Source organism: Tauraco erythrolophus, chromosome 4 (assembly GCF_009769465.1).
Source record: "Tauraco erythrolophus isolate bTauEry1 chromosome 4, bTauEry1.pri, whole genome shotgun sequence".
In the NCBI taxonomy this organism is placed as follows: Eukaryota; Metazoa; Chordata; class Aves; order Musophagiformes; family Musophagidae; genus Tauraco; species Tauraco erythrolophus.
Window position 1 is genome coordinate 42,113,916 of NC_141468.1, and position 288,358 is coordinate 42,402,273.

The following is a 288,358-nucleotide window of genomic DNA, read 5'->3' on the forward strand; positions in this document are numbered from 1 at the left end:
ATAATATTTCTGGTAATTTTAGGCACGTATATAAGCTGTATAAATAACTATAGCAGCAGAGAAAAATGTATAAAGTTGCACTTTTATGACATCTTCACAGTATGCCTATTTCTCTCACCCACTTTTCTGTTCCATTAGTAACAAAAAATATCATTTATCAACTCCAGCTATGCAAAATCTTTTTTTTTTTCTTTTTTTTTTTTCTAAAATTGGTAGTGGATCTTGTAATCGTATTGCACAGATTATAAAAAATCATTTATTACAATTTTTTCATTATTAAATAACTTTCAATACAAAACTTTGAATTAACCTAAAAGCCCAACCCTGCAAGTGCTTCAGAAGCGCAATGGTAATCTTCAGGCAAGCATTCCAGTTGACTTTCACGAAAGTACTCAGGTAGCTTTGTGGACAATGCAGAGATTCACAGGACTGGGCTCCAAGTGTGCAAATCTTAGCTTATGGATCAGTGACAACACTAGCCTTGCTTTATAACATTATTATCGGGAAACATCAAGAAGGGAATTCTGAACATCATTCCTGGACATTCAAAAGAGAAACATCCTCTCCAGTGAAGGATGTCTTTTTCCTTAAGAGCTCCCTTTGTTCAGTACTCAGGCTCCTTCAAGTCCATTCTCATTACAATAACAATTTCCCATCGGTCCTGTTATTCAGCTTATAGGCACAGTAAATACAATTAATTATACTGATAAGTAGGTGTCTTATGTTAACAAAATGCTACATAGATACTTTTTACTTATTCTCAGTGGATTTACACTGGTTTCATATGACCAGAATCAGCTAGAAAGCACAACCAGAGCAATAATGCATGTGTACAGTCTCACGCATGACCTCGCTAGGCAGAGACGTAAAGCTGCTCAAGAGCATTGTGCCAGAGTGTTTAAGGTCATCTGTCATGTTATTAAGTGATGAGGAGGAAGAGGCTTATGAACTGTGTCCATTATTAGCTGAGAGAAAAGATGAAAATAGCTGTCTGCTACGACATCATCCTCCTTTTGGGTGCACATTTGTGAACTCCACAGGTGCAGAGGAGGGAGCTGAGAAACAATGTTAAAATAAAGAGCAGAATGACGTGTGTCTTTCTGAAAATGATGAACAAGTTGCATACATAGTATACAATCAGAGTTTTGCCCTCAGATCACACATTATTCGGTGAGTTCCATTTCCCTCTGCATAAAAAAATGGACACAGTGATAAATAGCATGAGATAATTTATAGGGTACATATGGTACACCTTCACAGTGTAATTGTACTGCTGGTAACTAACATGGTGATCGTCATTCCTCGGCTACTGCTGCAAAAAAGAAAGGACTAAATGCAGTGCACGTAGCAGTGGCAATTTTCATGATGCCCTACGTTCAGCTGTTATTAGCAGGGTCAATGATCGATCTAAAGCTGCCATGCTTGTTTGTCCTTGCTTGCTAACCTAGAGTCTATCTAGCAAATGAAACAGAGAAAAAAAAGGGCCTGCAAAAAATGTGCATGTTTCTTCATGGTTTTGTTTAGATTTCCCTCTGTGAAAATGGCTTCCACTATAACGCTAGTTCCCTTCTTCTTCGGATCCCACTAAGGATGGTGAGTCTTGAGTTTGTGCGGGGATGTACAAGAGGAATGAGCAGTATTTTCACACAGAGGCATCTAAAAGATTAACCAAGCTTACATGTCCTGAGCATTTGTGAAAGTTGATGTGAAGGGTGGTGAGGATGTTTGGTTAAGAAAGGATGAGACTCCAGATGGAGTTAGAAGGAAGCGAGTCTATCAGGCTGTCTCCTTTTCTCTAGGAAAACCAGTGTGACATGAATGTGCATAGTCCTGCTGGTTCTGCTTTGGAATGATTTAAGAAAACTGTGTCAGAGCTGCCTTGCAGGTTTCTTCAGCCACCGTCAGGCAGGTGTTCTACTGCAAGGAGAGTGCGGCTCCAGTAAGGCATGGTGAAATCACAGTAGTGTTGGCCCAGGGCCACAGCAGTTTCTCAGTTAGGCACTAAGGTATATTGGCTGGTTCTCTGGAGGACTTCAGAAATATTTATTTCTCTCCAAAATAAAAGTGGAATTTAGGCACTTGTCTTCAGCAGCAGGCTGTTCTCTCTAAGTAAAGTATGGGTAGATACATAAAAGGAGAACTATCAAGCCCTTCCTTCTTTTTGTGATGGAGAAGAACTGTGTACTGCCTCTTCTCTATAAAACGCTCTTCAAACAAATAGAGACAAAGAATATGTGAACAGAGTGTTCAAATCAGTCTCTTGAATGAGAAGGCTCTTTGCAGAGGAAAGAGGATGTGCTTAATTCGCTTGGCTGGGCAGGATACCTGGTGAGTGCTCCTTGATCGTACTTCTTGCTAATCGCTAAATGCTTTGAGTCATCCGATGATTAGCACAGCCCTGCCAGCCTACATCCCCTGGTTTACTGATGAGCCTTTTTCTGTTCCAGCTGCCCTTGTGGTGGTGACACCGGCAATATCTAAGCGGAGGAGTCTTTCTATGTGAACACGCTGGGGCCATGCTTTTCCTTTGCAAAAGTAAGCGGCATTTAAAGGAGACCAACGCTTAGGCCAAGGCAGCTGTGCTGCTAGCAGCTTAAGGCTGAAGCCAGCTGTGTAAACTTTTATATGTCTTTATTTCAATATGTTTGTAATATTCCTATTTTTTTTAGCTGTCATGGTACAGCATCATTTTTAATGAGCTATGGAAGTTGCCAGACTTCACATCCTGACAGGTCTGTTAACATGATTGTCTGAGGCGTTTCCTTGAACATTCTTCTCATTGTAACTGTACGCAAGTGAAAGTGCACAGACACAGGCTGTGGTCTGATTCTGCTCTCTTAAACCAGTATAAAGAAATCAGAACGTGACCTGTCTCCCCTCGAAGAATGTAGAGGGGGGAAAGATTTGCTAGACTTCACTGCAGCATGTGTTGTTTGATATTTTTTTACTACGTCACAGTAGACGGAAAAAGTTGCTTCTAGTGAGGTGGATCCTGTTTTGCTTGGCTGTTAATGAGTTCTGTAAAAGGAATGTCATTGTGTTATGGGTTATACCCATTTTTGTCAGATCACAAGCAGTAAGTTTAAAGTGTAGAGTAGCATTGTAATTCCTATACAGGACTACTGCTCCCTTGCTTAATAGTAGCTTATTTCATCTCACAAACACTGAACTAGTTAAAAAAAAAAAAATAGGTTCTCCTTATAGGATTTTTCCTGTGTGTTACATGCCAATACATAACCTGCCTCAAATGCAGCAGTCCTGTTAGCCATACAATTTAAAATAGTTTATGTAGAACAGTTCACAAAAACTGTGGTAAGAAAAAAATAGTATTATCTGAAGCTTAATATTAATATAAACAATATAGAAAAAATACATATTTACATAATGCCAAAATACAATTATATACATTAGTATCTATTACACTTAAATTATATATCTTCAAAAAAATTCACCAGAGCAATAAATTATACAGTCTCAATAGAAAGGTCTGGCACCTTTCTAGTGCATGAAATACATACATAAAAAAACCCGAACAAAACTCCTAGTTAACAAATGTGGTCACAAAAGCAGTTGTCTGCAACATTCTCAGTGCCTTGAATAAACAGCATCTGAAAGCAAGGAAAACTGAGATTAGAAAAAACAAACCAACCCCGGTGGCTTCACGTTCAGCTCTGCCACCTGACTACAGTGCTCTGAAAGGTGGTTGTGCGGCAGCCGTGGTGGCTGGTGCCTGCTGTGACCGCTAAAGCGCAGATCCCACCTCTGCTTCTGCCAGCACTCCCAACTTCTGGAATCCTGCTTATTTCAGCCCTTGGCTTCTTCCAAGCCTGCTCTACCTGTTGATGACAACTGATTTCTATGGGCTATATCAAGAAAATTATTTTGATCTCTCATCACAGAATCTCAATTCCTAATGCCCAAATTTGAGGAGATACCAAGATCCTGTTGTCTCACTCTGAAAACTTCTACAGCCCTTAGGAGCCAGCTCTACCAAGACACAGAGGCCCCCTCTGCTTACAGCTTCTCCAGACTGGTCCTCTAACTATGAGAACAGGAAGTGAAGGGCAGTGCTAGTTCCAGGTTTGCTACTCCTGCAATTCTTATCGTCAAGGGACTGGACACAGGCTAGGGAAAAGAGCCTACGAGGATGGAGAGTTGGGGGAGAAAGAGCACAGCCTTGGACACCTACATCATCCAGTCAAGGCAGGTGGGAAGTCTCCTAAGGCTGCCTATATGGTCAACAGCAAATGAGGGTGATTCAGGTCAGAAAGCGAACTCCATGAATGGCCGAAGAGCCCAGTGAGCCCAGCCAGCGGCCTCAGCCTGCTTAAAAGTGGATGGTGTAAACACTGTCGAGGAAAAGGAGGAACCCAATATCATGATAGGGAAGGAGTTCAGTTCCCCCAACAACATAGGAATCATGAAGCATGAGACAGGGAGATTATGAAGGTAAGGTAGGAGCAGGAAGAGATGTTATAATGACCACCAATGGAGGAAATAAAGATGCAATTGTAAGAGTGACGAGAGCATGGGAGTGAAGAAATGAAGATCTAGGAAGAGAACAAATATTGATGGCAAGGGACAGCACAATTTCCCCCCCTCAATTACATTGTCAATGAGCTATTACATTTGAAATATTTTACAACTTGATAAACTTGCACTTACCTCTGTGATATTCTGGATTCACATTTTCATATATTGGAAACAAGGGATTTTCCTGTTCACTGCGAAGTTTTCTTGCTCTTAACACATCTCTCACGCATTGATGTAGATACACATATTGACACTGCAAATTAATTTTTTCAAATCACTCTGGGAAATTTTGTAATTTAATTTTCTGCATTGTGAAAAATCATTACAGGCTAATTCCCTCATACAAAATCAAGGGTGGTGTTAAAAATGAAAATATACTTCTAGAATTAAGCTCCTTTTCACACTAGTCATATAGTAAACTTTTGTGATCACATAAACGAACACAATATGTTTTGACAGACCATGCAATGAGTGAAAGCTCTATCAGCTGTAAGGCATAATTTGACAAGATGCTGTGTTGGATAGCTACTACTTCTGAATGCCTTGGTATAAATCTGTGTAACAGAATTAATACGTACAGGGAAGCACACAGAAGAGACAAATAATTTCCTGATTTTTTTTTGTTCTGAAAAGAAGTATTTTCCACATAATTTTATCACAATATATAAATATTTCGTAGCACTGCGATGAACTCCAATTTTCTGGCAAAAGCAGTATTTTTTTGGTCCAATATATAAGATTGCTTCTGACTATGCAGGAAATGACAGACTCTTTTTCTGAAGAGTGCCTCTCATAGAAGGGAGCTAAGATGACATTCACAACCGAAGTAGGGAGGGTCAGCATGTTATAGACTATTAAACTACCTTGACAGAACAGATTGTGATCACATAAATAGAAAGATCACATTGACAGGAAGATAGGGATTTAACAATCCCCATGCTTTGCTACTCTTTGTAGTTTATGAAATTTGTCACTATCTTTTTTTGATTAGTGCAGCATGGTACCTCAAAATTAGTCTGAGCATCTCTTTATATTAAGGTGTACCTTTTTAATATTACCTTATCTCAAAGACATAATTTCTCTAATAAGCATATGCATTTTCTCCCCCCAACATCTTCTTTACTTATTTTTCACAAGAAATCCAGCTATTGCTCTGTGAATTTTTCTCTGTGCTCTGGCTCTGGTAAAGTGAAGATGCTTGCTCTCATGCACATACAACTGCTGTCTCTGAGAAGCAGAATCCTGCACCTCACCCATCAGTTTGGTGGGAAGTTGGCCAGGGCACGGAGACTTCCTTTGGCAGAGACCATTTGGGACTGAGACAGTGGATAGCTTCTCTGCCCTTTGTTACGGCTGCTGTGCTGGGCCCGCAGCCTTCTGAACTGATGGACAGAGTATTCTGTTATTCCCCTGCATGTCTCCAGCTGCAGCCTCTTGTCTTAAACAGCTTTCAGCCAAGTCTGAAGCAGGGGCAGTGTTTTGTTGCTGCTGCATTACTGTGACTGCATAATGTCAAACAGGATGGTGCTGTGACCTTTGGCTGGAGCATCTCATTGCAAACAGTCCTGTCTGCTGGCCTGTGCTCCCCAGTGGGATCTGGCTTCCACCGCATCAACAGATGGGGTCCTAGCTTCTATCTCAACCCCAAATAGAATTCGGAAGCCAAGATGTGAATGATAACACCAGGAACTAGGGTCTTCACACACAACAAATGGAGTTTGTGGAGCGGATCTTTTCTTCCCCCTCTCCCCATCTCCCTTCCTTTTTCTTAAAAGATGTGTAAGAATTACTTCGTAATTTGCTGCTCGTTGCAAACTTTGAATCACCATAAAGTCCCAGGATAAATTTACTTCATTTTCTTGCAGGAGGATGAGAGATTGTATTGCTTGTGCTCCAAGCTACCTTGATGAAAGGCAGTGCCAAATCAGAAACCATATACAGATGCATCTGACAGTTCAGATTAATAAGACTTGGGTCTGGCTGCCTTTTGACTTAGATGTCATGTCAAGCTCATGCCAAAGGCGGGCTTCGTATCACACAATTTTAGTTTTCTATAAGCCTTGTGTCAAATTTAGGCTCTTGAGGTAGTTGTCTCTTTTTTCCAGCTCAGAACACCCTCCTGAGATGCCTGTCTGCCTTTGTTGACTATGTCTGATGCGAATGGAAAAGGCAAAATGGATCTGTCTCTGAGGATGCTGAGACCAGGCTGTCTGTCTCCCCTCCAACAGGAGGTCTTCTGTGATTAAGATAGTTCCAGGAAATCTCTCTTTTGCATTCCCAGTTGTGCCTCTCTTTATACCCATGTGTAACTTTTTCATCTATCAGGAAACACTGTCACTGATATTTTCATTTCCAAATTGCAACAAAGAGCTCCATTAGTATCAAAGTACAGGCAGACCCACCGAACTTGTTCTGATTTCTCTATTAACAGTTCACAAGGAAAACATAAAGACTGCCTCCACAACTCGCCTTTATAAAATCAGCTCCTAAGTGTCTAGCTGCTATTAGTGTAAAGTGATTTTCTTGCAGTTTGAAAAGCACACAAAGAGATCCCAAACATGTACTTTTTCTGCACTTTGAGAATAAATGTACTTGCTTTTGCATCGTATGTTAGGAGAATGCTTATCAACTTTCCAATACCATTAATGAAAATGGACAGAGCAGCTCAATAAAAAATGAACTGCAAAGCCACAAGGCCACAGTGCTTAGAGTTTTAAGATTATGTACAATTTTCTCTGCCCTCCATTTCTTTTCCCTATTATGTCGCCCTATCTGCCTGGTTTAGGCTTGTCTTCCAAACCCATTCCTGAAGGACCTATCTCTGCTCAAAGCTCATTTACTGGACACTGCACAAACACAACAATTGCTGTTAAGTGTCTGCTGTGTAACACTGCTGGGGTGATTGTGAGCCAGTGCCAACAGAAGAAATCTATAGGAAGCATAGCTGCTGCTTGTTATGGCTAGGACCCACTGTATGAAAGCCAATGGAAACAATCCTGAACTAGAAATTCTCACAGAGCTAAAATATATCTAACTAGTATTTCACAGTGGAGTAACTGTGAAGTGCTTTGGGAGCCTTTAAGATGAAAGACTGATTATTATATACTGCAGCTGGTGTTGCTGTATTGTAGGCTGTCCAAAGTTACCTCTGTCTGAACCATGTGAACCCGGTGAAGCCTTAGATCGTGTACTGCTGCATAAATGTCAACAGTGTCCTTTGAATCCAGCTGCTGCAGAATTCGGTCCAGTGCAATGAATGTGCCAGTCCTGCCAACACCAGCACTGGAAAAGCAAACAAACCAAAAGATTTAAAAGGAGATGGATCAAAGCATTCACTGTCTTCATGTGATACTTTTGTAAAGTTCAGATCTCCAAGGTGAGAAATTCATGGTTCAAACGGCATCTCTGCGACTCCAAACACTTTATAGTGAATTTGTTTAGGAAGGAGGAGATAGCAATGGTAGAGGTATCTCTGCTACTGCCCAAACTGCTTTCTGCTTTGGATTAATTCAGTCATCGAGATACACTGAGAGACTGCACCTGACTGTAAATTTTAAACCTCTTCTCTCCAGGAATGAACCAGTAGGCTTGACTCTAAAAGGTAAGTTGGCTTGTGCCTTGTGGAAGGGCAGAGTAAGGCAAAGTATCCCAGAGTTCTCGGTAGCTGAAATGCTGGAGGTGGGGTTTGGAGACAAGAGGCAGGGAAGAGGAAATTTGACCTGATGGTGATACAGCAGACATCTGACATGTTGCAGCACATCATGTACAGGCAGACACAGATGCGCTCATGTAAGATACATGCCTTGGCCCATATAATGTGTGGAGGGGTCAGATACTACATTCAGGTAGTACCAGTGAGCATATGGCTTTATCAGAAGATACACACAGCACCACACTGCACACTCTCTCTCATTCTGTAACCTTACATACTGGTGCAGCTGGCCAGTGGATCATGGACCAGGCAGTCCAGTTTTGCCTTTTTTGTATACATGTGTAGGGGTGGATCACAGAGCAGAGGAAAAACTGCAGCCCTATGGCTTCCAGAGCCAGCCCAACAGCAGAAGAGCATGGGAAGGCAGTAAGGAGAGGGAATTTCAGTCAAAGTGCGGGAAAGGATGGATCTGCCAGCTAGTCTCAACTTCCATATGTAGCCAGATTCACCCCTGGGTATACCTTTCCTTTTCAGAACACCCCTTTGTGATTGGGATTTTGGATTGCTACAACAGTACATGGGCAATTTAAGAATGTAAAAGCTTATGAGCAGTGGCAGCTGCTGACACCTTCAGTGCTCTCCAGTGGTCCCACAGAGACACAGTGGTTCCCTGAGAATTATTTTCGGAGCATCTCCAGGGTGAGGTTGTGAGCGAGTGCAAGTGCCTTGGGAATGCTGCTCTGATGTATTTGGGGACTTAAGCCCATCAACAGTCTCTCAGGTTCTGTGGCTGCCAGTGGCCTGACAGGGATGAATATTTGGGATCTTTCCAAGGGTACAGACAAAGGCTATGTGCTGCTGACCTTTTGCTGCTGCACATACCTGCAGTGCACGATAGTTGGTCCTGTGTCTGGGGTCCTGTTGATATAATCCCTTACAGTTCTGACAAACTGGATCAGGGACTGGGTGGTCTCCGGCACACCATGATCTGGCCAGACAGTGTAGTGGAAGTGACGAATGAGCCTCGTTGAGTCAAGCTGCTCTTCCTGTTGGGATACAAAAGTGTGGGTCATCAGAACAGATGAGAGAGGAAGAGACACACACAACATGCACCTTCAGAGCAAATATCACAGCTGCCACCAAAGATCAGCTGGGCATGATGCAACTGTGCTACAGCAGAAGAAACCTTCCTAATTTAGTCTCGCAGGTGTTTTTAAGCCAATTAATTTAAAAATAATAATAAAAAAAGATGAAAACAAACATACACTGCAGATTTTAAACTCTCGTATTGTCCATTCTGGTAGCACCGACTCAGACAGCATCTCGACGATCAGGTCTCCATAGTACAAGGAATCCTGGTCAAGGGGCCAGTAGTGATCACACTTCACCTGCAGGGACACAGAAAATCAGATTTATTTAGTGTTAGTAACAGCTGTAAACAATGCCTCCATCCCGCACTGGCAGAAGCAGACTTCAGACCTCCCGTGCCTGAAGATGAAGGAAGAAAGGCAGCCACTGAATTCAGAGAGAAATGCCACCCCCTGCCATGTCGGCTCAACAAACAGGGCCTGGGATGGGAATGGGCTAGGATGGGGCTGGGAAGTGGAAGTTCTTATCACAGATGCTTGTGATGGAGAGAAAGGGAAGCACTTCCCTGATGCCCTCTTCTGGATGCCACAAGATTTTCTGTGCCAACTCTTCTCAGAGCTCTGCCTGGATGAGAGCTAGGCCCCCAGTGCCTGCTTCCCTACCTCTTGCTGAGACATGACAGTGGAGTCCCACTGAGAACCATCGAGGTGCAGAAAGAGACAGGTGGCTGCCTGTCCTACATCTGCTTTTGCCATCTCCTCAAGAAAAAATGATAAACTGAAAGGAAATATTCCCATATGTGCCACTAGATGATCACTACTTCAAGTTAGTTTAATCTTTTTACAGATCTAGTCCCTGTCTTACAAAGGGTGCAGGATGTGGTCATACTTGGGGAGGTGGATTGCTGAGACAGCTGAATAACCTACCTACACTTGCACTCTATAAGACTGTTAAGTGTGTGAGTGGTCTTTTGGCTTACTACATCAGGACTTACACATCAGCGAGAATTCCATGTATTTAATGATCAACATTTGCTCTCTGGAGCTTATATTTAAACTAGTAGTTGATCGGAGTTGATGTGATAAAGAGGCAATTTTTTGCTGGTGGTTGTACTTCTGCACTCTTAAGGGGATTATATTAGTGCTAGTGAGCAAAATGCTGGATTAGAGGCCATAAGCACTGAGCTCTGTTCCTAACTCTAGCCTCGACATGCTGCATGATCTTGGGATGGTCACTGAATCCTCACTTCACAGCCTTAATCTGTCTCCAGTCTATAGATTATATCTCTTATCTCTTACTGTATATCTGCTTGAGGGGCCTTTGGCATTAGTGTGATGCAAATTACAAGCATAAGCTTTTAATAGATGTTAAAACAGTCATTAATAATAAAGAAGAGTCACTGCTCACCCGGCCCTTCTCCACACACTGGGTTACCATGACGATATTGTGAACATTTTGTTCCCATGCCATCTTCCAGAACTCATCTTTGGTGCCAGGCAAAGGGCCCTGAGTCGCTATGTATTCCCTGCGGAAATTATTGCCCTGCAAGTAAAGAGAACTCCATTAGTTTCCATAAAGGCAGAGAAAAAGATCTTCTAGCAACTGAACAAGCTGTGGGGTTATAGCCAGGGCTCTGCAGCAACAATGCCCTTCCTGGGACAATAGTTTTGTGAGCTAAATTGTTGCCTTGGACCTGGAAGCAGAAGGCTGGTTGGAGCAGGGAGAAGCAAGAGACTGCGGCAGTGTATCTAAATACTGTTCCTATTGTGGCAGTCAAGGCTTTTCATTGTTCTATTGTGTTCATCACAGTCTCAAGCAATTCTGGAACTACTAGGAGTTTTTGGTTTATTTACTGTTTTTAATAAATTATCTGAGTTCTGGCTTGAAATCTAGATTGCTAAAACTACTGCTATTATCAATCACAACTATTTGGCTAAGGGCATTATTTTAATCTCAGCCAGTTTCATCACCTACAAAGTGCCAACACTGTCAGCATGAGCTATATCTCCACGATGAGGATGCCACCTGCAGTGATAGCTACAGTTGTTGTGGACACTGTATAAAATCAGTGACCTTTAAAATGTGTCCTTGGCCAATTAGACATGCTATCTGAGGTACTATAGCAATCCAAGAAAGTGTCCTTAAGTGCTGGGTAAATCACTCACAGTTAACTTAATGGCAGCCAGGCACAGCCTTTCAGCACACCTACAAAATGAGCTCTCAGCCTTTTAGCTTGAGTGAATAAATGAAGGGGGAAGGGAGCCTTAAGCATCCAGCTTTATATTCAGTTTCAGATGAAGGACAAATTACCACTGGAGGGAGGACTGTAAAATACCATCCCTGAGTCACTTACTGGTATGTAGCTTGCATTAATGTAGTCTGAGCAAGGGTCATCATCCACATTGGAAAGCTTCACTCTTGATGTATCATCTAGGAAGAAATTGATTACAAGAGGCTTATGGCCAGGTCTTGATTTTCAGTCCCTCTCCCATTTACAGAAATGCACTTGTGAAAGGTCTGGCAGCATTATTACAAAGATTTTATATGGAGGGCTAATTTAGAGGGATAACTGTTTATATTTGTCCTGCTTCTTTCATCCATGAGTGCTGTGGAATGTTCCAAAGACTAGGAGAGATGGATGGGTGAGAAGGAAGCAGGGAATATCCAAAATTTCCTCTGCTGAGTTGCGTAGGATTTGTTATGGCAACAGAAGAGCCCCAAGAGCATCCTCCTTTGTTCCAGACAGCAATGTGCTGTACTGGAAAGCAGTGCCCAGCGCTGCCCTTGAAAGAGCAGTAGTGCTTCGGTGGTCTGCACAGCTCCTGAGCTAACATGTGTGAGCAGCCCAAACATCTTCCCTGCGAGCAGCGGCATCTCCAGTACTACAAAGAGGTACCGAGTGCCTAAGCCACCAGCCTACTGATTTGTGAGATAATGCCAAGCTGGATCTCAGTCAGGTGCTGTTTCTTGTACATAGTGGGCATGTTCCCCAGCCTGGCATGGGAGGCAGAACACAGGAGATGCTGTGAGGCCGTGCTCCAAGCCCATACCACACCCAGCAGCAAGCCAGCATGTGGAGCAGCGAGTCATGTGGTGTTCTTCTCGATGCACAGCACGTGTTACCTCCAAAACTGCCAGATAGGAGATTAAAGGCGGAAATTCTCTCAATGACAGGTCACGCCTCAGGAGAACAAGGCTAACCTCACATGTGTGTCTTACCATGCAGAACCACACTAGCTCTACATTGTATAGTAGGTTTGCTGTCAAACCAGAAGAAGAAAGATTTAGCAAGGCTGTCAAAAAGCACTGAATGGATGATACCCCACATGTAAACAACCCTACTGTTATTTCTACTATCCTTGTTATCATCAGTGACTGAACGCCCGTAACAGCTGGAGCCTTTTCTCTTCAGACTGAATGCTAGTCATTACACCTCTAGTGCAAAATGAAATTACTGGTCTGTGTGAAGCCATTCAGGGCCATACATCATCTGCCTCCAAGCACTAGAACCTGAGATGGCAGAGATATTTCATCTCTGACAGGAAGGGGGGAAGGGATTGGCTGGGCTGCACTCTCTTTTCCACTAGGCTTGCTGAAAAAAGTGAAAAATAGCTGGTGTGATGTAATATTACACAACCAAACCTAAAACTCACAGGGCAATATGTTATTGTATCGATTTTTCCCTCTGTTCTCTGGCAGAAGTGCTATGTCACATGTCTGGTTTCGACCCACGTCTTTCAAGTCCTGCAAAAAAATGTAGGAATAAAATGTGAGGTGAAAATAATTAAAGGATGTGACAACACAGGGGGACATAGTGCTTATCAGCTCTCAAAGACTATGGACAGAAAATGTTTTTTTTTTTAAAAAAAAACCCCTGACATTAAATAGCTAATCATACTGGTTTAAAGCAAGCACATGGCTGGCAGGTGCTTTCCATGCTTTATCACACAGATGTGCCACACAAATGAATTCTCCTGACTTCAGCCAGAGAGGTATCAGGCAGAGGCTGCCAACCAGAAGATGCTATGCCAAACAAAGAGCTGGTTTCTGCACTAGGACAAGTGGAGTTCAGGTGAGACTCTCAAACTTATCTGGATTTGTGTGAATAAGGCAAACAAACGCAGCCCTTTCTAATGCATTCAGACAGCCCGCCCCTTCATAAAGCAAGTCCTTTGCCTAGGTTATGATCCCACCTCATATTCCTTGGAGAGGAGGTAGTTGGAGTCTGCTTGAAGTTTGGTGAAGTGTGCTTCAAAATGACTGACTTTGATTGGACTAAAATATTCAACAGGAGGAAGAAAATCACAAGATGAATCACAGTCATAATTTATCCAGTTGGTTATCAAGAAGCTTTTTTAGGTATTAATTTTTTCTTTTTACCTGGAAGTTTTCCGGTTCCTAGAAATGATTTCAAAAGCAAAAGAAACACTTGATCAGTGAGTGACCGGATGGGACTGGTCATCCATGATGCCATGTTAAAATAGTGCTCTTAGAAATAAAACTTTTGATGTTACCCTTTTTGCCCCAAGTTCAGATGGACTGACAGTGGCCTGTCCCTGCGAATGCTCAGCCTTGCTGTAGGTCTCTCGTGGCCGTTGCTGGAATAAAAAGGAAGGTATTCTGTTTTACCATTATGTTCTGATACCAGTAAGAGCTGCCAATAACATGACTGACATTGGAAAAATTTGGTAAGTTGGAAAAAAGGAATTTAAGAAAGTCTGTTTTGATTTGTAGCTCTGATCATTGCTCTTAGCTGCGGCACAGAGTTTTCTTGTATTTTAGTTTGGTAATAGTGATGTGGAATGTATGCATGAGCACAGGCAGTAGGACGTTTTTCTTGTTCTGAAACACTCACAGCCCAGCCTACCACTGAGGAGGGTGTCTATGCTAACACAGGCCCTAAATCAGCTGATTCTCTACATGCAGAGAGGAACGTGTAGGTAGATTTTCAGAGCTGTAAAACGTCGACAGCTTCCAGCATATCCACTCTGCAGACCAGGCCTCTAGGAAACGCCCAGTTTCATAGCAGGGGCAGCACCACAGTAGGCTTTGGGAAAGCCGCCGAAGTGGTATATAGTTACATATAGTTAGTGCTGCCTTTCATCCTTTCACTGCCATCTCCTCCTTCAACACGCCTCCCATAGAGAACGCTTTCTCTTTACGTACAATGAGGGAAAACCATATTGGTATACTTGCAGTCCTGCTGGCTATACAACTCACAACAAGAAACCACACTCTATCTGAAGTTTATCTACACTAAAAAAACACAATGAGATGTGCAAGGTGGAAAACACATCACTCTGTGTGCTTTCTTCATGCTCTATATGTCACTATGCACTGAGATGGTTAGGAGTGCACAAGCCTATACATGCAAAAGCAGACTTTATTTACTATTGCTAATGATGTATGCCTCTATTTTTTGGATGGCATACAGAGGAATGAAATGCATTTGTTCATAGAGCCTAAGAATAGCACTGCTAAAGGGTAAATCCATTCCAGCCAAAAGCTATGACTAGTCAGAAGAGGTTTTTTTCAATGTGAAATTCTGTCATCTGAAAGGCAATTTCAAAACAAAATAGACCTATGCTTGTATCAGTAAAAGAAATGAATTTCAGATTTTCAGATTTTTTTAGTGAAAACTAAAAGTTACAAGGATTCTCTATGAGATAATTGCGACTAACATCAGTAGGTATTTGAATCAAGAATATATAGATCTCTTAATATGTAAGTCATTATGTGCACAGATGTTGGGGGACATAGATTTTATCTGTTGAATAGTTCAGTGCATTCCTGCAATTTTATAGTTACGCATTAAATACTGTATTGCCTAAATGAATATAATTTGACCTTATTTCAATAACAGAGACTGATAAAGGGACTCAACTTACCTAACTTTTTGTCTGCAGACAAATAAAGCAGTAACAGCCACTAACATCACAATCAGAAACAAGCCAGCACTCACACCTTCAATAACTCCAAACAGAGGCTCTAGAAACAAAACAGTGTATTTATATATCTTGAGGAAAAAATATGAAGAATCAAAGAATCGATAACTTTCAGGGGATATGTTTTTATCAGCTAAAGAACATGGTTAAATACAAGGAAATGTAAGGCATTTAAACACTTAGCTAAAACCTGGCCTTGATTTTCTGTCCTTATTTTTTCCAAACTTTAAATAAAATCTTTCATTCTCAACCACAGTTTTACTGAAACTTTTACCACTGAAAGCACAGTGCCATTAAATGGAAGTTTGGTTCTCTTGCACTTTGAAGCCCTCTTAGCTTCACTGAGCGTTCACCCTTTCCTCTACTGTCAGCAGCTCCATCAAGCAGTCCTCTGATTTTTCAAACTAATGCTGGATAAGCCATGGCCTCAGCCTCTTTTCAGAGCAGCCTTCAGGACATGCACAACAATCTGGTTTTGTTTCGCTCCGTGCAAATAGTTCTAGATACCAGTATTCTGAGGCACAACATAAAATCCCCTGCTACAGTCATTGAAAAACAAGCCTGAAACTAACCTGCCTCTGTAGTGATCGGTAAAGAGAAGAAGGTGTCTGCAAAGAGTGGTTTAGGGAGTTCCTTTGGGTCTTCACTGAAGAGCTGGGTAAAAGCCCGTATGCTGATCCTAAAAAAACCAGTACTGTTACAGTTACAGATCATCAGATGTTCAGAAACAAGAGCAGAAAAGTAAGAACTCATTTGCCCCTTAGAGATAACTAAAACTTTTCCAATGACCACAGACAGTTCTTAATGCAGGTACCTGAGTTAAATACTACAGCTGGGAGAGCCCACCTAGTACAGACGGAGGGCTCTGAGGTACCCTGGCAGAGGTAACAGATGGGGCTCTGGCTACTGGCACACACAACCTGACGGTGCCTTAAGGCAGGGCTAGGAGAAGCTGCAGTAGGGAGGACTCAAAACTGCTTCTCAGTGGGGAGACGTTTCCCCTCATGGATAAATGTTACAGTCCTCTTGGTTCTCCTGCTAATGTGGGTATTTGCCAGACTGAATTTTTGGGAACTGTGCACCAATGAGAGTAGACTGTGGTAGGGCAGCACTATCTGGATGATGATGAAGAAGCTTAGAGGCATGATTTGCACTGCCTGGCACATGCCTTCTGTCCATGTAGGTGTCCAGTGAACAGCTTGCAGACCTCTTGGGAAAGTGTTTGCCTGCCGGAGGGGTGTGACTGAGCTGCACTGGAGCTCACGTTTGATGTCACAGCCTGTGTAACTGCTGAGCCTGGTCTTGGCAGTCACCCTCTTCCACACCCTATGGTTAAGCCAGGCCTAGCTGTGAAGCCTGGGGATGGTACCACGGGTTAGAATAACCTCCAGGTTTTTCTAGATTTTTCCAAAGGATTGGTGTGGGGTAGCAGTGCCAAACAGTCTGAGTGAAGCATCCCTGCCTTCTCCTGTTAAATACTCTTCTGACTTAGCTGATGGTCCTAAGTCTTGCCAAAGAAAGATTTAGCAGCTATAGGAGAGCTCCCCATCAAGTTCAGGGAAATAAATAGACTTATTAACTGGACAGAGTTTTGTTCATAATTAATTGTATAGTTTCCATGCTAGTGAAGGACTGGTTCATACCTATGGAACAGGGGCATGGATAAAGCTTTTATAAATTCACAGTGAAACACAAAGAACATTGTACAGCCCAGTTATTAATCTACAGAAGCTCAAGTGTATCAGGCATCGAGACAGCACCATGTCTAATAATGTGACAGAGCACAACTAGCAACATAAATCTAACCTATAAGCAGTCCGAGGCTTTAGAGGTCCATCGCAGAAATTTTGCTGATCTGGCTCACACCTTCCTCCCAGATTTTCCATTTCTCCTCCAAGCTTAATCTCAAAGCTTTTATAGTCACTGTCAGGGTTTTCAGCACATCTACTGGCAAAATAATTTGTCTGGTAGATGCGTATAGAGTCGTTGTGTTTGTACTCCAAGTAGGAAGGTAATGGGTGCTGCTCATCAGGCTTTGGTCCTTCACTACCTACATCATGTGCAGAGAAAGATAGAAGGTTTACATACCACAGCCATTAACGTGATGCAGTTTACAGGTTCAAGCTATTGACAGACATATTCTTTCCCAACTTTCTCACATTCCTTGGAGACTGCACAGGCTACCTTGTAAATACAAAGCTACAGTGGTTAGGGTACCTTGTTTCTAGTACCAATCTTGCTAACATTTTTTGGGAACTTCAGACAGATTTCCTCACAAGACCTCAGCGTAACTTTTCCAGGTCGAATTCAATGCTGCAACATTTTTTCCTGTGCTGTTGGTGGAAATTTCTTTGATCCAGAATCCTGGATCCTACCACCAGCTCTTGCAAAAAGCAAGTAAAAAAAAATCCACACGCTGAGAAGTCTACTGTATAGAGAGAAAAGCTGCAATAGGAAATGACAGGAGTCCCCTGAATGGAAACTCACAAGAATGTGTAAAAGACTCAGGTAGGTAAAGCCATGGCAAATGAGTAGCCCCTTTCTCAAAGAGCTTTATAGTCTGCACAAACATGACAGAGTAGAGAGCGGAAATAATATCTCTGGTTTTTTTTTTCATAAGGGCTGATGGACAGAGAGATTAAGAAACTTTCTCACGGGTCACAAAATATGTCCTGGCATGCCAGTAAATGAAGCCACTTCTAAAAACAAGGTATTAATTGTTGAGGCATTCATCTGTTTTGTCACACATAGGTCAACTGCAGAAAGGGAGGTTTACATGCATGCTACAAGGGTAATTTCTGTTCGGTTTTACAGTGCTGCACAAGTAATTTTCTTCAGTAAGCAAACACCATCTGGGAGATGCTGCCTTTGCCTTCTCAGCATGGCTTACTGAGGTTCTCCTTAGTGTTCCCACAGAACATTTAAACTACCTTTTGAGATTCGTGCACAGCAAGGCAATTTCTTCTGCTTTCACTGCCAATGGGCATCCAACATAAATCTCCTGCTGTGGAAATTTCCTGAACATACATGAGGGCATAACGTACAGTACAGAAGTTCACTACTGCTTCTGGCTGAGCTTTGCAGTTGCTAATGACCTTCTGAGGAAAAGGCTGAGTTTCTAAGGTCCCAGGCTAGCGAGCAGGTAAAGATCCAAAACCTCTATGAAACTCAGCCCCAAGATGAGAAGATCCTTTGCTGTGTAGTGAGGGGGGTGTACCTCCACCTGTAACTCCTATAAGCTATAGAGAGAATGTTATTAAATCATGACAACTTACCATCAGCCTCTCTCACAACCACAGTAAAGTACTTCACAGCTCCATTAGTATCACTAAACCAGCTGCAGTTAAAAGTAAAGTTGATGGAGGATTTGGTAATCAGCACCTCTTTTTTGTTCACTCGTATGTCTGGAGGTGGCTGAGGGGGACCTGGGTAATTAAAAAAGAGTAAGGAAAAAAGAGAGAAAGCATTACCTACGTATTTGCTGCGAGCCAGACCTAGTAAGGCAAATGCAATTCGTAATAAAGCTCAGCTGACTGGACCCAAGTGTATGATTCTATCCTCTTTGCAATCAAGAAAGTGTCTTTACCTCCCATGGGGAAACTGCCAAAGGATGAAACAAGCCAGGAGTTAACTATAATAACAGTGGCAGCTCCTCAGTAGGAGTTCCTGCAGAAGCCTACATGGAAATGCATTAAAGTCTTGCTAAATCTATGAAATCAGAAATTGTAGCTGCTAAAAACAACACACGTTTAAGCCAGGTATTTGGAGGCCACTTAACTCACTCACTACAGGAAGTTACCTATTTTAAGCATCTAAATTTCTGCTTCCTTTTCCAGAGGAACAGCTCTGAGTCAGCCAGACACAGTATTCAACTACAGAGTACCATTTTCCAGGCTGACTGCAGAATTTCCACAGGAAACGTTCTGCATATGATAGAAAGCTATACCTTGAACAGTGACCTAGCAGAAGTAAACTGCAAAGTGAAGTATGCAGGGAAAAAGAGAGAGGTTGCCCAGAGAGGTGGTGGATGCTCCATCCCTGGAGACATTCAAGGCCAGGTTGGACGAGGCCCTGAGCAACCTGATCTAGTTGGAGATATCCCTGTTCCTTGCAGGGGGGTTGGACTGAATGACCTTTGAAGGTCTCTTCCAGTCCTAACCATTCTATGATTCTACGAAAAATCTTCAGAGAACCAGTGCAGCAAAAGTGGAGATTTTAAGGATCTACACTGATACATCTTTTACAAGTCTGTATTACTGAAACTATATTGCATGTGTGGGAAACGTATCAAATACGTAAGCAGGTGGCTAAACTTCAAAAGGTTTTAGATTGCAAAAAGAATCAATAATTCACACATTTATATGTTGTTTAGCTAAACCTCTTAGATCTACAAAGCCTAGCTGCTATTTTTTGTGTTCCCTTGAGGTGAGGTCTCCAGTGTTAACCAGTCTGGGAGAGCAGCAGTATTCAAAACAAATAAGAACAAACGTGAAACTGCTAACCTTCAAACAGGACTCAGTCCCACTTCTTGTGACATGAGTAGCTAGTTCTTACTACATCTGAATTCGCAGCATCCTTTGTGGTAGAGGAAGGAGATGACATGGTTGCAATTGAAAGGCAATTGATGGGGGAAGGGAGAAGGCAGGTCAGTGACTGAACTCTGTAGCTTAGCGTACTAGCTCCCAAACCAAACATAATTTTTATTATCTAGCATTTCTCACAAATGCAGCTTTTAATAAGCAGCTATAGAGGCATCCCTGAATATAGGCCTCCTGGCCATCCTGTCATTTTTGACAAGTTTAGCCCTGGAGTGGTTCAGGCCTCTGCATTGTGCTGTGCCGCTGAATCCAGAGGTACTGGAAAAAACGGAGCAGCTTTAGGGCCAGTAGCAGCAGGCTGCTGACCACGGTGATGCCTAGCAGTGCAGAGGCACTAGCAGATGCTACCACTACCCTCCACTCAGCAGCCTAAGGATGGAGAAATTGAAGAAGCTGTTTCAAAGCACATGCTATGGAAATCTATGATCTTCCCTCAGGTATAAGTCCTACAGGTGATTTGGTCAGGTAGCACCTCAGAAGAGTGTACAGAGAGCCCAAAGAGGACCTAGTGCCACAATCTAATGTCCTTACTGATGGATATTTGTGCTGAGGATATCTGTGTTGAGAATGGCTACCATCTGTGAGGGGAAACAGGCAGGCATAGGAAGCCGAGTAGCAACCATGAAGACAATTAAAGGTGTGTGATGATGAGGACATCTTTGGTGTCGAACATCAGAGTGACAGGACAATTTTTCATGTTTCTCAGGCTGTATTTCGTGAATGAGCCAAATAAGCAGGTCTGGCAATGTAATGAGAGTCAATACAGTTAAAATCCTGCATTGTCTGTCACAACAGGGACCAAAGGACAGGTTCACTCTATTTTGGCCACCAGATTACGAATGCCACACATGGGCAATTGTGGAGTTCAGAACTCCTTCTGCTGTATAATCAACACAAGCAATTGCTTATTGCTGCTCACTGCTTCCCTTCACGGCAACTTTGAATTCCACTTACGGTCAATCATTGTGATGGTGCTGTCTTCAACTACTTCACTCGTCATGTCTGCAGAATGCACCTTGATGGACACCAGGTATCGCTTGTGGGGAACGAGGGTCATGATATTAAGCAGAGATTTGTCTTTTTCTATCCTTTTAGAAAACTCCACTTCGTGAGTGTCCAGTTTTTTGCATTCGACGCTATACCCATCAAAGTCAGAATCGGGAGGAGTCCAGGAACACGCAATGGCAGTAGAGGTCTGGGGCCGACAATGAAGACTTTGTATCTTGTCTGGTTCTAGAGGAATGTTGAGAAGTTGAAGCTCAGTGGGAAAAGAGACAGGCATCATACACTTTCTGCTCACCCTACAGCCTCTAGATTCTGCATCAACCATGTGATTAGAGCAGGAGTCTGGGTGCCAGAATTCCCACCTCTCCTGCAAATGTGGACTGCCTGTTTATTAGGCAAGGCTGTCTAACTCACTTTAGCCATCTGAAATTGGATCTAGTGACATCAGCCTCATCAGGTTTGTGAAGCTTCAGTAATTAATTGTGAAAACAGGCAAACAAAGCTACTTGCTGAAGTCTTAACAAGAACAGCAACACTGGAAAGCAAAGGATTTCTACAACGCTGTTACAACTTATTTGGAGGTTACACGGGGTCAACAGTATCAGTCAATACTGATACTGTCATCTTATGGCTGACCTGGTTTCCTGGGTAGCATGTGGTGTGTTCATATTACTAAAACATACCACGGAAGTATTCTTTATCCATGTAGTACTGGAGCACCATTTATAAAATGCAACATGTAATAAGGATAGGATTTCACTTTCAGATGGCAGACATGTACGTTTAAGTGATTAAATACAGGTGAAAGAGGTAGCTATGCTCTCATTTTAATTAATATGCTGAATGAAGTCTAAAGAGCTATTCCACTTACTAAACATAGATGTCAACTTGGAGCTGAATCCCCCACAAGTGACAAGAAAGTTTGCCAAGGCTCATTTATTTTTACAATTCCAGGTCACTTTTTCAAATCAGCCTGCTACTGAGGATGCTAGAGACAGCTAGAGATGATGTGGATCCACAGTCATGGACAGAAATGCAGAGCAGTGAAACACTCATGTCCTTTTCAGATCTGGTACAGCAGGGTTTCATTCATCCTTCCTGTCTGATTGTTCAGAAACATTTTGATTTTTTCAATATACTACTGTCAGAGAAGTTTGGATACTCAGCCTTATTTTACCCCTGGAACTGATTCATTCAGGCTGTACAACAAAACAGACCCACTCTGGATGTGAAGATTGTAAATGTATGTCCATTTTCAATCTTTAAGCAGTTGACCTTGCACACAGCAAGGGCTTAGAATCTAGCTGAATCCATCGCTGTCATTCATGAATTTATTAATGGAAATTACTGACTGCAAAAGGAATTGGTAAGATTTAACAGTTTTGCATCTTCTCCAGCTGAGTGTTATGGTGCAATGCAAATTGTCACTTACTCGTTCTCACACTTGCAGACTGTGACTGACTGTATGTCTTCCAGCTGTTGCCACTGACAGTTCTGACACTGAAGTCATAGAGTCTTCCTGGTCGTAGGCCATACATGATGCGTACTTTAGATTTGCTGCTGCTGTAGGGATTGAATACTGTGAGGGGATCTTTTGGAAGCCACTGCAACTCAAAATCGTCATAGTCTGTCCAGTCTGGAGGACCCAGCCAAGTGATTGATAAAGAAGTGTTTGCAACATCAGTAAACGATACAGTGTTAGGAGGGCTGGGTGCTACACAGGAAAAGGGGAGAAAAGTGAAAAAAAAAAAAAGATATTCTTAACAAATTTTTACAAAGATAAATAAGATGAAACACACGTTATTGTCTTCATGAATCACAAAGTGGTTTATATTATCCCCTGTACACAGCTAGTTACTGCACCTGTGCTAATGGTGGTGACTTTCACAGACATTACGTATTTCTGAGCCTTTGAAAGGAAAACAGTGCTGAACAAAATCACACTCCATTGCTTTAATACCCTTAAGGATATCCTTTATCTTTACACCTTCAGTGACTCTTAAAATAAATCCTCCCTCAGAATAAGTTTGTTGCATAGTTGTGAAATAATACGAACTCTGACAGATGGGACTAAACAAAAATCTCAAAGCTCTTTTGTCTTTTACCTGTTCTTCCTTCAGCGTTTGCTGTATTGATCAGATCACCACTGTGAGTCACCACAACCAGAGTGTACTTTCTGCCAGGAACAAGCCCCTGGAAATGCCACTCTTTCAGGTCTTTCCTGTGCCACGTTTCTTTCTGTGTCCCATTTGGGTTGTAAAGATTCAGCTCATAGAAGTCAACATCTCCTGCTGCTGGGCTCCAGGTGAACCACAGACTATCTGTCATGTTTCGGTTGGATGCCTTGAGACCAACAACTGGGGCTGGTACTGAAAAAAAGAGGATGAATATTACTTTATGTAGAACGTCCTTAGGGTGAGAGAAGCAACAAGGTGAAGCAGACCTTACACTTCTCCTGTAATGACAACCATGTAATAAACTAGACATCCACCACAGCTGGCCAAAAAGCCAGGAAGCATCAGGAAGTATATCTCAATAGTTTCCTTTCTTATTTTGAACAGCCACTGTCCTCAAAAGAGGCTAAAATGTTTATAATAGATAGTTTTGCAAATGTTAAGCAGCTTTTTCCCAGTCAGTGTTTGGAAACACCAAATTCTGAGGTTGCTGAAGAAAGCACAAAGGCCAAGATACACAGCGGTTACTGTATGGTGCCTCGGAAAATAAAGAAAGGTTTCACAGAGCGTCAGGGCTGCTAGAGCTGCCTAGGAAACTCAGCTTCTCGTGTGTGGCTAAACAAACATGGAGCTGCAGCCAGAGCTCCCTATGGGAAACAAGTTTTACTTCACAGGTAGACTGTCTATCCCATTAATCCTACTTGCTTTGCCTCATAGATCACTATTGCTCTTAAGATGGGAGACAGCTGTCTTCCTTTAAGTCTTATGCAGCATACATTGGGATGTCCTTCTCTAGACCTGAGTACCTGGGAACTATTGCTTCATTTTTTCCTCTTGTAATCACATCATTCAGAATTCACCTTCTTTATCTAATGCTTTTCATGTATAAGAGGCAATTTTGCTATTGCTAATAGATGCTCTAATCTAGCATGAACATCAGAGTCAGAACAGCTCACTAGTGTCCCTCATTAGCACCCCAGTGGAGACGGATGATTTTCTTAGATGTCCTTGCCTGTTCTTCCAAAGACAGACGACTCATTAGTGAGGTCTCCACTGTGGGTAACAATCACCATTCGATACATCCTGCCTTGCCGCAGGTTCTGGAATGAACATTGCTGGAGGTGCTGCTCTCCTGAAATCCTGTCATGAAGGGACTTGTCTGGGTTGTATAGGAAGATGTCATACGAATCAAGCTCCCCTTGTGAGGTGGTCCAGCTGAAGGACAGTCGGTCAGTGGTATTCTCTGTGACCTTCAGATTTGTGACTGCTGCTGGAACTGAAAAGAAGGATAAATGCAAGAGTAAATATCAAAGTGTCTAGCCACTAAGCTGAACCTTTAATAAAGTAACAACTCATGGCTAGAATACATTTCAATTAAGCCACAAGTAGCTAAGTAATGTCAGCATCAACTTTCAGAAGCAAGGGGAGGGCATTTATGAGGTGCTGCTGAGTCTCTCCAATACAATGTTTGTATTTCCCAGCAGGCCTGGTTCTCCTGCCTATGCTCACAGAGAACTGTCCATTAGTTTCTACAAGAAGCTTTAATTGAGTAAAGACTGCAAGACTTGGTTCTAGGTTTAGAGGTGTGCGTTAATGTCAAATCCTGTGCTAAGAGCCTTGAGATTGTGAATTCAAAACTTGATTACAATAAAGCATGCAGGAGGCTCCATAACAGATAGACTGAGGGAAGCATTCAGCACTTTGGTTCAATACCCTTATTATGAACTACGGCCACATTATTATGCTAACAAATTTCAGATTCATATACCAAGCACATATCAGGAAAAACAATGCATAAATATCTAGAGTCTGTTCCTACTGGAATCTTTCCATAATCAGGATATACAGATGATTCATGTATTTAACGATATCTGACTAAGGGAGCTATAAATAAACCAAGATGTTCTAATTACCTGTTCGACCAACAGTTTCTGCTCGTTTACTGAAGAGCCCGCCACTGACTGTCAAAACTTGTATTTTATACTTCTTGCCGGCTAATAAATCTTCAAATTTGTGCTGTTTGGCAGTAGCTGGCTCTGATTTGTTGCTCAGGAGGATTCCTTGCTCATTCAAGAGCAGAATGTCATATCTTTCAGCTACACCAGGAGCTTTCTGCCAGGTCACTAACAAGGAATGACTGCTGTAAGCATGATGGGCTAATAATTCCTGGACAGAGGCTGGAACTGGAAGCAACAATAACAGGCAGCATATTACCAGGTGAAATACAGACCATTCAATACACAACTATGAATAGAGCAATTAATAAAGAATATCTTTATACATTTTCATGTTCATTTGTGGGAAAAGGGATATCTGTGCATGCGTTTGCACAAGCAAATAATTCCTAGACATAAGTACAGTCAGATGAAGTTACAGAGCATCATGGACATCTGAACTGGGCATGGAGAAGCAAGAGATATACATAAATTATCATGAAAAGAGGGAGAAGGAGAGTGAGATGAACTGACTGAAACAGTTAAAAAAGGCATGTGAAGAATAACTGAAAAACAAAGAAGTGTTAAATTGGTGTGCAAAATAGTGGCACAGAATAGAAAACATTAGCCAGCAGCTGTTGCACAAAAGTCAAGGCCACAGCAAACACATGCAGGTGCTAAAGAGAGAAGATGGATTAAAACCAAGGTGTTCCACTGTTTCAGTGTCCTGACAGGCAGTATACTGGGGCAACACACTGCCTAACAAGCCTTGACCACGCAATGGGCTCTGCCAAAACACAGTATTTGACTACATGGAGCCCTGCGGATGCATGTGTTGGATGGGTACAGTTACAGGACTGGGGACGGATGGAACTGCATTCACCCTACAAAGGCACATTTTGGGCTGGGGACCTGAATTCCACACGCGTTTATACAGGTAAAACTATTCATGTGACAGATCTCCCTGGTGTTAACAGAGCCATGCTTAAGCTTTTGCAAGAGTGACGATTCATGCTCTTTGAGATAAAAACTTCTCCTGCGTCTGGGTCTCCCCACGCCCAACAGTACATTCATAAACATTATTAAATAAGGGCCAGCTTCTTGCAAGATACAATGCAACTTGCTCCTTGTCTCAAAAAATACATACGTACTTGTTCTCCCAAAAGCTGCTAAACTGTTGTGCAAGGTGCCACTGTTAGATTGCACCACCACTTGGTACTGCTCCCCAGCTTCCAACTTGTGAAATACGTGCTCAGAGATGTGTTTGGAGACACTCTGGGAATCAAGCTGATGGTTTTGCTGAAATATAGTCACTGTGTAGGAATCAACATCTCCACCTCCAGGAGCCCAGCTCACTTTCAGACTGTTTGTCATGCCATTGGGTGACACATGAATGTTTCTGACCGCACTTGGAACTGGAAAAAAAGGAACACAAAGGCACCTGCTCACAAATTGCCTGTTTGATTCAGATTTTTTTAATTCCTTCTTTTTTATGACCACAGTAAATGATTCACAGGACAAAGAGCATTTATATGCACAAGTAATTTCACTCATGGGTAAACACAAGTAAAACTGAAGACACTTGTGTGGTATTGTGCCATTTTAGAAAAGCAATTCTATGTGTTTACAGGAAGAAAATTAAAGAAAATGTAAGTTAAACAGAAAAAAGTTTGCATGTTCTTTTATCTGGATAACCTCCCTCTTCTCCAAATGATGCTTTAGAAACAAGTCAGAGATCAAAGCTCTTTATGTACACTTACTTAGTAGGCATTTTGCAATTATAATATCACCCATTCATTTCAGGTAGGTAAACAGAGGCATAAAAGAGCTTAAGTGATTTAGCTAGAGATACTAAGCAAACAACTGGCATCCACAGGAATAACAGAAACCCAAACACTGACATCTCAATACCATTTCTATGCAACAAATCGAATTATCTGTAAATAATCAAATATTGGTGCCTGTGATGTTTGTTTATTAAGCACAGATCAAGTTGGCTGAAGTACTACTGTGATTTTCAATGAGATGCTCTTGTGCCAGTTTTACGGGAGCTCAAATAAGATCGTGGATCTCCCTTGATTTTCTGTGCCTCATTCTTTCTTCTAGAGAAGCCTCAACACATTTTAAATACCACATTATTTCTTACTTGTCAGGCCTTCTATGAAAGTAGCACGTTGTGCATCTCCACTGATTGTCAAGACAAGAATTTTGTACAGACGTCCTGGAGTCAGAGATCTGAACCAATACTCCTCAATGGTGTTCCCAAGGAAAATGGGTGGGAAGATCTTCATATCATTGAAGAGGAGCTGAATCTCGTATTTATCAACATCGCCCTCAGCCTTTGACCAAGTTACCTGCAAATCTTCTGTGCTTCTGTTACTAAGAGTCAGTTCCTTCACTGACTCTGGCACTGAAGAGGTGAGAAGAAAGATAGGAAATTTCTCAGTACTTATTAGCAGATCACAGCAAAAAGATAACAGGTCTGAAGTCATGCTCCTGAGCTAAAAATTTTCATTCGGTTCCCTTGGAAATGCAGTAGATTGTACTTATTTGCAAGGGTTGCTATTTGTGGTTTGCACCATATCTAACACTGGAAGGTTCCATTTCAGAATTGGGAGTCCACAATCTATCAGTATAAAAATAATAAACGAATAGTAACAGAGCCTGCAAGGATTTGCAAAGCCAAGAAAAATTTACTAGGATCTACAAGTACAACAAACGTGCAAAGACGCCTGAGGAAGTGGAGACCTAAGGCAAGCTGTCTATGCGATGCAGCACCACAGTGCGCCGTTCTCAACTCCTGCCAGATGCAGGTCGGTTACTTTTGCCCAGTGCTACATCTGTGTTAATAAACTTGGTTTCTTAGCATGGCTCATTAGCTTACATGTAGTGGTAGGTGAAGACAGGCAGATTGCATCCAGACCCCTGCTGGCTCACAACTAGCCACCTCACCACTCTTGCCTCATGCTCTCCCACTTCAGTTTTTGGGGTAATTTGAGTGGAGTGAGGTCTAGCCTATCTTCTTCCTCACACATTTCCATTACTAGAAAAAAATGTCTTGTACATTCTGCCCTAGCTTAAGCATAAATACTAAGCCGATTTGGAAATTTGTATAAGTCTGTTTTACAGTTTTCCATATTTCAAGATTTAGGTTTCCATGTTCACAGCACAGGGCTCTTTTACTTTCTGTATGTCTGTAAGTTAAACATTTGTCATAAACTAAACGCTGCTTTCCATATTTGGAATGATACACATTTGAAGAGTCACACTCAAAGTTCTATGTTAAAATCATACGAGATTTTTGAGCCCAGGCAAATAGAAAAAAATCCTGGAGTGTCTCAGAATGTTTCCAGAGTGTTTACTTACTTGTTCTGCCATAGACCCTTTCACTAGTTTCGTATTTCCCACTCCTTGTGCTGACCGTGACACTGTACTGCCTCCCTGGGACCAGATTAGTGAACACACATTCATTTTCATCCTTTGGGACACTTTTTGTTTGGATGAAATCATTGTTGTTCTTGATGATCACTTCATAATTATCAAAATATCCAGAGGCATGTAACCAGGACACCTTCAAGTAGTCACTTCTGGCTGAATTGCTGACAGTAAGTCCCTGAACACTTGAAGGGACTGAAAGAAAAAACACAATTAAAGATTTAGAAAGCAATAACTTCCTGAAACAACAGGAGTTGCTGTAGTGGATTATATTTGTGGTAATTACCAGACTTTTCTAAGGAAGTTGCAAAAAGACCACAACATGGATTTAAGCAATGCCCTGCCCTCTAAAGAAGTAACTCTGCGGTTTCCAGGCTGCTTTATGTCATATGACAACGGTTTGCCTTTCCAATTTTTGGCCTTTTGGAACTTGATCAGTTTTGCTTATAGCAGTGAGTTTCACAGGTTCACACTAATCCTGAATTTGTTTCTCCTCATTTAAATATCTGTCCCCTGCATTTTCAGTTAAGTCAAGAAGACTAGAATTGCAATAACTTGATATTTTTTCTTGTTTTAATGCCTCTTACCATGTTCTTTTATTCCACTAGTTTACCAAGTGCAAAGTCCTAGTCTTTTCAGTCTTTGAGGATGTTTTAAAAAGTTTTCCATCGTTATTGCCACCCTTCTCTGAAATTTCTCTATTCCTGTTATAATCTCCTTGAACCATAGACATGGGTGTTACATGAACAAAAAACAACAGACATGGGTGTTACTCATTTATGTGACACCTTACTAACATTTTAGTAGTTAGCTCCTATCCTGTCAGCGCACAAGTAACTTTATGGGGAGATGCTTTGCAGGATATATTTGAAGAGCCAAGCAGAGGCGTTAAGGGCAGGAAGATGCATTTGAGCCAAAACTGATACATGATTTCTGCTCAAAAGTGCTGACACATGACTTTTATTCACGCTAAAGTAGTTTTGTATGACATAAAGCAACAGTAAGGGCATAAGAATAAAACTAAGTCTGTAAAGCTGTAATTTTATGGTTTGACCCTCCAATCCTTACTCACTCATCTCAGTTTGGTCAGATCTTGACAGAGCATTGATGATGGCTATACAAAGTGGTTATGGTGACTGGATTAGCTCAGAAGCTCTCTTTACCTGTTCGTTCCTGGCTGAAGGAATAATTTTCATACTTCCCACTCTTCGTGGTTATCGTCACATTGTAAAGCGTCCCAGGAGTAAGGCTGCTGAAGGAGCATTCACTGAAGGATTTGGAAATGGTGAAAGTCTGAACGATCTGGTCATCATGAGAGAGTGTTACCAAATAACTGTCTACGTCTCCGGAAGCTGGCAGCCAAGAAACACTGAGGTAGTCACTGCGACCTGAGTTATTTACTGTTACTCCAGTTACGCTGGAAGGAACTGTACAACAAAGAGGAAAAACCAGAAGAGCTTTAACTAGCCAGATCCTGTTGTTGTGAGAATGTCTGGAATGTCAGCATGCAAAATAAACAGTCTGGGACTCCTGAGAAGCTCTGCACTGACTCCCACTCAGCAGCACTTGGCTGCTTCTTTTAGTACAGTCAGGGAAATGGTCTTTGGTGGCATGATCCCAGCAGTCCTGAAATCCCAGAAGATGAGATATCCTCTCAAATTGCCATTCATCAGTAACAGCAGTAAGTAATGAGTCTTGGAAGAAGTTGGGGCCCGTAACAGAATGTGTTTCATTTACAATGAGTTCTCTGACGCCTAGTGGCCAAAACTTGAATGCCATTTGTTTTTGAAGCCACCAAAGTGAGCTCAAAGGCTCCACATTGCTAGAACTATCATCACTCAGACATAAAATTATCAATTATTACAGGGGCAGACCTTAATCTTAATGAACTGCCACATTTTCACTTGACTTTGATGCACTGAACTGACTAACCTCAGTAGAGAGGCTGGCCATCAGCTGTCAGAGTCAAAAATATTAAAAGATTTTACAAAATATGTCTATGTAATTTAAGCCTTTTAATTTTATTCTTCTCTGTTTTTTTTTTTCCTAACCTGAAAAGAGTTGTTTTCAAGGAGAACATTGGAGAAAACTGCAGAACTCCTGGCCTTTGCCAAATTCACACAAAGGGTGAAATTGCACTGTGTTGTCAACTTTTCTCTCTATCTAAATATCCAAAGGACTGGTATTGCATTTCATGAGTCATTAAACTTACAGAATTTGATGCAATAGTAAATCCTGTCCTATGCAGTATAGGAGGGCTTCATAAAGAGTTATTACCCCTGGTGGACATTATTACCTTAATGCTGGACTGGACAAAAAAAATGGGTCGTGAAAGACTGAAACAAAAATTCATCCCACCACCTTCAGGCAGAATTCGCACACCTAAGTAAGGAGCAAACAAACACCCTATGCTGCCACCTAGTCAATGAAGCAAGAAAGTCCCTTCAAAGGAGTGATTAACCCACCACTCCTGTACATCACTCTCCAGACATATTTTTGTCTTGGCTACAGAGTGATCCTGCTGTACAGAGTTTCAGTTATAGGCAGAGCAGTCAGCTCCCCAAAGCTACGTTAACATGAATATGGACAGGACAGTGTGCCTGAGGTCACACACAGGAAATTATATGGCTGAAACCCTGGTATTTCTGAATTCTCAGTCCAGTGGCTTAATCACAAGACCATTCTCTTTAATAAATTCGGCTTTTAGGGACTGACAAAAGACATGCTGGAGTATTTCCTTTTACCTGTCCTCCCCTCTGCGATCGTTTGCCTTGAAGATATTCCCCCGCTGACAGTGGTGACAACAACCGAATAGAGCCCTCCAGGTTTCAGGGGATAGAAGTGGTATCTGTTGGTTTCACTGGGAACAGTCTCATTTTTAATGACAACATTCTCATGAATCAGTAGCACTTGGTATGAGTCTACATCTCCCAGGGCTCTTGTCCAGTTGGTGAACAAGCTGTTGGTTGATCCCTGACTTGCCACGGTCAGACCAGTCACTTGGGCTGGCACTGCAAAGAAAATTGTCATAATGTTACTGAGGGGAAACAAAATAAAACAAAGCAAAATCCCTCAAATAACCCAAGTTTAGTCACACTGAGGAAGTGCATCAAAAGAACATTCCAATTTGCAGCCAGACTCAACAGGACTAAAAATAATCTAAAACTGTGGACTGCTTCCTGTCTGATGGGATGTGGTCTATGGGAAACTATCTAAGGCACAGAAAGGTCTTGTAGGCTTTAGCACAGCTTTTCTCAGTCGGATCAAAATGATTCAAGATCAGCGAACAGAGAGAGATGGCATTTTCTAAAAACCATTAAACAAAAGCCATCAATTTAGGAAATCACTTGGTTTTGTGATAACTATTTCGAATACAGTCTGTGTCTTTCATTCTCCCTTTCCTCTCCTTTTCTCCATCTCTCATGCCTATTAAATGGCAAATTAGTTTGATGAATACCTCAGGCACAGTCATCTATACCTCAGAAGCATCAGACTCTTTATTTTCGGGGGTAAGTGAGATGGATGGTTTTGGTTTTATTTTTCATGTCAGAAGATTTGCTGAGTATTAACTTTTCTAGCATCAAAAGATGAACTAATTGTTAAACTAACATGACATTTATCTAAGTATAAACTGGCGAACTTATCTAGACCAAAAAGAAAACAGAAAGAACTGAAAGGAATGGAATATCTAGCACAAATTTTACCCAAAATATTTATATTTTTCTTTTACTGTCAAAGCAAGGAAATACGGTTACTTCTTTCTAAGTATTTCTGCTTACGTGACTGAGCACAACTGAAATAAAGAACACTCTAACTTTACAAAATGTGACTGCAAGCTTGCTCTCTTGTTTTGTATCAGACTTTTTGCACACATAGTACTGGATTAGCAATCATTAACAAAAGCTAGAATATTAGGCACATAGCACATAGAAAAAATGTAATGCTGATAAAAAAATGAATCCAAAATCCCACCTGTTTTATAATGCTGTCACAACACAGTAAGCCCCAACAAGACACTGAAGTGCCACGTTTCTGTGCTAAAGGCGCTTTTAGCGATACCTCAGGCTTCACTAGAAGCTGACCAATCTGGAATGCATGTAAGACCTATTCCTATCATATTTACAGCAATATTTTGCAAGCCTAGTAAGCTGTCCTACTGAAAAGAAGACTCAGAGGTTTGGAATGCTTATTAAGATCTAGGATTAAATTCATTGATGTTCGTTCTTTATCACTTTGAACGTAATGCTGACACACTATCCCTGCCTGATGTGTTTTCAAGCATTAATTCACACTACTGAAGTGGGACACAGTAACCTTTATGCCTGAACAGGCCTCCTAAAGGGGCAGAAGGCAGAAGGAAGTGAAATCCCAGCTATCTAATCACATAGCAGAGAAACGGAAGAGTAAGTCAAACCTTTCAGGCCTTGGAAGGAGTTACGACACGTTAGCAAGGATCACTATCAAGCCATAGGCATGATTAGATTCATACACTAGCAGCTTGTTTTTCCCTGTGCTGTGCCACACCAGAGTTACATTTTAAGACTTCGCTTTCACTGGAGAATGCGTAAGTCGAGCAGAGTAAAGCAACACGTATGGTTTAGAACTGGCACACGTGTACAAAATTAGCACTCTGCAGGGGGTGGGAACAGGACCTTCCTGGTGTCACAGTCATCATCCTAAGTATCAGATACAGATTTTGGAATCATAAGAGCAGAGAGATTCAATATACATTTTCAAGGTTACATATGTTTTGTGTCTGTCAACCTTGGAATGTTCCCCTAAAGCAATATTTTCCTGTGTGGTGGTTTTGTGTTTGTTTTTTTTTTTTTTTTCCATATGACGAATGCTTTGAATCAAGGAAGGGACCTTCCTGAAGATACACAGTGAAAATTTTTCTTCTTATATAGAATCTTGTGCTAATGTGGATTGATCAGACACATAATATTTCAGAAAACAGCTTTGCCATGAATTACATATCCATTTCCCCACAATCTTAAATAATTACTGCAAGATAACTGACAGACAGAAATGAGTCTCAGAAACATAATTTTTCTATTGAGGAAACAAACATAAATTCAAGACTTCTGTTATTTAGATACTGAATTCATTCAGTTCACTACAAAGCAAACAAAGCTGTTGATGGTTAAAAGAAGTAAAGATTACAATAGTTTGACAGGATGATACCTGTTCTTCCCTCCACTGAAGTCCAGTTGCTTAAAATCCCACTAATGGTAGTGATGGTAGCTGTATATTTTCTTCCAGGTACCAGGTCAGTGAAAGTGAATTCCTTAGCTTCTTTCGCAAGCCCTGTTTTTATGACAGTAAGATCCCTGTCTCCCAGTGAAACCACATAGCTGTCCCATTCTGCAACAGGGGTCATCCACATGACACTAAGTGAAGATTCATTAGCGTGCTTCACACGGAGCTGAAGAACAGGCTCTGGAGCTGTAAAAGTACACCAATATCACAACAAGAACATGACTTTGTAGTGAACACACATGCTACATCTCAAGCTTCTGTAAGGAATCAAGACAGAAATGTGACAGCAACAGAATCCTTGAGTAATCAAGAGGAGATTCTTTACCTTTCTCTAGGAAGACAATCTTACGAATCTATTATTTGTGCTGCTCTTCCAGTAAAGGGCTGTGGCAGCAGACTGGCAATGCACTATGGCTGTAATGCTTAGGATTAAACTTATGCCATATTTTAGCATGAATGGAAATTCAGTGAAGTCAGTGAGCCTCCTCTTGAACTCTGGGTGCTAGACAGGGATATAAAACATTCGTACCATAAAATATATCTAGGCAAATTTAGCTGTGACAAACAAGGATGTAAATAATGGGGTCACAGTGACATTGATTTTGCAGTGGTTCGTATCTCAGTGAAGTTGGGAGAGACTCCAACTTTCTATTGGTATAAAAGAAAGAATTTGATCTTGTATCAGTGAATTTGTGTTTGTGTGGGGTGTGTATGAATGCAGAGGGCATCTGACACCTAACGTAGTCCCCTGATCCAATTTTGTCCCTGTTACACTGAAATCCAACCCGCTTTCCAAGACTGTGGCTTTACGTATGAGAAAATTAAGTCACCTATGCTTCATAACACATACACTGTGTACCTGACTGTGGGGTCAAATACAGTTGTGACACACCCACTGCTGGATATTATTTATTGGATCATGTTCTAACTGCTTAGCTGTGTCAATTAAAAGTAACATCATAAACTTAAGTTATTTGCAATGTATATCAATGGAAGCAAGATGAGAATCTGCCTTGCTTTGATCGAGTTGGCTAGAAGTTAGAGAAAGCTTCAGTTCTGTAGTGTCGACTGGTCTTGCCATCGTGCAAAATCAACAAAATGAAGCCCTTGGGGAATGACAGGTAAGGGAATAGCAGGAAAGGTGGGCACCAGGAAGAGTGAGATAAAGTAGGGTGGCCCTATCTTATCTCACATTCTCCTGTGAGATAAGGCTCAGGCTTGAGCTTTGCCTGATACTCCTCCTCCAAATTTTCTTGTCCTCTGAATTGCCCTTACTTTGCACTCACAGAGCAGAATCATTAACAATTACATTGCAATTCTTTTTCAAGTTTGAAGCAATCAGATATGGCTTTGACTAGCATGCTCCAAAAGAATTCCAGTAATGTCACTGCAGTGTATATGGATTTCCTTTGAAAAGATTGACTTGAACTGGCTAATCCCATTTTATTTCTGCAGCACAGGAACAAGAATTGGGACATTATGGAACAGCCACACTAACATATACCTCAGCAAGCTTTGGTTAGCACTACTGATACTCATAAGTTATACAGGCTGGCAAGGAAACCAGTTTGCCACGGAACACACTAATGAACAATACAGGAAAATCTGTATTACTCTCTTTGAAGTACTATACAGGGTACCTGCAATCAGCCACAAAATGTGACAGTGAAATGTTATATGTGTAGTGTTATGCCTCAGTCATGACCAAATGGTGAAATAATTCCCAAAACTTTCACTAACAATACATTTACCATGAAAATAACCCTGACAATTTTCATAGAACTGCTAAAAATAATTATTTCTGTTCTTTACAAGGGAGCTCCTTTTTAGTGTATTAATAGTGAAATTCACCTGTGGATTCCCAAGTACTACTTCTTTCTAATTGTCCGCAGAGCCCGGTCGAACACGTTGCACTTTCACACTTCCTGCACGAGCGCACTGACCTGTCCTCCCTGTGCAGCTAGTCGTGCTCTGCAAATCGCCACTCTCCACAATGACATCCACGTCGTACTGCCTCCCCGGGATGAGGCCCACGTCGTGGATGAAGTACTCTGTGGCGTCCTTCTCGAGGGTGGTGTTGAGCACCAGGGCCGAGCGGTTCCACAGGAGCAGGCGGTACCTCTCCCAGTCTCCCGCAGGGGGCAGCCAGGTCACTCGCAGGGACCTCAGCCAGCCACCACCACCCGCTGTCAGCTCGGAAACCTTCTGGGGAACTGAAACACAGAGATGGAGAGAGTAATTCTGAAGTGGGGTGTTCCTACCCCACGTAGGCGCAGCTGCAGACTGGCAAAACGTGTCTCGCAGCACAGCTATTGTACAAGTACCTGGATCCGTTAGAGCAATGTGAGGCATCTTGTTGAAAAGGTTGGCATTTGTTTTAAAGAGAAGTTTTTACCCCACACAAATCACTCACTGTTTCACTGTTGGTTTCTGACATCAGAAATGAGAAACCCGTCTTAGGGCAGGGATTCCCTGTGCACTTCTTGGATGCATCTTGCAGTTTTCAGTTAGCTTCCCAGCTGTTTCCTGGACTTAAGTTCACTTAGAAACTGTCAACCAATTTTATAAAGCTGTGGCCAAAACTTGAATTGCTATGGGCTAAATTCCGGTCTCAGTAGCAGAAATGCAAAGTCTGATGGCTTCTTCCACAAAGGCCTTGTATGTCCTAATCCCTCTCAGCTGTAAGGTAACGAGGTTCAAACTGAGGTTCATTAAAGCATCCACTCTGTCCTGTCCTCCGCTCCAAGGGTCCTGAATTTACATGCTCAACCTTTTTGTCCTACTGCTGCAAGTCACACTGGACAACTGAAGCTTTTCTGATTTTCATAGAACAATTAAATACTAACCACACCAAGGAGAGATTGGAAGACAGATGCAGACCCTTAGGTTAGGACACCTATAGCTCTGCGTTAAGATATTCATAGATCAGCACTGGAGACCTGAGACCATCAGCAAGTATTAACTGTAAACTACAAGGCTAGAATCATGCTCTCGTGTGTTCTCCGGCTTAGTTAATACTTAATTGCTCACTACCTAGCAAAGGATTGAGAGATTTCTACCAGCACCACAAAACACTTAGCAGTTTCACTTCCCACAGCCAAAGCTGGGTATCAATCCTATATCATCCACATGCCAGTGAATATGGGAGATGTGTTTCAATTGCTGAGTGAGCGAGTGAGAGCACACAGTGTTTTGTTAGGAAGCACATAAGCACTTGTATTGTAACAGATAAAGTTCAGCCTTCTTAGACTGGCTGGACATCATTACATCCTTATGGTACCAAGCTTCAGTCCCTGAGATGCCCGTATTCCTTGCCGCAACACTCCTCAGCAGGTTCTGCTGCCATAGGCACCCTCTCAGTACACAGAGATGTGGATTATGTTCTTGGGCACCTGCTCTCTCTGTGAGTTACAGAGAGATCCTAAGAGTCTAACCCCTTCAGTATCTGTAGACCTGACAGCCTGGATTTACAAATTTATCTTTAGGTCACAAAGCTTCTGCTGAAGTGACTCTGTTTTCAAAGCTCTTGGTATCTATGGAAAAGTCAAGGGAAGGAATTGCACATGATCAGCATCCTTGGAAATGGGACTTCTAAATCCCCAACTTTGAAAGTACTGGGGATTTGGGGGAACACTGGTTTGAGTGAGGGCCTGAAGCTCTCCCTTCAGATGGAAATGGTAATCTTCAAGGTATTTAATGGTAGGCTAGATAAACAAAAAAGACACGCATATAGCCAGTCCAGCTTTGTACTTGCTGGACATGAAAGGCTTTTCAAGTTTCTTCCAGTCTGCACTGAGAATGGGTAGCAGCTAGATGACAAGGATGTGCCTTTCATGTGAGATGTTTAGTTGTAGATGATAAATATTCTCTAAAATAAATACTCTGCTCTCTTTCCTTCTCTATCTCACACATTTTATATTTTTTGGTTCTGAGTCTACCAACAATTTATGTATGTATTCTCCACCCACTTATATATGTTTTCCCATCTAAATTCTTCCTGGGCTAGGCTGGTGTGGAGAAGATGACACGTCTTTGTGGCCAGGAATGTTGTGGGAGAATTATGCTAGGATTTTTCAGGTTCAGAACTCATACAAGAGATACCTGAAAGAAAATTATACTTCTGAAAGAAGATAAACAAAACATAAACCAGCTCCACTCAGGCTGCCACATGCCTTCCTCAATCCATGCTGTTGGTAGTAACGAAAGTCAAGACCTAATTTTTTGTATTTGTAGATTTGTGTCTGAAGCAAGGGATAATATTAGACCTTGCAAAATTACTTAAAAATCCGTTAACAATTTGACTACATGCAGGCTTCTCCATAGTGTAACTCATTTTATATACCATGCTGAGCTGAATTCAAGATAACAAAGTTGGCCAGAAGTGGAGTAGCATGGAACAGTTTTGTAACAGATTCACCGTACTATAAGGTCCAAAATGCATTATTGTTTCCTGCTACCAAGCTATGCTGTAGCTGCTTTTGGCTGCCAGACTAGCTGCTGCCAGAGAGTCAGGAAGGGGTACTCCTGGAACAATATTGTGCTCTTTATCTTGTTTTGCCTGGAATCCAAATAATTTTGTCTCCTACAATGATTTTCTACAAGGTCAGCGTAGGCAAAAATAGCATTGGGTTACAATATTCTTACTGAAGCAGAAGACTTACATGTCCTGCCAGTTGCCATCCGATCAGTAAACAGTTCACCACTGATTGTGCGGGCAGTAACTTCATAAAGACGTCCTGGAGTCAGCTTGTCAAAGTGAGTCTCTGTGACTGGTGGCTGTAGAGTTTTGACTTCTTTAACTGATCCAAGATGAGACAGAGTGATATTATAGAAATTGAGGTTTCCTGAAGGTCTTCTCCACTTGACTTTTAAAGCATCTAAGCTGTCATCGTTAGTCACTGTCAAATCTAAAACTTCAGCTGGGGCTGAAAAAAGAAAATAAGAAAGAATAAAATACTTTCACCACAGAAGATGTAAGACCTGCTGCCTCCAAACTATGAGATAGTTAAGTTTTGCTTTTAAATAGTTATATGAGATGGAGTATGAATGATTGTGCCCAAACAGTGAAAGGGCAAAGCCTGATCACAGTGAAACTGAACCAAGCCCTGTTTAACATATTCTACTGCTGAGAGCGATACCTCTTATGGTGCCCACTTGCATTTCATGGAATAGAAAATCTGTTAGCCATGTCTGCACTCACACTAGTCATTTTGACTACAAAACAGACCAGAAACATGCTCCTAAGAATCGGGATGCCTGTGTACATTTTGGTAGAGTAAACACTACAGTGTCGTTGGAGCTATGCCTGATTTACACCAGTGTAGAAGGGACTGGAATCAAACTCCTTTATTCAAATGCTCCACCAGAAAAAAGCATAGCTACCTCCAACATCTCAATTTCTCAGGCTTGGGGCACACTAGGTACTGAAATGGAGGACCATGCTGCAAGATAGATGGAGTGCTTTTATATTCTGAGAAAACCTGTGAGATTTAAAATTTTGGTAGCCCACAACACAAAGAAACCAAAAATTCTGAAGAAATAAAATGAAACAAGAGTATAATCCCCAGAATGGGCAGTGCTAGGTGACAACAGCACTCATCTGTGTGCCCCAGACATCACAATATTGTTCACTTAATATTAAATTACATTTACATAGTGAGATTTCTATAGGAGAAACTGCACCTTATGTTTCCCAGAAATTAAGGAAAGCAAAGGCATGACCCTGGTTTTGCTTACATGAGCGTTTTAACCATTGGACTCTAGTATGATGTCATCTTGTCTTTCTCTCCATGATCACAGAACTGTATCCTGAAAAACCTTCCCGAAACAAAAGCTTTATTTCTAAAACTCTGGTTCTGTGAATCAATACCTCTCTGTGAAAAAAAAACCAACATCGAATTTTAAAGTTCTTAGCTTGCTCTTTTTTTTTTCACTTCTTTTTCAGAAGTGCAGCTATTTTGCCCTCCAGAGAAAGTCAAAGAAAACTTTTTTTTTTCAAAACTCACAAGCTCTACACCTCTCATTCAGCTAAGTAAGAGTCATGGAGTTAAATGATCTTCAGTGAAATAACCAGTGAAATCAGTGAAATGATCAGTGAAATAACCAGACTACACACTGCCACAATTCACTGAGGAAGTTCCTACGAGAGTCAGATGAACCTCTTTGACAGATATCAGGTGACACTAGGGCACTTCAGCTCAGATTGTTAACACTTAACTTTACGTGTTTAATGGAGCTGCTTACATCAAGCAGTGCAGCTAAGTTAGCTGCAGACACCCTACAAGCTAATTTAGCCGCTAACTTTGCAGCAGTGCTAACTTAGGGAGCTAAATAAGCTTACAGTGTCTCTAACTCCCTCTATGGCCTTTAGAGAGAAACATCTGCCAAGGTTAATTCAGACACTGAAGCCTGGGAATATACACTCGGAACATGAATCATTTATTACTCTGAAATACGTCCTGTAGTATTATTAGACTATGGCCTTAGCTTCTTGCTCTGTTGTGATGAATTCTGAAATCATACCTGTCCTGACTGTTTGAAAACTGCTGCTCTCCAATTCTGCAGCCTGAGTTATGATAGAGAGGTTATACAGGTGGCCTGCTCTAAGTCCTGAAAAAGTGTAGGAGGTCAGAGGGTCTTCCTGGTGGATTTCATGAACTGGGACATGATTATCCAGTAACACCAGCTTGTAACGATCCACGTGCCCAGAGCCAGGAGACCATGAAGCATGGATAGTGTCTGTCTTGACACTGACCTGAATATTTTTCACAGGGGATGGCACTGTTGGAATAAAAAACACACGCATACACATGTTGGAATAAAAAACAAATTGTAACTTCACAATTTCAGCAATTTTGTACAGATTTACTTTTGAAATACACTGAGTTTCTTTAGAGTTAGTGAAAACCCAACCCCAAATTTGCATCCAAATACACTGTAACCACGTGTCTCCATTCTTAGTAAACAACTCTTTATATAGTCAGAGATTCATGCTTTGTTTATTTCTACTTATAATCAATAGATACTTACATACATATATCTTGTCAGGTAGGATAATTATATTTAGGTTTTAATTTCGAAATGTAGAACTGCAAAATACCATAAGTGGTTTTATTTAGATGAACTAAAATAAAAGAAGTCCTACCAGTAGATCCACTTATGTGAAGTTCCGAAGTACTCTTATTTCCAGCAACTGCACGGAGGACAATGTTATATTTATTCCCAGGGATGAGACTAGAAAAAGTATTTTCTGTTTTTGAAATTCTTCCTTGTATGGAGATTTCTTGTATCTTTTTATTATCATGATCAAATAATACCAGGTTATACAAGTCCACCTTTCCTGAGGAAGGATCCCACTGAACCTGCAAGCTTGTGAGTGTAGTTTTTTCCTTATTAATTTCAAAACGAGCTGGTGGTAAGGGATCTGTAGTTAAAAACAAACAAACAAACAAACAGAAAACATGAACTAGTATTTCTTGCATTGGAATTGTCTGAAGTTTTACACAGCAGCACAAAAAATCTTCCAAAACTCTCCCTTTATCATCATCATGCTGCCAATGCTTTTCAAAAAGTCTTTTTTCTTTCCAGTTACAAACATTGTGTCACTGAAACATGTCTACGAGAGAGTCTTGCAGAATTCAGAAATGTTACTTGTCTATATGTGTACACACTCATTCACACACACACACATGCACACACATGTAGAAGGACATTTCCAGCTGTGGATGTGTGTAACAAATCTGCTGATAGTGAAAATGTAACAACTTTACTAAGAAACAGCAAACATAAAACCCCAGCAAATTACACTCAATGCCTCAGTGTAATGTATTTTTATAGATATCACGGCATCAGTGGCTTTCATTTCCTAGCACTCAAGCTAAACACTTTATCACTAATGGGCATGAGCATTTATACAATTTTGAAGGCAATAATCTTTTGGTTTTAGTATTAACTTCAACCACTTCAAAGAGATTCTGACAGAATATGCTTCTGCTCTGCTGTAGCATTGTTCATATAAATTTAAAAAAACAAAACAGTACATCGGATAAACTTTTAGGAACTATACTTAATTGGGACTATTTCTCTGAGAAACTCGCAGCATTCATTATGCTGTTTATTAAGGAACTCTCAAATAAAATCACCTGTAAAATATGATACAATCTAAAGCATGGCAAATATCAAACAAAACAAAAGACTCTGGTTGTTTGTCTTCTCTGGGTGTATTTCATCACCCACAGGACTTCAGGCAAATCAAAAGACACGTATTACAGGTTTATGTACTAAGGTATTGACATTTATCTCTCCTAATGCAATGCATATTAAAAAGATATCATAAAACAACCCAAAGCAACGAAGTCAGGCATTCACAAGTTGGAGAGTTAAAAACCAAAGGTTTCCCAACAGTTTAACAACTAAATTTGGCTTCCACATGAGTACACTGTGCCACTCTTGCCCAGCATCAGACAGGGAATGTATGGTGCATCCAGGCTGAGAACTGAGGTCTCCACATGAACAATGCCTTAAACACAGAAGAACAAGATCACTTTTCCAATGCAATCATTGCTGCCTGGTTTCCCAAAGAAGGCAGACGAAAAAGTGTGAGATCACATAATCAAAAACTGCACTGCAAAGGCTGAAAGGAGAAAGTCAAATCTACCCCACCCTACAAACACAGCGCTAGGAGTATCACGGGCTTGGCAGCCTTTAACCTGTCTTTTCTTCAAAGCCTGGATGGTGCAGAGGGTTTAATCGCTTCTTACAAAGCTCTGCTGAGAACATACTGGTGCCAGGTTTTGGTAGTACGCTCTGTTAATCAAGTATATTAGGAATTTCAAGGGAATATCTCCCTCCTTGGAGACATTCAAAAGCTGTCTGGACAAGGTCCTGGGCAACCGGCTCTAGGTGGGCCTGCTTGAGCTGGGGGCTTGGACCAGATGATCTCCACAGGTCCCTTCCAACCTCAACCATATTGTGATCCTGTGAAAAATACTGCGCCCCTTTGAACCCAGGTCTCTGCTTAAATTCAGATTCTTGCTTTGGACCACAGAGACACTAGTGCTCTTCAAACAAAGAGATGAAAATTAAATTAACAAAATCAATAAATAAAAACAACTATCTTCTTTTCTTGATCTCTTTCTTAAAGGTCAAACTAACTCTGCTTAAATCTGAAAAAAAAAATATTAAAAATTAAAACTCAAGCCAAAGACCAAGCACATCAAACTTCAGGTGAAATAGTTAAAACTTCACCCAGTTACACCAATTGAAACAGGAGGTTTTAATGAAAAGTGTCAGGAAATCTTAACAATAGGCTTGACTATCAGCTCCACCTATAATATATACTAAGCCACTAAAGACTATTATGTTGGCAAAAGTGAATAGTGGGGGTATAATCTTGTTCCTTGAAGGCAATTGTTCTAATCAGAAAGGTCAAACTTTGGGAGTCAGAAATAAATTCCAGGACTATATATGGTCAGATGCACGGCCAGCTGAAAAAGTATTAATTTGACTGATATCAAGAGAACAGCCCTGATAACAGTCAAGTTTAACTCTCTCTCTGACAAAGTTAGGATAAGGTTGACTGCTCGTTAGTCCTGCAAAAGTAATCAACATTGTAATCTGCGTTATTTGCCAAATCCTACAAAAGATGACATCTCCTACGCTTTTAGAAGCGCTTATACTGTCCTGGATAATCTGTCTTCTAAGGTGCATTAGCAAAGAAGAGAGTTGCGTGCCTAGAAGGTGAAGTTCAGAAATTCAGACTTTATCTAATCTATCTGGTCCAGAAAACAAAACACTCAGTGCTTTGTACATCCGCTAGAACAAAGGAACAATGAGATTGGGAAGTGCCTGGGCTGAAGGAGCCCTCGATGGAAACAAACACTTAAAAAGCCATTTACATTGTTATACAAGTCTCTGTTGGCAACGATACAACACTGATATATCACAGAAATAAAATATTTTCACAAAGATATTTTTATACCATTCGATACTATATGAATTAATATCTGGAGTCTACAAAGGAGTCCTCCAGAAGACTTAATGTTGTTTGAATTATATTGCACCTCCATTTTCACTTTTGTGTGCACAGCTGCTATAGATACATTTCACAGAAATGATAGATACAGTTATGTCCAATCCCAATGACACGACTCCTGAATACAGCCTGTAAGCACAGAAATATCCCTGCCTTATACAGGAGAAAAAAAATGTGAGGTAGGAGCGCAGGACTGAATAACAGGGAATTCCTGACTTCCAGTCCCAGTCATCTTCCTACCAAATCATCCATTTTTTTCCTAGTTTTCCCTTTTCATAAAACAGTAACCTACTTCACAAGGACTTTTCTGAAGATTAAGTAAAGAGAGTTGATTTCATTGTTCTTATTAAGTACAAATATTCATTTCTTTGGGATTATATGTAACCTTTAAAATAGGCTACATGATTATTTATATTCTTCTTGTACTCTGCCTTTTGAGAAAATGATCATAACCATTATGTGATTATGGATGACAGGATTATACAGCCTATAGTAACAGCCATGCCACAGTAGCTGTTCCTACAGATGGCTAATAAATCAGATTTGTCCCAAATAATTTGAAATTTACAGGAGTGAACACATGGCCATGCCACGCTTCTGGCATTTACAGAGTTACATATTACAATGGAAAAATACTCTACCACGCCGTGTCTTAGAAGGTAGAATTTTTAACCTCTTTTCATTCAAATATTTAGCAATTTTTCTGATAAAAATGTATTTACCTCTCAGTTCTCTCAGTACAGGTGGCTTCGATTAGGCAGTAGCAAAATACATCACTGCAATAGTTTTGTTGAAAACAACGTTGAAAATGGCATTTATAAGCCTATTTTAGAAGACACATTTTAAAATAGGGGAATTGCCAAGTTGTTTTGGCAATACTCAAAACCAGTATTTCACATCTGAATTTCAATTCAGAATTGAAATTCATATATTTAACTGTAATTGAAGATTTGTTCATATACTATTTTTTAAACTAGAATTTTAATTAAAGACCTAGTCATTCACTGAAAACACACTACTGAAATACACAGTTATACTGATGCACAGACATTTGGAGAACTGAGAACTTAAAAAATATTTTATCTGAAATCAAGAAAGACACAACCCTACCATCTTTTGTCGTAGAGTAGCTCTCAGTTACAGAAATAGTTTTACTGAGAACAATAAAGAAGACAACATGAAAGGACTGACAGGTGCCTATGTTGTCCCAACTTTACAATGACAAGCATGCTGACTAGTTGTATGGTTTTATGTGCTGTTTTACGTATACGTATTCAGAAACCATAACAAATGCAAAATATGAATGTGAAATAAATATACAGACTTGTGCCTACTAACATCTGTAATCTCAGGCTTGCAGTGGAAAATTCATCTGTAGCTCAGAGCTGATAAATGGTGTTATCAGCTTTTTCTTTATTTCCTATTCTACCAAAATAGCACAACTGCCAACACTGTATGTGTGTTTGCATGCCTGTGTATACCTGGTTTATATAGTGCATATGTGATTGTATTTTCCATCGGTTTGGAGGACCTATTCTAGTTCTGTTCTAGAGGATTAAATATTTGCCAGTTTAAACTGATAACTCATAGATCAAAATTTCTTGAGTAAACTAGTCCACCTTAGTAGACTAGTGTGGATTATTGTACCAGTATTCCATACACTATTAGACTCCAGATCTATGCATCCAGAAGCGAAACAGAAACTGCTTCTCTACCCAAAGATTCACGAAGGGTCTGGTGTTTCTTGAGAGTTTATGCAGTTTTGGTGAGCTGCGTACTTACTCTATTGGAATAACAAACTTGCAAACAACATAGCCTTAACTCATTGTCATAACTATGATTTTAATGTGAAATTAAATACTCAAAGGGACAAATTAAGTTAGGGATTTGGTCCTCTCCAAGCCTTCACATTACAACTGAAACTATGGTATGCATTATTCATCACTTCCATCTTCAGTCCGTCATTAGAACAGATCACACTGAAAATCTAACAAAATATTTTGGATTTTACGGACTTAGCTACTCCAGCATTTTGTATAAGAAACATGACGAAAAGTGAACTCATAACAGGAAGGATTACATGAAAATTCTAATAGGATTGAATATGAGCAAAAAGTTAAAGTTTCTGAACTAGGTATATAAACGAATCTGTGACTTTCTCCGTGTACATTTATTGTACCAAGATGATATAGATGTTCAAAATCTCATTCTGTGAAAGTAAACACATGAGATGGGATTCCTCTCACTTAACTTCAACCATATAAACTCCAGGTATATGGTTTAATGTCGGTTCCTCTTACAGTCAGCGGAGAAAGCTGGGTACCTCCAAAGAAAGGACAGCTTAGCCCATCTTTCTTAAACAAAGTGCTCAGGAAGGGAACCTCACTTAGTACCAAGGTCAGACATCATATTTTTAGGCGGCTCATGATAGCTCAGTTCCGCTACCATTCAAATCAGTAGGAATTTTGTTTACAATATGGCTGAAAGTATTGCTCATGCTTCCATATTACCGGATAGTTTCCAGGAACATATGTCTATGGACATTCAGGCTCAGTAGATCATAAAACGAAACTACTGACATTAAGTTACAAAGGAACAGGTGAAAAAGAGCTTCCAGAAAACTGGTTTAAAATGCTGCCCCTAATGGAAACATACAGAGGAATAATCTTCCCTCATTTTGCATTGAAATGTGCAGCACTCACAGTACAAAGTTGGCTGTCGACAGGCATAACTATGTACCCTATATATTCTTTAGAAATAAAAAATGACAAATTTTGGAGCTAATTACTTGATCAAGCAACGCAAGGGACGTAATTGAATCAAGAAAAGTGAGAAGCCACAGAGCGATCTGAGTAGCTGTTTTTGCAGGAAATCTCCATGACTCCTCTATTCTTCTTTCATGCTTTTGACCAATCTCTGCTGTCCAAAACCCAAACATAAACCCCACTTCAACTATGGTGCACTAACTTTCAGTATTTCAAGTATTTCAACAATTTCAATTAGTTTTTTCATTCTGACATCAGCTACATAATATGACTATACTCAGCAGTTGCTTCCAATCACTGTTATCATCTTACAGTCTTCCAAAATCTATTTACTGATAAAAAAGTAATAAATGACACATACAAGTTATTGTCTAAATGATTATGCATTAAACAAAATGTGGTCTAAAGTGGTATCTTTTTCTCTACTTCTAAACAAGTGTTCATTAATAGATCTCCACTATTCAGCAATGATGGTGATTTATACCTGTCGTTCTGATAAAAGTTGATTTATTCTTTCGATTTTCAAATTACAAGTTATCAATATTAAAAACAGTTGGCATGATGCATGACATGGAGTTAAATCACCATCTGCATATAAACCATTACTCATTTTTACCAAGTGACATGACTTGTGCTTAACGTGTAGCTATCACACCAGCAGATTTGTCAGTAGACTTTATTAAACTTGAGCTACCGAAGCAAATTAGTAGAGGGAATTTAGTGCATTGGTACAGTTAATGCAGGGAAAAGGGTCTGACAGTAAACGACATCTCTGAACTAGTAATTGTTAAGTATTTGACTGCTTTAATCTTCAATACTAATAATACTGCAAAGTACCTCTCTGAGACTAACACTTTGGGAGCAAATCAGGGAGGTATTTAATGATGGAACTCATTTATAAGACATCTCTGTTTCAAGTGTTGTGTTACCATCTTTAAGAGGCTGGACAATACTGGATTTCATCATCTTTAAAAAACCACTAATACAGGTAGAAAGAGTTCAATTCTGCCACTGCAGCTGGTGGCTCTGTGTTGTTCATTGCTTCACAGCCGAGTTGTTCACATGCCCACACAAACACGCATGCAGAAACCGTGTTTTCCTTGGCAGCACTCTGGCAGGCTGCTGGAACAATTTTACAGCCAATCATGGATGTGACACTGTAAGTGCTCTGCACACAACTGTACATCATAACACCTCACTGGTTGTATTCAAGGAAAACATACAAGCAAGAAGTTTCAGCCCTACTTTCTGACTTTCGGACTCTAGTTAGACAGAAGTATAGAAATGGGCTGAAACAGTAAGTTATCCTTCAACGGGATCTACCTGCCATGAAATAGATTATATTTTAAACACAGTAAATAAGCTTTCACCTGAGGCACTACGAAGCCAATAGGTTTGCAGGAGCACAAAGGATGTTATGGGCTACTACTTCTCAAAGCATTCTGCTGGATGGCAGCTTAAGAGAGCGACAGAAACGTACCCCCGGCACTGACCTAGTCTCCTCACGGCTCCTTCTCCTCTCAAGCCTGCCGGGTTATCTTTAGGCAGCGGTTACGCCTGGCAGTGAGGTAAAAAGACCTCAAGAGCAGGATAGCTACGTTCAACAAACACCGTAGGCTTACAGCAGCTGCGGATGCATCACCTGCCTCCTCTTACAGCCGGCTGAACCAAGGGGACAGGAAGGAAAAGCCTGGCATCCCTCCCGGCCCCCGAACACCTGCCGTGCCGCGCTCCGCCCGTACCTGTCTGCACGGAGATGTTGACAGCCTCCCCGCCGGCGAGCGGCTCGATGCGAAGGTGGTACCAGGTCCCGGCCTCCAGGCCCCGCAGGGTGCAGCCGTAGGAGCTGTTGCCCGCGGGGGCGGGCTGGCAGCCGGCCGCCTCCCCGTCCTCGGAGCGCCCGCTCAGGCTGAAGTTGCAGGCGCGGCCGGCGGCGCCCCACCGCAGCCGGACGCTCTGCCCGACGACGCGCCGCTCCGTCAGGTTGGCACTGCATCCCGCCGCCTCCCCCGGCGCGGCCTGCGGAGAGCGGGAAAAGCGCTGAGAGAGCCGCCGGGCTCCGCCAGCCGCCGGTGCCCCCCCGGACTCGCCGCCCCCAGCCCCGTCCCCGCTGCGGAGCAAACTCGCCTGTTCCCCGCGGGCTCGGCTGGGACCTGCGACGGGCGACCCCCGCCCCGCCACCGCTCACCTTGGTCAGGGCCAACGCCGTCCACAGGGCGAATCCCGCTCCATAGCTCAGCATCGCCGATAGTCTTTAACCCCGAAAACCCTCGCGGGGAGGGCAAGAGGGGAAGGGAGGCGGCGGGGTGGGTGCGGGGTGTGGTGGGGGGCGGTATGCAGAAGCGAAGTGGCCGCGGCGGGCCCCGGGGGCCCCCCGCTCCCCGCCGGGCTCCGCGCGGCGGCCGCCGAGCCCTCTGCCGGGCCGGCCGCTTGCTGCATACGCTCGGGGCTGCCCCGGCCGCCTCGCCGCCTCCCTGCCACCGGGGTGGGGTGGGGTGGGGTGGGGGTGGGGGGGCTGCCCGCCGCCCGCCCGCTCGCCCGCCCGCCCGCGGCCGAGGAGGAGCGGAGGAGGCGGGGGAGGCGGCCGCCGCTTCCCACGCTGCCATTCTGACCCGGGCTGACTCTGCCAGAGCCCTTCCCGCCGACTTCCGCAATCAAGAGGCGATTTCCTCGCGTCTCGCTGCGGGGGGCGAAGCGCGGCGACCCGCGACCCGTCCTCCGCCGCCGCCCCCGCGCCCCCCGACCCGCGGGTCCCGGGGTGCTGCCCCTCGCTCCTCGTGGGTCCCACCTTCCTCCCGGCTCCTCTCCCACCCCACCTCCCTTCCTTCCTCGCCACTTCCTCCCTGTGTCGGGGTCTCCCCTGGGGCTTCTCTCCTCGCGCTCCTCCTGGCTCCTGGGGGCCCCTCGGCCCCTCGGGCGGTGCCAATGTTGGAGTGGCGGCAGCACTCCCGACTCACCCGGGCTGCACCCCACTTGATGCCACCTTGCCTTGCCTTGTGGACGCCTCACCTCGCGTGCCTCCTTCTCCTCATGCCTGCCACCCCTCACACCCACCCCATCTCCTGGCACACCCTCCTCTTGGCCTCAGCCATCCCTAAACCACCATTCCACCTCCCTTGTCCCAAACACTGGTGTTTTTAGGGGTTAGCCGCAGACCGCCAAGGCCTCCATCCTCTCTCCGGTATTGTGGCACCGCAACCAGAGGCACTGTGGCAGAAGCCTCCCCCCGGCAGAGCCCGACGCCGAGCTGCTGCCCGCAGCCCCCCGCACCGGCGGAGCAGCAGCCCGTCTGTCAGCGGCCAAGTTACGGCAGTTTTTTGCTTTGTTCTGCATCAACTTGTGTCCTTGAAACAATTCTTTCCCACGTCCCCCGAATAACTCCCAAGCTAAAATTACACACACCACGGAAAGCAAGGAAGTCTCCCTGTTTTCAGACTGTACCAAACGAGCTGTGCGCGACTCTGGATCGGCTGCTGCCGTGGCACAGCTCTCTGTTTCTGTCATGTGTGCCCATTTCCTCCTCGTTTAGATTTCAGTCTCTTAAAACTCACGTATATGGGTATGTGGGGTGGGGTGATGGAGAAGAAACGTGGCCAGAACTGGTTTGGACCTTCAAATGCTCAGATAGACAATAATCTAGCAGCCATAGGGTAAATTTGAGATTGCAGAAAGGGGGAGGAATTCAACATTTCTTCAACGGGAATGGAACTTTTCTGCATCTTTCCGTACTGTATGATGAATGTGGGATTTTAATTTTCAAAAGCAGCACCTCAAGCAAATTCACTATCTCCATTTCACTTTTGCCCCATTTTAGGGAGAAAAAGGTGATAGTGTTTACAAATGTCAGTCTGCCTTTTAGGAGAGTTGCTGCTGTAAGATTTTTCTGGGCATCAGCCTGTCAAACAAGATGCAAATGTCTGAAAAACCTTAGTTCTCATTCTTTTGTTTGGAAACCAAAGATCTGAGCACTCCTGGGTGGTACTTGCACCTGTGGAAAGCTTCATCTGTCCCAGTGGGGCTCCACGCTCAGTCCTAGGGACATGGCACTGAAAGTGTTGGGCTTTATTCTGCAAAGTTCGGGGTGCTTAATAACTTTATGAACATCGCCTTAAGTGATGATGTAAATGTGTCGGTTGTTATGCAGTTCTCAAGCCCATTGCAGAACAAGGTCTCCCTTGGAAGAGGTATTTTAAGCACTTCAGACAGGAGGAGGGACTGTGCCCCAAAGAGCCAGTACGGCCATCAACAAACCACTGATGGAAAACACGAGGTGTGTATATTAGACCTAAACTGGGACTAAAATGGCATAGGTGTCTTGTCATCAGTTCATGGTGAGACGTTTCTCACAGCGTAAATTCATCTTGGGACCTAGTGGCATAAACCACATCAATATTTTTCCAGCACTGGAGAAGAGCAAATCTGAAGGCTCATTGGGATCTTTGGGTTACTTCAAACCCCTCTCTGAAAATAAGAATCTTTGGAGTAACCCACCTTTTCTTGGAAAGTGGAGCTCACATTGCAGGGATTTTTGAAAACATGCACAATCTGAATTTGCAGGGAAGATATAATTAAGATATGTAGGTGTAAATTAGTTAAATAGATGTAATATATGAAAGCAAAAAAAAATCAGTGCAAACTTATAAATGTCGTTAAAGAAATCGAAACTATCACAAGTGAAATTTAAAGACCTTGGAAATGTCTGTCTGTCTTTCCAAGCTAGTGTGAGATAACATGTGGAGAAAAGGGATGTTGCGGCTTCTGAGCATTGCCTATAATTTAGAAGTTCCTACTTCATTACTCTTGTTCTTGCTATTGTAAAATCTTTAAAACTCCTCTGCTATATTAGCAGGAAAGTACTGGTTTATTAAGGGTTTTGAGACTTCCTTCTGTATGTTATCCAGCATAAAACTGCTGTAAGGGTAAGGTCTACCACAGATGTCTATGCCAGCACTGGAACAGGAGGGGTCCGCAATTCACTGGTTCACTGATGGCAATATTATTTATACAGAATAGCCAAGATAATAAGTAATCATTTCCAGACTGAATAAATTGAATAAATGAGCTTTTAGCAAATCAGCAGTCACACAGCCTTTAACGCTTACTGATCTGTGTGGAAAGCCGAGAAACTAATTAAAAAAAGAAAAAAGAAAAAAAAAAAGGACTGGAAGTGAGTTTTGGGAGTGGCCGGACGTGTCTCTAATAGCAGGCTCCAAAGTCCCTTTCAGACACTTTCCCAAGGCTTCCTGACTTTTTTTTTTAACACCAACCTCTCTCTCTGTCTCTCTAATCAAGAGGAAATGGGCTTTGCACAGCTTTTGTCATGGTTTGAAAGTGCAAGCTGCAGTTTTACTTGAAATCCAAGGCTGCTCTAAACCAAACATTCTGTTCGATTGAAGTGTCACCATTGTCCCTCCCCAAAATGCTCACAGCTAAATAACATCAAGGCTTTACTTCTACAAACAAGAGGACCTAGTCTGGGCAAATGCAGTTCATAGAAGGTATTGTCTTCCGAAAAACAATACTCAGCGCTTACTTAGTCTGCGTGTTTTCAAAGTGTCATGTTAAATCCAGTTAATCCTTTAAATGTCCCTGCTAATTTGACAAAAATGTTTTTAACTCCACTCTAAAGACAGGGAAACAGAGATGGAGGTCAAAGATTTTAAGTTTGTCTAAATTCAAATGTCCAGATCCGGCTGGGAGCTCTAAGGGACAGATATTCATGATTTTTTTTTTTTTTTCATGGATATGCTTAGAGCATTTATCATCAGGATTCTGGTTTGAAAGCTTTGACCTAAGCAACTTGTTCAGTGCAAAACATGTGAATCAGGAGGTGAACTAGGGTAGGAACACGAAAGGCAATAGTTTCAGTTCAAATGGTAGCATTTCTCTAGCACAAGTGAGATTATTTAGTCGGAGTGCTGGAGGCAGTTTGGGTAAAACCAGATTATATAGCACATTTCCATTTGGAGGAGACCAGTATTCTGTGCAGGAGGTATGTATGTGGACAGAGGGCAGGGGAAATAAGCTCAGCCTGCCTGCGCCAAGCCAGAATAGTCATATTTTAAAAGAATCATCTCCATCAGCTGTGGAATGGGCTGCAGTGCATCCATCATCAGCTCAGTGCCATCCTATTTGTAAATAGAACAGTAGTGTCAGGGTCCATAAACCTTCAAGCTGGTTATTTGGGTCAACATAGTCCCGGGTGATATTACTTCTCCTTTCTCCCTGTCTCTAGTGATGTTGTTCGTACCAGATTGTACAGATTGCTCTGTCCACAGCCTTCCCAGATACAAAACACATTTCTTAGTCTTATCCACAGTAACACTGACACCCAAAGTAGTAACTGAAACAACATGTTTGCCTGCCCCGATACACTGAGTGCAGCATGGAGTCCTGGAGAAGAAGCAACAGGGAATTCCGGGATTTTCAGTTCTAAACCACTGTGTCGATAGCAATACAGTGACCAACAATGTCCCGCGTGCTTTAGCTCTAACTGCCCATGCATGTTTTGCCAATAATGATTCCAGATTTGCTCTCAGATTACTTAACTGTGCCTTGCAGACAAGGAAGACTGGGAACTGATGTGGAGGTACTGAGTGCTCACTGATAGCTCCTTCTGTGGGTGGGGCTGGCACCCCCGTTCCCCTCTGCCAGGGCTGCTTGTGGTTGGACAGAGCAGAGATCACGAAGCGGCTGTGTCTCCACTCTGCCTATCGGTCAGTAGATAAGCTGACCAAGGTCAAGGCCAGGGCTCCTTGTAAGGCAAGTTAAAGCATTCAGATTTCACTTGCTTCGATCTGTAAATTGTGTATGTAATTTTAGGACTCAATTATCCTAAATAAGATCATAAATCATAGTGCGATTCTTAGAGCGTAGTTAGAGCCAGACTCTTATGTCATGCAACAAACCAATGGCAGAGCCTAAGTCACTGAGAGCAGATATCCAGGCTCTTGTGACTCCTACCATGTCCGTGAGCTTTCCATTGCTCCTCATGTATCCTGAGCATTTCCCTGGAGCTTAGGGATTTTCCCAATGCATTGTGCACACCGGGATTGTGCTGTACAGAAGGGGCAGAATTTTTCTGCAGAGGTGCTTCTAGCAAAGGGCACTAACAGCATGAACAAAGCAACCCATCAAAATAAAAAACAAAGCTTAGTCCTGTAGCTGGTTTTTTTTTAGTCTGTGAAATATCCACCTGTAATAGCTATCAGGCTCCACAGAGTGGAGCAGGCTTAATAAAAATCAATCAATAATTTTTCTGCCTTACCTCTTCTGTAGTGCTAGAGTATTGGAGAGTAGTTACTGCAATCCAGGCTTTCTCTGTTACTGCAGATTTCAAGTCAAAGTAGAGGTTTTCAATGAGATTTTTACCAAAGTGTTCAGTCACATTTCTGATGAGCATCTCTGTGCTACTTTTCAGCACATTTTCAGGCCTGGAGGTAACAGCGTTTAAAGGGGAGGATGAAATTGTATTACTCTGTACAGAAGTGTCTGCATCTTGGAGATCTAAGGCAAATAAAGAAAAGTAATTAAAATCAGCTCTACACCTTTATAAACTATTATTTGGATGCCAATAAATGTGGCTGATAAGACTTCTAAGTAGTTTAAGTGCACCTGTCAGCTCTATAGTTGTTTTCAGTGCAAATATGTATTTTGCATTAATATTCAAGTCTGTGCAAAATAAACGCAGAAAAAACATCAATTTCCCTGAACATTCATACCATCAGTTGTAAACACAGTCCATCAGTGATTCTGAAGTGAAGAGAAAGGTTATACTTTGTCATTAACAGCACAATGTTTTCACGTGTAGCTTTTTCCCTTGCATTAATCTATGAAACAACACACAGTTTCAGCTTTACATGGCTCTTTGTAAGTACCTGGGCCAGACTCTCATCTGCCTCTTGTTGGTGTAAGTTTGTTCTTATTTGACTTTGTTCAAGATAACTTTTCAAGATAATTGTTTTGTTCAAGATACTTGTTCAAGACAAGCTCCTTGTGCCCACGTGGGACATTCCTCTTGCATTTTTAACTCAGTCCCATGCAGAGACCATGCTAACCCCTGACTGCTCTCTTCCCAAGGTTCACATAACAACTGTATCAGTTAACTAAGTGTCTGCAAATATAATGGTGGGTTTGCTTTTTTAGTCACGTATCCTTCAGAGAACGCCAAAGTTGCAATTAGAGCGCAGGAAAGATTTTACTACACATTTTTCCTCCACATTTTCATGGCTCTTCCTCCCCATTGGTATGTATTTAATATCCTTTCTTTGTGGCTGTGAGGGCAGGGTTCAAGCTGTGGTGGCCTCTACATCTGCTAGCATCACATTTCAGCTAAGCGATTGGAATTACTCACTGGCCCCTTCTCCTCACAAAAAGCTGCCCTGCCATTGCTGGAGCACAGCTAGTGTGCATTGGCTCAATGCCCAAGACACTTTGTCTGTCCTTGAACTGGGGTCTCCAGCATGACAGAACCTTGTTTTGCTGCTGAGCCACTGGGCTGGTTGCCATTTATAACAATTTTAGCTCACAAACCCTCTAAAAAAAAAAAGTAATGACTGGGTTAAATTGCAGCAGAAGCTTCCAAATGTAATTACTTGGTGTGCAATTATGATGTCTTAGCAGGCCAACGTGTGATTACCTCTTACCCAAAGGATCTGTGAGTGAACTTCCATGAAGTCAACATGATGGGGTTTTTTTTGTATATGTGTAAATATATATGTTAACATGTTTATATAGAGAAACTTGCAGTACTCTTATTTGCATCCAGAAATAAAAGTGAGATTGTAAACCCTTGTAAGAGACACTCATGCAAGTGTTTCCTGTGCTTGACAGCACAGTGCATTCACCTGGTACGTGTTTTTGAATCCTCTTGAAAAGGATTGATTTTCTGGAACAGGTTGATACCCAGATTAAACATTTTCACTCCTTTTATCCAACTGTGCTTCTCTGAGAATAAAAATCTCCAAGTCTCTGTTTATTTACAAAAAATATCAATCAAATATTTTTCTGAATCAAGGCACTGAGAACAGTAGTACAGATCTGATTCTGCTCTCTCTTATCTTTCATCAAACCCTCAAGTCTGGTCCAACACTGCATGATCATCCTTATGCTGATGTGCTTGCAGAATCAGCTGCAGAATGCCTATGGTGCAGAATCTGCCGCGGTCCTACGTCACATATCTTCCTGGCCCCCACCAAAAGGACCAGGAAGAGTCTGGCAGGGGCAGCCTGTGCTCAAGCTGTCGTTAGCTGCTGAAACAAACTGTTAGCTGATGCAAGTCCAGACTTAGTCTAAATTCTGTGTCAGTCATTGTTCCTGAGGATCTCCTATTAGTCAGGGGTCTCTGAAAGTCTGCAGTAGGCAGCTAGAAACACTAGCCCCAAGGACTTGAAAAGAATTAGGCCTGCTGGCTCTGTGCCTCTCAGATATCTCCTAGTTCGGCAGGGAATAGAACTTGTTGATAGAAAGACGGCTAAAAAAAAGTACATCTGAGTGGTCAGCAGCTGCTTAGAAATAAAGGCCACTCAATTGAGTTGCTAAATATAGATCTACACACCCAACTAAAAAACACATAAAAAAAAAAATCCTGGCTTTATTTACAGACAAATAGCAGTGATTTCAACAGGAAGACGTTTACATTCCAGTGCAATTGTGCTTTAGGAAAGCTGCTGCTCCATAAAAGGGAAGCTGGTGCTGCCAGCGACGTTTACGACATTTACGGGACTGAGCAGCCAGGGGATAACTGGCATTCCTGGTGCAGGAGCTGAGGGGAGAGCTCAACCCTCCTGGAAGCGAAATGCTTGGTCCTCAGAAATGTTCCACCAGCCTGAGGAGGTACCATAAACAAGCACTTGGTCACTGAACAACCCGACTTCTCTTGTTAAGCTCAGGGCTACCCTGGGTTTCCAGCTAAAGGATGTTTTCTGGCAAAGATGGACAACAGTCTCTCACCTGTAATCTGTGGATGAAAATGGCTTGCGCACAGCACTATGCCATACCGGAACTTCAGATATACGTACCAGCGCTTTCCATGTACGCTACGTTGGACTGACTAAGAGGGTTCATATCTGCCCTCACTTCAAGAAAATCAGGATCCAGGTTTATATTCTCTTTCTAAGGAAATCCACTACAGTCCTAACATAAGGACCCTCATAGCCCTTCTTCAACAGCAGTCACTTACAAAAGTGCATATTATAAGACTCATGCAAACAGATTTATACATAACTTGAGTTCCAAATCTTTAAACCGGAAAGCTCACCTCCCGTCTGGACATGTGGAAAGTACACGGAAATCTCAACAGTGGGGTTTTTCAGAAGTGCTTAGCATTGTTCTAGCAGTCTCTTTGGAAATCAGTCATTAAACTGTTCATGGGAACAGAACTGCAGCACTGACACTGACATTGATCACTAGTGGCTGAATGATACACAGCGTGTGAACATACCATTGTAATCATCAGTAGCACACCCGGGAGAAATTATGGCATTCTGACTAAGCGCATATTTCATCCATGGCATGTACTGCAGACTGCACCCATCTGCACAGCAGCAGGCTGCTTACAAGAAAAGGAAATCCATACATTTTCAACGTATGATGAGTAAGAGTGCTGGTTAGTTGTCAAGCACTGAGAACTCCACAGTGGTGTCTTCAGACTCAGATAAGCTGCCATGGTGCAGCTTTCTGAGATAGCTTGCATCGTACCAATCTGCCTGCCCTATTAAAGCACAGTTTCAGAAAACTAAGGCTGAACTGCTAGTGAAACATAAATGAATCAGGCATCCATTGTATAAGAAAGAATACTCTAAGACTGCATCTAACTTGCTGACAGCAAGACTTGAAACTAGAAGGGGTTGTTTTAAGATCTTTGTATGTGCAGGACAAAATGAATTATCTTTTTAGCTGTCTAACTACTTGTAAATAGACTGCAAAAATAAAGACTATTTAAAAAATATACTTCAGGTCTCTGTTGTATGTAGGAGTGTGACAAAAGAACAAAATCCACTAAATGCCCTTTCTTTCCCATTCAACGTAGACCTTTTAAAAACTGCAAAATCAATGCTACTTGAAAAATTTTTACCTTCTTTATCTGAAATATTGTAGAAGTTAGCAATGTTTATACCTCATGTCAGAGAGGTCAAATGTCTCCAAACTCCAGCCTAATACCGAGCTGCTCCTTTACTTGCTTGTTTTTGAAATGCTGAAGTAGCTGCTTAAAGGCTCTTTCAGTACCAGCGGTAGCAGAACATCTCACATAACTGTGGTGATAGTACCATCGCTCTGCCAGCCCTATTTCTGAGCCCCAGCTCACCCTGAAGGGGATTTTTGGCCATTGAAAGGTGTCTAGACTCCGTTAACTCCATGAATCACATCGCTACCTCAGAAAGGTAGCTACTATGTAGACCTCTAGGACTGGGTTCAGTTGCCTAAAGATAGTTGCCTAGTGAAATCTGAACTGCCCTAAGGCACCTGAGACATCTTTTGGAGCTCTCATAGAACCTATGGGAGACTTAGGTCTTTCTGGGTAGGCAGTCAGAAGTCAGGTGGGATATCCTGGATCACCTCAAATGGCAAAAAGCACCTATGTTGAGACAACTGAAATAAGCCCTTCCTTCAGACACCTACATTTAAACACTTAGAAGCTGAAACCTACTCCAGCTTCTACAGAGAGATCCATACAAAATAAAGAGAGAGAATGTAATCATGAAAATTACCAGTACAGTTGTATGCAATAGCAATCTTTGTTAGCACTCACAGCAGAAGATGAAATTGTAAAGCAGGGCTTGACATCCTCCCATTGCTCTGGGAAGCTGTTCGTATTGTTCCATATTTTCCTTATGAAAGTCGCTGAGCTGATTTTGTTCTATACCCTCTGTGCTGTGGCTTATGGAGACTTTGAAAATTTATGAAAACCAAAGGCCTGGGCTAAGCTGCAGATTTTTCCATTTCTTTTGACAAAATGTAAAAACACATTTATCTTTGAGCTTCTGTCAGTATGTTATTGGATTGCGTACAAGGACTTGTAATTATGTCCAAGGCTCTGACATTGATGTATTTCTTTTTCCAGGTGGAGCTGAGCAAAAGTGGTCAGCCATGTATTGCTTTGACCAAAGAAAGAAGACTCAATTCATTTTTGGTATTTCATGGGTTCTCATAGACGTTGCAAACTCCTTTACTCACAAAATCTTATAAAATCATAGTTCAGGGAGATAAAAACAAGTTTCAGTGAATGTTTTTTTTAGGAAAAAAGTTTTGGGTCAGCTCAGAGGTGGAATGAAAATATTGATTCGCACTGTTCTAATTTATCCTGGAGAAGTTTTTAAGGTCACATACAAAAAAATCTAACCTGTTTTGAACCTATGGATGGATTGTTGCAGTCATTACAAGCACTGAAGGTGTGCAAAAATTAAGGCCCAGAAATATTAACATGATTGCAAAAATAGGTAAGAGTTGCTGTCTTTTCTATGCTTCTGCTACCTTTCTTTGATCCTCTTCCCCTTTCCCAAGATTACCAGGAAGGTGCATTTGTCTTAGAATCATAGAATCATTTAGGTTGGAAAAGACCCTTAAGATAATTGAGTCCAACCATTAACCTAACACTGCCAAGTCCACCACTAAACCATGTCCCTAAGAACCACATCTACATGTCTTTTAAATACCTCCAGGGATGGTGACTCAACCACTTCCCTGGGCAGCCTGTTCCAATGCTTGACAACCCTTTTGGTGAAAAAACTTTTCCTATTCTCCCCTGGTGCAACTTGAGGCCATTTCCTCTTGTCTTATCACTTGTTACCTGGGAGAAGAGACCGACACCCACCTTGCTACAACCTCCTTTCAGGTAGTTGTAGAGTCCAATTTTCTCCAGGCTAAACCCCAGTTCCCTCAGCCACTCCTGATAAGACTTGTTCTCTAGACCCTTCACCAGCTTTGTAGCCCTTCTCTGGACACACTCCAGCACCTCAATGTCTTTCTTGTAGTGAGGGGCCCAAAACTGAACACAGTATCTGAGGTGTGTCCTTACCAGGGCCAAGTACAGGGGAACAATCACTTCCCTAGTCTTGCTGGCCACACTATTGCTGATACAAGCCAGAATGCTGTTGGCCACCTTGGCCACTTGACCACACTGCTGGCTCATGTTCAGCTGGCTGTCCACTTGACACTCCCAGGTCCTTTTCCACCAGACAGCTTTCCAGCCACTCTTCCCTAAGCCAGTAGCATTGCACGGAGTTGTTGTGGCCCAAGTGCAGCACCTTCACTCAGCCTTGTTGAACCTCATAAGATTGGCCTTGGCCCATCAATCCAGACTGTCCAAATCTCCCTGTAGAGCTTTCCTACTCTCAAGGAGATCAACACTCCCACACAACCTGGTGTCATCTGCAAACTTACTGAGGGTGCACTCGATCTCCTCCTCCAGATTATTGATAAAGATATTAAACAGAACTGGTCCCAGTACTGAGCTCTGGGGAACGCCACTTGTGACTGGCCACCAACTGGATTTAACCACAACTTTTTGGGACTGGCTGTCCAGCCAGTTTTTTACCCAGTGAAGAGTCTTCCCTTATGATATGGCAGAAGAGAAATGCAACGCAGAGTATCATATCACAAAACAGTTCATGTCCCCTTCTGCATCCAGACTGCTCTACAGGCTGTGGGACTGTCTCTAGATCTCAGGGAGTAATTAATTGCAACCTACAGCTTGGACTTGAGTCTCCCTGTTACTACTACTACTACTGCAGTAGTTTTGAGGTTTAGTGGTAATATTTGAGGTGCCACAAAACATTGCCTCTGTTCTCTAATTAAATGTTTTATTGAAATTAACCTACTTAGAACGAAAGAGACTTGTAAGAGTGGCTTACACAACTCAGAAGTGACATCAGCATTAGTGTGTCAGCATTAGCGGTGCTCTGGGTACTTTCCAGACACACAAGAGGAGACGGGGTTTCTTCCTCAGTTGTTATTTGCATGCAACAATTTTTGCTGTTTTCAGTCATCTGCCTTTTACCCCTTCAGCTCCCTCATGTTTTCCTCCTCCCTGTTTCCATTCCTCTTCCTTCTCCTGGATCCTGGTCTTAGAGAAGCTCTGACCCCAACAGTCAGCTAGTGAAAAGAAGGCCTTAGCACTACAGAGACTATTATTCTCTCTGCCCAGAATCTCCTTGTGAATTTGATGAGAACTGAAGTCTCACCATAGCAAGGGAGATCGATACTGTGTGGCTCTTCTTCATGTCAGCTGTTTCAGCCAGAGGCCAGATTCAACCATGGCTTCGAGTGAGAAGGACTGTCTGCTGTTCGATTTAAAGTGATCTCTGACTGAACAGAGGTGGGATACATAGTTAAACTGATCCTGATTTTCACAAAGAGTCATTTAGGAGTGTAGCAAAAATTGTATATCCAAAGACATTTCAGATGGCTTATTTGAAATTCGAATCCAAGTGTGACTTTTCCCAGGCTCAGAAAAATCATGCTTGGCGTTTGAGTTAGGTCCAGAATAAAAGGTAGCTTCAATTGTTGGGTTTGGAGGTTGTACTGTATCTGGGCTGATAAGATGTTTGAGGTACAATTCAGCCCTTTTCTCCTTTGCCAGAATATCACTATTTTTATGAGCACTATGAAAACAAAGGGTAAATTATATCAAAATATGGTTTTAGTCAGGAGCAGAAAAACTTACAGTCATTTCAACTCCAAAGATTTGCTCAGTTTTCACTCTCTTAGCTAAATATAGCCTCAATATGTTATTTTAGGCTGATCCACTGTTGCTTTCACTGAAAGCAGATCGATGTTCTTGGAAGACTGATTTTAAGCATTCGACATCGGAAATTTTGACATGCATATGGATGTCAAGACCAGCACTGTGGGCATAAGATTTTGTTCTTGTAGTACTTATTATTCTTTGAAAAATTAATCTTTTTGCACTACTTCAACTATTTATGAGTTTCTTATATACCTTCAATTCTTAGTTAGGTATTGACGATCATAACGTACTGTTGAGTTCTCAGCACAGCTTCCTAGAGCCATCAAAAAAGAGAGAACTGACACAGTGAGACTCTTAAAATGGATTGACAGGCCTGTCTACAGAGAGAATTTAAAGAAAGTTAGGGTAAATTCATTAAAGAACTGAGCACAGTAAATAGTTGAGAAAGTGCTTTAGTACCCCATGACAATTGTCTTACTTAGTACTCATTGGCCTTAAATTGCTCCTCCTCTGAGGATGATTAAGAAAAGGATGTAAGGTTATTTTAATTCTGTTAGGTCACACTTCATCCAGTTATCTAAAGAAAATATCAATGCCTACATACCTAATCTTAACTTTTCATGGTGTCTTTGAATAAGCAAGTCAACTCACTCTATACACAGGACTTAGGTGATTTTACCTTTTTAATTCCTAAAATATATGGGGGGGGGGGGGGGGGGTGTGTTTGAACAGCATCTTGGCCAGTCTCCCATTTCTTGATTCTGAAAGCTGTCATTTCAGACCATCACTCAGGTGAGTAATCCTGCTGCTGTGAGTAGAGTTCTGCAAGCACAAATTTGCTGAAAAAAATGATACCCTGGCTTACAATGAATGGGAGGTTAGAAAGAATAAGGATTTGTTCTAAACATTCTGAAAATTTGGCCATATGCAAAAGTATTGGGTCATAAAGCATTTTTTTTTAATCCTGTAAAGACAGGAATAAATTGTGTGTTCCCCAATAAAAAGCTTAACTGTGCAGGTTGTTCTTACTTACCATGAAGAACTGCTTAATAGAGTGCAAGAAGAACGTCAGCAGGATTGCCAGGGAGGATTGACAACAGAACATCAAGAAAAGTGTTATTAAGCAGTATTAAAATTGTTCCACCTTCCCTTTTGTTACAGATATGGAAACATATAACCACAGAGGTACATCAACACATCTGTAAGTACGTGCACAGACCCACGCATCTCAAAGTGCTATTGCAAGAATTTCTGAGATTTTTGATTCAGTCCATTATTTTCAGGATTTTGAGTGTTCTCATATATATTGCATCTGAGGGCAAAGTAACACTGTGTAAACATGTGAATGTGTAAGCCATATGGCTCTTCTAATCAGGCATTTGGGTTAATCAGAGAAATAATTGTGCATGCATTTGTTTCTCAGATGTCTTATTGCTCTTGACGGATTAAATCTGGATTTGTATGATAAAACGAATGAGGAGAAGGACTTGCATACATCTGTACTAGGAATTAGCTCCCTCAATTCTGTTTTAAAGTGAAAAAGGAACTGACACGAGAATAGTGAGCTGAGCTTACATATAAGTACTTTGATCCAAAGACTGGGAGTAGAGAAAAGGAGAGACTTCCTGAAAATATAAAATTGCTTAAAATTAACTCCACCCATTGTGGTAAAGCTCATCTCAGCTGTTCCTTTTATGGTTCTCTAAACTCTTTTCAACTATGGAAAACGTTTTTCTGTAAGAATAAAATATCATCATTTTTAAAATTTGAGTTAGCATAAAAGAGACATTTTGGTTACCCAAACTTTCAGGATACTTCCTTGAAGAAGTAGCTCACCTTGCTTTGAGCACAGATTTACATAAACAGGTTTTCCTGTCTCGCTGGCTTCTAGCTGCATCCATGTATGAAGGTATTTCTTACTCTGCTTGGCCATTACCTTCTGACCTTGCTTTGTGAGAAAGAGCGAGCTGTTGGCCACCCTCAGGAGCCCATCTTCCTCGTGGCAAGTCCATCTGACTGCCTGGGGACAATCAACGATGATGCTGCGAGATGACAGGGCAGAGCGTGTAAAGATGCTCAGGCACTGGGCAGATTCCACATGGAGGAGCTTGTCATCTGCCGTCCACTGCCACTGCTGGTTGAGGTTGGTCATATTGCACTTTTCCATAATGACTCCTCTCTTTTGTGAAAGACATTGCTGTTTCTGGACATGGATAATCAGAAACCCTTCTGGAAGAGGAAAATTCCAGAAAAATACAAAAGATTACATATGTTGTTTAACAAAAAGCAAATTCTTGATGATTTAAAATACATCAGCAAATAAATCTCTCTTCCCACTTTTTGTAAGTTGAACTTCTAATGAACTTTCCATGTGATGAACCTATTTAAAAAAACCCACAACAAACGTACAACCCACATAATGCAAATGCTGCTAATGAAAAGAGTGAGAATGCAAAAAGCAAACTATTATGGCAAAGGTCACCTTGACCTTCATTATATATAAAAATGAAGAAAAAATTAAACTGGATATGAAAGAAATCCAAGAATTATTAACTTTAAATACCAATTCTAAATACCCCACTTCCGCTGCTTGAGAGCATACAGACATCTACACAAGCTCTCAGTCTTTTTTCTGTTTTATGACACAGTCTTTTTACAATATAATTTACTGCCTGGAAATTGTTTTAATACAACTCATAGTGTTTCTGAAGAAAACATATAAGAGGACATTCCCAAATCTGTGTACTTCTCAGTGCCTGTGGCATTACAGGAATGGTGGCTCTTTACTGATAGGAAGTACATCTATTTTACTGGATTTACTCCAACCTCTCTAGCTGTTAGTTTTGTGACCATCATAATTCACGTTAGATTAGCTCTTTGTGCCACCACACCTAAAGATCAACACCAAGCACTCAAACAAAGAGAACTACAATGCATTCATCAAAAAACCCCAGTTACTAACGCAAAATCTGTACTTGTTACAGACCACGGAGCTGGGTATTTCAAATACAGCCGCCCTGCCACATCTTGTTTACGTTTTTCTCTTTTTATAATCTCAGTTACTCAAACATTTCCAGCCTCATTAGTTACAAAGTGCCAAACCCAGCCTGTATATTTATTTCCCTTAGTTGAGGTTTGTCATTCCACTGTTTTTACAGACCTGGGTAATTTCTAACTAAACATCACAGAAAGCTCCTGGCTCTGGAAGTTTCATGAAGTAGGACTAAAAAATAGGAGTCTCCCCTTCGAAGAGCTTGTCCAAAAGCTCAGCTCCTGGATTGTCTAATAGGAGATCTTCTTAAAAAAAAGAAGAGGTATCTCCAGCACAGAAGAAGACAGTTTATTTTCCTTTGGAAAGAAATCTAAACAGAACGGGCTACGTTGGCCCTGCCCCCATTCCTCTAGTATGAACCCAAGCGAAGAAGCGAGTCGGGTTTTGTGAGTCGCCAGCTGCCCCAGAGGGCTCTGCTCGGCAGCAGAAAGAGTCATACAGCAGAGGGGAAGTGGGGAGAGACACTTACCTGAGAATGTCAAGGCAAGACAGGTAGAAACCAGGACGTGAAATAAAGAATCCATTTTCCCTCTAGCAACTCCCCATGCTTCTCTTAAAAAAACCCACCTCAGATAAGTGAAGCGAAGGCTAGGAAGGAAATGTGCCTTCACAGGGGGAAAAAAGTCAGTGACGAGCACTTCCTTCTATTCAATTGTTTTGGGGAGTTTTACACCACTTTGTCCTTTCATATGATTCTTCAGAGTTTACTAGTTGCTTTATTTTGGAAAAATACAAGCAAAAGAAAGAGAGGTTTTCAAACACCTGGGAAACCAGAAGAGATTATTTTGAATCTCTTTAGACTAAAAGAAGAGATTGTACTTTAGTGTAATCCATTGCCTGTGAAATACTACAAGTCTTGCAGGTGATCTGGATAAATAAGTACATAATGTGTTATCCAGGGAACAAATGCACATTTTTGTAATGATATGTAATCAAGCAAAATCTCAATGTTGATACTTTTAACTCCAAAAGTTTCAAAAGCTAAGTGGAGAGGGGGAGGAGAAGGGAAAGAGGAGGAGGCAAAGCTCTGAGGTCTGCACTGGGTCTGCTACAAACTCCCCCCAGAGGGATCAAGTGATGCTGGTTTTGCCTTCCCATCAGGTGATCCACCTTGCTCCATGTCGCTGGGAGATTGCCTGTGTCCTCTGAATTGGTCCTCCAGTGGTGTGAAGCCATGGTGGAGGCTCACCAGATGCTACAGGGCTGGCCGTGTTTATGGAGGTACAAGAGTGTGCGGTGCATTGACTACTCTAGGCAAGAATAGAGACTTCAGTTGAGATTTTTTATCAAGTGTAATTTATTATCAGTATGAAGCAAAGTCAACATCACTGCATTAAAAACTCATTATACCCTGTAAACAGATCTCCCAGTGCTGTAAGTCATAATGCCAACTTTGCATTTCTCTTAAAAACAAACTCTTACTGAACAATGTAGGAAACAGTCATAGCAGCATATTCTTTCTTGTATAACCTGTCATGGAACAGTCCATATCACTAAAGGCATCTATCTCTTACTGAAAGAGACAGAGCAGATAAACAACATAAGCAAAAAATCCCGTATTAATAAAAGACAGACAAATATTTAAAATCCTTACCATTTAATATATTTTACAAAGTTTCTTTTAAAAGTAAAATGACTTACACAATTTACAAACACACTGGATTCGGGTCTGTAGCAGAAGCATGTTCTAAGACAATCAACAGTACAGGGTAAATACATACACACTGAATAACAGACATTGTGCTCTGCAACTGCTCTGTAAGACCTACAGTAAGTACACATTTAATAGTTAATAGTATGAAGAACATATATTTCCATATAAAATATTAACTGCTTTTGAATATTTTCAAAAACAACAAGACTTTATATTTTTTTATTATCTCATCTTTTTTTTAATCCATAATTGAACACTTGCAATTTTAGCAGCAAGAATATTATGTGGCCAAGAAACAAGCTCACCACATAATCAGTAATAGCACTTTACAGTACAGTTGACAGTCCATTCACAAGACAGTTTGCAAACGTTAAAGCATTTATACACTTGATAAACATTTCTTCTGTGGAAGTTCCAATGTCCATCTGACTGCAGCAATAGCACACACACACATTCCATATGGCAGATATCAGTATTACAGAATTAAACCCACCTTTAGTTATATACGTGAAATCCAGGTGTAGTTTCAGTACAGTACCTTCTTTATGAATCATTTTTGGGAAGCTCACAATACATTCATATACAGTAAGGGTCCAGCAATCTCCATACTTTTGCCAAACCGTCCACAATCCTTTCAGAAGTTGGCCTCAAAGCCGCTCTTCCCACTGCAGTAAACTCCTTGAAGAAGCTGCTGGTAGGTAATGAAACAAATTACCTCAGGAGACTGACATTCGGTTTTACCCTCCTTGGCTTCACTGGACAGCTTCTGCAGAAAGTCTGCTTTCATACAGACTCAGTGCATGGTGCACAAATTCATATTGTTCACTGGTCTGAACCATTCCACCCCTGAAAATGAAACGCATCGGAATGAAATATTATTTCTTAAGAATGCAACAACCTCTAGCCCCTGCCAACCCCATGACCACCAGATAATACAAGCCCTTTTCTCAACATTTGACTTAGAGTTTGCTTGAGTAAGTGGGAGATTTGCCTGAGCAGAAGTACTTTCTTCATAACTTACACCATCCGGCACATGCCCAGCATGAGCAAGCATACCCAATTCTGTCAGGGTAAGAACTGGAGAGGAAAACATCTGGCATCTACTTTGGTAAAATCTACATTTCAAATTCAACACATTCATCGAGAATTTTGCTCAGTCACTTGGGCAAGGAAGGCCAGATACATGGAGGCAGCATTACTATTGATGGAGCAAGGGAGTATTCAGAATCTGGCCGTTCATTTTTGTCCTTTACTAAAAATGTAACCTTTGGTGACCTCAGATTGCCTGTGCAGAGAACAGCTCTTCCTGTCCTCTTTCTAACGCCTACAATGCATCCTGTCTGAACAGCAGCCACCAAAGAAATTTTACAGCAGTGACTCATTTCAGCACCAGCAATACAAAAGAGCTTAACTTGACCATAAAAAGGACTAGTTACAGCCAGCTTGGATTAGATGCCTACATTTAATACATTCACTTGATAACAATCCCTTTTTCAGGTCTAAGTACGAGGATGAAGTCCCACATCTCTAGTGCCCATTGCAGCGTGGTAGGAAGAGGATGATGTCCTACAGGAGGTAGGTATGGTATTTAGTAAAAGTGGTACCATTCAGCTCTAAAATTAAACCGAACCTGATAGTACTAAGGTCTTCCAGGTCTCACTTTTCACAGAGTGAAGCCTCAAGTTTACTTAATTCCACTTTTATTACCTCATCTGCCAGGGTATTCAAAGCTACCTACTTTGCTTCTAGAACCAAGCCCCTAGTTGATCCTCAGTGTACTCTGGAGCAGATAGCTACGTTTGCGAGGATGAAAGAGTAAATGGCCGTAGTGGGAAGGAAGACATTAAGATGTGTATTGTGTTTGGCTTCAGCTAATCTTCACTGAAAAAATCAAATTCATGAACGATTTGGATACAGAGCAATGTTGAAGCCAGGCATCTTACAGGAGAAGGTCTGACAAACCCCCATGATCCCTTCAGACATCGCAGCAACAAAAGGGTCTACTAATATACAAAGCTATAAGAAAAATGGTAAAACTGCCTCAACAAGTATTGTCCTTTAGTATTAGAGAATGTTATCTACAACGATAAGGTCCTTTTATTTTCCTCAGTGCTATTGTATGGTTAAATGGCTATGGCAGGAAAAACATAATTAAAATAATACCTACTTCTTTAAGCAAACAACCAGCGGTTTCTGCTCCTCCAGTGAGCTCAGGTAACTGTAAAACACCTTTTAGCGAGCTGCATGTCTATTTTGCTATGTTATTCCTAGGAGTTAAACCACAGGCCCTTAAATGGTCCCATCTGGTGCAAAATGCAGCAGCCTCTTAGCTTTGCCAACAAAGACATCCACAAATTCATAACTCTTGGCTGCCTGCTGCCTTCAGCTGCTCTCCTCTGTGCCTGTCCCCTTGCCTGGAGATCCAGAGAGAGTCTAAAGGTGACAGGAGGGCTTTGCTCTGGTCCTCTGTGCTGCTTAGCCTCCTTCCTTCCTCCTCACTGCTGCGTCCTGCCCTGCCCACACAACCCCTTCCCAGTCAGCTTCCCTCCCTGTCTCCCCCACCAATGTTCCCCCAAGATGTGCTCTAAGGGAGTGCGTTTCCCAGGTTAGATCTGCTGTGTGGAAGGGGTGGAGGAAGCGAACGTATCCAGGAAGAAGGACTTGGCAAGAAGGGCAAGTTAAAACAAGTTTGGCTGCACTAGGGTGTTTGCGAGGGTGATCTTTGCTCCTTCCTCTTCAGCGCTGAAGTAACATACTAAATCTCCGAGAAGGCATGCATTAGCCTGGCTGGGGCTGAGCTCAGCATTTGCCCTGTGCTACCAAGCATAACTGAGACGTTGTGGTACTTCTGAACCCGGTATAGACAAACAAGTGCACATCCCTGTCAACTTAGGGGCACCTGAGTGTTATACAGAGGTTCAGACAACTTGGCCTTGTCAGTGCTATTATACAAGGTATCCATAGAACCATAGCATCACAGAATCGTTTGGGTTGGAAAGGACCTTCAAGATCATCTAGTTCCAACTCCCCTGCCATGGGCAGGGACACCTTCCACTAGATCAAGTTGCCCAAAGCCTCATTCAACCAGACCTTGAACATTTCCAGGGATGGAGCATCCACAGCTCCTCTGGGCAACCTGTTCCAATGCCTCACCACCCTCATAGCAAAGAATTTATTCCTTATATCTAATCTAAATTTACCTTCTTTTAGTTTCAAACCATTACCACTTGTCCTATCACTAAAGACTCTGGTAAAAAGGCTTTCTCCATCTTTCTTATAAGCCCTCTTTATATATTGAAAGGCTGCAAAAAAGTGTCCCTGGAGCCTTCTCCTCTCCAGCCTGAACAACCCCAATTCTCTCAGTCTTTCTACATAGAAGAGGTGCTCCAGTCCTCTGGCCATTTTCGTAGCTCTCCTCTGGACCCACTCCATCAGCTCCATGTCCTTCTTATGTTTGAGGCCCCAAAGCTGAACGCAGTGGGGTCTCATGAGAGCAGAGTAGAACGAGAAAATCTCCTCCCTCAACCTGCTGGGCACACTTCTTTTGATGAAGCTCAGGATATGGTGGGCTTTCTGGGCTGCAAGCACATATTGCTGGGTCATGTCCAATTTCTCATCTACCTGAAATCCCCAGGTCCTTCTCCTCTTTGTTCTTGTGCAAGGCTCACGTTTAATAGCAAGAAATTATCTGTGGCCTTAAGACATCAATTTGTGCAAAGGGCTGCATGGAAGAGCATTTCAGGAGGAAATCTGCTCAAGGAGGGAGGTTTCCTGTCCCGCATCCCTACTGCCCAGCCTTCTGGGCTGTACATACCACAGAATGTACCCACAACTAGGGCACCTCTGGGTGTGCAGCCGTCATCCTGTGCCAGCCCACACTGCCAGCTCCTCTGTGAGCTGCTGGGCTCTCTGCTTCTTTGGGACTCTTTGGGGTGGTGCTTGGAAGAAACAGTCCCTGGTATCCTGAGGGCTTGGGGAGTATCCTGAGGGCTTGGGGACTGTGACCAGTTCTGCCTGAGCAGCCATGGTGGACAGAAGGGTCCTTTACCCTGCGCTCTGGCTTGCTGCTACTGCAGTCTGCTCCAGAATGAATGTGATGCAAGGTTTGGGATTTTTTATTTTTTTTTAAACCTGAAGCAATTAGTCAAAACACTTAAACAATGAATTGACGCACACTGGAAACTCTTTTCATCCTGTCTGAGGAGCCAAGAGCAAAGTTATCGGATATCATTCCAAGAATGTGCCTTTAAGGTTAAGAATGTGCAAGTTTCTCAATATCACAGTAAGTCTTGAAGATGCCTCACATCAAACATTTCCTGTTTCTGTTGCAAAACTTAAAAAATGAACTGGGAAAAAAAGTAAGCTGAGCAGACCTGTGGGTCTGTCTTTCTATGAATCCACACTGAGCATGGCTGTATCTCCATCCGGGGTCAAGATTTTGAGTGCACGGTCCATTTCCTCATGTTAGCTCAGCACAGATGATTACAGCCAGATCCGTTCACTGAACGGCTAAGAAGAAAGTGGCATCTGGATATACCTTACTTGGGAATAGCTCTCTCCTGTCTCATTCCCTGTTGGAGCTCCATTTTGAACTCTGTTTCCAGAGGGGCTGCATAGGCAGTTAATTAAACTATTTTTCATCATAACTTTTTGCCACCATCTACGGTTTGTCTGGATGCTTGGTTGGTTCTCACTGAGTGTGCTGGGCAATGGGAACGTTTTGGTAAAGCACTACAGCATCATTGTGAGTCCCACAAGCACAGTTCTTTTCTTTTCTCCTATTGCTCAGTTCACTTTGGTAGAAACGTGGCCATGGACCCGTGTGACAAGTTCACACACAAGTGGATACCATCAGCTGGTAACTGGAGTGCAACACAGCTATGGCTAGAGCCAGCTCTTGCAGCCATATCTAGTGGGACATTAAGTCATTTCACCAGTTTCATGCCATATGTAATGACCCTATCTCACATGTCACCTGCCAATAACCACCACATCAGGACTGGGTCATCAGGGGAAGCTGGTCTCATGGAGCTTTGCCCATGTAACATTGACACATGTCCACTTTATGAACCCGCGATCTGGTTGGGCTGGCAGTGGCTACTGTAGTCTTAGAGGCTGCTAAGCTCTGCCTTAGCAATCCTTGCTATAAACTGACTGCCAGTCGAGTGAGATCCATTCTGCAATATAGCCAATTGGAAAAAGGAAAGAAAAAGAGTTTTTGGTTACTGAGTTTTGCCCAGAAAAATTTGTCTTCAAAAATTAAAACACAGATATACGTTTTGTCTCAGGGAATCCCTGAAAATATGAAGAGCTGAGGTGCCTTAAGCAAGATCTCTGGAGTCTATAATTCTGCATTCTATAAGTCTATTTCTATAATCTGAAACTCCAAAAAATACAGAAATGTGCAAATCACAAGACTTAATTTCTATAACAAGCTCTGTGTCACTGAGATTGCTGTTATGAATGTTTGTATTTGGGTCAGATTTTCATTCTCTTTCCAAATTTAGTTAGGATACTAATACATATGAGAAACATGATGAAATTGTGTTGTCAGTTATAACGTTGAAAATTTCGATTATTTTTTCTATGGCTGAAAAAATGACATAAGAAATGATGTAGCTGAGACCAGAGTTTGCTTTCACTTCTCCACAGTGGAGTTTAAAAGCAATAAGAAAAAGATTATCTTATAATAGAAATACTGAAATGGAGGAGAGCACTACAAACCTTTTTCAATAAGATGAACGGATAATCAGAACAGAGTGGTGGAAATTTGGAGTTGATAATTTAAAACAGAGTAAGCATTTTCCCCTCAGCTCTTCCATCTTTTTAGTTGCTGAGATTTTTAGGTCAGGAAATTCCCTTGGAGAATTTGACACTCCAAGTGGCTCATGTTGCCGTGTAGGGATCATGTTACAATCTCTAGTGTGATGAAGGCACATGGGAGGGGAAGGCAGAGGAGGTGATCCATAAACATTGTCAACTATATAGATTCTGGTCCTTCTGCAATTCGTGATTCCAGTACCTTTCAGAGCTCTTCAGAACACAAAAATCCTGTATTGTCTCTTTGATCTGAGCTCTTTTTCAGCATTTGCAGCCTTATGGGTTGTTTCCATTTCAAGAAGAAATGTGTATCAGAAGCAGTTAATATACTTGCAAGGAGATTTTATGATCTAGTACCTGCAGCAGGAGAGGAACGAGATCTCTCTATTCTCAGTACAACCCTGTTTATTTACTTTACACAAAATCCTGTTTCCTGAAGCAGAATAAGAAAGAAAAGTACAACCAAACCAGCAGCTTCCATTGTGCACGATACCCACATCCTCCTTTCCAACACAAATCTCTCTTCAGCCATGGTTTCACAAAACAAAGCACTCTGCAACAATGCTGGCTTACAGTGTTCCTGCTCCCAAGCTGTGAATTCAATCAGGGGATTGATCTGACTTAAAAAAATTCTGCAACAAATGGCTTGCTATTTTCTTAAGCTGGGTAAGTTTGCAAATCCAACTCAAAAGGACCCCCAGCACAGCTGAGGGAATAGCAACAGCATCAGATTTGTCTCTCTCTTTGTGTAAAGAAACTCCATACTGAGCAAGCTTGGATGCCCCTGTCAATCCAGGCTCAAAGACAATCCCTTGCCTCCAGATTGCCCTGCGTCTCTTGTGTCCTTGTGGGATGCCGCAGACAGCAGAAAACTCCAGGAGGGAAAAAGAGGAGTGTCAAGTGCCCAGCAACCGCAGGGTTGCCATCTCAGGAGAATTTCATTCAGTGGAGTCCCACCCAGTTTCACTCAAAAAACAATATGTTCCTTATTCAGGATCTAAAAACAAACGTGACTTTGAATATTCAGCTAACGCTGTCATAAGAGTCAGCAAAAGCGATGGCAGTCACTTCATGTAAAGCAACATTCCACTGTGAAAAGGTTTTCAGAATCATTACTGATCATTACTGAATCATTTCAGTAATGACTTCAGAATTGTTGACTGATTTTCAGAATCATTGACTGATTTATGGTTCTTCAGGAACTCACCGATCCACTCGTAGCTGGCAGACAATGCTCAATGCATCTACAACTCCCTCTTCCTTCAACTGCTGACAACCAATGGCCGTGGCAATAAAACATCCAGTTCTTCCTATACCAGCACTGAAGAGAAGGAAATATTTAATAGAGGAATGGAGTTCACAGATCAAAGGAGTTAAGCAGAAAACACTGAATAGATACGAAAACACTGAAGATACGAAACATGGAACTGCTTGAACCCACAGTTCCTGGTGCATGACTAGCAAGGGTGACTTCTCAACTCAGTCTCTTAGAGAGAAATCAAAGGGCGCACTGTTCCAGCAGTCCCGTTGTGGGCAATTTGCAAGGCTTACACGTTTCCAGTTTGCACACAAGTGTGTGGTGTGAAAAACAACCTCTGTTAGCACCACAAAATCCAAATATTCTCTGGCACAGTTGAAAAAAATGATGGAGATATGCACTGAGCTGGGGAAAAGCCCACCTAAAGGCAAAAGTCAGTTGGGCTTTACGTTTGAAGCTCTCAAAGTATACAGGGGTTCTGCTAACCATACCTCTCACCATGAAGGTAAAAACGACCTACAACCCTGCTGATGAAGTTAACCCCCTCTCCCGTGCTTCTGCAGGATGGAGAAGGATTTGGTGCTGTAACTCTCCAAGCGTTCTTGATGCCTGCTTGGAAACAGCCATTTTGGCATTATTGTTACCTTCTGGGCCTCCAATACTTTTTAGAATCTCTGCCCCACTCTGTTTTTTGCTTAAGTAATGTGGAGTTCAGTGCAGTTCATCCCTGTCATGCTGCATGGCAGGAAAAGGTGAGGAAAACTGTTAAAACAGGGAGTCTGGGATCCAGATCTCCGTTCCTGGCTTTACAGTAAATACTTAACCATTTGGTGCCTTGCTTTCTTCATCTCTGCAATGGATATGAATGCTATCCGCCTCATAAGAGCACTGCAAAAGTTATTTAAATTAATGCCAGGATGAATACGTTGAGTGTCTCAGATGGAAGTTTGATATATCTGAGTGCCAAGTGTTACCAGGAGTATGTTCATTTGCTACAGCTGAAACAAATCGCAATCTACTCACCACAGAATGAAAGATAGGAGTGCTTTAGGGACTCAAGAGCTCTCCCATCTGGAAGTGAAAATTTCCAAGAGGACTCAGTGATATTAAATACATAAGGATGTCTAAGCCAACCGTGAGAGGATAATGAGATCTAAAACTGGCAGCGTAAGAAAGGATCGAGTGAGATGAAGATCCTGAGCTGACAGCCTGTCAATATCTATGGGATAAATGTATCCAAAAGGAGAAGGACATAGTTTATAAAGAGGGATTTGGAGAAAGCAGTCTAATGCATACTCCCATTCTCTTCCTCAAATATTTTGAAACCCTTGAAAGCGGGGCGAACAAGTTTAAACAATTCAGATGTAAGTGAAGTTGGCTATAATGAAGGGTTCTTTTTCCTCCTTTTTTGGGAGTGGATTAAGTGTTCTTGGACAAGTTCTTAATATGTATTAAACAAAGACTAGGGTTTTCTAATGTATTTTCTTCCTCAGCTCACGCATGCAGGTCCTATCTTATTACATAGCTTTGTTTCAGACACTGCAAGATAAAAATGATGTTGTTCTTCACTTGCCTGACATTTCTTTCCTGATATATCAAGAAAATATGGAGAGCTACTTACTTCAAAGTATTTTCAAGCACCCAAACATGGTGTGTATATATATATTTCTATTATATATATTCTTACTTTTTCTTTTTTTTTTTTTTTTGTAGGAGTTTAAGGTGTAGTAGCTCATTCGTAATGACTGTGGTCAGTTAATTTGGAGTGGAATATTGGACTGTTACGATTTCAGGATTAAGCAATGTGGGTAGTATGCTTTTTGTAGAACATGTCCATGCACTAGCTGATGAGAAAAGCAAAGCAAAGCAAAATCTTCCAGCAATAACTGTAACAGCATCAAGTTTCTGAGCATGAAAATTTTATCTTATTCTCATTTAAGAAACTCTTGCAAGTCCTCCAATATGCCAAATTGCTGGTTCTTCTGGGAAGCAGAAAATGGCATTGCAGTCCAGATTCCTGGTCAACTTGGTTTCATTGACTAAATGGGTCTAAATTAGTTTTACATTTGCAGAATATAATTCTGCATTCTAATTCTTCCTTATTGATTCAATTTAAATTAAAAAAAAATTTCCCTCTATATTTGAAATCTCTCCATTAAAACTTGCATTTGATCCCAAACCACCCAGTTGCCCTTAAATCCAAATTTATTTTGATGTACTAACTGCACATCCAAAGGACAGATTAAGGAGATATTTCCTCTATTTTTCACATGCTTTTGATGAGTGACATGAGAGAGGAAACATATACCTTTCAAGCAAATGTCACTATAAAGATTGGTAGGATCTTAAAACTTTCTTCCTTTGGAAATCTGTGTCCTTGGTGTGTGTATAATCAGAGCTGCTGATTTTATGCTGATGTATATAAGGCAGCACCCTATGCTGATAGGCTACAAGAAGTTATACACAAAAAACTGAATTACTTTTTTTTTCACTTGTGTCATATTAATAAATTATTAAAGCATTTCTACTTCAGATTAAGGATCATTGTTTTGAGTGTGCACTGTAGTGCTCCTCTGGAAACAATGGAGAACTGTGTAGTTGTATCTGAGGTCCAAATTTAAAAATGTGCACAGGCTCTGTAAGACCTGGATGACCTCAACTGCAAATCAGATTAAAAGACAAGAAACTATGTGACTAGAAAATGGTGTGTGAGTGAGTCTACCCATTTTGTAGACCATAGTGTAGTGAGAATATAGATAGCTAAGTTGAAACTGAAGAACTATTAATTTTAATCAAAACTGAGACGATACCTGGATCTTTACTCATGGATAAATTCCTGCTCATGATTACAGATCTTGCTGTCATATCACTGACCTCAGAAAAGTTCTTCTGAAGACCTTCATTACTGAAGATCCTTACTGGAAAAATGGGACTCTCAATAACTGTTCACAGATTTGTGGATTGTTTAGGGGAAACTACAATTCCTGATAAAAACAGCTGCATAAAATTTGGAAAAGTTCCTTATTCATCACATTCTCGTTTTGAAAAATGATGAGTGGTTCAAATCTGGCTTCCATTTCTCTAAATCTCCTAAATACGGAGTTGAAAAGAAGTGGTTCAAGATGAAAAGTTCTGGGTTTGATGTACTTCTAGGAAAAAAAAAAGTACTATTCCAACTGTAAGAGATGTATCATCACAGTTATGAGACAAAGCAAGTTAAGGAAACACTGATTCTATTTTTTTCTTCTGTTTTGCTTCACCTACTTCTTTCCACCAACATAAATCGAGTACTAGTTCCTACTACTGCAACATGGGGCAATGAATCAATATAAAGCAATAAAATGGAATTTAACTAGAATTATTGGAAGGACATTCTCTGGTTCATTACAATTTGTGTGAATAACACTCTGCTCTTGAGTACTGAGTAACAATTTGCTCTTGAGTATTAAACCAAATGCCTTTGTGAAAACATTCACAAATTTTAGTACTGATGTTTTGGTCTCCAAATTTGTACCTGATGCCTGCTGTTCAAAATTGACTTGCTTTACAACATTTTAGCTAACCAATCACAGGGCATTGCATCTGACTCAGGTATGTAATTATGCAACAAGACTGAAAACAAAGCAAACCATGAATAAGAAACAGAAGCAAAATAATTCTTCCAGCTGGCCTTTCAAAAAGAGAGTTCATTAGTAGAAATGAAGAATGGTTCAGAAATGATTTGCTAGCAACAAGGGAATTCTCTCCAAAACTCAAATCCTCAAATATGAACAGAAAAAGTCAATTAGCATGAAGAGGACCTGGGGAATTTTACTTTTCCCCAAATATGTTGGTTTTTTAGGAAGAGATCTGTTTGATGTAATTTGCTGTGGCCTTGCTTTGGGCAGTCATTTCAGAGAAGGATTGCAAATTACCTGCAGTGCACAATGACAGGCCCTCTGCCAGGTGATTCCACCCTGTCCTCTTCTACATCCAGCATGAGCTGCAGCAGAGGCTGAGCACTGTCAGGGGTTTTGTGGTCCGGCCAGGACGTGTACCAGTAGTGTTTCACACTCCGGGACTGACTCCCTTGCTGAAAATAACATGAAGATTTTATGTGCACACTTGTGCTGAACAATTCTTTTTATTTCTCTCAATGTTATGGTAAAAAGACAGTAAAAATGTTCAGAGAGATTTAACAAGTTTTAATTTTATTATACTCTGAGGAGGCAATTGCAGGCAACAGGCGTGCTTCCAGGGACACAGTTGTAAGAAGGGTTTGTGCACCTGAAAGCTTAGCTGGTTTTTTAGCTATGGAAGTTCTGCTCTGACTTGCTGACTGAGTTGTCAATTGGGAATTGTCAGAGGTCTGTGCTAGACCAGCAATAAGATCTAGAGAGATTAGCTTGGTCTGGGCTTCTGAATCTCTAAATTATTATGTATTTCTGATGCCTTTTAAGGACATTATCATAAGGGTTTGATACGAAAATTACAAGAGTATTTAAGTTAAAGGTGCAGAAGAACTGCCCTTCTAGATCAATCAAACATCCCAGTTTGTCCAGTTCTCTCCGACAGAATCTGCTACCACTTACTTCAACAAGCAAAGGGGCTAAGTATGGGCTAGAGTAATTTATGTTGGATGATATGACTTTTTTGCACTGCTCACTGCTTGGGCTGAAACACCAAACAAATTTTCCCAATTCATTATTTATTGTAATGCTCTGTCAGGAGCAGCAGATGATGCAATCCGATAGCACATAACTGTAATATGGGGAGTAGCTTAGGAGAGGAGCATCTGCCTTATTTTGCACAGTTAATGTTTATTCAGAATCATGAAAGCATGAAGCTTTTCTTATATACTCATATTTTTAGCTTCTCAAAAGGGCTATAGGTGCATTCAGCACTCAACATGAGCAGCATATCTTTTTCAGAATGATGCTATGCTAGTTCTTTCATTAACTAAAATCCCTTTACATCACCTTGGCAATGCTAAGAAGGCCTCAAAGCAAATGTAATTCAAGATAGTGAAACTTGCACTCTTTTTGAAGCCTTTTTTTATTGCCAGAGTGATACAAAGCAGCAATACGACAAGCATTCCAGTGATTCCAGTGCTTTGGTCTCAATCATGCCTTGCAGTTGTGAGCTTCATAGCTCAGTTACTCCTCCTGTAAAAATGTATGCCCTTTAAAAAAAACACTTTAACTTCATTTAACATTAAAAAAATAAAGCATTAGAAACAATGCTTCCCAGGTGCAGATTGTTACCTTTATTGTAAGCTGACGGACAGTATAGTTCTCACATTCTTGCACACTGTTAACAAGGACTTCAACCTTCCCATAGATTCCTCTTTTTTCTGGCCAATAGAGGACACATTTCTGGAAAGTAAGCATGAGTGTTGTCAACAAACTGATCCTGGAGCCATATTCATGTCTAATTTCTACACAGAATGTATTTGTCTGGAAAGTTCAGATGAATTGAACCGAGGTGTTATTCATGTCAGAAGCATTCCTGAATAAGATATTGCAGGGTTCTTAATGAATGACTTAGACCTGATTTTCAGGATCTGAGTTTTTCAAATATGGCTATTTATCACTGAACACTTTGCACAGCTATTTTTGTTCTTAAAAGCTCAATGAAGTTCAGTTAAAGGAATTATTTTCCACATTCAAAATTAAGATTTTTTTTCTAGAACATTCTTTAATTTATATAATTTAATTAACCAAGTTTACTCTGTCCAAATGGGATTTCTTTCTGAGCAAGAGATTCAGAACTTGTCCTCTCCTCACAAGACCTTTTTATCCTCTTTATTTTCCTGAGTCCTAATACAACAAAACATATAAATGTGCCCTTAGATCTTACTGAATTCAGTGGGACTTCATGTGCAAGTTAAAGTATTTTGCAGAATCTGAGTTGTCTATGATATAACTTAGTGGAAATTAATGCTAAGAAAAATTCCATCAGTCTTGCTAGAGCTACACAAAACTATATACAGAATTCTTAATGAATCAGTAGTGTTATACTATTTCAGCAATGTATCTGATAAGCATCTACTAAAAAGGAGATGAAGAAATAGTATTTATGATATGAACTATTTTTTTCCCCATGCAATAGTTTGCTTATCTTCAAGTCAAATGCAATTTCATATTCATTTCCACTAAAGTATCACTATAGTCTACCTGAAAGGAAACATCCCTGTTGTATAAATACTTCTCTAAAAATAAATGCCTATTACCTTAAGAGTGTAAGGTGTTTGAAAGCCACATTTTCTGAAATCAAGCTGGGCAATCTGACTTGTTCATTAAAAAAAACAAATCCAACAATTAAAGAAAGCCTTCTTTTTAATAACCAATGCACAGATAAAAAAAAAAAAAACCGAGAGAACAGACAGTTCTACAATAGGAGTCCCAGAAAGAACTTCTTTATATTTCCTCACAAACTCTTGGTGAAGAAACTGATATCTATTTAGACAGTAGCCTACATCATGCAGCAAAATGAAACAATCACTTTAATATGATTAATTGCCATAAAGCATAACTCCCAGCAAATCCTGCTAAAAATGAACCAGAAAAAAATATCAGTGAAATGCAAGGCTTTACCACCAGGTGTGATCTTTAAGCTGCTACTCTGCTTGATAACCCAACAGCTGACTGAAGCGAATCATCTCAGTTGTATAAATACTTTTCTAAAAATAGATGCTCATTACCTTAATAGTGTAAGGTGTGTGAAAGCCACATTTTCTGAAATAATGCTGGCCAATCTGACTGGTTTCATTCAAATCCTGTCATTTGCAGAATTACTCGAACATCCTAAATTTGCTGTCTCCTCGAAGACATCAAGAATGGCAATAAAACACTCGGAAATTTGTATGAAAAAAGTGTTTGCAAGTCCCCCCCATGTGACACATATAGCTACTATCATCTGCCAGATCTGCAATTCATGCCCCTCCCTGGGAGTGTAGTTTTCAGTGCTAATATGGGAAAAAGAAAAGTCTAAAGATATAATTGTACCCTGACAATCAACAATTGTTGAGTCAACCCCTGAGACTTCTTGATAAATGTGAGCATGCGACACTCACTACAAAGCCCTCAGGCACTCCAGAAGAGTGTTTTTCTTGACTCTTTCCCAGAACTGGAATTGGCAACTTATGCTGGGCAGACAATGAAATGGGGCTGTTCATTAAAATAACTTTCTTTTAACAGTCTGTCTACATTTACTGAGATACAATGGATTATTTTTAACACAGTCTCCATGCATCTCTTTAAAATACCGTTTGTTACTGCTTTAAAAAATAGCCTTGAAAATAGAGCTGGGATCAGCCGGTTCAGGCACTTTTTAGAGGACAGGTATTTGGGGCAATTAGCATGTTTTTGAAAGTTAATTGTAATAACGGGATAAAGATGAAGACGGGAGGGATAAACATATCAGACATACATAAAAAACAATACAGAAAATCCCAGGAGCATTGCTGAAAAAGAGTAAATTGCCTCAAGCTCTTGCTGGAACCTTAGAGAAAATTCTACTGGTCTCAGGTAGGTGTATTTTAAACCTATTCAAAAGCCAAATACAACGGTTAAGAAGGGTGATCTCTAGCCTCGTGTCTATAATCAATAAAAGCTTATTGCCTACAATATATAACAGAAAAAAGGAAGAATTCTCTTGTTCTTATCATCACATAGTCATCATAGAACCATAGAATGGTTTGGATTGGAAGGGATCTTAAAGATCATTCAGTTCCAAGCCTCCTGCCACGGGAGGGACACTGTCTCCTCTCTTTGTGCTTGTCCTGGTTCTGTTCTTTGCTGGTTTTCCAGGCCGCATAGTTTCCCTTTCAGCATATTCATCTATCATAGCACTTTCTAAATAGGTCACATATTTTGTGAGCTTGGGATTGAACATACAATCCTCTATGTAGTCAGCAAACTTATAACAGTTATGAGCAGGATTTTTTAAAAGATGCTTAAGCTCAAAAAAAAAAAAAGAAAGAAATCCTAACCAACTTGCATGGTGGCCAAAAGCCTGGGAATCTTCTTACTTTCACGTGGAAAATCTCATCTTCCTGTCACCTTTCAAATTCCCCCCTCAGATTAATTTCCACTGGTTAGCTTTTTGCTAATAAATGATTATTTATTTCTGATCTGGTGCCTGACCTTTTTTTTTTTTAAAAAAAAAAAATACCACCAACAACATTCCCTGACCCGAACAGGAAGTTTATACAAGAAACAGCATCTCACATGACTTTTAATTGATTTCAGTCTTTGTCCCTTCCCCTGTGACAGGGCTGCAGTCTTAGGCTTCCTCCAGCCTCTGTTGTGTCTCCTTGCATGCCCCATCCCAGGTGCCAGTCTTCATCGGTCCGCTCCTGAGGTGCATCTCCATAACTGAGTAGGGTCTGGCCCTGCCTCGGGCTGGGGATGGCATCTGCTAGTCAGTCTGTGCTCAGGAGCACAGGCTTTTTTAACTTGGCAGAAGTGCTCCTATTGTAGGCTGGTCCTCCAATTCTGCTGTATGGAGGAAGGCAATCTCAGCTGTTGTGTTATTCACCTGCTTTGCTTTCCCTGAATTTGGACTTTGAACAAAATTAGTGCAACGATTCTCAAATATTTTTGAAGTTGCTTTACTTCAGCTCCACATCTTGTTTATTTTTCCATATAGCTGCTCCAACAAATTTACACATTAAACGTCCCAATAACCAGGCCAACACACAATAGTAATGAATAATTACAGCAAAGTTTCAATTCCAGAATTCCTTTTCACTCCTGCCCTCTATTTACTGTCACTACGAATTCAAGCATAAGAGGATATCTTTTAAGAGGGCTTGCAGGATTTGCTTTAATATACTAAAATCCTCAAAGTTAGGACCAAATCTTCTTAAGTTTTTCCAAAACCTAAGACATATCTATGGTGCCAATATTCAACTTAGCTAATAAGTAATCTTCAAAGAGGCTTATGTGAATTCTGTAAAAGGCAGGACTTCCGAATTCCAAAATCTACTTTGCTATGCATCGACAAGTGTGCCTTGGAAAAAACTGAGGAAAAAAACGTTACAAGGAAAATAATATGAGCTTTAAACAGTATGTTAACAAGATTGTCCTAGATAATTACTGACAAAAAGATTTACGTTATCTGAGTTGAATAAACACACATTGTTTAATGCATCTGTCAGTACTAGTCCTTTCTTCTTGCGGAATGCTGCACAGTATTCTTTATTTATGGTTCTTGAAATATATTTCCTGGTTAATATTGGTAATAAGTTTTGAAGGCAAACTAAACGCATATTATCTATGGAGTACATAGCGTAACTACAAAACCAGCTGATACAACAGAAGTCTATAAACTTCTCTATAAAATTATATAGAAGTCTATAAATTTCTCACACTACACATATTTGTCTAATTTCCATTGCTTAGTTGCCTTGACTAAACTCAGTAATATAGAAGTTTATATGTGCCTCGTGGATAAAGCTTTGTAAGATCATGTCCTAAAATATTACTACAGAATTAGAGATGGTCACCTTCAGCGGGTGATTTATCTCATTCTCTTAGAGTGGGACGAATCACCCTCTGCAGGTGACTACTGTTGTTCACTGGCCCGGGAAGGGTACCTAGATCACTGGATGAGATGTGTTTTTCCTCACATTAACACTAAAATTACACCCTAGAATTCCAAGTTTCTCTTTATTTATTCAGGCAGAAGGTCCTTTGCTGTGGACTGTCCTTGCACAGGTAGATTTCCAATCTGTTCAGACACAGTGTAGTTTTGAGGACAGGTTTTACAGATTCTGCTTAAAATACTCACAACACTCATGGTTCCTTCAGCATTATTCTTGCTTACAAACCAATTTCCCTTTTTTAATCAGACTTCAAAATGAAAAAGAAAGAAAATCCAACAAAATTTTTTCCAAGTTTTTTCCTTACAGCTGAAATAAGTATTTTGCTCAGCACTCTACTTTCATATTATATCTTCATCTTACAAAACTATTACCACAGTGAGTCTTAATCATTTTTCATCTCATGGAAGGAAGTAACTCTATAGAAACCTTCATTTATCATCATTTCCCATTGTTATTGCAGATTCATCACATCAGTATGTTGAACTAGGACACTAATATCCCAAATAATTTTACTTATGCTAAATAAATGAAGTTATTGTTGAGATTAAGGTTTTTCTTGTGTCTCTCATTTGAGAGCTCCCGCATTACACATTACTTTATACATTATAGTACATTATAGCTCAAACAGAGCCTGACTGATGTTATAGCAACTGAAGAGTGGGGCCTATACCTGAGAGTCTGGTATGAGGGTTTGTTTGTGCAGAGGTGGATGTGGGTGAACGGATTAGTACACTTTCAAATATGAAGACGCTTGTGTGTGTATACTGCAGATGTACCTCCCTGAAAATGCTGGAAATAAAGCAGACCACAGAGAAGAGAAAATATCAAGTGCTATTTTGCTAAATAACATCTGCTTTTGCTTCCTCTGTAGAGAGCAAATACTTTAGGAGCGAAGTTAATATGCTGAGCACAGCCACTAGCTAAGCTATTTTCTTTTCAATAGCAAGCAAGGTTTCAGGAGGAACCCACTAACGGTGGGAGAGTTCCTAAGGTTTCTAGACAGGGCAGGACAGCTTGTGCAAACACAGTCTATCTATATAGCCTGGGAACGATTTGAGATTCCCCACCCTTTCTATTAGGAGGAAATTACCACTGCCAGGCCACAACAATGCGGATAAACACCAGCGCCTAGAGCCTGTGTAACTCAGGTAAACACAGAGCTTCCTGACATGATGGAAACCACTGCGACACTTCTTTCAAGTCATTCTTCTTGCACAGTGTCAGATGTGAGTGTTTAAACAGTCAGCATTTCCTCAGTGAAATACTCTTTTGGCCAATTAGACTGGAGTAAGTTTTCTACATTTTCAGGAGTAATCTTTTTAATGTAGGCTTCTGGACACTTGTTTGAAGAGTCTAGTGCAAAATGACACCTGGCTTAGAAATATGTCTTGGGATATTTGACAGGACAAACCTACTTTTTACATACAGCTTTCTTAAAATCCACTGGATTTTAACTTCATTTTAAAAGCCCAAACTCATGGTGACAAAGAACCAAGCAGCGGCCAAGGGCAGAAGAAAGAACAGTATGTCTACTGAGTCCACATTTAAATGGAGCAGTGAGTTTGAGCCCTGGGAATGCACTCAGGCTCTTGGTCTCTTGATCACTTAGACTGGGAACTTTGCCTGAATAATACTCTGTTTCTCTATTATCACATGCATCTGAGTTTGAAGAGCAGGGGTAGTGAGTGGAGCAAGGGCAATATGGCCCTGGTGCTGACCTGGCAAGGTGCTGAGACTTGGTTGTGGCACATACCTGGAGTTGGGAATTGCAACCAAGTCTAGCAGCATAGGTTCAAGAAAAAGTCATTTTTTTTAATGGCTGTCTCTCTCTCTTGTCCACAAGCCCTGTAAGCCACTTCTTCAACATTCAGTCTTCCAGAACAAAGCTTTGCGTTGGCCCTCTGCATTGAAGAGTGATTTTTGTTCCTAAGGTCTAGCAGTCACAAATATGGACTCTGGCACTATCAAGGAAAGCCTGGCAACAATTTACATGAATACTAAATAAAGCTATTAAAGATGTTGTTGGGAATCGATCCAAAAGTCACAGAATGCATAACAGGCAGTTAGATGGCCTTTAGCAATTAAAATGCGAATATCTTCTCTACTTGGTACTAAGGTAAAGAGCCATGTATTTCCATTCTGGCTAAGTGCCTCCATGGTATTGGCATTTGGGAGCCCAAACTGTATTTCTGTAATATCTGGAATGGATTCAAAACCTGCCTTGATAGCGAAGTGCGAACTTCAACCATATCAGGAAACCTCTAATCATAATACTATCTATCTATTCTTTATAGTCCAGGAAGTAACGGGAAGTACAGAGGTGACCAACAGAGAAATGATCATAATTTCTCAAGAAATTGTGAACCCAACAGCACAGATCTAGAAAATGGAGTTCCTTTTTGTCTTTTTTAAATACATCTCTTATGATTGCTATGCGTTGCAGTTGATGTACTTGGCTATCTCAGCATTACTTTTCACATTGCCCATTACCAGAGTATTTAAGAGCCGGTTATCTGCTAGCTTCCTTCCATACCTGCTAAGGTTCTTTGTACAGTACGCAGCCATAGGAATAATTTCTCAGTTTGACTAGTTGTCATACCTCATTTTTTTCTTTCAGCTTTGTGATCATAACAATGACAGGGCTGTCTTCTTGCCAAACCATCTGCCAGAAATCATTCACGGTGTTAATCATGGGTCCCTGAGTTGCAATGAAAGCCTTCTCTTTACCTCCATATCCCTGGTTTGGAAACAGACACAAAAGCATTTACTTTAAATTCATGCGGTTGACCAAAGTTGCAGGTGAATGTTCTAAAAGAAGAGAAAAATGATTCTGGAATTAAAAAAAAAAAGTTATTTGAACTGAAAACAGTTATGACTGAGAGTAGAGCAGATCAGAAATTTTTCAGTAGAACAGTTTTTCCTCTGGAAACTACTGATTTGATAGACTGAAATGGTCCTGAGAATACCTCAATCCCTCTCAAATTTCCCTGCTTATTTGCCTTCTTCTAGCTTATTCTGTTCTCCGAGTTGTTGAGGCCTTTCATCATCCAGTGGTCCTTTAATCCATGATTTATATTGCTGCAGTGTTTACAAGACAGTTTACAGTCAACAAGACACAGGAAAAAAATGAGAACTATAAAACTGGTTTCTATGAGGATTCATGACAGGAAAAAAGATTTCAAATACATGTAGAGTCAAAGACTGCTATGCATTTTTGCTAAGGGAGAAGCACCTTTATGAGACCTTGTAGGAGGGACAGCATATCAGTATAAGGAGTCCCGAGACACACAAGTGTATAGGAGGTCAAAGAAAGGCTAGGGAAACAGTGGAGAAGCAGAGGAAGGGGAAAAGCAAGAAGAAATGGGAAAAACAAGAGATTGCCTTCTTATTTTTCAGGTAAGAAGGAGAATTTGTGAGTTTGTGCAGTGACAGGGCGCCCAACAGTAATGCAGATCCAGAGAGCCTGGCAATGTCTGAAGGGGATGAGTGAATGGAGAATGGCTGGAGCTGGTGCGGGAGCCTCTAGCCATGGGTCTTCCTTTTGGGTGCCTTTCTCCCTGACAGCTGTTACTCATTGCATGAACTGATGGGATAGATCCTCAGCTGGTATAAACAGTCCTTTTACTCATCAATCTGCCTGAACACCTTTTGTCCCAGACAGGTCTGTCAGGATCCCAGCAAGCACAATAATAATGATGTTGCATACATGGATGTGAAATTTCATTTCATTACTAGATTTTATTTTTTCTGCAGTTGCTGACAGTTCAATCAGTGTTAGCAGCAGAAGAAATCACAATATGTTGGCCTGAAGGGTGGTAGCATGGGGACAGGAAGATCTCAGAGGACTCAAAACATGGCCTCACTGATGGAAGAGCTGCTCTCTAAAGAGAATCTCTCTGCTTAGTTACATGATGATGTTTTTCATACAAAACACTGAAAGTACAGGATGTAAAGTGAGGCGGGGTAAGGGACACAGGAGATGTGTACGTATATGCTCATGTACGTTTTTTTAAACAAGCAATGTAATTGTAGAGCTCTGGGGCCAAATTTCAGTTGCACTATTACATTTATTCCAGCTGAGGATCTGGTACATAACACTAATCAAAACATTTAATTTTGCAGGTAGAGGACTACACTCCTAAAACATGACTGAAGTAGTTTCTTAGTAGTCTATTCAGAATATACTGTGCCATGAGTTCAAGAAGACTCTGAGTGTGTGTCATCGAGGATTATAACATAGTTGACACTTAGAAATAATGCTTTCCAACAAGGTTCATGCTGGTAAAGTCTTTGTGTCATGCAACCATTTCATATAGGGAGTAAAATGTGAATGAGTGCGTGTGCGTGTACTGATGCACATGTATGTATTTAACGCATCTGTTTATGCTCCTTTTCACAAACTTGTTACAGTATTTATTTAATTACTTAAGTGATGATTTCAGAACTATCAATTGATATAATTATGCATGAAAAAAATAACATCACCACTGAACTTGCTTGTGAATAACCTGACTGCAATGAGCAACCATATAGCTTGTACTGTTGTTGACTCTGATCTTCTCTTTACCAAAATACTGGTATCTCTGTCACTGTTAAAAGATAACCCTCTTTTCCTTACTATAAGGCAGTAGGACAATACTACATGGTAAATACTGAAGTAGACAAATAGTAATGCATGTGTTTCTTCATGTTTTTCATAAACTGATAAATTGTTTTCTTACTGCAATGATTTTAGCACATTCATGGCTATGCGGTCTTTGTTGCAAACGGCTCATGAAACTATTTCTATCACACCAGCGTAGACAAAAAGATTAGGAATTACCAATGAAGATGGATAGAAGTAAAATGAGTGGCACCTTGGCAAAATCAGCTATTCACGTGGAACATCAAATACTGTCTCAAAAGCACATGAAGAGTGTACATTTACTTACCCTAATGTAGTTAGCATTTATGTAGGTACTCAAGGAGTCAGATGGATTTTTTGGTTTCAAATACACTCTGCTTAGAGGATCTAAGAGCACAAGGAAGATGGAAATTGAAAAGAAAACCCATAATTAGAAGATTTCTATAGAGAATCAAAGACTTGTTGAAGAAAATAATATACTGTTATTTGGGGTTGTCAAGCACTAAAAGCATTATGCATCAAATTCTTCCCTCTGCAAAGTTACACTTCCACGTGTAACTCAGGTACACCTATACTGCACAACGTTGGGCTGTGTAGAAGCATCTCAGCAAGCTGTGGGCATTGAAGCAACGCTACCCGGCCCAGGCAATGTTCAGCAAGGTCTAGTTTGCTTGTGTTGAGTATCAAGCTGTCTTGCCTAGACTGTCTCTGAAACCTGTGTCATATCATTGCACAGTGCTAGATAATTACACCGAATCCTTTGGATTCAACTTTGATATTTTTGTGTGAAGCTGTACTGTTCCAATGACCACAGCTGGATTTAAATTAAGAAAAGGTCCCTCTGCCTGGGATGAAATCAGCTATGTTTTCATACCAATTTAAGTTCACTGTAAGGGGCTGGACTAGGTAATCCATATCCTTCCCTTCTGTCCTGTGTTCTTATCTGACACAATTTGTGACCATTCATGTATACTAGACTGGAGACACAATGCCAAAATGCAGGAACATTTTCCTTCACACTCTTCTTTCCTTTCATCTCTTGGATGATCCAGAATGGAGTGAGGGCCAGTTCTGTTGATTATAGAGCTGGGAGTTACTAAATCCCTCCTGAAAAGGAAGCTTTTGTTTGTTTGTGATGATGTGATCCCCATGTATTACCCTTTTGGAATAAAAGCCAGTAAATTCTCAATTTCACAGCATAACAAAAAGGGCTAAGGAGAATGGACGTGAGGTGCCTATGTCGTGGCTGTTCAAGGGCATGCTTTGACTTTCTTCACAACTCTTTTAAAAAAATGTTCTATTGTTAACAAAGTGATATAGAAATATTTTTGTACCCAAAAAAAGAATATTTTCGTCCGGCAATTCACTTAATTAATTAGAATCAGCAGCTTTTTGACAGTATACAGACACCTATTGGTTTGGAAATAGCCTCTGGATAGCTACTTTGCAGAATGCAATCTAGGCAATGCATTCAAAGATATGTAGGTGGATGCTGAACTGGAGAGTGATAAGAAAACACTGTTTATTATGTGGCCCTGCTGTTTACACAAGAAATATATAATTGATCTACATATGCTGTAGCAAAACCTGATATTTTCAGAGTTGGTTTTGGATTTCTTTTGTGACTTTTTGTCCTGTTCCTAAGAACAAGATAAAACCTTTGCAAATCAAAGGAAGAGGAGGGATGATCCCAAACACATTTTATGTCCTTTTCCCACTGGAGGTCACAGGAGTGTCTTGGACAGGAGTGGAGCCTTTGCAGGACCCAGGCTGGCGTTTTGAAAGTATGTCTCTTGAAATGTGCAAATGAATGCATGACTTCTAGTTCAAAGTCTGTGCATGGAAGTCTTGTGCTCTGCATTACAAGCACGATATGAACCCTAGTTAGCTTGTGTTAAAATCTCTTTGTACTAGCTTTCCAAACTTTTTCACTTACAGCTTTTTTTCCCCCTTCACAATATGAGGACAGGAAACCTCTCATTCCTTTTCAGCACAGAGTGATTATTAGCCATTTCCACAAACGCCTCAGGCTACGTGGCCTTGAAAAAACACTTGCTTCCTCTAGCTCACACAATGCCTCTGATTCTGATGTGGCTTGACCCCTACCTTAAAAAACCTCTTCCAAGCAGACTCAACATCCAGTTTAATTACCAAGTCTTGAGTGAAATCCCTCTGTTACTAAGGAGCAGCTAAATCAGTTTCACAATTTCTAAGACCTCCTTCCAACTCCAATCAACGAAACAAGCGCTGCTTCTGAATGAGAATCTTTTCTAAATTAACAGTCCTGATCAGTTATGAAATAGGCAAGTGCTGTAAACTCAGCTCTGAACGGAGGAAAACCTGAGTGCTGCTAAAGCCACTAAGCAATCATCAGACACAAATGGAAGTAATTAGCTTCCTCCTGAATGACAAATACCTTGGAGGTAATAATCTTTTCCTCAAAGATGGCAAAGTCTGAAGAGTCTGAAGCTACAGCAGAAAGACACAGATGGTGGCGGCAAGGCTGAATTCATCAATGTTTGTAAAGCATCTTGAAACGCAGCAGAGCTGTTAAGCACTTATAATTCTAATAAAAAATGTCTCCTACAATTCTGACTGAGGCAAAATTACTGCTGTTTTCTTCCATGTATCTGGGAAGTCTGGAATAGGTCTCCCGTCAGAGCAGTAGAAGCTTCCTCCAACTCCGTCTTTAACAAATTATTATTGGCCTGAATTTACTAGGCTGGAGGAATAGGTGGATGTTAAAGCTTGCCCCCATGAGACTGCCCAGTGCAGGGAACAAGCTGTGATATGTGGTGGCACTGTTGGAGAGCCCCTCCCACTGCCATTGATACTGGAGGTTCATCCACTCTGTGAACAGCACTTTGTCATGAAGACCCAGGGCTTTGTCCTATTGCAAAAGCTATATGTGTCATATGGTGGGTATGATGTGTTTTGATTGTTTTTAATCCTTCCATTTCAACTGCTTCTATGTGCTGAACTCTTTAGGGCATGGGTACGTAGCATTTCCAAGAGAAATCATTTGTTACTCCTAGTCCAGTCCTAGCTGCCTTACCAACAGTAGGAATGAAATATTGTGAGAAGGGCTGTCCTAAAGGTATTTCTTGTTTATGACCAGGAAAGGAAGACAAAAATTTTGTGAGGCAGACAGCTCTCACACTTGCACCCCAAAAGATCATAGATCTTTCAGATACTGAAACATTTTGAAATTCATCCACCTCTTTTTTGCCTCTTTTTTCTTGCAGTCTATAAACCAATTACGGATACGGGCATTATTTGGTAAATATTTAACACAGAACGTGGAAGAATCATACCAGGCTGCATTCCCAATCTCTGCCAGGTGGGGAATTGACTACTAGACTTGCAAATAATACAACTGCCTCAAAACTCATGTATAAAACACCTGTAAACTATGCATCATTTTTTAATCTCATCTGAATCACTTCCTGGTACTTCCAATATAATCCAAGATTTCTCAATGGAAAACTTAAAAGATTTATCATGGTGAGTGCTTCTGCATTTTAAAACACGCTTCAGCATTATAAAATAAAGTTTCATTCATGCAAAGGGAATCTTTCTTATCTACTAAAAATAAAGTCTGCCTAATACCCATTTACATGTTTAACTATGAGGTCTAACATAGAACAATTATTGTAATATTGGCTATTTACAAATATTATAGATGTTATGATACGAGTGACCACAACTAGGACACATTTTGTCGACTCACATGGATATACAAAAATGCTTTTATGAACCCATGTTGAATTCCGCTAAGATTAAGCAGTTTTTCTCCTTCTGCTTTGTAAATATGACTTTTTTTCCTTAGGCTGGAAAGCCTGCTGGTGATCCTATCGCCTTCATTAGGGAGCATGACTGGAGCAAACATGACCGTTTGTAGTCAGGACTATAGTGCAAGGGAGCTTGAAAATTCTCAACATCAAGAGAATAATTTTCCAGCATCTGTCTCTAAGCTTGCATAACTAAGTGCTTTGTTCATATGATTTAGATTTAACTTTCCCCTTGTCTTTAGCTGGGGTGCCAGAGCTGGTTTTAGCACAAGCACTTCAAGCAACAGCTTGTGGATTTGTGGGTCCGACCTGCCAAGCACTTTCTACCTTTGTGTTACTGTGAATCTGCTGTTCTGCCTCGAGTGTTTTCATGTAGGCTTTTGCCCTGAGAGTGCTCTTTGGAAAGGGGTAAGGAATGACATCCACGTACCTTGGATGTGTTGCACACACAAAGATACCTACAGAATAGTGTTAAGCCACTTGCTCCTTTGTAAGAAGAGCCTACCCATGCTCAGAAGCACCATGGGAATTCTGCTTCTGGTTTGAGGTGGAAAAATGCGATAGGAAGGGGAAAAGACACAGGGCTTTGAAGCTCAGGTCCTGCTGCAGGGACATGTAGCATGGGCTGCGGGAGACAGCATGCAAAGGTGAAGATGCCGAGTAAGAGGATGAGGAGGGAGCAGCGGGGCTGGTGCTCTGCCACAAGAACGTGACCGTGGTGAGAGACTGGGAAATCTGTGTGCAGGACTGGGAACCTGCTCAGAGGCAGTGAGAGATGCTGTAGGTGGATGGCAGAGGGAATGTGGCTGAAGATACGGAGCGGCATTTGACAGGACCAGTGTGTGGGGTTGCAGTCAGGAGGAAGGATGGAGAAACAGTGATTTTAAGGAACAGTTTAGCCACTTGCCTCTGATCCCCCACTGTCCCCTTGGTAGTTGTATTAGCTTATTATTATAAAGCAAATAATGCTTAGAAAACTTAAAGAGGCATCCTAGTGTTTGCGTAAGAGCATTGGCTATGTTACACTGCAACTGAAACATCTTGCATAGAAATGCAAAATTTCCTGCACTGTATAGTTTTCCATATAGAGTAATTTCATTAGGCATCCATTTTATTTCACATGAGTGTGTCTGGCTGATAGTATCCATTAACACAAACCTGCCCTCATGCACCCTGTCACAGAATTATCTCTTAGAAAACGAGAATATCCTCCACAGCACAGAGGGTGGAGCTGGCAGGACTGGGTATTTTTAGGAGATAATCCATCAGCCCAAACGTCACTTGTCACCACAGGTGCCCTGATCCAGGAGACGCACACAGCCCTGGGAATGGAAAAGCTGACCCGGGCGTATGAAGCAGCGGGTTGATATCATCTGAGCAGGAAACCAGGAAAGCTGTTCTATTTAATCACTCAAATCATTTCCAAGTGCTCTCGGACTGGGTGTGGGGTGTGCGAGTATTTATTATGAGCATGTGCCTCAATCCTCAAAAGATCTTCTTTGAAACAGCCTGGTGCTAACACACAACAGATCTTTTGATTTCTGGTGAAGACGGTTACAAAGTGCCTGTCAGGGAGTAGCTGTGGTGTGCACCAGCAGCGCGCTTGGACCCAAAACATGCCTCGGAGTTGGCGGCGTGTCCCGGCTAACTGGAGGTGAAAACAAAAAGGCATGCTGGTTCTCAAAGCTCATCAGCATCAGCCACAGCCCAGCTGTCGTGTCTCGATTCAAAACACATGCTGCGGTGAAACAGGACTCATTGCATTTGCAAGGCAATGCTGAAGGTGAACCTGACGGTGGCTGGGGCAGCTTGGACGCGAGATGCTACAGGAAGGGAGAACTTCAAAAAATCCGCCTGTCAGACGGAGGGAGGCTTGGCAATATCCTGGCTCTGCTGCAGCTGATGGCAAAAGTCCTGCTGTCGTCAAAGGGGTCAGGATTTTACCCTCTGTGTACATCCTGTTGACACTGGGCCAGACTCTAAGGGACACTGAATTTTCTGATTACTTGGTATTTAACTTGCATTTATTCGCTTAATTTCTTTCACTCCCTTCAACATTCCTCCACTGCACTCAGCTGCACACAGCTATTGGTTGCAATAGACGAACTAACCTTGAAGTCAATAGGAATTTTACCGGGGGCTGAAGGGAAGTGAGGACTCCAAACAACGAATTTCTTTCCCAGCTACGTATCACATTTCTGAGACTAATCTAGTGGCTGAAGGCCATCAGCTCTCATTAATTTGACTGCAAGACCTTTGTATGATGTGAACAAATTACAATACATTCGGGCTTGCCGAGAGAAACCATGTCATTTAAAGTGTGTGAATTTGCATGACTAATGCATAATATAGGTCTACAAGGACATTATGGAGATGGTTAGAAAACAAATTTCTAGTTGATAGGATATGTAGTCATTTTAAAAGTACTCTTCATTCCAGAGCTAAGCAAAGGGATATGTTTACATTTTTCTATGGGAGTGTCCCCTAACATTATGTATCACTGCACTTTTTCACTTTGCTGATATCAAAATATTAGAAAAACACAGATATCCATGTCTATATTTAGTGCAATGTTAAAATTTCTGCAACCTATTTTGAAACCGAACATAAAAGAAAATGATTAATAAAAGAAAAACGGAAAATCTCATTATCCCCCAACAAATGTTATGAAAATAGCTGCATTTCAGAGAAATGTGTATTTCGAAGGAAAACTATTCCACTGAAAAGTTTTCAATCACCTCTAATTATAACAAAGCAATTGTTACTTTGTCAGAAATAAATAATTTGGGCCAATGAAAATACAGAAGCAGTATAGCAAAGCAGTAACAAGTTTACAGCAACGATGAGGAACAGTGTGTGACAGTGGTTTTCTTACTAATATAAATAGATCTCCACAAAGCGATGTGGTGCACGGAGAAGAGAAACAACACCAGAGGACTTATAAAGATGGAAGTCCCCTACAAGAAAGGACAGGATGCACTTGCTTTTTTCAGTCTGGGCCACTTAACGTTGGACAGGATCCCAAGTAGCTTGACCCAGCCAGAGGGAATTCAGTCACTGCAAGACAATGTGGGCTGTGATGGAGGCAACAGTCTTGGTCCTCTCATCCTCCAGAGCAGGGGAGCTACTGCGAGGCATGGCAGACCTCTCTCTACCCATGTGCCTGAGCTGTCTGCCAGAGAAAACCAGCATGCACACAAGCTGCATTTCAGTACGTGGCTGGGATGCTGACAAAGTGTGTACCGACTAAGGCATCCAGTGAGAGTTCTGCATTTGCCAGTCCTACAGCACTGGGTTTTTGTTCTCTTTCTACATAGAATATAAATAAGTTTATGAATAGGTACCCAACGATCAAAGATAAAGACCACTAGATTTTCACAGCAATACATTCTCAAAGCAGGACTAAATGTCATAGCAGGAAACCACGGGCTAACTCACTTACTTGGCAAAATTGTTTTATAGCGATTTTTAGTTCCATGACTCGGGATGTCAATTTCTTTGGGATCCACAAAATTCATTGGTATTTCCTATAAAAAATAAATTCAATCAGATTGGTGTTTCCAAAGGAGCCACGCAGGAAATTATCACCAGAAGGCCATCTGCTGTTGCACAACTGTCTTTTGACATCAAAGTTATTAAGAAAAAAAGTGGTTCCCACCTCAAGCCTGTCAACACCCTTCCTTTAATAAACACAGGGAGTTGCATATCGAAGGGGTGACTTCCAAGGAACACTTCTGATGAATTATTAAATGCAAAGTTTTTACAGGATTAGGAGAGAGGTTAGAACACACAATAGTTCTAGAAAAGTGGAGTTGAAAAGTGCAGTACTGTAACGGAAAAGCACAACATTTTACATAACTGGGGGAGGAACTTTCAAAATAATTAAATATTAATATATGGTAAACATATTTTTTCTAAATTTTGTGCAAAGCCCTTAACAACGTCAAAGATCTTACTTGCTTTTTATAGAAAATACTAGAATGAATTGGTTTAGTCTTTTACATTCAGTGACTCAAAAGCGTAATAAAAATCTGAAGCTCTTGACTCTCATTCTGATCTTTTAGTGACTGACCACGTTGCCTTCTTTAAATAGGCAGATGTGCAAGAAATTAATGTGACAGTTTGCTTGAAATTCCAAAAATATACAAACGATAAACTCCTCATCAACTTAAAATCACTGCTTTTCCAATTGTTTGTCAGCATGAAAAGTAAAAATCCTCCAATTTTTCATTGACCAAAATGTTTCACTTGGTCTAAGGGGGAGAAGAATGATTTTGATTTTTGAGGTTATGAAATGTTGTTAATGTTCTTATAGTTGAATAAAACCAACTCTTTGAAAATGGCAAGATGAAACACGTAAGGGTTTTTTTTCTTGATCGTGGAGGACATTTTACCAACCAAAACAATCTGGCAAAATCACATTTGAAAATGCTTCAGTTGACTCAGATCTTCATTTTTCACTGAGCTTTTTTGGCTGGCACTATTTAAATTATCCTATGGTAAGTCGGAATTTGATCTTCAGTAAATTAATACTTCTACTTAAAAGCACAGTTATTACTAGAGACTTGAAAATTTCCTTGCTGGCCTGGGACATTTATCCAAAGAGACAGCAGAATATTAAATAATTACCTCTTACAGACATATAGGAATATGAGGAGGCACAAAATGTATGTTCCTACCCTATTTCATGCAAATCTCCTTTGACTTGCACCACTGGCAAATTTACTTAAGGATTTTCTTCCAAAACCAGCCAGTTTCTAACTCCACAGGCACAGGCCTGTCCAGGACTTTGGCACAGATGAGATGCATGGCCACTGTCCTTCAGACCCAAGCTCTGGTCCTGCCCAGCATGACTGGCTGCTGCTGGTCTATTTTAGAGGAACAGGGACAAGGCTCCTAACAGCTTGCCAAGAATGCATCCAACAGCAGATCTTTACATGGGTTCACCAAGCAGGGAAAGCTACCCTCTTACTTTTCCAGTTGAAGAGAAGGCAAAGTTACGTAACATTTAGATGGGTTTTGATATGAAGCTTTGATTCCTTTCTGCTTCCCAACTTGGCTTCTGAACATCGTACTACTCAAAGCTGCAACTTCTGTGTTGGTTTTTATTTTTCTACCTTCTCTGCCTTATTGCCCATGTGTTTAGTGGACCGTCTTTCTTCTTCCTATCTCCCTCACTCAGTTTCTTTCTCAATCTCTTCCTTGCTCTTCAACCAACTCCTCAAAAGAATGACTCACTACCTCTCATTTCAGGCCAGCCAAAGTGCTGCTGCTGAGATTGTAGAATTGTGGAATCATGGAATGGTTTGGCTTGGAAGGGACCTTCAAGATCATCTAGTTCCAACCCTCCTGGCATGGGCAGGGACACCTTCCACTCGATCAGGTTGCTCAAAGCCTCATCCAACCTGGCCTTGAACACTTCCAGAGATAGGGTATCCACAGCTTCTCTGGGCAACCTGTTCCAATGTGGGCCACCTGTTCCAGTGCAATATACACCTTCCTTGCAGGTACTTCACTCAATCCATTTTCAGCTCCCTGTACTGCCATCCACATTACGTCTGTGCTAAGCACAGGGTCTTCTCACTTGTAAGACTCAATTCCTGCATAAACCTCATCCCCATTCCTTCAGATCAAACCATGTCACCTCTGTCCTGCTTCTGATGCCCCTTCCACCTCCTTGGAATTACAAAATGAGCTCCCACACCCCTCTCATATCCACCTCTTACATTCACCCCATCCTGGTGGTGTCCTCTGTGATACTCTTCCCCTCGACTCTTGGTCTCCAAACTGTCCTAACTGGCTCTGGTATGGGCTGTAAGCACCTTACACTGGGCTAGTGGCTGACCTAGAGGTTCCCTGGTTCAGTTCTGTCTTAGTATAAACACCACTGGTGCATGGCTTCTGAAATGTTTCCCCTCTTCAACTATATACTGACTGAGAGAGAGCAAGACATTAAGCCTTTGTCTGAAAGGCATCTGTCAACTACTGAGACTGGAAAAAGATGTGTGAGGAAGAGTTCTCTGCCTGCACAACAACAGACGGTGGTCAGTGGGGCTCTTCCAGCCTCCTGGCTGCCTCCCTCTCGATGCCTGCTGAAATTTGAAAATAGTTAATGAGTTGGTGAGTTACTGACAGATGGCGAAATGCCACTGAATTGAAAACAGAAATGCATTTCTCTGGGCCAACAAGGTCAATTAATAATATTTATCGCTTACATCCTGTAAACACTTTCTAGTCAGTGGGCTCCTCCCAGTAGTAAGTACTTGTGGGGCCAAGGGCATACACGGAAATCTGACAATACATCGTGGATCACAGCCACAGACAAGTCACTTACACTGAAGCTGGCTGTGAAATGTAAGAGGTGATTCCAGAAAAAAATTCAGGATGTCAGGGGATAACGTTCCTGCTAATGTGGGGGAAAATAAGCCCAGCAGATTGCAAATGTCATGAATATGTACAAATGAGCATAGAAAGTCTGTAGCTATATAGAGAATACATATTTGTTTTATTTAATATATATACACATTGTATATAAATAATTACAAACAACTTCTAAGTTGCACATATTCATGTGCTCAGATGCATGCATGCATATACGTGCATATACGTGCATACATGCATATACGCTTTGTTCATTGGCTAATTCACCTCACTGGGTGACACCCTTCTAATAACAGCTATCCTGGCTCACCTTAGCCTTTAAATGCTGGAACTGTTCATACACTTGAAAAGATATGATTTGGGTCTCTGAGAGCAGTCAAGAAAACGTGGCAAAATTTACAAAAATTCAGGTAAATGTTCATTGTATCCATCCCTCAATTTTTATAAGAACAAAATTTTATAGATTTAACAATCTGGCACTTTCCCATGAAGGACTGTATTTTCTGACGTTCCAGTATTTTGGGAATAATGAGTTTTTCTGTTCTGTTCTGTCACCAACTTCAGATATTGTGGCTTTTGAATAGTAGCAGCTCAGGCTACTAAAGAAGTATATGCTGGGCAATTTATATTTCTTCCTCCTTGCAAATCAGGTATATTCTGTCAAGTAAAAGTAGCCAAACTTTTTGTGAGCGTTAAAAGAAAAAAAAAAGACGGAAAATAGCTTTTATTTCTTAATAAGTATTATGGAAAAATATTTTTATAGCAACTTATCAGTTTTTACAATTAAAAAATAAAGTCAATGTCCCCAAGATGGTTAATTAAAAATTTAAATGTTAATTAAAGAACTAAAAATAACCTGAAACTGCTCATGTTTCAATTTTCCACTGAATTATGAACATTTCTCCACTTTTTGCACACTTGGAAGATTTTCATAGGAACTAATAATTTGAGTTTCAAGAAGACTGTCTTACTGTATTTCTTTAGTGAGTTAAAACAAGCTGAGTGAGCAGAATGAGTGAGGGTTATATATTGCGTTCTTTGCATGCCTCAAGTTCCTACTAAAGCTATTGTCTATAGCAAGGAAGATATTAAACAGATACTGTTAAACAACTTCATCTTAAAACACATTTTTAAAAACGCTTTAAAAATGGAATAGACTAGTCACGATCTTTTCAATAAAATTCTATGGAAACACTGAACAGCCAAAGTCATGTTGTGTCCCCCTGAGGGACAAAGAAAACATGAGTCTCTATTGCCTCAAAACCATGCACGGATGCTGTGTGAGAGGTTTCGAGTAAATGGGATTTGATGGAGGTGCCAAGCTGTCTGTACAAACTGTCTCTTAACATGGGGTTTAAACATGATGAAGTTATTTCTTCTAGCTTTCCTGCCTAAGTAGCGGAATGACCGAGAACCAATGGCATAACTGGTGACAAAAGTATGTTGGATGCTGATAATTTCTTCCATGTAGACCATCTGACCAATTTTTGGTAAAACAACTGAGGAATTTATTTTTCTTAAGCAAATGACTTTTACTAGAAACCCTGGCTTTTTTCAGAGTGAATAAAAGGACTGCTTTGCAGGATGCAATTATTCATTATGAAAAACTATTTTTAGAGTAAGATGGAACTCATCATCTAGTCTATTGACTTACATTCACAAACTGAAAACAAAATGGAACCCGAGAGATCAGGTGCTCTGGCACGTTTAAAAAGAACTGAATTGTTTGTATGTCATTGTTAGACCTGTAGTATGCTCAAGGGGTTGTATAGGTCTTCCTGCTCTTACATGCCTTGTTAGGATACACATTTCTGTGTGGCTCTGTTTATTAAATTAGAGCTATTAAACCAGTCTTAAAAAGCTTTGCTTGTTTGATTTAGTTTGCTAATACATTGTAAAAGCTAAAAGTGTTAGGCTAAGGGTCGGGTAGTTATGTCAGGTTCCTTTGCTGTGGTACTCTCTGATAGCAGTTGGTAGCAAGTCATCTCAGGGAACTGTAAGAACGGGATAAGCTTTTCCTTGTATTGCTTTGATCACTTCATACTGTTCTTTTAGCATGAAAAAACATGAATAATCACTCCATATTCACCTTCTCCTTACTATCATGATTTTATAGGCTTCTGTTAGAGCTTCTCACAGTCTTTTCTAGGCAGAAGAGCCCTTGTCTATTTAGTATCTCCTGATGCAGAAGTTGCTCTAGCCTGTGATTACGTTTGGTGTACCTCTATACGTGCTTCGAGATGGAGAGAATAGCATGCAGTTGTGAATGCAATATAGATTTTTCAAATGTAATAAAGGTGTTTTCTATACTATTCTCCAGTTCTCTTCCCAAGATCCCTAGTTTTGTATTTCAGAACCCATCAAGTATACAAAACTACTTTCCCCAAATGAATAACATTTTATTTTTCAACCCTGAATTTCCTCTGCCTCATCACTACCATAAAATCCTTCCGTAACTTCTCTGAAGTCCATTTTTAATTTTACTACCCTCAGTAATTCAGTATCATCATCAAACTTTGCTACCTTACTATTTATTCCCGTTTCCAGATGACTTATGAGCATCTTGGTCAGGACCTGCTCCAGAATAGATGAATCTGGAACTCCACTGGAGACCTCCTTTCACTCTGAGAAGCAACCACATAGCCTACAAATCGTTCCAACGCTACACTGTGTTGACTCTCCCCGACTGCATTGCGTTGGTTCATATACCTATTGGCTTTTTTTCTTTATTATAATTCCTTCCAGTTTCTTTGATTAAGACGTGAGATTTCTAGGCCTGCAGCTCTCTGGATCTCTTCTGGAGCCCTTCTGAAAAACTCCTGTTACCTCTAGCCCTCTGATTCCTCAGCTACTGGGGCCCAAGTGCTAGGTTACACTGCCCAAGTAATACATCAGTAAATTCATATATGAACACCTTTAGGATTCGTGGGTGAATACCAGCTTATTCCAGTGAGTACTTTTTATTCTTTTTATTAATTGGTCCTAGAATCTCTTCCATTAATGCTTCGATATCAGATAGATCCTTCACTGACTTGCTTGAATTTGCTCCTGCCACAGAGGTAGGATATTCCCTAAGTTTTTCTGTGGTCAACTTCAGATCATGCAGTCACTTCCCTCTTTTTGCTTCATCATCTACAAATCCCTTTTCTAACCTTTTGATCTTCTATTGATCCTTGTACTCTTTGGTAAGCTTCATGCTTTTGAACTATTTAAAAATGAAGTTACGGGTTTTTTTTTTTAAAGTCAAACCCTTTTTCGGCCTGCCTGATTCAGCTTTTACATTCAGCTGGCTTCAGTTTATGCTGTGTCCTATTTAATTTGTGAAGAGTGCCTCCTTTTTTCTGGTAGCCTCTTTCATCTGGCTGTTTTGCAATACCAGTATTTTTCAGGTCTTCTTAAAGTAATATTTAATAATGTGTTTTCCCTGGCTGAGCTTTTCTGCTATGATCCGTTTCTACCTGACCACTGTCTTCATTTTTAATATTAAATACACTTGTAGGAGACTTCAGTCTTTGGTCTTGAGTATATTCGGCTTGCTGAATGGAACGCTTGCTAAAGACATGTTGGACTGCCTCAAGAGTTGCTTCTTTTTTTGTGGTGTCCTTGTCTGCTCCTAAAAGTCATTTATAGTGAATAAAAATTTAGTTTTGAAATTATAGACATATGTGATGTTTACATAGGAATAAACAAAATCTCCAATTATGACTATATTTTCTGTCATCACAGCCTTTATAATCTCTCTGAAACTGTCACAGTGTTACAGTTCTGGCTGTTTGTACTGTAGCTCTAATACAACATTTATCCCATCTATGAATGGGACTTCAAACTGAGAGGAATCTGTACTATCCACACAGATAACTGACTGACTTGTCTGTCTTTAGTTAATAAACATAAAACACCACCTTAGAACAATCTAATCTGCCCTTTGGAAATTATTTGTACCTTGACACTAAAGTGTTGTCCAATTATTTTTTCCCACAGTTTCTGTTGTGCCAATTATGTCAAAAATCCTCATTTAAAGCTCGTTAAACTCACCATGAATTCTGTTTGAAGTAAATGAGAACATGCAACTGCGTCTCGAAGCTGCTGCCGTGTTAGGACGCGGCCGGCTGACTGGAGGTATTCCATCGCTACTTTTTCTCGTGGGGTTGGCACAGTGATGAAAGGTTCAACACTTCCCAAACTGCTCATATCCAAAGTCAGTGAGACATTGGAGCCTCGCCTGTGTTAGAAAAACAGTTATATCAGATCTGTGTTACTGTAAATCTCATGCTCACGCAGTTGATCCTGAGTTATTTATGCACTGTGTAGTCACTGGGAGACTCAGGTGTGGAAGGACTGCAAGACTGGTTTCACTGGAAGCACTGGGTGGCCAGAAAACCAAGATTTTACATATCATCCTACCTCTTGATTCTAACAACTGACTGTAAGAACAGTGTGCTAGGGAGCAACTATTTGGATTATTCTTAGAAGTAGAAATTGCTCCCTATATGCTACTTAATCTTTATGGATGTCCGATGTGAAAGTGACATCTTAATAAGGAAGAAATGTTTCATAGAAAGAAAATGGGGATATATTTCTAACCGATGCATCTAACCACCTCGAAGTAAATTCACAGTGATGTCAGCTATATGTTTAAGAATCTATTCAAATTAAATATACAGAATGAAGGGGGAAAAAATCAGCAGAAATAAGTGGAAAGGCAGTGCAAACATCATGACTATCAAGACAGTGAACAATGTCTCATGTTAGGTCAAGAGAGAAGGGAGAGACAATAAACCACAACAAATGAGCTGCATCTCAGGACGAGGAATTATCACAGACTTAGACGGGTTATTCGGAAATGCCAAACATCTCTTGCAGGACAATCGAATTCATCGACATTTCACATTTCTACAGAAAAATAAAGTCAGATTCAACACCACCTTTGAGCCATGAAAATACAAATAAAGCACACTTCTGTGTGCTTGGTAGGAGTGGTGCTCTTTCTGTCGCTTTCTCCAAACAACGCTTAAGAAAAGTGTCTTTTTTTGTAGTTTCAACCCATCGATCAAACGTTATTTACTCAATCCTTAATGTTAGCCATATTGATTGCAATAAATCCATGCTCTGTGAATTGCGATGACTAAACCACTTTCGTAGGCTTTAATCAAACTTTTTGTGTTTACTAATCAGAAATCAGTACTATAAGACCATACGATTCAGCTGCCTCTGAATCGGGCTACAGACACCGAGCTCAGTGTAAACGTCTCTAACATTTGCCAAGCAGCTATGCACATATAGAGATATGACAATGCAAGTTTCACTCCTACCTCTGCACATCATCACCTCTCCTTTAATGTATGCTTACAGGGGAGTTCTTTAAGCTCTTAGGTTGCTCTATGGTGTTTGGATATATACAACCACAATGTAACACCTCTGTCTCAACCCTCTCCTAATAGTCATCTGGCCAGATCAGAATACAACTTTACACCTTGCCCATTCTTTAAATCTTACATGTCACTAATTGACCATTTACTAGTTAATCCATATTCCGGTGACTCCAGTTTTCCTGCTATAGCTCTGCGTGGTTGAGTGCATTTCTTATCGGCAGGAGAACTCCCTCTGGGTGAGTGTGACCACACACTGCTCTGGATACTGGGATGTCTTTAAGGTACAACTGTCCCTTTTGCAGTAATACCACATATTGTTATAAATATCACACAGACATCATCAGATCGTACCTGTGAGGCAGCTGCTATAAATACTGGGGAAACGCTTTCCTCCAGTCTGCAGAAAAAGTTGCTTGTGCTATTGCTTACTCTTTACTGCCCTCCCAATATCCATGGGTTGCCCATAGGTATTTGTATGCACACATATTCGAGCAAATTATTTGTCTTTTCAGACATTGTGACTCTTACTTAGTGCTAGTGTTGCTGTTCTATTTTCTGATCTTCTTCTGCCACCAGAATAAGTACTCTTAGGGTTTATTGCTTTCTTCTTTGTAAACATATTAACATAACACATTTTTTTTGTTGTTCTGACACAACTTTCATGCACTTCCTCTTACACACATCAGCAGATCCTTCAGTAATGTTCTTTTAAATAAAACCATTTGTATCATGTCAGTCTGCATGAATCGAAACGACTTCAGTCACCGACCTCTCACTTAGCAAAACACAAAGCAACAATGACCAAGAGACATGACCACCTGGTGGAACTGGCGGATCTCAGATTGTGCCATACTGTCCATAAGCATATTTCGGCTTAGGTGACGGGTAGGTGATAGCAAGAGCTTTGCTGCCCAGCCCCACAGATGGTAACAGTGAGTCAGAGACAGATGCAGAGGTGGGAGAGGTAAGATGGAGGCGAGCTGGCTGCAGGCAGCTGGCAGGGCTATACGGGGACAATTTCTGTTGGCAGAGGGAAGGAGGTGGGGTATGATTCTTCTAATTTTGCTAAGAGGTAGGCAGAAGTGAAGTAGCATCCCGAGCAGAAATGACTCGTAACTGATATATGTACAAGCTGCCAGGGATGCTCTGTGGCTCACTACATACTCTGCATCATAGCAAAGCCCCAATCAGCGGTACCAGTGCTCATACCCAAATCCAGGGCCGTGACAGCCTGGGAGGTGGGCATGTCGCAAGCCGGCCTTGGTTGTCACTCTCTGCTAGACCCTGCAGGACGGTCCTGGCTCATATACCTTACCCAGCTGCGTGGGGACTGCCCCTGCCTGGAGGGGAAGCCAGATCCCCACCTCTACACTGCTCCTCAAGGAAAACATCCTGTCAGACTGCTTTCTCACAAAATTCCTCCTGTGAAAGCACCTCTTGTGACCACGACTAGCAATTTATTCCATGGAAAAAGGTAGTCCCTCTAACAGGTGGCTCTGAGGACGTATATCGCAAATCCAATCTTTTGAAAATGATCCAGAAATCCACAGAAGAGGTGCACAATGAATCTCATCAAGACTGTTTAGGCTACCTTTGGTTGAGAAATGGATAGTGATTTAGACTCAGACATACTTTTGGAAGAGCCTACTGAGATTTCCTAATATAGAGGAAAAGTATTTGCATTGTTCAGTAACAAAGTACAGTGAAAATATTAATATTTTCTTTGGCTTTTACATTGTTATAACTGACAGTCTTGGCAAAAAAGCTATTTCCTTTTTAACAACAACAAAAAATATACCTGATCTAATTATAACTTTCAGTTTACAGCTTTTACCATTTATGGGGATTATTGACGAATACTGGTGTTGAGAATCAAATAACACACTCTGGAAAGAAGAAATAGTTTTTAGCTGCATATTTAACACTTTAAAAGCTACATATTGGATAAAAACTGAATATAGGGCAGAAAATAATTACCTAAAGGATAGTGGCCTTTTTAGAAAGTCCATAACAGGATATCCAATAGATAATAGCTCTAAAGGTAAATCTTCCATAAAAAACAGGCATCTCAAAGAACGCTTTTGAAGAAATATACTTCAGTTAATGGAAAGATTTTAATAATGTTTACATTAGCAATAATAACTATTGGCAGTATTAACATTAATCACGCAGACTTCTTTACTGAATTCAAGACTGTGCCAGGGAATAGGGCTGAAAACAGGACATTTTGCCTTGTCTTGAAAGATGAGGGAAGGCCTGAACCGATCATGCTCTTATATGTCCTAATAGAAGATGCTTACAGTCTCAGGTCCTGCTCTGGACTCCTTGGATTTGCTATGTTCCTGCAACAGTTAAATTGTTCACTTTGTACAGAAAAGAGTAGAAAGCAAGAATTTTCTTTTCTCTTACTGCCTGAGTGAAAAGAGGTTAGGTAGTGAGCCCACCTTTTCCTACCTTATTGGAGGAACTGCACAAAGCTGGCAACAGAGCAACAAGGAGGTACCACCTAAAACAAAGCCCATTTTTGGTAACTACCCCTTGTCTCCAGTAGGTTTTGAATAAAGAAATTACAATCAATCAATCAGACCCGTGACACTTCAAGTCAGAAAACTCATTTTTCTTGGAGAGATATACATATATGTCCTGACTACATACAGATATCTTTCCATTTCAAATTACAGTGAAGGAGCCACACACATGGGTTTTCCCTTGTTTCTGAATATCTGCAACCCTTTTTTACCTTCTAAATAACTTTATATTCTATGTGTTCCCCATGTTAATAGCCTGAGCCAAATTAGAGAAGATTTTAATATGAGGTTGTGTCTTGATGAGGAAGAGCATCATGTGAGGAATCTAAGGAATTGTAAACATTCGTGACAACATGACATTAAAATCAGCACGAGACTAACTCTTCCGAAGTTTCACCAGCTGGGACAGCCACCTCATCACTGAGTACGTGAATAAGTGCAATCAGGAAACCACTTGTGTCTGTGTATTGTCTAGTATCCCAGAGGGGACCTTACTACATACTCACAGCCCGCTTTGCAATTGGGTAATAGGAACAAGTTCACTGATGAGAACTCACTGCAGTATTAATAATTAATAATACATTTATCAAAGCAGATTTTGTTACAGACCATGATAAAAAAAAAAAAAAAAGATTAATGCAATGTTTGTTCGAAAACTCTCAAAAGGAAGCTCCACCTGTCCACCTCGGAGGGCCGCCAGGTTACTGAAGCCTATTAATCATTAGCAAGGTCATTTCCAGGTCTTCCCTGACCCTAAAATTAAGCCGTAGCTGGTGATTATGAAAATCCAATTACTCGACACGTTTTCCCAGTTGTTTATTTAAGCTGGGTAATTTCTTTAAATACACATTCCCATGTTTATTCAGCACTCCTGAAAAATGCAACGCCCAGATTCCCGGTCTTCGGCTTTTCATTCTCTCTAGCGGTTTTGGAAGCGGCGGTGATGGCAGCTGCCCTCCAAGAGCCATTGCCCTCCGACCCCGGCATTGCAGACGCGGGAGGCGCTTCCTTCTGCGCTCTCCATCCTCCGTCCCTCTGCCGAGCTCCCGCGTGGCCGAGGTGGGAGCTGTGTCAGCCGTGCAGGTGGAAGGAAACCATTAATTAGCGCCAAGAGTGGCGCTGGCTGCGGCTGCTGGGGAGGGAGTTTGCTTTGGGTCCTCAGATCCTGCTTGTAGCAGGGGACACTCCGCAGGGCTGCTCTCCCTGGGTTTTACTGCAGGGATGATGGGAAAACACCACGATTCCCCTGTGCATTTTATTTCTCTAGCGCTCACAGACTAGGTCTAAACATGGGTCCTGGTTCTCTTCCCTTGCTGGTCCATCTCATCAGCAAATGCACTGAATTCGGGTGGGTTTTACACTGCTGCAATTGCACTGGGAGACCACAACTAGGCACACAGTTTCTGCCACTTACTACCTTACTGGTGCCAGGCTTCTCCTGCTTATCTAGTTTCATATTTCAGTAGAGCAATTCAAGGAAAAAAAAAAAAGTAAATTTGTAAAAAAGGACAATGGAAAAAATATAGGTCTCATCTTTCCTGCTGCTTTTAAAAATAGCTAAGAGAAAACATGGTCATATAGATGAACAACTGTGATATGTAAAGCTGCAGAGGGGTGTGAAAAGCACAGTAAATCAGAAAAGGACATAATGTTGTTATTAACCTGTATTTTGATGTAAAATAAATAAAAATAAGATACCACATAACTCCCATTGACTTCATCAAGAAAAATCAGTGTTAAAAAACTTAGAAAAGCAGAAATACAGAGGAGTTAAAAACATCTTTGCAAAGGACCGAACATATTGACATTTTCTTTCAGCCTTGAGCAAACCGTAATACAGATCTTCTAATGTATGACTGAGACATTTCTTCACAAATCCGGATTTATAATAGTCATTACAGTCAGTCCTCAGAAGGTTAAGAGATGACTTTCATTTGAAGTGAAATATAATTTGATAAATTTTAATGTAACATTCACAGTATTGTTAAATAGTTGCTTCTAATAAGCATAAGAACCGTTTATGTATTTTTCACAAATGCTTATATATGATTCTTGCTCTGTACACACTGGACTGAAATATATATCATCACCTTGTACTGCTTATATTACTGGATGTCTTGGGAAAGTAGGGCTGAATGAGAGTACGGTTACATTAATGGGTGTGGTAATCTCTCGGGGTTTTTTCTATCAGCATACCATCTCAAACACATCTTCTAAGCATGTAGTAAAACTCCATTATTGACCACCCAAACTTGAAAAAAGAAGAGTGATTTTTTCCTAGGTCTACATTATTTTCTTGGAAATTTAGAGCTCATGAGTTTCAGTTTTCTGTTGTGCTGCAGCACATATTAGAGAATATTCTGATAGAAAACCCAAGTTCTGATAATATACAACAACCATTAATGTAATTATCCTCTTATTTACTCCTACTTTCAACAAAGGTCAATCAATATCATCAGTACTAGTTTGAGAAAATACTGAATAAAAAATTCATTATGTAACTACGTGAATGTCATCCTAACGAATAAATATTTGCACACAGTACTTGTTGCATATAACGTATAATTTTTACACTTCTAGGTGGCCTATGAAGCATTGTTATACAGATGCTATGCTTGGCAGATCTGTGACAATAACTCAGTTTCCCAAATAACCTCTGCTTTGCCTGCTGACAATTCTGGGTTCCTGTTGGTTTTCACCAGAACAAGGGCTGCAGCTTTTAGGAATCCACTCAGACCTGGGGTTAACGACACTTTTCAACAAACCAAACCTACATCACGCCCAAACTGAAGTACTCAAAAATCAGAAGCTGAGATCAGCCAACTAACTAGGCCAAAGAAGAATTAGTGTTAGAATCAGGACTAAAACCCAAGGTTCCCTAAACCTGTGAAATTTCTCAAGTTACATTAAGTCATTTTGCAATCAATTTTCATATGTACTCTTCTCTAAAGGAAATGACTCTTCAACTGATTTCAAGATTCAGTATTATTTATGTCAATCATTTACTTAAAAAACAACAGCAGAGGAATACAAATTGATTTTGACAGAAAATCTGTAACTATGAATATAAAATGACTGACTGACTGATTTACTTTGCGTTATGGCCATCTAAATTAATACAGCCCAACACCTTGAAGGACCTATACCAGTTAGCTCATGTTTGGTCATTTTGCAGCAACTTTGCTATGCATGAAAATAAGAAATGCAGGACCAGAGTTCCACCTTCAGCACTTCGGTGTGCAGATGGTCAAAACTTATCTTCCATGCTCTCCCTGACATACCAGTGCTACTTAAAACATCAGAAGTTACCTACTGACCTCCTATCACGCCTAGGAGCTGTGGACCTTTATTATTCTATACGCTTCTGGCCTCATTTCCAAAGCCTTATTCCTCTCAGAGATTAATTTTCCTCTGACCCTGATTTTTCCTCTCCAGAGAGGAGATCCTGGATGGATAGGCGGATAGTAGCCCAATGTTTCCACACGCATGCTAAGCAATTCAACCGTTAATATTACTGATGTTTCTACCCTGCCTCACAGTCATCTGCACCCAAGATGAACCCTGTAGCTATTTGTGTGGGCAGCCCGATCTCACCAACCAGAGGACCTCATTCACAGTGCAGTGGCAGTAATCTGGATATGACACTGAAGCTAATGCCTATTACCAGAAAGCCATAGATGGAAGTATACTTAAGCTCAGAACTGTAAGGGAGGCAATAGACAATAGGATGAAGTATGCTGATCCTATGCATCTTCTTGGAAAGAACATGTGCCATTTCTGCTCACGTTGGCTCTATCATCACATGGCTTTCTTTATAGTATTCCAGTGTTGCATTATTACTTTTTTCCTACTTATTTGTCACTTGAAAAACTGATGCTTCCTGCCTCTCATTCTCAGGAGGAGGTCTGGAAGCGACAAGAGAAGGCTGTGTGCCTCCTGAAAGAAGAGGGATATATGGCTGCTGTGAGGCAAGACTTCCAATCCTCTGCAGCGTCCCAGCTACCAGAAACCTCCTGGCAGCATCTGGCAGCATCCTCCAGCCTTCTCTGAGTCCATAGAAACTGATCAGGAGCCTCTGCTATAAAGTTTAAATAGCTTTTCTGGAAAGCGGAGGCAGTTCACGTTCTCGCCAGAGGGTCTGATCCTGTTCCCGCAGCCACGAGCGAGAGCACGCCAATACCTCTAGTACTAAATTGCAAACAATTCTCAGGATCTACTCACAGCTCAGCGTGTCAAAATGAACAGAGGAAACGAGTTTGACAAGTACTTCTGGACTAAGTTTTAAGCAATCAGTATCTGGTTAGGACAGGAATGGCTCAATATCCTGTAGAGGAAAACAGCTGACATGAGAGTAGTTTCAACTTTCCCTCTTTTAATCATACTTTCTAATGTACTGCCAATTCACTCAGGTTCTGCCCTCGATAAGGCTACGCTGCTCGGCTACGGGAACTGACTGTTCAAAAATGCAAAGCTTATACAACCTCCCATCTTTTCCTGTAGATTATTTCTACAATCAAATGGCATTTTGTCACGCAAACTTCTCTCCCAATAAAATTTGAATGGTAACATAAAGCTCTACTTCTGCTTCATATTCACATATACATGTTTTCAGCATGAGTGAAAACTGAGTTAAATGTTCAGAAGTAAAAATAAGTGAAGATGCTAATTTGTTGTGCTTATTTGAGCTGTTTTTTCAAGGAGCTGAATAAATGTTTACTAATTTATGGTTAATTTGCTTTAGATGGTAGAGCTTTAATTGAATGCAGTCTTGTTTATTGCTGTTATTATCTGCTTTCACTGCAGCATTGCTTTATTTCGTACTGGAGGCCTCATTGCACAAACATACTGGATGACCTGTTCTCTCTCCGATTAATGCACACGCTAATTTAAACCAAGCTACAATGAATATAAACAAAAGGGATTAAAAGAATAGGGAAAAGGAAAAGAGAATGGAGAGGAATAACAATTAGCTGCTAGGGCTGCACAGATTAGACAAATGCACAACTTAATGAGCTCAGATAATGCCAACAAGAATTGCTAAAAACCCCCATGTATTCTGTCTGCTCTATCTTTTGCTTGAAAAATAGAAAAAAAAATCAATTTCCAAAATATTTTTTGTCATGCTTGCATGAGTTGCCCATCTATGATTTCAGTTCATAAGTACGTCCATGATGCTTTAGAGGAGCTATAGCCAGGCACCATCATTTTCCATTTAGATCTCTTGTCCAGGTGCAAAGCCTGATTTCTTTTCCCTGCACACGCAAGGCTCACTCCTTTGCTGAGCACTACAGCATGACCAGAGGGTGCTTGCCTGCAGTATTCAGAGAACTGTAGCTTATCTAAGGGTACTCACCTAACAAATGGAGCAGAGAGGTGCAACACTACAGCAATAGCTTCTAGGAAGTGTTTTTTCAGGACTGCTTAACTGAGATTTTTTGCTATGGAGTTGGTCAGCCCTATGGTAAACAAATAATGGATTGATCTTAGATTTTTGAGGTTTTCGATGAAAATAAGTTTGTGGTTTGTTTGGGTTTTTTTTTTGTGTTTTTTTTTTTTTTTAATAACAGGAGCCTTATCAGTAAGTCCATTTAGCTTCATGTGTTCCATACTAATTAATCTCTTAAGCGCAAACTATACCATCATCCTGCACCTGTTGCTCATTTAAGGAATATAATCTACAACCCTTATATCCAAACAAGCAAATATATCATCTATTCACACATTAATGTCCTTCAATACTCTTTTGAGGCTCTAATCAAAACTAGCTGACCTGGAAAAAGACACGGGAAGGAGTATTCTTAACGTAAATGGGCAATATCTTCAGACAGTATCAGTAAGAGAAAATTATTTTTTATTGTGACTTGAAGACTAATCAGTACAACGAGTTCTTTCCTGGTGAGTTTGCCATTTGGGAAAGACAGGAAGGAACATCTGGAAAAAGAGGCGTTTACTACACCCTGTCAACCTTAAGATAATAAAAAATCACATTCCTTGTTTATTTGACTTGGTCTTCATTATCTTTAAACTACCGCAAGTGTCACACAGAAGATTTCTAAGGAGACAAATGAATTGTTAGTGGACTTTGAAGAAATTACTGAACAGCAGCAGTTCCTGAAGAACATAAAACCTCCAGACCCGCACCATGGCTCAACAGAGCTGCGCCATCTATAGACATTCCTAAAGGGAACCGGAGAAACTGCTCCATGCAGTCACACAGTGGACAAAGCATCCAAGGCTGCCTGTACAGACCAGAAATCCTTTTAGCTCATGCACTTTGGAAGGCACAGTCCCATTTCCAGAGTGACTTATATGCTTCAGTTATACTGTGAGTTGATGGGATTTAGGCTCGTAGAGACAGGAACCAGAGATGTGTCCTTAGGTCTGCGATTTAGCCACTTCGGAAGTTTCCAGAGCTGACACTGACATCTAAGCTAGGTATAGAAACCTTTCTCTCTCCCAGCTTTTTCTTCTTGATTCACTTTACTAGTCTGGCTTTCGAGACTTGCTTTCTATGGGAAGTCTTGCTCAAACAAGTATATTAATGTGCAAAGTGCCTGGATTCCCTTTGAAAATAAAGTTCAAGAAATCTCCTTAGGCTTGCAATTTGAAATGGAGCAATGCTTGAATGCTTTTAAAAGACAGCTATAAATGTCTGCATACCAAGGTGTACTTTATCTTGCACTTCAGAGATGAGTTAGACCTTTAAAAGAGGTATTGCCAAGCTGTACAGTCCCATTTAGGGCTGAACTGTTGATGAAGTACAGACAGGTAAGTGACCCGGAGCTCCCTTCTACAGAGCCCAGCAGATCCCTTGAAGGCCACGGCCCTGGCCACTGCCTGCCTTCATCAGAGACATTCCTACATGGGAGTGCATAGGCTGGGCTCTAGAGAAGGAAAATGCGTCTGTACCTGTGCCCAGAGATGAAGGCATGGGCCAGAGAGAAGGCTTTATGGATCTACTCTTCCTCATACACACCATCAATGAGCCAGCACAGATTGGAAATTTCAGAGTGAAATAATTATTGCTTCGGATTCATAGCTCTCTATTAGCAAAGGATTCATGGCATTAAGGAAATGAAATCACTTGATTTAAATTCACTTCTATGATTTGAATAGAGGACGGAAATGTGAGGACTCTGATAAAAGCAGTGTTCCTCTAAATGCACATTGCATTATGAAATAAAGAGAAAGGAGAAGAAGTCATATCTGAAAGATAAATCAAACTCTCTCCCAACCTAACCTCCGCCCCGTCTATCTCAGCACAAGTGCTGTCAACACACAGGGCTCCATACGGCTAATGATGTAACACGAGTTAAATTAACATACATTGAAGGGAGTGATGTAGAAACAGGAACGTAAATTTGGTATACTATGTAAGACCAAAGGTTGAGCAGTATCCTGTTTTCAACAATGGCCAGCAAGAGGAGGTGTAGGGAAAGACTGTAAGAACAAAGCAGGCAGGAATTACTGATTACTTAATTAACACTGTTACTTATTTTTAGTATGCCCTCCAGCTTCTGCCAATCTGTAGTTTAGGAACATCCTGAATCAAAGGTTGCTTCCACATCTTTGTGTTTAGTGTCATCTCTTCCGTGATTTTTCCTTCAGCACAGCTTTCTTAGTCCATCTTAAGACTTTTGCACTGTCCCAGGACAATGAGCTCCGTAGCTGGGAGTCAGACAATAGTGAACACTAGACATGGGGACTAGAGGGGTATTTAGGACATCTACATTTGGGAAAATTCTTATGATGAAGCAGAAAACATTTATTTTATTCTAATCTTATCAGTAAATTGCAAATGCATTCTCTGTAGCCAGAAGGTTACCTTTGGGATTAATTACAATAGCTTTCTGCTTTTCGCAGTGCCGCCCTCTTTCGCAAACCTATTCAGTATTGTGCTCTGTGGGCCAAATTCTCTTCCCAGACACCTCTATAAACCCACTGAGGCAAAACAAGCTAAACAGAGTCTAAAGTGAAACGAGACCATGCAAGTATTTATTAGCTGTTGTGTACTTTCCTGCCGTTCTGATTGTTTTCCTTCATTTGTTGTATGGCTACGCTGTTACATTCACTATCAAATCCAGGGAAAGGAACTGACAGCCTCCGGACTATGCAGCAGTCCTCCGGTGGAATTTGCTACAACTCAGGAAGGATTTGAGACATCTCAAAGACAGAAGATGCGGCTGCCAGGGGGACAGTGGGAAGGGGAAGCCGCAGCCCTGGCAGAGGGGCAGGCTCAGCTGCCTCCTGCCCAGCACCGGCCGTCTCTCGCTGGCAGCACGGCTTTCCAGAGAGCTGCTATTGGTCATCCCAAAGCATCAGGACCGGGTTCCCTAGAGAAACATTGTACGTAACGACATTTTTCTGTGTGGGAATTATATACAGTGCTTCCCCTTCTGATGCCTATCGCATATTTGAGCAGCTGTTTGTAGTCGCTGTGTTCTGTTTTGCTCCTGTTATCAAATCACAGTATTAACGTAACAGGGATAATTATAGCTACCATAAATTAATAACAATACATACTGTTTGTTAAGCCTCAAAAGTATATTCTTTGATAAGGAACATAAGGGAAGTCCCTGTCCCAGAAAGAAATATCACTGTCGTAGCTTCTTACAGACTGCACCGGTTAGAGAATTGAATGAGTTCAACAGTCCAAGTATTTTATGAAGATAGGGCACTGATTTGCAATATCATTTTGGATCGGTCACTTAACTAATTAATGTCTCACTTGCCTTATTATGAAAATAATAAAAAGAGCTCCTGAAACATGTTGGTCACACTCAGCAAAAGTTCAAAGTCAAACCCAACTGACACATCAGCTTGGATGTGATGGTATCAGAGCACACAAACAACTCTAGCAAGAACCTGGCTGAAATGTCAATGTCATATGAAATCAGCTGCTGCCTCTGGGCAGTATTTCTTGGGCTGAGCCATTCTCATAGCATACTCCGGGCATCCTCATCTCTGCCATGATGCTATTGCTCCTCCATTTCCTGAGGCTTGTCTGATTGTCTGCACACATCTACTACCTTGTCTGATGTTTAGATTGCAAGTTTTTTGGATAGAGGATCATTTCATTTTTATGTGTATCTGGAGCCTTGTACAGAGGGATCCTGACCTGTGACCGAGGCTCTCAGGTGCTACGTTAATAAAAATGCTAAAGAGAATTCCCCACATCAGCTGAGAAATAGTCTGGCCCACAGATTTACATGCAGTATTCTTTGAGGAAAAGTGTAAAGGGACATTTCAGCTAGCTAGCCATGTTAATCTTTCTGTACATACTAGCACTGACTGCATAAGAGATCTCCGCTGAATTTCTGTAATTTTTTTTTTCTGAAAAGAAGCAGTATAATTAGTTAACTGTTATAATTTGTAAGCATTCTCCTGACAATGCACAGAAATAAAATGAATTACGATTGCATTCAAAGAATAGATTCATGGCCTGAAATATTATCTGATGGCTACAACATAAGCTGGATGCTTAATAAGTACTGTCTAGTACATGGCTTCCTGCAATTCAAAGATGTACGTAGATATTTTGTATTGCAGTTTTAGAGCTGCTTTGATGTTTTTATTTTCTTTCTTTAACTGTGCTCTGTGTCTGTTCCTAACATTTTAAATTAAGGGCAATTGAGCTAAATTCAGCTTTAGGCCGCCCTGTGGAACAGTTGGCCAGAAGAAATGGCATGATTAGTGAGAAATACATTCCAAAACAAGAGGAAAGGTGAATATTTCTGTTTTAATTAGAGGCATTGGCCTTTTTCAGACATTAATAGGATCATTTAAGGAGACTTCTATAAAGCCCCCAAATCTGAAAAATCAGCCTTTCTTGTAAATTTAAAAACCCTGTATATCTGATAGGGATGCTTACTTCTACATCAGTAGCTTATTTAGCTGAAATCAGTACCTGTGGGTTCTAGTCAAAGCCTCATGAGACTCAACGTACCTCATCCTGCTTATAACCCCATCTCATAATGAATCTGGGGCCCTTCTCCCTCTCTTTGTCCCTTAGCACAGCATTTCCAACCTGTTGATGTGAAAAGGTGACATATTTGGTTGCAAATGTCACAGATGATGGACACATTCTGCTAGCAGCTGAGCAGAGAGGAGCTGAGGAAATTGTTCACTGGAAAGCTGCACCAGAGTTTAACCTTCTGACCAAACGGTGCTTAAAAATCCAAACCCACTGCTCGACAAGGCCAGGGGATTACTCGCACAACTTCAATGACTCGTGTGCCCAGGCCAACGATGGCCCATCTGATTCTAGGCCTCAAGAAGCACTTACATATTAACATGGATATTTCCTCTCCGTTTCTTGTGCTGTGCGTTACTTTTCAAAAGATCAGCTGGACGAATCACTGCAAAACCACCAAAACTGTCTACCAGATGGCGGTCACTGATTAATTTGTCTTAACTTCAGCCAAAAAGGAAGAAAATGCGATGGGTGGAGCAGTAAAGACAAGCACAATCAACATCCGACCAAAGAGAGTTTCCTGTCACCTTGGGAACGACACTGATTGGCACTGCGGTTTCCTGTGTACAAGCTAAAACCAGTAGCAACTGGAGTAACAAGAATAAACGTCAGATAAGAGACCTGGGAATACAAAAAAATTATTATAAAATTCCTGACTAAACCTCACAAGACGGTAAAGGCACAATCAAGGGTGGGCATGAGCTGCGTGCTAAACTGAGCACCCCCTGGCATCGGAGGGGACTATGAAGCTGCACCAGAAGAATTTCTTCGAACAAGGGTGGGCTAATTTGCCTGAATTCTCCACTCCCAGAAATGAATGTCACATGCTTTAAAGAGCTTTTAGCTCTTTGCAAGAGGAAAAAAAAAGGGATGTGGGATAATTTAAAGCAGAGATGGAGCTAGGAGTGGAAACGTACTGTCTACCCACTCTAATCTGAAGTAATTTACAGGAGGTGCCGGAGATACAGGGAAATGGACTGTGGGTGTTAAGTTTGGGCGATGGCACATAGCTATTTGCATCTGTTTATTTACATTGTAGCTCCCACAGAGTATTGCTTCAAAGCCCTCTAACCACAACCAAAACACCTTCTAAAGCAGCCAGGAATAAAACAGTTAAAATACGGTTTTTAAAGGGTCTTTGTTAGGTTGGAGCCTGAGTTCACTTCCCCTCCAGAGAAAGGGGACAATTCACATTCCTGCCCTCTTCCTATGCTGCAGATAAGCAAAGACGTCTGTAAGGGCTTGGACAGAACAGACGTTTGTGCAACTCAGAGGTCCGGCACTTGCAAAAAGTTTTCGGAGGGACCGTGCGCTAAAAGAAATGTTGCACAAAGCCAAGTCAGAGGTAAAGCATTATTCTCCCTCTAGTCATGAATCCACGTGCTAAAACGGACCTCTTGGGCGCTGAGCAGGAGATCCTCGTGGCTGGATCCCATTTCACGTTCCCTGTTACTCAGCCCAGTCTCCTGCCATGGTAGCCTGGGTTTTCAGCCCCTGCGCTCCCCCTCGCCCAGAGCGCAGGGTGCCAGCAGTCACAGCAGCCTTTGGGCCAGTTGAGATGGCCTGAGGAGGAGGGAAGCCACAATGCCGGGCTGCGGGGAGACCATGTGCTGGAAGGAGCGTTACTAGAAGGCACAGCCCCTCAGCAGCTGCCCACCATCACGACCGCTACCTTTATGTGAGCTGCGACGCCAGCTGTGCGCTTCTTCATGTGCAAGCTACATCTAGAAGAAGAAATTCAACAGAGCCAGGAAACAATCCCAGGCACTGAAACTCGGTGATTGGTATCGCTGTGTTTCGAGCCTTGCAGCCCCGGCTTGATTTTAGCCTTTGCCAACAAGGGCCCTCCAAAGCAATTCACTGACACAGCTTGGGAACCAGCTCACACACAAACCATTCCCCGTAGGCAGTCGGCATCCCGCCCCTGCTCTCTTGGAGGTAAAGAGAGCTTGGCAGTATGGACACAAACCAATCTCTGCTAGCTAAGTGTTTCTGGATGTACTGAATTCATTAGTGCATCTTACAGACCAGGACAGAACATAGCTGAGAGGTGGTCTGCCAAACAGGAGAAATGCATTTTTAGGTCCTTCAGAAAGTGTTTTGTTTGTGGGTGGTTTTTTTTTTTATTGTATCCTCTCACTCTTCTTAAATGATGTGCAACAAACAGTAGCATGTAGGACTTTTACTGTACTTCAGGTTAAGGTTCTCATCTTTGCTACATCTCTTCAGATGGACGCACCAGCCAGCCAGTCTCTATCCAGTGTTTAGAAGTGTGGCTGGAGGAGGTTTATATGGCATGTCCAAAGTGCTCTAGTGAGTCAGTGGCAGAGACGGACCGGAGCACAAAAATTCCTGCCTCCCACCTCAAACTCAGTTTACTGGTCTCTGGTGTTTTGCAAATTCCTTCTGATAGGATATCACTGTAAAATTGTTCCCCAGCTAGTACTTTCATCTTGGCACATAGCTGTGCTTTGAACAATTACACTGACATTTTCCTGAAAACAATCCCTAGGATTTAAATTAAGAATGCAGAAAGCATATTCAGCTCCACACAATAGGGTAAATATATCCTCCAAATCTATGCAAAGCTAGTATATTTTCGCCAGGAAATTCAAGGCCCCTTCCTGTAAATATATTAAGTTCCCATGCTTGTGTCATAAACTACAAAACCTGGCATGTTTACAGTAGTCCAACTGCAAGGTGCTACCCTCTGAACATTACTTGAAATGATTACTCACAATGGATGGTTTTTGTATAAAGATAACAGATCAGCAACACCGTGATTATATTTGCAGCAACGGTGCTCTGTGATCTAAAATTCAGAACAGAACAGAGAGAATTGTTGGAAATTTTTCTCATCCATTAGAGCAGAGATTTGGTTGAACTGTGATATCCTGAGATGCAGTTGGCATTATATTAATCAAGCAAAGTGCACATCAGGTTTTTTACCCTAGTTCCAACATTTCTTACAAGGTTTATTTGGTATATGGTATTGTTAGGATAATGATTCATTTTAACGGATACTGCTTTTCTAACACCAGGAAAATAGGTATTACCGTCAGTGTTTGTCATCCACAGCATTTGTCATCCAGATGGCAACTGACAGAGTACAGAAATTGTATAGGTGGCTGGAACAATAGCTTAATTTCTGTGTCTATGCAGAATAACTAATAAAAGAGAATAGTTATCAATATTAACATGGGAATTTTCTTCCACCTCCAAACTTGAAGCCCAAACAGTCCATGATTTTCCCTGTAAAGGCATCAAATACAAGACATTTCTGAGGAGGGATGCCAAAGGCAGACAGAGAACAATAATTGCTCTCATTATTTATGTGACTATATGTGTGAGTACCTCTTGCTAATACATTCCTGATTCAAACTTTCTCTTTTGGCAGCGAGTTCCACAGACTAGTAGTACGGGTTGTCTGAATAAATTTTTTAAAAGTTATTTTAAAATCTACCATCTTTCTTTTCCATCAGAGTGTCTCTTTTTCTCATCTTGTGAGGAAGTGAACAGAGGAAGCGAGTATTTAGTAGCTTTATAATGCACATTATTTTAACTTTTATTTCATTACGCTTACAGTGAGCTACACTCATTGTATGTCCACTGAACACTTCTAAGAACTGGAGAAAAGAATTCTGCTGTCAACTACAGGCATCTTCAGAATGGTAAGAGAAATCTCACTAGTTATAGTCCATTAACTGTGGCATAGGGTTTTTATAGTATTGCTCTGCTTTGTGGGTAAAAGTAACATCACACACAGTTCTCACAATCAGAGTTGAAGCCAAGATTCAGTCCTATCTGTTATGTTTGTAGGGAGTTACAGTTGACATTGATTTAGGTGATTTTGCCCCTACTATTCTCTATTCTGATGCCTACTGATTCTCTCCAGAGGCTGTAGACTTCGTTGCACAGTGTGTATTGCATGATGCCAGTGAGCGGCCCTCTCCCCTCCAGTTTTACTCACACTGGGGTTGCCTGCCTTCCCTTTCACAGAGTATCTTCTGTTTTCCTGTGCCCTGGCAGCACCCCCATAACCTTGCAGAATTCTTTTATTTCATATTTTAAAAATATTTTATCATTTCACTTACCTGCCAGGTTTTTGCTCTATTTGCCAAACTTTTTTTCTATTATAGTCTCCACTGTCTTGTATTTATTTACAGAGGAAAAAAAATTACCATGAAGCACATGTAAAATGTTTCTTGGTCTGAATGAGAGTCCTGCATGCCCCTAGCATCCTGATATGTGAACATAAGGAACTCTGCCTTTTCAACAGAATAATTTTCCAATGAAGATGTAACAGACTGAGAAAAAATAGTGCTGTGATTTTTCCCACTGATTATTTAGACGTAATGCCACAGTTTTAGGTCTTTGTGGATAGGATGGAATACAAATGCTTGAGAGGACTTTTCAAAGCACTGTTTATGTTTTTTACCACATGCAGTAGAAGAGCTATTTTCCACATTTTCTTTTCTTTTATGTGTGTTTGCATGCTAGGTAGTAACTAATTTGAACAAAACAGTACGTTGTGCACTAATTAGTTGAAATACTGTTGTCCTAGTCACAAATAATACTGGGACTAAAACTCACAGCAGCATTGGCTGGAGGAAAACTAAATCCAGTTGTAAACCAAGTGAATACTGTGCTGGTGTGGTAACTTATTTATATTTATATCCCCACCATGCTTGTGTGTTAACAACTCACTGCTTGTACTAAGAATTTTCAATGCTTGATATATCAGAATGAAATTTAAAATATCACATCCCACTTCACCAGATTCTGATTTTGGCTAGGACCATTTATATCAAGATGAATTTTGGACCAACCAGCAGAATAAAAGGAAGCCTTACTCTGCTGAAGGAAAAAGCATGTATTATTCATGTAAACCTATAAAAGCTAAGTAGAAAAATAAACACTGATGCAATATTCATGGATATACTCAGGGAAGAGAAAAGGAACATTTACGTCCTAAATTCAGGCGTTGACGCTATGATATTGTGACAGTTCATCACTGAAGACACCCACAGGAGTACAACATTAGCTCTCTTGCTCCTTCGGTCAGTAACAGCACTGCATGTGTTGCCAATGGAGAAGGTCTTTGCTGCAAAGGAGCAGCAGTTGTGAAAACATCAGAAGAGAGCAACTATGAAGCATTCTGTACTGAATGATCCAGAGGATGCCAGGATGCTCTGAAGACAGCCCTTGACTTGCCTGCCCCAGTATTCATGATTGTATTAGAATTCATCATCTATTGTAATAGAAGAGGGTCAGTGCCTCTTTGTTCTAACAGCCCTCTCACCTCCACACCTGTGGGTCCATCCTCCACTATCGGCCACCACCGCTCCATCCCTTCCCCAACCGCATGCTGCACAAGGGCACACACCCCTGATCAGCATTCAGGAAAATAACTCACCTCCTGAGGCCGCTGGGTGAGCTACCATCCTGACTATGTGACCACCTTCCCTCCTCCAAGAGCTACAGCCAAAGAGGAGAACCTGCTGGTCGCCTCGAAGCCAGCCCTGGGGCAGGAGGCAATGCCGCCCGCGGGCTCTGGGTGTCAGCCTCCCCGTGCTCGAGCTCACTCACATCTGCCTTCAGCAAAGGCATCAAGCACCCGGGTGTGTATGTGTCACATAAAAATAATCTGCAGCATTCTACATGTTTCATAGTGCCAATGTTGCAAAATCTGCTGGGGAAGCTGTGTCTGATAGAAATAGCTGAGTATGAGCCTTTCCAGAGATGCAGAAAAAAAACACACATGGACTTGGCTCTAGTATTCAGAAGCACAATACATTTTAAGAAGCTGGACAAACTCCTAGAAATGTTTTGATCTATGGACAGTTGTCCTTTAACAATTTGACTGCCTCTGCACAAGCCAATGCTATTCCTACTGAAAATGGAAAGGTTCAGAGGGCCAGATGGCGACATGGTACTTTGTGAAAACTCAGTTCCACCGTATTTTTGCATTTAGAGATGCTCCTCAAAGCAGCACCTACCATGCAGAGCAGAGAGAGCTTGAGAGGCAGACATCATCTGGATTTTCTGCCCTGTCCTTCAGTACTGTCACAAACATCCCATCTAGATGGCTAGGCACAGCCGTTGGCTCACTCCCTGGTTTGGCCCATGGTCCATTGACTTCTCTTTGAAGAGATACAGTTTGATCTGGATTATACTAGGCATTTCTTGACTATGGATCACATTTAAGGAATCAAACCTGGGGGTTTGGATAGTTAGAAAATACTACTCAGGAACCACTGTCAAGCCATCTGGCCAAAGGAATCTCAATCCTAAGTTTGTCAAGGAGGTCTCATATCCACACTAGCCAGCCAAGAGCTTCTTTCTCTGGCAGAAACCAAAATCAGGGTAGCAAACATTATTGAACGGGTGACCCTAGGCTGTGGCTACGAGCAGGGGGAGACCTCCAGGCTTGATCCCCCTCCATACTGACAGAAAACAGGCTGCGAGCAGAGTGTTTTGTGCATAGTGTGCTGCTTGCCGTGTGCAGACCCACGCTGTAAGGTCCACCGCTCCCATATGTAATGAGGGTGGCCCAAGGTTGTCTAGTGCAAGGTTGTTCTGGGGCGGAAAGTTGGAGAGGGTTTTAAACTGTCTACGTACCTGGTCATTAGGTGATATCTGAGGCAAAATGTGTTGCTGCATTATTACTTTTTACCTCCAGTGTTTCTGTGTGTCAAAATGTGTGTAAATTTTTTCATAGTACATATACAGGATATAGTAAATAAGTGAGAAATATATGTAATAAAAGCTACTTATTTCAGAGGAAGAGAAGACAACCTATTCCTTAAATTTCTCTCCTTCACATCCCCACATCTTCATATCACAACTTAAATAAACTTAAACTAGCATTTCTTAGAAGTGGATTTGGGCTGATAAAGTGTAACTGTGTTAAACATGACAAAAAGAACTGCAAAATGGGATGTTATCACAATTGCTTTCACTTTTTCACAATGGTCTATCAGTGTTCTTTTACAGTAGAAACTGAAGTGCTCAGTTCCTTCAACTTCTTTTTCCTTAGTAACAAGATGAGACACATAGTTTATTTGATCAAACATCAGGTTTAGTTTCCTCTTTGTATCTCAGCTCTCCATTTTGACACGTTTGACTCAGAACTTTGTACTCCCAAAGGATGAAATTTGGGTTAGGAGTATTAAATGATGAGTTCTTATCTGTGGTGGTGGAAATCAAGATCCTAGATCAACAGTTTTATTTTCTTTGTTTGAGCAATGGAAAAATTTCTTCCTCGGTCCTTGAGTACAAACTCCCTCTACAAATTCCTTCACCCCAATCCCTCTCAACCATTACATATGTTATATTAGGTACTGGGTATTATAAATTAGCTATATGATCTCCATGCTCATGTGCTTTATTTTTAGGGTCTTGTGGAATGACAGCAACTACCAAAATGTATTTACTTGCTTCATCCATTCCCTATTTTTTTAGCTGCAGTGATATCACCACATATTTTACGACAGCTCTGCCTTTCAGCATCTTTTACTGATGGAAGAATCAGTTCCCCTCCCTCAGCTCTGTCTGTGGCTCATAAAGCCATTGATAAAATCTCTGTCATTGAAATCCCATGGTTCAAGCTGAATCAGGGTGACTGCTTAACTCTGAGAGTCCTCACAGGCAAGGCTTCGCTTGGTCTCCTTTTCATTCTGATTTTTCTGTCATATCTGTGTGGCATCTGCTTTTTCATTTATCGTCTGCGCCAGGGTAGGAAAGTTCAGTTGCATGGCTGCATGCTATGTTAGTTATTCAGAGCACTGATGTTTTATGAAAGTGGCCTGCAGCCATCAGGCAAGAAATTATATAGGTTTCTAACAGAGGAGAGACAGATGTCAGTGTGCACTCTCCTATGGGAAGAATAACTAGTTTTATAAAAAGAGCCCTAGCCCAGTTTTTGAAAGGTAGAATGAGTGGGAAGGTTTGGTGTTCAAGTGTTTCTGAGGAGCTGCACACAAGGGTCGGCTTCATTACTAATCACTTCTTTCTCTTCTTTCTTTAAAGCCTGTAGACCTTGGACAGTAACTCAACCATCATGGAAAGCTGGATTTAAGAAGAAAAATTATCTACAGGTGACAATGGAAACACTGTATGAGATTGGTAAATGCACTCGGTATAAATATTTCTTCTTTCTAAGTTTCCCATGTACTAGGGACTTCCTGACAATGGGAACATCCTTTGCTGACAAAAAAATAACCAGCACTTGTGCCCTCTGCAAGGATCTCCAGGATCAAAACAGGCAAAAATCAACGGAAAATGAAAAATTATGTTTTTGGAGTAATTGTTGGAAAGAGGAGGAAACAAATTAGCAAAAAGAATTCCAGTACTGCAGTTAATCTCAGCCAAAAATTCAGGACCTCTGCTCATATGAAAAGGAAAGGAGAGAATACCCATGAGATAGATATCAACACACCAAAATCCCACTTCTCAAATGACACATATGAAATCATGCAGCATGAGTATAACAAAGCAGAACAAATCCTGACCATGCCAGGCACCATCCTACCTTTCCTGGAGCCCCACAGGTTTCATTCTGAAAGGAGACGGACTGGCACACAGGGGAGGTTTGAGCTCAGGAACACATTGGCCTTGAGGGTCCACTACAACATTGACAACCTTTGGAGCCTGTTCAGGCTGGACCATGCTGTTGGTGGTCTTATACTCCGACTGAGTTGTTTGCAAGGGAAGGGGTGAGAGGTGGATCTCCTGCTTCTTTTCCTTCTCTTGTCTCAGTGATAACTGGATCTTCTCCTTCAATCTGTACAGAACCTAGAGAAATGAAGAGGAAAGCCCAATCTCAATTCCCTGGTAAACACAGCAAGGAAAGTATCACAAATACTGGATAAGATTGCTATACGTGGCTTTCTTTCCTAGAAGGTAAGCCACAAGTTGTGTTACACAGCGTTTCCCACAACAAGATAAATATTTCCATTACATAAACCACAGTGTGTACACGTGGGCGGCAGGGATTTTAGCAGTTCTTGTTGTGAGCCAGTAATTATTTGCAATACCTGCAGTTGTAAATTAAAGGGGCAAATTACATAGAATGGAAAATAATTACAAAAGACACTGTGAAAAAGGAAATACTGATCAACAGAGTAATTGCAGCAAAATTTGAAAGAATTTTAACACAAGAGAGACAACGGCACAAAATAAAATAGATGCTCAAGATATATCCAGGTACATGTCTCTAATTACAGTAGCCTCAATTTGTTTTAGAGCAGATGTTCTTAAAAGCTCTTACTCATTTTGCATGGAGCTGATGGTTGAACAGAGTAACTTTACTAGGCCACTTTTGTAATGGTAGGCTGCTACTACTCTGAAATACTCATCAGTATAAGGATATCTCTCAATATCCTCAGAGAAACAGACTCTGTTCTGGAATAAAGCTGAAGCAATGCGCTGTCTGTGAAGATACTTCATTATCTGTTCAGAAAAGTGTGTTTTACAATTACCGAGACATTGACGTCTGAAGATATTGTGATACCAAGATTCTCCGTCCACCTATTGCTTATGAACTTGGATGTTGGATATCAGCAGCAAAAGCTTTTCAGATGTTGTACTGATTCTCTTCCACTGAACTCCACGCTGATGTTGCTGTACACTGGCTTGGCGAGGACTGGTGGGCAGCACGTGTTTGCTAATGTCACTCCAGAGGAACCTGTGTTATGCCTATTTAACATATCTTCTCTCTCTTAAGGGGAATGTCAAAAAGGATTTCTGAGTCGTAATTGTGCCATTTTCAAAATGTGCCTTACAATCTGTGAAACTTACGAGAATTACTATCGTAAGTATTGTGTGTGGAGGTGGGTGAAAGGCACTTACACAGCTCTTGGAAGATGTCTGCAGATACCATTATACCTTCTACTCTGCTTCATCTGTTGCCGTAAAGCATTCGAATTGAATCCTGGTTTAAAGACAAAGCCTAGACCAAAGCATTTTTCAGCTGCAGGTCAGAAGCTCTTTGACAGCTGTTGCCCAGCTAGCACCACATAAAGATCTATCACTCCATAGCCTTCCAGAGAAGACTGGATATATCTGATGCATTTGTTTTTTCAAGGATTAGCATTAGAGGTTTAGCTGGGAACTGACCTAATGTCATTAGCAATACACCCATTAAACAAGACTTAGCTACGTAAACCATCTGTTCATTCAGAAGAGTTTAGAATTAAATTGCATGGATAAGATAAGCTGCTCTTTGCCATTATTCTGCAGAAAAAACAGCCCTACTGTGAAGCAAGGACACAGGTATCAGTAAAGATAAAACAGGGGCTTGAAATATTTTAACCCTCTTTTCCTCCAGCGATCCCTTTGGTCTCATTTGTTTCTGGTAACTCATAGACAAACAGCTGAGACATTCACAGTCATGACAATGTTAACCATACCTTCTCGTCACTGATACGTTTTGACAAAGTTTTGTCCCTGGAATTATGTTCTGAACTCCAAAAATCTGGATGAGTATTATTTCATATCCTTTTTAACACTCTATTATTAGACCCTGCCACCAGAAGAAGTTGAAAAAAAGCTAAAGAACCACATTTTATCTAAGAGCTAACGCACATTCCTCAGAAAGTGTGGTCAGGGCCATCATGTTTTTAATTAATTCCAGGTGAAAATGAAATAAACAGAAATGGCCAAAAAGACAGTGATCAACCCAATCACCAAGCTCTGCAAAGGGAACTACTTAGTTGTACTCATATTTCAAATCAGTTTAAACACATCTGTCAGTATGAATGGAAACAGATATGAAGCCCCTAAATTAGGAAAAATGACATTTTACTGATACCCTAGAAAATTCATTGTGAGGATAATCAGGACACATGGAGTAACTGAACAACACGGAGTACTACTTTCCAGGACACACAGGGCGAGTCATCTGTAATTTTTTCATAAGCCTAGGGTTCAAAGCACAGTCCAAAAGGAAAATAACTCGTCCTTCTGCTGCCTCTTTGACTCAGCTTATATGGAAGAATGACAGGGGGATGCTGACAGCGTGACACTCACTCTTTATATCTCTGCTCAGATTTCTGCAAAGGAAAGCTGACATCTTACACCCTAGCTTGGCCAGTAGCTTGTACCTATCCATTCAAAATACCAGTGGAAAGTGCTTTTATTCATCTTCAGAAATTAACAAGAAATCCCAATGAGTTAACTATGTCTCTAGAATGAAGATCTTGGCAATGGTTATGTGGAGCAATGATACGAAAACTCATCTGCCTAGAGAAATTCAGAGCACCAAGAATTGCATAGTAAAGTCTCCCAGAAACCATGGAAATTAAGACAGTTCACTCTAATTAAAAGTCTTCTCTCTAACAAGTAGTTATCAACATGTGTGTAAGGCTGTGTGTGTATCTCTGCATGAGCAGAGCTGTCGTGCATGTATATAAATAAGAAGGAAATTGACTAACAAAATTTTTCCCTCAAACCCTGGTGGAGGAATGAAAGAAAAAAAAAAAGTGACAGATGCTAGTTGTATTGTTTGATGCATTACTGGAAGGCATTTGGATACCGTGCTTTGAACACACTAGAAAAAGTTCTATAGAAGCAGAATAAAAGAATTCAGAAAATCTAGGAATAGTTTATAGACAAACCCCCTAATTTCAAGTTGGCTTAAACACTGTGCAGTATGATGAGAATACATACCATTAATTTTGATTTAAATCTTTAAAGTGGCAAAAGTTGAAGTTGATAGGCTGATACTAGTTAGTTGTATATATTCTATAATCAAAGTGTTTTCAGAAGTCCTGCACCACTTTATGAATCCTGAAACTTTTATGTTTAAGAACAAGAGACAGGTCGTGCAAATTTGATGCTGGAATGCACTTTTTGTTATTCAATATTCTTCTTGTTAAAGAAATTCCAGAATAAAATCATGAAGCTGAAAAAATATTTATCATTTAAGTAACATCTTCCCAAAACATCAAATAACTGTTCATAACTCCTGAAACACCGAGACCGTAGTAAAAATTTAGATCCTCACAACTTGTTGACAAGGCAAAGTTCCTGGAATTACAGATTCATAGAATAGTTTGGGTCCGAAGGGACCTTTAAAGATCGCCAAGTCCAACCTCCCTGCCATAAGCAGGGACATCTTTCACGGGTCAGGTTGCTCAAAGTTCATGTCTTTCATTATTTTAAAAGAAAAAAAAATCCTACTTTTAGATTACTTTTTTTTAGTGGGAAAAAGAAAAACATTTAGGAAACCTCCTTATCAAAACTAGCTACAAATATTTCATAATCTGAAGGTGAAACTTCCAGGCTACTCAACAGATACTTACACGTACATTATTAAAAAAAAAAAAAAAGGATATGCAAACTTTCTGGGTTATTAAAATAGGCAAAATTGGTAAGAAATAAGATAGCAGGTAATTTAACCTACTGTAAAATACTGTGTTATTTAGTAAATTTGATGATGGCTCAGTTATTTCTCTATCTATGTAAAATAAAAAATACAGAAGCCACGAGTGCTAAAAATATTTATTCTTACTTAGCACTTTGCTTGGCAAACTTTATAAATGATGTACAATGTTCCCAGTGGAAGTGAGCCCATGGTCAGCCCATCATGAGGATAGCAATGAGCTGTGCGCTGGTTTCCACATAGGATGAATTGCTCCTTGGATGCAAGAGGTTCCCATACCATAACAACGAGGACTAGCTGAGTAAATACATAAAACGACCTCTGAGGTACAATTTACAAGTCCGAATTTAGCTCACGTGCTACTGTATTACGCTGCTTAGTAATACTCTGCACTGTAGATTCTTATGTATAGAGGCCAGATATTTGTTAAATGCCAGCCAAGCACTAAGAAGCCTAAAAGCTGTTAATGTACAGTGCACTCTCAGCATAAAGAAGTACAATGATCTATAAAACAGTTAAGAGCCAAGGCTGCACGTTTTACAATTTCTGTAGAAATTACACAGAACAAAGCAATAACACTGACAATTCAGCTGCCTTATGCTGAGCACTGTTGATCATCATAATCATCACTTAAAGTACTTCCCACTCCACACTTTAAAGGACACTTCCAAGTCATCTACAGATGCAGCCTAAGCTTTCTGCTTTTGGACCCTCTAAACTACAAGTAACCACCTATGGACAAACAGATGCCCAAAAAAGTGGCCACATTTTGGTGGTCTCATATGGTTGCTACAGCCAAAGCTACTTAGGATGAGCCCCAATGCCTTATGCTAAAGCTGAATGGTCTGATAGACTGCAATGGCTGAATTTGAAATACTGAATTCCTACTTTTCATAATCTGTCACTCTGACACACATAAACTGAGACGAAAAACAATGTGAGCTGTTTATTAGCCTTACAAATTGCACATACTCCATGTATCAGCAGGTCCTGGGAAAATCTGAGACAGTATCCATTTACACAGCATAAACATAGCACATATAAAGATACAGGCTGGACCTAGGAGCGGATAAAGAGAGCAATACTTGCAGAAAAGACCACAGCATCATAGTGAATCCATCTGGAAGTGAGTTCAAGGAGTCTACTAGTATTTACATCAGCCCTAACTTCAGATCAGGAACAGTCAAACTATTCCTGACAGATGCTTGCCTAAAACCTTAAGGAATGAAAACTCCCGAGCTTCCCCAAGCAATGTACTCCGGGGTCTAGTGACTGCTGTGATAGCAAAGTTCTTTCTAATGAGTCAGCCAAATCACCCTTTCAAAAAATTTGCTTCTTTTCCAATCCCCAGTGGAGAAAGTATTATCTTCTTCCTTACCACAGCCTTTGCAATCTTCCCGTGTTTGAGAACTATCATGTTTCTCCCTGTTCTTCTTTTCTCTGTCATAACTAAACCAAATAATTTCATGCCTTCTGCATCTCTGATCACCCTTGTATCTCCTCCCTACTATAATTGCCTGACATTTTTCACAAGTGTGATACCTGAAAGAGACTGCAGAGAATAAGACATGATACTATAACCAAATTATTATGAGAGCCGAGTTGAATACAGATCTTAGAGATCACATCCTCATTTATACATCCCAAGGCAAGAAGTGTAATTTTTGTAACAACATGATGTTACTCATTTCCTTCAGTGTGTGATCTGCAACACTACTGGAACATTTCCTACAGAACCATTGCTTTACCACGTATTTCCTACATTGTATTGATGCACATGAGCAGAGCTCTTGTCCCTGTCAAGCAGCATTCTTGTTACTTTCCATCTTTTCTCCAGCATCTTAAGAATATTTTAAGTTATAATACTGTCCTCCACAAGGCTTACAATGCCCAATACCGTCTACGCATTCTAAATAACTGATGAAAATATTGTGTAGTACTAGGACAAGGACACACAGCATTTTCTATACCCTTCCAGTTAGACAGTCAGTAGTGACCAAAATATCTGCTTCTCCAAAGTAAGAAGCTTGACTAAAACTTAGTACTTCTAGAGTTACCCTCCTATTTTTGAGTAAGATGACACGGAGAAATGCAGATGACTAGGAAGTAGAAATTATATAAAGCAATAATTGTTGTAAGATAATAAGCAGTATTCAAATCTTAGGGAGACTTTAAAAGCTTAAATAAGATTTTATTATAAATGCGATCTTCAGTTTAAACATTCTTTGCATCTCAAGGTTATAAGTGGGAAATCCATATAGCTTAAAGAAAATTAAATGTGTTTGAAAGCAAAATATCTCAAAAGACTCCAAGATACTATGTGTTCATAAATGCTGAGAATTCCCATAGAATTCAGTAAATCCTAATATTTATGCACCACAGAAGAAATATGCAATTCAGAGAAGGAAAACGTGAGATACAACATTGGAAAAACGCAAAAATTACCCTATGAAAGTCAGTGGTGGTGTGGTGTTGTTCATCTTCTGTGTGACACTTGCACACCTCATAGTCAGTATGTCTAATGGCCAGAAACCTGGCCACTGAACTCATACAATGTGAATGGCAAAGTTGTTCAAAACTACGATCACTCCTTCATGTACTTACTAGTCATTTCAGTTTAAAATTTGTATATTTGATACCTGAATACCGACACACACTCTAACAATTGTGCATTGACAATATTGTATCAATGTGGTGGTGTTTTTACCATCGAATAAAACTGAAATACAGGCAGCTAACGCAACTTCAGGGATCCCAGGACCTTAGTAAGAAGGTTGAGAAGTTATTGCTCACATCACTAAAGAGTTACTCTGCAGATTTAAGAGTCCATTATTTATTTCTTCAGCTTCCTTCTAGTTACATTCTTCAATTGGACTCAAAATATATCAAGAAATGTGGTTCTTCAAACTTTGGCTTCACAGCATTATTAGAGTGATCAACTCTTACCTTGTAGCTGAGTTTTTAATAGTTTTCAGAAAACACTTCTCATGCAAAGAACGCGTGACTCTATCCTTCAGACTGAGAAAAGCATGAAGTAAAGGACAGCAAAAAGAGGAAAAAAGGAAACTTACCATTAAACAAGTTACTAGAATGACAAAGATGCTGAGAAATATGACAACCGCATAAAATCCTTCTTTGCTCCAGATTTTGTCCGCTTCACGCTGGCCTTGCAAAACATTTTTCTTTTTTAAGCAATAAAACAGAAGAGAAAAGAAAGTTACACAGTAGCGTGCGCAGATTAAATAGTTCTCGTCAGGCATTAATCACCCTCCTCAGCTTTGTCACAGTTCACATTCCACAGTATATGGCACTCACTTCGAACGCTGCTATTTGCACGCCCACCTCCGCACCTGCACTCTGTGTGTCTGTGCGTGCGTGCCAGCGACCCAGGCGTCCGAACGCTGCGCGAGATGATCTGAGACCTTCTCCGTGGCTGCTGAGATAAGCCTCCACCGGGAGTCACGGGCTGGCTGAAGGTGAGCAAACAAGACCCGCCGACTTTCTTGGAAACTACCTGGCTCATCAGACAAAAGGGCAGTGCTCCCGCGTGGGCTACGGGAACCGCTCGCCCTGCCTCCTTCTCCCCGGTGCTTATCTCCGGCCCCAGCACCCACGCGCCAGACTCGGCGCTGTTTACACTCCACACAGGAGCAAAGAGCAGGTGACTTGCCAGTTTGCCTTCGTGAGCCGGGAAGCACTGACATCATCACCTTTAGATTACACATGCACACATACATGTGCATACGTGAAAGATTCTGATCATGTCGAAAGTAATCTTATTATCTGTCTATCTATAATTCTGATTCTGCTTAAAGTAATCTCATTATCTTTGGGTTCCTGCTGATAGTACATTTCTAAAACAGCTGTGCACACTACAATTTCCAGAAGTCCTAGGGAACTCTCAGGGTTCATCAAATAATAATAATTGTAAAATAATTTATTTTTGGCTTTATTGCAGTGTGGGGACTTGATTGGGCTATTAAATTACCATTATTTCTCTATGTTTCCAAACAGAGATTTGGTAATAGAAACAGGCTACATGTACCCTCGGTGTAACTGTAACATATTATTTAGAATGAAGTATGTCCACCTTGTGTTTCCACGACAGCAGTTCAGTAGACACTGCTCTCCCAATTTTCAGCTACTTGCTTTTCTTTTAGCAACTGTGTATTTTCAGTAAGGTTCTCAGCCTGAGTGAAAACTACTTTATTAAATTCTGGTTTTCACTGCAAGCATTCAAGGTCTTGGTGTTTCCCTTTCGCTGAAATTCTCTAATGGCTTTAATTAAACATCTCATTTAACTAGTGAGTTGTCTTCCCATCTCAAGGTGGCCTTTTTTCCTCTCTGAGGACATTGTGTAGGAGGTCTGGGAATTTTCCACAGAGGAGATTTCCTCCGTTTAAAGATGGGTGGCTGCTCACTGGACCTGTGCAACTGCAGGGACCCTCTAGCACTTTACATGGGTACTTCATGCTCCAAAATCTGCTTAGTCACTGATCAGTCTGCTCTTTTGAAGAATTACTATATCAAGCAAACTCCTTGCGTCCACCAGCCTCCCAAATGTAGAAAGTCCTGATGAAGTTGAATTGATGTGGCAAGGCTTGCTGAGGAGGAGGAGATCATGCCCTGGGAAAGAGAGGACAAGCTGACAAAAACCTGCTGCATGCTGGATCCCACTAGAGTTTTCATGGTCCTCCTTTCGGCACAGGTTTGTGCCCTGCTTGCTTTGGAAAGGGCCAGGACAATGGAGATTAAAGTCAATGCAGATGCAAGACAATTCACAGACCATACTGCCACAAAATGCAAGCATTTAGAGTAGTATTTGGCAGCATGGTTAATTTACAGAGACTTGCTTGTGGAAAAAAAAATGCATGTATATAACCTGGGGTTGACCGCTTTAGAACGGAAAGTATAATAAAGAAGAGTTTTCTTTGAAAGTCATAGCCCTAGGGACCAGAATGGAAATCCTTTACCCTGTTCTGCTAAACTACAGAAACAGACCTTGTAAAATTAGTGTATTTGTGTGTGTGTGTGTGTGTGTAATCATGCACTCTTTCATGATCTGGGCTTAAAAGTATTGCAGGTATTGACAGTTTAACACGGTTTATAAGTGTCATTCTTGTGTTTAGTGAGCAATTTAAAACCAGGGCTTTCAAAGATAAGCTGGAAATCTTGCCAAGTGTTTCTGCAGAAATGGTTCCTAGACATATTCAAACAGCGTCGCCACTCCAACGAGGTGCAGCTCTCCGTGCAATCTGCTACCTCAGCACAGCAAGGTTATTCTGCTGTGCTCACAGCACAGGACTCGGGTCCCAATACTGGCTCAGAGCCCAAAATCGCAGCTGCTCCACACTCGGGACTGCTCCTGTTGAGCTCCATGGGAATCCCACAGCGACAGCAGCAGCTATAAACTACAAACTAAGTGTTTGACCCTGGTCAGGTTACCTGACGGCTTTGTGGTATTTCAGATCTCTCAGGAGGAAATCTAGACAAAAAGCAGGAGTTGAAGGAGAATTGGCCATACTGACTTTTTTTTGAGTGAGTAAATGGGGGTTTTTGTACCTCTTCACTGAAAGGACAAATACACTATAAAGTAAAAGAAGAGCTAATAGGACTTTTTGAGTCAATGGATGAGAGACTTTAATTAACTGTAATTCATTAGTGCCACAAAACTTTTTAAAATATTTTGTAATAGATTTTGTATACATAACTGAATCTAATATAATTAATCTGTATGATGTCTCTCTCTAATGGTACATGTGGTTGGGATACATTTTTCCCTGATTTGTCTTTCAAAAAATAAAGTTCAAAGAATATTAACAAATAATGTAAAAAGGATTAAAAAAATATATATACCACAACTTTAACATCTCACACATCATTTTGAAACACTGAAGTAGTACCTTCACCTAACCAAGGAAATATCTCCCCCAAATCTAACTGAGCAGTATGCAGGACAGCAGAGTTATTGCTTAACCTGCTCCCTAATGACAGAAGAGGCTGTGACCTACAGTAACTGAGTCATTTCACACCCACAATAAGGAATTTCTTTCCGAAATGTCAGTGCTGCTTATTCAGAACTTTGTTCCTTGGTCAGGGAGAACTGATAAGAGGGACGGCAACTGCCATGCTCCCTACAAATTGTTGATGCCCAGGAAATATAAGCTCACAGGATGGTCAAATGCTGTGGAAAACGCAAAAAAAGAGAGGACTTCTCTCCATGACTATGGGCAATGAGCCTCCCACACAGAGATGTGCTGTGTCTCCATTGACTGATGTTACTGTACATTTCTCTCAATCAGTTGGAAGCCTTTTCCTGCCTGAGAATTCAGTAAGACTTTTAGATAGTTTTTTGAGGAGTAGGAATGTACCACTACCATCAGAGGGCAGGAAGATAAACTAATATACAAAAAGCCACAGCCGATAAAGGCAGGGGAATACCAGAGCAAAGGAGTTTCAGCAGTTTAGACACCATCAGGTTCCAGAGCAAACTGGGAGGAAGGCTCATCATCATGTACATCATCCCCCAGTGTTTTACTCCATTCCCTAAGGAGTCTCTGCAATAAGGTGAATCATCCAGGCAGAATTAGCTGGGTTAATTTAAATGCTTTAAATTCAACATAATTCAAAATAGGGAAAAATCAATGCATTTTAAACAAGCCCATGTTTTTGCTAACCTTACTGAAGAGTGCCTGCACAGGTATCTGCTTTGCTCCGAATTGGAACAAATGTGTTTAGAAAAATGATTTTTTTATGAACTTTTTTTTTAAAAAAAAAAGACATTAAAAATCTGCTCTGGCCTATAGGTCTTATTGGCTTCACTTAGGGTAAATCCTGCCTGATCAACCTAGTGGCCTTCTATGACGGAGTGACTACACCAGTGGATAAGGGAAAAACTATGGATGTTGTCTGTCTGGGCTTCTGTAAGGCCTTTGACACTGTCCCCCACAACATCCTTCTCTCTAGTTATGGATTTGATGGGTAGACTGTTTGGTGGACGAGGAATTGGTTGGATTGTCGCATACAGACGGTAGTGGTCAATGGCTCAATGTCCGGATGGAGATCGGTGACAAGTGGTGTCCCTCAAGGGTCTATATTAGGACCAGGTACTGTTTAATATCTTCATCAATGACATAGTGGGATCGAGTGCATCCTCAGCAAGTTTGCCAACAGCTTCAAGCTGAGTGGTGCAGTTGACTTGCCTGAGGGAAGGGATGACATCCAGAGGGACCTGGAAAAGCTCAAGAAGCGGGCCCGTATGAACCTCATGAGGTTCAAGAAGGTTAAGTGCAAGGTCCTGCACATTGGTCGGGGCAATCCCCAATGTCAATACAGGTTGGGGGATGAGGGGATTGAGACCAGCCCTGGGGGAAGGACTTGAGGGTACCGGTAGATGAAAGGTTGATATGAGCTGGCAATGTGCACTTGCAGCCCAGAAAGCCAACCGTATCCTGGGCTGCATCCAAAGAAGTGTAGCCAGCAGGTCAAGTGAGATTCTGCCCCTCTACTCTGCTCTCGTGAGACCCCACCTGCAGTACTGCTTTCAGCACTATGGCCTCCAACATAGAAGGACATGGAGCTGTTGGAGTGGGTCCATAGAAGGGCCACAAAGATGATCCAAGGGCTGGAGCATCTCTCATACGAAGATAGGCTGAGAGAGTTGGGGTTGTTCAGCCTGGAGAAGAGAAGACTTCAGGGAGACCTTCTAGCAGCCTTCCAGTACTTAAAGGGGGACTACATGAAAGATGAGGACAAACATTTCAACAGAGCCTGTTGCAATAGGACAAGGGGTAATGATTTTAAACTAAAAGCGGGTAGCTTTAGATTAGACATAAGTAAGAATTTTTTTACGATGAGGGTGGTGAGACACTGGAACAGATTGCCCAGAGAGGTGGCAGATGCCCCATCCCTGGAAACATTCAAGGTCAGGTTGGACGGGGCTCTGAAAAACCTGATCTAGTTGAAGATGTCCCTGTCTACTGCAGGGTGGCTGGACTAGATTACCTTTAAAGGTCTCCTCCAACTCAAACTATTCTCTGATTCTATGATTCTATGTTTCTGGAAAGCTAGTGGATTATTTCTACAAACAAATAAAATGAGCAGCCAGCTTTTGATAACAGCAAGAGAGACATCAACCTGAAGTAGTCACTGTAAAATCTGTGACTGAAAGATCCTGTCAAGGTAACAGGAGCTGCCAGAAAACGTAGATTTTCACTGGAAAACAGGTGAAATTGCAAATTGGGTCAGTTAATCCCAGTTAGTTCCTTGGGCTGAAACACTAATGAAAGCATGGCAACCTGTAGTTCTGAGCTCAGAGCAAAGCTTACAGGGAGCTGGGAACTGAACTTAAGCTCAAAAAGATTTCATTGAAGTTTTCACTGACTTGCTTTGCTTTTTCTGCTATTTTAACTATGTTAGCTGAGGCAGGTTAGGAAAGTCTGCCAAGAAATCACTTCCAGCCTCAGTGAAAACATGCAGGAACATGGGTGACCACTCAGACTCCCAGGACACTGGATAATAGCCACTTAACATCTCTCACGACAAAGCTTTCCCAAAGACTCTACCCTACACATGTGTGCAATAAAGCGTTGTGATTTCAGGTCAAAGCTGGAAGCCTGCAGGGCTCCTGTCCCTGTTGCAGTGCTCTGCTTGCACCCATGCAGGTGTAATGCCACGTCTGCCTTGCTTGATCACGGGAGCACGTCCTTGAGGTCTGCTTTGTTCCCAGGTGCCTTTGTTGGTCTAGGCTGTTGTAATTTCTAAGCTATTGGTTTTGATCGCTTGTCCTTACAATGACTTACGTTTTCTGTATGCTTTAAGTGCATGATTGGTTCCTTTGATTTCTTCTCTAAGAAGTTAATACCACACACTTCAAAGGCAACCAACAGAAGCCTTGTGCAAGAAAGCTGTAATGATACATTTTCAGATTGCATAATTTTGGCATGAACTCTGGAAAATTCTCTTTTCGTGCCACATCTCCAAGCAGGCAGTTAGCTTATCTCTCAAAAGACAGTAACCCTTATTTTACTTAGTGCAACTTCAGTTACTCTTGTAATTGAAAACCACTTCAAGTTCTCTTCTACTCTACTAAGCTCTGAAATCCAATAGTATTTTCTTTTTCCCCTGAGCACAATTTAAAGACATTAGGAAGTCAAAATTCCCACACCATAATAACATGGACTATCTGAGTCACTGAATTTAGACCCACCAAAAAGAAACAATTTGGTAATTTGTTCTGGGGAAGTCTGCTCATGGCCCTGCTACACACCATGGAGCAGAACACTATCCTAAATCTCACTTGAGACAAACTTTAGACCATAATAAAAGAGCAAATGCTACAACTACAGTAGGTCATTGGAAGAGAGAGGACATATGGAAAGTATTGCCATTTCCCAGGATGCCTGAAAGGGCAACGACTCCATCAAATTAAATTTTCACATTCCCATAGGTACACAATCCATTCTACACCAGGCAGCAAAGGACTCTAGTGGCTCCTACAGCAAAGACATATAGGGAATCTGCTCTTTCAGCTACTGCTGAATAAAAAACTAGGATATGAATTTTGAGACAGGCAATTCAATTGAAAATATATCAACCAGTGATTAATGCATCAGCAGATGTGAATTGGAAAACTATTACTAGAATGAATGGAAACACAGTTCCAGTCACCTACATCCACTGGGACTTTTGCTGTTCATGGTATCGCATATGCTGAGACTTTAAGCAGAGAGCTTCAGTTTTCCACTTGGATTTCCCTAACCTTGGTAAAGTTTCTTAGGATAGGGTAACCTTCCCTACCATTAACCCTCTGCAACTGGAGGTCTAGTTTAAGCTAAGCCCTGTTAGAAAGAGTCAACTAAACAATCTCAGGAAAGGTATCTCAGAGATGGGATGAACTGCCCGCTGGAGGTAATTCTGTCTTTCTGTTTACTGTAGAGAGAGCTGGCAGACTTTCAACCCTTAGGCAGCTAATTCTGAAATAGGCAGCTAAAAAAGGAGACAAATTCCAGCCCTAACACCTCTGTGTCAGCCCCCCACCTAGAAAGATGAGGATAATGCTTCCTTTCTGCAGACATACACTGTGAATGCACATACAATACTGGTTGTGAAGTGTTCAGACTTTTTAGTGGAACAGTGTACAATTTATTAGCTCATGAATTAATTAGGATGGATAGTTCAGGAATAAACACACAAAATGGGTAAAATAATGTGTCAAAGCTATGTAAAGCTTTGTATCTTCCTTCAGAGGTTTGCCTGTTTTGATTTTCTTTGCTGTTATTTTGTTTGGCACTATTTGTTCTTATAGGAAGTTGAGAGAAGAGTAAATAACTGGTTAGTAGTTGAGCAAGATTATATGTTGTTGTCTATTAGTTGCTGTTTTCTGTGAAGTCTTACACATGTAAACAATTTATCGAGATCCAGAAGGACTATCTATTGGTGTAAAGCTGCAAGATTTTTTCAGGATCTGGGCCTTAGCTGGATAATTTGCTAGCAACTGAAATATTAAAACAATCTCTTGTTTCTCCAATGAATTAGAAGGAGTTAGAGTCTGTACAACTTTCATTCTAATAATTCTTTTCTAAATGATTCTGTCTGGTTGCCTACGTTTGCTTCCCAGTGAGAAAATTCAAATATCTGAGCATTCCAGATTATTGAAATGTATCTAACATAGATGAGATCTTGAATTCAGCACTTTGTTTTTTTCCAGCATCTCTTCATAGCTCGATGCCATTTCTCCATTCATCTATAATTCATATATGTTCTTGTGCCATGTCTGCCTGAAGTGTTATTTGTAACTGAAGCAGTTGGAACAGATAATTGCATCTATCACAACCGTCAGTCTCATACACTTCAGTAACAAAGGAAATTCTGACCTAAAGCAAGTTTAGCCCAGGTCACTGACAGGCGATATAAAGACCTGATTTGACGTTTGCGCAGCACTGCTTGGCTTCATTTTGTATTAGAACAGGTAAAACCTGAGAATCTGCTCATTTTCATAGTGGCAGGCTGCTGTAGTAAAGCATGTAAAATTTCGTTAAACTGGCCTCGTTTTTACATTTCATTTTTTGTACAGAGTTAGAATACCTAAAATGAGCAAAAGCATTCCTAATCAGAAGAAATATAGGTGAACACAACAGCCAGTACTAACTCAGCAATGGCTCAAACACAGATTTGGATGTAAAAAACCAGGAACTCTTTACCCACAGCTCATCAGAACCTCTCTTTTTTTTTCCACTTTTTTGGACGTAGACATCTCCTCTTTCAAAAAGGGAGCTTCAACGGAAAATGCTGATTCTTGATAACATGTTTGAAGTTATTTGGACCTCACACTGAATTCTGAGGGTCTTTATATATAGGTAAGGGTTTCTAAGACACTAAATAAAATGCAATGTGATGTGACCATGTCCATGAGCTCAGTGATTTCCTTTCCTAAAGGCCTTTGCTTTTTTTCATTTGCTGTGCATAGCTCAAGTGGTCAGTCCAGAATTAGATGTCCATCTCACTGGTAATGTCTGGGACACTGTGGAGATGGCAGTGTCTCTGCTTTGAAACAGATTTTTTTCTTCCAAAAAACGGAGGTAATCATACAAATTTTATTCTTGTCCTTCTTTTGAAGCAGGTAAACAAAATGAAAGTCTCACTTCTCCTGAGAATAGAAAGAAGCATGGGTACAACATACAAATTCAGTTTTTCTAAATCATGTCGGACACAAGTTACACAGGTAGTAATGCTCAGACACGTCATCTGCGTTTCATTCTCTCTCTATGGAAATCGTTACACTTGCTGACCTGCATTAGTAGATCAAAAGTCCTTGGGCCCGCTTCCTTTATGGCAGTTAATGCATGCTTAGGATCTAAAGTCTGATTTCAGTGGTAGCCCAGCTGTGTGAGGAGGACCTGGACACTAATGCTTAAACGGCCTAATGAAGCACTATTAAAATAACTAAACAAGGCTGGCTGTATAATTGCCTTAGAGCAGTAATGCCATCTTAGCTTATACATTTCCTGCCTTATGCTTGAGAATCTCAGCCAGAAAACTACCAGGGATGTAATAACTGCCTAACCTGTAACAAACTACAGGTTAGAAAATTGATAACCAACCTCAGGAGAGACCTCTGTTATTCCAAACTGGGATAAACTCTGATGCAAAATGTTGATATTAAGGGAACGCAGCACTTCTTCAGATGGGAGTGCCTCAGAAATTCCGTGCTTTCTGTTCAGTGGGGACACAAACAGTTCCACACAGTTCTTCTTCCCCTAGGAAAATAAAAAAAATGCAGAATCACTGGGACAATCTAAGATAAGATAATCTCTGCTGCCTATAGATTTTAACTATAATTCCAAAAACAGAAGCATGGAATATAAGGGCTGCAACCTGCTGCGTGAGGAGAATATACCTGTTTCCCGACTCCTTAAATCCCATCTGACTGTGCAAGAAAATGCAAATACCATATGTGGGCACGTGTGCTTTGTCTCATTCACTGTTGACAAGGTACCCTCTTCCTGAGCCTAGTACCACTAAACCAAACAGGTCAATGTAACATGGTGAGGGGAAGAGCCATGGGATGGGGTCAAGGGCAAAGTGCCAGCAGAGATTTTAGCAGGTAGTTCATCTGATCTGAGCTGAAAATGCAGCCCTGCTTTAGAAGGTGGTCCTTCAACAGGAATGCTTAGTATAATGCCATGGTATTTTGGCACGGCTTTCCAATCCTGTGTCAACACAGTGCAGACACACACCACAGTGAAGTATAAAGTCCTTTCAGTTGCCTGCAGTGTAACTCCTTAAAATGACTCAACAAAATGAAAGGACTGGAAAAGTGTTTTTTACATTCAATGGGTAAGCTGAGAATGCCTACTCTCCCCTCTATTAATTCCTGCTTTGGTGTCTTTCATGCAGTCCTGGTAGCCCAAGGGGTGCTGTACTAGAGACATCAACAATGCACACTCTGTCGCAAGGGTACAAGAGGAGGGCCTGCCAGAGAGTTCCCCTGGTCATGACAGACTAGAACAGCACCTGAGACCATCACTCCAGACAGTGCTGATGTCCACACAGTGTGCGGGAACCCAGGTTCCCCGGGGCTATGGCCAGTTTAGCTGAGGCCGTGATGTAGAGTCCAGATCTGGGGTGTGCCACACATGCAAGGTAAGCATGGAGCTACTACCTGCATTGCTGCCTGCGCAGGCAAGAATCTCACTAGTCTGGTTATTTGCTAGTCCCTTATGGGATGGGAGAGATCAGTTCAAACTGGGATAATCTTGATTTCCCCCTGTCTCCTTCCCCCGACCTTGCATGTGCATCATTACCTTTACCGAAATGAAGAAAAAGATATCTTTTGCTATTGTTAAAATACCTAGTTTTGCATTCAGAAGTAGAGCTGCACAGAAAGGGACTCTTCGAAACGTGTTTACCCTAAGTCTGCCCGCTGGGCTCTCACATGTGCTACTGGGTCCATCTGCTAGATAAGATTGGTAAGGATATTGGCTACTGCTGGGACTGGGCAGTTTTCAGTGGGAATGTTCAGATCAGCAGGGTGATAAGGAGTGAAAACAGACCTACAGATCTGGAGTGTCAGTTCAAGGCAGAGACTTTTGTCAAGCTGAAGAAGCTGATTCAAGGCTACTCAGTCTTTGACACGGGTAGGGGACTGGTTCTGGGTGTAGGCAGCAGGCACAAGGCAAGGCTTGGCGGGGGGGGATTCCCAGTGTTTTATGCCTCTTCTGTTTAGGAGTGTCTCTGCCCTTTATAAGGCCTTTATGGGAAGAGGTTTTACTGGAAAGGTTAAGGAGACACTGGAAATGCCCAGTTAATAATTCCTGGCACACTATGTGTTGTTATATGTAAGAGGCTGGCAGGTCCTCTGCTCTCCCTGTGTCCAAATGCCAGGCTTCTGATCACTTCTGAGAGCTGCTCACTTGGGAGGGAGTCAGCTTACCTCACATCTGTCATCTAAACTACATCCAAAGTCAGTGGAGAGAGACTGGCATCTCCAGAGAATGATTTGAGCCATCCTAAAATAATCGGGATCTCAATGCCTCTCCTCCTCCAGTTACCCTTCTCTGTGTTGCTTTACAGGGAACCTAGATGAGTGGCTTAGACTAGGCTGAAGTGAGGTGAGACCAATTATGATGTGCCCTGCTTGCTTGCCAGCACTCTGCATGAGAGGAACTATCTCATGCTAGAAGTACAGAAGTGGGAATAATGTCTCCTAAGATGTATCTTTGTTCCTTGTGAATTTTGACTTTCTGTGAGTGATTTTTAGAGCAGCTAGAGTACAATTTTGTGCTCTTTCTTATATCATTAAAAGATTAACTCATGGCAGACTTTTACAGATGTTGAGAAGACTAATTAATTAATAGTACTTACTGTATTATGAGCTATATGAAGGTGTAAAATGACATTATATCTTCCCTTAGATCACAAATGAGAGGAGAAAGGGAAAAGCTATGGAGCCAGTAGGAAAATAAACCACGTATTTCTTCTCCTTGGTTATACAATTTCCACAGAGCATAGTGAGAAAGTTACTAAATGACTTAGCATGTTGAAAAACACATTCCAAACTATGGAACATTTCTCATTCAATTGTGCTTTTCTCTGAATATGTCTTTCAGCCTTTCATGCTGGTTAATGCAGGGGACAAAGGAGATTTAGCATCACTTGTCATGAATGAGTGACACCCCTGGCGAACATGAAAAGGGCTGCATTGCATTCCTATTGATCTTTTCCGCTGTACTTGTGTGATGCTTTCTCACAGAGATGCTATTTGAAGGAGTTTTATAATCCTTTTTGATGTATACAATCCTATCAAGCTATCAAGGCAGGAAATACTTTTATGCTGAACCTGTCAGTTTTCTTCCCTAATATTCAACCTGCATGCAAAATAAAATAAAATAACTCTTCTTCCCTGTGCAACGTGACTTGAATGCTAGCAGTATACACAGGATGTTGTGGATTTTTTTGTTTCATGGCAAAACTGCCATAAAAAGACCACAGTGTTAAGAATGTGTGCTTTTAACCACACACAGAAAAGCATACAATTGCTTTTAAAAAGTCTTTGTTGCTGGAAGCAAATTTGTCATCATCTTTTGCAAATATGATACCATAGTCTACAAGATAATTTCTGAGCATAGATTGTTATAGCTGAATAGCAAACATGAATATTAATATTGTGAGAAGACATTTAATTTACTAATGGAAAATCTGAGAATAAATTGTGAAGATGACTTCGAAAGGCAGAATCACATGTATTTTTTGAGCAATTCAACCTTTGAGAAACAAAACACGAATAAGAGTCTCTTAATGTGATACAGAACTGAATTGGAATGAAAACTAAGGGATAAGCAATCCACTTATGAATAGGATTCAAAAGAGATTTAGCTGACTTAATTTTTCTTTAGACTGTAACTGAGAATAGTTTGCTTTCAAAAGAAAATTTAAATCATTTTGTAATGGAGATCTATTTTTCTGTAGTGCAGTTTAAAAAAAAAGGAAAAAAAGTATTTTTCTGTCCTATTTTATTTTACTTTTTCATAATGACAGGAAAATAAATTTAAGACAATTCAAAATAACCAGGTACATTTTATTATACACAGCCCTTTGGTACTTACAATGAGTCTGTTGATATGAACTTGCTGAGGTAACAGTCCCAGTGCTGCTGCCACTCCTTGGCGAAATAACCGAAGCAATGTGATATTCAGCTTGTTTACATCCATTTGCAGTGTCTAAAAAACAAAATCAGTTCAAATGAACTCCTTGCTCAACACGTTCAGTTCTCAAGATGACTGATCTCTGGGACTCTTCACTTGTTTTTTTCCCCGAATGATAATCTGTGCAATCTAATTGCATCATAGTAAAGAACAAGTCCAAAGGAAAGTTTAAGCATCTCAAATGCTGCTTGTTAGCAAAGTACCTCTGTTCCTCAACTACATTCAAAACAGGTTCCAGAGGTTTTTGGCTGAATTCCTTGAACAAGTCACAGTGTTCAAGATAACAGAATTACTACATTAAAAATGAAAGTCAAGCATTAAACATCGAATCACCTTTAAAGAATGAGATGTAGGATTTTACACAATGAAGATTTGCTTTGAATACTATCTTAACATTTCTCCCTGCAGGTGAAGAATGAGTCAGACATAGTGAAATTATACAATTTTAACTTTGATTAGCGGTTTCTGAGATCAAAAACGTAACATTCTGGATACACTCCACATGCTTGAATTTCCTAAAACTTCCTCATGTGAGTCAGAGAAGGTTATTAATTCTCAGCAGAGATCAACCATATCACCGAAACATTTTCTTTCTCTGTGTCAGAATCATGGTGAAATTTAAACGTCTCCTCAAGTTCAAAGTCTTCCTGTGAAGTCAGTAGAATTTTAGCCAGGAAATAATTTAGGTTCAAATCTTTCGTTTCCAAGAAGACCCAGATATGAAGTCTTCACGTGATGCCTGGTGGCCAATACTTCCATGTGATGCTTTGGAGTCCCTTTCTTCATTTCCATATGCCCTTTGCAGGCAATATGTAGTCGAGAAGGGAGGGAAAAGGATTATGTCAGACAGTCTCAGAAGGCTTCTAATGTTTCTGGAAACTCCTGATTTAGGAGGTTAGTAAGTTCTGACTGAGCCAGTTGACTTGAGCCAAAAAAGATTTTTTATTTTAAACTTTCTACTTAAAGCCATATACCAGCTTGCTGCTCTGAGGATCCAAGCAAGTATTCTTCCTTCTTAACCAGAGCTGCATAAAGAGAATTAAATATCGATGGGTCAGACATCACAGTAGAAATATGGTTATGGTCTGAAAAGAAAAACAACTTTTTTCTCAAAGAAAAACATCACACATTTTGACTGTTGTTCTTTATTTACATGCAAGTATTTGTAAGTTATGATGTAAAACCATAAAATATTTGCTTTCTTTTTCCACTGTCAATTTGTTTTTTCCATCAGTACCAAGTGTTTTTAACTCTTTTTCCATTTTTTCTTGGTTTTTTTTTTTACACTAATGGGATTGTCAATTGCTGATGTGTCAACTGAGATCTGATCTTACCACACAGTGGAGCTTTAAATCAGTTTCAAGTATTATAGGATTCTTCAATTTAAATTACCATTTCTACCCTGCATCTTCAAAGTGCAAGATCATCTTCTCTTTGTTTCTTCTTGAATTAGATAGATATCTTGAGTGGCTACAAAAGTGCTCCAGCTTTGTCATCAAAACAGAAATGTCTTGGGAGGGGAGACAGGGAGATCTAACAGATCCAAGCACCATGTATTCTGTTACTCAGACTGGCTCGCTTCAGCCACGGCACACCTAAGCAATACAGTAGATGAGAATTGGTTTGGAGCTCTGAAGCCATCATTACACTGAAAGTCAACAGACTGGTCTGAGAATCCTGGGTAAATGAGAAAGGGAGTTGTTGCTGAAATAGGAAGGCTGTTGTGAGGGTCCCTAGAGATCCATCAGGATGGCAGAAAGAGCGTGAAACTGCTTGTCTAAGTCAGTGACCCCGAGTTATGGGAATAAAGATAACCGTTGTTACTGAGCAAAATTAGCAGGCATAAAATCAAAATACATTCACTTAAACATACTTGAGCTGGGGATCAGATGACATTAAATGTTAAATAGTGTGTTAAGAGCTCACTGATAAAGACACAGAAATGAAATAGCCAGAAAAATATCCAGCATCAGCTGAAAAAGAAGATCTTAAAGAGGCTATAAGGAGGTAATAAATTCCTATAGATTTAGTATGCTGGGATAGTGGTTCACCATATCCAGGGACAATAAAACATGGTGAAACTCCATTACCTTTAGGAGAGTCACATTTCCTTCTACCAGGTCTGAATTTGGTCCACCGTGTCCTATAACAAAGAGTCATAAAAGGCTGCACAGTACGTGTGTCTCTCTAACAGCTATATCTATATTGTCCTTGATGATTCTGAAGAAAGTCTGAAGACAACAGCACTTTCTCTGTCAGTCTGGCAAGAGCCTGCTTAGAAAGTTCACCTGCTCTTGCAGTTGGAGATTTCAGGACCCTTTTGGGAAACCTCCTAAGTGGGCGGGAAGAAGTTTGTCCTTCAGACTCATCTCAGGGTGCTTCCTGTGCAGCAATATTTTTTTTTTTGTGACCATTCATCGAAAAAAAAAACCAAGAAGTATCTAAGGAAGAAAAAGCTCAGATTTTTTATAGGAACGTTGCCTTACTGTCTATTGCAGGAATCTGCTTCTCAATTGCTGGTGCTAGTGTGAAGCTCAGTTGCTTGGCAATTACAGTAAAAATTAAGTAAGAGTAACAAAGGTCGCCTTTTTCTACATCAGGCAGCAAAAGAGAGTGCATTTTACTCTTCCTATCAAGAAGAAAGTTAGCAGTCCAGAATCTGCCACTTTAGGAATGGGATTTCTAACTCAATCAGTGAAAGATCATGTATAGAAATGCTTGATGGGACCCTGAGAGCATCTGCTTTAGAGTAAGCAGCACATCACAAACGTGCTCTGTGCTCTCTATTACCACGTTGTTTACACTGGATTCGTAAAAGTGTAAAGCAGGACCAGACTGGAGACACATCAAGTTCAGTGTCCTGTGGCCAACTATTGTGGTTTGGGCTGCTCTGGCAACTAAACTCCACACAGCCGCTCGCTCACTCTCCCCCACCCCCTGGGGATGAGGAAGGGAATTAAAGGAGAAAAGGAAAAGAGACCCGTGGGTTGAGATAAGAACAATTTACTACTACTGCTACCAATATATATATATGTACAGATATGTACAAGGATAATATATATACAAACAAGTGATGTATGGTGTAATTGCTCACCACCCCTTGACCGAGGCCCATCTTGTCCCAAACTAATGATCCCGAAACAGATAAATCCTGATACTGCAATCCCGGACGAGCGAGAGGCCCGAAAATAGAGAGTGAGACAGCGAGAGTACTCTGAGAGTCCGAAAGCAAGAGATTTCTCGAGAGCAAAGGCCCTTCTTTCCGGCTGTCCCTCACTTTTATACTGGGCATGACGCTGCATGATATGGAATACTAATTGGCCAATTTGGCCCTCAATCCTAACTCTAAGTACAAATCATAAGGGGAGTCGTGGATCCCCCATCCTGGCTATGCTCCTCTCTATCCTGCTGTGCTCCTACACACTGGCAAGAACATGGCAAGCTGAAAAGACCTTGAGACCTTAGTGACAACTACAAACATCGGTGCGCTATCAGCGTTCTTCTCAGAGCAAGTCTCAGACTAAAACCAAAACACGGAGCTCTTCTAGCTGCTAAAAAGAAGAGCTAACTCTGTCTCAGCTGAAACCAGGACACCAACTCTGAATGCTTCTGGAAAACAATAGGAACAGGGCAAGATTATACTCTTTTCCTAAGTTCCTTCTGACAAGATCCAGGCTAATGTATGCCTCTTCAGCACTAAAAGGCAACGAGTCTCCTCAACGACATGAATGTTATCATACAATAACCCATACCGACACTATCAAGATCTGGGATGAAGGTAAAATTGGGGGCATTTTATTCTTAACTCTGGTGTGTGCCCTCCCGAAGGTGACTGAAATTTAAGTCTGGTCGGAGGGTCTGGTACAAAACTGCCTTTCTGCATACTTCTAACTATGAAAATTTTTATTGAGAAAAGTTGGTCAAAGAAAGAAAAAATGGAAGAAAAAGAAAGAAGAAAGATAGAGAAGAGAAAGAAAAAATAAAGTCCTAACTATTCCTATCAGTAGAAAATTTCTAAAAAATCATTAAAATTTCAATATTTTAATGCTTTGTGCCATTCTGATAGCATGTCTAGATACTATGTTGTCTATAGTCCATAAAAGTAAGAGATTAGGGTAGAAAGGAGATAATGGATGAACTACAAATGCAACAATACCTGTACATTAAACAAACAATATAAGCTGTCAATGAGAGAATCACTCCTATAATAGAAACCTGTCCGGCCATTAACATATTATAATTACATAGATGAAATAATTATGTTTTCTAACATCACCTGCAATAAAACATAAAATTAACCCCTGAAAAGTAAATCCATAGAAATGAATAAAACAAAGCGTTAGCACAGATACACAAGTTATCTCTTACTGTGTTCCTCTAGCTGATCCTTTTGCTTTGGAAAATAAAGGGCTGAAGCATACCAGTTAGATAGCAATAATAATTTACCTTTTGCTTATCCACGGTGTTTATCATGGATGCAACCCACTCCCCAAGGAGTTCACAATTTTGAATCTGCTACTGCTGTTGGCAATAGTGACTTGTTGAGCCCAGAGGCGAACACCCTGGAGGACTCATTTCCCTGAGCAATTACCAGCCTGGATATTGCAACTATAGCCACAGTTTCTAGGTTTATCAGATCCAAGCAAAACAGGTAGTTTGAAGTGAAAGAGTTTTCTGCTTGTAGTGGAAAACTTGGGAAGACAGAGTTCTGGAGAAGAAAACTCAGCATAGAAAAACACCAAAGACCATTCCTAAATCACATCCTAAGGGGTTTTTTTTATAAAGATAAAGGAAAAAAAAAATCCTAACATGAAAGATAAATGTGTAACACAGTTTTTGAAATAATATTTTTAGGATCTTACAATAAATTATAATTTGCCAAGTCAAGTTTTGCTGCTCAAGAAAAATTCAGATATGTCTCTCTTTCTTATCTTTACCTTACCATCAGTGATATCCTTTCTGCAATGAGCCTTAAACATACCATTCCTTTTCTATACATTGGTTACTCTCCTCTAAACTTCTGACTTCCCCACCACAAGTGTTTTCTCAAACCTCTAGCTAACCTGAATATACAGGAAGAAAAATAATCAAAGATGAAGAAGGTTAAAGTTTCAAGTATAAGTCATCACAATACTTTTGTGAACAAATATTAATCAGCAAATTACACATACCAGGAATTTTACATACTTAAGGGCCATCGCGTAGTGAGTTCTATTTTGTCCTAAAACCAAAGAAAGTAACTCTAAAAACAAAAATAAAAATAATCTATTTACTCAGGCTAAACAAAATAGAAAGCACAGAAAAGAGTTATTTTACCTGCCTGTGCTCCCCTTATTTATTTGTTTTAAGAAAGTAACCAAAAATGCTATAAATGTTTATTGTGCTAAAGCAAATACAGCCAACATGGCTTCACCAAAGGCAGATCGTGCCTGACCAACTTGGTGGCCTTTTACGATGGGGTGACAACATCAGTGGACAAGGGTCAACCAACGGATGTCATCTACCTGGACTTGTGCAAAGCTTTTGACACTGTCCCGCACGACATTCTTCTCTCTAAACTAGAGAGGCATGGGTTTGATGGATGGACCACTCGGTGGATAAGGAATTGGCTCAATGGCCGCACTCAGAGAGTAGTGGTCAACGGCTCGATGTCCAAGTGGAGACCGGTCACGAGTGGCGTCCCTCAGGGGTCCGTGTTGGGCCCGGCCCTCTTCAACATCTTTGTCGGTGACGTGGACAGTGGCATGGAGTGCACCCTCAGCAAGTTCACCGACGACACCAAGCTGTGTGGTGCCGTCGACACGCTGGAAGGGAGGGATGCCATCCAGAGGGACCTCGACAGGCTGGAGAGGTGGGCCCGTACCAACCTCATGAAGTTTAACCAGGCCAAATGCAAGGTCCTACATCTGGGTCGTGGCAATCCCAGGCACAAATACAGACTGGGCGGAGAATGGATCGTGAGCAGCCCTGAGGAGAAGGACTTGGGAGTACTGGTGGACGAGAAGCTCAATATGAGCCGGCAATGTGCTCTTGCGGCCCAGAAGGCCAACCGCGTCCTGGGCTGCATCAAGAGGAGCGTGGCCAGCAGGTCGAAGGAGGTGATTCTCCCCCTCTACTCTGCCCTCGTGAGACCTCACTTGGAGTATTGTGTCCAGTTCTGGAGTCCCCAACATAAGAAGGACATGGACCAATTGGAGAGGGTCCAGAGGAGGGCCACGAAGATGATAAGAGGGCTGGAGCACCTTTCCTATGAGGACAGGCTGAAAGAGTTGGGGCTGTTCAGCCTGGAGAAGAGGAGGATCCGGGGTGACCTTATAGCGGTCTTCCAGTACCTCAAGGGGGCCTACAAGAAAGATGGGGAGAGGCTGTTCAGGAGGGCCAGTTGTGATAAGACAAGGGGTAACGGTTTTAAAATAGAGGGAGGTAGGTTCAGGTTGGATATTAGGAAAAAATTTTTTACCATGAGAGTGGTAGAACACTGGAACAGGTGGCCCAGAGAGGTGGTGGATGCTCCATCCCTGGAGACGTTCAAGGCCAGGTTGGACGAGGCCCTGAGCAACCTGATCTAGTTGGAGATATCCCTGTTCCTTGCAGGGGGGTTGGACTAGATGACCTTTGAAGGTCCCTTCCAGCCCTAACCATTCTATGATTCTATGATTCTATGAAATACCAGACTGTGGCTGGGCTGCAGGTCCCTCCATCTGAGCACCTTGCACAGTGACATTGTCTCCAGTTAATTAGTGTCACCATGTTTCATCTTGTCACTTTCATCAGACAGCCTCAGCTGTACCACCAAAAAAGGATGTATTTATCAGGAGTGAAGGTGAAAGGTTTGGAGCTGTATTTGTACAGCTTGGGTAGAGGATTACAAAAAATTTGGCAACAAATTGTGAAAATATCTGCATTTTTTCTTTTTTTCCCCTAAATCACATTAGATTTGCCTTCCTGTTGCCGTTCGACGACTTGAGCTTGCATCTGCACTGCATGGCAGGTTTGCCCATTTGACTGGGTCAAGTGGCCTAATACACACTCACAGAAGATTTTGGTTTGTGTAACATTCTGTGTGTCATGGCTCACAGCAGGTTTAGCACCTCATGTAGTTCATGAACCTCAACTTCTGATGCAGGTCAGCATTATGGAACTAGAACAAAGCATTTTGCCAAGACAAGCCTCCGAAAGCACTTTGTCCTATATCAAACCAGTGTCCGAGGTGGCATTCCCTCCTCTCCCGTTTCCCTCTCCATCTACAATGTTATGTTCTCCAAGAGGAGAAATTTGCCCTTTTATGAAGCCCACATTAAACTCTGAATTCTGTCTGTAAACTAAGATAAAATTCTCCTGAGTAGAAAATCAATTATTCCTGGTGATTAATTAAAGAAGCTTCATGTTTCTGTGTATTAGCAGTTGCCTGCAGTGACCTACTTAAACCTTCATACATAATATATTTCTGCTAAAACACAATGTGACTAGGAATATAAATCTTGGGACACTGAAACACTTCTAAGGTCAGAGAGCTATTGCTGAAAAATGGTGAGGCGGAGTCTTGGCTATTCTACAAAAGTGTAGCGAAAATCATCTAAAATAGTAGAAAAATTACAGGCATATGTTTGACTTTACAAGAACCAATGAAAAGCACTGAGAAATGGTTTGGATCTGGAACATGCTTCTGTTAAAGTCACTTATTTTCTAATGAGGAGATACTGAGGCTGCAGAATATGCAAATCTGCTGAACACTTCCAAATTTCACATATAGCCTGCGAAAATTTAAGTGTGCTTGTCCAAAGAGTATTTGGGTGATGAGAAGAAGAACTCTAAATTGGTTCTGTAGAAACATTAAGAAAAAGTGATAGGAATAGGATACTTTGATTGTTTCAGTTCTCATTAGTCCAGGGAAGTTTTGTGTATTTGGATGTTCCTTCTCAATACGTGGCATTGTACAACTTTACTGACACTTTTGCTAGACAAAAAACACCCCACATCTTTTACGGAAAATCTTTGTTTAAAGCAAGCATACTATTTCCTGGTTTTATGCATTTCTCATATAGCATTAAAGAACAATTTTGGCTCTCAATCAATTTTTCATGAAAGCATATACATTTAAATATTTATACATGTTATGAGCTCTCTGAAAGAAATCAAAGCCAGAAGTAACACTAATGGGAAAGATAGAGTTAATCTAATTAGTTCAGAAAGATATATGGTCTCTTCCCATACTGATTTTCAAGTGAATGTTCATTAAAATATGAGAAAATCAAAATCTATAAAAGGAAGAAGTCTTTCACACACTGCAATTAATACCACAGGAAGTTGCTGAGGCCAAATACTGAACAAGAGGCAGAAAAAGGGCTGGATGCTTAGGTGGATGCTGAAAGTCACTAATGTCCCTGAAAACTGTACAGAAGAGATACTACAAACTTTGTCATACAGTTGAAGCCAAACTCTGAATTATCGGAAACCAAGACAAACCCTAGTGCAATAAGAGGATAAGTTTCTCAATATGCTGTTGAAAGGTTCAACTGCTGGCCATCATCCTCGATTTAGATACTGGGTTGCACAGAAGTCCTATTTGCACACATAGGTACCAACTGAGGACGTTCCTGTAAGCTGCTGCATCGCAGAGAGAGCAGATGCCATAACAGGTGTTGAGGTGAGGCCAGGGCATTCCGCTGGCATCCACAGTTCAGACTGGCAAAGCTACTCTTGGAGGTGGGTGGGTGATATGACTAAACTGGTTTGCCTCAGTTATGTGACAGATTTACGCTTTTTGCAGGGAGAACTAATTTCTCAAATGAGATCAGCTGAGTTGGGGCTGATTTGACCACTTCTGTAGGAAGCACCAACACAAGAGTGAGAAATGCTCCATCTGTGCTGTCTGGCTTTTGTCCAAGATTCCCTTACTGAGCTTTTACATGCACTTGGGCAGTGAGTCAGTCAGCTATAGAAAGACTCTATGACCTTCATGGATGATTAAAGTGTATGAGAATGCATTCAGCCTATTAAGGATAAGGTTTGTTAATGCCTGTCTTGAAGAGGCACACTTTGATTTCTAGCAGTCCTATGTTTTGCCTTAATCTCTGGGCTTGCAGTCTCCTAGCAAAGATAAGGGTCAGCTCTTTTCCGTGTCATTTGACACCATCGTGTCACAAGGTAATGTGGATTTACTGACCACATATAACAAGACATAGAATAGTCTTCTATCCTTCTCCTGGCTTCTGAGTCGTGTGGATCACTCCTGTACCACACTGTGATGTAGTTAGTGGGGTGACAGTCTGAGAGTGTGAGTTAGACTGTCCTCTCAGTGGTCATTGTACTCATTTCTCCTTTCCCTGTACCTCTTTCCTACGGTACCATTAATGCATTAATTATACATCATGTATTTGGAAGTCAGAAAGTATATATACCTTCCAAACACCTAATGTACTATAGATTGTATGAGACTACCATCCCACAGCCCCACCTCAGTAAGGGAACAGCCTTATCTGGAGCCCAGTAAAGTTAACAGGACTTTTTCTGAGTCACAGGGTTGCAGAATCCCATATCCTCTATCCCCATGGGATGCATGCTTGTAATTGCTGAGGAGGTGTAAGAAAGGGGAAGAAGCTATCTATTGTCCTTGAGAAACAAGTTCAACGCAGCCTTGTCATTAAATAATACCAGTCCCAGAAGGTCTCTGTACTGTGAGAGCCCTTTCCAAAGGAGAAGGAGAGGGGTAGGAGGCTGCAGTAGATCTGTTGGACATCATGGCTGATTTTCTAGAGCTTCTTTGGGACACAAGGGACTTTACGCTTCACCACCTGGTAGAACTGAAGTACTTCATGACGGAAGGAGACAGTGTTCTTCTGCATGTGGAATTATATTATTTCTTTCGTAAAAATTGGTCACAACCATGCTACATCTATTTTAAAGAGTACTAAATTTGCAATTACTGCAAATTGATTACTAGTAGGGATCAGAGGCGGGAATTTTGCTGTGCTTCTGGCCTTAGCCAGTCTGCCTCACTTAACCTGCCTCAGTTCTGGGTCTATAAAATGGGGACAATAGTATTTGACCATTTCACAGGATTTTATATATTTCAGTAAGAAGATGAGGGGCAGATACATAGGATGGAACTTTTCAACTTCTTTCATGGATAATTTTAATGTTGCCCCCAAAAGTTAATTCCTGTCTTTTTTTTTTTTTTTTGTCATTTGGTGTTGCATTTCTTCAAGGACTGGGATTTACTTCATCACAAAGTATTTCAGTTTTCTTAAAATAATAGCTGAAGTTCATTTCAAAGCTCTGATAGTTTTCTAGGCTTTTTCCTTACTTACTCCATCCAGCTCTCCTTGCCCTGCTCCCTTATGGTAGACAGCTGAAAAGGACAAGATGATGGAAAAGCACAAGACAATACAGAGAAGTGGAAACACAAGGACAACTGGAAGAGCTCAGCTGAACACTATTTCAACCTTTTTGTTCTTTGAGAGGCATGTATAATGAGCTCCATAAACTCGTTCTATCTGTCCTTATTCAATATTAGTAAAAAAATTATTCCTCCCATTACAAAAGAAATGCATGGTGCTATTATGTCCGGTACAACTTTCATGCACAGCATGATTGTACCAGTCACATCCTATTTCATCATCCCAAAGCCAGCTGTAATCCTCAGAGCAAACAGACTCTTTTGAGCCTGTTCAGCCGTGCTTTATAATACATTTGTTTTTTCTGTCCAATTATTAAATCTCTAGGTAGAGCCAGTGTAAAGCTCAAAATGTCAGAAAACTAGTATTGTTTCTCATTGCTCCTTTTGTAAACCCCTCATTTCAGCTAGTTTTATGTTTCAAACAATTCTTAGTTACTGAAGTTTAAATTCGTTTTATTACTTTGTAAAATGGTCCTCAATACATCAAAATGCCTTCCATAAAAATGACAGACTTAAAAAAACCCCCTCAAAATAAACCTTTTCTTTTTACCTTCAGAATTTTAAATTTAGTTTGTAGCAGACACATATGTATTTAACCTTACAAACTAATGAAGAATAAAGCTAGAAACCTAAGACAACACAGAAACTTCCACATCTTTCAGGAACTAATGTGGCCAAAAGACTCCCACTGACTTACTTTCCTTAGTAACTTTTCTCTTTGCCTGGAAAATCAAAGTAAGATTTCAGTACTGCTGACGTCCTAGCCTTCTCATGCATTTATTTTCAGAAACAATTTTTATTGATAGTTTCAGATGAGCAAAATCTGCCTGAACGAGCACAATGGGAACACTGTAGAAAGAGGTAAACGATTTCCCTTTTTTCACATAATTATAGCTCTCTGTCATTCCTGGGCATGCGAAGAAGAAAATTTGAAATATATCTGAGAAAAAAAAAAAAAGTCTTAAAATACATTTGGCTCAACTGGAATTGAGATATTTACACAAAAGACCGTTCTTGTACAATTCCTGAATACGCTTCGTGTCCTAGCACAATCTGGATTATTTGTCCAAGACTTTCAAAGTAAGAAGCAATTCTTACACCTCAGCTCTTGAGATCAGGATTCTGTTTTCAGCAAACAAAGGTCCAACAACAAGGGCTCTTTGGTGTGATGCAATTCCCTAGCATGTTTTAGGTCTTTATCTGCTTTCAGCTTTTTAGCCCACTGAAGTTTGTTTATAGCCATTATCATCACCATAATAAAAAATTATTGGAATAAAACTTGAATCACTGACTTTCCCCTACCTGTCTTAGCACTCCCAATCCACATGAACCGAGTGCAGATAATACAAGGCACCCTGGTAGTTTCTGCCTTATGTTCCTTTTACTGTTACGAACTTGAAACAAAGTTGAGAAAAATCAAGCAAAATCCTTGGGGATCTGTGTTTTTCTTAGACAAAATTTGCATTACTTTATGTTTTATCCTGTCATGGATATGTCCCTTTGTTTCAAAGTTTTAGCAAAGCCTTAATGATTGTGTGTGAATCCTATAAGCTCAGAAACAAGAAAGTAGGTGAAAAGACAATATCATGATTTTGGCAACAGTCTCAGGATCTTTGATCCTCTGAAGATGCTAATACCGAATGTATTTCAGAGGCTATGAGGTACAAATTCCCTTTTTCTTGAGAAGCTGGGCAGACAAAGGATTTTCCTCTTCTGTCTAGTACTGAACAGAGAAGGCATAGCATAAGGGAAAACACTAATGCCAAACCTTCAAAGACTTAAGGAGAGTTTTACCTCAGTGATTCCTGTTAATGCTAATAACAATACTGTATTTTTGACCAGTGGCTCAAGATTTGAGTTTCCGGCTTTGGAAATGTGATACATACACTGTGTTCTAAATGTTCTAATACAGAACAAGTTTTCTGACTCAACCATTAGGGACAAAGTTTTAGAAAATGGCTTTCAGACTAATTGGGGAACTTTTCTTTGGAGATGACTCCACTTGTGAGGTCAAAGATGAAGAAACTGTGCTGTCTTGTATTATGGGATATTACTGCTCTAAAATGGCTGCGAGACAGGGCCCAATTCGTGGATCTTCAATTTCTGTCTTTTATGTTTAGGATCAGAAGAGCATTCTGTGTTCTTTTTTTTTGAACAGGCAACACGGCTGTCAAAGCCAACCTCAGATGTTTAAAATGAGAAAAACCACATTTTTTTTCCCCTTTTGTACTCAGAATTGATCATCCTTGAAAGAGAATACTAAAAACTGTTTGCATGTGGTTCTTTCATTCTCACATGTATACAAATGCAAAATAATTCATAATTCTTTCAGTGAGAAATAGCAATTGCAAATTTGGTGGGTGAGGTTTCCTATTATTTTTTTTTCTTTCTTATTTTTTATCAATATTCTTTAAACATACAAGAACTAGTCTGTCAGACTTCCCCAACTGACCACAAACAGTGCCATTTGTGTTTGAGAGGTGCTGCTCCTCTGTACGAATGCAATGAGTGCACCTTTATGCTCAATTTCTGCCTCTTTCTTGCACCCTGGAAACCTGGGAGATTCCCAGTGGTTTTGTGGCTGCTGCTCTGTGTGAGCAGGAAGAGACGCTTGGGAAGAAATACTCAACTTTTTAGAAACAGAGTGTACGGCTCTGATCCAGAGCAATATCTATATTATACCTGTCATATCAAACACAAGTCCTGCAAATGATGGCTAGAGAGCTCATAGACTTCATTAAAAAACTCAAGACACCTACCTTAATCCCTAGAAATGAGACACAGCAACGGCATCTATGTCTGTCAATAAAAGGCTGTATGCCTTCTATCTTAGTTGGTAAACAGCTAAAACCTAAATTTATCATTGGAGGTGTGTCTACTTAAGTTCAGAAGTTAAGTGGAAAAGCAAAACAAAACAAAAAGCTACAAAGCCTCAGGAAAACCAGAGGAACCTGAGTTAAGTTTGTATATTTATATGTTACATTTTTTTTGGCAGCATCATGCAGAGAAAGACAGGAATTTTATCGGAGCCTGTGGCTACTGTTGTCTATTTTTAATACACAATGTCTAATGGGAGCAACTGATTTTTAGCTTATTTCGAGAAAATATCTCAATGATCTATCGTTTACAAGGTCTTTTAGCTGTGATAAGACAGAAATCCATTGTGCAAAGGGTCCTAATCAGCAAACGCTTCTGGGAAGAAAATCCACTGGCATTATCCCATCAAAACCCTTAAGACATCTTGGGAGACGCAGGCTGCCCCGGGGGCAGCTCTGCACTCAGCTCAACACAGACCAGTTGTGGCCAGGCCTGCACAACTACTGGTCAGGGCAAAGGAGCAAACTCGATGGATTCCACCAGTGCTGGACTAAACACGCTCTATACTCTCTAAGAGGCAGACGGGAATTTACTGGAGAAACAGCTGTATTTCCTGCACTACCCTCACTTTCCACTTCCCTGCTGTGTTTTCCCTACTCTTCACGCAGTGCTGGCAAATCACATATTTCAGACTGCTCTCAGGTCCCATCTCTCACTTGTCCAAAGACAGAGAAGCCACAGTGTTGTGCAGCAGTCTGAATGTATGTATTATATCCATTCACTCCCTCTCTTGTCAGCCAGGCATAGCAGAGCCCCTATCACACGACTCAACATGAGAGCATAGTCCCACTACATGACCCAACAAGATGGCATGACATAGCACCAGAGGTATATAGCAAATGGCTCAGCCCCATTTCTACCCTGGCATTGCTATCGTGGCTTTGCATACAGCACCAGCAAGTTCAGCTTCACCAGAACAAGCTGTATCAGTTGTGCAAGAGCAATACAATTGCTCTATATATGTGCTTCCAGGATTTCTGGACATCCACAAACCATCGTTACTACTTGACCAAAGCAGCAAGGTAGTATGTTACCTCAATGAAAAACGTGGTAGGTTACTGTTAAGATGGTAGCTGATTGTCAAGGTCGTTAGGGTTGGCAGGGCTCATCCTCAGTCTGTCAACTAATTCCTCCTCTGCTTTTTTTCTGAGTTAGAACTAAAACCAACAAAGTTGCCTTACCAGCTTCACCATTAGATTTTGTCTACAGCAGTAAAGGAATGTTCATTTCACTAGCTGAAACAAAGCTGAACAAAAAAATGGATGATTATATGGAAAAACCCCACACTGGCATGAACAAAAAAACATAAGATGAACTAAACAGCTTTTACAGCTTCTGATTGCTATGATCTTTTTGCCATTAAACATAACATTCACAGAAAGTCTTCCAGAAATTGCATAACTAAATGACCAGAGGAAAAAGAAGAAAATAAAAATTAAAAAAAGTAATCAAAACTACCATTTTCTAAAGAAATCTGGGTGTTTTAAGCAAAGGAAACAGCAAGAGGAAGATAAATGTTCTTAAATATTCTCTGTCATTGTAGCAAAAAGGTTTTCAAAACGTGATTTTCTTTTCTGTTGTGATTTTTCCACAAATTGGTACTGCAAGAAAAGAGAGAAATAAAATCAGTGAAGCCGAATGTCGTAACTGAGACCCCTTTGCCCTCAATTCTCCATCTACTTCTTTTCACAGGATACAGGGATACATGAGGGAGAATTCTTTGTTCAACTCCATAAAAATATGCTTCATATTTGCCATGTTAGACAAAACCTACTCAGTAAAATTCATTTCTGTCCGTCCACACACAAGTTGTTTTATTCTCTCATCAACACAACCTGTCATATTAAAAAGACCTACGTCTGCCTCTCAATAACTTTCTGGCATCTTTTACTTTTCTGATAGGTGATCAGCCTCTGCTGCCAAGGTCACATTCATGTGCACAACTTTAGGCATCTCATTTTCATCTGCCTTAATCAGGGATGTTTATAAGCCAGTTGAAAGGATGGCAAATCCCATTCATTCACTGCCAGCTATTCCTGCTGTACAGAAGTAGTCCCAGACCTCCTGCAATATGTTCCCCTGGAACAACACGGCAGGTGGGCAGTGACTCTTTCGGCATCCTGCTAGAACAGGGCTGTACAAAAGGGATGCTTTTGGCGTTGTTAGAGATTTCTGTGAACAGGTATACGAAGTTACATTACACAAACAAGGCAAAGAGCAGGATCTGCATTCAACAAGAGCTCACCAGCCCTCCGGAAGACTGAAGGAGCTCCGGTCAAATTACTCAGTATGCATTTCCTGAGAGGTATTTTAGACAGCTGAAACATAGATCTAAACAACAGCATGAGTTTGTAATAGATGGTATTGTTGTATCTGTATTAACATCTTTTGGTCATTCATATGGTGATTTTATTTCTTCCCTCACTATTGTATATATTGTATTTCCTGGGTCAGGACTTTTTTGTCAGGCAGGTAAAACACGGTCTGGCATGGTGTCGCCTCTGCTAAATGCAGAATTGCTTGTTTTCTTCCTAAACAATTTCAAACACGCTGTGAGGGTGGATGTCATGCTGGTTGTCAGGGAGCGCAAGGATATAAGGAGAAAGAACACGTTAGTAATAAATAAATAAAAATTCTCAGCTTACATTTGTAGTTCTTTTCATGCGGGCACACCAAAGGATCCAGCAATGGGGATTAAGAAAATTCATTAGGTCTGAAGAAACAGAAGTACATCATAGCAAAGCGCTTATCTTACGAACATGAAGAAGGTACGTGATGTCAACACTTTAAGTAAAAATGAATATTTGGACACTTAGCCCAGAATTCTGGCCAATATCCCTCACTATCTCATTTTCCAGGTTTTGGAGTTATTCTTTATACTTTATGTAAAAAAAGCTGCTGGAGCGGGTCCTGGAGCTGCTGGAGTGGGTCCAGAGGAGGGCCACGAAGATGATCCGAGGGCTGGAACACCTCTGCTATGAAGACACACTGAGAGAGTTGGGGCTGTTCAGCCTGGAGAAGAGAAGGCTCCGGGGTGATCTTATAGCAGCTTTCCAGTACCTAAAGGGGGCCTACAGGAAAGCTGGAGAGGGACTTTTTACAAGGGCGTGTAGTGATAGGACAAGGGGCAATGGATTTAAACTGAAAGAGGGGAGATTTAGATTAGATATAAGGAAGAAATTTTTCACTCAGAGGGTGGTGAGGCACTGGAACAGGTTGCCCAGAGAAGCTGTAGATGGCCCATCCCTGGAAGTGTTCAAGGCCAGGTCGGATGAGGCTTTGGGCAACCTGGTGTAGTGGAGGATTTCCCTGCCCATGGCAGGGGGGTTGGAACTAGATGATCTTTGAGGTCCCTTCCAACTCTAACCATTCTATGATTCTGTGATTCTATGTTAGAACATGTCAGTGTTCTAACCCCAACAAAGGTCCAAAACTTTAAGATTTACAGAGATTTTAAAGTATAGGAACAAAGGACTTCCCATACATCATTTACAAAGATCACTGAATTCGAGTTATTTTTATGTACTTCAATATGTATGGTTTTTTTCTGTATGAAGCCTGTATTATATACTATTAAAGATTCTTCTGTTTCATTAAGAACAATTTTTGCAGTTAATTGACATCATAATATATTACATAACTAACATGCAAAATACAAAACAAGCATTTAAATTATTTGCATAACCTGAATAAGATGGGAACTTTGTCTTGTTAACTGAATAGTGTCTTTTTTTAACTAATATAATTTGAAAACATACTTATGACTCATCAGTCTCTTAAAATTAGACTGTGATTAGAGATTCTAAGTTGTAATCTCGCAACTAACTGTGAAGATCTTAAATTTCATTGTAATTTAGTATTCTGTCTCTTCTCTGTCTGCTGCACTTAGTTTATACATAGATTAGACAGATCATAGAGTAGCTCACAAATGAGGAAAATGCATTTGCAAAAATATTTTGCAAAACAGAATGAATAAATAATGTCTTTCCATTTTGTAGGAGTCCAAAGTTGTACTTGAATAACCATTCTGCAATTTATGTAAGTCAAAAATCCAAATTTTCATTCAGTGACTCAAATCTTTTTAATTTTAATATGTTTGAGATGATTTAGTAAAAGAAAGTAGAATATACACCTACATAAGAAAGCTGACAATTTTCATCATTTAAAGATGTTTTTCACAGAACTTCTGTGCAAGAAAGAAGCTGCTAACTTACAGTATCTGTATCCTTATGGAAGATGACTATCTGGATATATGAGACTTTTTAAGGCCACATCCTTAAGACATTTATGCATAGAATCATAGAATGGTTAGGGTTGGAAGGGACCTCAAAGATCATCTAGTTCCAACCCCACTGCCATGGGCAGGGAAATCCTCCACTGCACCAGGTTGCCCAAAGCCTCATCCAACCTGGCCTTGAACACCTCCAGGGATGGGGCATCCACAACTAGGGATGGGGCATACCTTTGTATTCAAACTTCAAGTACAATAGAACACGTGTAGACCTTTAATTATAAGTAGAGCATGTGGCTGTTTACTTTAGACTGAAGAAGTAGTATACCTGGATGTAAAGAGAAGCAGCAGTGCCATTCTCGGTTGACAGCTGAAATAATGGGAAGGTAGATGATAGCTGATACTAAGACGCGATAACAGAGTGGCTTAGAAACTTGCAAAAGCAGAAAGAGAACTGGGAATTCAGATTTAATGTTATCAATTCAGTTTGCTTCTCCAGTGGAAATTGTATGCTCATCTTTTCTTCCAACATTCAAATTTCATCAAATAAACTTGATGAAGGGGATAATTTCACACCATTAGTGATATTTGCACTTCTGTAGTGCCATTAGTTTTGTCTTTCTGGATATGAGTTCCCTCTCTATAAAAAGGTTGTAAATCAGGGTTTCCTAAAGAGCCACATAATGAATGTGACCTCAGGCTGAGGCTGCCCATCTATCTGCAGTGCAAAACCAGTTGTGGGCTGCTCTGAATTCTGGAAACTGACGGTGGCAGTGCTACCCCAGCCTAAGGCTCTTGTCTCACATATCCCACAAATCTGGAAAAGACAGTCTGCCCATGACAGCTCCAACTTGTAAACGGTTCTGCTGAGTATGGCTATAATTAAAAAGCCCCTTTAGGAGAGACAGAGAAAGATTTTTGTCAGCTACAAATATGCTCTGACCCTCTAGGAATGCCAGCTGCACCACTTTCAAATCCAGAGCGTGCTGACATCTAGACGTTCCCCATTTATGAAAACTCAAAATGCTTCCTCATGAAGACAACTGCAAAGCTTGTGAAAAGACTAGAAATAGAATAACAGAAATTACATTTTGGTGAAGCAGGCTAATTTTCATCCCTTTAGATAACCATGTAAATACTGTAACAGGGAAAAAAGGCCTACATGAACTGCTGGCAATGGCTAAAGGAAGAAAAACTATCAACGGATATCTAGGGCCAGTAGACTTAAGCCTACTCCAGCTTTTTTGTTTAAACATCAACAAGGATGCACATTGAGATTGCAAAATTTTCACAAAGATAGAGAAAAGAAAGAAGGAACCATGTCTAGAGATTTTTTGAGGGATAAGAATTCAAAGGATGATAGTAATGTGATGTAGATATTCCATTCCAAAAGTAATCGCACTGGATGCTGAAAGAGCAAGAAGGAAGGTAAACCTGCAAATATGCTGGAACAGATGACCTCATTCAGGTCACCTGTTGCTCCTCGGTTTGTGCTCATCAACATCCTTATTAGAGGTCTGTTAAGCCACACAAAGTCATACAGAAGCTTGAAGATAACACGATTGAAGGTAACTCAGAATCAGGGAACACAGGATAAACAGGAAGGTAGGTCAGGTGTACTGGCTGATTGAGGCGAAGTTCACTTGAACATCATGTACTTAATGTGGCTAAACTCAAGACAATACAAATCTTGGAAAAGCATACATAGTTCACTTGCAAAGAAATACATTTTTAAAAGGAATGACTCAGAAAGTGAGTCAAGGTTCGTATTTAACAATCAAATGAACAGATACTCCCAGGACAACATGCAGGCTAAGGTTATGTGAATATGATCCCTATCCAACCTCTGAACCGACTAGAAGCTGTATAGCCACGTCAGAGATGTGGTAAAATTTAGTTATTATATCCTGTACCTTGGTAACCAACAGAGAGAACTACATGCAGGCTGTCATTTTCTACCACTTTTCAATTCATTAATGTCTCGCTCATGCTGGTGATCAGAAACATGACCATGACTGTGACCACACTCATTCATAATCACACAGCTTCTGTGGGACATGGTGATTTTCTAACTCTCCAGCTGCTTCCAGTTCTGTAAACACTTATTGACTTTGTTTCTGCTAATGAGCTGAGACTTCCCAGGTGACACAAAACACCTGAGGGCAACCTGCACAGACTGCAATTAACTTTTGGTTCCTGTTTCTATTATTTAATTAGCTACATCAATTTTGAATGCTACACATGCTGATCACAGAAAATACAGGCAATTACCAACAGTCATCAAACCCTATTTTTTAAGTTACATGCCAAGGATAAATGATTTTAAAGTACAAAAATAATGCAAGCAAAACATTTTTTTTAATGCTGTATCTCTGCTGGATAAGCTTAACAGTTCCTCACGTTATATGACAATTCCTACTTCTGTCTAGGGTCAGCGGGCGATATAAAAATCTAATAAAACCCGTTCTCCTCTGTGGAAATCTCAGAATGTGTTTTGCTACAGAACAATGTAAAGATGCAGAATGTGCCTAGAGAAATGAACTAGAAATGAGTCAGTCTGTGGGAGCACCATTTACTGTTTTTACTACCCTACTTATATGTACATTGAAAAGGGTAAGGCATTCAATGGCTACTCGGAGCTTTAACATCCCTGTTTTACTTCAGGTTCTGTTTCACTCATCTGCAACTAATGGGTGCTCCATAGTCCCTGGTCCAGAGCTTTTAGACATAGTCCATAAATGCATACTGAATACTGAAGTGAGTATCTATGTCAGAAAACACTCTCCATTCAATCCTATGGTCACGTAGCACAGAAAGCCTAGGAGCCAGGTCTATGCCTACAGGGCTATACTGCCTTCTATGTCACCAAAACGAGGAAAAATGAGTTTCTCAGGTTAGCTCCTGGCCTTACACCTTACAGAGGCTAGACACTGTAAATCAGCAAGTGCTCCAGGTTTCTATTGATCCTGAAGTAAGCTGGAGCTGGGAGAGAAGTGCAGATGCCTTTGGCAGTGGCAGAGGTTTGATTCAGGTGATAGCTCTGGGTTTCTGCTGAACTGGAAAGACTACAGCTGTGAATGAAAGGGATCGTCATTCCTGCTGAACTCCAAATACACAGAGACCTGTGGTCTGGCACCCACTGCTGTTCACACAAGCACCAAAGTCCACAGTATTTCACCTCTGTGAAGTTAACAGCTCCAAAGCAGTTGCTGGAATTTGATGAGAGCTCCTCAAAAGGGACTGGTTAGCCTGGAGAAGAGAACGTACAGGAGGCAGCTTGGCCATGTGTATAAATATCTGATGGGAGGGAATAAAGAAGATGGTGACAGGCTCTTCTCACTGGTGCCCAGTGACCAGAGAGGAGGGAATAGGCACAAACTGAAACATAGGATGTTTCATTTACATGTAAGGAACACTTTTTTACTGTGAAAGTGGTCAAACACTGGCACAGGTTGCCCAGAGAGGCTGTGAAGTCTTCATCGTAGGAGATATTCAAAACTCAAATCAATCAGGTCCCGAGCAACTTGCAGGTCTGAGGGGCCTTGCTCTGGGCAAGGGGTTGGACTACACAATTACCAGAGGCCCCTTCCGGTCTCAACCACTCTATGACAAAAAATTAAACACGACATTAAAAATTAGCTGGAATCAGTGGTTTTGTTCTGTGCATTGTACCTGTACTGCAGACTTACAACAACTTCTCTGCTAGAATAAATATTTGGAAGTAATTCTATAAGGGGAAATGAAATGGACATTTTCCAAATGGAAAAAGTAAAACCAGTAAAGTAACCATGTTAAAAAATGTTTCTTTCTTTCAGAAAGAAAGAAACTCTCTGGCTTGCTGTTTAAGTGTTTGATCCAGATCACTTTGCCGAAGCTACAGGGTTGATGACAATAAAACAATGAGAAACTTACTTTAGTATCTAATATTAAACAGCTGTGTTTATGAATAAACACAGGGCACAGACTTGCCAAGAAGAAGAGTGGCATTTTGCAACCATTTTCCAGAGCAGCTGTTATGATCGTTCAAGGAATATGAGTGCTCCTGTTAACTTCCACCAAATTATTCACATATTCAGCATTATGTTTCAGCATTTTGTTGCCTTGCTGCTTATTAGCCTTTGCATTCTGTAGAACGCTGATAATGAGATCATGGACAGTGTCTGGCATACAATGACGGCCCCCATCACTATTCACAAATCTGTTAATGCATGGAACACTACGGAGGAAGGTACTTCTTTCATATCACTTCACAGCATGAAATTTTCTGAAATATGTATTTTATTTCATGCTTAGTTGTGCATAAATTGGCATAAAATCTTAAAATAGCTCTCATGAAATAAAATTAAAACATTACTTATACTTGTACCAGTGCTTACATTTTACAACAGAAGCACACAGCCCTGCTGGTTCTGACCAAGTTCTCCCAGTACTGTGTCTCGTGCACAGCAATAAGCAGACATGGAGGGAAGAGTAAGAACAGGGCAGGAACAGGAAATCTCTCTTCTTCTACTAATCCTGTGTCAAACCACTTTTGGCTTGAGGGATTTTCTGAGCCTACTGTAGTTTGCCATAATAACAACCTTCAACAGATCTCTCTTCAAAGATCCTTCTGTGAACCTGAGTGAACTTCTTGCACCCACAGCAACACTGTGTAAGGTCTACTGCTCACCGTCTGAAGAACTAACTTCTTCATCTGATCTGAACCTTGCTCCTTCCAAGAATGATGAAGCTGTCAAGCAAAGAGGAGGCAACATCACAAAGGAGATATTCTCATTATGTGAGCTGGGGCACTAAGTGAACAGGTTAGGCTACAGAGCTGCTCTGGGCTGTGCTAGCACTACAAAATTCTTATGCTCCCCTCTGAAACCTCAGAACATGCTCTGACATTATATGCATCACGTGCTCTATTGTGCTTCAAGTAAGTTTTCTTAATTTGGTTTCAAAACCAAACACAATTAACTACTATTGCAATATTTCATATTATCTTTTCTATGTGCTTTTTTTTTTAGGATTATTTAGAATCATAGAATCACAGAATGGTTAGGGTTGGAAGGGACCTCAAAGATCATCTAGTTCCAACCCCCCTGCCATGGACAGGGAAATCCTCCACTATACCAGGCTGCTCAAAGCCTCATCCAATCTGGCTGTGAACAATTCCAGGGATGGGGCATCTACAACTTCTCTGGGCAACCTGTTCCACTGCCTCACCACCCTCAATGTAAAAAGTTTCTTCCTTATATCTAATCGAAATCTACCCTCTTTCAGTTTAAAGCCATTTCCCCATGTCCTATCACTACATGCCCTTGGAAAAAGTCCCTCTCCAGCTTTCCTGTAGGCCCCCTTTAAGTACTGGAAGGCTGTGATAAGATCACCCTGGAGCCTTCTCTTCTCCAGGGTGAACAGCCCCAACTCTCTCAGCCTGTCTTCATAGCAGAGGTGTTCCAGCACTCGAATCATCTTCGTGGCCCTCCTCTGAACTTGTTCCAGCAGCTCCATGTCCTTATTGTGTTGGGGACTCCAGAGCTGAATGCAGTATTCCAGGTGGGGTCTCACAAGAGCAGAGTAGAGGGGCAGAATCACCTCCCTCAACCTGCTGGCCATGCTTCTTCGGATGCAACCCAGGATACGGTTGCCTTTCTGGGCTGCAAACGCACACTGCCGGCTCATGTTGAGCTTCTCATCCACCAGCACTCCCAAGTCCTTTTCCTCAGGGCTGCTCTCAATCCATTCTCCGCCCAGCCTGTACTTGTGCTTGGGATTGCCCCGACCCACGTGCAGGACCTTGCACTTGGCCTTGTTGAACTTCATGAGGTTCTCACAGGCCCACCTCTTCAGCCTGTCAAGGTCCCTCTGGATGGCATCCCTTCCCTCCAGCATGTCCACAACACCACACAACTTGGTGTCATCTGCAAACTTGCTGAGGGTGCACTCAATCCCACTGTCCATGTCACTAACAAAGATGTTAAATAGCACTGGCCCCAGTACTGACCCCTGAGGAGCACCACTCGTCACTGGCCTCCACTTGGACATTGAACTGTTGACCACAACTCTTTGAGTAAGACCATTCAGCCAATTCCTTATCCACCGAGTGGTCCATTCATCAAAATCATGTCTTTCCAGTTTAGAGACAAGGATGTTGTGTGGGACAGTATCAAATGCTTTGGATAAATCCAGGTAGACGATGTCAGTTGCTCAACAATTTCTCAACAATAAAAGCATTTTGTCAATGAGTTAATTATTGTCATAAACAGTTGCAAAATTCTGACATTTATTTCAAAAGAGAAATTTTGTCATTTTTAAGGAAAGCCATTTAAAACTTTCTTTCTCTTTAGAGAGTGGTGATAATTAAATAAATTATGTAAGCAGGAGTTTTCTGTGACTGAACTCAATAGCAGTGCCCCTGATAGCTTCTGTAACATAGGTTTCAGACCTAGATTTTGCTTCATTCATTAGAAGCAAAGCAGGAGAGCGTATGGAAGCTGCAGAAAGTCTGTCTCCTTAAGTATTGATGTTAAAACCTGCTCTTTTTTCCCCCTTAGAACTTGCTAGAGGTCAAAGCACTCTGCAGAAGCTGTCAGATTGAGATAAGCTTCTGAGTCTAAATATGACTTGAAGTTCACTTAGTTTCCTGCCTTCTCACCTGCCCAATGTTTCTGATGCAGGGCCATAAAGGTGACGTGCAAGCACACAGTTTCACATAGATTTTCTACTCAATCATTTCGGACCACAATCCTTTCCCTCTTTAATTTATGGAATATGAGACCAAACCTAGACTCAGTTTGCCAAAGACAATTGTTTAAGCTGGTATTTGTTCTAATTTAATCATTACACTGGGACTAATTCTACTTCATTTCAGCAGAATTACTCTCGTTGCAAGACAGGACACTAACAGATTATTTTTTTTTGCATTCTGGAAAGGAATCATTTAGGCATGCAGGTCTTTTAGACAAAGGAGGAAGAGTTGCATAGGATGTGGTTTGAAGACAAGAACTCTCTACATAATGGCATATGATAAAAGCTATCCCCTTTTTTTTGGTAGCTACAGCTTACTCTTCCTCGCCCCCTCACCAGCTGTTATTCTTCTGTATGTGAAATGCATCCAAATCACTTCAGCTATATAAAAAAAAAAAACAAAAAACAACCCAAACCACCAAATCAAGTTAAGAATAGAACAATTCAAACATATGACAACCCGATATCCAGAAAAATAGTCACTTTAGTTATTCAGTTGATCAAGTCAAACACCACATTGTTAGAATTTGATTAGCAGCCGTTGCAGAGATTGAGAAATGGCACAATGGAGTGGAAAATCTCAGCTAGGAGATGATGACTGAGCTGTAGCTTATGATGTTGCCTATCCTTCTCCTCCACATCCTTCACAGTCTCTAATAACATAAGAAAAAGGCATCTTTCAATAGTACATTTCTGTACATTTAGAATAATTTGAAAATTACCCATGCACTGACTTAGAATGCACAAAGTCCTTAGAAAAGGATACAAAGTTTTCATGCACAATTTACTCATCCACATTTTCACACAACTCCAAACTATTTCAGAGAGATAAAGATGACAACAACCTTATCTCAACAATGACATGGTGTCTTTGCAGTATCAGGGCCTGATAAAAGTTTTGTCAGTCATTCAATACTGAATAAATAAACTTTAAATGATGTAAAACAAAATACAAGACCATTAAATCACTTCCATTTGCCAGGGCTGAGGCCTATGGAGTACTTGACCTTGCATGAAACATGGGGAGCTTGCATGTTATCAGAAAGTTATCAGTGTAACATTGATTTGATTACTGTGAGAAATCACTCTTGTGCTGTAAGCTCATAGTAATGATAAAAATCTTTGGTTTGATTGCATACAATAACAGCTCTCCACTGGTAGCATGTATCTTTGTTAAGGACTTATTATCACTTAACTCCTACTGCTCAGCTGTCTCTGCATATAAGGTACACAGAACATATAATAAATTAATCTCCATAACAAGTGTCTTTTCCATCTGTCAATATATTGGTGGGAGAAAATCAAGGTTTCAGAGAGATAAGCTTCAGAAACTGATGTCCAAGAACACTTAATCAATAACTTGTCTCCAATATGAGGCAATAATTACGCAATATTCATTATTCAAAAGTCTTCATCCAGGCAATCAGCACTAAATGGCAATTTAAGTTCTAAAAACATAATCACCATCCTAACCTGGACAAGCACCAGCTGAACAGTATGCTTGTTTCCACTGAGAGAATCAGGCAATAACAGACACGTTGTGGGTCTTGAAAAAAAAAGGTTCAAAATATGGCATATGACATTGAAGGGCTCTGGCAAACGGGCTCCAGAGAACTTGTGGGCTGGGGTGGTAGAGTTGTGAGGTTACTACTCCACAGAGACTACTCTGCTCCTCTTCTGCAGAGAGACCACTGACCTCCTGCCTGGGCTGGTGGAACAGGACTCACAGCCAAGTCACACATGGTAAAAAGATGGACTTCTGGTTAATGAAGAAAAAACATGGAGGAAGGCAGGTTTGCAGTAGGATGCTGGACAGTGAATTCAGTAGCTTAAACACAGGAACTTGTCCTACTCACTGCTCTCCATCAGGAAAGTTAAATACAGGCAGCCATGATAACATATTAATTTCAGAATTTAAATCTGTCAAAGCCTGAAAAAAGCAGTGATCAATATCTCCTAGACAAAATTCACCATTCGAAATCTTTATTATGAGTGAATAAATCAAACATGGACATATAACCAAAGTGCGTTCAAACAGCACATCAGGACAGTGTATTCAAGACCTGACTACACCTGACGGATTTGGATGCCCTAAGCATGTCTGCAGGGGGATCGGCAGCTTGTTGCAAAACCCCTTTAAAATCGGAAGGCAGTTGGCAGATCTAGAAACATGTAATGCTTCCTGACCACTTCTGAGACTGACATGCAAATGCAGTACAAAACTACTATAAGTAAAAACATCATTAATCACACATAGTGATTAACCACATTAATCCAAACATAATCAACGTGTTACAGTATTTCTCCCACCCAAAGCAGGCTTTGAAAGATTCATGTAATTTACTGGTGTATCATCACTTTTTTGAGTAGCTTTCTATATGTAATAAATATCTGAACTACTAGCAAACTTTTAAAAAGATCCAGATATGATGTTCATGGATGCCATTATTTTATTTTAACAATTTATACCTTGAGCATTTGACTGAATCACAAAGTATGAATTGGACAGGGAGAGGAGATGAGACGTTCTTTTTTAGTCCTTGTACAGACCTTCCACTATTTAAATTAACATGACTGATGCAGGGTAAGGAAGAGAAAGACAAGAGAAATTAAAAGAGCGAGAGGTAAAGATTTGTTTTAATGGTATAAAAATGAAACATAGAACTCCTGAGATGCCTTGTTTTTGTAAAATTGCGAGGCGTAGGAGGAAAGTGCTTTGTAGCAAAAAGTTTATGCCTTACTGTATCTCCTGACAAGACAGGAGCCTGTGATTCACAGAGACAACAGTGAGTACCTTTCATCTTAAAGGATGTCTAAGTACATTACAAACTGATTTAGAAACTATAGACAGTATTAATTATTCACAATGCTGCCATTTATCACAGAAATTCAGCTATCAGTGGGAAAAACAGAACAAGTAATGGAGGCAGGAAATACAGAGTACGTGCTCTATCACCTCTGTCCCCACAGACCCATGCTGTATGTTTTCCAGTGAATCTTCCTCTTTTACTAATGGTCATGGTGAATAATGACCTGCAATAAAGGCAGGCAGTTTAAGTTCTGCAAGACAGAGCTCAGCAGGCCTGAGAGCTGCCCTCTTTTCTGACACGTTAAGTGTAATAAATGACAAAATGTTCCCCACATCTCCCTGCTTTGTTTGTCTGTCACCAAATAACGGATGCCTGCTGTTACTGATACCATGAGAGCAGTTATCCTTCCAGCTCAGGTGGAAGAGGTGTGCATTTTGGAACTTGATATTTCTGTTCCAGCCCTCACTGACTGTAGAGTTGCAGAAACACTCAATGCTTTCATCTATCCGACAAACTGCATAAATGAAGCAAAACTACAAATTTTGACTTCCCACTGAAACGAGGAACCAAAAAAAGCATTTCCTACTAACTGACATTTTCCATTTGGCATTTCATTTTTGGGCACTTACAGAAAAAAAAACTAGAAAATGAAAAGTTAGATTTGGTTCGATGTTTCCATCTACGCTGAAAGAGCAAAGCAGTCAGAAGTCTCCTGTGGGAAATGCAAGATGTAAGGTCCACCAATTTGCCACACTTGCAGCAGGGGAAGCTTAATTGTCATGTCCCAGCCCCCTGGAGAACATGGCACCCACAACGTCAGTCAGCACTCCTGGCAAAGGAAATCCAGATTTCTCTTTCAGAAACTGCTCCATTTCATATAAAGCACATTCAGTCAGCAAATGGTAGAAAAAAGAGTCTTGCCTGGTGGTTAGGACACCAACAGTGCTTCAATGCTACAGCTACTGTTCTAGTAAATCTCCAATTAGATCACATTAGGTAAAAAACTGCCAAGGGAAGAAAATTAAAGCATCTAACACAGAAAAGCAGATAGTCCAGAAACTAATTTCAAAATCCTCTGAAGATGAGGAAGGCTCTCCATCCCCTGGGAAGCATTCTAGAGACTCAGCTGCTGTTAGAGGGGATTTTCTGTGTCCTCTTCTCTGTCTTTCCCACCAGTTCATTTTTTCAGTCAAAGTTGCTTACTGAATTAGAACTGAATGTGAACTCTCTTTGGGATAACTTCTTTTGTGACAAATTTATTGCTTACCAAAAATATTTGAGTCAGCTTTACTCATTTGGACTCATTTTGAAGCGGGTTAAAAACAAATCTGTCCAAAAGAAAATTAATTTCTGGACATCCATATTAGCCTTAGCAATGCTGCTATAGCTAAGAAATTGTCCTCTCATTACCATTTTGTCCTGTGAAGTGTGAATTGATCAGAAGAAACTGGGAATGCACAGATTTTTGTTTGTCCACTGCCCACTTCCTCAGCCAGAGGAGTCTTTCTGAAACCTGCTGATAGAAGAATGCATTTGCTTAAATAAACTAGAATAACAAGCACTAATTTAAATACTCTATTGTAGAACACAATTCAATTTTATATTAATAGGACTGAACTTGCACAAAAAAGGAAGGATTTGCATTTTAAATCTGACTTTTGCTATGAACTTTCTACTTCAGTTCAAGATAGTGCTTCTAACTTGCATACTCCCTTGCAGGTGAAACCAGAGGATGAAAGTAAAATGTCTCTGAATAAAATCTGGAGTTGGAATATATTGAGTTATGCACTGTTACTTGACTTTCATATTTAATTATTCCCATTATTATCTCAGCAAGAAATGTTCCTTTATATTTGCATGCTACTTTTATCTATTATCTTTAATTGCCTGGCTCACTTTAATTATTAGCTTGGGAAATTCTGGGGATGTCAAAGAAGAGTCTCTTAAAACAGTGACTGTGCTAAAACCCACAAGATTTCCTTAGCTATCTGTGCATTAAAACCACTTCCTGCAATTATTCCATCACTTTTGACTTAATTTTAAAAATATGCTTTCTGGACCAACAAGGTCAAGAATAATCCTCCTCAAACATGAATGAACTTCAAATCATGCAGGGCTGTCTTCCTGAGCTTTGCAAACAGTCTCTGTCATTTCTTTGGGAAGCATGAACTGCTACATGTGTCTTTCTAGGACACTGGCTGAAAATGTCATTTTTGATATCATTAAGCACCACAAAAATTTTTACTTTCTTGCTAATCTACTTAAAACCCATTCTGCTCGCTAGCTGACCCATAATCTCCCAGAAAAGTCTATACAAGAGTCTTGAATTCCTCTGTATAAAAATGAGAATGACTTAAACAGAAAGAAATATCAAATGAAAACCACAGAGGTGGCACTGTGATGATCATTTCACCCTTATTCAAGAAAAATGAGCCTTAAAAATCCAGGGGAACTGCTACAGGGTTGTCCACTTGACGTTTTAATGAAGTGATGCAGCATCATCATATAGCATGTTGGCTATATTGAATTTGAAAGATAAATATAAAAAAAAAGGAAGAAAAATTCCTCCAAGATTTGTTTAATCTGCTTATATCACTTGGCCAGATCTTTGAGTGGTGAAAGTGGACATGGAGCCATCGATCAGGGTTTGCTGATTTACACTGCCAGGGAATTCATCATTCTTCAGTCATGCTAAAGCACAGACCATCCCAGTGGCCCATGCTGCTTCTCTCCTTCATTTAGTCTCTAAAAACTAGTTTTAGTATTTTAGGTCAGTGAGTGAAGGCACTTGTTTTTCTTTGTTCTAGACACCTTCATAACCACATCTATTAGTGCTGATTTAATAAAAGGCATAAAAAAGAAGATTGGGCAGAGCTCTAAAGGAACAGGTGAAAAATTTGACAACTATGATAAGTTCAAACATGGGTCTTTGAATAACTGATTTTCATACTAAATCTTTCTGACAACCAGACAGAAGCTACAGATTTCTTTTTTCTAACTAGACTCTGATAAGGTCAAGCATTCAGCTTATGAGAGGAGGACAAAGCAGCTCTGGTGTTCCTCCAGCAGCAATAAAAAGAAGGGAATGAGGCAAACAAAGCAGAAACTACAGACTTGTTAAAAATCTGGAACCAATCTGCTTTAATTTCAGTCAGAATCTTTCCTTTTACGCTGATGGATTTGGAGTAGGCTTGTACTAAGTAAGCAAATGTGACAGTAGGAAAACTGCTGTTTCTGTCAGAAAAAAAAGCTAAAAAATTATTCACAGGGTGACATGTACCTCTGTGAAATCTCTTCACTGTGTGTCTCCTCTCTGGTCTGTTCCTAACAGCTTTAGACATCTCTCCTTTTTCAGATGCAAGACCCTGTTGCAAGACCTGCTTCTGTGGGCTACTTCTTGGGTGGGGGATTGTTTATTGACAGCTGTAATGTTAGGATTTAAATCACTTTTGCATAAGCCTCCTAAAGTCTACTGGTTTATGAACTATGGAATAAGTAACAGCCTGCTGGTGGATGATGTTATGCTATATGTCCTCACATAGCCTAATGGGGTGGAATGGGTACAGTGGTTTCATATATAACCTATAAATCAGGTATGTAATTTTTTAGAAGAATGGTGAGACACTATTTCTAGAGTCTTTTCTTTAATACCCTTAACAGTGATCTAATAAAAACAGTGTCCCTGAGAACAAAAGGACACTTTTACTTACAAGAGAGCAAGCAGAAACTCTGAACATCTTGCTAGAATGCAGATTTGATTAAAACCCCACAGAGGATGCTGTTATGAAAGGGACATATACCAGATGGGCTCAATTTCTTAATAAACTGAGAGGAAAAAACAGAGGAGTGATTTTTCAATTAGTTTCAGAATCAGTTTGGAAGCTCTCTAGAAGTGGAAAAGAACCTCTCAATTACACTGATATGACACTGAACTATACTGAAATGATAAACAGCTACAAGTAGCTTCCTGAAAATAGATGTACCTGTTAGGTCATTGGGCTAGATTTGTTGCTAGTGTAATTTCTCTGAAGGCAGTAGTGCTATACCAGCCATATATTTCATTCATCATGTTTTACCATTTACACTTCAGTTTTTGGAATAATCAGACATATTGTGCGTGGTGGGCAGATGGTGTAGTTGCAAACCAGAAGATCTGCCCTGAAACTATTTTTGGTTATTTCCCTCTCTCCTGTCACAAAATCAGAAATCTGTAACAACAAATACTGTAACTGAATGACTGTGTCTTCTTTTACAGCAACTATACCGAAGTACCCAGGGATATTAAGTCTGTACACATAATAAAAATCTTGTTTAGCATTTTTCGTGACACTAGATGGTAGCGGCAGTGCATGAAAAGATAGTTCTCTCTATAGTCCTGAACAGGAAGATACAGGACTGGAAAATAAGCATAGGCACCCATGTAGCATTTACTTTCAACTGGCAAAAAGTAGAAGGTGAATTTTTTAAAGCCTTCCTAACATAAAACAGTAAATTATCCTTACTAATTAATTATTTACAAGCATCAGAATTGAAAGCTTTCCATGAATCCTCCAAATATCTTTCAAAATGTTTGTATTTAAGAAGAAGGTTAATTTATCAATTCTTCTAAATGTGACATTTAAATAAGTATATTATTACCAGCTGCTTATTGGCAATAACAGTTTCCAAAATACCTGAGTGCACCATAGCACTTCTCTTCTGCTTAAAACAGGATACTTTTAATTTTTGAGACTGTCTTACGAAACATAAAACCCTGCCCCTATCAGGGAGAAATTTAACTACTCCCTCTCCTTATCTCTAGCTACAATGATCCCTACTCTCCCAGATTTACCTAATATTTTAATGACAGCAGGAAACATCATTGCCTTGTGTATTCCCTCTCCCCTGTCTGCTGTATAATTGTATCTTTCCCTGCAATTGGGAGACAAAAGTACCTCTGTGCCAATTAGCTTTTCAGACCTTTTTAGGCAAGGGAATCAAGCCTAATTGAAACACACAGTGACAGCTGGGTTGCTGCACATCATGTCAACACTAAAGAGGATGTGAGGTAACTGATCAGTTATCCAGCAGGCACTACCTGTTATTGAACACGCAGAGAGGCACTCTAATGGTAAATGTATCTCTATGCAGCACCTCATCGTAGCTCTTCAGACCTTGGTGAAGTAACTATTCTTTGCTGGCAATGGAAATGTGTGTTAGAGCATTTATCTATATCATTTATTTTACTAAAGAGCCCTAGGAAACAAGCTATTCACACACAAATAATCTTGTCACTGCTAGGAAGGGATCACTGTTAAAAGTTCCTTGCTTTAAAAATGTTTTCTTGCAACTCTTGACTCATGCAAATTTAGAGAGTCCTTGGAAAGGCTTAAATCCTTTCTTTAGACTCTCGGTAGGAATCAGGTTTAGAAATTACTTCTATAATAAAAATCAAATTACTTGTTGAAGAAGAGGCAGTTTAAGGCCACTCTCTCAGAGCTGGAAGATGTTGTGAAGGGTAATCATGACCTCTGTTTCTCATCGACACATCGGTTTTTGCTCGCCTTCATCTCAAACATGATATAATTACGGTTGAGTGCCTGATGTTTCATTCTGCATGGGATCACCTTTCCCATTACTGACAGCAGCTTACCCAGCAACTTACAGACACTAGTTCATTGTATTCTCTTTTGCTTTTTGAAGCCGTCAATTCCAGGAGAGCCAGACAGCCACAAGCGAGTCAGGAATTGGGCATCCTCAGTTACAGGAAGGTTTCTTTCTGTCTAATGCTCTCAGGCATAGTATGAATTATGTGCCAAAGTGAAAAAGCTGATGACTTTTTTGCTTTTCCACTTTCCATTTAATTCTGTATCACGAGAGATGTTCCTATTACTCATTTAAACACCAGGTCTGCAAGACTAGAATAACTGATACTTTTGCCGACAAGCAGAGCTCTTTTCATTTATTTTAATCTCTGTAATACCTGCGCCCTTCTCATTACCACCCACATTATCTCCAGGCTGGTGGGAGGATCGCCCTAGTCAAATGGGCGATATTGACCTATATATTGTCATGAATTCAGTTTCTCACCAGAGACTTGCTCTGCCATAAGAGAAAAGGGAATTCATTCACTAATGCAGGAAGCATTAGCATGTGCAGTTATATCATCTACAGAGAATGAACTTCATTAACAGAACCAATACAGAACCACAAAACCTTTAAAGAGCATCTGAGCTCCATTTTTTCTTTTTTTCATAATTGATTTACTTTCCCACATGTACTTCTTCTTAGAGTCTGATGGCCAGCTTCAGTGTTTTATAAGAGGAAGAAAAATCTCAGAAGGTTTTATTTCTCTGAGGACCACATTTATTTCCAGATTCTTTTCCTGCCTCTAATAATATCACAGCACTTGTAATAAAGAAGAATGCCTGTCCATTATCATCTCATAAGTTAGACATTATGCAGTTAACAATTAACTATTAATGGAAATGAAGATTCGAGGTTTATTTGCTTTTTTCCTTTCTGTTTCTGTGCAGTCATGCTAAATTTAGTAACAAGTGAGAACAGCTCAGTTCGTGCTGGGAGGCCAAGACAACTTTTTAAATGTATGCAATACATGTTTTCCTGCTAAAAGAGACAGGTTCAAATAATAATGTTATGTGCCCACTTGGACTTTCTTTTCTCAGCAGGTAATATAAACTCTTGCATCTTTCAATAGCTTCATAAAAAATTAAACCATTTTGCAGAAATATTTTACCCAGCTCACTGAAGAACTGAGTGGGAAGAATAGAGAAAAACAGAGACATTGTTTCAAGGTGATTCTTCATGTGGACCTCCTTGACTGTCTGCTTTCACATAGCTTTAGGATATACACATGGAAGCACTGAAATAATCCATCTGACAGATGCTTACCAAACTGCTACATAAAAGGTATATAGATAACAGAGCGATGGGTGCAGGGCAACAATTTTGAATAGGATGATACACAACAGTTGATGGAAAGGACACATATTCCAATCCTGGCATGATTTGAGAGGATACTGGAAGATTTCGTAGTAATTTCCTACAGAATATATGGCAAAAATGGAAAGGCAGTACATGGTGGTATAACACAGCAGTGTAACGCCTGAAGAAGATCCAAAATGAAGAATGTCTTTGAATATAGAGATTAAAATCTTCATAGCTAAGCAACTTTTTCACAGGGGTAAATGGGGAAGATCAAAGACGGGATTCCTCTAACATGGCCTCCTGTGGTGTCTGAGAAGGAAGCAACAAGTTTCCTCAGAAAAGGTACTCTGGAGAGAAGACAGGAGGTTCTCAATGAATGACCTTTGGAAAAGGAGGATGTGGATGGACTGGCAACCTCCACTCATCTACTGGTCTCTGTCAGCTGTCAATCTGCGCAGTGTAGTAGAAGGTCAAGAAATTTAGCATTAATCATTAAGGAAGCAGTATAGTTGGGTCACATGAATAAATCTAATGTCAAGAAGAAACACTACTAGAAATAGCCACTATTCTCGTTCACTCTCCCCCATTCCCTATCTAGGGATGAAATGAGTAGAAACAAGAAAGGAAATATTGCCTACAGGAAAGCTGGAGAGGAACTTTTTACAAGGGCATGTAGTGATGGGACAAGGGGCAATGGCTTTAAATTGAAAGAGGGCAGATTTAGATTAGATATAAGGAAGAAATTTTTCACTCAGAGGGTGGTGAGGCACTGGAACAGGTTGTCCAGAGAAGTTGTAGATGCCCCATCCCTGGAAGTGTTCAAGGCCAGGTTGGATGAGGCTTTGGGCAACCTGGTGTAGTGGAGGGTTCCCCTGCCCATGGCAGGGGGGTTGGAACTAGATGATCTTTGAGGTCCCTTCCAACTCTAACTATTCTATGATTCTATGAAATGAGACAGTACAAAAAACATAAAATGAAATGCAACATGGGAAGGAAGGAAATGATAAAAAAGACTAGATAGCAGTAAACTTTAGTCACCAATGCATAATGCAAAAACAACTCAACTCATACCACCTGATCTTCAGTAAAGAAGCCAAACAAGAAATCTCCTGTTCCTGAACTGATAATTTTGGTGGTTTGTTTGGTTTTTTTCCCCTCCTGTTACTTCCTACCCAGCACTGCTACATAGCTTCTTTCCTACAGTAGGTGTCCCAACATCAGTTCTCACCTTACATGTAGCCTCTCATGCCAGCCTTGTATCCCAGTACTGAGACAACCCAACAACCCAGCAAGAGCGTGACCTCCTCAAACACCAGTGGAGGCAATAATTATTGAAAAAAATCCTGAGAAACTGGTGTGCAAGAGATGAGCGCACCTTGCAGGAAAGTAGCTGTACGCCATTAATACCATCATGACATTTTGCCACTGAATTCAGAGAGTAATGAAACAAGTCCTATAAAAATAAGATTTGTGAACACACTTTTACAGAACAGTTTGTCCCATATCAAGGGGAAGCTACATCTTTGGCAGACTTACAGTAATGAAATTTTTCTGTGACCTTTTACTCTGTCTCTTTACATTACAAATAAATGTTAACATCCTACTAATTTGGATCAGTCTGGCCTTCCTAGCTAATATTCTCCTAATATATTTAAAAGTTCTAAGATGACACAAGGTGCGTGGTTTTCTTTGCTCTGAAACAGCCTAATTTCCAAATAATTATTCACTCTGATTCATCATTTTGCAGCCTACCAATGAGATAAGCATATGTTGCCCGTAGCTGTTTACTTAGCTTTATTACAGGTGAGAAGGACAACAACCAGCAATAAGTGAACAAATATTTGCAAGCTATGGTTACTGCATAAGAGTTCATGATCACAGCCAGGAAGACATATGAACTTTAAACAGATAAAGTCATGATAAGGGAGATTATATATTAACAAAACTAAATTGCTGACTGGGCTGTTAATTTCATTCAGAATATGCTGGGAAAATTCTAAGTATATCTTCCATAAAGGTATATGCAATATACCTCAAATATTTTTTTAAAAATCCAAAGAAACTAATTGGTTTCCAAGAAACATTTTCATTAGAATGTTTAGTTTTCTCTAAACTTTCTGCAAAGAACAACTGTAATTTCCATGTGAGGACACATTTAAAAGTATAATTTGACACATCTTGGAGGATGGAAACTGCACACAAATGTTATTAGCTTTAGAGCTAGTTTCGCTACTAGCCAAAAGCTTTCACTATGTTTTTGTCCTACCTTTGCTCAAAAAGCAACCTAAAAACATGGTCAAAACTCCCTGACAGAATAAATTGTTATTATTATAAAAGGCTGTTTCAGTAGAACACATTGCTTTACTAGATTTTTCTCCAAAATTATCTAAACTTTCAAATATTATAAAGACATAATGCTTTATTCAGAATTAAAAGTTCATGTTTCTACCAGCTTTAAGGCCAAAGAACACTAATAATTTTATCTTTAATGACCTATTGAGAGACCTTAGACATCAATACCTGTATACTACCTATACACAGGTAAAAGGCAGTATTGAATGAGAAAACACTTTTTAAAAAATAATGCTCTACAAAATTTCTTCCTTACATACATTGCAGTTTTTCTGTGACCTACCAACCATATCTACAAGAGCAGAGCAGTCTTTTGTCCCTTACTGCTTTCCAGAAGGCTAGAAAAACATCTGTATGCTTTTTTGAGGGGGCTCTGTCTGTATCAGCTCTGCTGCTGCTGCCAATTCTGTGGAATTAGTGCAGCAAGGAAAATACAGTTCAATAGCCCTAGTTCAAAAGCCTTCACGTTTTCAGATCATTCTGTTCCGCTCCATATGATTTAATGGATGGAGGATAACATACAGGCCTTGGGGAACTATTCTATCTCCTCAGTGCTTGTGTGATGCTTACTGTAATTCTAATGGGAGTTACATGTGTGCATCCAGGGAAGAATACACCATGGTTTTTATTATGATAAACAAAGAGCAACCTAGAAACAACTTAGTTTTTTACTTCAGTGCAAACCTGCAGTGTACATTTCAAGCATAGAAATAGTAACAGATTTTTTAAAAAATCACTACTCATCGAGCATTATGGCTGTAAAATTCTCTACCACAAAATAATCAAGGTGTTTGAAATCTGATTTGATAGACTTGTTTTACAAAAACTAAGTTTATTAAGCACTTTAGAGACTTGTACCATAACAACCATAGCTAATTATGATATCCATCATTGACTGTATAGAAATATATACATATAATATATATATAAAATGTGTATAGCTATACATATATACATGTATATACAGGGAGTTACATAGGACAGGGCAATTAGGTGCTATTTTGCGCAAGGAGACTTTGTGCTGCTTTGAGGAAAATCTGCTGGCAAACCACATACATGGGAAACTGCTTTGGAGAACAGTTTCAAAATAGATGATACCACTGAGTAATACCATGCACACACACACATGTGCGCACATACACACGCATAGAAGAGACAGAACATATTAAATATTGGCTCTATTGCTTTGAATGATCACCTCTTTTCCCTAGAATGCTGGAAATTTTACTTTCATAATTCCAGCATGCAGGTAGATATATGTTTTTTCACACATACTTATTTTTTCTAATTATTCTATTCCATCCTGAAGTGACTATGCTGTAAATCAGATCCACACACACATGCACAGTCAGAATGAGAAAGAAACTACATACTTTGAAAGCCTTAAATAAATTTTCCATAATTTGTAAGCTAGAGAAACTCTTAAGTATAGAACACATTGTGTGAAGTCTAGCTTTGATTCAAATTCTTCTATCCAGTTACCAAGGCAAAGCCGGGAGTTAAACAAGATAACGTGACTTCCTTTGTTTCTGAGGGATTTTTTTTCCTCTGAAAGATGCAATTATTTTTAATTGAATCCATTTTTAAGTTCTTAACCATGCTGTTAGAAAATCTGAAACAGGATCACAAGGCCATTAACAAAAATTGAAAAAAAAAAAAAGGAAAGCTCTGCTAATCTGAAAAATATAAGTATGGGTTTTTGTTAAATCACAAATGTCTTTCCACTGCAAAATTTTTGCTCAAGAGATATTGACCTGAATCATTCATGTGAAGCCGCCCTGCAGAGCAATTCCCTGAGTACACGGTCTGCCAGTGCACATTCCTCAGAGGCCACGCAAAAGTCTTTGATTGTAACTGCAGAACATTGCCCTGTTGTCTGTAAAACCTCATGCTTGCACTGACCTTCTTCACCTTGCTATTGCCACTGCAAGGAGGTACAGCTGACAATATGGCAGATACAATTAACAGCTCTTGGAAAAGGTAGAAACCTCCAGGAGCAGCTTGTAGACCTAGAACTTCACTGGTTTTTCCACAACAGACTCTGCAAGATGAGCTATAATTTACAGTGTTTTTTCTTGTAGCTTGCTTTCTTTCTTTATTTGAGAAAGCATACAAAGACTCATATTTGAAAGTTTAATACAGATTACAATATTTTCTTCCTAATGGAGATCTAATTTTTCTTCCTTAACTATGTAGTATCATTGGAGCAGCTGAGAGAACTGGAGCTGTTTAGCCTGAAGAAAAGGAGGCTGAGGGGAGACCTTATTGCTCTCTACAACTACCTGAAAGGAGGTTGTAGCGAGGTGGGTGCTGGTCTCTTCTCCCCAAGTAACAAGTGACAGGACAAGAGGAAACAGCCTCAAGTCCCATAGAGGATGTTTAGATTGGATATCAGGAAAAATCTCTTCACCAGAAGCATTTCAAAGCACTGGAACAAGCTGCCCAGGGAAGTGGTTGAGTCACCATCTCTGGCGGTATTTAAAAGACATGTAGATGTGGTCCTTAGGGACGTTATTTAGTGGTGGACTTGCCAGTGTTAGGTTAATGGTTGGACTCAATGATCTTAAAGGTCCTTTCCAATCTAAATGATTCTATGATAACATCAAATAATGCTCAATAGTGCAAATGAAACCTAGAAATTCCTTTTGGCCAGCTGATGATAAATAGACTGCTGGCATTGGCGTTCGTAACCTCTCAGAACTGCAACTTGGTACCTGGCAGCTTGGAGATGCTTCTCAGATCACTGCAAACAGAACAGCTTCAAACTTTTCCGAATCATCGTTGTAATCCACAAGAGCAGAAAAGCTGTTAGCCCCAGAAGAGATGGATGACATATTCTGTCTGAAAGTTTTCCCAATGAAAAATAACCTGGTCTTATTTTTTACCAAAGAAAACAACATTTGAATGTCTTTAATATGAAATTTATAAGTAAAAAAACCCCAACAAACAAATTGGCAAACTTGACCTTATTCCAGTTGGAATTCTACATTGATTTGGTTTTGGAAAACAAAAACTATGATACATCTTTTTCCTCCTCTAATTCTTCATCCCCAGTCCAAGTTTTTTGCCATCAACTGGAAGACAAGAAATTATTTCCAGCTTTGCTTTTTATTTTCATTTCCTTTCCAGTTTTCCTATTTTTCTCTTTGTGCTTTACATTTTTTGTTACTGCTTATTTAACTTATCCCAATAATTTTGCATTTTTAAGAATTACAGAATGCTAAATGCAAAAAAGATTAATAAAAAAATTAAAAAGCACAAGTATAATTAATTCTACTGAATTATATAACAGCAAAAGAGAAAATAGGAAGAAATTCTAAATTTGGGGAGGGGGGTTGAAAACTAAGATAAAGTGAATTTTGATCTAACAAATGTATATAATTTCCTATAGAATATCCACAATGTTGGACAGAAATACAAGAAAAATTTTCAAAGGTTTTCCTTTAAAAAGGAAAAAAAATAGAAAAAAAGAAAGATATACAGGAGCTTAAAAGCATGCCCCATTACCTTTGTAACTAATATCCTTTGTAAGAGAATTGTTACAATTTATAATCACTACTGCTTACAGACATTCTCTGGTTCAGGATGCTTATCTGCAGCGTTAACCACCGACCTCTGCAAAACACTGAAAGACAGGTAATAACATGAATAGGGTCTTACCAATCATCTCTTCCTCATAGCCTTCTCTTTTCCAAGAAAACATATTGGAAATGATGCAAGCTTTCTGAAGTCAAGGTACTAAGGATGAGGAGAAGGATTTCCTTGCCTGGGTAAGGCTACAAGAAATAAGCTTTGACCTCTCTGAGCTGCTTTGTTAGCTGTAGCAGAACTCAGTGCTGAACAGTCTGTCATTCCAACAGCTTTAAACTGAGCACCGTGTATTAATCGTGAATTTTAAATTTTGACTGGCAGAACTGAAAAATTAATTTGTTAAAAGCAGATGGCAGCCTGTAATTTCATGCCCTGCTTTTGCCTTACCTGCAACATCTGCATGCAGCACCTCCTCCGCAAATTAAGCCTTTCACTCAAAAAAGTAATACACATATTTATAGTCTGATTCACAGTTTTACCAATAGTTTCACTAAAATGCTTTTCTTAAATTGTCACAGAAGCAAATGTAGATTTGTTTCTACATGAAGCATATCTCATCATGTCAGATTTTTATGGTTATATTAGTGTTAAGTTTTTTCGTAAGAGATGGATTCATAACAAATTATCTATCTTCATAAGGTAAAGCCAGATCCTATTTACTGAATGCATTACCTGTGACATAATGCCGACAAACCTGCACTGTGATTTTCCTTTTAAGCGTGACAGCTTTAAGGGGATATCCTGCATATAAAATTTTCTAGTGTTACAAGAAATGAGTTTCCTAGAACTCTGATTTTAACGCAAACTGTGTGTGTTTTCAATCAAGTCTAAACACAATTAATTTCTAAAAATTTACAGTGAAAACCAGCCTATGCTTTTAGTTGCGGACTAAGAATTGTCTGATTTCACATAATACAGAACTAGGAAACACCTACCATATTTTTGGATCAAGTTTCTTGCTGTTGAACTCAACCATGTCACATAAACCTACTGTAAACTGAAACTATAAGTACCTAGAAGCTAAGAAATTCAATCAATATCTTTTCTCCATGAAACTCAGGGAGTATAGATTTTCCTTGCTGTTAGTGTGAGAAAATTCACTTTGAAAGCAACTTTACAGGCATATTTGTATACTGGTTTTAATTTTTTGAAGGCTTTTTCCTTTCTGAAGTCATTACTGTTGTATTTGAGAAACTCACAAACTGTTAATGAATGTATAGTTGCAGCTTCCTCTGTATGTGGCAAAATCAATTAACATCCTGACTGAATGGAGAGGAAACCGAGGCATAAACAGTCAGATCATGCACAAAATCTGTGCTGGAGCTGGTGACCAAACTAAGATCACTGTAGGCAGTGCCACGGTTTAATCCTTATTCCACATCAGAGAGAGTCATATCCGGAGCTCTGGGGGAGGACTCTGCTTGCTTGCTTATGCTTAGCCCATTTCTACATCAAATACAATATGGCAATTATTGTATCCTTACTCCTTCCTTCTAGAAATTTAGGGATTAGAGATGTCATCCAAAGAAAAAAGATGTGTGTCCAATATTCCCCCTTTTATAAGGAGGCTTCAAGTAACATTTCCCAAGAATGAGTGCTGTCTAACAAGGCTGAGGTTATTCTAGGACTTCCACCATTCTCCATCCACCCTTTTGAAGCCACCTCAGTGTATAGATAAGAAGCCCAGATTTTTGAGGCAAGAGACAAAGAACAAATGTGACTGTGACTCTGCAATTTAGTGACTGCTTTAGGCACAGAAGGAGGCAAGTCCTTGATTCTGTCACCTGTTTTTTATCCAGTAAATATTTAGTCATACTAGTATTTGGTATTTTTTACTTGGTTACTAACAATTAGCATTTCTTTCTTTGAAAATAATAACCAAACACATACAAAAAGTACTCATTTTTAATTTACAAGCAATAAAGCAACATCTCCCACTGGGTACTGCATCTCATTTTATGCTGAAGTTCCTGAACAGAATTTCATTCCATCTTTTAATGTTTAATACATATCAGAGAATTAAAAATTAATTTTCCTCTTATTCATGATTATTAATAAACATATACTATTTAGCATACATATATATTCTGCAATAACTTTGATATCCTGTTTATGACAGAGGCCTTATTTTGCTAAGTATTTTATGATCTTGTGTCTCAGAGGACATTTGGTGGCACCAGTCATGCTTACGCTGAAGAATCAGAAGAAAAGAGGTTTTATGGCCACATGGTCCCTTCCTGTGCATTCAACATCAGCAGATGCCACCTGGGGATTCATGGCATTTTGAGACTGCAGTGCAGAGAAACCCAAAGAGCATCCTGAAACATACAAGTCAACCATGGCTATGGTTACTATGCTATGATGGCCATACTGTTTCCAATACCTGATCTGTCTCATTTACAGCTAGCTCTTTGCAATACACACCATAAATGTGCCCTTATTTGCTACTCTGGCTTCTAAGGGGCCTATATGTTCAAACCAGCAAGCAAATACTCAGAAGAATGATCATTACAGAGGCTGAAAATAGGGAGGTGCTTGGCTAAAATGTCTAAGAGCGTGGTGACCTCTTAAACATGAGCACACCTTGACAGATCTACGGTTACAGTCAGAAGAAGTGTGTGTTGGAAAACACACTGCTCCAAAGGCATCAGGCTCTGTGGCTGAGCTCTAACCCTCTCAGAAGAACATTCTTCTCCCAACCTCCTCCCCAAAACTGAATCAAACAAGCTGTTTGACAAGGCCATGGTTATCCAAGTAAACTACTGTTCTTCCACGCACCACCCTCTCTGATACCACTTCTGTCACAGGTATTTCACCTCTATCATTGTAACAAGAGAAGCACAACCAAAAAGCAGAGGTTAAAACTGAAGTATGTGGGAGTTCAGCTTGAATGAGTGCTACAAGATTAGACAGATGCACTTTTGTTTTATTTTATGTTATTATGTGATATGGCAAGTCATAGAAAGGAAAGCAATTAAAGAACCAGGAACATTTTGTTCATTTCAGCTACACTGCTGAAGGAAAGGTTTTTCCTGGATCTTTGCCTTTGTGAATATGTTACATCTATCCTGGACTGTGATCCAAATGTTATGAGAAATAACTAATACGCTAAGTTGGGAGAATTGCCTTTTTCATTGCATAAACAACCTTCAAGCATTGTTTTGCAAAACTTATGCACAAATGCTCTAAAATACCAGGACGCTATGTAACAGACAGTATTTTTTGTCATTGATGAAGCAAAGCGAAATGTCACTGAAAACCAGGCGTTAGGTTTGTCCTCAAAAAAGCATATCATGAGTACTATTAGCCCTTATGGGAAGAAAAAAAGGACAAGACAAGAAATGAAGGATAGCTGCATGCTGAGCAGCTCCAATGGTCTGAAGACTCTGGCAGGGGGCTCTCAGGCAGAGCTCAGTGTCACACTGACCAACAGCAAGCACTGTAGCTATCAGAAAGTTATTCTGGCACCACAGGTATAATACCGACCAGCTATTCAAAACAAAAAAATGTAGCTGTCCATGCTCACTGAAACCTGAGAGCTTCAGGACAACATACTCATGGTTCGTATTCATAAGACAACACATAAGCAGACAGGGCTCATTCAGTCCCTTCTACATTCCTTGCTCATCTGCTGTGCTGCAATATTGCATTCACTGCTGGCCAGTAGCTTTCATTTTTGTATGTACCGAGATTTCAGTCCTGTCTAGGCAGAAACTACCAGTGAACTTGAGCCTTTTCTTTTATCACCACACTAGAAACGAATGCAGTACCATTTCCTGTGCAGCTATTTATCTAAGGCACATTCAGTTTGAGCAAGTGTCCCTAGGATGGGACTATTGGCTCCCTTCCCTCAGTAAGGCACAGGCAAACAGATGCCCCAGCGTTTGAATGGATCCCCAGAGACACAAACTAGACATGGCTAGAACTTGGGACAGAAACACCTACAAACCCAAAGTATGCACAGGTATTTTTCATACACTTCCATACTGTAATCCACACCAAGGTATTAGAAAAAAAATACAGTCATGGAGGTACACTAGTATGTAAGAAAAGCATGAAAGAAAAGTATTAAAGGAATAGCAGTATACATATTATTCAAGGCCTTATTTCCATTGTACAGGCATCATAGATAACACTCAGAGCTGCCGAATTGTTCCACATTTTTTCTAGCCATATTTTGACTTTACAATAGCACATTAACTACTGTTACCCAAATGTATATTATTAATAGTTATTTAAAACAATTTCTCTCCTGCCTATATTTTTCCCTCACTTAAAAAATCCACAGTCAACTCTCCTCCAAAGCTCTACCAGATTAAAGGCAGGTGTTACACTCACTGTCAATAAACACAATTCTAAGAAGTCACAGAAAGAGGATTTTAACTGCTCTAAAAAGAGCGTTATGGAAGCAATTCTATAAAAAAAGGTCATTGCTGACCAAAACTTATCCACGTTTGTATGATACAGGTTTTATAGAAGATTAGCACAAGTATTGTAATATTTCATAACTACCATCATTGTAGAATTCATCAGTGTTAGATTGGTCTGTAAACTGAAATTTAGCTCATTAAAAGCACAAGATGTAACGAGTATTTTCAATTAACTACAGACAAGACCCCTTTTATTAAAGCATTAGCAACATACTGCTAGCACAGAGCTAAGTCATAACTCAGTTGTTACACCTTTGCCTTTTATACCATTCCTTCTAGGTTTAAGAACAAAATCTATTTAAAAATTACAAGTACTTACGTAATCAGACTTCATTACTGCCTTTAGTAGGTGGTGTACACTCCTACATTCAAATTTAGAACGTTGTGCAAGAAATTTTGTTGTCTGTATTTCTTTTTCAGTCAATGTCTTTCCCCAACACATGCAAGCAGTTTAATAAACATGGTACTTTATGAGATTAAAGAGCTAGAGATAATCCAGGAAACTGCAAATAAAATAACAGGATTAAACTATATAGTTAGCTCAGTGGACTGAATTAAATTTAGTTCACTCTGTTGAGCTAAAATGCACATAAAACCTTTTGCTTCCACTAAACCTTCTTCCTGAAAGCTTCTTTACGTTAATATCATGGTATATCACAAACTGAAAATACTTTAATAAAAATAAATATATTTAGGAGAAAAGAATATTTTAAAAATGAATTACTTTTGTATTGGTCTATGGATTTCAAAATCTGAGTAGCATTTTCTAGCACTCAGATTTGGAATAACCTTTCACGCGTTGTTTACTGGGCTATGGCAGTAAGCATTTTTTGTTATTTTGTTTGATAGCTGTTCTTGAGACAACAATGCATTGTGGAAATAGAAAACTTTGCAACCAAAAAGTCAAAAGAAAACACTTACCTTTCCATGCAATATGCAATTTTGAAATACATACATGCAAATATACAAGATATATTTTTATGTAATAAATATGAAGTGTTAGTTGATATCTTAATTTAGGAAAGGTAAACTCTTAGCACATCTACCAAGATAAGGATGTATGCTGCTTTCAAAAGCGGTTTATTTTCTCCAAATTTGTCCTTTCCAACTCCCTTCCTGCCTCCTTTGGCTCCCACTGATTTCCCCTTACTTAATCAAGCTTGCAGTGCTTAGATACCAGAAGGCGGTCATCTTATTAAGACACAATTCCTACTGATGAATTAATCTATGTACCTAGTATGAAAGCTTACTTAACTGCTCACCAACCGGGAAAGTCACATACATATAAAAGACAGAATCACAAACATTGAAAAACAATAGAAACTATCATTTGCTCTATTGTTATTATCAGAACATACTATTAATAGGCAATAAATATTTACCTAGTTTTAATATGAATTTTTTCGGTATCCTTTAATTTTCAAAAAAGGCAGAAGACAACAGAAATGCCCATAAATAAATTGATACACATTCAACAGAAATCTCCAAGGCTACGCGTCTTGCAAAACTTTGTAACTTTGATTAAAAAGCAGCAGATTGATTGCAAAATCATTATTAAACCCAAACATTCTAATCAAGTAGTACATTGCCAAACACAGAAACATCTGGAGAACCACAACTACAAATTCTAAAACTATAAATCTGTCCACACTTTCAAGTTAACTTATCAGGACTAAATATGGGACATATTCTTGCAAATCTGTGTTCAGCACCCGCAGAATTCTATAAAACAGGACTACTTTTGAGAATAAATAGATGGCTCCTGTTTGAGGTGGGATTTCCACACCTGTATTGTTTAGCAGGTACACAAGATTTGGCTCAGTAAACCTGGAGTTTGTCCACACTCATTTGTTTGGATTCTTGTAAGAATACCTCAGGCTCAAAGCAAGGTCTACGTGACAGCCCCCGAGACACCTTAGATCAGCTTAGCTATGTCAACATTGCAGGGAGTGCTTGGGTCTTCTGAACGTCTGTCCCAGGCCCTGCTAGCACAAGCCTCTTGTGCCCTTCCCACGCAGCCCTACCAACCCAAGAAGCCCTCTTTGATTCCCGTCATCATCCACCAGCTCCTTGCAGCAAAAAGGAGAGGAAAAAATGACCCAGGGCAGCCATCGGAGCACTAGGCATGTGGCCTTTCCCAAGAGATGTACCTCCTTTGTACCCTAAAGGAGGCCACCCCAAGCCAAAGCGTTGCTCCCTGCCTACGGGTGTCTGTGCTGAAGCATGGCAGTTGTTGGCAGTGCCGGCCCCTCTGCACAGATGGGGTGGGAGGCCAGGCAGCCCCTGTGGTTAGCTGGGCCTTGGCCATGTGTAGTAGCTGTCAAGATACACAATAGCACAAAGGTAGGGAAGGTCCACAGAGCTTGCCAGGACCGCACATTGTCAACCTGGGCTATACCATGGCAGCATTGACAGAGAAAATGAAAGGAAGGCTTGGACATGGGTCCTTTGATCAAGTGACCTGCCACCACTGTTTGCCAGCTCTCTCTCCAAGGACAGCCACCGCTGTAGACCTGCCAGCATGAATGGCTGGGGTGGGATCTCTCAGTCATGCCAGGCCTTGCTCCCAGCAGGGATTCAGATGCTCTTCCAGTAGCTTAGTCATCCCAGCAAAAAGGAGTACAAGATGTCTTGCTTGTGTCGTGGCATTGCTAAAATGTCAGGTTGTGTCTTCAAATCAGCCACAATGCTTAAGGGCACACGTTGGCAGATCTGCGCAGTTTTCACCATGGTTGTGATCAGGTATATGGTTATCTACAGATTAGAGAGCAGTAGCCTAAATCCCCACCTGAGAAGAGATACTTCACAGTCCTGCTATGGCCCCTAAACATGCATGGACGGCTGATAGCCGAGCACTTGGCTGAAGCACGTTGCATGGCAAGCTAAGGGAGCAGCTGATGGAAACAAAAACACCCTGCGTAAATGCAGGTACCATGACTAGAGTCTGCTCCAATAGCTACCAAAGTTAAAAGAAATCTCCACAGAAGCCACATTCTTTCAACTCACTAGTTCTGTCAGTTCTAGTAACTTAGAGTCTTTTATAGATAGATAGGTAGATGAGACCATATTGCTTCATAATATTTACATGACTAATTATATTAACAGATATAAATTTATATAAATTACAAATATAAGAGATCAATATTTATCACTTCTACCATGCAATGCATGATAAAGATAGACTGTTTTCCAAGAGAAGGAAAAGCACACAAAACTGAGATGGCAAGTAGCAACATAACAGTTAATACCTGTAATTTATTTTCATAACTACAGCTCTCAAATACTGTTAATGTAATTGCCATTTATTCGTGATCTTATTACACAGTGGTTAACAGAGACTTGGGAAATATGTACACTGTGTGTAAATCGTCTTTAATGAAAGCAATTAGACAGTTGAATGAATATTGTTCATTACCACCTAAGAGCACAGGGACATCTGGTGGACGATATTGTTACATGATATTTTTCTACACATTTCCACTAGACATTTTCCTCCAGAACTCCACAGAGTACAAATTCAATCTATTAAATGGCCTATACTTAAGAAATACTGCATATTTTTATATTTCCAAGTGACCTTTGACATGTTCACTTTACAATATATTAATCTTAAATTAATATTCACTTCAGCTGACATAACTTTGTTTTTGAGCAGACATTACTTTAGCTTTCTTAGTCACTACTCGTGGCAAACATGAACCTTTTCGAAGTGAAAATTTGGGTTTTTTTCTATAACACTATCAAAACCAGCAAAATTTAATCTTGGACTTCAAAGTATATTTTTTTACCAAGTTTAAATGGGATTTTCAGAAATCATTTATATCATAATTTAATTCCAGGTCTGTAAGTACATGGGTGTACATGCTCCACAATAATCCCCACAGCACCTGGCATCCAGAAGTCTGTGGAGCACTGCAAAAGGCAAGCCTATACCAAATCTTTAGTTGTTTTTTCCTAGCTTAACACAAGCAAATAAGCAAATAGGTTCAGGAATACTCACAATGACTCACAGCAGTTATTTGCTAGGAATAAAACAAACAATAATAATAATAACTAAAAAAAACCCCAAAACAGATCAAAACATCTGTCTAAAATCAGAATTGAGAACACCTGCTGTACTGTCACAATATATGGTGAGAAGATGCACGTTATAGTTCAAGAAAACGTCTGCATATCCACAACATTGTCAGAGATCCGGTAAGAGAAGGGCTCTGGGCAAAGAAGGAGAGTGCATGGCAGAGGGAAGTGTGAGCTAAGAAATATGTAAAAATGGAGAGGAAAAAGAGATCAGTAAAATGGTTTGAGGCTACAAGACTAAAGAAAGGAGCAGAAGACAAAGGGAAAAAGAAAGACAAAGGTGAAGGTGACTGAAAAACAAAGGCAAGCAAAGACCCTGGTAGTAGCTTGGGGTAAGGGGTAGTAGCACTGAAGAGATGGAAAAAGGAGGGTAGAACACTAGAGCAGGAGAAGAATGAGCAGGTGTGAGAAGAGGGATGCGTGTACAGGCAGAAGTGTGCAGAAGATCAATGCAGCACTCTAAGCAGAAAAGCAGAGCTTCACTTCCAGCAGCTATATGGGGGCATGATCAGGGAAGATGAATGTGCTATTGAAAGTATTTCCAAGTTAGAATTTATTACAGAAGATTTGAGGTAAGATTAGATATTTGCCCTATTATAGCCTGAAACCCAAACACATGTTAAAAAAAAAAAAAAAGACAAGACAAGGGTTGGATGAGGAAAGGATTAAAAGATTGGATTGAGTGCAGCCCTGAGGAAAAGGACTTGGGGATGCTGGTTGATGAGAAGCCCAACATGAGCTGGCAATGTGTGCTTGCAGCCCAGAAAGCCAACTGTATCCTGGACTGCATCCAAAGAAGCATGGCCAGCAGGTTGAGGGAGGTGATTCTGCCCCTCTACTCTGCTGTCATGAGACTCCACCTGGAATACTGCATTCAGGTCTGGAGTCCCCAGCACAAGAAGGACATGGAGCTGCTGGAGTGGGTCCAGAGGAGGGCCACGAAGATGATCTGAGGGCTGTAACACCTCTCCTATGGAGACAGGCTGAGAGAGTTGGGGTTGTTCAGCCTGGAGAAGAGAAGGCTCCGGAGTGATCTTATAGCAGTCTTCCAGTACCTGAAGGGGGCCTATAGGAAAGCTGGAGAGGGACTTTTTCCAAGGGCATGTAGTGATAAGACAAGGGGCAATGGCTTTAAACTGAAAGAGGGGAGATTTTGATAAGATATAAGGAAGAAATTTTTTACATTGAGGGTGGTGAGGCACTGGAACAGGTCGACCAGAGAAGTTGTAGATGCCCCATCCCTGGAAGTGTTCAGAGCCAGGCTGGATGAGGCTTTGAGCAATCTGATGTAGTGGAGGGTGTCCCTGCCCATGGCAGGGGGGTTGGAACTAGATGATCTTTGAGGTCCCTTTCAACCCTAACCATTCTATGATTCTATGATTTACACGACTTGCTCACAGCAGAGAGGGAGCAGATGAAAGAACAGAATCATCAGGGGCTGTCTGAATGGATGGTGAGACAAATGTCTTAGGTAGGCACTAAAGACTAGGTATTCTGGGGGCAAGAATTCCAGCAAGCTTATCACAGGAATGAAAGAGAAGGATAAAAAAGGGTAGGGAATACTACATGGTAAGCACTGAATTGTTAACCAATACAGAAAAGGATGGAAAAAAAAGGAAGGATGTACAAAAACTGCAGCAATGTTCTTCTGAATCAATGCTTTTGAATATGTTACATGCCTGACTGAATGGAGAGAAATACAAGTTTTATACTCGGCAACATAAACGTATCAAGCAATTAGGACTCTTATTCTCATAAGTTTCACATCAATTCACATCAGTAGTATTAGGTTGCAAGTCCCAGTAGAAAATATAATTCAAGAAAGAATGAACAAAGAAGAAGTAATGTAGTGCAAGTTTGGCTGAAATAATTGTCTAGTTGACATTACTATTTTAATTAAATGACTTCTGATTATACACGGAGAATTTTTAAAAGGCTTCCACGGATAATAAGTGATCTTTCCAAATAGAGAATAACGAAGTGTTCTAGATTCACCACACTAAAGTTTTATTCATTCCTTTCTGTTCATATAACCTGTCTAGTATTGCCTCTGAAAACCAACTTCTGCTCCCTGCTTTACCAGATAAAGCACATGGATTGCATGTGGTCTTATTTCCCTGTACAGAAATACTTGTCTACGTTTTTACTTTAGAGTGTTTCCTTCAACTTTTTTCTCTAGCAAGGTTGCAGAAACTCCCTACCATCTAGGTTGTATGAAGAACTCAGTATAACCTTATCAGGATAATCTGTGTTGCGACTCGTGCCGATACATTGCCTCCTGATTTTGTACAGGCTGTTAGCAAAATAACAGCTAACAATAGCTTCTTTCTTAAGCTCCCATCCCCAGAATTTCTTCTAAAAATTGTGAGTCTTGCTCTGCTAAGAAATAATATATTGCTGATAATCTCACTGAAGGCCAACCTGCCGAAGACCTGAAGATGAATTTCCTTCAGAATAAGCAACAGATCTGTATTTAGAGCTTTGTATTGGCTATGGGAGACCTTAGCTCGAGTCCCTGATCTGTATATGTTTCAGAATAAAGAATTATTGCTTTGTCCTCCATATACCACATGATTAATTGAATGACTAGACTTCCAGACAAATCTTTTTCCACCAATACCACAGATTCCACTCAGTCCAAATAATTAAATAAAAACCGATCTGGAAAGGAGAGCAAAGCATTTCAGTGTCTAAAAGAGACTTGGTCTTCCGGAACTGCCACATATTGAAGGCAAGATAAGTCTCAAGTGCACTGAAACCACTCTCTGCATTGAGCCTGTCTCAGGTCTATCCTAAAATGTAAACAAAGACATCGAATAACCTGACTTGGATGATTTAACTGATTTCCTCCTTAGGACTTACAGCTCCTACCAGGATGTGGCAAAAGAGCCGCTGAAACCTAAGTGTCCATTATAGCTCTATGCCTTGAGCTCTGGGATCGTGGACATTTTGTGATGCATGACTCTCATTTCCTCTTTACCTGCCAATTAAAGTATCTAAATAGTTCCATCTTATCCCCTTTTTTTTTTTTACCTCAAAAATGTACCTCAAACCTCAAAATTCTTTAAAAATAATTTTGATTTTGGGATACCTCTGCCTTGAGTTTTTGATTCAGAAGACTTCATTTCAGTGGTTCTTGATCAGCCTCCTGTACAGCTCAATTGCTACAAGGAATGGATGATCAACTCCATAGCTAATAAGCTGCTAGAGAGCTAGTTGGCAACTGAGGTGATATCAAAGTGAAGGTATTTTTGTATTGCGTCAGCCTCAAAGTAATTTTGAAAGAAGTCGTCCACAATTAGAGACAAGGGAAAGAAAAAGCCAAAGACAGAGGCAGAGTCAGTCAGCCTCCAGGCAGAATAAGATTTAAGAAGCTAAAGACCTAGCTTATATGTTAAAGTAGACAAGCCAAGAAAATAAATTACTATGCATTGGAGCCAAAGATTATAGTCAATGCCTTTCTATTAAAACTGAAGAAACTACGATAGTAGTTAACATGGCCAAGAGAGCAAAGATCAACAGCAGTAGAGCAATGGATGAAGAGGGTTGTAACAACATTAAGACAACAAGGAAAAGCCAGCAGCCTTTGCCAAACTTATACAACAGTGTTTGGCAAAGGCTGAGATCACTGGGACTGGCAACACACAAGGCATTAATGAGGCCACAGTGATTGAACAGTCCTTTCAACCAGCAGTTATGTATTTCTGAACTATTTAATTTCTTCAGTGACTGATCAAAAGAGATGAATATGCAGCACGCCAAAAGCACTGGATTCTTCATTGAAAGTCTCTTTAATGAAAAGAATTTACAGGGCTGTGCTCTTAACAGATGGGGACTGGTCAAATGGCAGCGCATGAGTCAAACAGAGCACGCAAGGAAATTTTGGCTAGCCCTCGGAAAGCTGTAAGCCAAGCCAGTTTTACAGTCCACTGAAAGATAATGGTAGAAAGCAAAAGTGAATTTGATGTGGGCCAAGAGAAAGCATTGCCAACCACTGAACACACCTGGCGGGCCAGTCAAACAAACTGGTAGCATTACAGGAGAAGAACGATCAATTACATGAGAACGAGAGGAAGGGTTTGACTGTAGGAAGGACAGCTGGGAACATCTGAGTCTGGCCTAGAAATACATTCCCTGGCCTCGAAATACAAGTTGCCCTTGGATTTCAGCTTAATGGTGCATGAATGTGGAGACACCAAAGCTCCCCTTAAGCAGTGGTAGTTCAGAGTCAGGAGGATACCGTAACTCAACACTGACATTGATGCTCCTCATGTTCTGCAACACATTCTCCAGCACTGGGACTCCGAGGGACTATTTGGTTAGACATAGTCAGCTCTCTGCATTGATGCCAGGCCTTGGCTAGCAAGCCCTGATAGATCACACTGAATGTTAGGGATTGGAAGGGACCTCAAAGGATCATCTAGTCCAATCCCCCTGCTGGAGCAGGACCACCTAGATCAGATTACACAAGAAAGCATCCAGGCGGGTTTTGAACATCTCCAGAGAAGGAGACTCCACAACCTCTCTGGGCAGCCTGTTCCAGTGTTCTGTTACTCTTACTGGGAAGAAGTTCTTCCTCAAGTTTAAGCGGAACCTCCTATGTTTCCGCTTATGTCCATTTCCCCTTGTCCTATCATTGGATACCACTGAGTTCCATCCTCATGACAGTCACCCTTTACATATTTATAAACATTAATGAGGTCCCCCCTCAGTCTCCTCCAAGCTAAAGAGACCCAGCTCCCTCAGCCTTTCCTCATAAGGAAGATGCTCCACTTCCTTAATCATCTTTGTGGCCCTGCGCTGGACTCTCTCAAGCAGTTCCTTGTCCTTCTTGAACTGAGGGGCCCATAACTGGACACAATATTCCAGATGCAGCCTCACCAGGGCAGAGTAGAGGGGGAGGAGAACCTCTCTCCACCTACTAACCACAACCCTTCTGTCGTGGTTTTAGGCAGATCCGGCAACTAAACTCCACACAGCCGCTCTCTCACTCCTTCCCCAGTAAAGCGGAGAGGAGAAAAATATAATAAAAGAACTGAGGGTCAAGACAAGAAGAGAGAGAGTACCCACCAACCATGGTCCTGGGCAAAACGACTCAGCTTTTTTAAAGCAAAACAATTTATTAACAGTTACTTAAAAGAATAAAGACAAGCAAAACCAGTTACTTAAGAGGATAAAAAGAAAACAAGGCCAGATCTTAAAAACAACACCTCTCCACCCCCCTTTCCTTTTCTTCCTGGCTCTACCTCCTCCCCCCAGTGGCGTGGGGGGACAGGGAATAGGGGAGTGCAGGTCAGTTCATTCCATGTTGTTACTGCCACTCCTTTCTTAAAGGAGAAGGAGTCCTTACACCATTTTCCCGTGCTCCAGTGGAACCCCTACTCACAAGGAAAATCCACAAACTTCTCTGGCGTGAGTCCTACCCGGAGGATGCAATCCTTCCCCAACAGATTGCTCCAGTGCGGGCTTTACCACAGTCTCGTATTCTTAGGGAGTTGTTGCCACTCGCTCCCGCGTGGGCCATCACACAGACTCTAAATGCGTCTCTACCTGTGCCCATGCTTCATGACTGTCCTCAGGCTCAGGCATCTCCTTTAAACAAAACACCTTCCCACCGACGTGGGTCGTCCCACGGACTCTAGATGCGCACCGTCCTCAGACCCAGGCATCTCTTCTCGACGTGGGTTCTCCACAGGCTGCGAGTGGGTCTCTGCTCCACCAAAGACCGTTCTGGTTGCAGGGGGGCCACCTGCCGTCTCGCCACCAGTTGCAGAGGAAACTCAGCTCCGGCACACCTCGTCCTGTTCTGTCTTCACTGACCTGGTGTCTGTGTGGCTGTTTCTCTCAGATCTCAGTCCTCTCTGGGTGAACTCGGCCCAGTGGGCACTCCCCGAGTTCTCCAAGCGGCTCCGCCGCCACCATTCTCAGCGGGTGGTGCTGGCCTGGTGCAGGCAGCCACCCGGCCGGGCACCAGGGGCAGTGCCCCCCTCCCCTCTCCTCACTCCTGAGCAAAGGCACACCTTTCCAGTTCCTTTGTCCCATCTTAAATAGGGCAATTCACAGAGGCGCCAATTGGCTCAAACTCCGAGGGGGATGGGAGTGCGATCTAGCAGCCAGCTCCTGCCACCAGAACCTCCCACCCCCACATCAAACCATCACGCCTTCTAATACACCCCAGGATGCCATTGGCCTTCTTGGCCGCAAGGGCACATTGCTGGCTCATGGTCATCCTGCTGTCCACCAGGACCCTCAGGTCCCTTTCCCTTGTGCTGCTCCCCAACTTGTACTGGTACATGGGGTTGTTCTTACCCAAATGCAAGACTCTACACTTGCCCTTGTTGTATTTCATTAAATTTCTCCCCGCCCAACTCTCCAGCCTGTCCAGGTCTCTCTGAATGGCAGCACAGCCTTCAGGTGTGTCAGCCACTTCTCCCAGTTTAGTGTCATCAGCAGACTTGCTGACCATGCACTCTATTCCCTCGTCCAAGTCATTGATGAATATGTTGAACAATACTGGTCCCAGTACCGACCCTTGAGGGACTCCACTGGATACAGGCCTCCAACTGGACTCTGTCCCATTGACCACTACTCTCTGGCTTCTATCCTTCAGCCAGTTCACAATCCACCTCACTACTTGATCATCCAGACCACACTTCCTCAGTTTAGCTGTGAGGATGCCGTGGGAGACTGTGTCAAATGCTTTACTGAAGCCAAGACAGACTAAACCCACTGCTCTACCATCATCCACCCACTGGGTGATGTCCTCATAAAAGGCTATCAGGTTTGTCACGCACGACTTCCCCTTAGTGAAGCCACGTTGACTGCCCCTAATGACCCTCTTATCCTTGATATGCCTAGAGATAGCACCAAGGATAAGTTGTTCCATTATCTTTCGAGGGATGGAGGTGAGGCTGACTGGTCTATAGTTACCTGGGTCTTCCTTCTTGCCCTTTTTGAAGACCGGAGTGACATTTGCTCTCCTCCAGTCCTCAGGCACCTCCCCCCTTCGCCACGATTTAGCAAAGATGATGGCGAGTGGTCTGGCAATGACATCTGCCAGCTCCCTCAGCACCCGCGGGTGCATCCTGTCAGGACCCATGGATTTATGGATGGCCAGGTTGCTTAACTGGTCCCTAACCAAGTCCTCATCAACCAGGGTAGACTCCTCCTCTATCCTGACTTCCTCAGGAGCCTCAGGGTTCCAGGGCTCATCAGGATAGCCTCCAGCAGTATAGACTGAGGCAAAGAAGGCATTCAGTAACTCTGTCTTCTTATCCTCTGTCACCAGATAGATGTGAGCTAACTCTGTGCCCAGTACATCTACATCATGGTCTTACTATGTTATGTCGTTATATTGTTACATTACATTATCAGAGTGTTTTTTTTTATTATCTACAACATCCCTTAGTCCCTCACTTTGAATAATGGAGAATTAACCAGAAAAACATCCCACTCCTAACACCTGGACAGAAATAAATATGATCCTTGAAAATAAGCTGCCTATCTCTACTTTTTCTTAGCATATTTCTCACCACTACAAAGACGTTCTATTCATGCCAAGTAATATTGTCAGACTGAGTCTTTTATATTTTTAGAACCAATATCGTAAATCCAGTTATTTGTTAAAAATTTTCCTGAAGTATTTTATCAAAACAACTCTGATCATTTTGGCATAGACAGGTATCTCTTTGGCAGAGTAAACTTGTAGCTTAAGTCTCACATTAATTTCAGCATGTATGTTGTGTTCTCATTTTATAAAAGTGATGCAAAATGTTTATTTTGGCCACCTTCTTAATGAGATTAGATTCCAGGAAGGAAACTATTAAAAGGTGATAAAAAGAGAGTTTAAATTAGTATCTTTAATTACAAGAAAAGTGAAGAGAAAAAAAGAAAAAAAGGTATTTTCTGCAGTGTTCTTGTCTCTGCTGGCATGAAGGACTGTGCATAGAATAAACTGCCTAACACAGGTCTTCTAAATCTCTGCCTTTGAAAGGGAAATGAGGTCACTCACGGTTACTGTAAGAATAGCCATCTTACTTTTCCTACTGCACCATGCAGCCATTTAAAGCATTTGGGACTGTTGAGAGCAAGACAATACTTGATTGTATAAACACAATAGTATCCCATCATGCTTGCTGAGCAAGTTAAAGTAGAACACTAAGAACTTTCATTGACCAGAGGAAGACAGTAATTAAAATAGAAAAAAAAAATAAATGACTAAAGTAGCACTGCTCTGCAAGTATTTTTAATGTATCAGGCCCTTAGCCTTCTAAAACTAATTAATGCTTTAATGAAAGTTGTCTGTTATCTGACTAACAAATCTAGTTTTTCTAATATCCAGCTACCCTGGCTTTCAATTAAGACTCAAAGAGCCAAGAACTGATGAGTAGGGACATCATAAATGATTTATGGTTGTCCTACTTTTGTGTATGGTACATTTATTATTCTACTTAATGCATCCATATGGTTTTCTAATTCATTCATTTACCAAAAGCTTCACATTACAGTTATTTCATTAAAGGTTACATCCATTTTCAGGCAGATTCTTAGGAAGCATATTTAAAAATTAAAGCTACAATCAAATTTCTTATTTAGTCTATGGATTTCAAATTATCTATCTATTTAATTATTTTCCTATTACCTATTTCTAGAGGGGTCTGTTGTTGTTTTTTTTTATAATTTTCTTGATCAACAGAGTACAATGGGACGAGGCCCTGGAGGGAAGAGGGGCACAAGCAAGCTGGTTAATATTCAAGGATCACCTCCTCCAAGCTCAGGAGCGGTGCATCCCAACAAAGAGAAAGTCAGGAAGGAACACCAGGAGGCCTGCATGGATGAGCAAGGAGCTCCTGGATCAACTCAGACACAAAAAGAAAGCCTATAGGGGGTGGAAGCAAGGACAGGTACCCTGGGAAGAATACAGAGAAATTGTCCGAGCAACCAGATATCAGGTTAGGAAAGCTAAAGCCCTGATAGAGTTAAATCTGGCCAGGGACATCAAGGGCAACAAGAAAGGCTTCTATAGATATATCAGTGATAAAAAGAGATCTAGGGAAAATGTAGGCCCTCTCCGGGAGGAAATGGGGGACCTGGCTACCTGGGATATGGAGAAGGCTGAGGTTCTCAATGACTTCTTTGCCTCAGTCTTCACTGGCAAGAGCTCTAGCGGCATGGCCCAAGTCATGGAAGGCAAAGGCAGGGACTGGCAGAATGAAGAATCGCCCACTGTAGGAGAAGATCAGGTTTGAGACCATCTAAAGAACCTGAAGGTGGACAAGTCCATGAGACCAGACGAGGTGCATCCGCGGGTCCCGAGGGAACTGGCAGATGAAGTTGCTAAGCCACTATCCATCATATTTCAGAAGTCGTGGCAATCTGGTGAAGTTCCCAATGACTGGAAGAGGGGAAACATAGCCCCCATCTTTAAAAAGGGGAAAAAAGAAGCCCAGGGAACTACAGGCCAGTCAGTCTCACCTCTGTGCCTGGCAAGATCATGGAGCAGATCCTCCTGGCAACTATGCTAAGGCACATAGAAAACAAGGAGGTGATTGGTGACAGCCAACATGGCTTCACTAAGGGCAAATCCTGCCTGACTAATTTGGTGGCCTTCTATGATGAGGTTACAGCATTGATGGATAGGGGAAGAGCAACTGACATCATCTACCTGGACTTATCCAAAGCATTTGATACTGTCCCACACGACATCCTTGTCTCTAAACTGGAAGGACATGGTTTTGATGGATGGACCACTCGGTGGATAAGGAATTGGCTGGATGGTCGCACTCAAAGAGTTGTGGTCAACGGTTCAATGTCCACGTGGAGGCCTGTGACGAGTGGTGTTCCTCAGGGGTCAGTACTGGGACCAATGCTATTTAACATCTTTGTTGGAGGCATGGACAGTGGGATTGAGTGCACCCTCAGCAAGTTTGCAGATGACACCACGTTGTGTGGTGTTATGGACATGCTGGAGGGAAGGGATGCCATCCAGAGGGACCTTGACAGGCTGGAGAGGTGGGCCTGTGAGAACCTCATGAAGTTCAACAAGGCCAAGTGCAAAGTCCTGCACGTGGGTCAGGGCAATGCAAGCACAAGTACAGGCTGGGTGGAGAATGGATTGAGAGCAGCCCTGAGGAAAAGGACTTGGGAGTGCTGGTGGATGAGAAGCTCAACATGAGCTGCCAATGTGCACTGGCAGCCCAGAAAGCCAACCGTATCCTGGACTGCATCCAAAGAAGCATGGCGAGCAGGTCGAGGGAGGTGATTCTGCCCCTCTACTCTGCTCTCGTGAGACCCCACCTGGAATACTGTGTTCAGCTCTGGAGTACCCAGCACAAGAACGACATGGAGCTACTGGAGCGGGATCAGAGGAGGGCCACGAAGATCATCTGAGGGCTGGAGCACCTCTCCTATGAAGACACACTGAGAGAGTTGGGGCTGTTTAGCCTGGAGAAGAGAAGGCTCTGGGGTGATCTTATTGTAGTCTCCCAGTACTTAAAGGGGGCCTACAGGAAAGCTGGAGAGGGACTTTTCACAAGGGTGTGTAGTGATAGGACAAGGGGCAATGGCTTTAAACTGAAAGAGGGGAGATTTCGATTAGATATAAGGAAGAAATTTTTTACATTGAGGGCGGTGAGGCACTGGAACAGATTGCCCAGAGAAGTTGTGGATGCCCCATCTCTGGAAGTGTTCAAGGCCAGGTTGGATGAGGCTTTGGGCAACCTGGTGTAGTGGGGGATTTCTCTGCCCATGGCAGGGGGGTTGGAACTAGATGACCTTTGAGGTCCCTTCCAACTCTAACCATTCTATGATTCTATGATTCATGATCTGAGTGATCTTCTAAATTTGCAGTTTAGGTATCCTTGTTCTCCAACTCTACTCGACAGTCTCTTGTCCCAACCACAGAAGTATGTATAGAGCATGTCAGAGAGGTGTTCCTACAGCTAATAATCACCTTCCCTCCTCCCACCCCAGCCATCCTTTAACAGTGTATTTCTACCAGGGTCAATCTAGAAACCCTTAAAACTTAGTGTATGCCGCAGTAGGCAACAGACAAAGGGAAGAAGTCTTTAAACTGGTGTGGCTATAGTTTAAAGATAAAAGAGTGGAAAAAAGGGAGTATTTTCAAGTTAATTTCTATTACCTGTATACACTTTTACTGTGGCTAATTAGGCAGAGCATCCTGTAGCACCATTCCAGAGAAAGCCTATGAGAGAGGTTTTGGGGACAATGTCTGCTTCATGCTTATTTTTCATCATCACCTTAAGACAAGGAATATAATTTCTATACTGTTAGCTTTACTTCATCTAAAGAATGCAAAGGCTCTGAGAGTGCAGTATTTAAGGACATTGTTCCACTAGCCCAAAACCTTTGTGTTTTAATGACCTGGCAGCTCAAAAGACTGCACTACTATAGTATATGGTACAGTAGCTGAAATTAAAGTATTATAACATGAAATAATTTTTATTACATTAAATTGAAATATCATATCTATTTGTAAAGGTTAGCCTCCAGAGCTGTGTTCTTAATTAGACAATACATTATGTGTTGCATAAAGAAAGCATATCAGCAACAATTTGGCTAAGCAGTGCAGAAAGATGTAAGTGTTGCCAGAACACCACAGGACTGTAACAGAAGTGATCTTTATTTCTTTCAGTGTGTTTTCAAAATGAAAACAAGATTACTAGTACAATTAGTACCAGCAAAAAGATAACCTCTTATTCTAAAAATACCAACAGGAAAATGGAAAAAAAAAATTAAATTCAATCAATGGCACTGAGTAAATCAAGCAGAATTTAATTCAGCATATTGTAAATGTAAGAATCTTGATTTATAGTGTCATTGATTTCTATACTATAGCTTATTACACAATGACCATTCCCAAGGAGAATGCGTATCCTCAGCCAAATCTGTACCAAGCAGACATTCCACTATTATTCTCCAAAAGCTAATAAAGGCTAAATGTAAATCTGTTTCAATTTATGTTTGAATAAACATAGATATAACATATGCTGTCAACCACTTCCCTACACTATTCAACAGTACTATATTAGCAGTCTTGAGGTGTATCCACAACACTTCTACCATACACTGTATTCAAAGCACTATATCACTAAAAGTATTTTCCACCAGTTTATTGTGGTGCAGAGCCAAATAAGAATTAGCTCCATTATAAATTGTCAGTCATGACTGACCTTCGAAGGAAGGACAGCAAAACATCACTTGAATACTCTTAGCAACACCAACAAAGACTTCATATCTCTCTGCTTACCTCCCTAGGTTATTTCCCTTTCCATAAGCCATTTCGATACTGAGATGACTGAAAAAATATCATTCAGTTGACGGTTGTGCGATCACTTTCAAACTCCAATATCATCCCAGCCTATGGATTTCATTTCAGAATTCAATATTATTTTTTGAAAAAGAGATGCCAAAGAGCAATACTACTTGATCTATGAAGCATTTTACAAAGTGTGTTCAAACGATCATCATCTGCTCCCTAATAATGCTTCTCTGATTCAAAATGGCACTGTGTTTTAAAAATATCACCTATTAATGTAGCAATGATATTGAAAAAATATTATTTTTCTTTTTCAAAAGCAATTTTTATAAGGCTTAATATTTAGGGGGTTACATACAAGAACACATTATGAACCATTTATTGAGGAACTTTACAGAAGCTGTCATTTTTCCTAAGAATGATGTCAGAAATGAAGAACCAAAAGGACTATTCCAGAGGCAGAATTTCCAGATCCAACAAAACATTGACTGATAAGGAAACACATGCTGTCTTGCTGTCTTTTTATCTGAGTGCCCTTTATCTGCCTTTTAAATGTTATTGTAGGGGACTTGGGTTTTCACAAAGATAGCTCTCTGAGGGTGCTAAAAGAATTTAAAAAAAATAAAAAAGAAAAAGTTCTTCTTCAGTCTTTATTCCTGAACATTATCAACACAATGCACAGATTTATTGTGGGGAGTAGTCACTGATTTGTTTATTGGTGGGTCTCACGACCCCAGCAGGGCCATTTTGTTCATTTATGATTTTGGACATCAAGCACGTGTGATTCCAGTGATGCTACCTGGAACTCTGCATGCCAGGAAACTTTTTTTTAGTCAAATTTAGGCAGTAATAGGTTTCAGCTAATTTGTAAAAGGAAAAGAGAGCACTGATAGCGGTATAGGTATCTATCTCCTGAACTCCTGCGGAAATACAAGCCTGTCTGTACTGTTCAGGGTAATGGAGTCAGTGCAGTTCCAGCTGGGAAGGAGGGCAAGGCTACCTCCAAAGCTGAATGCTCAAACACCCAAAGTGCAGTTTCATCATTGTCATAAAGAAGCCAAACAAAGAGCAGGGATGGAAAATCCACGGTTGTATAAATCTCTGGGTCTTTTCTTATGGAATTCAGCACAGCAGGGCACAGAAATGGCACAGAAGTCTATTTCTATCAGAGGAATAAATGGGGCCATATAAGTAATAATGAGGCAGCCAGGGGGGTTGTTTGTGGGTTTTTTTCCCTATTTTGGAGACCAAATCAAAACACATATTAGAAATTTGTCTTGGATCAGCCAAAGATCAAAACTCCTCTGAATTTTCAGTTGGCTGAAACAATGTGTTTTGGCTCAAACAACCAACTTCATCTGTCAGTATAAGTGGTACTCTGTACCCCTTAGCACAGTGACTAGATCATGTGAAATCAGAGACTCAATTTGAGTTTTCTCCTCTCCCTCCTTTAGAGCGAGGCTTTGAGTCAGGTCTCCCACATTTGGGTACGCAGACTTTCTCTTACATTTGAGTTCCCCTGCACCTCCAAGATATATTTAAAACGGTTACATGAAAGTGAAGATCTTTGATATGGCTGCAACTGTGGCTGTTCAAACCAATTTAATGGAAAATCTCTGTTTCCCCCCCCCCCTCCCTAATAATAATTTATCAATTAATAAAGATTTTCCAGGAGGACAAAACCTGGCAATTTGAAAAAAGGAAAAACATAGGCAGATTCCTTTCTGCTACACACAAGTATCTAATTTACAGAGGGGACTGGTCAGTTATAGGAACATATAGCTGAGAGAAGTATGGAACAGCTGACACTTAAGTTCTTACAGATGAACTGCACAATGCTAACTGTCAATGAAACTTCAGGTTTTAATTTAAAGACATATAACATGCCTGCTCCTGAAATACAGTTTTCATTTAAACTATGGAACTTATGAAGAAAACTTAATGACTTCAAGAAACATTTTTCCTTCACCAAAAAATGCAGGAAAAGGAAATCTTTGTGACCCAAGATTTGGGCAATTTGTGAAAGAGATGACTAGCTTTTGTGACGGTTTAGTTAACTTTTTTTTTAGTTAACTTTTGTTAGAGTTTCTTTAACACTGAATGTTAAAGAAAATAACCCCAAAGTTGCCAGCAGTAAGGTAATCAATTAAAGCACTGGGTTGCTGAATATTCCACTAACATTGTTTTAACATTTTCCAAGTCAGATGACAAAAAAGTGCCTCAAGGAGGTTTTAGTGCATGTTACAACCTAATGCAATCTTTCCTGTTTTCCACAAAGACTGACAGCAAACACAATACCATGATAATGGCTCAGCATGCAATTATCCCTGCTGAAGTGCACAGAAGGAAGCAGAAAGCAAATGAGGCCAACTAATGCAGATTCTCTAGATTTCTTTGTGCAAACAAAATCCAGAATGACAGAGCTGCAGGCTAGAAGGTCTAGCTGCAAAGCTTTCTGCAGATATATTGTGTCTAGTATAATTAGGAAAGGACTAAGATAATGGTGAGCATCAATCTCTTATTAGAAAGCGGACTTGAGTCTAGAAGGCAAATATCGTGAAGATCTGGTGTTAGGGGTCATGATGTAAAGTGTAAAGGGACACAACAGTGATTATAACAATCACACTAAGGGTACTGACTGATATTGCTCACTGTTGTAATGTGTGACTAACATTTAGAGCTTGTTAGCAATTCAGCACCGTAATTATAATAAGGTCTTAAAACTTCACGGTCTATCAGCACGGCACTTGTCTTCTGTTATTCCAAGCATCAAACACACACATGACCTGGAAATGGAGAGGGACATAGGAGATACCTTCCCAGATTTCCAGATCTAACTCCTCAGAAAGTTCCTTTAAGAAGTTATTGCAGAGACACGATTTTCTATTTATGCCTCCTCCACCTGGCCCAGTGCCAATCCCTCTCTTAGGCCGCCAATAACAGATGTTAAGTGGCAAAAAGTGACATGTGACTTTTTGTTGCATTTCACATACAGTTAGCTTGGCTGTTTGCGCCAGCACTGTTTGACCTGCCACTTTACCAACTACTTGTTCTCCTCACTCACAACACATTTTTTGCCTTATTATTGCCCCATTGTGTAGCTTCACGTACTTTCAAAAGTATTTTGAACACCTCTTCACAAGGCCTACAGCAGGAGCGAGTTTAGGGTACTTTTGCTAAACTAGAAGAATAGGATACAGAGAGCCCTCTGAGTCACAGCACCAAGCTGTGCGTGGTCTTTCTGCGCACCAGAAGATAAATGGCCTTTGGAGTCGGAGTCCGACACAGTCAAAGCTGAGACCCCGTATTCATGTAGTATTCAAAAAGCAGCTCCTTTGTCACCTCTATTATTACAATACAGTATAAATATATCTAGCTATAGATAGAACTACATATACATACATCTACATCTCTCCCATGGAAAATTAGGACACTACTGTACAGGGTGTAATAGGAAGATATAATTACCATTTTGAATACCTTCCAAACTAAGTAACTGTAGTATAACGTATCACACAACACATGATGGAAGGCAGACAGTGCATGAGCAACAACAAACCTCCTGCTTCAGAAACCCTGCCTGTTCTGTCATAAGAAAATCCCCAGCCTTATCCATTCCTCTCCTCTTCCTCTCAAAAGAGGAATCGCTTCTGGTCTGTGGTCTCCTAAATTTCTGGTCTAATGGATCACTCTCATCTCTCAAAATTTCTCACAGACTTCTATGTATTTTTATCAGACTGAGATAGAAACATTTAAATATAACTTTACAGATTGTTCACCATGGCCTTACTGGGCCAGTTAACTGTGCCAGCAGAAGCTGCCACAGTATTTGAAAGACAGAAGAGTTCCTAACAAAGAGAACTGAAAAAAAGGAAGAGATTTTATCTTATATCCAGGCAAGGAATTCAACATCAGAGAAAAGAGTAGTAAGAGATCGAAAAGCAGTCAGTCAGTAGAGCGGACAACTGGAGAAAGCTGGAACAGGTTATTAGTGAAAAAACATTATCAGAGCATCTTCTTTTCTTAGGGTTCTCAGAAGGCCATTTACCTTCTGTTATACAGAAAGACCACATGCAGCTTGGTGCCGTGACTCAGAGGGCTCTGTGTATCCTACTCCTCTTGTTGAGTAAAGCTCTATGACTTAGCCTTGAAAAGAGGGCATCTTATATTACCAAAATACCAGTGAGAAGAAACATGTATTTTCCATTTAAAGAAAAGTAAAAAGCAAATTCCACAGACATTGTTCCATTTTTATGAAGACAAAACTATATTAAATGTCTCCGCAAAAATGTACCTTTAGGGAAAATATTCTTTTGGACTGAAAATGATTGGAAGGATTGAATTGCCCCTACCTTTCTATCAAGCTCTCCTCATACAGTTCTTCTTATGGCACTCCAACAAAACCAGTCAGTAGAGGCAACTTTCATGTTCAGAAGGGATATTTTGCAGTCTGGTTCCCTTTGCTTGGCTGATCTTTAAAAGGAATAAGCAAGTCTTGCATCAAAAGTAAGTCTTGAGTGGATACATGAAGGAGGAGAAAGTAGGACATCTTGTGTGTTACTAGAGGAACTTAGAGAGGAGATTCCATGTGGAAGTCATGGCTTCACAGAAGTAGAAAGAATTAGAAAAACAGACATTTCCAGCAGAAAAAAAGTGGTGGAAATAATGAAATAAAATATAGGATCAAATAAGGTAGATGAGTTCTGAGCCCTGACACCGGTAATTAAACATGACGCATCAGAAAATGGGGAACTGATGGAGGAATAAACTTATATGTGTAAGGCCATGTCAGTAAGCAAACAAGAGAGGCATCTTCTCTGAGTATGTAGTAGGAACAAAGTTAGACAAGAGGATATAGCAGTACTTGTGGGATGAATTTCACAGAAGTGCAAAAGCAGTTCTGCTGTGGTTTCACCGCCTTGTGGTTTTCAGCTACCCAAAGCCACCCAGAAGCAGCCCACCTACTTGAACTGTGCCTAGATTTGGAAAGGATTCCTACATTATTTCAATATAAAATGTGTTGTTTAAGCTGGGATCAGCTCCAGATCAAGACAGCACTAAATGTACATGTCACTGTGCACACATGAATATATATAAATACGCAAGTAGTCAGTATGCAGTTGGTGCATAAGCACCCACTATCATCAATAGAAATATTGCCACTACAGTAATCTGGGCTTAGGGAGATACTCAGCTCACCCTGAAGTAGACATCAAGGCTATGTTCTACTGGTACATTAAATGTGTCTCGTACTGTTCTCTGGCAGTGAGAAAACCAATGGCAGTACTAATCTTCAAAACAGGATGACCACGTCCAGCCTGACTATTGGATATGGTCCTGACCTATATTAACTGTCTAATCATCCAGAAATTGTTTAGAAAAGTGCTAGATAGCTTAATAGACTACCAGCAGGCTAGACTTACACTGCCTATACTGAAGCTTGAATACCTAGCTCATATGTGGATATCTACTTATAGATACATACACTTGTGTGCTTTTCTCTTCCACTGAATCTTCTCTCAAAGCACTAGCACCTGGAGCTCTTCCTTGTGTTCTACAATGTATGTGAAGGTAAATGATTCAAACATTGGTGACAAAATAGATGTAATGTTAACGCAGAGCTAGAGCTCTGAGGCATTCAGCCTTACACAAAATGCCAAGGAAAAGGCAGAGAGAAGCTCTGGGTGGCTGTCTGTGAATCTCATGTCCTACTGACATTAGCTGAGAGAAACTCTAATTAAATCAACTCAGTTCAGTAACACTCATGTAAACCAAATAAAACTGAAAAGATGCGCTGAATTTTAGGCTATGGTACGGTGCTGTGACCTTTCTAAGCAGTAGAAATTGAGACAGATTTTCACATTCATGTAAAAAGGTGTACAGTAGTAGCGAGGTGTGAAAGGAAAAATCTTGATATATTGAGCAAGTTTATTACCTTTACATTTCTGAAATGGATACAAGTGAAAAAAGCATCTGAGGAGCTTGGTCCGATCTTAGTACAACGCACTTGTGTGCCTGAAAGAGACTTTGGACAGACTTAACTATATCAAATTACAAAGGATAATGCTTTAGCACCTCCATGAGGTGATACTTTAGACCTAGTCTGAGCCGTAACCTTTGTTCCAAGACCTTCTGCTTTTCTCTCAAGTTCAGTCCTAACTATATATACATATGTTTGTATGTTTGGTTTTTTCAGCAAGTGTGTTAGACAGCAACATTACTAATCGTAAGTGGTTATCCACAGACTATTTCTGCTCTCCGTGTACTGCCTTGACCTTGGTGGTGCTCACATTCAGACTTGGAATAAACAAAAATAAACATTTGGAGAACTTGTTCATTTCACTACTCTCTAATACGGTGGATGAGTGTATGGTTTCTGAGATCCAAAATAAACCCATACAAATGGAAAACTCTCAAGTATTACAAAAAATTACGTAATTCCATATGTTAACCAAGCAATTTTCAGATGAGTTGGTCTCACGTCATTTAGAGACACAGCTAAACAGAACATATGGGTAAGCACTAAGGCATTTATAGAACAGACAAAATGCTTCTGAGCGCTCTGGATTGTCCTCACTTCCCTCAACAAACAATGTGCACTGAACACACACCATAAAAAAAAAACAAAAACACCCAACAAAAACCCACACACAAAAAAAAAAAAAACACCACCACAAAAAAAAACCCAAAACCCTCCAGGAACTTAATGCTAGGTAATGTGATGGAGAGCCTTCAGTTATACAAAACTCACTGCCAGAAAATAAATCCCTCATCTTCCTTCTTTAGGCAAACAAGCACTACAATTTCGCCAAGTTCAGTAAAATTACTTCTTGACATGTGTTCTTTATTGATAGTCACAAAACATCACTTTTTGACACAATACCTGCAGAATTCTTGGCTTCATAGCACTTTGCTGTGCATTGGCAACATTTTGCTTGTCAGATGGTGTAGTCCTTAGCACAAAATGTAACCTTGTAAGAGTTCTACATTAGGCATCCATTCACCCTACCTTTCCACCTCAATCATGAAGAAAATGGACCTCTAGTCACTGAAATTAGATTGAATTCAGTTTCCTCCTCTCTGCAGAGCCACAACAGCATTGATTTATTTTAAAAAACAACCCCCGTTGCTGGCTTTCGTACCAAATCACAGCGTGCACTAGTCATGTAACTGGATTACAGGAAGCATTAACACTAGCAATTGCCCTTTCAAGTTGAGCAACCAACAACAATGCTAAAGGCTGGAACAAAAAGGGTCAGCCAGGGCAAAACAACAAATGTTGCCGCTTGCCCTATATGATAAAAACCAAAAAGCACCAACATGCAGTAAGCGCTAGTCTGAAACGAAGAGGGAGCAATATACACGCATTCAAAACAGCACAGACTCCCTTGGCAATGACATTAACATCACCATCTACTTAATGCGACCTTCAAGAGGGAGAAACATTACGTTGAAGTGCAGAGACCTGGAAGGAGCAGGGTTGTGCTTGGATTATAGCAACCACCCTGCTGTGGGACAGCTGCCCTTTGGAGGAAGACACCTTCCAAATTTCTTATTGTGGGATTAGTCTGGTGAGCTGTCTGACTCTCAGCACTTCGGCTTTCAAACGTACGCTTCCCCAAAGGCTTTTTCTGACAGGATGACATTAAAAACAACCCAAAAACACTGCCCTTCAACACACCCAGACGTAGCTGAAGATCCCGAGCAACAAACAGCTTTCATGTCATGATTAGCTTGTGCTGTTATGCCCCCCCCTTAAAGCACATATGGTTCTCAGCCAGGACAGAAGGCTTCAGAGCAGCAGCTCCATCCTAGAAATGCAGTAGCAAAGCTTCAGACCGAGGTCACTTAATGAGAACTTAATGTAGATTTAATAGACCTTTTTTTATGCAACCGCCAATTGAAAATCTGCCTCATTTAGCTTTTAATGCAGGCACAGAGCCAGTCAGCTAAAATCAGGGCAACCCCAGAATATTTTGCAAGATTCTTCCATTGAAATTTGAGGACTGCGGGTCTCCAAAAGTATGCAAAGTTCTACTAAAATAATATGCTACAGGTAACAGTGTCATTTAATGAAAAAATGAGGGATCATGCACATTCTGAGTTCCTTGAACTACCAGAAAAGTTTCGTCTTCACAGGAGGTGAAATAATGCTTGCTGTATTAAAAAGAGAGCAGTTATCTTTACTATAGAGTTGGTCCTGCTGGCTTAGGCTAGCTTGGGCATAGATGAATCCAGATTCCTTGTCATCACCTCCTCCTGATCTGAGTAGAGGTGGCATGTCTCCAGTGAAACAAGGCTGTCAGTACCTTATTTCACTCTGATATGGACACTTACATACAAACAAATCTAGTCCACTGAGTGTATCAGCCTTCTAATCTCAAATTAGGAGGTCTTGTTCATGTGGGATGCAATAAGCCCAGAGCACAACTTTTTGAGCCTAGTTCTCTGATAGTATTTTCTAACTTTTAAATCTTTAATGTTAGATGAATAAAATTACTACCCTTTTTTTTTTCCTGATTACCCTTTTCTGTACCACTAGCCTTTATTGCACTTGGTGCACTCATAAGGGCAGATCTCTAGAGGTACCAACAGCATGAGGAACTCGTGATTCTGAAACACTGTGTCCTAACATGTCCCAGAGCTGTAGACTGTATCTTCTTTCCTTGTTTGTAAAGGCCATTCTCTTTTAATCTAGCATCTTCTGTACAGAGTAATTTACAGAATTAGGCAAATAGCTGCTGATTGTAATTAGTCACATTGTTTCAGTTTAATCTTTATTAGTTCACTCTAATGAGTGGGTGAGCCATTATGAATGGTTGTTCTTCCCTCCAGGAAGGAGAAGGATGAGCCCAAAGCTCTTCTCCATTATCAGGCAGGCCTTACTGTGCACCAGGGTGAGGCACAGCAGTGCCAAACATAAGCAGATTGTGCTGTCCACTCCTCAGAGGACAGCTCTACCAACAGTATGTTGCGCCACTGGCATGAAGGGTGAGGATGCAACAGGGTGGCATCAGTATACGGATCCACTGACGTGCCCTCTGCAGCAGTGCTATCACTTTTCTGAGAATGGGAAAGATCACACACATAGGTAACTGAATGAGGGGTGTCCCAGACCATATCTCCCAGAAGGGGCACATACAGCTTACACGAACAAAAATGCAGTTCTTATTCCTTGCAAGAAACAGGCTTGTTTTCAAACAGCTACATAAGCATAATGGTGGATTCACTAGAGAAACAGAAGGGAATGAATCTTTCGCATCAGCCTTTTAAAACCTCCCCGTCTCTGTTGAACTGTTCCCTAAAGTACATTCTCTTGTGCCCTATGCAGAACGAGTTTAAAATCCATCCAGCAAAAGCAGTGCAAATACCAATCAAGACAAGAGGATTACAGGCATTTGAGGCAAAGGTAAGTGTACCTACAGGGAGGCTATGTTCTGCACTGGTTCGTCAGATTGCTTATTGATCATGGTGAGCCCATATGAATGCAAGTTCTATTAAAGTGAAAAGCTTCAAGATGTGTGGTCACTGTTTAGATTTAGACGATCAACCAGGCAGTGGAATATGAACTTTAGATACCCCACATTACAATCTACATCTATAAATATACACAAAACAACTCCATAATTCAGAAAATAAAGGCACTTACCACAACAATCACATTCGTTGCAGGAACAGGAAGATTTTCCACTTCCAAATCTTGACCAGTCATAGCTAGCAGATTGAGGGATGGGTCATAGGCAGGTCTGGGGAAAGTTGATTTAACAATTATTGCAGGGTGCAGCTTGCTTATTTTGGTGTGGGAAGAATCATGGAAATTTTGTTTGGAATTCTTATAACTGTCCGTATCCAGACTTTTCTCCACACTCTGCACATGGTGATAAATAAACACAGGTTTTCCACTCTTTCGCTGATGAATTGCCAAAAAGTGGTCATTGTCTCCAGAAAAGCAGCCTGCAGAAAGAGAAGAATAAGTTTAGAATCTCTCTTGGATATTCTGTAGACAGCACTGGAAATCTGATGAGATCTTTGGGTTCTGCAAGAGTTAGAAAGAATATTTGTGAAATACAAGAATTCCATTAAAATCCCACAATGTAATTTCTATAGCAACAGTTTAACAACACTACAGAGAGTCTCCTAAGTATGTGAAGTGGATCGCATTGTTAAATTCATTTTTACAGGGCTTTTTTGAGATGTTATTTGTAATTCCAGCCAGGGTTATATTTCAAAAATTATGTGTAAGAACAGAGTACATGCTTGGCCAAGTCCAACTTTTGTATCGCTATCAACTCCAACAGGAAAACATATGCAGTCCACTTTCTGATGCATTTAATCACTCAGTAACACCAAAGATGAGAATTGCTGTGATTGTATTTTATACAACGGGACTTAAGGAGAAAAGGCCAAGAACCAGATCCAAAAATCAGACTTAAACATGTAAGAAAGAGAAAAAAGGTAAAGTTCAGATGCCTGAGTCCATAATCGTAATTCTGCATTCCCTGTTAAGCTGCCATTAACTGCTTAAATCAGGAGGCTTTATAGTCCCTTATGCCAACTCCTGTTACGACCCAGCCTACAGCCAAGTGTTGCCTGGCCAGCCAGTGGAGCACCTGGCTTTCTGCAGAGGAGATACAGGTGTGTGGATTTAGCAATACCTTGCATACCTTGGTGTTGGGCACAAGAACTCCTTTAGATTGCATGCTTTTAATAAGCTGTGTATCGGTGAAAAAATGAGTTTTCTTTTGATAGATAAAATACCTTCTAATGATGCCTTTATAAAAGGAACCAGAACTAAAGTTTTATTTGTTTATTTTTTTTATGGATAAAGCCTAGTAAATTTTCAGTTCCTTTGTGAAGAACTGAAGAGCTACAATAGCCCAGTTCAGCTCCCAGTCTGGAAGACAGGTTGTCCCTCCAAGCAGTAAAATAGGCAGGGATCAGCTCCTTTCTAGATAGGAAGTAACTGAAGCTGCATTAGTCACCTCCTGGAAGAGCGCTCTAAGAAACCCACAGGGGTACAAAAGGGACTTTGTGTTCCAAGAGAAGCGAACTTGGAGAGCTCACTCTGATCAGCCTGGAACTTCCTCTTCAGAAGCTGTTGGAGTTAATGGTAATGTTGAATTTGTGCACTTATTTTTAATTAAAAAAAAGTAAAAAATAAATCAATGTTATTGTAATTCTTAGAACGAGCTGTGAAGAACAGCTCAGAATCAACAACATGTTTCGATTCACATTGAACAAGAAATCATCTTGTTCTATTCAGACTGATTTTTTGCCCCTGATTTTTTTGCTTCTGTAAGCAAATTAAAATAATCAGTCATTTGCACAGCTCTACCCAGTGCCCTTAGGAGATTTCAGTGTAGGTAATTACATTCTGTTGACCTAATTTCCTCATGAAATTTCAGTTAGGAAAATCAAGGACAGTACCTTATCTGTGCTATAGCATTGCTATGCATGATTGGGAAATGCATTCTCTGTCAGAAGTGGGTCCGTATCAGTAGGCAGTGCAGCAATTCATAACACACACGGACAGAAAATCAATAGGAAGAAGACAGAACACAGAATCCTGTATTTTGCAGTACACTTAGAGATCCTCTTAGTATAAAGTACGACATTAAACTTAAGGCTACTTTTTTAAATGGTAACAACAAACACTGACAATTTCCTAGATGACCACTGAGGCCACACATGTACAGTTGTTTTCATGTTTTGATTGGGAAGATTACTGAGAGCGGGAGAAAGAAAAAAAAAAAAAAGAGAGAAATTGCAGAGTATAATCTTCAAGACAGATGAATTTCAAAGCTTATTAAGCTTGCTGGGATCTCATTAAGCTTTGTAGGGGTTGGCTTCATTGATAAAATCCTGAGGGCTGGTCTTACCTAGCAATTGAGTTATGTGAATGGCAAAATAAAAACAAGGAAACATCAGCACTTCTCATAGTCACCTACTTCTCATAGACACCTCTCTGCTGAATTTATTTTCATGTCTCCTTCACAGACAACCAGTCTTCCAAAGCTGATCACAGATAATATACAGAAATGTAACTCCAGCACATTTGGTGTTCGTGGTTCCTCTCTGCTTCCTTCATTTCTACTCCTTTGCTTCTGAGGGAATCAAAACCACTGTGCTTCTCCTGGAATTCTTTACATTGCATTACCCACTTTAATATTCCAAACTCCCCTTTTATTTCATTAATTTTTTACTGAAAGTAGCAGAAAAAGAAAATAATACAATGAAGTATTAGCCCAAATTCTTCACTGAATAATATTAAGGTAAATCCTAAGTACGACTTCAGAGTTAATCCTGACTGAATCCAGAGTAACACAGAAAAACCTGAACGGTTGTTTTTGGTAAAACAATAGTTAAAGGAACTCCCCCAAAAGCTTGCCTGCTCATGAATCTCAGTACTTTTTAACAGCACTATTAACATTTCTCACTAAATCCCAGCACGCTCACTTCATTAGAATGCTAAAAATCACATCAGTAACACAGGCCCCCGCAGCATATTCGATACATGATCCGTTGCAGCAGATTTTCAAGATGGACAACAAAATATATTTTGGAAATGGCCCATCCTGTAGAAATGAGAGATTAACAAATCTAATTACACAACATACTCTTTGCACTCACGCAAATCTATTTCGGCCAGCCGACAGTGCAGAAGTTCAAATACGTTCCAAGAAAATTATTAGCCTGAACTTGGTTTTCTGAGAAGACCACATAGCCCCAGTAGCCCAAGTAGGTTACACACGTTTACAGTGTGAAACACTTCCTTGATCTTAGTATACTGTGGATAAGGCCCTAGCCAAGATCAGACTTTGGCTCCCAGACTGCTACGGATGCCTCAGGTGACCCTAACAAGTGGGCCACTCTTGTCGCTACAGGGGAACTTGAAACTTCCTCTTAATCTGATGAAGGGGGAAAACACTCCTTCTTCACCCTCCAAGTTTCAGCTCTGAACACAAGCAGTATGCACTAATGAGATACTCAGAGAAGTAATTCATTAGAAACACTGGTGCTTCTGCTACACATTACCTTTAAACATTGCCAGTCTCCAACCCTTAAGAGAGAGAAGACAGACTCCTGTGTCGAGTTCTGGACCTATACAGAAAACGTAAATACTCTTTCGTGGCCTCCAGAGAAGCCATCAGAAGCTATGAAGAACTGAAGTACCACAGTATGTCAGCAAAAGGTGATTTTGGTGCCTTTAAGCTTCAGATATCCCAGCATACACAAAAATTCAGAAAGCGAGGCTTAGGACGAAGCTTGAAAAATAGAATTCCTAGAGGTTTCTCTTCAATAAGCTTAGGAAACTTGATCCTAAAGTGAATTTTGACACTCTGCTCACACTACCCCACTTCAGAACATAGTGTTATTCATGACTGACTTGTAATATTCGCCCAGTGCTGATACCATCCTTGAAAATAATTTTATTCCTTCTCCTAAAATTCCCAATTCCCCCCCCCAAAGTGTATTTACAAATAATTATAGTTTATTCTGCCTTGGTATTGAGGAGAGCAGACTAGATGTTCAGCTTGTGATTCCATGTTATTTCTTCTAATCAAAAAGATGCTGAATCTTCACCTATTTCTCAGCTAAGTATAGCTATTTTTATGTCAATGGAAAATCTTATTTCATTATTTGTTCCAAAATGAACAATAATCAGTGGCTACTTTCAAACTCGCATCAGAACTTCACAGCAGTAAGTTTGTATCTACCTTTGCTCCTGGAAGACAGCCTACCCTTCCTTCATCTAGATCATCCAATGTAATAACCATTCCTACTTCCTTTAGTAACATATGCTGAACTGTGACTTGATACTGGTATAATTTGTTGATTGTTTCTTTGAGTTCTTCAGTCTGCACAATGTCATGATTGATCATCACTCTTTTTCTTAGGCTCTGGCTCCTGATGAATGTTGCTACTTCTTCCTCTGTTCTTTCCTACTGGTTGACTTTTCCTTCTTCCATGCAACTCCTCACATGCTGCTTCTGCTTTTCCTTAGATGTTTGTGGGTTTTGTTTTTTAACAAAAAAGTCTGTCTTGATCTTGCTTCCATGTTTCCCTCACTGTAACCCCCCCTCCTTAATTTAGCTTCCTCTGTACAACAGCATTCTCCTTTCTCAAAATCTCAGATTATCTTTAGTTGCATTTCCAAACCCCAGAGCTTTGCTTCTAGAACCTCTAACTGAAACACTTCATCGATTAATAAAGTGCAACAAGAAGCTCCAGAGTGATGTAGAATGTATACTTTCTGCACCTTGAACATCTTCACTGTTTGCGCTAATTTCAGTATTTCCACCATTGCCACCAGTTGTCATATTTGTGTTTATCATACTTCCTGGAAAAGAAAATTGGAAAAATCCCTACGAAACTCCCTGTTCTGCTGATTTTAGCTGTTCTGCTTGCTGGTTCCAACAAGGTGTTCACTTGATTTTCTTAGTTATCTCTAGAAACATAAAAGATTCTGTCTTGAATTAAAAAGAAAAAAAAAACAGTCTACAGAAGAATGATGGATAGTGGGTCAGTAGACGTCCATGTGGAATACCCATATGGTCTAAATACATGGGAAGCACAAAATTTTGTCCTGACAATAGATAGGTAAATTACAATAATGCTAGATAGTACACGCCGCCGAGCCTGTCTTACGCTACAAATGTATATTGCATATGCAGAAATTAAAGCCTATAATAAATAGTAAATCTGATCTGAAAGATGTTGTGGGCACTTTTGACTGTCCCAGTTAGCCTCTGCTTAACAGAGAAATCCCAAGATTTCTCTAGACTGTCTTGACTCCATGAATAGTCTCAGAGTTGACCTTTTACTTTAAAGCAACCTGCCAGAAAATTCTTAGATTCCCAATTCCCAAATACTTTCACTTTCTCTAAAACAGACAGATAAAAAACTTCAAGATACTCAAGATCCATTAATAAGCCAGTAACACAGCAGCATGGTTTTCTCTTTTTAAAACATAAAAATATCATAGATTTACAGATTTTTTTATCTCACATCCTCTAGAGCCAGAAACGAGAACTTTATTCAACTGGAAAAGGAGAGTCCCAGTGGGACGTAACATTATTTTGTAAACCTGATAGGGTCAAGATAATGGTGCCTAAAGTCTTGATGTGTGTCTGGAAAAACAATTTGAGGTCATTGTCTGAAGTCCTATTGTTTGTTTTAACCTGAACAAATTAGATTCATAATAAGCGATGTTCCTGAACATTTCAATTTTCTATAATCAGAAGTACACTGTGTATTTACTACTGGTAGGTAGTGCAGCCACCTCAAACCCATTGACAGAACTGCTGCGCAACATCTCATGTGTGAGCAAAATGCACAAGTGAATACAGACACATAGTGCACATATTTTAAAACTCACACGTCATATTATAACTAGTACTATAATAACACCGAGATCTCTTTTTAGTTACAGATGTCTTGGTATATTACATAGCTTGAGACTTTCATGCAAACAAGCTGGAAATTGGAGGAAAAAAGGCAGAAAACAGTCATTTCATAAGAGAAAAACATGCTGAAACTTGGCTAATTGATTTCAAAGATAAATTCAACTCAAATGCAATCTAAGTTACAGTACTTGATGCTGCTGCCAAATAATTCCTCATTTTCTGCAAAAAGATTTACTAAACTTTGATAATTAAATTTTATACCCTGAGCTTCACTTTCTTTTTTTCTTTCTGTTTAGTTCACAGTTCTGAAAGATGCTCTTTGTCCCATACAAGCTTTCCTCACACCCTATAAACCAGCCTCAGACCTTGGACAGGCTTGATCTTTTAACATCTCTTGCACAATGGCTCATCTCTTCTTGAACAGCCACCCAGAGTCACTGTGACAGGCAGGTCAAAGTACTTACACAGCCCATTGATCAACTCTCTCCAGTAATGCCAATGTTCCTACAACTGGGAGATTCATTGTCTGCCTCTTCTTAGTCCATTGAGATGGATATGGTCTCACATCCTGCAGAGCAGAGTTTGCAGCTCTCTCTTGTCTATATAAGGGCCAAGTAGGTATGCGCTCAGAGGAAGTGGGGAAAAAAATATCTCTTGGCATCTCTGCTAAAATGCTTAATAGCATGCTAGCCATTTATGAGCATGGCTCTAACTCTCAGGAGTCCCAATGACAAAGATATTAAGGGAAATACTAACTGCTGGTAATTTCTAGATAGAGGATAAACACTACTACAGGTTTGAAAGACTGCTGTCTTATCTGGGCTGTGGCGGTTGTCCTTTCTGGTGCAGGCAAGCAGACCTTTCTTGGGCTGTGACTTTAAAAGATACAAAAGTCTACTCTTTTATCTCTGTTTCATCTATCTTACTGGAAAAAAAAAAAAAAACAGAACATATCAAGAGGAGTCAACATATCTAGTGGGAAATAAAAGTGTTTTAAATGACGCCAAAAGCACAAATGAAAACAAAAGCTGTCTGGAGGCAATATGCCTTGCATCTGTACTGTCTAGTTAACAGTATGTCTTACTGTCTGCAAAGCAGTACATCAATCAAATCTAAATCTCATTAGGATAGGCTATGCAGTTTTAGCCAAACACAAACTACTGTTCAGCAAGGTGGATCAAGAATTATTAGCAATAAAATTAGTGGCAAAAATATGACTTCACTATTAGCTGGACAACAGAATTGATTTTCAAAAGGTGAGGCAAACCAGGCAAACATGAAAAGGAAAAACTACAAATCTACTTGCTGCTTTGGTAGCACATGCATGATGCCAACATATTGGAAGTTTTGGAACTGATGAAAGAATTCACCTGGGAAAATACCTTCCCACACATAACAGTCCTTGTAGCAGAGAGACTTGCAGGCTGTGACTGTTTCAGAGAATCAGAGAATAACATCATTCAGAGAATAACAAAACACAAAGCCTGATTAGATCCTTCCTTCACACCACAGCTTTCTCTTAAGACAAAAGTGTCTTTGTTAAAGTAATACAAATGAAGATACTCCCTACCCAAAGTAGGCTGCTAGATCTAATCTTTCACTGGGCATGCTCCTTGATAGCATCTCATGGCCTCCTTCAGCTAGAAGTTTCTCAGCTCTGTTACATTCAAAGTCTTGTTCACAAGCAAAGAAACAGCACACCTTATACACGTAAGTAAAGCCGAGAGCTCATTGTTAGCATAATGAAAACCTTAGCAATCTAATTCAAGAAGCATCATCAGTCTAGATCTAATTTTTACAGGAAAACAAAGAATAATAATACAGAAAGCCAAAATAATATCAATAATACAATTAAAATCGTCTGTCCCTTTCCCTGGTGTTATGCTCACCCCTCCACTGCTTCTCTGGGTCCTAAAGGCCAGTGGTTCACACTGGTGTTGACAATGGGGGGATTACAAGGAGTTGTCAGTGTTTGGAGTCCTTCGCTGGGAGGAATATGTGCTGATGGATTATTCTTCCTCCCCTCTTCTTCCTTCCTCTTAGGGCCATGTATATATTTGTTTGCTAACAGGCATTTATACCTTTCTCTTTCTTCAGTTGGTCTGCAGCTCCAGGTTACATCTGAATTTACTATAAATGGTGCCATGTACGTATGTCAGATACTATTTCTTTGTTTTCTTTACTAACCCCTAAAACCAGTTTTCTCAATCTCCAGGTCTGCATTTTTACCTATTGCTGAGCTATTTATAGCATGGGGTCTTCAGTGCCAAGTCTGCTCCCCAACTCTGATCATCCCACGCCTGTACTCCTCTACGCCATATCCCATGCCTCCACTCTCAGTGCTTCTGCTGTTCTACCAGGCCTGTGTTACTACTATCTGTAAAGAACTAGAGTTGCACCACAAAAAGATAAAGAAGAGTAAATCAGATATAGATGCTTGGTCAATGAGAGGAACTGCTGTCAGAGTTAAACCAAGTAAAACAGGCAGATCAAGCAAAGCTCAGGTGGAGCAAGCCTGACAAGCCTCAATCATGAGGCCTTGCAAACTCAGTACAAAAGTTATGGCTTTGTTACTAGCAAAGGCAACACCATATTACAGGGCTACAAGGTCACAGTCCTTCATAGGAAGGGTTCCGCGCTTCCCTAGCTAGGTCCAGTACTCAAAAGGCCAGGCCTTTTGCAGCAGAGGAACAGCACCCATGACATACCAAATTCACAGCAAGTGAGCTGAGCTAAGCAAGTACCGAAAACAGGACAACTGTAAAAATTCGGAAATATATATTTTGATTTGCCCTTGAACAAAATGTTCGGAACTTTTGACCAAAATGAAAAATTCAGACAAAATCAGTTCGTACAAACTGTGTGTACAGATGCGCGTGTGGGGTACATACAATTCCTTTTCCCTGTGTGTGCTCGTGTGCATGAGAGTGAGCGAGTGCACACGTGTGCACATGAGAGAGCATCAGAGCACCCCAGGGAGAGGGAGAGAGTACACATGAGGAGAAGTGGGAAAAAAAAAGAGATGATTGCAAGGATTTTTTTTTTCTTTTCTAATATGCAATCTGCTGAAAATAGAAACAACTGCAAATTCATTTTTGCTGAATTTGTCCTTTTCAGTAGGGCAGGGGGAAAATATGCTCTGGCCAAAAATATCCACATCTACAGTGAATTTGAATTAAGCACGAGTGGTGTCTTTTTCAAAAAGGCACTTTGCATCTCGTTTTATGGGCCCGTTGCCTGATATGCCAATAATGAAACTGGATACTACAGACCATTGATTTTACTAGGTCTACTCATGTGAACTAAGAGACGAGCCATTGGTCCCAAAGGCACTTAAGTATTCTGCCATATTTATGCCCTGGCACTAATGTACTGTATAGTCTCACATCAGACTGTTATTTCCAGAAAGTGTGAGTAAGTGCTGCATCGATTTGCTAATTTTGTGATTACTGACATTTTCCAGATTCTGCTCTGCATAACATGGACGTAAATACATAGTATCGCCGCAAAATATATAGTATCTCCACAGAAATCAGTAACTGGTATGAAGGAAAGTCAAGTTCAGTCTCAAAGTTTTGGCTGTGTTTTTTTGCCTTAATACTCTAGGAAATCACACTGAGGATTTCTGAGCAGATCTTATTAAGCTCTCCAAGTAGTTATTCCAAAACCATGCTGAAAATCCTACAGAACAATGACTGAGCTTTATACAGTAATGGTCCTACCCCTCTTTCAAGTCCCCTGAGTCTATCAAACCTCTTAACATCCCCGTAGAGGGGGACCACCATCAAACACAGCCACCCACTGCTATCTCGTTAGCCACCTTCTAGAGAGAGAGACTCCCCCAAGAGCCCAATTCATGGTTTTTCAGCAAGTCTCCTGCTTCACTCTCCAGAGAAGGTGGAACCAGCCTTTGCAGTCTAAGATGTTTCAGTCTGCTCATAATACAACAAATGAAATTAGGCAGGGATTCCCACATCACAAACCTCAATAATTTCCTAATGGATGTACTGCACATAAACCTCTCGTAGAAGATGATGTCTTTCAAAATCAGGAATAGCAAGCATTTCCATATGTAAAAACATGACAAGAGTCTCTTCTCCAACTAAATACTTGCTCAAAAACATGAAGTCAGATATTGAATTATAAAACTATTTCTCCCCAACAAAACCTTTAAAGAGACAGATGACTACCCTCTTATTATCCAAGAGTCTACTAATAAAAGGCACAAATATCTATTCTAGTAAAAACACCCACTTGTGGCCAGCAATATGTTTTCTAAAGAAGGCAATTGTAAGTACCAGCTTCATTTAGATCATGTTAGTGTAATGAAGCACAATTCCAATACATTTTTAAAATCAATAGCTCCTTCACACTCACTCTAAGAGCATTTAGAAGCTAGTATTTTTCACTCATTAGTATGAGGTTACTGAAATGGATCTGATTGCAAATGCATTTTGTGCAGATCTCACCTCAACCCTAGAAGTACAATACCCAGATTTTCTTATTTTTATGACAAAGCTTGTGCATTTGCATTTTGTAGAAAATAAGCTCTCAACACTTAAGTAGAAACTGCAGTCCATTCAAGTAATTTCCAACCATGAGAATACCACACATCGCATGTTTGACCAGGAAAGCTGAAGTACTAGCTTCTGCTCAGCAGAACTTAGCTCCGGGGAGATCTTCTAGCAGCCTTCCAGTACCTACAGGGGGCCTACAAGAAAGGTGGAGAGGGACTTTTTACAAGGGCATGTAATGATAGGACAAGGGGCAATGACTTTAAACCGAAAAAGTGTGGATTTCAATTAGATATAAGGAAGTGATTCTTCACTCTGAGTGTGGTGAGGCACTGGAACAGGTTGTCCAGAGAAGTTGTGGATGCCCCATCCCTGGAAGTGTTCAAGGCCAGGCTGGATGAGGCTTTGAGCAACCTGATCTAGTGGAATATGTCCCTGCCCATGGCAGGGAGGTTGGAACTAAATGATCTTTAAGGACCATTTCAACCCAAACCATTCTATGAATTTATGAAAATCACCCTGTGGAGTTCGGAAACAATTCACTGAGAACCAGTCTAGCATATTTATAACATGTGCTTCTACACCTAGTCAATTCTACCCAAAGGAGTGTTAGCCTGTGGTCAAAGAAATTTTAGTTGTGATATAAGCAATCCTTATGTTCTTACAGCATTGCCCATAAGAAGATAAAAATGTCACTATTTCCTCACCTGGATTTTACCTGATTCAGCTGGAGGGCTTGGGGAATGGATCCATCAAGAGGCTGAGACTAGGATCTACATGCTTCGTCTCTGAAAAGGCTGGTAGGGAAGTATTGGTCCATATTGACTTAAGGTTGTCAATGCATCTCTTCATTGATGAGGAGAATAACAAAACGAGGTAATAGAAGCCCTTAGCACGCTAGTGTAAGGCCTTTGCTCAAGAAACCATGACTTAGATGAGCTGACCAAATCTTCAGTTGTTAACTCTTTGCTTTTCCAGGACCAGGATTTGCTCATCTTAAAAGCAAATTCTGCAAAAACACTCTCTCGAAGAGAGATTTTAATATAAGGCAGGTGGTGAGTTGATATGGTGACTGTTAACTCAGCAAGTTTTTTTCTAGTCTAGTTGATTTTCCTAGCCTATCTCCTGTGACTGGATATTTAAGTCATCATATATTTTAATTCTGTTCACGAAACTTGTTAAAACAGAAAATGAGGTGAAATAGTTAATTAGTTGAGTAATCTGCATGACGCAAATGGCTCTAATTACAAGTTAGCCTAATGCATTACTTTGTGTTTTTGCTACCACCTGCCATCGTTTTACAAGGAAACAATGCTTCCTAGTCATCTTGGGAGACATCAGGTTTTTATTGCAAGAACACGTATTAGATCATACCTGCTAAAAAAGAGTGTAACCTGCGCTGTCGTGCACTCTCTCATGCAATTCATAATGTAAGTTGAAGGTTCACGCTGACCTGTAATCAGTCGCTACAGATGTAGGTCTTCATCCAACACTCTTTATGGGTTGATTGCTTCACCTGCTGCACTTGGCAGAAGGGCCTAATCCTGTTTTCAATGATGCACACACGAGTGTCTCTGATTTCAGCAAGCAATATATGGGTATACCAACAGCACAGTTGGATTTCATTTTCTGTTTACACAGCTGTCATGCTTTATTAGAATGAGTATCTAAATCCACTTAGTAAAATGGTACCTTTCTAAGCACAAGAAAATTCCCGATGACATTTTTGACAAGAATATTTTCCATTTTTTGTGTGAACACATATGTGGCTACCTTAACACAACCACAGTAGAATTGTCTTTCCATAGCAAACCAGATCTGCAATATGACATGCATTACCTTTCCATTACAAAACACAGTACAGAATAAATATTTTTTGCTGTAGCATTAGCACAAGTAAATATAGACTTACATGTTCTCTAAATTCTATTATCATCTACTGATATCAAGGGAGATTTTGTTAACGTCTGCTAAGAGTGTCTTTTGCACTGCCCAGAAGCATGCCTCATGTATATTCAGCCTCAGAACAAAAAAGTCAAGCAGTTTCCATCACATTACAAAAAAAAATTTGAGATTTGGGATATAATTTGTGACCCAGCACTAGTGGCAAGTGGAATGTATTTTGTGATTCCACATGAACCAAAGCTGCAAAATCACCATCAATAATTCATAAGTTTAGGCTATACATAAAAGATGTCCATAGTGGTAGCCTGTGGAAGACCAAATTTTCTACTTGCATCAGATGAAACAGAAATCTTACCAGTTTAAGTGTGCTATGTTATTTCATTGTTATGACATCTTCAATGACTTCCAACAAGAGCAAGTTGTATGCAGCCCTGCCTTAGAGGAAGCACAGCTCTTGCACTCAATGGGAGCCGTGCCCAATATGCAAAGGCTGAATTCGGCTCCTGTCCACCCCCTTTGTGCCTCCTCTGAAACAATTATTTTCTGAGATTGCCCAGGGAACAAAGTCAACACCCTATAAATGGCTATTTTTTTCTCATGATTAGAGAAATTTCCATTATAAAGCGCAAGCTTTGTTTGTAAACACTCCCAGTAACTTAATGAAAGAATTAAAACTTAGTAAGGAAAGTAAATGGCTTACTGGCAGGATATAAACTCAGTTTCCATTAGTAGGACAGAAAAGTGAAGCACATCAAAACTAACTCAAAGTCCACTATTAATAGAGGATACATTAAGATTAGAAGGCATGTTATGTCAAATAGAGGCTGTACACTAATTTCATACAGATGATCATTTTAATACGTGTTGTACAAGAACAATCTAAAAGCAGCTTAAGGCTTTTATTAAAATGGATCATGAAAAGCTCCCTATCTTTCAGTCAATAATCTCTTGCACACATGAATATAAGGCAGAACAGCATGAGCTTCCTAACTACAGATATACAGGAAAGATTTTATGAAGTGTAGCCTAATATTCCAGGGCAATAAAAGACTAATAACCGAGGCTAACTACTTCTCCTGACACCAGTAAACAAAAGAATGCAGTGCCCGCTTCCTGATGTATCCATATAAACAACTATTTTCATAACACAGGTTACTTGGGGGGGGGGGGGGTATATATATTCGTGCACTGCTTCCACATTAAGAGAGACACGGAACTCAATTACTACTTTTAATGATTATGATTTGCAATAAAACAATGCAAATTAGCTATATCTTAAAAATCTTTCCTAAAGCCAACAGTCCCGGTAGCAAAAAAAAAAAAAACAAAAAAAAAACAAACAACAAACAAACAGTACCTAGAGACTGCATTTAATTGTTTTCCTTAATTAAACTTCAGCGAAGTTAAAAACAGGGTGCAACAGCTATTTGCTACTTCATCGGTAGCTACGCTTGCCACAAACGATAAAACAAAGAAACTCTTCAACTTTACTAATTGAGAATTCACTTATACAGCTCCCCCAGAATTCATCTCCTTCCGGGGAGTATATATGCTTAAGTCTGCACAGGAGAGGGAGACTCTGAGAAATAAGCAGTTTTTCATGATCCAAGAGAAGCCCGAGATTTACGCCAGAAACACAAGCTACGACTATCAGGAGGAACCTGGCAGCGGAACTTCAGACACGCGCTGGGGTGCTCGTGGCTCACCGCGTTTCTGAAGGAGGCACACGTTTCGCCAGCAAAGCAGAGACAGGATTTATCAGCACCGCTACGGCCGACACGACTGCTGTCGCAGCTGAAATTTCGCTTTCTAAAAATCCTGCTGCCACGAGCGAATACAAGTAGCAACGCCGCCTCCCCCAGTAAATTTGGGGAAAAAAAAAAAAAAAAAGAAGAAGAAGAAGAAGAAGAAGAAGAAGAAGAAGGGCTGAAGACGCGCGATTTTCTTTCGCTGCCCCAACCCCCGGCCAGGTCCACGCGTCCCAGGGCCACGCGGCGGGGGGCTCGCCCGCCGCCGCCACCCGGGGCCGCCCGCTGTCCGCGGTGCTGAACGGCGCTCGCGCCGCCCACCCGCTACCCGCCCGGGGCTGGCGGCCGCCGGCAGCCGTTATCTCGCCAAATCCCCCGCCTCCTTCCGCCCTCCCCCGCCACAACAGGTGCGCTGCCGGGCGCAATCGTGTGCCCGCCGCCTTTCCCGCCTCACCGGCCGGCACCGGCCGCCCCCTCTCACCTGCGGCGCGGAGGTGGAGCAGGAGGCACAGCGCCCGGAGGCACGCGGCCGCCCGCCGCATGGTGCGAGCCGGGCTGAGGCGAGGCGAGGCGAGCCGGGCAGCGCCGCGCCGCGCCGCCGCGTCCCGCTCCCCTCCCCGCCCCCGCCAGTGAGCATGCCTGGGAGGGGGCTGCGCATGCGCAGCGCCTCGCGGGCGGGAGGGCGGCGGGGCGGGGGGCTGCCCTCAGCTGCCTCGTCGGGGCGGCGTGAGGCGAGGGGTGAGTCCGGACGGCGGGCGGCGGCTGCTGCGACTGGGCTGCTACCTCTCCCCTCCCGGGAGAATGGGTTGTGGGCGGGCCACGGGAAGCCCAAGTGTCCAGGGATGAGAGGCGGAGGGAGAGACTGCCACTTCCAGCCGCACGTATGGGCAGGAGGCGACAGCGAGGGGGGTGGTTTCTCCCCCAGCTCCCCGCCAAAGCAGCAGTCGGGGGTCGCTACTGCAGCGAAGCGGTGAGATTTGCGTCTCGCCAGTATTGCAGCGCTGATGAGGCTCGTCTCAGAAGATTTGACATGTCTGGGAGGACTTTGACGGCGTGGTTTTGTGCTTGCAGCGAAGGCAATCCTCCCTTTCAATACGTTGTGAAACACGCTGTGTTGTAAAATAAGTAGTTAGGAAAAACTGCTTGATGGAAATCACAGCTGATACAAAAATAAAGTAACGTTTGCCTGTGATCTGCTGAACTCCAGGCAGTGGTTCAGACCAGACTGATGCAACACCTACTCAGGAGACACTCGGTATCAGAGACCCACATAAAGAGGCCAAACATCAAACAGCCCTGTAACAAAGCCATTTGCTAAAGTTGAGTTTAATTGATCAAAAGAGTCACTGGAGGCTAACCTTGACAGGAAGCAGCAGGTGCGTCACTCGGCAAGTGATCTGTCTACAGACTACTGCTGGATCTGGCAAAGCAGTGTACGGGCACGGACAGGTCTGCGGCTGAAAGGTTGTGTCCTGAATAGAAAGTAAAGAGGGAGATTAACAGGGCTTGCTGGCTTTTAACTTGCTTTAAATTAACTTTTCCTCAGAAATTTTATTCATAGAAAGATGGGAAGAGCTGCACAGGGCCTGATATCTAGATGCGATTGCTTGTGTGACTGTATGTATGCAAATGAGCTTCCTTTGTCAGCCCCCACGTGGCTGTTCACACGTATAGGCAGTTAGATCGTTCTCTTGACAGCAACGTAAATAAAAAAAGGCTTGGGTCGGAAGACAGCGGTCGATCTTGAGCTCTGCCCGAAACAGGGAGTTGAAATGGTCAAGGGAATTTTTGAACAAGGAGTGATATTTGAGCCCTGTCATCTCAGCAATGTCTTTTGTAGGTACCATACCTCAGATGCCCTGCTAAGGCGCAAGATTTCTGCTGCTTCCACTACTGAGATGATAATTTGCTGTGGGTATATACAAATTACAGCATGTCTTGTTCCAGTTTAATCCTACTAGTTCTGACTAGTAGAAATAAAAGCAAAAAAATGAAAGAAGTCTATCTGTGCAGTGCACCCCACTTGCACCCCACAACTGCAGTTCCTGTGTGCCCAGGCCTCAGAGTTATACATAAGGGAAAAACAAGTAGGGGACTACACTTCACTGTTGTGCAGTGCAAGTTACAATTTAGATGACTTCTAGGGAAAGACATAAGAAAAATTTACTTACAGTCCTCTGATGTTTTGTTATTGCCCACAAGTCATCACCCTTGTGCGTTCTAGGTTAAGGATTTAGGGTCAAATCTGTCAACAGTATAACTCCACTGAAGCTAATGGTATTGATTTGTCCCCATGTGGTTACAGAAGAGGCAGCTGTGGTTTCATATGATTGAGCACTGTAGCAATATCTGCTCACCTCACTTGTAGAGCCCTAGAGCACAAAGACCAGATGACTCACCAGTGCTCTGTTAAGAAAATTGTTTTCCACTGGGAAAATATTTTTAAATATGGTTTTGATCCCACATCCAAGAAAACATTCAGGCTTTCAACTCATATTTAAGCTGAATGCAATGAGAAACTAAGACAAAATGATTTGCTGAATTTTATGTGAATGCATCCTTTTTAAAAGGCAGTCTCGTCAATGCAAAATGGAAGCATTACTGAGGAGTGGGAAGCTGTTACATGGAAGTGAGCTAACACATGTTGCATCAGCTTGAATTCTCTAGCTTCACTGATTTTTTTATTTTCAAATACAGAACATGATATTAATAGAGTGGAGATCACTAGTGTGTGGCTTACTCTGAGAGGGTGTATTAAGTCTAGAGCTGAATTAAGTGTTCGGCTGAATGCTGAATATTGCCAATATTTATAAGTGAAGTAAATGATATGGGATACTGCTAATTCTTTTCAATGTTTTTTCCATAGTACCTTCTTCTCTTTTGATGTGACAGATTGAGTATGCTGCTGAGAAGTCACACTCAATATTGGTAACAATTAAGAGAGACTGTTTCAAGTGTTAGAGTTCTTACTGTTTTCTTCCCCTGTCACACTGGGTGGGTCATCTTCCTTCTCTGGGAATCATTTTGCACTAGACTTCCATTGACAAATTGCTTTAAGAGGAAGCTAAAACAATGAAAGCCAAATTCAAAGCCAATCTTCAGTTTAAGAGGGCAGCAATACATAGATTAGCAAGCAGAGAACATATCTGAAGAAAAGAGAATCACACTTTTGTCTAAGATGAATAATATGAATGCTCATATCTATTGTCCCTCGACAAGCTTCAGCAGAAAACTGAAGCACCGTGTAGTAATAAATGAAAGCAGGTTAGAAGAGGAGGAGGGGTGAAGACGAGGTTATATGCATAGATCAAAGGATTATTTGGAGAGATGAATGCAAATCAGAAAAAGAATTACTTTTTGGTGTGTGCATGTGTGTGTGTACAGCAATCTCAGCAGAGGAAATCTCATGACATGTACTATCAGGTCTCACACTGAATAATATTGCTAGGATGGCAAGAGGGTTTTTTTAACACAGTGCTGAAAGGTAACTGGACCAACTCGGGCACAAAAAGAAAGCCTATAGGGGGTGGAAGCAAGGACAGGTACCCTGGGAAGAATACAGAGAAATTGTCCGAGCAACCAGATATCAGGTTAGGAAAGCTAAAGCCCTGATAGAGTTAAATCTGGCCAGGGACATCAAGGGCAACAAGAAAGGCTTCTATAGATATATCAGTGATAAAAAGAGATCTAGGGAAAATGTAGGCCCTCTCCGGAAGGAAACGGGGGACTTGGCCACCCAGGATTTGGAGAAAGCTGAGGTTCTCAATGACTTCTTTGCCTCAGTCTTCACTGGCAAGAGCTCTAGCGGCATGGCCCAAGTCATGGAAGGCAAAGGCAGGGACTGGCAGAATGAAGAACTGCCCACTGTAGGAGAAGATCAGGTTTGAGACCATCTAAAGAACCTGAAGGTGGACAAGTCCATGGGACCAGATGAGATGCATCCGCGGGTCCCGAGGGAACTGGCAGATGAAGTTGCTAAGCCACTATCCATCATATTTCAGAAGTCGTGGCAATCTGGTGAAGTTCCCAATGACTGGAAGAGGGGAAACATAGCCCCCATCTTTAAAAAGGGGAAAAAAGAAGACCCAGGGAACTACAGGCCAGTCAGTCTCACCTCTGTGCCTGGCAAGATCATGGAGCAGATCCTCCTGGCAACTATGCTAAGGCACACAGAAAACAAGGAGGTGATTGGTGACAGCCAACATGGCTTCACTAAGGGCAAATCCTGCCTGACTAATTTGGTGGCCTTCTATGATGAGGTTACAGCATTGATGGATAGGGGAAGCGCAACTGACATTGTCTACCTGGACTTATCCAAAGCATTTGATACTGTCCCACACCACATCCTTGTCTCTAAACTGGAAAGACGTGGTTTTGATGGATGGACCACTCGGTGGATAAGGAATTGGCTGGATGGTCGCACTCAAAGAGTTGTGGTCAACGGTTCAATGTCCACGTGGAGGCCTGTGACGAGTAGTGTTCCTCAGGGGTCAGTACTGGGACCAGTGCTATTTAACATCTTTGTTGGCGACATGGACAGTGGGATTGAGTGCACCCTCAGCAAGTTTGCAGATGACACCAAGTTGTGTGGTGTTGTGGACACGCTGGAGGAAAAGTATGCCATCCAGAGGGCCCTTGACAGGCTGGAGAGATAGGCCTGTGAGAACCTCATGAAGTTCAACAAGGCCAAGTGCAAGGTCCTGCACGTGGGTCAGGGCAATCCCATGCACAAGTACAGGCTGGGCAGAGAATGGATTGAGAGCAGCTCGGAGGAAAAGGACTTGGGAGTGCTGGTGGATGAGAAGCTCAACATGAGCTGGCAATGTGCACTGGCAGCCCAGAAAGCAAATCGTATCCTGGGCTGTATCAAAAGGAGCGTGGCCAGCAGGTCGAGGGAGGTGATTCTGCCCCTCTACTCTGCTCTCGTGAGACCCCACCTGGAATACTGTGTTCAGCTCTGGAGTCCTCAACACAAGAAGAACATGGAGCTACTGGAACGAGTCCAGAGGAGGGCCACGAACATGATCAGAGGGCTGGAGCACCTCTGCTATGAAGACAGGCTGAGAGAGTTGGGACTGTTCATCCTGGAGAAGAGAAGGCTCTGGGGTGATCTTATTGCAGCCTTCCAGTACCTAAAGGGGGCCTACAGGAAAGCTGGAGAGGGTCTTTTTCCAAGGGTGTGTAGTGATAGGACAAGGGGCAATGGCTTTAAACTGAAAGAGGGCAGATTTAGGTTAGATATAAGAAAGAAATTCTTTACATTGAGAGTGGTGAGGTACTGGAACAGGTTGCCCAGAGAGGTTGTGGATGCCCCATCCCTGGAAGTGTTCAAGGCCAGGTTGGATGAGGCTTTGAGCAATCTGGTGTAGTGGAGGATTTCCCTGCCCGTGGCAGGGGGATTGGAACTAGATGATCTTTGAGATCCCTTCCAACCCGAACCATTCTATGATTCTGTGATTCTATTCTATAACTGCTACAGGAAAAGTGTCAGGGAGTAGCTTGTGTCCTGAGAGATTGCCTGTGGGCAAAATCGTTATTGTACCAATGCAAATGCATCATATTCCTTAATGAGTATTGTCATTATAGGATTACAGCCTTCCAAAGTGGTCTGAGACTCTCCAGTGTTTTTTTGGCAGAATCTGTAACATAGACGTGAAAAACTGACACCGACTCAGCTGAAACACAACAAAAACTTTGACACTGTGAGAAAGAGGGAGAGGATGCAATCGTATACGTGGCTATGTGTGTAGATGTGAAACTTTAAGACCATTTTCCAGATTTTCACAAGATCACTTTATAATTGTTATATAATTTTAATTTTTCTCTTTTTTTCTGATGATATTACCTGTAGCTTAAATAGAGACATTTCACTGCTGTTTCATGAGACTGTTTGGAAAGAATCAAATGGATTAAAGAGTACCTGACCAAAAGCTGCCTGTTAAAGACACAAGACAAACCACAGTTAATCCCCAGTGTGAGCAGCTGAAGTACTGAACGAGACCTGTAAGGGGCTGGAGTGCCCCGAACCAGTATGGAGGGCCAGACACTGGCACTTGCAAAGGCATCTAGTCTTGCTGATTACTTCTCTTCTGGCAGCCAGCTTCGTTCATACGTTGCCAGCAAAGTTACATTATTTTGTTTTGATGTGAAGATATATAGTTGCAGGTCACCTGCTTTCCAATGCAGTGCCCAAAAGATGTGGTGTTCCACAGTATCTTCTGGAGGTTACAATACTGCAGAAAGGAAGGAGAAACGAAGTCGGCAATTCAGACACTGGTTATGGCTTTCTCTGTATTTTGCATGTGAAAGAGGAGAGAAATGAGTGTGATGTGGAGCTGCTTATTCCTACCAAGTTGTTGATAGCTTGTCTCAGCATTTTGTGTTGAGTGGTAAAATACTTTTACATAGATTTGAAATAAAAAGGATGCCTCTTTATCTTCTTGCCCATGGCAAGGTCTCTTAGCATTGTTTCCATCTGAAATCTAATTGTGCAAATGTGCCAGAAATGTCAGCTTTCCTTTCTGCTGCGCTGCATTAGCTGTTCCATTGTTTTGCCTGAAAGTGGGACATGAAAACACAGGTAAAAATATTCCAAATATAAGTGTAGGATTCACTTCACCTAACCTGACATCTGCGAGGTAGATATCTTCCTCTGAGCTAGTCATACTGAGCTGCCTTTGTCATCAAGAGAGAGGAATAGGAAATCCTAGAGCGTATTTCATCTGACCTCTTTTAGGTATCAATCCTGGGATGAGTCATACCCCAAAATGCAGGTTTTTCTCCACTGACAGTAATGGGAATTTAAGATAATTAGCTCCCATACAGATATGAATATTCACTTGAGTGACTCTTACTACAAAGTTGTTCACCTGGGCATTTTTCCAGATTTCTAACTGGAGATATCTGTGGGTTTGAGTTGGTGACAAACAACCCTCCACAAGGACATAATTCACAGTTCTATGTTAGCAGAAGTTTTTGGCTCTCTGTCCAGGTCCATTCATAGCAAATATCTGGAACAGCAAGTGACAGCTCTGATTTCATACAGCCCAGGCACCATTTCACAATCTTCTCTGATTTCTTCTCCCTTTTAGGCTATTCATACCAGAAGGCAGTAACGATCTCTTCCTTAAATGTTCTACCAGGAGCGTCAAGATTCATAAAGTCAGGCACTTTAAGTTGCAACACAGGAAGAAAAAGATGTAAAAAGAAGTTTCAGATTATCCTCAAAAGACCTTTAGTCAAAGCTAGGAATATATCTCTTGAACTGTACTTATTTCTATAGTCAGTTACTTCATGTCAAAGTAATTTAATATGATATGCATTTCTCATAAAATTCTGGTAAAAAACCCACAAATATGTATGTATATACTGATAGGCCTTTAAATATGGAAGGCAAGTTACTTGTGGTGCCTAAAAACTACACAGTACATCTAGAAAGGAAGCAGCTATGCTTGAGATTTAAAGTAACTTGCACAGTACAGTTTATACTTGATTCAAACTTCTCAACACAGAAGTAAATAAATTTACTTAGAGATAATAATAATAATAATAATAATAATAATAATAATAATAATAATAATAATAATAAATAATGAGATTCTGTCTCAAGTGAGTCAAACTTCAGGCAACACAGCTCTAATCCATAGATGCCCACGTCAGAGTAAGTTCAGGTTCAGATAAGATGAGGGAATTTGGACATTTGTCTATTTGCAGTATTAGCCTCAGATGCTTTATTTCGATGTTATATTTCAAGAAGCGTACTATTCCTTGAAATAGGAAATAAAAATCAGTCAAAATCGAATTAATTGAATATGCAATTTGGCACAAAGTTGACTTTCTTGTCCTAGCCCAAGTAAAAAAGAACAAACTGCCAGTCGTCTCTCTGATTGGTCTAACATTCAGTATTTTCTTGTATAAGCACAAAGCTTGATTTTAATGAAGATTTGCCTGATTTGGCTGCCCATTGGCTTTTCAAACAATGTTTCTAAAATATGCTTTCAACTAGGAGATGAGGTTTCAGTGCACCAAAAACTGCAGCACCTTAGGCTGGATCACAAGAACATGGACAGGAAACTGCTGTCTGTCAGTATCGAACTGACGTTCATGGAACATTAGGGGATGGGAGTCATCGCAGTTGTCCTCAGCAAATAACAAGTAAACATCTTGTATAATTAACATTCAGCCAGACACTGTTCAGAGATTCAACGGGTAGAAGAATTTTTTCATTAATTATTTTACTTTTGGGTACCGTTTGATTAATTTTTGATTAGACAGGTTACATACAATAAATGTAAAGATCTTGATGTTATTGCCCTAATCAGAAAGTTTAGATAATTGGTGGGACTCTGTTATCTCTTCATGTCAGGCTGAAGTTACATGTGTTTCCTAAGGGACAAGGTACCTGATGACCCGAGACATCTCAGGTTGGGGCCAATAAAATCTCTGGATAAACTCTATGTTTATCTATCTCTAGGTAATTTTTTTAAGTTTGGTCACTGTTTTAAAGTATCGAAACTTCACTTTTCTACTCACACTGCTGGTTACACACACAAACAATCCTACTGAAGTTCATGGGTGTCCTAAACAAGTCTTTTTCAGTGACCAGTCAAAAACATGGAATGAAACTCCACAGATATTAAGAACCATGGCAAAAGCTTATTTGCATTCATTCCAAGTCTAAGGCGTATTTATTCAGACTTCACTTATCCAGCATAAACCCACAGCATAATGCACATAATATTTGTTCTAAAATCTCAAACAATCTTCCTCTGGGGCACAAGATGGGGAAAAGAAGAAACAGCCTCAGGCAGATGAGAGCCGGGTTGCTTAATACAATTCTGGAAGGAAGACCAGTCTCATAGCAACAAATTGGTATAAGCTGAACAGTATGGGGCTACACACTGAGTTTGAGGAGCTTGCAGAACACTCCTAAATCTTTACAGAAGTCACACATTTTCTTATTAGAAATATTACTTCTCAGGTGTTTTGTTTGCTTACTTGTTTTATAAATACAAACTGGAAAGCAGCAGCCTAGAACAAATGCATATCCCACTTAAATAATATGTATATAAATATGATAAACATATATAATATAATATTTAAATAATGTTTAAAGTTAAATGTACTTTTAAAGAGAGTAGTAAAGGAATAATCAAAAAGATAAAAAGTCTAATGTGCACGTTTTAAAAATAAATTATTTACAGCAAAACATATCCAGTCTACAGGTTTGGAAGGATTTTTATGAATTATGAGGACTGTATGATAATTTCCTAGCAAGCCTAGATACTCAAGTATACCCAGTTTTGTTGAGCATTGAAAATGTTATTGTGATTCACAAATAAAGCACAATTTATTCTTTAGCAAAGAGTTAGAGAATGCTTAAATAAGAATTTCAGAACATCTGCAATTTTTAAGTCTCTAATTAAGATTTCCTGGCATCTTCTACTAGAGGATGCTTTTTTTCCCAGTTGCTTCTAAAGTCTATAATTTTTTAAAGATTTGACCTGAAATTTTCCATATCTCTTTTGGAGAGTTCGCTTAATTTTATTGCAACAAATCTGGCTCTACCTATTAATGCCAAGAGGTACCCATTAAAAAGATGTTATCTCTAGTATAGCCACGCTTTTGATTGAAAGTGAGAGCCATTCTGATGTCAGGATGTATCTATTGTTACCGTAAAACATTGTCCCAGATTTGAGAAAGTTATGAAAACTAACATTTTCAGTGTGTGTACTTGAGAGTTTCTGGAGATGGGACTGCTGTTTGTTTTCAGCTGAAAGCAAACTTCTCTGAAAATTTCATCTGCTCTGAATATAGTCCAGTTCTAGTTGCTGTCTGGAATGGTTGTGGGCCGTTCCATCAGAGCAAAAGTGCATGTTCCATTGTAGCCTCCTTGTAACTACTGTTTTTAGCATCAGGGAGTCATAAGGTGGCAGAACAGAATACAGGGAACTTCTTTCTCTCTCTGCTCCTGGTAGTATAGAGGAGAAAGAAGCTCAAAGGGAAATATCAAAACAGGTATGAATGGAAAGGAAAATATCAGCAACATGAGACAGCACAGGCATTAATATTCTAATGCAGTCTGATTGCAAAGGGAAGACTGAAGTACAGTAGTGGACAGGGGAAAACACAAGAGATGAGACAAAAAGTGGTCAGGGAAGCAGGAGGAGCTGACAACAGAAGTATGAGGGTCTGTGGACAGGATGCCAGATTCTTTGCAAGTTGAAAAAAACATCTCCAATTTGCTAAGCAGCAAGTAATTTTATCCAAACAAAATAAATAAATAAATAAATAAATAAACAGAAAGAAAATAAAAGAAATAAACAAAGCTCCTCTCTGCAATTTATATTCTGGAGAAATAAAAAATGAGAGGCCAACATTTAGTAATTTTTTCTCTTAATGCCAGTTTAGGGACTCCAGTCCTGCTTTCCTAGTCACATGAGCTTCCCCAACAACACCTAGGGAACAAGGAAAATCATTGTGCATATTAACCATGACTTTTTAATGGATAAAAAAGGAAAAGGAAAATTAAAAACAGACCGCACACACACAAAAAAAGAACGGCTATTTCATTGTAATTCTTTTTATTTATCCTTCTTGTGGAAAGGCTTTAACAAAGACTACATCACTGAGTGTGGTCTAACCATATGGAGTCCAAAATGCCTACTTCTTTCAAGTAGCAGCAAGTCTTCTCTTAACGTAATGTAAGTAACAGAGGTATCTATAGGTGGATCAGCAATTCCAGCTAAGGACTGATCAGACCTATGTAATGTATCACAGACAACCTATCCTGTAGGGTTAGAGATGATCAATGGATAGAAATTTGAAGTCTTATAAAATATGGAAAGTAGTTTTATAAAAATAAGTAATTTGCGGAGTTGTCAAAAATAATAATCATATAACTATATCTCAGTAGTCTTATATAAAAAAAAGAAATCTTTCTAATCTTCTCTGTTCCCCGTAGTATTTTAATTTAAATAGTAAATCAATAACCTAATAGGAACTTCAAAATGGATGTATCAGTCTAATTTCTTGGCAATGCTTTACCACTTTGTCTTTCACAGGACAATGAAGTCTTGTCGTCGTGTTACAGAAGCATTCATGAAAAGAAAATCTGGATTCCCAAGTGCTGTATTGCAGTGTTTTTGCTTCACCATTCATTTTCATTTAGCTGGCTATTTCTTAATTTATATGAGCCAACTGACACACTATGAAAATTGCAGTAAACTTGAGAATAGGAACAAATGCTTTCTTTGGCTACTTGTTCTATAATTTTATTTTATTTTTTTTATCATAGAATCATAGAATCATAGAGTGGTTAGGGTTGGAAGGGACCTCAAAGATCATCTAGTTCCAATCCCCCTGCCATGGGCAGGGAAATCCTCCACTACACCAGGTTGCCCAAAGCCTCATCCAACCTGGCCTTGAACACTGCCAGGGATGGGGCATCCACAACTTCTCTGGGCAACCTGTTCCAGTACCTCACCACCCTCAATGTAAAGAATTTCTTTCTTATATCTAACCTAAATCTGCCCTCTTTCAGTTTAAATCCATTGCCCCTTGTCCTATCACTACACGCCCTTGGAAAAAGACCCTCTCCAGCTTTCCTGTAGGCCCCCTTTAGGTACTGGAAAGCTGCTAACTGGCATTTATAACTTCAGAAAAGCAGGAGCCCATCAGGTCAGACGTGCAAGCTTCTTACTGTCTACAGGCTCATTATCTTCGTCCACCCCTAATACACTCCTGACGTGTTTCCATCACGTGGCATCAAAACAAAGCTGTGTCCACCTTTGCTGCTAATATGTCACTACTATTTCTTTTGTTTCTCAAGATAATAATCTTTTTTCTTTTAAAGTCTAGAATCTTCCTGATACTCAACTCTGCCATAAGGTTTATTTTCTTGAAAATAAAGTTTTTTCAGCCTTCTGAGACAGCCCTTGCTCTTTCCAGTGACATGCAATGGTGGTCTAACTCTTCCTCAATTGCTTTTTTACTTACAGTTGCTTTTACATTTTATTAGCGTGTAAACCACTTCCAAAATAATAATTAGATTCCTACAAAGCACAAAGCTTTTTATACACTTTCCGACTTGCAGCATAAAATGAAATGGTGTTAAAAATTGCAGAACATCTTGAGTCCTTAAAAAATATGTTTAGTGGTTTACGGATAATGTATTTTATCTTTTAACACATGAAACTGATACTTCACTTACAAAGGATGAGGAATTCCTTTATTTATCCAGAGCATTTCCTAGCGGAAAGTAATTTCCCCTAAACCTAACTCATAAGTACATATTTTTGTGTTCTCCAGTCATCACTAGTACAAAAAAAAAAATCATAGATACCTTTTCAGATTGACAAAAATACTGATGAGATTGGAATGGTTTGACATTACAATTTTGCTAATAACTACCTTTGAATCAATATTGGTTTTTTTCCCTACACTTTGCTACCAAAAAGTAGTACTAAGCCACAGGCAAAGTGCGTCACTCTTCCTCCAGCAGCTGGTACCCTGAGAGGGAAATAGCCTACAATGCTTGAAGTGGTTCAGGTCGCAGAGGACATCGTCTGTGTAACAATTTCAACTTGTTGTTACTTCTTGGGAATCTGTACAATTCCAAGTTATTTGTAAAATGCAAATTGAAGAGAAAAATCATCTGATACGGAAGGTTTCAATTGAAACATTATGTTTACACTTACACAGCCAAGCCAAATACCTCATTGTTTAGACTCTATTGCTAAATCTTACATGCTTTTAAACCAGTTGATAATGACTAAGTACAGTCTCATTGTTCTAACTCTGTCTTTTTGGATACAATCCTAGGTCAGACCTCTCATCGGGCTTTTTAATCTGACAGGAAGCTGCACAGGAGTCCCAAATTAGTGTCAAAGAGCCCGTTCTTGGACATCTCACGTTAACATTAAACAATTGCCATCCCTTGTTTCATCTTAAAATATGATCTCTGAGGAGATCATAAACTAGATATCCTAGGAGCAAGGAAGGAAATAGCCAAGCATATTGACAAAATTTCTTAACTGTTAAAGATTTATTCTTAAAGCACGCAGGTTTTCAAAGACCTCACCATAAGATAAATTTTCTCAGCACCTCATCTCTGTTGTTCTGCAGTGCTTCTGTCAGACTGTCGGTGGTGTAAAGGGGAAAATTGATTTTGCTCCCTCTATCCTACAAACATTTTCTATCACATTGCTATGGCTGGCCCCCATGACCTGACTGCCACGCAGCCTTGCTCCTGTGTCATGTTTCCACTGATATGTTGCAGCTCTTTCCCTCATTATAGCAAACTCTTCAGCAAATCTCTGTAGATTCCGAGAGGGATCAGACAAGGCTTGACAGACAGTTTCTGTGTTGGTGTAGGTGTGGTTATGACAGTCAGCAGTACACTTCTAAAAAGAAGTCAAGCTCCTTTTCTGGACTCAACAACCATTTTCCATAAAATTCATTTTATCTGCCTTGTTAAAGACTAGAAAAGATTCTAGAGGCATGTTTGACTCTGCCACAGTGGTACAGAAATGTTATGGTAGCAAAGTCAGATATGCAGGAGATGAGAAACATGCAGATTAAGTTTGCTGAGAAAAGTTTACTTTGGTCCTGTTGTGCCTATCCACTAAGATGCAGCTTCCATGAGATGGCCACATACCACACTTTTTCCTGAGATAAAACAAGAAACGGTGTAATACAACAGGATAGTCTTCAGACTCTATTCCTGACATTTGAGATGTTTGCACGAGTTTTCTTCAAATGTGTACGCAGTTCCAGCATTTGCAGTGAGGAAAAGAAAAAAGAGAGAAAAGAAACAAACCCAACAGTGTAAATGCCATGACACAGGAAAGGATCAAAAACTCACATTACAGTGGGGATTTCATCCATCCAAATAGCTTATGCTAAGGTGTCTATGTAAAATAAACTCATCCACTAGTGTTAAGAACTACATAGCGCATAATGTAAAGGTTTAATTACCTTTAGTTTTCCACTCATCTTGGCCTTCTCATGATCATTTTTGAGTTTCTTTAGATGCTGCTAGATGAAAGTGGTATCATATGATAATCTCGGTGTAAAAGGGTTGTGCCTTTTTAAACTAGCATAGATGTAGAAAAACTGTTTCCTTAGACTTACATTGATTTCAAACACACTGCTGAATCTGGCCAGGATCTCTCAGAATACTAATAAAATATATGTAATTTATATAATAAAATACATTATTGCAGCTTGGACAGGTGGGACTGGATATAATGGTCATTTATGATACAGCTGAAAGATCACCTCTCCAGTTTTTTGAAGACTAAGTGCTAATGAAGTGTTTAACTGTGGATGCTGATGGAGCACTGAAGACTTCCAGTTTGGTGTGCGTGTACCTCAAAACCATTTGTAATTCCCGAGTTCATTGTATGATTCATTGCAATCTTTGAGAATTGGTCCTTCACAGCAACATTTCCGGTTCTTTTTGACACCCCTTCCCCGACATTGGGGTCCTTGGAGGATCATCCCAGTCTTCACTTATTCACAGAGCCACAATGTAAAATGAATAGTATTTTTAGTTACAAAAGCATAGTATTTTAAATCTCTAACATCTCTAGTCTTACACAGATGTGTCCACACACTCTCACAGTCCTGGGCCGAACCCCAGTAGGGAAGGAAAGTGCAGACTTTACCTGATGGATGAATGCAGACTAGCATCTGGGGAAGTCGCCCCAGCTGCAGGTGGACGTGAGTATGGCTGCATGCCCTGGGATCTCCGGCAGGAGAAGGCAGCTGTGAATTCTGCCGTGAGCTTCCCAGGAGCCCAGGAACAGAAAATCTACCAGAGAAGTGCTGAACTAATGAACAACTTTGGCTTTGTGGTTTCCTGGCTGATGGAGCTCCTGAGCATTTGACAGCTTGATGCTTGTCTCCTAGGCGACTCTGCTACCATCATAATTCCTCTGCAACTGCACATCTGTCCCAGGGCACATATCTACGTTTTATTTATTGTGCTTAAGTCCCCTCTTGGAAGTTACCCCACTCCCTCACCATTCTGGCTCACAGCTACTTTTCCATTTATATTCATTAGACCCTCTCAGAGATGAGCAGTATTCACAGTTGAGATTCAAGGAAAACTGTAAAGTTCAAATAGCAGAAACCCAAACTAAGCCCAAGTAGCAGGCTCAGTCTTAAAGAAGACCCCAGGGAATTCTCAGTATCGGTCAGGAGACGCTCACTAGATGTCACTGTTCTCCAGAAATAAACATGTGAGCACTTTTTTCTGGCTGTAAATATAGTGGGTCTTTAACAAAGTGGTGCAGCAACTCGTATATTCAGAAACTGAGATCGTCTACAAAATTTCCATAGTTCGGCAAAAGGTTTCTCCAAATGCCTTACTTCACTGGCACTGTCTGATTTTCCTCTCGCTTATCTCAATGCAAACCAAGACTAACTTCTCTCAAAATTGAATAGTAGTCCTGGTTCATGGCCACAGAGGGATCCTGCCATTTTTCAATGTTTTACCTAACCATACTTTATAAGATATATGCTTTAGAAATGGAGTGATCTCAGAATGAACAATGCAGCACTTTACACTGCCTGGCTGCATGTGTACTTAACATTTTTTCACTCTGCAGATAAAGAAAATTTAAAAATATTTTGATGACACTTTTGTCCAAGTGCTTGGTTTTGGGCACTTAACTTCGTACGTCTAAACTAGAAGATAGTTTTTTTAGGCTCCCTGTATGATCACTAGAGAGCAACTGTCGCTCACAGCGATTCAGAAAGGAAGCACAATTCACATGGTTCTGGGGGATCTTCTCTTTTTCCAGTGAGTACATCAGCAGCTCAGGGAGAGATGGCTTTACTTACCTGAGCACATAAAGTTACATGATTAAAATTTGGCAGTGTGAGTGCTCCCAGACATACTAGACAGAGTTGTATCCGTTTATTTTAATGTAGAAATGAGCAAGAAAACAGACTGAAAGAAGAGGCAGAGATGTTGCTAGTGAAGTAATAATCTGTGAAGAGGATAACTGAGTTAAATCAGGCTGTTAAATCAGGCTCTTTGGAAAATATTTCAGAACATTGTATGTTCACGGGCAGGCTACAGCATGGAGTCACTAATAACTGCCAGATTTGGCACTCCTTTCTTCACATTTGCTAAATCAATAAACATTGGGGGAAAAAATCCAACCCACCAGTCACCCAAGTGTGTCCAGAGCATCATTAGCGCGTAACAGCATGTTTCAACATGGGGGGTCACGCTGCTGACTTGAGGCAGTTAGCTTAGGTGCTCTGACTCGCCTTATGCAGAGCCTACTGCTCTCTAGTGACTCCTTTGCTTTTACAGAGAGAAACGAGGCTGTGAATCACCCTCAAGAGTGCGGTTCAACAGCATTTTAAGCTGATCTAAGTCAGTGGTGTGGCAAGTCCCACCTCCGTCTCCAGCTGTACATTCCTGCTCTTTCTGTCTTGTGTCTGGTAGGTGGTGAGCGGGCTCAGCCAAAAATTAATCCAGAGGAAAAAATCAGATTAGTTTTCTATTTTGGATAAGCTTCCTGAATAGACTGGATGTTTGGCCACAGGGTTAGTGCAAGTGGGGATGTGGGAATGTGCCGTCAGGATGATAGAAGACAAGACCCTAGTCATCCTGACTTAGGTTTTCTCATGCTGCTGGGGACTCACTCCTTTAAGTAGGTGCCTAACGTAGCCTGTGCTGGGCAATGCCAGCTCCATCTTCACTCTTCTCCCTACAGTCTCTGCCCCCATCCCCCAAGCACACCTCCTGACATTTAAAACTTTCAGGCAGGTTCTGGCTCCTCATTTTCATGAGGTGACAAGATTTTCTCCAGCGCAGCATGGAAAGGGTCTCTGTCAATGAAGTGAGAACCTTGCACTGGCTGGAGAGGACAATCACGTTCCCTTGTGAGTAAAACATGAAAGCACAGCTAAGCTCTGTGACAGGGTAGAATAAAAGAGCAGTGATGCATATTTCTGAGTTGCTATAACTTTCTCAGGGGCATCTTGGCTCTCAGTCTGGTTACAGATTAGGAGACTGGCGAATGGCTTGAAGATATCTTTTGTCTTCATCCCCAGTACTTACCCAAGTACAGCTTGCATAGATCAAGGGAGTGCTCTCTACATATTTTAAATTATGCAAAGCAATTAGTCTTCATTAACGGCTTGTCTAATTTAATTTCAAAAGATCAAGCTGTTTCCCTGTTAGATGACTGAAGTAAAAAAAACCAACAAAACAAACCAACAAAACAAACCACAAAAACTTCAAACCTATATGTGACTGCCAAGTGTACATATCAGCTAAACTCAGGAGTCATTACTACTTATCTCAGCCTGTCATCTGCTCTCATTTTGTCCAGAAACTTCACATCGTTCTTGACACCATATCAGAACATTTCTTGTATAATCTTTTACACTACAAAGTGCCAAGTACTATGGGAAATTGATTCTTTATTTTGCTAGGAGCAACTAGTAGAAAGACAAAAATCAAAGCCTTTTAACTAGCCTGTAGCATCAAGAATCTTATGTGAATTGAAATTCCTGTCATGTGGAATTTCTCAAAGAAATTCAAAGATTTCATTGAACTTCCTTAGGATGAAGCTAATAAGACTGTCTTTAACTATATGACCAGATAGCTGTCAGATTTGGACTGATGGATGCCTTCACCAATGACCTCTAGGTTTTGTCTGCAGAATGCTTGTTTCTAAGAACACATATTCACAGTAACATTAATTCATAGGTTACAAGCAAGCAATTCTCTACTCTTCTTATCCATGTCTGGGAGTCTATGCTACTTAAAGATATTCTGTCCAGGTATGTGTGTCTCCTTGGTTACACTTCATTGCTAAATTCAGAGATTTGGAAGGCCAGCAAGCATTTGCCAGAGACTTAAAAAACTCTGTGATTTGTGATACAGGTGTTTATCCTCACTGGCATTTAAGAAGGCTAAATGCTGTTTTTTTTCCTAAGTAGGCCATTTCTGCTTTCTCTGCTCATATATCACTGTATCAATATAAAAATACATCTAGTAAGACAGAAGACACTAAATAAATAAGCATAAGGAGAAGTGGGAGACAATACATTTTCTGACTGTGGCTCACATTGCAAGGAAATGGACCATTCTGCTTTGTTATCTTATGCTTATTAGTTCTTAGAGAGCTTGATGATTTCTCATATTTGGGGGGCTTCCAGGAGTGTGGAGGGTGCAGGAAATTGATAGAAATGCAAATGTGGGTCAAGATTTACCAAGGTTTATGGGACTGGAGCAGAAAAACAGAAGACAAGGAAAACAAAGCAGAAAACAGGATAGTCTCGGAATGTCGACTGGGATGTGACGGTCGTGGTCTAAATCCCTTCAGGTTTGCAGACCCATCAGGGATTTGATCCAAATTCTCCTACTTCTCCAGACAGTACCCTGACCAAATATACTAGGTACTTTCCATCTCTTTTACTGAAATAATTTTTTCTGTAAAAACACTACACATTTCACCTGGCCTGGTGCACCTGCCCAGGCCCTCATTTGCAAACAGAATGTTTGATGGGTTTTTTCTGTTCTCTTTAGTTCAACATAATAAAATATATAAATAGTGAGAGTATTGTAATTATGTTCTGTGCCACAGCTTCCCATCTGTTCTTAGATTGCCATTATGATTTGGTCACAGTATTTCAGCCCCTTGTAAGCCTTGTTATTTCAAACACTTTTTTTTTTTTTTTTTGTAGAGAAGCTGAGACTTAGATGCTGTGTGAATAAGCAGTTGTTTGACAGCCAAAGGGTTCCTGCTTGTTTTCAACTCATCATCTAAGGTGCAGTTCAGATAGCTGAGAGGTTGTTATGACAGAACTTTGACCAAAACATTGCTTCAGACATCTCATAAAATAAATTTCAGAAAAAAACCTGAAACCACTGCATTTGTGAGAATTGCAGATGCAGAGCCATTAAGGGCTCCTTGTCTTCATGTGTTTAGACAAAGTCATGCACGAGAAGTGTTTTTTCCTGAATTGATTCTTTGGAAACTGAGTCTAGCTAAGGTTGACTCATGAAACACAAAGAAGAAAGAAGTCAGCTCTTCTGGAGCAGGTTATATCAGCATGGGGAAAAAAAAAAATAATCTTTTTTTTGGCCAATCAGCTAAGCCAAATGTGAAATGAGAAATGTGGTCGCCCTAAATTTCTTCAGCTATGAATGCATAAAAAGGGCTGCTGTTAAAGAGCCCTTCCGACCATAGCTGGACTACATTAATGGTCAAAGGACCTTCTTATCCCCCTGGCCTCTCCGTAAAAAGGAGCCTAAAACTGCTGTGTTCATCACAAATGAAGCTCTGTTGAATTCTCGAAGTCAGATGAATTCAAGCCACAATACCTGCCCCCACAATAGTTGCTGTGTAAAACAACAATTTCAAAGGGAGTATTTTCTTCTCTATAAGTACTGAAGCAAAGAGATTAAATAGCTCAGCCAAGGTCGCCCAAGGAGTCTGTGACTGAGCCAGAAATTTAGCCAATTCTTATTCCAGCACTTTAAATACAAGGCAATATTACCATTCCCTGTAAGGCTTTCATGATTTGTTCTGTTTTAGTTTCAGATCACTTAAATAGAAGATTTTGAAAGTAGACCGGTTTATTAGAAATTATTTGAAAAGAGTAAGCTTGACAGACTGAATTAATCTCTGAATATCACTTTCGATGTTTCATATGCATTTGCCATCTTAAAATTGTGGCACCACTTCACAATAGAACAAAGATTTCCTTTTTTCCAGTAAATCAATGCAGATGATTGCTGAATATGTTCCATTGGCAGGGACAAAAATTGAATGATTTCTTTTTATTATGAAAATATTCACCCTTCGGTCTTGTGGGAGGAGAAGGTTGTGACTGAAAGATGATTTGCTTGGCAAACCAGCAAACTCTCCATACTGCAATTTTTCTTTCCTCAAGCCCAGATACTTTTGGAACTTTACAATGTCACCACTTACATGTATGAAAAGGCATATCCTCTCCCTACAGGATCCTTGTGCTCCTTGTCCATTGATCCAAGTACCCCTGTTCTTGACTCTGAACTCAAGGCTCCCTTTGACAGTGATTGATGGCCACCCTTTCACAGGAAGAATGACTAACTCCAACCTGTGAGTATTGAAGGCGCTACAGAATGTATTTGCTGTACTATTTATTTTGGGAGGCGGACATGTGCCCACATTTTTATTCTTGGAATAAACATTCTGACATTTTCTGGCAGGTGTGAATGCTGTAACATACCAGCAGGCAGAAAAAAATTAAAATGACAGCTTCTAACCTCTCTGATGGAAACAAACTGACTATTGCTGATGTGAAAATTGTAAACCTTCACCAGATTCCATATGAATTCTATCACTTGGAAAGCCAGATTTTGATATTAAGGGTCTCCTGGCAGATCGAAACGAAAGATATCCATTTTTTTCAGTGATGCCTACTTGCTTTTCTCAACCAAATCCAAACCATAAGACAACTGTATAATGAATTATGTAAATTTTAAGCCTCAGCCTGATTGCAGCCAACTCATTTTGCCAATAGTCTGAAAAGATTAGCCCTAATGTCTAAGTGACAGCATGCAGAATCCTTCTCAAATCTCTTCAGCTGTCATCTCATCAAAAGTGCATCGATGTAGCAGACCTGATGTGAAGGGGTAATTTCAGTTCTTGTTCAGTTTAAGGTCAGCAAAATTTAGCCTTGATTTTACATTGCTTTATTTCAATACTTGCCTAGAAATTTATATAAGAACTCTTAAAACAAATATTTGTGAAAATACATTATAATAATAGTTCCTTCCACGTTATTTGATAAGACATTTCTTGACTGGGATGTCTTAGAAGTTAACAGTATATACGGAGAAAAAAGTTGGAAGTCACAGATGAGACATATCCTTTTTGCCTGATCACACATATGTGTAATTGTAGGCTATAAATAGTAACAATTCTGATTGTGATTAGGCCATAAGGAGATAATGTCAAATTTTAGATTACATGAAAGTTAGGTATAACTCGAATCTTCTGGTGTCAGCCAGGACAGTGCAGAAAAAATAGGTGTCAGAGAATACAGGAGTCAAAATAGAATCATAGAATGATTTGGGTTGGAAGGGACCTTAAAGATCATCTAGTAGGGAAACAATAATACATTTCAGTATATAGGGCAGAATAAGAAAAGTTCTGTATGTATTATAAGAAAGTCTTAGGTAAATTAGATTTTTCTCCTTAATATATTCACTGTATTAACAGCTATTTCTACTACTCAAAGAACGTTTTGGTTGTGAAAAATCACAGCTTAGAAATTAATCTACCCCATATGCGTTTAGCAGTGTAAGTCAATAGTTACCCATTTTGGACAAGCACTCATAGAACAATTTGACAAAATAAAATGGCCATGAAAGCATGTCAGTGCTTTAACACTACAAGAGCAGAGCATCCTTAGAAGCCAAGAAAGGCTGAGGTGTCTAGCCGAAGGGATACAGGAGTCTGTCACTAACCTATTGCAGTACCTCAGAAAAGTCACTTCACTGCTCTGCACCTCAGTTCCCCATTTCTGTAACCATCATGCCTTCTCACTGTGACGCTCTTCAAGACCTGTGGTTGAAAAGCAATAGAAGATTTATAGTTTTTATCACAACAAGTATTTGAGACTTGGTTTGGGTGCTGGTTAAGTCCTGTTTATATATTCTTTCAGCCTTTCTGAAAGAATACAATTTCTGCAATGTGTTGCTGTTCATATGTGACAATAATAAATAATCAGTAATGAATAACTATGACTAAGAACAAACGGGCTCATCTCTGCACAGATGCCTGGTTCATATGCAAATTGTTCGTCAGCACACATGTCTGAGAGCACAACTGAGCTGAAAAATATTTAGGATTTGAATGAATGCAGGACTGCCAAACCACAGTGTCAGGCCACCAACATTCATGGCATTGGTATAAAATCCAAATATTAAGAAAGACTAGATTTTTGTTTCTTTTTATTGGTCTTCTGGTTTTTGAGCCTGCCATGATCATTTTTTCCAGCTTTCCTCAACAACTAGAGCTATTCATAAATGGAATTTCTCTCCTCAACAGACAAAACCGTTAAATTGTTAAAAAATGCCATGGAATGAAATTGCTAAAAAAAAATAGGTATGAAAACATAGGCATATTTTATTCTGATAATGTTGAAATACCATTAATCTGAAGTCCAGATGAACTTTTTCAGCTTTATTAATATGGGAAGACTGAAATTATTTTCTCTGATTAAAAATCATTAAACCTTGATGATGCTATATTTTCCAGGTGCAAACCATACTGATAAATATTTTCCTATGTACATGCATGAGATTTAGAAGTCGATTTTTAGAAGTAAAACTGACATTTTGCCTTTCAAGATAGCAGTCTGTGTCCGAACCCTTTAAAAATAAAACAAAATCTAAATCAGAAGACCTATATACACTGAAGAAATCTGTAGCATTGTTGAGCCTTTATATGCTCCATTACTGTACTGCAACTTTATGCTGGGAGAAGTATTACTATAGGGTCAAGTGCAGATATACAATGAAGAAGAGAGATGCATCATCCCCTTTGCTTTCCTATCTATCTCCATCATTTACACTAGCCATGTGGCACAGTCTCCCACATCAGAGGATATGTCCACAGGCTGTGCAGCACTTGTCATTCAGATCTGGGCTGGTTCTTGCTGTGACAATTATACAGCCAGATTTAGGAGGTCACAGGACAATTTTCTATCAGGTCACTGCCTGGACTGCATGACATTGGGCAATTTGCTACACTGCCTCCGCAATAGTCAGCGACCTGAATCATCTCGGGTTGTCCTTTAGTTACCACCACTACCAGAATGACATCTTCTTTCAGAACAGCAACAAGTGTATGAAACTATCTTCTCATTAAGGCTGTCAGTCAGTGCCTGACATCTAAATTAGGTGGACTGAATTACCGGAATTATAGGGACCGAGATTATTTTGCCTTGCTGTGTTACCTCTCTCTCATCAATCTCCCCCCACCTGCATAGGGATCCAAATGTAATGCCCCGGAAAGTAGAAAGTTTGAGTTAATCACTGCCCTCTGTAGTGTAAGCACCATGGTACTGTAGTCCCTAAGTCAGGCATGTGGGCCTCCATACAGCCTGCTGAGCCTCCATTTTCTAAAAAAATGGAAGTGATACTCCTATCCTTTCTTAAGAGGGAAAATATATCAGTACACTTGCTCTGTCTGTATTCGGCGTGTTTTGGAGTGGTACCCTGCTCTTAGCCAGAGCCTCTAGACGATAATGTCAAAGGAAGACACCCAAGCCTGAAAAACAGAAAGCTATGTGGATAACACTGGAGACAGAGCTCAAATGGTTTTCCCCAGGAACATGTTATGTCTCTAGCCGTTCTTATTGAATACTGCAAAGCAAACATTTATACTGGCTTTTCTTCTGCATCTACATGGGCTGTGTATTCTCCATGTGTACTGCAGCCAGCTAATCTGAATGGAACAAAAGCATTTGTTTTTCTTCACATTTCTCTACATATCAAGCCCTTCCAAATAAATATTCAGTCAAAACCTCTTGTGTTATTAGGGAAAACAAATAAATCAAATGAACTAATTCATTTGCATTCCAGAAAGATCTATCATTTCTGTGTTCTAAGAATATCCCACAAACAATTAAATGTTCATGTAGCAGAGGCAAGCCTGATAAAATGATGAGTCTCTCTGGCACCAGCAATAGGCCTGGCTAAAAGTCAGCAACAGGCTAGCATTTAAAACCCTGAAGAAAACGTAAGAATGGATAAACTCAGGAAGAGCTTCCCTTTGAACACCCTTAGCAATTCACCATGCTGAATGTTCTTTAGTCTTTGGCTTCACTGTCTGGCTCAAAATTGCAGATGAATATCCAGATGATTTCTGGGGGTCTTTAAAGCCCAGAAAAAATTAACCGTACATTTCAAGTTTGATTTTGGCTTTGGATTCAGTCTTCCTTGCACTGATAAAAAACGATAAGGTGATGGAGAGCTGGGAATTTCCCAGCATATGAGTGGGCATGATACTGGATATCATAAAATTTATTTATTTGTATCTATACCACTAGTACCATCAATTCCTTTGGGTCCCAGAAATGGGCCATTCCATAATGAAGCAGGAGACAGGAATGAGTTTCTCCCTTCACAGCCTACTCCAAATTGTGCTGTGATTTGGCCTTTGGTCTAGGGATCGAGAAACACAAGAGGTTTCCAGGGCAGCCTGACTAAAAAAGGATCTAACTCTTGGGATGTGCAACCCTGCAAACTGACTTCATAGAATTTAAAGTAGTTTTATAGGCTTAAAGCTTCCAGTAACGTAAATTATAGTAAGCAATGGAATTGCAGGAATTTTCTTTCTTTTAAGGAGCTCTTAATCATTCTCTCGTACTGGTACTACCATTAATGACAGTTGAAGCAAGTGTCATGGTTTGATGTGGAGGGGGGGTGGTTCTGGTGGCAGGAGAGGGGTTTTGCTCCCTGCGACCTCCCCGGTTTTGGAACCGGGTTAGGCTTAGTTCTGGCCACCAGATCAGACTGCCATCCCCCTCGGGATTGAGCCAATAGGGCGCCTCTGCGAATTGCCCTATTTAAGTCAGGACAAAGGAACCGGAAAAGTGCTTCGCCCAGGATCGAGCAGAGAAGGGAGGAGGGCACTGCCCCCGCTCCCTGGCTCCCGGCCGGGCAGCTGCCTGCGTCGGGCCGGCACCACCCACGGAGAATGGCGGCGGCGGAGCCAGCTGGGGAACTCGGGGGCACCCCACTCCCAGGGTGCCCACTGGGCTGAGTTCACCTGGAGAGGACTGAGATCTGAGAGAAACAGCCGCATCGACAGCAGGTCAGTGAGGATGGAGCGGGAGGAGGTGCCGGAGCCGAGTTTCCCCTGCGGCTGATGGTGAGAGAGCAGGCGGCCCCCCTGCAACCAGGACGGCCTCGGTGGAGCAGAGACCCACTCGCAGCCCGTGGGGAGAGGATGCCTGAGCCTGAGGATGGTCGTGTTGGGGTGCACGACGAGGCAGAGAGGAATCTGGAGTCTGCGTGACGACCCACGCCGGAGCGAGTGGCTACAGCTCCCTAAGTACCCGAGACTGTGGTAAAGAACACACCGGAGCAATCTGTGGGGAGGATTGTTTCCAGTGGGCTGGACTCACGCTGGAGAAGTTTGTGGATTTTTCCTCGTGGGTAGGGGATCCATTGGAGCAGGGGAAAAGGGTGTAAGGACTCCTTCTCCTTTAAGAAAGAAGCAGCAGTAACAGCACGGAATGAACTGACCTGCACTCCCCCAGTCCCTGCCCCCTGTGCTGCTGGGGGGAGGAGGTAGAGCCAGGAGGAAAAGGAAAGGGGGGGGGGAAGGTGTCGGTTTTAAGATCTGGTTTTGTTTCTTTCTGTCCTCTCAAGCAATCGGTTTTTCTGTTTCCCTTTGTCCTTCTAAGTAATCATTAATAAACTCTTTTGCTTTGAGAAAGCCCTGTCTGGTTTGCCCGGGACCATGGCTGGTGGGTGCTCCCTCTGTTCTTGTCTCAACCCTCAGTCCCTTTGTTTTCTTTTTTCCCTCTCCTCTCTACTTTACTGGAGAAGGAGAGACTGTGTGAGTTTTAGTTGCTAGATCAGCCTAAAACCACGACAGCAAGTCAAGACTATTGTGCTGTTGCAAAGAAGAAAATGAACCAAAGTCACTGAGCAGCCACTGATCAACACTTTGCATCCATTAAAAATTGCCTGCATTAAACAGGCATCACTCTTAAATGTCCCCAAACCAGAATTAAAAAAATCTTGATTCTAGGGTGTAAATAAACCTGAATATTTCTAATACGCAAAATATGCAATTAGTCTTCGTTACACACTTGCCAATTTTAATTTGGGAAGAAAAAACTGTGCTCCTTTTATTGAACTGAAATCTTAATCTCATTTGAAATGCTTTAGTCTTAGAGATGAAACTCTTTCTTCCGCCTCTTGACTTCCGTCCCACTTCCCTGTATCTAAATGGAGCCGTCTCCCTCTTTCTCTGCCTTTTCCTCAGGAGGGAGGAGGGATGCCCTCCACTCTGCAAGGAGGAACAGGGCAGAGCAGAGCTCTTCCCCTTTGAACATTTGCTGATGCACCTGTGTGGGTTGGAAATACAGATGAAGCTCTAGCAGAGGGTGCCACTGCAGTTTCTGCTTGGAAGTTGATGAGGAAAAGGGAGCAGTAAAATACCTAAGTTTGTTGAAAGGATTGCATATCTGCTTCAGCAGAAAATCACTCAAAAATATCATTCTTTAATTGAACAGCGTAGGTGACTGGGACAACCATCACAAAAGGCATTAGAGTTATGCACTGTCACAGTTTGGTTAAAGCAGGAGGAGATGCCAGCATCCTACCACACTGTTACTCGTACATATCCACCCTCCCTGTAAGTACGACTAGTCCTGCAGATCACATCTGAATGGCTAACACTTGTACAGAGCCCTGTTTTCACAATTAAATCCCGCCTTGAGAATCCACCCTGTATCTGCCCCCTCTCCTTTCAGATATAACCGCATGGATAACTCTCTGCTCCTTCACTGATAAGCCACCCTTAAGAACAAGTGCACGGACACAGGGGTTTTCTCCTGTGCTGCAGAAGGTTGCTGTGTGTGATGGGACTACTTCATAATAAAATGCCTTGAAACAGTGTCTGACAAACAGAAACAATATTTTTTAATGTCCAAATTTATTATAAATCACACCAAATGCATTTCAGGCACTTCATTGTCAGTCTATCATGAACTCTAATGTTCACAGATTTATTAAGCTTCTTGGGAAGATCTTATACCAGAGATCACATGCCCTTCCCTTGAGGAACATACCCCTTCAAAGTGAGCAAGGAAGTCCATGTGTTCTGGCCATTCCGAATCAAATAATTCACAACGTATGTCTATGCATATTCTAGCTGAAAGCAAAGGCCAAATCACAATCAACACCTTCCTCTTTGAGACACCTTCTTGTCCCATGTAGTATAGCAGAGATGTTCTGGACTTTTGGAGTTGAGACTCAGTGCTCTCATCTCTGTGAAACTGGAAGAAACATTAGAATTCCATCAACATCTTTTTTCAGACTGTCACTGTGATTTGCTGGGAATGTTAATGAAAAACTCTTTGCTAGACATTATTTGTTTATAGATGTGTTCTTTTTGATCGATTCATGTGTGAATTTTTATCTTGGCACACAGAAAGGTAGCTAAAACACATGTAAAGTTCAGCAAACATAAAATGCTGCAGCCTAAGCATTAGATTCCTCACAAGGCAAACAAAAAGAACATCTCCAATACATGATTTCTGAAGAAGATGTTGACTTCAGAGATGTATGCTACATCCTACATGCTGCAGCTTTGCAGGATTGCCTTCCTATGGCTCAGAGGTAATATCTGCTTGTAAATAGTAGTAATAATTCCTAGAGTCATATGCTGTTAGTGTAAATGATGAGACATTGTAGAAACTTTTTAAGTAAGCTCTGCTGTTTTGTAACATTTGTCTGAAATCTATGAATGACATTTGCTTCAGTTTACGGTAAAGCAAAACCAAGAGAATCACTTTAAATTTCTGACTTCAGGTAGCATCTTAGTGAGACATACTGTAATAGCTGAAAGAAAATAGAGTTTTGAAGATGGTATGGTGTCCTCAGAAGTTCTGAAGGAATGGATAAAGCTTCCACTGTTGCACAGAGTGAGGCAATTCTGTAAATAATGCATGATATTTTTAATGAAATAACACTGTAAGGTAACACACATGCCACTTCCATTCATCAGCAGTTTGCTGCTGCATATGCTGCACTTGTTTTTACTTATTGCCCACAAAGTGGAGATATTTTTTATGCAGTATTTAAAAAGTGGTAGTGTTTTCATGAGAGAATAGTATTTTCTACAAAAGCAAAATGTAGTAATGCTGAGTATCCTCAAATTTTAAAAAGCCTAAAACATAATAATGCCTAACAGAATTGGTCCCACTTTTTTTTTTTTTAATCAAGAGGAATATATTGTTTGCAGTTACAACATTTCTTCAAGGTTATTTAAGTATTCAAGTGTTCTGTTTATTGTACTGATTATGACTTGCTTTGCCAAACCCAACAAATTTTAAGTCACTGCTTTGATAGTCTACCATTCCTTCTGTTCGACATGTGGTTTCTCTAGCATATGGATGTAATATTTCATATTCCACTTAATACTTCTTGTTAAAACTCCTCTTCTCTTGCAAATCTTGGTTCTTTCACCTTCTATCTGTTCTGCTATATCCAATCTGACCCACTTATGACATGCCCAAGGCTGTCATATAGTCTCTTCTAAATCCTTCTGTTAAACCTTTATTCAGATCTGGTGAGTTTTTCTACATTTTTAAGAACTTAGCTATGTGTGTATCAACCTCTTTCCAACAGGGCTAGCACTAAAAAAAAAAAAAAAAAATACACTGTCTGGTCCTTTTCTACCTACATCTAGTAGGTACCATCTGTATGAAATATGATGCCTTCCAGATGTTTTGGAGTTTCTTGCAATTGTTGAGCCAATTCTATGACATTCTGAATGACAAAATCCAGAAAGTCATATTCTGAATACATTCTCGTGGCAAGACTTAAGGGCCTGATCCTGCAACATATTGAGCATGTCATGAAAGGTCATAAATGCCTTTAAATCCCACTGAACACAGAATTTAAGAATGAAATTTAAAAATTGTATGAGATCTTTGAGCTTTCACAGCATAAACTCTGGAACACTGGTAATTGAGGATACTCTGCTTTTGGAGACATATGTTACACATAGTCACAACAGTTGAGGAAATCAGTATATTTAGAACAGGAAATCCCTTTAATACACATGCCAATTAGATCAGAATTCTCTTTGAGGAAAAACATGGGTAGTTTAAGAAACATATTGGTTTCCAATAGTCTTGATCCTTGAGCAAAAACATCTGCTAACAATGCTAATCAGAGTAGAAAGAACATCATAATTAAAAATGCATTTGACATCCAAAAGTTAAGACACCAAGTAAGGATCTCAGCTTTTTTTAAATCACTTGGAAGAATAAAGCATTTTATCCCTTACATGATGTCCTTATTCAGAATCAAAATCCCCCATGATTCTTTACCTTGAAATGGAGGAAGAAGCCTTGTGTATTAACCTGATAAATTACACGAAAATCATTGTACAGTGGCAGTTGCTCCCACTTTCTTTTTTTTGGTCTGTGTAGCTTTCACAGACAAGGTGTAATTGTCTTACCAACTGTCCAAATTGCTGCTTCTAAGTGTATTATTTAATAATGTGTATTTCTGTGACACCTATTTGAGCAGAAATAGGCTCTTCTGCTGTTCTCAGAGACTGATTTTTACAAGTGATCCACCAGAGCATGCTTTCTAATCTTTGGTCCCCAAGATATCCTATTGTAAATTTAGCCCTTAAGTGACAATTCATCCTGAAACATTTAGCAAATGTTTCTACAGAGAAGATGGCAGATTTTTGTCTTTTAAACTCTCGCATGTTTGATCCATCTCATTGTTGGCAATTTCTCATGTGAATATAATATCATCAGGTGTATCCCTAACTTTTCACCACTGTATATTCTTCTGTTTAGACATACATTATAAATATTTCAGTATTTCTTTAATTGGTGTCTGATGTTCAGCATTTTGAGCTTGCTTAATACTTCTCTGCATTTCTTTGCTGGTACTCCCTCAGTCTTCACCCATGTAACATACAAACAACGAAAATTATGGTTGTAGCTACTTTTTAGTGACCTCCCAGTTTTCCTGCATCTATTTTATGCAACCTCTTTCTTTTCTGAAGTAATTTCTGGAAGTTATTAGATTTCACTATTGGCTACTTTATTATACAATCTTGTCAAGGTCTGTTCTAATGACTACCTTACATGTTAAGATTAAATATTATTCTGTGCTCTAAACTTTTGATTAAAGTAGGATTAAATATATAAGATTTTATTAGAACATGAGATTCACAAGAATAGAATTTGTATGGACTTATTCTGGCAATTTCTGTCTCTAAAATTTGGGAGACTCAATGTACTTGATGCTTCCAAAGCTTTCACTACAAAGGGATAGATCTTTGGATTTCATAATGACTTTTACATTTCAGAAGTGATTCAGATTGCAGTTTCTACAATTTATTATAATTTATGGAAGCTACGGGTGTGTTGTAGTCCTTCAGTTTCATCCCTGAATTTCTTTCTATATGGCATTCAGACATGAAGGCCTGTCAACCTGTTTGTCTCTCTCCTTGCTCCATATTGGGAAGTTGGCAAATAGATAAAAAGTTTAGGTGGTTTCCATCATTCAGGTTATGTATAACCTATAAAGCTAAAAAACTTTCCCAGAACAAAAGCATTATGACATTGTACTTTCAGATCTTTACAATATCTCATTTTTTTTTAAACCTAATATATCACCATACCATGTGGTTACTTCTGACATTAATATTGGACTGACTGTCCCCAGAAAAGCAGGAAGTAAAGACACATTGCTACATTTTACCAGAAGAAAATTAATCTATTCAAATGCCTGAAGCATGCAAGCTGGTGATGTATTATGTTACTGTGATAGAGTGACCTTGTACTATTGACAGAAAAGGAGGAGCTCCTTCGTAACATCAAACTGCTGTAAAATTAACAGAAGACATAACAAGATAAGAAATGTACCTCCTAAAAAGGCAAAACCTCAAATCATTGATATCCTGACTATCCCTCTGATGGCGGCAGAGCAGAGCAGCCATGTTGGTAACAGATGTGAGAAATATGATCTGCTTCCTACTAGAGAATGGACTATGCAGGACTTCTTCATCTGTTTTCATTTCTTCTGAGGATATGGGAGGGCTTCTCTGCCAACTCAAGGAGAAATAGAGAGATCTACGTGTTTTCTGAGCTAAATTATTGCACTCCTTTGGATTGCAATTTTTAGATTTGAAGTGCTACTTTTATTCAAGTAGTTGCTAGCATGTTAAAAGTAGTATAAACTTGGAAAGAAATACAATTTTCTCTCAAATTAAAGGCAACCAATTTTTGCCTTTTGGATCCACATGACCCCTTTTAGCCTTTTATTACTCCCTTTTCAGAGACTCTGTGTCCCAACTCAGAAACAGTGAGCCACAGGGTTTAATAAACAGTGGTTATGTCTATGAAGCAGTGTAGGAGGGATACCTCTATGAAGCTGAAGGACTGCACAATAGGATTGATTAATATGTTTTCCAGAAAAAGTCAAGAAGAAAAAAAGAGAAAAAAAGTTAGACACCTTTTGTTTTGCTATTACCTGTTGTTTTCATAAAGAATGTGTTTCTCCCCTACACGCATCAGCCATGTTCACATTCTCCAGTTTGTCCATATTGTTCATTAATCACGATCTGACCGATCAGCTTCTTCTAAACACTTAGGTCTCTCCAAACATAGCTAACATGACGTGGCTGCCAGTCCTATGCAGGAATCACTGGAGTGTCTATTGCCTTGCTTTCTTTGACCACTGCTTGCAGAAGCTCTAGCCAAGTGTTGTGGTTTAACATGGCTGGCAACCAAACACCCTGCTCACTCACTCTCCCCCACCCCTGGGGAATGGGGTAGAGAATTAAAGAGGAAAGCCAAAACCAGGACACTGAGCAAGTGAAATTCAGATTCAGTGAGTTATGTTAGGACTCAATTCAGTTGATTCAAAAAAGGCATATTGCCATCTGGGTTGCTGTAGCACAATCATCTGTGGCTGTCAATACCCATAGAAGATCCATACCCATCTGCAGGCTAAACAGGATGTCCTCAGAGATCTAAATGAGCACGAGACACCTATGTGTAGGCAACTGATTCTTTAAATGTCTATTGTCTCCTCTTCTGCAAAGCTTTTAGTGAGAAATTTGAAAAGAATTTTCTCAAGGGAGCTAAATATCTAGCATCTACTTATGAAAGGAAAGATGACGCTAACTCAAATACCAGAGAAGGCAAACATAACTTTAGCCAAATCTTTTAAACTGAATCTCTAGCTCTTACAAATCAACAGATGAATCTCCATTATATGTGAATAGATTGTATAGATAGTCTAGACAGGTAGACAGACTTGGGATATACTATGTCCTTATGAAAAGAGACTTTTGAACTTGTTCCACAGAAGCAATCTAGTGCCTGACGGGGTTTTGACAGCTGAGGAACACAGTTGAATGTTGAGCCTGTATCACTGATCCAACCCTTGAAGAGACTCCCCACTTACGGAAAGCAAGTTGACTCTGCTAACACCTCCAATTTATGTCCAGTATTGGCCTTGCTGGAGTCAACACTGGATTGCTCCCTCAATGTCTCTGCTGTCTTTAGCACATCCATGTCTGGAAAACTTTGGTGACTTGGGCACAGTGAAGAACAGACTGCTTCAACTTTGACAAGTCTCACTTGTTCACATGGCTCAGCACCTGAAGTAATACCAGATACACAGGGGAGTCCAGTGCAGGGATGCTTAAGCTGTTTCTGCGTGAGCCAGTTCAGGGCTGGAAACTGCCACACTGCTTAGGTTTCTGTGTGCCGGAGTGTTGTAACACCCAGATCATCCTGGGTAACAGACAGCTGATGTCAGTGATGCTGTATTGACTTAAAACAGCTGGGGATCAAGTCCTTCGTGTGCGACTGTGGAAAGAAAATATGGAGTGAAGTTTCAGAGGAGATTAAATGGATGCAGAGTCTAACCACACTTCAGAAATTTTGCCAACTCCATTTATTTGGTAGAGTACATTTTATCATAACCAGAACATCTCTCATTCTTCCCCCAAAGAACACCCCATGGCAAGCAGAGTTTTCTAGAACAGAAAAAGGAGAAAAGCCAGAACCTCCATAAGGTCTATCAGGGAGTTCACTGCTGCCCTCGAAGTTATATGGAAAGGGTTCAGATAATATGGTGGCTGACAGCAAGCATCGCTAAAATAAGGTTTATCCTATAACTCAGTGCAGGAAAGGACTTAGAAAGAGTGAGAGATAACAGAAGTGCTAAACCCACAAATTAAAAATAGAACACAATGGCAACTCTCTTCCACAAATACGTACAAGTGCTTGAACTGTCCAGTTGGTCAAATCTTCGAAGAACAGATGCTGATGTCCCTGTTAGAAAGCTAATGTGTAATGCTCAAAAAATAGTAACATTACTACAGTGATCCACGGCAGTCTCTTCGTTGTCATTGATGCTCTCCTCCACTGCAGTCTAGGGTTCTACATATTGCTTAAAAATTTGTTGCTTTCCATCTCCTCTTCTGGACGCTTTCATTATCCAAGAGCACATCTCAAACCCTATTCCTATTTAGTAAGAACACATATAGTGTTTTACATACTGTGAAAAGTTTTGGGAGTGAAAGAAAGATTTAGTTTGTCTGAAATGTTCCTGTTTCCAATGAGAACTTAAAATACTTTGATTTATTGTGAAACAAGTAAAACTTAAGAAACCAGTATGTGGTGAAAGGCCTAAAATAATAATGAAAAAAAAAAGTAAAAAGGGAAATTCTAAACCCACTTTATTTAGTACAAAGAACATATAAAACTGTTCCTCTTAAGAAGAATTTTTTTTTTTCTTTCAAGCAGCTGTATCTGTAATACAATCTCTGCTTCCCTGGTAACTAAAAAAGGCAAGAAAAGGAGGCAGAAAATTCTTTAGAAAAAAGCTGACTTCCCAGCTATGACCCATTCATCACTAATATTTAGCTATTTACATGTTAGGTATCTAGTCTAAGCTATTTGTCGAAGTTTCTCCCACAGTAATCAAAACAAGTGGATATTTACTTTGGAGAATTCGTACCACCCAACTTAAAAGCCATTCTCAGATTGTCCTAAATTAGTCCACCTAGAGATACCCTTTAACATTTCTACATTTAGGTATTAACACACTTAACCATGAATTGATATTTATTGCTACTGAAGACTTTGTTTCTGGTTAGCATAGTCCAACAGTCCTTCTATAAATACATTAATAACAAAAGGAGGGCTAAAGATCACCTCCAGCCCCTACTGGACACAGGGGGTACGTTAGTCACTAGTGATGAGGACAAGGCTGAGGGCCTTAATGCCTTCTTTGCCTCAGTCTTTAATAATAAGGTTAGTAGTTCCCGGGTGAGCTGGCCTATGGTGTCTGAAAGCAGGGAGAGAGAGCAAATCAAAGCTCCTGTGATCCAAGAGGAACGGGTCAAGGATCTGCTCCTCCGGCTGGATGCCCACAAGTCTATGGGGCCTGATGGTATCCACCCGAGAGTCCTGAGAGAGCTGGCGGATGTCATTGCCAAACCCCTGTCCTTTATCTTTGGGCAGTCTTGGCTCACTGGGGAAGTTCCGCTGGACTGGAGGCTGGCGGATGTTACCCCCATTTACAAAAAAGGGCGGAAGGAGGATCCGGGGAACTACAGGCCTGTCAGTCTGACCTCGGTGACGGGCAAAGTCATGGAACAGGTTATCTTGAGTGCTATTAATGAGCACATACAGGTTAACCGGGTGATCAGGCCCAGTCAACATGGGTTTATGAAAGGCAGGTCTTGCCAATCAAACCTGATCACCTTCTATGTCAGGGTGACCCGCCTGGTTGACGAGGGAAGGGCTGTGGATGTAGTTTTCCTGGACCTCAGTAAAGCCTTTGATACAGTTTTTCATAGTGTTCTGGTGGAGAAACTGATAACTGCTGGCCTGGATAGGCACACCCTCCTTTGGGTTAAAAACTGGCTGTATGGTCGGGCCCAAAGAGTGGTGGTAAATGGGGCTAAATCCAGCTGGAGGCCGGTCACCAGTGCGGTTCCCCAGGGCTCAGTGCTGAGTCCAGTTCTGTTTAACATCTTTATCAATGACCTGGATGAGGGGATTGAATGTACCCTCAGTAAATTTGCGGACAACACTAAGCTGGGAGGCTGTGTCGATCTGCTCGAGGGTAGGGAGGCCCTTCAGAGGGATTTGAACAGACTGGATAGTTGGGCTGAGGCCAATGGCATGAGCTTTAATAAGGCCAAGTGCAGAGTCCTTCACTTGGGGTATAAAAACCCCAAGCATCGCTATAGGCTCAGGGAAGAGTGGCTGGAGAGCTGCCTGGTGGAGAAGGACCTGGGGGTGTTGGTTGACTGCCAGCTTGATATGAGCCAGCAGTGTGCCCAGGTGGCCAAAAAGGCCAATGGGATACTGGCGTGTATCAAGAATAGTGTGACCAGCAGGAACAGGGAAGTGATCCTGCCCCTGTACTCGGCACTGGTGAGGCCGCACCTGGAATATTGTGTCCAGTTTTGGGCCCCTCGCTTTAAGAGAGATATTGAGCTCCTGGAGCGAGTCCAAAGAAGGGCGACTAAACTGGTCAAGGGGCTGGAAAATCAAACTTATGAGGAGCGGCTGAGGGAGTTGGGGCTGTTTAGCCTGGAGAAGAGGAGGCTGAGGGGAGACCTGATTACAGCCTACAAATACTTGAGAAAAGATGGTGGGGAGGTAGGGGAAGGGCTCTTTACATTAGTGTTGGGTGATAGAACAAGAGGAAATGGGTATAAGCTTAGTCAGGGGAGATTCAGGTTGGATGTTAGGAAGTATTTCTTCTCTGAAAGGGTTGTCAGCCACTGGAATAGGCTGCCCAGGGAGGTGGTTGAGTCCCCATCCCTGGATGTGTTTAAGAATAGGGTGGATGATCTACTTAGGGATATGGTTTAATGGGGATTAGGGACGGTTGGACTCAATGATCTCTAAAGTCTTTTCCAACCTAGAAATCTATGAATCTATGAACAGGAATACCTCTCTGTAATCAAAATGGAGTAAACTGTGTCCAGAAGCAGCCTAAGACCAGAGTTGGCCCTCATCTTACCTAATCATCAATGCCCACATCAAAGCTCATTTTCTAGACTTATATTGTCACCAGTAGGGAAAAAAAACAAACAACCACAACTCAGAAATGTAGGCTGGAAGGGATGTACAGGGGGTCTTCTAGTTCAAGACTGTCAGCAGCACTAGATCAGATAAGCACTGGCTTATCTCCAAGGATGGAGATTTCGCCGCCTTTCTGGGAAGCTTGTACAGTGGTTTCCAGAAAAAGTCACCTGTATGGAAGTGTGGAATTAGACAACTCCTCCACTCTGTTTTACCTGACCACTACAGAAGGAAGGAACTGCTCCTCAGCCTGGACAGCCTCCAGGGATTTTGTCAGATGTGGGTGGCTGACATCTAAGGTTTGGCAGGACAAAGCCTATCCCAATTAACCAAGTAGCATACTATCTGTGAGTGAGACTTACCTCTCTGAATTTTAGATATTGAAAAGTTCAAGTCTTGAGTCTAAGATCATCACATAGGCTCCTTCCTTGATCAGTGGAGAAATATTTCCAAACGGCAATTCATCTCATCCTAAGATAGATGTCTGTGAGGTGAAATGAGCTGTCCTCAGGAGATACACTCCTTTTATCAGCTATGATGGGAGAGTAGGTGAACAGTTTAGACTATAGGCCTATATTCCAGATTTCAGCTATTTAGGTATCAAATAATAGTCAGAAAGTTAGGAATAATAACTTCTGTTCCATGCATATACATATAAATATGTATGTATATATATAAAACAAACATTACAAAGTTTGGTTAACTTATCATTAAAAATTATAGCATTTTAACCACGCTTTGTATCTGCAGAAAGAAATCTTGTGCTAAAATTCTGCTCAGACCTCAATTTTCCAAAAATATCTCTCTCTAAAGAGATCACAGGAGACTTGATAATAGAAATGAAATGCCTCAAGGTTTAATTTATATTTTCTACTTTTTCCATTCGCAGGAAAAATACCAAAGGCATAAACAGCATTTCTCTGCAACTATTTAGGGAGTTGCACAAATTTCTTAAGGAATTAAATTTCAGTATGCATAGACTGTGTAGCAAAAAGAATTTAGTATGCAATGAAACATAAGCAATGCATGCTGAGATCCATAGTTATATCTAGCATAAAACATAATATAGCTTTTTAACATTTAACAATGCAATAAGACAAAGCCAATGCTTTTCTAGCAGCTTTAGTCACTCAGCTGGGAATAATCTAGTTAAAGAAAGTACATTTAATACAGCTGGTGAAGATTTTCAAAAAGGGTCACTAAGCAAAAAGGCAATTTATAACTTTTTTTGTACTAAAAAGTTGCTCTCCTGTTTATCTAAACTGCCCTGTGACTGAATGATGCTACTGCTATTTGCAGCCTCTGTCTCGTTTATTACAGATAATGCAAAATATTTTCTTTTAGTTTAAAGAAAATAGGACCAGTTAATGACTTGAAGGAGTACAACAAGCAACAGCAACATGGTTGTGACACCTCTGTTGTAGACTAGAAACACTGCACAGTGTCTAACTGATAATTCTGTTTAAAGGAAGAAGTCCTCATATGTTTTATGGCTGCAGTCCTGTTTACTGTTCCTTTTCTTTTATGTCCGATGTTTTTTATATGAAATGAAAACAACTAGGTCAAGCATCATTAAAAGGTTTGAAATTCTTCTTAAATAATTCTGCTGCCGATAGAGCACTACTTTTTCCAGTTAATATAGATGAATAGACTGTCTGTGACACAGGTCTTCTCTGGCAGTTTGTAGCTTGGATGTCTGAACAGATGTACTAATGACTGTTGATGGAATAGGATATGAAGTAGCATCCCTATCACAATTCATAAAGATCTAATATTCAGCAGAATAAGCAACAAAGTAAGATATTTTTCCATTTAGACATTTAAAATGGCTATAGAGGTTTGGATCCTCATTTGTGGTGAGCCGTTTCCCATATATTGTGTGACAAGCTCAGTCACTGATCACAGGATACAGAAAAATCTGTGGTATATGCAAAAAAACCTTTGTAGAAAGATTTCAACTGCCTTGAGCTTCTCCTTAAGCAGCTGAGTGCACAGTGGTAGAATCCAGGTCACTGGGGTTTGGCACGTTGATGCTGAGCTCTTGGTTCAGCCAGGTCTTCAGTGAACTCTTCACCTCTGTTTTAGGCTTCTTTGATTTATTTGGCCTGTGTAGTAGTACAACAGATTTATCAGCCAACCCTGCTGACCACCCACTGACATAAAAAAATCTCAAATTATTGTATTATTATATCCCTTAATTTTCATTACTAGATAAATAGATATTTTCTGTTTTCCTGGTGTGGTTAGGTATATATTTTTCTCTATTTCCTGTGATCGGAATAAGCATCATAACGGCAATCTCCATCTTCTAACTCTGAACAAGATATTGGAATGAGGAGAGCATTACTATCTCTGCAGCTGCTTTCATCTCCTTCGCATTAGATCTTCCCTGGGGATTTACCAGAAACCTGTCAAACAGTATCACAATAACTACCCTTGAGCATGGTAAAAAACAAAGGTCACATTAGGGCTGGCTGAAAAGTAGTAATTCCAGCTCATCAAACATCCTGAGGTTTCAAAGCCTGTTCTGACATGAACAAAACCAATACTTACTTTTAAACTGGGATGGCGAAAAGAAACCTATTCCAGGAGACTAGCTGGGATATTGTCTGTAATCTACAGATTAGTTACTCACCTTGGACAAAAAAAGAGAACAACTCAACTCCCTACAAGGAACCAGGCAGTGAAGAAGCTGATTTGATCTTCACTCTTTCCAGGTAAATGCTTTTCTCTCTCTGATACACTCCTGAACCTGAGAACCTCGTTAATCACATTGTCTGAGAATACTGATATGCTTTACAAAATGCTTTGGTTTTAATAAAATAGCCATCATGGAAGAAAAGAGTTAATTCAAGCTTTGAAGCAACTATAGCTGCAGAAAGCAGAATAAACAGCCCCTCAGATGTTTGGACTCTTACTCTGCACGCAGTTGCCCATGTCAAAAAGCAGTCATACAAGGTTATTGTTTCCAGTCAGACAGGCGTCAATGTTTCAGGGCACACATAACAGAATACTCGGGGGTTTTACAAGCCTAAGTATTTTGGGATGCCAATTCAGCCCAGTGCCTTTCCTTACTTCAGATTTATGGTCAGCACATCTAGCCAGTAGTAACAAATGAGAGCTCCCTCAGCCAGGCAAATATTCACACCTGATGGATCAGCACTAAAATATAGCCATACTTCCAGGGTTTGAGTCACTCTAGAGCTCAGCCACACAGGACTTCTCAGCACTACAAATCATGGGTGCTTTTGACAAAGGCAGACTTGATATTTTAACATTGCGTATCTCCTTTTTTTCCTTTCAAAACGTTCCAGTAAAATGGGATGACAACTGAATATTTTTCAAGGTGAAAAAAACTTATGAGGCTATGAGAATTAAATTACTCTACCAGAAAAGCTCTATCAATCATGCTAATCTAAGTATCAAATTCACCTATCCCTTTGATAAGGGCATGGAGCCATTTTAGTTGATTTCTGAAGGAGGCAAGGTTCATGTGCTCAGTCCTCTTCTTTTCCTTCCCTATAATTTTCAGACCAGTTTTAGCCTATTCCGATATTAAGATAAAGGTTTCAAAAGACAGGAGAATGTGCTGTCAGATATAGGAAAAAAGATCCTCGTATTGTGACTGCTGATAGTCAATGTGAATTCCTCAATGTATAATAAAGTATAAGCTTGTGCCTCACATAACTCATTAAAAAGTTTAGTCAACTGTAAGAATAGAGTGATTGGAAACAGAGCTTTCGTAGCTCTGGCTCTTCGAGAACTATATTGCAACGTTTTACTGATAAAGGGGCAAGAAGCAGTGAAGATGCTTGCACGTACCCTGAACACTACTTGGCTGAAATGCAGGTATTTATGCCAGGTTGTTCATCATTTTTAGCTGATGGGAAGCTAAGACAGCCCACCTCTCATGTGTTTCTTTTCCCGCTAGAATCTTCCAAAAGCTATGTGATTTCACCTCCTTCATGAGACTACATCTCCCAGAATGCAGGATGGTCCCACCATTGTCCAGCTGGGCTTTATCACTCCTGGCTGCAGTGAAAGGCAGGAATGTAGCTCAGCTGGAGAAGTCAGCCACAAGGAGGAGAAGTAGGAGGTATTCACACTATTTCTCTCCTAATCCACTGTCTTAGCTTATTTTAACTGAAGTGTTCTGATTTTGATCAACGCTCCCCAAACCGTTAGTTTGGACATGTTTTATCAAGGAAAAGTTCACATTTTTTCCCTTACATTGTTCATGAAGAATATAATTTGACACAAAGTCCAGCTTTTAATTTAAAACAATTCCAGCAGCAAACCTAAAAACTGTAATGTAAATCAGGTTACTTAGTTTGCACACTGAAATGAAGAAAAAATTATGCTTCAGGATTTTGAGGAACAATTCCCCTCTACTCTGCCCTGGTCCCCTCTACTCTGCCCTGGTGAGGCCGCATCTGGAATATTGTGTCCAGTTCTGGGCCCCTCAGTTCAAGAAGGACAAGGAGCTGCTTGAGAGAGTCCAGCACAGGGCCACAAAGATGATTAAGGGAGTGGAGCATCTCCCTTATGAGAAAAGGCTGAGGGAGCTGGGTCTCTTTAGCTTGGAGAAGAGGAGACTGAGGGGGGACCTCGTTAATGTTTATAAATATGTAAAGGGTGACTGTCATGAGGATGGAGCCAGGCTCTTCTCACTGGCATCCAATGATAGGACAAGGGGAAATGGATATAAGCTGGAACATAGGAGGTTCCGCTTAAACATGAGGAAGAACTTCTTCCCAGTAAGGCTAACAGAAAACTGGAACAGGCTGCCCAGAGAGATTGTGGAGTCTCCTTCTCTGGAGATGTTCAAAACTCGCCTGGACGGATTCTTGTGTGATCTGATCTAGGTGGTCCTGCTCAGGCAGGGGGATTCAACTAGATGATCCTTTGAGGTCTCTTCCAATCCCTAACATTCTGTGATTCTGTGAATTTTTGAAATGCACATAGCAATAATAATACTGCTACAGAAATTTAGTACAAGAAATAGAAAATTCAGTATACCATTGTTTGTCCATCATTTTGAACAGCAATATTTGTCAGCAGAAATCTGTGAAAAGATTTAGCTAACTCCAAACCATATTTTTGATTGGTCTGCTGAATACCTTCTGCTTCTGTAAGGCAGACAGTAAGGGCAGGAAATACTTTTCCATCTCTTCTTATGGGGATAATAAGGCTTTGTGTATTGCATATTCACAAAGAATGACAAGAATTTTCTTCACATTTAAGTTTTATTTAAGTTTGCTTTTCCATCCTTTAATGTAATAACATTCTTTTAACAGGTTTTAAGGATATCACATGTTCACATGAAATCAAAGGACATTCCCGACCATTATAGTAGTAAACACTATTATCACAGAATTTTCATGAACCGATGAATATTATGGTTTTGATTTTAATAATATGTAAACAAAAAGCCAGTTGCTTCTTGGTCACCTTAGTAAACTCAGATAAAGAAGCAGCTGTTATGCAGGACAAACTGTATTATGACTCAACTTCAAGACAATTAAAATCTCTTTGTATTCATAGTTTATGTATAAAGCATATTTTACTATCTTTAGTAGATCATAAATCTTTGAAAACTTATATTGGTTTGGGGATGTTCCTCCTACTGCCTGTGTTAAACAATAAATTGGTTGCTAATAAAATGGGTTTGTCTCAGCCAAGATGGTAGTGAAGTAGTGGCTGTTGGGCTGCCAGTGAAGGCTTTGGTTCCCAGGCCTCCAGCTGACATGGACTAAGCAAATTAAAGAGGTAACTTGCTCAGTGTTGATGAAAGATGGGAAAAGGTCATACTAAGATACTATCTCTTTCTTTTTCCCCTTTTTTCATGTTAGCACCTCATATGCAATTGATAGGTTGAGAAATATAGAGACAGTACATCACAGACTCTTAAACCAACTTCATTATCTGAAATTGGGTTATGTGCAAACAACTTCTACATTTAGAAACTCCCTTGCCGAGCCCACGATATCACAGCATCAGTTCTGGTTTGTAGAAATGTACAATGGTGACATGGTATTTCCAAACTCCAATTGAACATTTTGAAGCAGAAGGAACCTGTGTTTTTCTCTGTTGGCAAGCCCAGCATGTCCTTATGCATACTTGGGGAGCACCACCACTACAGCTGTGCTGGATTCCAGCCATCAACCTCCTAGTTCACAAGAGAGGATTTATGAACTCTCTTGGATTCATCGCCATTCAAACTTAAACATGAGCTTAATCCCAGTAAAGTCAGTGGTACTTAAACACGTACAGAAATCTAAGCATAGGTTTGCAAAACAAAAATGATTACAGGAGAACTGTATGGGTTCTGCCACCTTCTACTTTGGCTCCTCAAGCTCCAACCAAGTGGGTCCAACAATAGCTCCAAGACCTTCTGGCCAACCCTCAATTCCTTCTCTTGGAGAAAGTCCACATTTATTTTATTTTCATTGCCAAATCAGAGTAAAGTCTAATTTGAAATGGCAAAGTACTACATGAAATGGAGTTTCCTTCTGCACAGCTCTAATAATGACTGAGTTGTGGTTTAAGTAAAAGATAATGATATTTTTATTAAACTAAATGACACTTGTTAGCAACAGTAAAGGGTCAAACTAGAAGTGGTGTTGCTTCATGCTGCCCAAATGGGTAATAAAATGCAATTACTGTCCTCTCAAAGCGCTGTGATGACTTTTTCCACTCATTTATGTGGTATCCCAGTACATGTTCCCTGAATGTGCAGAGCAAAGGCATTGTGCTGAAATACCCTGCCATGAGATTCCATGAAAACTCATTCTTATCTACAGCAAAAATATTCCTCTCTTCTAGCTCAAAACTCTTTTTTGTTTTGTTTTGTTACAGAGGTCAGTAATTTTCGTTCTCTCCCAAACTGAATTTAAGAAACACATTCATGCAGAGCTATGAAACATTCAAGATTTGAGATTTTATATCCCAGAAACTAGGGAAACTAGTGCCACATATGAAGAATGGCAATGTATTTAGCGCTCTTCTCTGGTGAAAGTAAAGGGGGTCTTGTGAAATGAGGAGAAGGCATGATTACTGTTGGAAATGTGGTGTTAGTTGAACTTGCCACTCTCATTAAGGCAAAATACTTATGAATGAAGGCAGTAGGATAATATAACCGTATAGCATTTCTGATTCTGATATAGTTAACTGATTATGTAAATGGCCTTCAGGACAGATTATAAGAAATGAATATACATGCTTTTCTATCAGGCTGTTCTTGATCAGAATAATTTATTATAAGGTTAAAAATATCAACTCCTGCTCCTCATGTTTCATACCACTCAGAATAAGGCAGAGTAGCTTGTGGTCTATAGCTTAATTCAACCCAACCTTTAGGATGTGTATGAACAGCCTTTAAATTAAGAAAAATATTGTTAAGATTGCAGCAGATTTTTTGGTGTTAAATCCTCCTTGTGGAGGGAGGGGAAAGGAGGAAGAGGGAAGACGACACAGAACCACCTTTCTACCACTCAGGCCTTTCCCCTATCTCCTTCAGCCCGACTGCTGGGAGACACTTTCCACCCCCAGAGCTGAACTATGGTTAACCCTTTGGGACAACACAAACCAGCTCCTTCTGAAACTACTTAGAATTTTGTCATCATCTTCAAAGAAAAAAACAACAACACCAAGAACTGGGCTTCGAATCTCATTTTGCCTGATTTTCACATGTATGAGGATTTTCACATGTATTGTTCAGTCCTGTCATGTTTCAGATACTTCCTGGTGTGAATTTTATCTTCTCTAATTTGCAGCTCTTTCACCTTATTATTTCCGCTTACAACCTGCTGAAATAGTTACTCCTCTCTGATAGCATTACTTCGCTATTCACGTGTTTAAATATTTTTCCTCCCTCTTCCTTCCATAAATGCCTTTCTCAAGCTGTGTATGTTAAAATCTATTAACTTGTCTCAAATGGCAACATGCAATTGTCCTTTTAATGACTTTTTTGCATTCATTTTGTTCCCATTTGTATTGAGATATACATACATATGTTTATGGGTTGTTTTTTTTTTAAACAAATTAAGAATGGAATCCCTATACTGGAGAACAACAGAGACTATGTGCTAAAGATTGATAAGACCCTGATCTTACCTGTGACACTCAATACTGTACAGAAATCATTGCTTTAACAGCAGCACACATCTCATATTAAGTTCATGCCTAATTTGTTGTGCAGGATGCTTCCCTGTTTCACCCCTCACACGGAACCCTTGTGTGTTGTGCCTTTAACCAAGAATTGGTGCTGTCAGAGGCCTCTTGTCTCAATCACACCCATATGAAGCAGGCATCAGGCTCCTGGCTGGGAAAGCAGAAGAAAGCCAGAGTACTCGATTGGATACATCCAAGGGAGGGAATGCAAAAGACCAGGTATATCACCTCAGAGTTCACCTACCCCAGCTGGAACATCCTTCTCAGCTGCTTTTTTTTTTTTTTTCCTTACAGGGAATGTGTGCCGCTAGTACAGGGTGAAAGCTAATAGGCAATTTTCTCACAAAATGGATTTTACTCGGAAAGTGCTGACTCACTGAAAATAAAGCTTGTCACAGTGTGTGCCAGCTTCAATGAAACAGTGATTGGGAAAGTGTTCTCTGCTAAAGGATGGAATTTCTGCTTAAAACTACAGGCAGAGGACCACCATCGAATATTTGAAAACTCAGCTCTTGGAGTAGTCTCCTAAGACGAGGGCTCAAACCCTTGCTCTAGCCCAGATTCTGCTCACCAAGCACAGAGATTCACGGGTACAATAGCTGGAAAATGAGGAGGTGATGTCTGGAAGCCAAACCTTTCATTTTCTGTAGCACATTATCATAGGCAACTGCAGAAATTTGCACTCGATAAGGCCCAATAATTATTTTCACTTGGTAACATATGTGGAATTTAATTTGCCATTACTACACATACACTTGGTTTTGTTGCATTTGTTTATATATTAAAATTACATATCCATGCCACAGTGCTAGAACAGGCTTCTCTGCTTGGCTTTGGAATATATTGCTAAATACAAGAACATTTCTAAATAACTAGCATAGTAACAACTACATTGGGGTACTCAAGCACTGTTCAGTTTATTTGCTTTAGAGTCTTCGAAAAGATGCAAAACACACTTTGATACAAAATGAAATCTGAAACCTCTACTGTACTTCAATAATCCCCCTGACGTGTCATAAACTGCAATTTCTGCTAAATGACTCCATGGTTCCTGCGCCTTCCCAGCAGTTTGTCAAATACTCTAAAGGATATTTGTGAGTGATTATAGCCCAGAGTTAGAGGCTCTGGGAAGGCAAACCTCTGTCTCAGTGTGTCACCCCAGCAGTAGCCCAAGCTACAGCCTCGTACTCCTGCAGCAGGAATTGTACTGCAGTGGAAGCAGAAGGAAGAGAGACAGGGAACTCTTGAACCAAAATCCGAAAGCGTAGACTGCAAAGGCTTTTTACTGAAAGGATGGATTTCATTGTGTCTATTGTTATATCCACTGAATTCACAGTATTGAGTTGTAGATAAATTCTCTTCTGTCTAACAATCTTGTGCACTAGAGATAGACACAGCGTGGTTTCTGTTAACTTGTGTTTGCCAGTGGGCCTTACCCAACCTGACATAGGTTAGACCATCTCTCTTTGTCAGTTCAGGAGAAAGCACATGTTTGCAGAGTCTGAACCTTCGGTCAGAATCAAGCAGTCTAAATGGCTAAGTCTTGTGTAGATGTTTTGTCTCAGTTTTGGTGGTTTCCATTTAGGCAGAACTACAAAAAAAAAATTAAATCTCTCTCAGCTGTAGACCTAATGCATCTTAGACGTACAAACCTCACTGTACAGCAATGATGATCTTCTGTTTATATCCACCTTTTATCCAGGAGGATTCCAAAGAAGCACACAAAACTGCATTTGTGTATACAAGACTTCACTCAATGCAAGCCTGCAAGTCCCTCAGGAGTGGAGCTCCTCAGCTGTTTAAACAACGCACAGCAGTACCCAGCAGTTCAGTGACAAGATCTCTTCAATCTGAGGTCAGAGCGGCAGTTTTGACTCAAGACATATTAACCCTCGTGTTTGTCTACAGAGGTATAGCCAAGTTCCAGCTTCACGAAGGAACTTGGGCGGTGGAACTTTTATCATCTCACTTGACCTTTCTGTATCCTGGCTCTGAAATGCAGTAAGGTAGTCCTTACAGGTGACTTGGGAGAATTAGGTTCCTCAGAGCAGATTCACATCATAAAATGGGTTTCTACTCAGAATGTTTAATCTAGGAAATACAGAGAGGAACATCTTCAGTCCTGCTAATCTATGCTTTCTAAACAGAAGCTCACTACATTGAAAGTTAGAGGGCAAGCAGGCCTGTGCTGAGGACAGCACCTACTTTCACTCACTATTCATGGTCTTAATCCAGCTTCTGCAACCAAGGTACCAAAGCAATTTTTATCAGAGTCAACTATTCGCAATGCAACAGGGATAAGAATTATCTTGGGGTCTGGTCTGGCCTTCTCAAGAACTTAGGCACTGCTTAACATCTGAAGAATTGCAATTTGGATTCACACACCTCTTTCTTGAATAGAGACATTCAAGGCTGTCTCTATTTCTCTTGGAACTGTTGAGTGAGTTGAGGATTTAACTCTAGAAAAGATTTTGTAATGAACTAAACCAATCTGGCTCTCCAGTTTGCATAAGGAAAACCCATATAGTTAGAAAACGAGTACTTCCAGAAGGAGCTAGAAGCTGGAGTCAGAAACAATCCAGAGAAGACTGCTACTCCTCTCACTCAAACACAGCTGGCAACCTCAGCTCCAGCAGAACCTTTCTCAGGAGCTGCTCTTTTTCTCCTTCCAGAGCAGGAAAGGTGCGTTATGGTCTGTGCCACCTAGCAGCCGGCTGCTGCCTGCCTTTGAAGACAGCAGAGGGAAACAGGCATTTACAGGACTTGGGTCTCCTGACCAAATACAGGCACTTGGGGTAAGATACACTTTCAGAAAAATGTATCAGAGGTAGGTAACTAAGTGGAAGCAATCTGTCTGAGCATTCTATGCAGTTGAGAAGAGCCAGTCAATGCCATTGAGAGACCAGAGAGCAATTCAGTTCACCCTACAATACAGTTACCTGTAGTGGGCTGAACTGCCCTCTAGTTTTCCTTCTCTGTATAGACTATATTTCCACTGACCACACCAGACACTTGAAAACCTGGCTCATGTTTAGATATCTACATGGAATCAGCCATCAGCCTGGAGAGGAATCCTGCCCCTACCCTAAGGCTGAGATGAGTCATAGGCCATTTCTCAGCAGTCAGTACAAAGGGAACATGAATAGCTCAGGGGTGGACATGCTCATGTTCTCCTCATAGGAGCTGTGCTCTCAAAGCTGTGTCTTTCCTAAACTGCTAATCTGAGCTGAGACTGTGCAGGTTCCCATGCCAAGCCTGGGTACTCTATTCCTCTTCCTTCTGTCTGCTACAGTGGAAAGAAAGTGCTGGGCAGCAGGAACAAGTACCTCTCTCCAGTGGGAAAAGAGTAGTTAGATGGCTGCATGGCCTCCTCTGCAATCCTGACAGCTCTTCTTCCCAAAGTTGGTCTGAGGCAGGTGTCCAGGCTGAGGCAGGAGCACCCAGGCTGAGGCAGGAGCACCCAGGCTGAGGTAGGAGCACTAGGGCTGCTGGTTCTCCCAGAGCTGCTCTGCAGATCAAGGTAGCAACCCATGCAGGCAGCAAACTTGGCAAACCTGACAATCACCCACATAAGCACAGGCTGCGCAGGCAGAGCCTCAGAGCTTGGCTGTGATCTGATAATGCTACCGTAGAAGGACCCGTCCCAGCACTCTACCACTTCTCATATTATTAAAAATACTTCTTGCAGTATTGTGGGGATTCTGTGACAACCTCCTATATGAAAGACGCTGGCTCTGCCTAACTTGGCTCTGAAATGCCTGGTTGCAAACAGCCAAGTTTGTGTGCAGACAAGATGAAACACATATAAGGGTCAAGGGGATTCTTAATGAAGTGATCCTGCTATCGTACTGTAAGCTCAACCTTGTAACTGTGCAAGCAGGGCTGGTGAATTTACCAGGGTAAGGAAGAAAGGGAGATAGGCCCCTGCAGCTCATTCAAATTAAGGTCCCAGTTCTGTAACCAGGTTCCCTGGTGTTAATAGGGTTTCTGCTTGGGCTCATGTTGGCAAACGGGGACTTAGTTACATGCTTCTGATTAAAACTAAACGGAATTTGACAGTGCAACCTTTTCCTTATGCTAGAAACCTACAGCTGTGTACCAAATATGCAAGATAAAAGAATATAACAGAACTGAACCAGTATAAAAATAGGTTACAGTAAGCATACATTTTTATAGCTACATATTTTTTCCAGTTCATTCCACCCAGTTCATCTTTCTTCAAATAATTGTCATTAATCAAATACGAATATAGGCCCCACGGGTCTAACTCAGATTTAAAGCTAAGCACATGTGTAAGTGTTGGTCTGGAGTCTTAGTTGTTGCAATTTTATTGAAAAACATTCTACAATATTTTTTTTCCCTCTACCTTCCCCTCCTCCCACCCAACAAATCAAATTACAAAGGGATTGATCTAATCATTTTGAAAAATGTTTTCATATATCAAATATAGTCTTACTCCACAAAAAAAAAAAAAAAAAGCAAAAACAGAAAGCCAGAACAAATCTGCTTTTTCCATTGTCAATAACAGCTACAGTCAAGAGCCTTCCTTTAAATCTTGCAGATGGACAGCAGCTTCAGTTACACACAGCACAGCAGTCATTACAGAGGAAACAAGTAAGCTCAGAAGGCATCGGCTCACACAAGTCAGGAAAAGCAGGAGCGAAGGTTCAGGTAGGTTGCTGCTCCCTTAGGCAGTTCCTCCAAAGACACCAGAGATGCAGCAGCTTTCTGACGAACAGCAAGTGCCTGGATTTGGGCTCAGAACAAAAAAGCCAACCTGTACTCTGAAACTGTCAAAATGTACCCCACGCAGCTGCTATTGCTGGAAGAAATCTTATGGATTTCAGTAGGATTCTTTATGGTTACAAAGATAAGCATGTGGCTGTGCTTTTTCACAACTCGGTATATAAAAAGTTATATTCTTAAAGAAGCTTTCATATGTATACACATACATATTTAGATCAATACATACTTAGGTTCTGTGTACACATACATACCTTACATTCACATAGATACATAGAAGAAAATTATTTTCCAACCCACAGCTGAAAAGGAGCGAAGAAAAAGCCCAAAGCCTGATAACTCTTAGCACTCCAACAAAATTGAAGAACTCAAGAAAGAAGAAAGAAACCAGAGAGCAGAATATGGCCTTCCCCACCCATCAACGAGGAGTCCAGACTATACCCTTACCACAGTCCCAGGCTGTATCAGCATCCTCAGCCACATCTTTTTCCGAAAGCCTCCTTTCTGCAACATGCTCCAGCATTTCACATTCCTCCTCTCCACAAAAGAACCTTTGGATATGCAAAGTCAACTAGCCCTTATTATTTTTTTTCCATGTCTAACATCCTTTGACACATACTTTTGTTTCCAGCTGCCCCATGACTTATCATGGTGGGAAGATCTGCTACTTCACCATATCCCTGTGATAAACCTTTCAGAGAACTCTGCATTTTGGAAATGTTGTTCAGGCTGAAGTAGGATTTTCAACATTTTGGGAAAAACAAGACACCTCTATGCTACTTTAATTCAATCTTGCCCATGAAGAAGAATCTGTTTAGAGAATATTACAGCATTAAGTAAACCTTTCCTTTAGGAACATAACGATAGATTGACAGTGAGGATGCAGATCTCCAGACAAATAGCAGGTTCACATGGTCTTTTTTCCACACACCTTTTGCAAACCTCAGACATTACTGGAATGGAAGATAAATTACTCAGATTCTGTGAGATCAAGGAGCAAGGCCTTCCACAAGGAAAAATTGTGTAGAGGGTAAGGGTCGAGGTATCCCTCAAATGTACTCAGTTATCTATTTTACTATGAATCAAACACAAGAACAGAAAAGGACTTCTTAATTCCAGTCATCTTCTTCCCTCTTCTTCTAGTAGGGAGATTTGCTTAATTCTTTACAGCTGACCCAGCCCTTCCACCCTGACAATCTTTGTGCGAAGTTTACAGCATGCAGCTGCGGTCCTTCTGCTCAGGGCAAGAATGTTAACCCTTCCCCTGACAATCCTTGAACTGGTTATTATATGCAGTCCATCACATGAATCTGGTTTGAGACACCAACAGATGGTTGTTATTTAGGTGAAAGCAGACCCAAATAGAATAATAGTCCAAAACACTACACAGTCAGTTACTAAACTACTAATTTGTGATCAGAAGTTGGAAGGAAGAGATGTTGGCATGGAGAAGGGGCATGGATGAGAACTCTTTGTGCTCCTTAGTCTCTTTGCATTCCTCCTCTTGAAGACCTTTCAAATTGAAGTTGAAAGCTTTTTCTTCTGTTAACTGTCGTGTTTAAGGGCTTGGGTAAGGTTAGGTTTTGTGTTGTGTTTTTTTTTTTAAATGAGCTGTTCTGAAACATAAATGTTTTTAAGGAAAGGTTGAACTTAATTCACAGCGAAGCCAGAAAAAGGGAGCCAACCTTCTGCTGGCACCTCTGTGCCTGAAAAGGGAAGAAAATTGACACCTGGAAATGCTGACATTTCAGAAAACAAATCTTACCCATTTCGAGTACAAGCAAGTTGCTGGCAAACAATGTGACATTGAAGCAGGAGGAATGTAGGCAAACTTACAAAACAAAACCTGAGAGGACTATTTAGGAACAAATAAATAATGAGCGTGTTGAGCAGCGCCATGGCTAATGAATTTGTATCACCACATTTCAAGTCACAGACAGAACTTGGTAGATACTGCTTTTATTTTGCCTCATAACAGCTGCACAGGTATTAACACTAATGCCTGAAGTAGCCTATTGAAACGGTTGGATTTATACCAGTCTACCTCAAATCAGCGGGACGGTTTCCTTTAGGGCTTTGCGGATAGTCAATATTTCAGTTTGGAGGCCAAGTTATACACTGATTCAGTTCAGACTGAGCTCAGTTTGCTTTAGCTTTGCTCACCAAAGTGAGAAACAGGAAACATTCTGCTTTATAGAAAATAAAACAGGTAAATAAAATGAAGGGCAAGACCCCTGAGGCTGCTGGAGGAATCTCCATCCTTTCAGTCCAGAGCCAGCCTGTTCCTCACTGCAGGTGGGTGACACAGCCACCTGGCCAGCACTCCCTGACTGACTGTGGCTCTTGGAGGGGGACAGGGGAGGACATTCTCCCTCTCACAGGACATGCAGCACAGACTGCAGGTCTTTAGTCCTTCTGCTTGGCTTCTCCTCTCCTTGTCCCATCTCTCGCCCATAAACGCGCATCTCAATGGTGTGCCACGCCAGAAAGCTCAGCCAGGTCCAAGGCGAGAGCTGTGCTGGCTGGAGGTAGTACCTTCACCTGGGATGGGGACATGCCAATTTTGATGACAAGAATATCTGCCCAGAGCAGTCTGGATTAAACAACGAGTATATTTTTTTAAACAGCTTTTCCAGCAAACTGGACAACTTCATTTTCATCTCGCTGTACCTGGGACAGTCTTCTCTTCCCTGGGCACAAAGTAGTCACCCATTTTAGCATTAGGTGCCTAATGAGTTAGCTCACCTAATGTCTGAATCACCCTCTCTCCAATGTTTATAAGGGAAGAACATCACAACCACACTTCTGACATGGGAGCACCAGCTAAGCAGCAGGTAGGGCTGGGGAAACAAAGCCCAAACACTTCCTTTGCTGCATCTTAGTAGAGGAGTCCCTTTTATGCTGACCTACTCTCCACTATTGTCCACACACTCTCTAACACTCTGCCATCTAGGTACCTTCTTCGTTTGGGCTGGCTTATAAGCTGCTCAAGAAAACAACTGATCTCTGAATGATAACGTGTGAGAGAGATCTGTGGTACAAATACAAAAAGATGTATTATAACAGTGTTTGCAATGTAAAGGCAAATAAAATAAAGCCCAGACATTAACATATATATAGTCCAAGCAGAAGACAATTGGAATTAGTTTAGTTCTTACACTTTAATATATATCATATATGTATATAAAAGGAATGCTTGTAAATCAAAAAGAAAAAAAACCCTGGAACAAATCTGCCATAATCTGTACACTCATATGGTGGGTGCATTTTTGTCCCAAAATGCTAGCCTCGTTAGTAGTTTTTTTCTTCTTCTTTTTTTTTTTTTTTGTATAAATGTATCTAATTTGTTCTTTTTCATAGAAAACCCGAGAGAGTTTGGGTTGTAGGAGCTTTTCCTATGCTAGCAAACAACAGAATCATCTGGGACCCCTTCAGCTTAAACAGCACTGACGCTAGTTATCTTCAAAAACAGTATCTTTAGTAAATAAACCCATATACTAAGGTTTACAGAGCCAGAGCTTTTGTGGGTCATATCACAGAAACAATCTTCCTCCTGAACCTGTTTTTCCCTATCAGGTTATTAGCGTTTCATCCAGCTATTTATGGAAAAAGTAACCAGAATCTTCCAAGCCTGTCACTGGAGACCTCTTTCTCAAGTCAGTTGAAAGGTAGTCATATCTGTGGGTCTGAAATTTCTGCAAGAGTAGAAGGCTTTGGTTTGTTTCTTGAAAGACGGGATTATAATGGAAAATAGTGTTAGGCTAAAGAAATAGCGCTGGTGGTATAATTTGGCAGAAAAATAAAGGCCATTCAAACAAAAGATTTTGCATTTCTGGAAAAATAATTTTAGTTTTGTGCCAACACTGTCTGGACTGAGCAAAAATATGATTTACACCTTTCTAAAACCTTGAACCCGTTGCCAGAAGTATGTAAGAAAAGTCAAAATCTTAAGGAGTAAATTTCTTGGTCTGCCATTTCCAATGAATAAGTTTGATAAATAAAACTTAATTTTTACATCTGCCATGGATTCTGGGGTATGATTAATAGCTCGAACGTTGTGGCCAGTAGCCAGTGTATGTATGTGATTACAGCAATCTTAAATATAGTACTTTTTGAATAAATATGCCAAAAAAAGAGTATAAAAAACCCTCCATGCATGCTTGGAAAAAATCTTGTCACAGTGTCAAATATTAAATCCTTATGAAAGTTAAATACCACAGACATCATTAGGCGGAATCACAGAAGCATGGGGTGCCACTGGCACCAGCTCAGCTTTGGGAGCCCGATCGTTGAAACACCGTTTCTGTTCATTTTGTTTTCTACATTTTGTTTCAACTGATTTGCTACATATGGTAGCAGAAAAAAAAACAAACAAAACACAACCCGCACTCAAACCCCAGCCCCACTGCTTTGCCAAAAGTACCATGTTAAACTGGTTGTCTTTCAGAGTCACTCCGAAAAAAAAAAAAAAAAAAAGAAAGAAAGAAAGAAAAATATTTTTAAAAATTATACTCTGCTAAGAGATTTTGTGATCAGCACAGTTTCCCCGTCTTCAAGGAGCATCATGTTCTCACCTGTGCTGGCAGCAGCAGGATGATAATAGAGAGTCACTAAACTCTACTGCACTTGCACGAGAGAATTGCTCATTTAATAAAATTTTTACCAGGGAGAGTTCACTGGGATTTCAGAGGAAATACAAGATATCCTCCAAATCTCTATATCTACAAGACAGAGAATTTTTATTCCTTCTCTCTCCTTACCTTCATTGTATTGCCTTTTCTCCTTCTGCAGTCCTGCTGCTTTTGGCACTTCCTTCAGCACCTCCACCATGCCTCTGCTCTGCAGGAGAAAACTGCACCAGGGGATCAGTTTTAGGTAGGAGCAAAAGGGGTGGAAGCTCCTGGAAGTTCAGGGCTTAACTAATGCTTGTTCAAGCCAATCAGTAATTTTGGCTTTAATACCAGCCATATGGTTTAAACAACTTTTTAAAAATGAAAACTTACTCTGTGTGTCTTTCTTTTGTGCACCAAGTCTCAAGAGCCTGAGTTCTGTAAGCCTCCCCTCTCTGTGAAAAGTAGAAGGCAGCCTTGCAATGACTTTAGGGTGATTTTATTCTAGAATACATCATATATCTTTGGTAGAAATTTTAGACACCAAGTTCCCAATTCTGCCAACCTGTTTAGGGCAGAAATGTTTGCAGAAAGATGCACAACATCAGCTATGTAATGGAAACTCAGTTGCAACCTTAACTTTTCAGGGAAGGAAGGAAGACGTACATTTGCCATTAAAAGTTATCCTCTGCCTACCTCCAAATGGGTGAGCTTTCCGCTGCTATAGTTACATTCCTTAACTAATTACCTTCTTAAACAGTAATCACCTCTAAAAGCAAGGCTTACTCTGCTCTAAACAATGAATTCCGAGCCAATATTTGCATTAAGCGGTATTGACATCCAGTGGAGAGTTAGAATAATTACAGGCATGCAGATAACTAAGTGCAATCATCCAGTTTATGTTCTGAGTTCAGCTTGAAAGGAGCAGTCTATTTACGTTAACCTACAGACACTATCTTCCTATAAAATAGGCTTCCTAAGGCTCTAAACCTTAGTCTATTCTCTTTGTTAAGAAAAACTGGAATAATGTCATACAAAATCTACCATTTCTCTATCAAAGTTTTTTCTTCTGTGTAGAGATTCCTTTTCTTCCACACACTTTCCCTTTTTCAGTACAGTTGTTCAAAAGTAACGTCTGGGATGCAGGCCCTGTTGTTTTTTATCGGAAAGAAGACGTTGAAGCATATGTGTGACTGTTTTCCAGGACACATAAAAGTATATCTTTGAAAATAGTATTATAATGCAATTTAAATTCAGATTTGGAGTCTCAGACTTGATATTGTTTCCTGAAGGTTAGAGAAGATGGATGTGCATGAGCTATCTAAGTATCTTCGCATTGCAGTGGAAGCCATGTGCATCTTAATCATTGCAATAAAGGGAGAATCAGTATGAGAGTTGGAGCAGCAGCAATAACCTCATCAGCACTAGCCTGAGAAGAATTTGGTGACCCCATCTGATTTTAACAGTTATGTTCTTATCAAAGAAAGCTGATTTAAAAATGTTCACTTTCTCCTGTAAAAGTTGTTGACTACTCATTGTAAAACTGAACACTTGTCAACTCTCAGCAATCAAAAACTCAACAATTTTTGACAAAAGTGGTGAAGATAAGGTAAAAATCACAGCAAGACTGAAAGGAAAGAGAAAAAGGAAACACAAACTGTACCAATGCATTTTGTATAACCAAAACTTCTGTCTTGATCACTGTCTTCACTTTTTACACCTCGGTAAAATATATCCTGAGACACTGGAGACCTCCAAACATCAGCAGTAGAAAATAGACAATACATCTGCCGGTCACCAGTTAAAAATTTGCTTTCTTACTGTACTTCGATGGCCTATGCCATATGAGTTTGTTGCCTTTAGTTTTGCCAAAAGGCATTCATGTTGTAGAAAAAAGCTTGTAAATGTTGATTCAAGCTCCAGTGAATTTGCTGAACATCTGGTCCTGGTGTAAATGTTCAAAACTGCAGAAGGCATGGTGTCCAGCAAAGCAGATGCAGATTTAGGGGAGTGTTGTATATTCCCTCCCATTGCATCTTTCAGAGAAAAAAAAAGAGAAGACAACAAATATAAAAAAAAAAAAGCCGTGCTGCTCTTCAGGCATTAGTAGTGTCCATATGCTCTTGCAATTCCAAGGCCTTTGAGGGCAAACATCTTAGTCTAGGACAATGCCGTGGAGAGTTCATAATAAAATGGGATTGCTAGGAGGGAGAACCTCTGATTCAGATACTTGATATCTCACCCTCTGGTGTGCTCCCTTACAGTTTGGGTGACCCCGCCACTGGCAGCTCTCTGTAAGGATGACTTGAATATGACTATGTTCACCCCAGAGCCCAAGATATTTGATGAATTTTTTTTCAAAGACTTCGTATTACATGTGAAGCATGTAGCCACCTTGCTTATGAGGCCCAAAGCACTGCTATCAGGAGCATCTGCCTCACAAGAAGGTCTCATACCATGACCTCATTGAGGAAAAACTATATGCAATGAAGAATAGAGAACTACCTGTAGGGATACAGCATAGGCTGATAAGCCTAGGACCAAGTATACCATGGAGGCTCATGAAGAGCACTGCTCGTGGCAAATGTCTAGCTCCTGGGTAATACCAGCAGACAGTATAGGCAGCATGTTTCAAATAGGTGAGGAAAGCACTAAAAAGACCATTTCAGAGTACTGTGAATGTCGTGGGATGCATGTCGTACAAATTACTGTCCAGGCTAAATCCACCTGAAAAGCTCTGAAGGTATCACCAAGATCTGAAGTGCAGATGCCTGTGGGAGATTCTCACTGGGGAAGTCTTCATGAGTCACCTAACAATACTTGCTGATAACACGCTGATATGGCCCAAAGCCACTGTTCTTTGAAATAAGGCCAAGTCTGCAAGATTCCTTGCATAACAGGTAGTGTAACATGTATCTAAATATCTCTCTATATATGTATGTGAGTGTAAAATATCACTCTTTTTGTAAAATGGAAGTAACACTAGATATTTTTGCTGGTAACTATTCACATGCTGCTGTTTAATTCTCATGCCGTAGTCATCTGTTGAGTTAGATCAGGGCATTCAGTTAATCATTCGCTTTTGCTACCTCCCAGACTGCTTCTCCTACATAATTTAATTGTTCCATTTGCCCTTTACCTTATCATTTCTCCTTGTCACACTGAAGAATGCTAATTAGTCTCTGCTCTTAATTATGTCTACTTTTTCTGCAATAAAAAAGAATTCCATTTACTTTAATATATTCATTAATTTTTTGCATAATTACTGTTGCTTTTCCCAGTTTGTCTTGTAACTGTTCTGATTGCTGTTGACTTCTCTCCGTTAGGGGATTTCCCTGGGACACTTGGAACCATGAATGATAGGAAAGGCACTGCAAAGACCTGTATTAATAGAATTTCAGTTATCTGATTAATTTGTTACATTTTGAAGGAAAAATTTGTAGGAAGCCACAAATTACAGGGTTTATAAAACACATAAATAAAAGTCTGTGTGTGAGACTATTTTAAAACAAACACAGAGATATTTGAGAAAGAACAACAAACCGCAAAGTATTTTCAATTTCTAAATACAATCTTAACAGTAATATACCAGCTAATTTTTATGAAATGCAGCCCAGTTGACTAGCAGGAACATACTGAGGTTTGAACACCACAAGATGTCCATATCGCTCATTACGGACCCAGGCTGCAGTGCTGTCCAGTGCAATGGAGAGTGTTCTACGTGCTCTGCTTACTTTTTTAATCCTTCCTTCTCTGTCGGTGATATTCTCCAGCTTTCTGCTGAATTTAGGTAGAAGGATTTAGGCCTACTTGAGCAGAGTCAGCACCAAGCACAGCAGTGCACCCAGCTGACAGGGGTTTCCTGTGGCTGGCCGAGTTGAGGATTGCAGCCGGGGTCTGGCCGTGCACCTGCCACCCTGGGAAGAGAGGTAGCAGCACAGGAGCCAGCTCAGTGCACAGCTCCTGCGGTGTGCCAGAGAGTCTGGCTCAGGGTTTGTTAGTGGAAGAGTCAATAACTCTTTACATTATGAGAAACCTTTATCACAACAGGCATCTGTGCTGATATTGCAACAGTGTGACTGAGGAACAAGAGACACTGTCTACTTCCTTAGAAAGTTGTTAGACATTAGCAGCACTGTGAGACTGAAAATATCCATGTCTGTTTTTGAGACACTTCAAATATAAGGGGCTATATACAGCTCTTTATCTCACACCACCCGAGAAATACATGTATTTTGTTTTGCTTTTGTTTTTTTTTATGGCACATCTGAATCCCATTGTCTTTGCAGTAAAATACATATTGAAGACCAAAAATTTCTACTCGATTCTATGTACTGGTTTTCTTCAGAGCATGCAAATGCCCAAAGCAAGAAATACTTCTTTGCCTTAAAGCCTGTGCTTGTATAACCGTTGCATGCATAGAAATGAGTAGTCTTATAGCGTAATCAATCCTTTTGCATATTTCTTAACTGGTTTGTAGTTGTCGTAGATTTGGTTGTGTATGGCAATATTTACTGTAAGTAAACCTAGGAACTCACCAATTTGTCCCCATTGTTGACAATCATTCTTGTTATTAATAACTTACTGATTTGAGTCAAATGTGAGAGTTGTATGGAGTCATGGGACTTCATGTCCTGGAGATGAAAGATGAAGGCAAAATGTCACAAAAGAGCTTCACAGTTCGGTGTACATAAGCTTCAAACTGGATTCCTATGGCAAGTAGGAGATGTATTCACAAAAGCTAACTTCTAAACCATCTCACTAGCATTTGGAAATTTAGCTATAGACCCCATGGAAGTGATTTATAGTTTCTAGTTTTAGTCCGTCTCTTGTGTCTATTTGTCTCTTTTTCAATTCTTGTGAGACTGAGTTAACTCCCACACGCAATTCCCCTTGGGTTTCTCAGAGCTAGAGAGGCAGTTCCTTCATGATATTGCAGAGAGAGGTTTTGTTCACTGTAGTTCCTCATCCACTCGAAACTGAGGATCTCAGAACTGGTTTAGACCTTAAAATTTTAAAGCACTTCATCAAAAAGGAAGAGTTGAAGGCAGTATTCTTGACCTCTCCTAGTCTTTTCATAAATCCTGATGTCCGATAAATGCTCAGCCTACTTTTTTTTTCTTTTATGTGCCATACATTTAAGAGACCAGAAGTAAATGGTTGTTCTGTTCCATCACTTTCTTGCCAGACTGTTGTAAGCTTTCAGAGCATTTACAAAATGCGTGAGAGCTGCCATCGCTAAATCTAGAGAAGGGTTCAAGACACTAACAGGTAGTCTATCTGTTATAGCTAAAATAATCAAAAATCATTTAATCAGTATTCACTTAGAGACCATATATACCACTTAGATCCCTTTGGGGACCTTTCTTTAAAGAATATATGAAATTATACCCAACTATCTGGGAATCCCTCTCAACCTGAAACCATAACCTTGCCCTATTGGATACATTGTGTCCCATTTAAGCCTCTGGTCTTCTGCTGCTAAAAAAAAGTGTTTTCAGTAATAACTGCATTTTTACAGGATAAAGCTTCTTAACTACATCTATTCTAGTAAATAAGAAGGGGGCAGGACACAGCTCACATCTTGGTTCACAACTGTGATCAATGATCACATTCTTGCTCGCTTCTGGCTGGTCCTGTTAGTGCTGCTACAGACCATGCTCAAGCCCAGTGCCTGCCAGGGACCCTTCCTGCAAAGCAGCCTGACATCCCTGTTTTGAGAGGGCAGTTGAGTTTGGGTCCATAGGCAAGATAGATGCCATGCCAGTTGGTCTTCAGTACAGAGAATGATCCCTGGCCTCCTTCAGGTGATGCTGTAGGCACTGCCTTTCAGACAACACCAAAATATTTATCAAAAGTTATATCGGATTTACGTATTTGAACAACTTGTTTATCTGTTTTCTTTCCAAAATCTAATAGTCGTAAAGATGAGAATGTATTATGTTCTCCGGATGGGTACACAGCCTGAATTAGTGGGACCTTGCAATACCAGCCCCACTTATCTTTTTCATAACAGAAAGCGTGGAAGGTTGTTTTCAGCAGATATGATCACAGCAATTTAATTGGCTTATTCTAAACTCCTGTGTTTGGATGAGGTGACTCACTCTCCAATTGTACCAATTTCCATGCACAAGGGGAATAGGTTAGATTTTGGATATCTAGCTAGACACAGCTAGAAGAAAGCCTCTGGAGTTTCAAGCTCCATTTCAATGAAGCAAGGAAGGAAATCCCACCATTGACGTTGTGATGGTATAAATCTTCTGCAGCAATTTAGCAACGGTGCAACTGTTTCCTTAGTGGGCCAAAACTTGATGCTCAGTGGTATTGTGATCCTGTTCCGCTTACTTGCTCAAAGCGGCATACTAATTTATCAGAATGAGCAGAGTGAGTGAAAGTCTCCTTCTACACCCTGTTAGAGGTTGTTCAGAACAAAGAGACTTCTGTGCTTTTCATAAGTGAGGCACCTTGTTAAAATTCTCTTCAAGAACTGCAGCTATTACTAATTAAACTTCCTTACCATCGTAGTCACATAAATCAGCCACACAATAATAGTTCTATGAAAAATATCAAGCCTTCTGAACACACTTCAATGCAGTGCAACTGAAAAATAGCAGAAGATCAATGACTTTATTTCCTCTGGTCAAATACTAAACCAACCAACTTAGATGAAAAGCAAGTTTTATTTTATACTTACAGCTTTGATTTAATCAACAGTCTTGAATACAGTATATGATGAATTCAGCTTTTGCCAAAGACATAAGCATACGCAAATGGATTTAACATCAGACATTCCTCTGTAAGATTCCAGTCTTGCTCTCACATGCCGCTCTCAGATATGCTACAGTACGTGGTAGAGTGAACCTGCAATGCTAATGACATGTTAGGTATTATTTCTTGCTCATGTTACTTTCTATCATCTTCATCAGTTGTTATAGCCTCCTTTCTGCCATTTTCTTATTTTTTGTTTTTATTTATAGTTCCCAAAGATCAAAACTACATGAGTTTTCTGTAATACCCAGTTCCACAGAGTTTCAGAGTCATACCTGCCTGGAACGGATATATTATATAAGTTAACATTAAATTTGGCCCTGGCTCTTCAGTGATTGGCCACTGGCTCTCTTAGTCTTGAGTACCATCACTGTGCTAATGCAGATTCCCACCGCATGTATCTTTTGCTCCCTGTCCTGAGCTATTGCATATTGCTGATGTCCTCAAACTCTATCTCTCAGGAAAACTGGGTATAAATTAAGTCTTGGGAAAATAGAATAGTTTAGATATGCCCAGAAGCATTTTATCTATCTCTGCTTAAGAGCCAAGTAGAATGAGCGAATGAACATGACTGAGGTTTCTTTTTTTTTCATTCTGATTAACACCTTTTCCTATTTGACAGACACCAAGGCAGCTGGTCTGGTTTCTTGACTGTGAGACGCGTAAAGTATCTGAATCTCCCGTTACCTATTT

At 40.6% G+C, this 288,358-nt stretch overlaps 2 protein-coding genes across 3 annotated transcripts; both read right to left on the bottom strand.

Annotated features, from left to right (window-relative positions):
* Positions 1-3,585: 3,585 nt before the first annotated feature.
* PTPRB (protein tyrosine phosphatase receptor type B) lies at positions 3,586-64,684 on the bottom strand. Of its 2 annotated transcripts, XM_086610049.1 has the most exons (34): positions 64,630-64,684; positions 62,945-63,337; positions 53,690-53,928; positions 48,165-48,441; positions 40,769-41,047; positions 40,147-40,404; positions 38,286-38,549; positions 35,568-35,837; positions 33,550-33,810; positions 31,110-31,376; positions 29,529-29,792; positions 28,297-28,560; positions 27,077-27,340; positions 26,082-26,345; positions 24,910-25,179; positions 24,009-24,272; positions 22,928-23,191; positions 22,255-22,536; positions 20,772-21,050; positions 18,495-18,644; positions 17,026-17,269; positions 15,792-15,898; positions 15,163-15,262; positions 13,789-13,872; positions 13,655-13,672; positions 13,468-13,549; positions 12,928-13,018; positions 11,628-11,704; positions 10,682-10,816; positions 9,451-9,573; positions 9,068-9,231; positions 7,680-7,815; positions 4,666-4,786; positions 3,586-3,608 (listed from the first exon to the last, which is right to left on the bottom strand). In XM_086610049.1, exons 1-34 carry the CDS (start codon positions 64,682-64,684, stop codon positions 3,586-3,588), a joined length of 6,633 nt encoding a protein of 2,210 aa, XP_086466175.1. The 2 variants fall into 2 exon arrangements, with proteins under 2 accessions (XP_086466175.1, XP_086466174.1); XM_086610048.1 differs by lacking the exon at positions 3,586-3,608 and having other exon boundaries at positions 4,640-4,786.
* A 1,882-nt stretch (positions 64,685-66,566) lies between these two features.
* On the bottom strand, positions 66,567-219,872 carry PTPRR (protein tyrosine phosphatase receptor type R). The gene is made up of 15 exons (XM_086610723.1): positions 219,814-219,872; positions 219,278-219,316; positions 213,592-213,904; positions 143,141-143,254; positions 139,637-139,792; positions 130,607-130,717; positions 123,684-123,946; positions 101,313-101,499; positions 94,339-94,423; positions 87,413-87,492; positions 85,081-85,218; positions 78,136-78,246; positions 76,807-76,964; positions 72,842-72,955; positions 66,567-66,660 (listed from the first exon to the last, which is right to left on the bottom strand). The coding sequence occupies exons 1-15, from the start codon at positions 219,870-219,872 to the stop codon at positions 66,567-66,569; spliced, it is 2,022 nt and encodes a 673-aa protein (XP_086466849.1).
* Positions 219,873-288,358: the final 68,486 nt, after the last annotated feature.

Excerpts from the sequence above, each read along its gene's own strand:
- PTPRB (XM_086610048.1), bottom strand. The coding sequence starts at position 64,684 with ATGGATTCTTTATTTCACGTCCTGGTTTCTACCTGTCTTGCCTTGACA. Across the intron at positions 63,338-64,629 it reads TCTTGCCTTGACATTCTCAG|AAGGGTTTCTGATTATCCAT; the intron begins GTAAGTGTCTCT and ends TTCCTCTTCCAG. Across the intron at positions 40,405-40,768 it reads TCACATAAGTGGATCTACTG|TGCCATCCCCTGTGAAAAAT; the intron begins GTAGGACTTCTT and ends TTATTCCAACAG.
- PTPRR (XM_086610723.1), bottom strand. The coding sequence starts at position 219,872 with ATGAATCTCCCAGTTGTAGGAACATTGGCATTACTGGAGAGAGTTGAT. Across the intron at positions 123,947-130,606 it reads TTCTAGTAACTTGTTTAATG|GTTCTGTACAGATTGAAGGA; the intron begins GTAAGTTTCCTT and ends TCATTTCTCTAG. Across the intron at positions 101,500-123,683 it reads CCTGTGGGGCTCCAGGAAAG|GCGAGGCTCCAATGTCTCAC; the intron begins GTAGGATGGTGC and ends TTTCTAACACAG.